Raw genomic sequence first — 288,358 nt, 5'->3', positions numbered from 1 at the left:
TTCCCTGGCAATCTATGCACAACATAAGACTGACTTTTCGATCACTGCATCTTGGAGTGTTAAGTCCCAAATAGGAATACCTGGTGTTCAAAGAGCAATGCAATCACACATAAAGTCCTTTGAAATCAGTAATACATAATAGTTGCTCACCAAAGAACACAGTCAGCACGAGCTGCCCAGCATCTGAAGAAAATCTCTGACGATTGATGACCTGGATGGAGAAAATAGAAGACAAAATACCAAGGGTTCCAGCATGGATGCCTAAGTCACCATTCTTCATTTCTACTTCGCGTTAAAGCATCGACTGCCTGCTTTGACCGCCTATGTGAAGCTCCAGCAACGACCTCGCACTACAGTGACGGCTATCTGCAATGCCCTGCCTGATCTTCGTACTTAAACAACGACAATCTGCAGCGCTCTCCCTGCTCCTCACAGCCCCTTTCCAACAAAAAAGGATTTCTTTGTGCTGGACTTTAGAAAGTAACTTATTTATCAGAACTAATCTGGTCCCTGTATCGAGCCCACGCTCCATCATTGCCGGCCTGAAATTGTGACTTTCATCTGCTCTTGCATGACCTTTGGGCTTTGGGCTTTTAGGCACTATACTTCCCTTAGGTCTTTGAAATTGCATATCTCTGATTCTACCCATTGGATTTTTGTTGCTTTTGCATCAAATAATTGATTAAATTTGACTCCTAGTTTTCTTAATTGGTGTGGAATTTTTCTTGTCTTGTGGGATTTTTCTTGTGTTGTGTTTTCACTTCATTACTGTTTGTAGGCTGCATAAATACTTTACAAATTGCCTCTAGGTTAAGCTTGACTGCTTTTGAGCCAAGCAATCAGAGGGTTAAGCAGAGGTTGATTTAGTGACTTTTTGCGGTTCACCCCGACAAGGACTGTGGCTATTGTTTGAGTCAAATTCCACCCCTTCAACCAACAACCCAGTTTCCACATTGGTGTTCAGTTGTGGGATTCACTACTTATGTTTGTACAGGGCAATACAGTGATTTGTGTAACACTAAAATTCATTATAAATATTCTGATACCAGATTCCACCTCTTTTTCAATTCACTTTTTTCTCTCAAATTGGCAACTTTTCCAAATATAATTCCTACTTTACCTTCATACACTTGGGATTTTTTTTGCTGATGCACCCGTGATGCCTTATCAGAATGATACTGGATAACAACTACCTCTCATACTATAACATGAGGGAGCTGCAGGAATACTAGCAATTAAGAAGTGGCCCACCAAACAGGATCAGCTGGTTGGAGGCTTCAACAGAGGACTAAGAGGGTGATGGCCCTGGGAAGGATGATGAGGAGTATGAGGGAAATAAGCTATCAATGGCTCCAGAGGAGAAAGGAGGGCCCATATGGATGGAGTCCCCTGTGGGATCCAATGCAGGAAGCAGAGTATCTTCCCACATCCTGTCTCCTGAAGATTTGAAGGACAGACAGGCTGGAGGGACCTGAAGCTGCAGCTAGCCATACTGGCTGTAGAAGAGAGAAAGGCTGAGGCAGAAAGAGGCTCAGCAAAGGAGAAGACAGAGAGAGAAAGGGCCTTTGCAGTAAAGAGAATGTTGTGGGTTCATGTACTGTGTCTAAAGGAGCTAGACCTGAAAGTCAAGCAGCAGTTAGAGTCCAGCAGAAATGGTGGCAGCAGCAGCGGTGTCCAATTGATATCAAGGAGTCCAAACACGCAAAGACCTGGTGCCCAGCTTTGAGGTGTGGGATGATCTTGATAGGTGGTTTGCAGCCTATGAGGTAGCCTTTAGAATGCATAGGGTGCCAGGGGAGTTTTATTTGGGGGGTGGGGGGGCAGTCTGTAGAGGTATATGCCAGGTAGGGAGGGAAACCCAGTTGTCTTTATATGTGGCTGACCACATGCCCTACAACATCCATGGAAGTAGCCCTTATCATTAAGTTTTGCCAGAGGGATACCACTTAAGGTTTAGGGATAGTCATAGAGTGTTTGAGCAGTCTTGGGTAGATTTTCAGGACTTCTCCAGTGAGGCACTGCATGGTTGGAAGAAGGATGCCAAGTGAGCAGTTATGAAGAGCTAAATGCTCTAATGTTGAGAGTGCACATGCTTAGTAACTGTTTACTGTGTTGTGTCAGCACCTGGTTGACGGCAAGCTCATTGACCCCAGGGAGCTTGCAAAGGAGGGAAACCTCTAGGTTAGAATCAGAGTTTTTCTGTAAAGGTATATGGGTGTGCTCCCGATGAGGCTGGTTCAGGTTCCCCCTAACAGACTGAGGGAGAGGTACACAGTGACACAGTTAGATCCCAGAATAGTGTGGAAGAAAAGGGTTCCCATACCCCTTCTAAGAGTAAGGGGAAGTGCTGGTGGGTGGAGGCCCAGGGCTCCCCATTTCCAACCCTGGTGCCTTGATCACTGCCAGCTGGGGCTCAAGTGAGTGGACCTGATCCGTACTAAAATACCACCCACTTCAGGGAACTCCACATGAGTGGGTAGCCCTCAGAGGCCCACTGACCACATTCTGGGTGCTACATTACCACCAGTGTCCAGTGAGGTGGAATGTGCTTCCACCCAGGGTGCCCCGATAGCTCATTTTTCTGGGGATACCACTCCTAAACAGAGGGTACAGAGGCCCCGATGGAGGGGCATCGGGAGGAAAGACTCACCCCTGACTCCTTTTCAGCCTCAGGGTACAGACCCAAGGCTCAGCGGCCAGTCTCTGGCTACCACTCCTAGACTAGTGGGAAGGGGACAGGATGAAGAGAGCCTAACACCTGGAGTTGTTGCCCCCCACACTGAAACACCTCAGAGGTCAAATAACCCTGAATGGTCTGGGGCTTGGCTCTTCCCTGATCACCTCAGACGGATATTTAAAAGTAATTGAAGACATTTTTGTTCAGAGATTAGCAGGGAATCATGGCTTCTTTCCCCAGATCGTTACCCTTATGGCAGACCTAACAGCGCCTTTAGACTCTCTGTGAGTAGCAGCGGACTTCAGAAATGGACAATTCAATTTGATTCTTCATGCTGCCTGCTGCCAGTGGCCTCGTTTGGCTGCTATCATTATGGGAAGAGTCTTCCTTCAGTTGGGGACAGAGGTCTGATCCAAGGCGTGGAATGGGCAACATTACCTTGTTGGCCATGGTGGTGCTGTTTGCCTACTGTGATGCATCTGGGAGCAAGGTAAGGTTAGGAGCTAAGCAGATTAGGTACGCAGATGAGGAGAAGGATTCCCCATGGATCAGTCAAGTGGCTCAGCAGAGTGTAGACAGAGGTATCCAACTGAGTTCAGAGGGGCATAGAATTGGCAGGGGCCTCTGCAGTAAAAGTTCATTGTCCATGTTCTCTCACCTAAGCAGAAAAATCCATCAAAGTATGGATTAGTCTACACTGGCTTTGCTAAAGGTTAGTCATGTTGGTCCTGCCCTCTCGGCCTGTTCACTCTCAAACTTTCTGCTTTCACCCCTCCTGTATTTGAACCCATTTGTGTTGGCTTTTAGAATTCTGTGCACTTTACCACTGCTAACGAGCGCTAAGGTGCTTGTGCTCTCTCTTCTACACATGATAAAATTCGCTTACATGCAAATTGGCACATTTAATTTACTTGTAAGATTCTAGTAAGGAGGTTTTACATGTACTAGGTGGTCATCATATTGTGCCACCCACTTAAGTAGTGGCCTTTTAAACATTTCTCAGGCTTCCATCTACAGCCGGTGTGTGCAGTTTTAAACTGCTGTTTCAACCTGGCAAAATAAACCTTTTGACAGGCCTACCCTTCCTTCTTAATGCATATAAGTCACACTTAGTTTAGGCCCTAAAAAGGGCATAGGAAGGGTGCATTACATGCACTTTTAAGTGTTACATGTTCTGGAAGTGAAAAAATCTCAAATTTGTTTTTCACTATTGCAAGGCCCACCTTTCCTGTAGCGTAACATTGGTATACCTTATAACATTTATAAGGGATAATGTTTATGTCGAAGTAGGTAGGAATCTCATGTTTGGTTTCTGAGGAATAATAATTTAAAAATCCTCTTGAATGATAAAGTCTGATTTTAAGTCACAATCCTGAATACAGCACTTTTAGAAAGTTAGCATTTTCTTGTCATAACCATTTGGTGCCTGCATCCTGCTTCTTGGGACACATGACTAGGGGTAGTTGGCAGTTGTTTTTTGTTTATTCCTTGTGTAGTTGGCAGTTGGTCTTTATGTATTCCTCCAAGACGGCATCACAATAGAGGGTCTTGGTATTGGTAGAATGGGTCGTCCAGAACTAATGAGGTGAGTGGTGTTGTCACCTACCACACTTACACTTAAAAGGCACTGGCATTCTTTCTGCATCAGAAAAACTGTGTGAAGTCTTTAACAAGACTGCAGCCCTTCACAACTTTACTAGCTGTGCCTTTCCAGTCAGAAGCAACTGCTTAACAAGTTAGCCACAATGCTGCAATAACTCACATAGTTACTATGGTGCAGATTTACTGGCAAGTTGCACAAGGAAACGCAGCAAGACAACGTGCTGCGTTGCATGACAGGGAGAGAGCAGGAATGTGCCATATCTATTAAGATATGGCGCATTCCCACTCACCCTCTGTGCTGGTGCACTAAGTGCATCCTCACGCCAATGCAGGCACCGTTGTCGCATGGTGCAAGTGTGCCTGCCTTCTAGCCATGATTGTTTTAGCTCAGGAAGGGACACTCTCATGGACAAAACCAACACTATGAGGCTTTTCCTGTTTCTATGTGTGCTTAAGAAGGCAGCACATTTAAAAAGCAGAAAAAACGAGAACAAATAAACACATTTCTCCTTGTTAAACCTTAGCTGGGAAGGCATAGCATTTTGATACATTCCAGGTTTGCTAGTCTTGGAAAATATGGGAAAATCCATAGGTGGATGCGTGGAAAGACCAACGCTCCAATAATGGAACGCTTTTCCAGGGCAAAGTAATGCAAGCCACAAAGGCTTGTGCTGCCTTGCGTTACTCCAAATTTACTAAGCCACATAGAATCACACAAGGTGGCTTTGCGTAGCTTAGTAAATCTCACTGAATTCCTTGCATTGCTTTGCGTGACACAATGGCAACACAACAGCTTCATAATCTGAGCCCAAGTGTCCCTCTGGAGGATGAAGATGCAACTGCCTAGAATGTCCTTCACTAAGATGAGGGGGTATGGCTTCAACATAAAAATGTAAATACCCACTTTTGCTACTCTAATAAAGCTTTAATATTCTGTCATGAAGCTGCAGTTCTGCAGGTCATTGCTAGGTGTTCTTCACAAAATGTCATGAAGGTACAGTTCCACAAGTCGTTGGTAGGTGTTCCTCATAAATCAAATGGAAAAGTATTCAACTTCTTACATGAAGCTTTAGTTTCACAAGTCATTACTAGGTGTCTCTATTGATCCAGATGCAAAAGTATTACAATTCTTAAATAAAACTTGGTTAGTTGGTGTCCCTTACAAATCAAATGCTAAAGCTTTGGAATTAGGACACTAAGCTGCAGTTCCACTAGTCATTTGCTAGGTGTCCTTCACAAGTCAAATGCAAAAGCGTTGGAATACTTACATCCACTTGCAGTTCTAGTAGTTGTTAATAGGTACCCCTCAGAAGTGGAATGGAAATACATTCAAATCCTTTCATAAAACTTCAGTTCCACAAATTGTTACTTGGTGTCCCCTCTGGTCAAATGCAAAACCATTGAAATATTTTCATAAACCCTCAGTTCCACTTGTTATTAAAGTTCCAGATCAAGTCAGAAGCACCTACTTCAAATGTCCTGCACCAAGCGGGGGGAGGACTTTATTATATAAATGTACCTACACACTTTTGCTATTTTAACTAGTTACCATCTTTGCACACTTGCTACGGAAGGGGTAAACTATCAAACACACCACTGCCAGATTAGTACTCAACCTACCTTGCAACATGCACATCACACCTCACCCCTCACCTCAGACAAAGACAAAGACACTTGGTCCCCATTCAGTCACACTGCTAGTTCAAAATGCTCACCCACACCTAGAAAGCACTACACTACCAGGGACCCACCTAGCTCACCCACCATCCACACTTCCACCAACCAATCATGAGTCTTTGCTCTGCATCAGTTGTACTCCCCCACAATTCCCATATCAATATGAGCAAGAAAGGAAGTAGGGTGTTCTCTTACATGACAGGCTACACCTGGAACAACTCTGCACATCAGGACAGTTGTGCCAACAATAAATGTGTGCTAGACACTGTACACCTGGCTCTTCAAGTGATCCTACTTGAAGAGTATCAGCACCTGGATACCCTCTCAGGTGACACGTTAACCATCTACAAAGCCACATGAACTGAATTTATATTACAGTACACTTTTGGCTGCCTAGCCCCAACAGAAACACGCTTGCATCATGGAGCAAGGGGGACTGCTTTGGGACTGACATATCTGCCAAGTTTCCAAGTTCAGGCATTTTACTTTGTATTCTGGGACTTATAGTCCTGTTCTGTAATGGAATAAATTACACTACAAGTCCCAGTATTCAAAAGAAATACTTAAACTATGACAGCACATCACACATAGACCTGGGAATCCTGGCAGGGCTGGACTGGGTTGGCAAGATTGGTACTGTTCAAAGATAGGACAGTTATGTGAAGGATGAGTTAACATGTGGGGCACCTGATGCATCTCAGGACCTTGCTCCAAGGTGCGCTGTCTCATAAATATGGCATATCCATGATGCAGAAACATACTGCAACACAGCGTAGAAAATTCTTGCAGCGTTGCGTCAGTAATGATAAATATGCCCCTAAATCTACCAGGGAGAGGGCTGTTTGAAGACTCAGGGCCAGATGTACTAACGTTTTTTGCGGGCGTGAATGGGTTTTAGACCCGTTTGCGATGACAAAAAACGTGTGGCCCATGTACTAATCCTATATTAAATTTATTTGGATTAGCGACTCGCTATTAGGAAGGGGCTATCCAAGGGTGTCCCTTCCTAATAGTGACTCCTGAAGCTATGTATGACTGTTTAGCACCTGAAATTGTGTTCGCAAAACAGTTGCAGTTTCCCATTTGTGAGTGCCTCTCAAAATATTTTTAAGGGCAGGCAGTGGCCCCAGGGACCACTGCCTGCCCTTAAAAAATTAAACGGAAAAGTTTCATTTTCATTTTTAGGTCTCGCCTGAGCTAGTGCATGCGCTGGTCTGGAGAGACGTTTAGGAGTGGAGTTTTAAAAGTGCTACCACAAGATTTTGCTAGCCTCAAACTTGTGGTTACACGCGCGTGAACGTGCAGAGCCGCCATCTGGCTTTCTGTAATGGCTCATTAAGTCTTACAGCGTGTGAATCATGCTCCTCCACCCCCTTCCTCTCTGCTCTCACTACCCCCTCCCTTCTCCCCCTCCCTCCTCGTCAGCTTCATGGCAGCGCGTGAATCATGCTCCTTCACCCCCTTGCTGTCTGCTCTCACTACCCCCTTCCTTCTCCCCCTCCCTCCTTGTCAGCTTGTTTACTATTCTAATTCCCTTTCAGCCCTTCCGGACGAAGCTATATGTCCGCTTTGCAGAGTTGCTTTCTGAAATGCCACAAAGCCCCTCCGAGCTGCTCCTTGTTGGAATCGCTTCGGTGACACTGCACGACCGCAAGATGGGTGTGCCGGTGGTACATAAATTAATATCCAGTGTCAATTAAGTGCTAAATATGCCACATGCCTTAGATAGCTGCCGTCCAATACCCTACTTGCACATCTATACAAGCCAGCTTTGTGTGTCATTTACCAACAACGCTGAGCTACAGAAACATGGACAGCACTTTAGGAAAACAACCCACGGGGATTGGCCGTCCAGTTCACTGTAGGGTGTCAGTCGGAAATCGACCGCTGCTGCAGGGAAACCATGTCCTGGCTCCTGTGTCCGACCATCACTCAAACTCACCATTCGGAGTTAAACCCAGAACTTTCCCCTACCCTACAATCGCACATCAAAGTAGGAGGGCATGCGCGCGCCGCGACAAACTGTCATTACCAGTCTCACGACTAACTGCCAGATCCTGACTACCTCCCCTTATGACACTCCCCTAGCAGAGCACAGATCTGCCTACTCCAACTCGCACGAGATCCGTCAAACTTCACAGGACGACTGTGTATTTACCAACATCACATGAGGCACGCACTGTCTCCACAGCCAATGAGCACTTCTGAATATCTGCAGAGCACTAACAATTGCCAACAGGCAGCGGGGATACTCCAATTCGAGTTCATTTTATATAGTATACTCCCTCCCTCTTCATCACGACTGCCAGAGTATGTTCAAACAAGGGATTGGCTAGCTTGTTTTTGTTATTATCTCCACATCACCTTCTCCTCCCCAACCCCCAGGGTGCAGTTCACATTGGATAATCCTCCTACAGAAGTCCCTCAGAGGTAGGCACATTGTGTGGAAGCTTCTGCATTCAGGCATCCTTTTTGGCGGGTGGCCCTCAAAGAGACAGTTTAGCCCTAGACACCCAGGATGATATTAGTATTGGAAGTAATCCAATAATCAGCACAGAAAACAATGCATTCTTGGTACAAAGCATTTCTAACAATTATGAAAATAAACAGTGCAATGTGTACTGCTTATATTTGATGAAAAAAATAAAATAAAGGCTCAACAAAATCCTTTTCGGAGGGTGGGGTGAGCTTGCTCTAACGTTGTGGTTTCCCTGTCTTTCACTCAGGGGACCTATCCTGTGGTTGAATTTCTTCTGGTCCTTAATAGATAGTCTTAATACCACACATTTAAGGACACTTCCCTTATTTGAACTTGTGCACAGCGAGACAGGTACCACAGATCAGCTGTATGAGTGCTGCCTCTGTTTACCAAATCCCCCATCTTTCTTTGCAGTATGTTTTATGTGTCTGTATGTGGGGGGTCATTTGGCTTCTCTGTTTTGATGCTTTGATGTGTTACAGTGCAACTAAGGTGAAACTTTCAGCTCCCCTCCCCAAGTTGTTAACACTGGTTTGTCGCATATCTGGATGTAAGTCAGGCAGCGGACATCATGGCTTCTAGCACCACTCAGAAGAGGGAACGTGGAATGCTCCGAATTCCACTCCTGACAAAAAGGTGGTTAAGCATTTCCCATCAAGGTATGTGCCAAAGAAGTCTGGCTTGGTGAGTGTTTGCTGCTTTTCTTTTGTTGCACAACCATGTTTTCTGACTGTTTCTGCATTAGACACATCAGACCTAGAACATTACCACTGAATTCTCTCTGTAGATAATACCTGTCTTGAGGTTTTCAATGTATAGAAGACATTAATGTCAGGAAGATCACTTTATGTTTGATGTTTTCTTAAAGCGCTCTGTCTTCTGGAGACCAAGGTCTACAGCGAGCACAGAGTCAGTGCAGTATGCCATCTGCACTATGTAATGTAACGTAACATAAATAACTCTAGACTATGCAGAGCTCAACAAATTGCGACTTTGACAGCTTCACCCCTGGGTCACCGGCTCTGGAAAAGGCTGGCCTAGTGTGAAATTGGCACTTTAGATTTCCAGGTGAACTAGATTAAAAACGAAAGTACACAAGAAATTAAAATTTCAAGTTGGGGCAGTCTGATGATATCTGTCTCAGTCATGGGTTCAAGACCTTCTGATAACATTGGTAATGTTATTTATTAAATTACAGGCCTGCACTGTGTGAGCCGAATGACCAGGAATCCTCTGTCAGACAGCTTCTAATTCATCAATAAAATCTGAGAAGTTCAAAGTAAACAAGCATTGGCATAGCCAATAGGTCTCGCCTTTGGGACCTTATAAGTGTTTAGCCATGCAACAGTTGCACAACTAAATACTTATAAGGTCCCAAAAGCGAGACCTATTGGCTATGCCAATGCTTGTTTTAAATGCATCCCATTTCCCTTTAAGGAAAACGGGCTGCATTTAAAAAAAAAACAGCTTTATGTAAAAGCAGTCCCAAACATGGTGGTCTGCTGACCCCAGCAGGCCACAATCACTGGGAGTGCCAGCCATTCCCAATAGGGTCGCAAATTACGAAAGCCTTATTAATATGCATGAGGCATACAATTTGTGACCCCATTGGGAATCATAAACAGTGTCTCAGACACTGTTGTGCATCCCAATTTGTGAGTCACAAATTGCGAGTCGCAAATGCGACGCAATTTGCGACTCACAAATTGGTGGGTCGTACATCTGGCCCTCAGTGTTAGAAACTTCCTCTCGAAATTGTATCCAAGTATCTTCCCTCACCATACATCTCAACTTTACCCCTTTCTTACCAAGCCCATTTCAGGCCAAATCCCATGCTCTCTATTTTTAGCTTCAATCACTTCTATCATGTCTTTCCATCATTTTACTTAGTGGATCATTTTCTCATTCCCAATTAATCCTTTATACTCTGTTCTAAGGTCAATAAGCTGGACTTTGGCCTCATTATTCCTGAAGAACCTTATTTTGTTTTCAATTTTCCTATCTGCTTTTTTAAGTTCCTACACTATGTCAACCACATATTTCTATACCGCTTTTCAAGCACAGTTGTCTTTCCCTTGTTATTTCCCTGGTTATATTAACCATTCACATGCTACCACCTGGTTAAATATTTGCCCATATCAGCAAACAAAATTTACAGGTTCCTCTTCTTCTGAAACCTCTTTATAATTTTTCTGAACATCTTTTAAAAAGGTTAAATGTTTCTCATTTATTCAGCTTGTTAAGTATCTTGGCTAATCCATTTCTAGTGGGAGTACCTGCTCTCTTTTTTGCTGGATTGCCAAATTCAGCACTGTATTTAATCAATGGTGAAAACATTCTCTCATTTGATAAATTTCAAATAGCTCCACATACATATGGGCCCAAGCGCACATGAAAGCATAATTGATTGAGCAATTCTGATAACCATTTATAAAGGGTTTCCTTGCAGGAGTATCCATAGGTCCACGACCATTAAAGCTAATTAGACCATTAGCAGAGAGGAAGTTTATCAATAAATCCCTTGTAGTGACAAGGCTTTCTGGAAATTTAGCGGGACTGATATTATATACAGACAACATTTTCTCAAATAAAAGATCGCTTTTACAAGGAACTAGGAACTGGTTGATATTTTACAGCAAAACCATCAGATTTTGTGGATGCCTAGAGGAAATTCCAATCAAATCATCCTTAAATGACTCCAACTGTGCATCATAATCAACATAATCCCCAACTTGTAGATACATATTCATCACAATTACACCATCAAAAGGTACCTTCACATTACATAGTTGTATACCACATGCTAATATCCATTTTTTCTTTGTACTCATTGCCCATACCTTTGAAGTCACCATAGTTGATATTAGTGTTAGGATGCCACCAGAGGGGCATCTTGAGGTGTTTTTTACTGCTCTCTAGGAGACCTGCAGGAAGCCTTTTATCTGAGGATGATCTGTACACAGCCATTTCTCCTGGAAATACATGATATCATACAAATGAGATATATGTTAGAAATCTCTGTTTCATCAAATCTTTTAATCCATGGGCATTCCAAGAGGGTATTGTAATTGTTTTCATAGACTCTGTTTCCTGATCCTCATCACTTACTGAATCCAGGCCCTCTTCATCTCCTTGTTCCATATTCAGGTGAGCATATCGATTTGGATCAATAGCCTTTCATTCCTAAATGCTACAACCTTCAAGAGGTGAAGTGATCCTCAGTACACCTTCCCTCCTATTTCTTATATGCCTTGTGCCCTGTTGCTATCTTGAGAGTACCATTTTACTTGGCTGATACTGAGACCAACATGATGCTATAGAAATGACTTTCAAATGGCCTTTCTGATTTGGGTGTTCACCTTCTTCTCAAAACCTTATTCCTTGGTTATACATTTGCTTTCAGCTTTTAAGAGGGCATATCTTACTAGCTCATAGAACAATAAAATCTTTGTCTCCTCACTCCCTGATTTACCTTGAACAAAACCCACTTGCTTTATATTGTTGGGTGTAATTAGACAGAGACTTGGACATTTTAAGAACATCCGAAGTAGTGTAGACCTATTTAAAGAATTTAATTTCCTTTGCCTTTTACCCTGCTTTTCTTTTTAATCAGGCACTGTAAATAAGCATAGGTCATTTACATACTTACTCATTGATTTTACATTACCATTCTGTAGCATGTCTTCCTTATTCCCTCCATTATTGCCTGCTGGAGATTCCACCCTTGCTGGATTAAAATTTGTCATCGCTGGCAGCCTGGCTTTATCTTGCATGTTTTTATTGTGGGATTCTTCAAAGTTCTCCTCTTTACAAATTCCATATTCCTAACCCTTACTCTCAGGGGTCCCATGTCTTTTTTCTAAAATTGGCCCAACTCCCAGATTGCTTGACTTTGGTCTCCCCTATCCTTTTTGAACACATTTCTTATTTGTTATTACTTTTGTGCTTGTTTGTGCATAGCTCTCTAGACCTACTCTATACTAGAACTGGCTCCTTGCAATGTCATCATTATTACTTATTTTGCCTTAGGGTTTAACATTTTCCCACTGGGTTTTAATGATATACACTTTTTCCCACTTACCCTAACTGGTCATATTCTCACCACCCTTTTTCTTTTCACTATTTTTATTCTCCTTCTCCTTCTCCTTCTCTGCCTCAATCTCCCTAAGATAGTATTTTGGAAAACTGAGAAATAGTCCTGTCTTTTCATTAGCATTGTATATTCTGAAATATGTATCATGAGGGGGCTTCTTCAGGCGATGCTACCACATACATCCCCCTTTTCTTCCTGCCCAATGGCTTCCTCCACTCTTTCCACAGACCTTACGAGAAAAGGCATACAAGTATTTATGTGTCACAATTCGGTAGCTATTGTCTGAAGATAGGATTGATGTGATTTCAGAGTATCTGTATTTAAAACTATAGCCTCAAAGATGCCTTGCAAAGTCTTTTGCATCAACACCATTATATCCAGCATGGAGGAAGATGAAGTGGGGGACATATCCATATCCCAGGATGAGAGAAAGCCTGGGGGGCTATACTTGATTTATTCCCATTGGTCACATTCCTTGGACCCCCTAAGTTACAGTCTTGACAATCTTGAATGTTCTTAGTCATATAACTGCTGTCTATGAGATTGTCATCTTGACAAAGGTTCAACCTAAAGTTCTCCTGCAAAATGCCCACTTCGTTCCTGTTGACATTACTTCTGTGGTATTATCTAGCAAACTGTCCATACATATACAGGGGAAGGATGAGAATCTAAGTTCCAATTCAGCACAAACACACATTAATGACCCACCAAAAACTCTGTCCCTCGAGGATGGTGATTATGAAGATGCGTCACCCTGTAACCCGCAACTCCTGCAACTGTAAAAAATAAAACGGGGCTGAACAGGCGTTATTTGCCGATCATTGGTTGCTGTGAACTGAGAGCAAGGAGCATGGTAGGATCTCACAGCGTTTACTTGCTTCCGCATCTGGAGAGGCAAGTTCCTGTTGCAACCATACGTTCCTGTAGCAGGCATGAGCAGGATGCCTGGAGACTTCAAAGGGAAACCTGTAGAAGTTCTCTCACTTCAAGGGAAGGCCAGACATGAATATCGGACTCCAGAAAATAGCTCTTCAGTACACGTCTGGGCCTGTGGCTACTCTGCCAGAAAGAAGGACTTCTGTGCCGCTCAAAGGACTGCCCCTCAGCTGAACTGCTACTCTTAAGAAACTGCTGCCTTGCTGTGCTGACCTGTTGCCTGCTGCCCTCTTGCCTCGGTGAGAAGGACTGAACCTGTATATGTCGAACCCCAGGACCCCGAAGTGACTCCAAGGGCTAGTTGGCTGGCCCTCTGACTAGATCATCAAGGACTGAAGGCTCCAACAACCTTGAATCAAGCACCTGGCCTCTGCCACTTGTGAGTCTTACCCTGCCATGTGGTGCCACGCCAGTCCTGGATCCTTGGAAGTGGACCTGAAAGTGCTCTGCCAGCCCATCTGCTGACCCAGCGGGCCCAATGCATCTCCTCTGCTGAGCGGCGCAAACCTGATCAAAACAGATGCATTGACTCTGCTGCAAGGGTTCTCCTGGCTCAAAGAGCCAGACCGGCCCCACAGCATGCATCAGAACTGCCGCCTGTCAAAAACTTTCCTGATGCAGTCCCTTGCATCGCAAGTCCCTTGACGATGATGCAGGTTTTCACATCATAGCCTCACAGCACTTTGGAACTAACGCATCACCTTGACTGCACAACCCCTTCTCTACACTGGACTTCACATTGCAAGCCCTCATTGATGGCAGCTTGGATGCTTCTGCAGAATCTCACATCACAGCTTCACCACTCCTCGGAACTGATGCATCTCTTTCGGCTGCGTGGCACAACCTTGACATGGATCTCACAAGTCTCCCCAAACCTGGATTTACAGTACTCTTTTTCAGCAGGCCTAACTGGGTCCCTGTAGCAATGGTGCATTCCTTCGCGGTTTGCCTGAACTTGAGACCATGTCCGAATCCGGCGCGACCAGCTATCTACATTTGGCACTTCGTGCTTCATGGCGCTATTTTCAACGACATTTTTAAACTTGCATATCTACTGCACTACTGATTTGAATTTTGATATTTTGGTCTTGTTTTATTTATTAAAAAATACTTTACACATTGTGTCTATGTTAAGCCTGACTGCTATGTGCCTAGCTACTGGAGGGTTGAAGACAAGTTCATTTGATGTTTTTTTGTGCCTCACCCTGTGAACCATGAACTACACCAAGCTGAAGGGGTGTGGCTTTAGTATACACATTTGTATACACACTTTTGCTATTTTAACCAGTTGTGCTTGTTTTCCAAAGGATTAATTATTTGCCAAAGCTCGTTCTTAATAAGTGAGTCCATATTATAGATTTCAATACATTTCTTATGTTTTTTAAGTTTATGATCATTACCCTACTATTTAAAGGAACTTGTAGTCGCTTGTAAGTATGACACAATTAAATAGTTCTTTTTGGTTGTTTATGTTATGGTTCCGCTAGGCATGAATGGCGTTAATGCAGTCTTTCGGGCATCTCTCCAGTGAAGAATGGCAAGATACAAGTACTTGAAATATCAATCCCAATGCTGTGGGGCTGTGGCTTCAACCTAAAAGTAATCTGCATATACACTCTAGCTACTCTGATGACTTGTGCTTCTTTTTAATAGGATAAGTAAATTTACCAAAGCTGGCTTATGGAAAGGCATGAACATTATAATTTACAATCAATGTCTTTAAAGCCTTTTAAATAGATGACGTAACTCTAGATAAAGACTCTCAGTCATTGGGAAGTGCAAGCATCTAACAATTTCTATTTTTGGGGAACTCTTTTTTAAGTGTATGCGTGCATGTGCAAGGACATAATGCAGACACTCAAAGTGAAAGCATCCAATGGCTGGGGTGGGCTGGTCTGTTGATCTATACCTTTTGCTGGGGTAAGAGGGAGTATAATATGAGTGATATGTCAACAGAACAATGGTGAACGAGTGTTCATTCGAAGCTCCTATATATGTATGGATTTTCTGCATGGATTTGGATAAAACATGATGAAGGCATAACAGCTAAAACTGTCTTCAGGCCAGACCTAAAATGGAGACTCACTCTTCAGTACACTCCTGGACCTATGGGTACTACATAAGACAGGTGCCCTGCTATTTGAGGCCTGCCCTACTTGCAGAGAGAGAAGATTGGATCTGCACCCTTCCACCCAGGCTGAAGTGACTCCAAGGGTCAGATGACTGGCCTCCTGTTCTGAGCTACAGGAACCCAACACACCCCAGAGGCCACACTGCAACTGCCCATCTGACCTGCTGAAACTGGACCTGCCTGATCCTTGCTGTTCTATGCTGGAGTGCGTTCCTCATCCCCAAGAGGTGCCTCATAGGTCCCGGTCTCTTAGTGTGGCATCAGTTGGCTTTCTCTTGGAAGAAAAGAAGAAATCAAGAAATTGTGGGCGCCTCGCAATCACGAACAGGCCTGTTTGCACCAAGATCTTGCCCCCATGCTGCCCACCAATGTGAAGATCTTGTGAACCCGACTCTTCACTCTACAGTGGGCACAAGCAATGACTGGCAATGCAGGATGTGCACTTTGTGCTACAACATTGACAGCCCCCGGTGACCGCGAAAGTGAATCTCCAGCAACAACCATCTGCGATGCCCAACAGGATCTTCACGCTATAGCGACGATGTCTGACAGCTACGCCCAACTTACTCTTCATGCTACAACAATGACCATCCGCAACGCTCTCTCCAGCATGGAACTCTTCATACTGGATGTTAGAAGGTAACTTTTCCAGGTGGGCTAACCTAGTCTCTGAATTCGGCCTGCATCCCATTGCGTTCAGCCTGAACTTGTGACTTTCACCCTGTGCTTTTAGGCGCTATACTTACCTTAAATATTTGAAATTGCAGTTAGCTAGTTCTACTAATTGGATTTTGGTAGTGTTGGTGTGTATCAAATTAGCACATTTTACGCAGTTTTTTTTTAATTGGTGGCGGATTTTTCTTCTGTTGTGTTTTCACTTTGATTACTGTTTTATGTACTGCATAAATTCTTTACACATTGGCTCTCACTTAAGCCTAACTGCTTTTGTGCCAAGCTATCAGACTGCTAAGTACAGAATAATTTGGTGACTTTTTGTGGTTCACCCTGACAAGGATGGTTGCTGCTGCCTGAGTAGGGTTTCAACCGCCCTCAAGCAACAACCCAATTTCTCACAATTTGTATCCACTTTTAACCCGCAACAGTTGGAATCGGGCCTGGGGCTGTATCATAATAGACTTTGTGGCCCAGAACTGAGGGCCTGTTTTATGCACCTTCAAGGCATAAAATTACTTTATTTAACTTAATTGAACCGCGCTGTGCTGTCAGAAAATAAAGCATTTACTCAGGCACATAAAACAGGAGCCGCCCCTGCATAGCTCCTGGAGATGCAATGCCCAGATGGTTTTTCTATTTTGCAGAGTGCATGGACAATGTTATACCACTGTTTCTGTAAAATGTTTCACTGGTTAGAGTGAGTGGTGAAAGGACATATATTTCAGCTGGGCAAAAGGTCTTGAAAGGCAGGTTTTCCCATGGAGGGCCTGAGGATAGCCTGCTTGCTCCAGAGAAGCACCGAGAACAAACAATCATGGGTTATTTAAAAGTCTTCTACGGTGCTAAGTACAGTTGTTCATTTTTAGCCATGAATAGCAAATTGCGAAATGGGCAAATTATTTAGCAGAATGTGATCAGGGCAATTGTAATGTTTTAAATTAATCAGTTCTTTATATGGTCTGGCTTGACAGCTCAGCTGTTGCCAGACAATTATTTGAGCATTGCTGGAGAGGGGCTTTGGCACCGTCTACATGTTGGAAGCCGGGAGTACATGTTTTTATTTGGCATAAGTTGCATGCCTCTACAAAAAAAGTGCTCGCCCTCCCCACAGCAGTGATCATTTTATCTATTTACCCAGATGCCTGTGCTTGAATTTTCAGGGGCACACATATGACATGTAATGCTATTAAAGTGGCTTAGATAAATAGATATGTAGGCTGTTTTTCTCTGACAGTAGCACAGATGGGAGCAAGGCAGTCATTAACTTACACGTATGTTTAGACGTGGCTTAACAGAGCAACTGTGACCTTTTCATCTACACCAGTATTACTCTACAGTTCTTTGCTTCCACGCAAATACATATCGATTCCCATGCTATTTACTTGTAATGCTTCACATAACCATACAACATTACTTTAGAGTCTAAACTCTTTGAATTGCCAACCCTTTTCATTTTTGTGAATATTTGTTTAGCAAGCGTCATTTATTTGTTAAATAGATCATACTTTTTTGTAACAAAAATTGTTTTTGTTTTTAATTACTAACATTTTAAAGGAAGGTGATGTTGTACATCAGTTTTCTTAAAAACAATAATGAGGTGTTTGCTATTTCAGAAGGATGAATAGTAAATGACTAAAGAGGTGCAATTTAGATTTTCTGAAAGATGAATATGGAGCCTACATTTTCATAGTAAACACATAGGCAAATTAAAGTGTCCCGTCTGTACTGCTTACAGCCAGTGATTCCCAACTAAGGTCTGATATCCACCATTGAAGCTGGGTCAAGGGTTGTGGAGATTATGGCCTACTCAAGGGAGAGATCCTATGTTAAGATTCTGTTGGCCACAATAATTGGCCAAGCCAAGGGACTGTAAGTGAAGGCTGGTGAGTGCTATACCAACTTGAAGGTGAGGTACAGGACCCAGAGCACACACTTTGGGCTAAGTGAGCTGCACGCAAATCCTCCAGAGCCCTAGACTCAGATGATAATGGAAGTAGCAGTGTAGTCTGGCCTATATGCAGGGCATTATTAAATTCCAGACCTTGAACTCGGAGTACAAAGAACACTGTCATTCACTATATCCTGTGGGATATTAACACATGAGCATTCCATCATGAGGGGCCATGCCCTGCACCCGATCCAGTTGTGCGGAGCTGATGACTATGTATAGTGTGTTCAGCAGGCACTAGCACTGCACACAGATTCACCTATGCACAGTCAGAGGCCAAGTGCATAGGTATGCTTGGGAACAGGAATATGAGAAAATAAGTCTTTAGCATCTCCATCCTTTCCTTGTTGTGCAGGTATGAGCCAGAGGCACGGACCCTGTGTCCAGATCTAGCTAGGCAAATTCAAGGTGGTCCTTGGTCAGAGCACCCCTTCATCTTCAGAGCAAGGCCTAGCTGAAGGCCAGTCTTCATGCTCAGAAATATTAGATTTGAACAAAATGTAGCCCAATAGGCATTGTGCTGCAATTTCTGTGCAGCTTTTGTGATATCACTGAGAATGACAATGGTAAATGCGATACAACCATTTAGGAATTGACCATCTTTAGTGTGGTGTATCCACAAATTTTTTATCTGTTTTTGCTGGCTGTAGAACTATGTGCGCTTTACCTCCACTAACGTGCAGTAGAGTGCAAGTGCTTCACCTCTTATACATGGTTGAATTGGAATAGCCTTCACTGGCATATTTATCTTACCTTTAAGTCCTTGGCATATGGTACAAGGTGTACCCAGGGTTTGTAAGTTCAATTAAGTTCTCTAGTGTATGTGGACTTCAGCCCACATTGTGCCATCCACTACAGTGGCAGTGCAAACATAGCTTCATGCCTATCATGTTAGCCTTACTGTAGCAGTGTAAAAACTGCAATCCGACCTATCAAAAAAACCTGCTTGATAGACCTAAACCTTCAGTTTAAATATTAATAGGTTAACCTTATGTAGGGCCTTGTGGCACACAAGGCAGGATGCATGATATTTGAAAGTGGGGCATGTACAAATCTAATGTTAACATATCCTTACAGTGACTAGCACCCAAATGCTATGTTCACTGTGGTAGGCCTAGCTGTCCTATGTAGAAAAACAGAGGGCAGGTTAAAATATTATTATTAATAGTGTAGCTCAGGAATGGAGCCAGCTAGAAAAATAATACCAGCTCTTTTTAATAGGTATAAAAAAATCCAATACAATGGTAAAGTTGGATTTTAAATAAACCTTAAGGAAACTAGCATTTAAAGAGCTACGCTTTTCATGCCTGAAGATCATAGAGGGTAATTTTCATTGATTCTCCAACTTATCCTAACCAGCAGCTAGCCTTAATAGAAAGGTGAATAGGTGTGAAATGGCTCCCAAGAACAAATAATAGGGAGATCTGAATGAGCAGAGATGACTCCTCTGGAACCCACCGAATATGCAGGTTGGGGGCCGTGGCTTTGTCTTTGACACCACAGTGTCAAATCCTGCTTGAGAGTTAAATCCTGCTTGACAGATCTCCTGGGGTCACAATTACCACTTGGGGCACTGTTGAATAGGTGCATAACAGGATGCCAATGCAATCATTGTGTATCCACTATATGGTTGCTGAAAGACTCTGCTTTTGTCCTGCCAGACATCAGTCTGCGGGTTTATTGTGGGTACAGATGCTGCTTTAAACTGGATTTGAGTGGTACATGTGGAAGGACAGTAAGATTACCATACACCCCACTCATACTCCTGGCCCTCACAGCCCAATTTTTGTGTTCCCAATGAATTTTGCCATCTTGAAAATCCCCAAAGTGTGTAGGTTAGGTCCCAAACCTTTTTTTAGCTCATTGGTTAGGGCATGCCAAAAGTTCTCCCCATCACCTAGCTGGTGTCAGGCATAAATGTGGCACCTTCAGGCACCAACTTCAGAACACTTCCTGGTCCAGCGGAAGATCAAAAGACGACTGGACCTGCTGTTAGTGACCTGACGGCAGCTTGAAAGAACTGGACATGCTCCCTCTTGTACCCAGGACAAGGAAGTGTACTCCAAGGATCATAAAGCGGATCTCCAGTTCAAACTATAGGGATACAACAATCTACAAGAGGTCTTTTCCTGGAAATACCCAGCTGACCAGTAGCAACTGGCTAAGACTGTACTCTCCTGTTACCCCCTGATTGCCACTCTGTGAGTGTCTAAGTGCCACCTGTGAGGTTGTGGGGGGCTTTAGAAGTGCACTTCTGTGATGTATTGAACTTAAAAACTAAGTCAGAAGGCAAAATCTTTGATCAGGATAAACCTAGTTGGTGTAATGGGCCACACTCTATCGTGGTCAGTCTCAAATTGCACCTAGATCCCAGTCTACCATGACCATGACTATCATGAGTGCTTTGTCTTTTTGGAACTGTTACTACCTAAAACTTCAAAAAATAATATCTTCAGTTGCTCCTTTTTTAGTTGTTGACATTTTGGTTTCATTTTGTTAATTATATGTTACTTTTTTTTTTTTATTTGGTTTGGGATTATTATTATTTTGTATTTTGACTTTGGACCTGATTCAGAGTTCAATGGATAGGTTAAACCATCTCAAATATGACAGATATACCATCCACCATATTACGAGTGCATTATAGCCCATGACACTTTTAATGCAGTGGGCGAAATATCCTTCACATTTGTAATGGAGTAAATCATCCACCGAACTCTTAATAAGTCCCTTTCTTACTGTTTTAGTACTGCGTAAACACTTTACAGATTGCCCTAAGTTAAGACTGTCTGCTCAGTGTCAATGCCACCAAGGGATTGAGCGCTGGTTATTTTAGCAACTTTGATGGTTCACCCTGACAAGGGCTGTGATTGATCCTTGAGGTGGGTCTTCACCCACCCAAGATAATAATCCAAATTAGTTATTTGCAGTGTCTTGTTGGACATCAATTGTGATATAATGGGCAGTGCGCTGGAGAAGGGGGAGGTATGTTCGAGCAGTATACCGTAAGTGGCAAAATGAAAATGTTAGGTCTCGTTTGATGGCTCAGCTGTCACCAGATGTTATGTGATCATTAGTAAAAGAGTAGTACAAAGCACTATGGAGAGAAAGGCCTAGGCTATGACCATGTGTTGATTATCCTGAGTACACCACTGGATTGGAAAATAGATATGTGATTTTTCTTATGGAAAAGTTCCATTGCAGATCATGCATTTTCACAAGTCCACAAACTGCAATGGATTTCTACTGTTGTAAGAAATGGATTTCAGCTTTTAAAAAACTGAACAAATTGCTGGTGGTGTTTCAGAAACAACAACTTTTCATGCTTTTGATCAAGCAGCAATGATGAAGGTGGCAGGATTTGCCCTTCACTTCACAAACACAACTGTGGCTGCATTGTGCTGTCAGGACCAATGGGGCCACTGTCAGAACCATCACAAATCACCAATTGTAAATGTAGCACAAATAGTAAATGTAGCGCACAACCAGTAACTACTGGTAAAGTTAGGAACTTAGCATGAGATCCTGCAATGTAAAACAGAGGATGCATAAACCACTTTGCACATAAATCAACTTAGGCATAAAACTACATTAGGCCCAAACCTCATTAGCATCACACATTACGCAAAAGTCATTTACAGTATGCATCACAAGCATAAACCACCTTAGGAAATAAGTGGCCTAAAAACAGTGTGCCCCAATCATGGGCACAACAGACTGAAACTGGCCCCAGGCCAAATCGCCTCTCACAGGGGCTCAAAATGCCCAATGTCCCGAATGTCCGGGCTGGCTGCGCATGCAGCAAAAGCAGAAGGCGCAAAAGATCAGGCCTAAACGTGGCAGCCGCCCACTAATTGCTGGGCAGCTGTGAAGGCAAAAATGTGGGCACTGGCACTCCCTTTGCCAACTGCCCTCAAAAGGTAATGCCCCCAAGGTCGCAGCTGCCTGCACTCTAGCAGGGCAGCTGAAAAAATGTGCAATTACTGTCTGGCACTCCTGGTGCCTCCTGGGCCCCCACTGGGGCTTCTTAACCAAAAATCTGCCCCTGCGTTGCAGCTGCTTAGGCTCTCTCAGGGCAGATGAAATTAGCAATGCAAACTCGGGCACCACTGTGCCCCTGGCCCCTCACTGGGGCCCTAAGAATAAATTATGGGCACCGTTGCAGCTGCCCGCTATGGCGGTGCAGCTGGGGCGTGGAACAGCGCTATGGGGCCCTGCTCTAGGGCTCTTGTAATCAAGGTGCCTTTCCCCCCCCCTCGATGTTGGAGCAGCCCACTCTCCCGCAGGTCCGCTCATAAAACAAGGCACACAAGAAAGGAGAAGCCCTCACTCACCGGGCTCTTTCCTGGAGGGGGGGAAGACTCTCTCTCTGGTCTTCTCGGTCAGCGCTTCTGATCCTCTGGTCACACTGGCTGCTTGGGACACTCCTCCGGTCTCCCTGGCAGACGCTGGGTCGAACTGCACGCGGGGCTCCCTCCGGTACACGGGGGCCCCGTCTTCCTGCTCAGGCTTCCTCTTGGGCTGCGCGGCATCTGGGTGGTTGTCAGAGCGGGGAGGCTCTCGTCTGGCTTTTCGGCTTCCTTGAACACAGGCATGGCTCCGCCTGTGTTCCAACTGGTGCTCCTCTTCCGGGCCGCTTCCAAGCCCCGCCCGCAATTAAGGCTGCAGAGTTCAGCTTCCGGGTCGCCATGGGCAGCGCGGCGGCCCTCAGGGTTTCAGTGGCTCCTTCTGGCAACAGTATGGGGTAGGCTCCCGTTTTGAGAAAAGTAACTGCGGGGTGGGCACCCGCCAACGAGCACCGCAATGTGGGGTGGGCACCCGCCTTAAGACAAAAGTAACTGCGGGGTGGGCACTCACCAACGATAAAATACGGGGGAATCCCCAGACAGCCTCTCCGTGCTGCAAATTACAAACAGAAGCGCCCTCTAAGCGCTAGGGCCCACAATTCCGCAAAAGGTCAGAGAACAGCAAGTCCTTGGGGCTGGGGACACCCCTGCAGGGCGCAGCCAGGCAGGCCAGCACGCAGGGACCCCCAAGAAGCAGCAGCTGGGTCCCACGGCGGTTCCTCCTGGCAGAGTGTCTCCCCCCAGCCCAGGTAAGCACAACAGAACACATTCATGGGGTCACAGCCCCTACTTTTATACACCCCTTTCGTTTGTGACACAGCACAGGGCTGGAGGAAAACCCAGATGCAACTGGTTTGGGGGAGCTTTGGAGCACTTTGTTGTGCTCAGCTGCTCTCTCCTTTGTCAGGTGGGGGCTAGGTGCTCAGACGCACCACAGGGGGCGGAGCCAGCATTGTGGAGGGAAGGCACAGCCCTATTCAGGTCCCAGGTGCAACTCCTCCCTCCCATCTAGATGCAGATCTCTCTATTCACCACTGGGCTGACTCACCCTAGCTCCTGGAATTCCCCACACCATCCAGCACCTGTCAATCACAAGCCAGACATGCACTCCACATCAGGCAGGCAGACACATAGCACACAGAAATGCCAGCTTCTAAAAGTGGCACTTCTCCACCAGTCACCATAAATCTGCGCACATCATTGCGCAGCATTTGTTCTCACGAGTATGCACATACTAAACTCGACCTTTCACTCCTCTCACACCAGGAATTACCATGGACACACATATCCCCCATGCATTCCTATGGGAGGGCAGGCCAATCTCACCACCTGTACTCAGAGAGCGCACGCACTGTTCTCTGGACCACCAATACCAGGTCACAGGAAAGGCAAAAAGTTTAGGGATGAACCTGCCAAAAGGGCCAAGTCCAACAGTTAGCCTTATGATTTCCATTCCAACAATAGACATTATGTAACCACAAAGAGACCCCCATGATGAACTTCATATTAACACTCAAGATATTGGAGGAACTTAGATCAATCATTCTTGAAGAACATGCAAGAGTGGTGTTAATCAATGGCACCAAGACCCCTGATGTTCGGCCTCTCCCACATGATAGGGCTGGTTGGTTGAAGCAAACGAAATCAGTTCAAAATAAAGAACCAGTTGCCCAAGTGTCCTGGAAAGCACAAATTCCAAATTCCAAATTTGTCAACTAAATAAAATCATGCTTGTTCATCATGCCTGCAATGTTCCAGGATAAAAGTTTGCTTTTTCCCACTGAGGCGGTGGCGTGAGATGCACTTATATCGTCGTAGCCCAAAAAATGGGGACCTTTGTCTGCAGCCGAATCAATTGTTCCTCCCAATACCAAGGAGCAGTAAGAATCGTCATTGGGGCCCAATGATATGACTGAGGCTATGTTTACTCCCATGCCCTTAATGTTGCCCTTTGAACAGCCTGTCACTGGCACAAGTCAGTCATTGGCATCTAAGCCTGATAAAGGCATAAGCTTGTCTTGGGTTTTAACGGAGCTGGCCTCTAACATGTTCTCTCATTGTAACAGGGGCCTTCTTCCGTTAGACAAAGTGGGTCTATAAAAGATGACTAACGGAACAATGCTTATGGCTGAACTTGTGCTATGATACTTATGGCTATACTGAATAAGCTACTGTGCCATACTTCAATATTTACAATTTATGACCACACAGTCACCTTCAATAGTTTTGGATGAGATGCCTATCCATCCAATCCTCCCCACCAACAACATATCTTCCATATTTGTGCATAGAAAAAGCAGCATGACAAGCAAGCCAATGGCAGACTTTATTCTTGATGTCCAAATAGCTTTCTTCTTTATCATAGGAAAGGAGAGGAACTCCGGCTAGCAATACCACAAAGGGACAACATTCAGGTGGAAGAGACATGCGAACTTGGACCCCGTCTAAATGACTGCAGTTTTTGGTCGCCTACCCGGACCCTTATCCCCTTGTGAGATCTTCCCCCTCAAACCCTCAAAACCTCAGCCCCCTGCTGTGCTACAGCTTGCAGAGGATGGTACTCTTTCCCCTGTAGCCACAGTTGTAGTGGTAATATTGTGGGCACAGGACTCCCTTGGCAGCGTGTAGGTCAGCTTGGGGCAGTCAGTCATTGAGAAAAGCCTGCCCTGCTGCAAAATCGGCCCCCAGTGACAAAACCGGCCCCCAGCCCTGAGGTTCACCAGGGAAACACCCGTTGCCCGCTATGGCTCGTCCCGCCCTGGCTAGGTAACATTTCTGTTCTGAGAGGATCTCTGCTCAATCATAGGTAGGCAACGCCAGAAAAAGCATTCAATCCCCAGAGAGTTGTACCTGCTAAATTCAAGCAGTAACATCAATTTTAAAGTGAAAAGCACCACACAATTCAGGGGCATATCAGCAAGGGCCTGCGATAATTATCGCTCAGCGCTTTTAGCGCAAGGATATTTATCGCAGGCTAACGCTGGATTCTATCGTGGAGATAGCGTGCTATCAGCGACGCTTATCTCCCAAGCGATAGGAATCCATGCGTTAGCTGAAAAACAGTGTGATTATTGCTGGAAATCCAGCGATAATCGCACTGCGACCAGCGATACCTTGCTGATAGGGCAGGGTGGTCTTAGCCATGTAATCCACCTCCCATTGGATTACATGACTAAATCAGATTACAAGCAGGCATAAGGAAAGTTGCGATAACTGTGGTTAGCGCTACTTTTCTCATCGCTCTGCTTGTTTGCGTGCAGCTTGATAATTGGAGAAATGTCGGTTAGCGACATTTCTCCAGTTATTTTGGCACGGAACGCCCACTTTGCATCTCATTAGAGATGTAAAGCTGGGCGTTGTTGTAAGGGGAGCGCTAAATCAGCAAAACACACGATAGCATGTCTTTGCTGATAAGGCGATTAAATTATCAACGCTTTTCGCCCGAAAACGGATGCAAAAGTGGTGATAATTTCATAGCGCCGCCTTGCTGATATGCCCCAAAGTTCCCAATTGAAATGAGAAATAAAGAGAGCAATTTAATAAGCAAAAAGACACCAAGATAGGGTTACGCAATTAGAGTTAAGTTTTAAGTTTCAGTAAAAAGTGCCCAAAGTAGGGAAATTATATACCTTGATCTTCAGGAAGCCAACTGAAAGAAACTCACTCTAGAAGCATTGGAAGTCTTCACCTAAAAGGCCTGTGAGACAATTTGCCTTTTGGACAGTTTCTGAGATTAAGGTGAAACTGGTCTAAAAGGGAGGATTGCTTCAGGTTATCTGACACCACTATATCCAGACTTTTGTAGAGAGGCTATCCAGGGAGACTTGTGATACAGGCATACAAAAGAGCCTTGCATAATCCACATGCGGAAGTTCTTGCACCCCGTACCTAGGATGAATTGGTGGACTGTTTAATTTGTGTAAACCCCTTCCATGTGGCTTGTAATGAGGTCAAATGTATTGTTCGCAAGCATTGGGACCTCATCAAAACCATAATGCCCAAGTCTGAGAAAGTGATGCTCTGCTTTAAAACAGATGTCAATATGAAATATTTAATAGTTGGAGCAGCACTACCAAAACCCTCAGCACCAACATTAAATTCTCAGTGGGGCTTACCCCCTTTGGTGGGGCATGACATGTGTGGTAGATGTGCAGCCTAAATATATTGCTTGGACACCAAGGGTTTTCACTACAATGATATCAAAGCTGGTTTGGAAACATTTACAAAGTGCAATTCTAGAGATATTGTTGATGCCATCTGGTGCTTTGGGACATGATCTATGGAGGCCACAATCCACAGAAAACCAAGAGCCTCGTCCTACAACACAGGAGCCTCATCCAATGTGCAGGTCCAGGGGCTCCTTTGGGAGAACCTCTCAGCTCCAGGAACAAATGACAGAAGATATCCGCTGACAATACATGTGCTGCATGATTCAAGAAGAGGAAATGAACCATGTGCTTTGATGAAGGCAAAAAGAACAATTGATGGTCAGAATGCAGAACAATGTCATACATTCACCCCAGTACAGAGATCTGGGGCTAAATCCATTGTGTTTATGCTCCCCATGCCATTCCAGTTTGAACCCAGCCATATGCAAATCAGTCTCGACCCTGCACCCAATGGGAAAAGTCCAGCCCGAACTGCTAGGCCATGTCTTCCCTGGACCGGAAACAGGCATCCTGGGACCGGTTTCGGGGCCAAAATCAAATCACATAAAGTACAGAGGGGTGAGAGGAAAAACCCTCTTCGACCTCCCGCTTATTAACTGAATATCACAAAAAGAACAGGGTTAAAAACAGAATTACGTGAAGAACCATAAGTGTGTGGGAGATGCACCAATTTTGTAAAACTGTCCTCACACACAGCAAGCTGTGTCATGCTTCATCATAGGGCTGCTACTACACCTCCGTGCCAGCCAAACGCTGGAGGTGGAGCAATAGGAGAGGGGAAAAAAAGAAGACAATACAACACACAATGTAAGTGGAACCAAAGGTGAGCTGGGAGTTCAGAACCAGTGAAAATAAGTGATATAAAACCGATACCGGGAAATCCTTATTCCAATTTTAATGTTAGGTGCCCAGAACGGAATTAAAAGACCAAAAATGTGGGTGGTAGGTTGGAGAGCTTATAATAAGGTTCCAACTCCCCCACTCTGCATAAATGTCAACATGTTTCAGCCAGCATTAAATAATAACCCAGCTTTCCTCAGGACTTCTCACCTCTAAAGTTCCTAGGTGTAGAACCTTCCTCCTCCCAATTTGGAAGATAAAGGAAAAAACACCTCAAGTGAGGTCTCTAGCCTTTCGAGAGGAACCTGTAGTGATTAAAAAACAAATATGTGTAAATTAACAGTGAAATATGCTCAATACCCACTAGATGTATAAATGAATAACATAAATAACATTAAAAAAGGTGAATACTGCCCAATCACACATTAAAATATCTTCACAGAAGCATATTCACACCTCCCCTCATGTGAGGATAAAGGTGGTTGCTTTCCATCACGATGTCGATATAGCTTCACCTCTCATCAGCCATGCTACCTTGACTCCAGTGGCATGGAGAGCACAGGACCCACCTCTGGGCATACCCGTCCCACTCGGGGTGACAAATGCAAAAAGAATAATTGATGGACAGAATGCAGAACATGAACTGTAAAGGATAGACTATCATACATGCCAACCCTTCAGATTAAAAGGGGAGATTACTGATTTAAAGGCTAGTATCCCACCTACCGATTCCTGAATGCAAAACCCTTATTCCTCGTCATGCTTCTGCAGACAGGGACTGGTCTTCAGTGACTCAGAGTATGCAGTGCCAGTAACCTGCTCTGCAGTGCACAACATTTTTGTCACGCTCTCTCTTTGCTGCCATAACGCTATCTCCGTGCTCCTTACAGGTAAGATTAAAAAAACTATGGGGCAGATTTACAAGCCCCTTGCGCCACTTTTGCGTCACTTTTCCCAAGTTAAAAATGACGCAAAAGTGGAACAAGGGGCTTGTAAATCTGCCCCTGAATTTTCATTTGGTCCCAATACATGACGATAGACCCAGTTCAGAACTCAATATAAGTCAATGGGAGAAGTACATTCTACCGACTATTTTCAAAAAATCTCCCACTTTCCCCTTCTAAAGTGTTGGCATGTCTGGACTATGCTTATCCCATTCATCAGCCCGCACGCCCTCCCCTCCGCTGACTACATCCTCCTCGGGGACCTCAACTTCCACCTGGAGAACAACAACGACCGCAACACCACCACCCTGCTGGACAACCTCGCCAACCTCGGACTCAAGCAACTGGTGACCACCCCCACCCACTACGCCGGCCACACGCTCGACCCCGTCTTCTCCTCCAGCAAGGACATCACCTTCAGCCACGCCACCGGACTCCACTGGACAGACCACAGCTGCGTCCACTTCAGCTTCAGAAGGACCACGACTCACCACCACCCGCAACTGGTCCCCCGCAGAAGCTGGATCAAGATCACTGCCGACCAGCTCACCACATCCCTGAGCCAGAACCCCCCCACCAGATCAGCGAACCCCAACCAAGCCGCTAACATCCTCACGAAATGGATCAGCAACTGCGCAGACGACCTCGCTCCACTGAAGACCCCCCCCGCCAGACCCGGCACCAAGAAAGCATCTTGGTTTACCGATGAACTCAAGAGCTCCAAGAAGAACTGCCGGGCCCTCGAGAAAGCCTGGCGCAGAGACCCAACTACAGACAACATGATCACCCTCAAGCTCGCCACTCGAAGACATCACCAGCTGATCCACGCCACCAAGAAATCCGCATTCAAGGAACGACTGGACAACAACGCCCGCAACAGCAAGGAACTCTTCAACATCGTCAAAGAGCTCTCGAACCCCAGCGCTGGAAACAACGACATCACGCCCTCACAAGACCTCTGCAACTCGCTCGCCTCGTTCTTCCACAGCAAGATCGCAGACATACACAACAGTTTCAGCACACAGCCAACGCACCCTACGACCGGAACAACGCCCCCCACCACCACCCTCCGCGCCTGGACCCCAGTCAACACCGAAGACACCATCCGCACGATGAACTCCATCCACTCAGGATCTCCAACCGACCCCTGCCCTCACCACATCTTCAACAAGGCCGACTCCGTCATCGCACCCCACCTGCGGGACATCATCAACGCCTCCTTCGACACCGCCACCTTCCCAGAGAGCTGGAAGCACGCCGAACTCAGCGCCCTACTGAAGAAACCATCAACGGACCCCACCGACCTCAAAAACTACCGCCCCATCTCGCTCCTTCCTTTTCCGGCCAAAGTCATCGAGAAAGCCGTCAACAGACAACTGGCCGCCTTCCTCGAGACGAACGGATCCCTCGACCACTCGCAGTCCGGCTTCCGGGCCAACCACAGCACCGAGACCGCCCTCATCGCAGCCACCGACGACATCCGAGCTTTGCTCGACAATGGGGAAACAACGGCCCTCATCCTCCTGGACCTCTCCGCGGCGTTCGACACGGTCTGCCACCGCACCCTAGTGCAGCGCCTCAACAACATCGGTATCCAGGAGAAGGCACTGGAATGGATCATCTCCTTCCTCGCCGGAAGAACACAGAGAGTCCGCCTACCCCCGTTCAGATCCGAGGCCACCGAAGTCATCTGCGGCGTACCACAAGGATCATCACTCAGCCCCACCCTCTTCAACGTCTACATGAGCCCCCTCGCAGCCATCGCACGCCAACACAACCTCAACATCATCTCCTACGCCGACGACACCCAGCTGATCCTCTCCCTCACCAACGACCCTGCCACCGCCAGAACCAACCTACATGAAGGGATGAAAGACGTAGCCGAGTGGATGACGAACAGCCGCCTGAAACTGAACTCAGATAAGACGGAAGTCCTCATCCTGGGATCATCACCCTCCGCCTGGGACGACTCCTGGTGGCCCCCTGCCCTTGGCAGCGCACCCAAACCAACAGACCACGCACGCAACCTGGGCTTCGTCCTGGACTCCTCCCTCTCCATGACCAGACAAGTCAACGCCGTCTCCGCATCATGCTTCAACATCCTACGCATGCTACGTAAGATCTTCCGGTGGATCCCCACCGAAACCAGGAAGACGGTCACCCAGGCCCTCGTCACCAGCCGACTGGACTACGGCAACTCCCTCTACGCCGGAACCACAGCCAAACTCCAGAAACGACTCCTGCGCATCCAGAACGCCTCAGCACGCCTCATCCTGGACATTCCCCGACACAGCCACATCTCCGTACACCTGAGAAACCTGCACTGGCTCCCCGTCAGCAAGAGAATCACGTTCCGACTCCTCACCCACGCACACAAAGCTCTCCACAACCAAGGCCCAAGATACCTCAACGACCGCGTGACCTTCTACACTCCCACCCGCCAGCTTCGATCAACCAGCCACGCCCTCGCCGCCGTCCCCCGCATCCGAAGAGCCACAACAGGAGGAAGATCCTTCTCCTACCTGGCTGCCAAGACGTGGAACTCCCTCCCCATCCACCTCCGCCTGACCCAAGACCACCTCTCCTTCAGGAAGCAACTCAAGACCTGGTTGTTCGAGCAGTAGCGGACCCCCCTCCCCCAAGCGCCTTGAGACACTCCGGGTGAGTAGCGCGCTATACAAATGCTTGATTGATTGATTGATACTACATAGACTAAACAGTGTAGATGATTGGAGACCAGCTGTACAGATTAAATAGTATATAGTATAATTTTCCCATAGTTATGTATTGTATTTTATTTTCAGTTGTAAACCATACTATTTTATCAATTGGTCCTTGTTTGGATTCTAATCCCTTTCCATCATGACCACAACACACGAGGCCACATGCTTTTCTACATTAGGAACAATCCCTTTCATTGGACTTTGTGACCATACTATGCACTTGCATTGTCGCAAGTTCCAGCTAAGACAGTCTCGGCTCAATTTTTCGGTGAATGAGCAGCTTCAAGAAACGCCCCATCGATGGTAGTTTTTCTTTCATTTTTATTGTAGTTCTTCTCTCCACTAGAACTACCTCAAAAAAGATGAGCCACTGCTATTCTGCCTTAAACTTTTAGTTACTCTAGAGAAACTTTCCTACAACTTGCGTATTTCAACACAATTGTTATGTGCCATAACTAATTTTTTATTGAGGCAGAACACGTGAATGCCGCACCAATGCCACATGCTATTAATAGAAGCATCCGCGCATGAGCGTCAGAACCTCTTGGGGAGGAATCGCATCTGGATGCTCTAGCGCTGTTAGTACCGGCTTAGTCCACTTGATGGCACAATTTGACCAAAATACAGGCCAGACATCATTTTTTTCAATTTTTATACAGAATTGAATTGTCCAATCATTCATGATTGTATCAAGCTGGTGAGTGCTGTTTCTCCCACACTCTTCTGTAATTACCTATCTTTATTTTTGTAACTATTGCTGAATGATTGGGCTGCATGGATGAGGATATTCATACTCTCCTGACAACAAATGTTACTCATGGGAGATGTATTTTTATGTTTCATCCTTCAGCAGTGGTTCTTCTGAAAACTACCCATTTTTATAATCACCTTGGTAGGCACTTCTCTGGAGTCCCCATTTATCCCCTCGCATTCTTCGGAATGGCTACCTCGCGCCCTCACTATTGGATATAATTCTGAAACACTGGGTCCTATCTAGGGCCAATGCATACCCTTCTAGAGTGTTGGTTACGAGTGGGTTGGTTAATTATGACCCATGCACAAACCCCTGTTTAAGCATGGCCGGAATGACAAGTATGAAGGTGTTTTTGTATCCAATAATTATCAGATGAGTTAAATACCTAAGGCTCTGAAAGATTTCAGTAGGTCAAAACTACCAAAATTTAACTGGGGGAATATGGTTGTCATTTACCATACTGTGCGGATTTTGGTTAGTTAAATACCAAAATCGTCTGTTACTCCCCACAAACTTGTAATTATCGCACCCGATAAATAACGTGCCCCGGGTTATCTTTGTTTATCAGGTCACAAAATAGCACCTACACTCGTAATCAAGGCCTTAGTCTCCCATGTAAATTGCACACATAAGCATTTCCTAGACTTGTGGATTTCTTTGTACACTATATTTGTCATGAATAATTAGGGATATATTCATTTGCACCCAAGTGGGGTTCCTTTGACTCTGACATACTGTATATTTGCTGCGTATAGGTTAAGGGAATAATTTACCCCACTCTGTAAAGTGTACACGTCACGAGATAGTTGCTTGTGGATGTGATGGATGGTGAAAGGTAAGAGTGGAAAAGATGAAAAACCTGTTCCTACAACTACTCTTAATCTTAAAGTTAGTACCAATGGGTAACCTTTATTCTCTGTTTCTTGTAGGTTGCAACTTGACTGGTCCTAAAGAAAACCCAGTTGGAAATTGCTTTTATAGTGGTTGAAACAGCAATACATGTTTATGTTGACTTTAACTAATGTAGTAAGTGGGCGGTTAAACCTGTACTCATATTTTGAAACTTTGTCACAAACCACTATCATGCAGTGCTGTTTGCTGGAGCACCTACTTGTTGCATTATCACACTGACAGGAATTGGTAATTAAATAACTTTTTATCCAGTTTTCTAAATTTGCACATGTCCTTTGCATAGGAATTAGTGGTGGGTGTAACTCGCATAGTTCTGTGTAGTATAATCATGCAGCATTTCCACTGAGAAATAGTGCTAACTGCATGAATAGTGAGCAGGAGCTGCCACTCACGCTCACTAAATGTACTCTTGGGGTAGGAAGTTCCCCCAATTGACTACTGCCGTTTAACACTATTTTCCACACCCTCACATCCAAAATGGGCACGAAGATGCATTTTACCTTAAGAAGCGCTAAATGCAGCACAAGACAAATAGTGAGCGGCCGATAGCACTCACAAAATGGCCACCTCGTAGGATTCGTTCCCCAAAATATTACTCTAAATTATGCAAGCAAAAGTAATTGTGTAATTACCAGTAATTCTGCATCAAAGAGTAATGCAGAAATACTGAAATAACTCTGGTTGCACCTGCCTAAACAAAATTCTGCCCAGGCCCTACTAGGAAGCATAGGCTTAGAGCTTCCTCGATGGGAATCATTTTTCTTGTTGTAATAAAAAAAAAAGCTAAGCACTATCAAAAAACATCAGTTTGCTGAGGACCCAGGCCTAGGACCAATTTCAGGTCAACCACAAAGGAGCAGAGGTTGGATACACCAAGTAGTCAAAGGCTTTACCTTCAGACTTAAGTCTCCAAACACTGAGAGAGATTCTTTAGTCAGTCCTGCAGCCCTAGCTCCTCGGGGAGGGCATCTGGGCACCTGGTGTCTCTCCAGACAGGACTCCTGCAAGGTCTAGCCCTCTTTAGACAGCAGGGAACTTTTGGAAACATGAATCTAGGTTTGTGCGTCCCTGAAGCAGGTAAAGATGATGCCAAGCACTTGATCCTTGGAGAGAAACTCGAGTCCCTGACTGCCAGCAGGATTCAGGAGGTTTTGAGTACTTGAGTCCTTGTGTGAGTCCTCCTCTTCATGCAAGAGTCAGGATTCAGAAGTCAGGAATTTTCTTCCAGCATTGCCTTCTTCAGACAGTGTCTTCCCAGGTCCAGTAATGTTCTGAAGAGGTGGAGAGCTGCCTTCAGCTCTTATGCCACTTCACTTTAGGCAAGCTCTCTTCCCACCTGCAGGGCAAACAGGGTTTTTTCCTCCTACTGTGACTGGAGCCTGGCTGTCTGGGAGGGTGGTGGGAACTAGTAGGAGAGGCCACCCCTTGGCATCTCCAAGTCTAAAAACGCAGTGCTACAGATGACCTTTGATCTGCTACCTGTTACTGGCCACAATCAGAGGGCTAATCCCTGCCACGTGATCAGTGATTAATACCCATTAGCCATTCCTGGGCTCACAGGCAGGCCATTGGTCGCTGAGCCGGGGGTTGTTTACTCTCCCAGCCATATATTTCAGCTCTAAAGGTATGAGGAGTGGCAGAATTGGGTTTAAGCCAGTTCAGAGTCAGAAAGTCTTAAGTTCATTTTTATAAAGTTATTTTTCTTTTCACAGTATCAAAAATATGATTTCACAGTAAAATCTGATTTTAAAGCCAGGCAGGAAGTAACTTCAAAACATTTTTGTAGCCTCCCCTAAGAAGACATAGGGAATTAAGATTTGAGTCCCTTATAAGCTTAAAGGAAACGTCTACAAGCCCTGCCTAGTGAAATAGCCTTTGTCTTTTATTTCACTATGAGAGCCAACTGACCCACATTTGTAATGTGCCCTAGTTTTTAGGGCTCGCGCCCTAGCGTTGCAGTGCGCAACACTGCTCGCGCAGGCGAGAGCCCTTTTGTATAGGGTTTTGAAAGCTGACCACACGCTCGTGAGTGTGATCAGCTTTCAAACGTCAGGCATTGGTTTTCGTGTGCTTTTTTTTACCAAAAAAGGTACGCGATTGGGCAAAGGTGGGACAATGTCCCACCTTTGAAACGCCCATTCCCGACAGTGGCCAGCACGTGCAGCAGCACGCATTCGCCTTGCTGTCGCTGCCGCGCTCCCTTCCCCCATCTCCTCTGTGGTGCGCGCGCACCACTAGTTGTTGACACTAGCGATCGCGACGCGATCTCTTTCAGTGCCGCTTGTTTTCTTTACTATTGGTATAATCGCGGCACCCGCGCTTTACTTTTGATGTTATAAGTAAAGCGCGGGTGCCGCGATTATACCAAAAGTAAAGAAATAGAAAAAAACATCTATTTCTTTACTTTTGCTATAATCACGGCACCCGCGCTTTACTTTTAACATTAAAAGTAAGGCGCGGGTGCCGCGATTATACCAAAAGTAAAGAAATAGATTTTTTTTCTATTTCTTTACTTTTGGTATAATCGCAGCACCCGTGCTTTACTTTTAATGTTATAAGTAAAGTGCGGGTGCCGCGATTATAGCAAAAGTAAAGAAATAGAAAAAAACATCTATTTCTTTACTTTTGGTATAATCGCGGCACCCGCGCTTTACTTTTAACATTAAAAGTTAAGAGTCGGTGCCGCAATGCTTGTTTCAACTTTCCCACCTCTAATCACCCAGTTGCAAAGAAGATGGCGGCCATGTGATTTGCCGTGTCAGGAGGCTGTTCGCTTTAAGGGCCCCTACATATCCTGAGGTGGACCTGCGGATACAACTCACCACTGCGGGAGGAACTGAGTGCACTGTTAGCCACTGCCAGAGGCAGGGCAAGGCACCAAAGGACTCCTGGACAGCCTACCATGTCAAGGTCCACAACGGTTCTGCCAGCTGAAAGGAGGGTGGCGATCTCCAGATCAATAGGCTAGCAGCCACAAGCAGCTGTATCCAGGGAGCAGGTACGAGGGAGTCAGAGATAGCTCCAGGGACTCTGGACTGTTTGGGCTTAGCGGTTGATTGGCACGGGTCGGGGAGACCCCAGCGGTGTGAATGAGGCATTTTCCTTTATATTTATCAGTAGCTGTTTTCGCCCTTTGGCAGTTCAGTGCAGTTTACTAGCCCAATCCTACCCTGTTCAGTCACTTAGTCGCCTCTGCTTCGGAACGTTCAACATTGGGTGGAAATATGTTACAACTAAAAGTATATTTTTGCAAACAGACATCACACAACCTTGGGTGAAGCTGTAAAAGCTCCGTAAATTAATAATGGTGTAAAATATGGTGGCGATCTGGCAAAAATAAATTCGGTCTGTTACAGCTCTCACTTTGTATTTATTTGTGGATTCCAATTGGAACAAGAGCATGTTGTTTTATTTTTCATTATGTTTGCTGGAATGAGACATTGTTTGAGGTAAACAGTATGTTCTTTGTGTTCTTTTGTTCCTTAGATATTTCCTATTTATATATGCATGTCGCACTTATGAGGGTGTAAGCGATCACTAGCTTCAAACCGGAAACAGACATCACACAGCCTTTGGTGAAGCTGAATGGTAAAATGAAGCATGGTGTAAAAAGAAATGGTGGGGCTGTAGCAAAAATTAATTTGGTCTGCTGTGGTGTGCCCCTTCTTTTGATTAGTGACAGTTTTGCCATTGGCCTTAGCTGTGTGATTTTCTGTCCCAATCCTACCCTGCCCAGCTTCTGTTCAGTCAGTTTGTATCCCCTTTTTTGGAACATCCAACATTGGTTGCTAATATGTTACAACTGTGTGTATACTTTTGGAAACAGACATCACAAAACCTTCATTGAAGCTGAAAAAGCTATTTTACAGTACACTTCAAAATTATTACTATTACATACTTCCGGAAGCAGGATTAAAAAGGAAGTATAGCGGGAACTAAAATTTGAAAAAGTAACAGTAAGTTAGTTATCTAGGTGCTACTCTGCCACATTACACATGTTGCACCATTTTTACAGTTGATGAGGGTGTAAGCAAATACTGATCACTAGCTTCAAACTGGAGCAAACAGACGTTAGACAACATAGAGGAAGCTGCAAGATATATGTGAAATAAAAGTGTAAAAATTGGTGGCGCTGTTGCAAAAATAAATTTGGCCTGTCGGAGCACTCCCCTTGCATTTATTCATGGCTGTTTTTGCATTATAGCAATGCAGTGCAATTTGCTGTGTCAATTGGACCAGTAGCACACTGTTTTGATATATTTTTTTTTTATGTAAAAAATTTTCATATGTTCGATTTTGCTGTCACGCACTGAAAAAAGTAGTGGTTCAGGTAAACATTAATCCCACCCTTCCCACGTATCACACAACATAGGTTAAGCTGGAATACATCCAGCAATGCTTTTTGTTTAGCTTGCCTTTCGGAGCTTAAATTATGTATTGTGTACGTTTTGAATTGCCCCAAAAGATTATATTGTAGAGGATGTAAAATTATTTATAAAAGAAAGTGCCAACACGCTCCGTTTCTAAGATCCAGAAAATGTTTCAAAGCGAACATGATGAATTAATTGGAAACCTACACTACCTTTAAAATGTCTGAAAAACACTTTTCAATACTGACATACATAATTAATACAAAGGCCGAAAAGCACATAAATAACATAATGTTTATATCAACCACTACGTTATTGTGATGCGCAACCACGATCAAAAACACTATTACATTCCAACAAACTTGCATCTGATTTTGTAATCAATGTGCCAACATGCTCCTGGAGTGATATAAACACACAAAAAGGTAATTTTTCACCGAAACAATTATATGTGTTCGTGTGGGATAAAATGCATCCTTCACTCTTATTGATGTTGTCAAAGTGTTTTCCACTTCTTTGCTGGCATGTGAAAGACAGTGTGGCTTTTAAGTTTACTTGACTGTTGAGTTGTAAATGGGTTTTTGGGGGATTGCCGACTATGGAGTAGGGGATCCAGGTTTGCGTCTCGGCATTGGCTCAAAATCCCGTGGTTCTGGGCAAATTACTTGGTATCCCCTGTGCCCAAGGACAACGCCTGGATACCCTCAGAGGTTATAAGCCACGCTATATAATTCTACAAATTCTAAATTATAATTATTCCACAACTAACAATTCCAATGCAACCCACATAACTCCACTCCACACCACATACATCCACTTCACTCTGAAACAAAATACTTAGGTAAAAGACATTGTAATTTACAACGCCAATAGCTCTAACTCTTGCAAATGCGAGACCTATTTGCATTGCCAATGCTTGTTATATACCAGCTATTGGACCTGGCCCTCTTGGCAGAATCACCCTCAAACATTTTTGCCTTTCTCCCTCCTCTTTTGGTGAATTTGTTTTGATGGCTTTAAGACTCTGTGCACTTCACCATGACTAACCAGTACTAAAGTGTTTGCACTTGCTTCATCAAACATGGTAAAAGTGGGCAATACCTAATTGGCACATTTAGTTTACTTGTAAGTCCCAACATGTACGCAGGGCCTGAAATTAAATGCTACTCATGGGCTTGCAGGAATCATTGTGCCACCCTCTAAAGTACTACTTTAAAATAAGTTGTAGCGCTGCCAATGTCGCCTGTAATGCAGATTTAAACTGCCATTTCAACCTGGCAAAGTAAACCTTTTGCCAAACCTAAACCTCCCTTTTAAAAATGTATGTCACCCCTAAGGTAGGTGTTAACCACCCCAAGGGCAGGGTGCATGGTATTTAAAAAAGTAGGACATGTGTCCTTACGTTTTACATGTCCTGGCAGTGAAAAACTCCCAAAGTAATTTTGTAGTACTACAAGGCCTTTCTCCCCATATACTAACACTGGGTCACTTTATTGCATTTAATAGGTGCTAACTTTGGATTGGAAGCAGAAATAGGGATGCTGTTTACACTCACATTAAATATAATTTAAAATCCTCTTTAAAGCAAAAATCAGATTTTAGGTCACAGTTCTGAAAAGCCAATGGCATTTGTTTGTCCAACCATTTGTGCTTTTTACTAATGTCCTGGTTTACATGAATGTAAGGGGAGAGGAGTTGGCCTAATGGCTAGGGCGGTCGACCTCGAATCTGGGGAACTGGGTTCGAGTCTCGGCAACGACGCTAAACATCCTGTGATTCTGGGCAAATCACTTAATCTCCCATGCCTAACAAAAATGAATGTGTCCTCATGTAATGCAACTGGTGCTATGTAAAGCGCTCTGACACCCAATACCGGGTCAAGTTCACGCTATATAAACCTCTGTTAAAAACTTTTCAACATTTTTAAAAATGTGAATGATTCTGCTGCCAGTGTTTGTGAATAGCTTTCAGACAGTATCACAAAGGGTGCTTAGGTGTAGACAGGATGGGACATCCTGGCAGGATGACTGGGGCGGAGCTGTATCCAAGCCCACTTCAAAGGGCTTTGCCTCCTGCTCACACAAAGGAACATGACATCGGGCCTGCCCTGCCTTTTGTCACCCCCAGACAGTTTGGAGCCTTGAAAAGGAATGGAGCTGAACTTACCAGAAACAGATTTGCAGGTAGGACAAGGAGTCCTCCACACAAAAGCTGCCACTGTTAGAAATACAGGACCTCCATATTCACTCATCAGAACACTCCTGGGTCAGTTGGCTGACCTGTGTGAGCAACAGGGATGACAAGCTTCAGAGGCCTCCATTCAACTGCGCAGTTGACCTGCTGCAACTAGACCAACCTGGGCCTGTAACTGGGCCTGTCTGATCCCTCCTGTTGACTCTGCTGGAGTGAGTCCCTGATCTCCAAGAGGTGCCTCCCCAGTTCCTGGACCCTTGGCTGGCATCAGAATGTACTCCTCCTGAAGCAAAAGTGGAAATCCTGAAGTTTGGGCTACTCAGAACCATGAACGGGCATGTTCGCGCCCAGACTCTGAGGGGCCTGTGATGATGGCCATTGTGAAGTTCCAGTGAGACCTGCTCTTCGCACCAACAGCGACCCCCAGCGATGACCAGCAACATGAGAAATGCACTTCATGCTATAGAATCAACATCCCGCTATGACCGCTAAAGCAAAGCTACAGCAACGACCATCCACGATGTTTGACTGGCTGTTTGGGCTGTAGATACTTCAGCCTGCTACACTGAATGTGCTCTTCACGCTACAGTGACAACAATCCCCGATATTCAGCCTCCTCCTCGTGGTCTTCTCCACCATGAATGGAAATCTTCACGCCAGACTTAGAAGGTAATGTTTCAACTAGACTAACCAGGTCCCTGTATCCAATACACGCTCCATCGCGGTGGGCCTGAACTTGTGACTTCCCCTGGAAGTGGCACTTTGTGCTTTTGGGTTCTATTTTCACTAAAAACTTTAAAATTGAAAATCTACAGCTCTACCGATTGGATTTTTGTCTTTGTGGTATAATTTTATTTATCAAAATGTACTCTCTTTTTCTACATTGGGATTTGTGTTGTGTTTTAGCTTTACAATTGTTTGTTTGCTACATAAATACTTTACATTTTGCCTCTAAAATAAGACAGACTGCTTTTGTTCCAAGCTACCAGAGGATTAAGCACCGATTAATTTATTGAGATCCGTCGTTCACCATGACAGTAATTGTGGTTGTTGTGTTAGTGGTGATTTTAACCCCCTAAATCAATAGCCCAATTTCTTATGCAAGCACAATGCCCTGGGGTCTTTCAAATGCAAAAAGAACAATTGATGGATGGAATGCTGAACAATGTCACACATTCTCCCAAGTACAGTGATCTGGGTCTAAATCCATCATTTTTTTGCTCCCCCGGCCATTCCAATTTAAACCTAGTTACATGCAAATCAGTCCTGACCCTGACCCCCATGGGAACAGTGCAGCCCGAACTGCCAGGTCGGATCCTCCCTAGACCGGAAACAAGCAACATGGGACCAGTTTCAGAGTATCACCCCTCATCAACCAGGCTATCTTGACTCCAGTGGCATGGAGAGCACGGGACCCATGTCTCGACATACCCATCCCACACGGGGTGGCAAATGCAAAAAGAACAATTGATGGACAGAATGCTGAACAATGTCAAACATTCATCCCAGTACAGAGATCTGGGACTAAATCCATAGCTTTTTTGCTCTTCATGCCATTCCAGTTTAAGCCCAGCCATATGCGAATCAGTCTTTACCCTGCTCCCCATGGGAACAGTCCAGCCCGAGCTGCGAGACCAGGTCCTGCGTGCTCCAGTGGCTTGGAGAGCACAGGACCCACGTCTGGGCATACCCGTCCCACTCTAGGTGACAAATGCAAAACGAACAATTGATAGACAGAATGCTGAACAATGTCAAATATTCACCCCAGTACATAGATCTGGGCTAATATGTATTGTTTTTTTGTTCCCCATGTCATTCCAGCTAAAACCCAGCCATATGCAGATCAGTCTTGTCACTGCTTCTCATGGGAACAGTCCAGCATGAACTGCCAGGGCAGGCCCTCCCTGGCCCAGAAACAAGCATCATGGGACCAGGCTAGCTTGGCTCCAGTGGCATTGAGAGCACAGGACCCACGTCTATGTATACCCGTCCCACTGGGCCCAAACTGGGGTGGCGTAGTAGGCAAAAGAATGATATATTTTACCCAGATCTCTTGACTGGGGGTGAATGTTTGGTTTATGCAGCATTCCATCCATCATTTTTTGCCGCAGCACTTTTCAGCCTGAGTGAGATGGGTATGCCCAGACGTGGGTCCCTTGCTCACTTTGCCACTGGATTCAAGCTAGCCTGGCTGATGTTGGGTGATACCCCAAAACCGGTCCTAGGATGCTTGTTTCTGGTCCAGGGAGGACCCGACTTGGTAGTTCGGGCTGAACTGTTCCCATGAGGAGCAAGACTGATTTGCTTATGGTTGGGTCCAAACTGGGGAGGCGAAGTGAGAAAAAGAATGATGGATTTATCCCAGATCTCTTGATTGGGGGCAAATGTTTGATTTATTCAGTGTTCGATCATCATTTGTTGCTGCAGCACATAAGTGCACTGTAGGCACAATTTACAATGGATATATAGAGAAGTTAAATAGGCCAAACAGTAGTTCCAATGCATAGTACACGTTTTAAAGCAGAAGGACCTACACTTTACTACTGTTTAGCAGTGGTAACGTGTACAGATTTCTAAAGCCAGCAAATCCAAACAAGTAAAAATCACTGGACCATGACAAAAATGGACACATTGATGAAAGATTGAAAAGACAGACTGATTAATGGTCGGACAAGTAGGTGACCTAAATAAAGACAGACAGATGCAGATTTTGCACTAAATGCTAATTAGCAAAAGATGGATGGATGCATGCATGCATGCATGGATGGATGGATCATATGGTATTCCTTATGGAAACTAGGAAACAGAGAAAAACAAGCATTGGTAAAGCCAAACGATTTCGCTTTAATCTGTTAAAGCGCACAATCTCCATGTGTGCATGCTGTCTTTCCATTCATTAGCATGTTAAAGCTAGGCCTAATGGTTTTGTCAATGCTTCTTTATGGTTTGCTTCAGGGATCCAGAATTATGTGAAACTGGCCCACTTCTATCATGTGTGTAATCTCCCCCATCAGACCCTGTGCCCTAGCCTGACATGCTGCACAATCAAACCTTTGCAGAAGTAGGACACATTCAATTCACTAAGGAAGGACAATGGAACAGGCTGGGCCCACCCAGCCCTGGCCCATGGTTGGTAGGACTGAGAGAGTGTGCCACGCCCATCTTCTGTGTGTGTGTGTGTGTGTGAGAGAATTTATTTATGTGTTGTTGTGCCTGTTTTTATCATCGCAAGTTTGTTGTGTATGTATGTGTTTATGTCTGTGTTTGCGTGTGCGTTTGCATGTGTGTAGCTGTAGCGTGTGTGTTTGTGTAAATGTGTTTTTGTTTCTGCCCTTGTCCATAATTATGCGAGATAGATAGGCAGATCTGTATTTTAGTAATCCAAGCTATGAGTTTTTCTATATTAAAATCCCTATATTTCAGATTAATGTCTAAAAAGATGTGCAGACATACGTAGAAAGAAGCTAATATACCTTTAAGCAGTCTGGATTTCTGCATTCCTAGAAATCGGGTTACGCCGGGCCTCTGCTGCAGTCAGACAGGTGTGTCCTGTGACAGCTGAGTCTAGTGTCTGAGCTGTGCGGCAAACGCACTGCACTCACTCACTGCCTGTCATGTAACACAAATATTTCTATCCAATGTGCACATTATAAAACCTGTTACAACCTTCAACACGTTTATCTATATGTTTAGGGAAACGGTAAGCATTAATCGCCTAATGAAAGTATATATAAAAGAAACCGCACTGCTCGATGGCTTTTTTCCTCTGATCCCCGCAGCGGTACCGCACAGCAGATTGCACACGTCATCAGCAGGTGAGCACGATTTCTATTCTTTGCTTTGGCCGTAGTGTGCGCGCTTTCCAGAAGGATTCATGAATAACGTTATGTATTTATAACTTTGCAACGAATTATTTAAAACAAAATGTATGGTTTTTTTTGTTTTTCCTTCAATATACCTATTCTTGAGAGGCTTTATGAAAGATATGTATGCATTTTAAGTTAGGACAATTTGTGTGGATTTAACATTTCCGGCCTTATTACGAGAATGACGTCAGAGCCCCAAACCGCTATCCAGAAACCTAAACAATTACTAATTCGTGCGAATTAAGGATTTTAGCTGGGGAAGACTCAAATAAACATTTAAACTAAAATTTAAAACGAGTAGTATCCGTTTTTTTACAGCACGAGAACCTCATTTTTGGGTTCTGGTTGCATTTACAAACCACTGGTGTTTTTATAGACATTTGGTTCATCCCTAATTACCATGCTCCTAGAACCTTACAACAAAGGCTAGGCATTCTTCGGTATTCCCCCGCATCCTTCGGCATCCTTCTCGCTTGTTACAACTTCAGTACTCTTGACAACCCTTTTCCTTGAATATTCAATCAACTTAAAAAAAACACTAAAATTACCAATTTTCTCATCAAGGCAGCAAATTGAAGAGAACGAAAAATGGCTACTAGAAAGCGAGAAAAGACCGCGGCTGGTCTATTAGCGAAGGCGAGAGACGTCTGGTGCCATGGCAACGCGGCAGGGATTTCTTCACTGTGCAAAATACAGTAGGCTCCACTTGTATTGCTGTGCTTTTTTCGAGGGTGGGTAGAGCTGAAGTAGAGTCAGATGAGATGTCCTTTCTATTGAAAAGGAGCCGTTTAGAGCTGAACAAAAGTGGTCCATTCAAGAACTGCCACACCGGCGGTAAAATGTTCGCTGTCCCTCACGCTTGCCCTCCAGCAATGAAGGGATTCCACGGGTGCGTTGTGCTTACCAGGAGAGAGGACGTATTCAGCAGGAATGCCAGCGCGACGGAGAGAATGAAAGAGCGTTCCAAGGGCGCATTCAGTGCATCGTGACCTCAGTCACCTTGAGCGACATCAGCACATAACTGTCTTCAGCAAACCGTGGTCCTATTCTGTACACCCTAATCTCATTCACTGCAGCTGAATCATATTTTGTACACATTCTTTACATTCTGTACCTACTGTTCCGTTGCACACCTCTGCTCGATAGTAAGGGGGCGGGGGAGGGCCGAGTTGTGTTATCTGGGCCCCGCACGCGCAGCGCGTAAATAATGGACAGACGCGGTATTGCAGTTGTGCGCGAACTGCCGAGAGTTCGCCCGCCCCTTTATTTATATATACGCGCTCACGTCCGATCGCGCTCTAGCCGGAGGCTAGAGCCCCAACTGTAACATCCCTCTATAACTCGGTCCTTGACAACAGTTCAAACATTATTTCGCAGCCTCACTTACTTGGCACGCAAAGTCTCTCAACCGGCTGCTGGGCCTGGGGTTCTCTCTCAGCACATACCTCGAGGTCCCCCGAGGGGCCGGGGTTTGGGTTGTTGGTGTTGCCCTTTGCCCTGGTTCACCATCCGGACTCTCGGTTAAGGGTGGGCGTAGTTCGCGAAGTAGCACTTCGCGAAGCTACGCAAAGTGAAGTTCGCACTACGCGAGCTACGCGTAGCACTTCGCGAACTGCGAAGTAACATGTTCGCACTGTGCAAGATGTTGTTTTCAATGATTGCACAGTGCGGACAAGCAACCGGCACTGTGCAATCATTGAAAATGGCATCTTGCACAGTGCGAGCTGTAGTTTTCTGCTGCTCGAGTAGATTTTTCCTCGAGCTGCAGCTTTCTCAACGCGAACTGGTAGTTTCTCATCGCGAGCGGTCGTGAGCATACGCGACCCCTCACAATGAGAAACCTGACCTTCTCGCGTTGTGAATCTCGCCGGGAGGTTTATTTTCCATGCTCGCGATCGCGAACAAGGAAAAAGTCTCGCCAGGATGTCATTTTGCTTGCTCGCGGTCGCCAACTTGACGTTGAGGACCGCGAGCAAGCAAAAAATGACCGCAGCACTACGCAACACTACGCTACGCGTGTTCGCACTGTGCTACGTGCAGTTCGCGTAGTGCGAAGTAGCGCGAACTTCGCAAACTACGCGAGCGTAGCGTAGTGCTTCGCCCAGGCCTACTCTCGGTCTCATTCAGGTCTGATCTGGGGGCGCCCTGGGGGACGGGGACGGGGCTGGGTATGCTGGCTGGGAGGGCCCCGGCGTCGTGTTCTTCTTCGACCTCAGTGGTTCCATAGTCGTCCACGGGGCTCCTCACCACTTTGAACCACAATATGTTCCGGGTGACCAGTTCTCCTCCTCGTCGTGCTGTCACCATGGTTCCTTGCCGGTCGACCACTCTCCAGTGGCCCTTTTCGTATCTTGTCTTGAATTTTCCCCCGGGCCGTCGTTCTCTTAGAATTACTGTATTTCCGGCTTGGACCTCTCTGGGCGTGGCTCTCCGCACCTTACTGACTTTGTCGTTTCGCTCTTGGCGCCTCTGGAACGCCCTCTCCTCGTCGAAGGGCGGGGCTGTCCAGCCTGGAGCGACTGGTAGCCCATCTCTCCGAGTTCCATTGAACATCAAAGTCCATGGTGCTTGACGGGTTGGGCAGTGGGGGGTGCTGCGATACTCTCCCAGAAACCGCTGCAATTCTCACTCAGGGTCTAGCTGTTCAGACACAGCGATGCGCAGTGTTTTATTGATGGTGCGCATGAGCCGCTCTACCTCTCCATTGGCTTGTGGCCACTTAGGGGTGATGCGCCGATGGCGGATGCCGTGTGATTTTAGGAATTATTCGAATTCGTGTCCTTGGAACGGGGACCCGTTGTCGCTCCGCAGTTCTTCTGGGCACCCGAACATTCCAAACACCTTTTCCAGGGCTGGGCTTACGTGCGTGAAGGCGGTGGACGGCAACGCTTCGGCTATCGGGTACTTCGAGTAACTGTCGATGATCACTAGCGTGACTCGCCTGTTGGGCAGGCTCCCGAAGTCCACACTGATTTTCTCCCACGGGCATCGTCCATGTTCCTCGGTTATGATGGGGGCTGGCGGCTGGGCTCCGCTGGTTATCTGGTATGGCTGGCAGCTGCGAACTGAGTCGTCTACGCACTCATCCATGCTCGGGAACCAGACTTTCTCCCTCATTCGAGCTTTCATCTTTTCCGTCCCTTGATGTCCTTTGTGTGCCAGCTGCGTTGCCCTTGTCCTGAGGGCGGCCGGAATAACAATTCTGGAGCCTCGGAGGATGAGTCCCCCTCTGGTCACACTCAGCTCATGGCGTATCCTCCACATGTGCTGGAGGTCATTTCTCTCTTCGCTGGACCATGAGTTAGCTGTTTGTAGGAACTGCTGCCAGGTTCCTTCTAGGATTGTGTTTTTGACCTTGACCATTACTGGGTCTCGTCTGGCTGTTTCCAAGATCTCCTCCAGCATCAGCGCCCGGGGACGCGTCAGGCCAGCCACCATGTCCAAATGACCTTCGACCTCTTCTTCTTCATCCATTGGCGTAGGCTTGCTACTGGTCTCGGGGTGCCTGGAAGGAAGTCTGACGGATTTCTGGATCCTGGCCTGTATACCACGCTCAGGTGGTACTGGTGGAGGTTGATGCCCCATCGCTCTATCTGTGGAGGCGGGTGGGGCGCTGTCCCTCGGAAGAGTGGTACTAGCGGTTGATGGTCTGTCACTACTGTGAACGGGTGCCCGCACACATACAGGTGGAAGTGGCGGAAGCTCCATCGGGTTGCCAGAGCTTCACGCTCGATTTGTGAGTAGCGTTTCTCCGTGTCCGTTAGGGCCTTGCTGGCGTACGCTAGAGCTGCCCACTGCCCTGGTCCTTGCTCTTGCGTCAGGACCGCTCCTAGCCCTACGGGGCTGGCGTCCACTAGGATCTCGGTTCTCTTGCCCGGGTCAAAGTAGACCAGTGTGGTCTGGTCTAGGAGAGCTTCCTTGATCGCTTGGAATGCTGTCTCTTCTGTGACTGTCCATTGCCACATCACATCTGTCTTGGTGAGGTGTCTGAGAGGTTCGGCAAGGATGGCCAGGTTCGGGATAAACCGTCCACAGTAAGTGGCCATACCCAGAAAGCTGCGGACCTCCGCCACTGATGCTGGGGCTGCGGACGCTTTGATGGCGTGTGACTTCCGGGGGTCCACTTGGATGCCTTCCTTGGTGAAGACATAGCCGAAGAATTTGATTGTTTGCTGAAAAAGCTGGCACTTATCTCGGTGTAGGGTGACGCCATGTTCCTGGAGACATGACAGTGTGGCCCGGACGTGCTTGTAATGTTCATCCACCGTCTTGGAGTATATGAGGATATCTTCGCTCACGTTTAAGACACCAGGCAGGCCGAGCAGAATGTCTTTGATGGTGTTTTGGAAAATTTCTGCTGCCAATGAGATTGCGAAATTTAGCCGCTTGTATCGTCTCAATCCCATATGCGTGCTAAATGTGGTGATGTATCGGCTCTCTGTCGCTAAGGTGAGCTGGTGGTATCCGGCGTTTAAGTCTAATTTTGAAAACCATCGCGCTCCGTTTAGGTCGGATACAATATCATCCATGGTAGGCGTGATATGCCTTTCCCGGTTGATGGCCTTATTTGGGAGGCGCATATCAATGCACAGCCGGATCTTCCCTGGCTGGCAGGGTTTCTCGGCGATCACCATTGGCGATACCCATGGTGTGGGTCCTGTAACCTTCTCGATTACTCCCTGTTCCTCTAGCCTCTGGAGCTCTTCCTCTACTAACGGGCGTAGGTGGAACGGTATCCGCCTGTGTCGGAGGGCTGTTGGTGTTACTGAGGGGTCAATGTGGAGGCGTATTGGCGGCCTTTTGATCTTCCCCAGCCCTGAGAATAGGCTTTTGAATGTCTCCAGCAGGTCTTTGACTTGTTTGTCCTGGACTTTCCTGAGGAACGCAATTAGTCCTAGATCCTCCGCCGCGTGTCCGCTGAGTAGTGTGTCTACTTCTTGGTCTATGACGTGGATGTCAATGACAATTTCTGACTTTTCTGAGCGCACTGCTACTGTCATCTTGCCTTTCAGAGGTAGCGGCGTGTCGCTCCCGTAGGCGTAGATTTTGGCCTTGGAGTGTCGGAATTCCGGTCTTGGACTGAGACGGTTGTATTGCTGTACGCCCATCACCGTTACGGACGCGTCCGTGTCAATCACTGCGTTTACTTCTGACCCAGCTACGAGTATGTCGCATCGTGGCTGCGGTCGCCTAGTGCTCTTTAGGGCTTTGGTGAACGATATTAGGTATGTTTCCCCATCATCGTCAGAGTCTGTCTCAGAGTCTTGGTAGTCTCTGGTCTTCTCACTTCTTGACTTTGGCTGTGACGACAGCGACGTGTGCGACAGTTGCCTCACCATCTTCCTCAGCGGTCTATCCCTTATATTCCCACTTTTCTGCGTCTTCCTCCGGCAGACAGACGCAAAATGGTTATCAATGCCACAGTTCGTGCATGTCTTTCCTCTCGCTGGGCATGCTTTGATTGGGTGATCTTCATACCCGCAGTAGCCACACTGCCTGGCTTGTGCTGGGGGTCGCCGGTCACGGGGTCTCTGTGGCCTTTCCTTCACTCGCACCGCATCCGTCTTCTCGGTTTTCACCTCAACGCTCTTGTCTGTCCCTTTTACCAAGGCCTGGTCCATTTCTTCAGCTCTCGCCGCTGATAGATCATGTGTCCTGGCTAGGTCGAGGATATCATTCATCGGGATGTTAGGTTGATGGAGTATTAATCCTCGTAGCGTCTTGTTCCGAATTCCCAGTATCAGCTGTGCCCTGATTTCTTCCTTGGCCCTTTCTCCTACGAGGTGGGTGTCTGCGAGGGCTCAGCCTCGTGTGGAAAGCACCCACAGACTCACCTACGCGCTGCTTTGCTTGGCAGAGTTTGAAATGCTCATTGTCTGGGTTGACCTGGGGGTCAAAGTGCGCATTCAGGGCCGCCACCGCCGCCGTGTAGTCGTCGGGGTTCCCCGTGTTCGGCAGGTGTTTGAATAGGAGATATACTTCTTCCCCTGCGTAGTGTAGGAGGAGGGACCTTTTCACCGCCCCATCCGTCTCCCTGGATCCGATAAAGTATTTTTCCAGTCTGCCTAGCCAGGTCTGCCATCGCGGCGCAGCTGTCGTGGGGTCAGCGGCTTTGCTGAATGGGGGTAGCACCCCTAAAGGGGGCTGATGAGGCAGCACCCTCGCTGGGTCGGGCTGTTCAGTGTCGCTCATGGTGGCGCGGGACCACGTGCCTGCTGCGTCAGCAACAGTGTCCTGTGTGCCACTGGTCCTTGGTGCCTCTTTTCAGGCTGCTTCGCCCCGTTCCACTGCCAGGTGGCCCTACCTGCAGGGTGTGTTGCACTGTGGCCCGTAGTGTGGGTCCCCACAAAGGTATTGTGTGTCTTCTTGGCTCCGCAGCCAGGGGACGTGCCGATCAGCTATTTCCCCGCTTGAAAGGAGGGCAGGGGCCCACCCTCGTCGCCAGTGTTCCTTGCACACCTCTGCTCGACAGTAAGGGGGTGGGGGAGGGCCGAGTTGTGTTATCGGGGCCCCGCATGTGCAGCGCGTAAATAATGGACAGGCGCGGTATTGCGGTTGGGCGCGAACTGCCGAGAGTTCGCCCGCCCCATTATTTATATATACGCGCTCACGTCCGTCGATGTGAGCGCAAGTCGCGCAATGCCGATCGCGCTCTAGCTGGAGGCTAGAGTGCTAACTGTAACACCTACTATCCACACTTAGGGCCAGATTGACTAAACTTGCACGCAACGCAACAATCACGCAGGGGCGGCTTCTCCACTAGGGCGGAGGAGCATCGCCTCACTGCTTTATTTCAGTGCAAGAAGCAGAAACATAAAATGGTAATAACTACTATTCTATTGTTTCTGCTTCTTGCACTGCGAGAAAGCTGAAGGGTTTAGTTGAGGGCGGGCGGGTGGGCGGGGGAGGAGTGGTGTGCCCACACCTGAGGGCGCAATAAATGTTTGGTCGGCTCTCTGGGGCCACCCAAACAAGTCATGCGCACTCTGCCCTTTCTCCATGCAGGCTGCAATGCAGCCTACGTGGAGAAAATGGCCTCCCCTTAGCTCCTGGCCGGGCGGCGTCCCCACCAATCACAACGCTGCCATTGCAGCACTGTGATTGGCTTAAGAGAAGGGAGAGAGGCTGCCTGCTTTCTGCTCCTGCCGGAGGCAGGAGAGCAGGAGCAGGAGCCAAGAAATCAAAGGACCCAGCCGACCAACAGGTACGTTTTTTAATTTATTAATAAATTTCCCCCAACCCTTCCTCCCTGTGCGACCCTCCCTGCGCGACTCCCTGACCCCCACCCGCGATGAATGCCGGCCGCGACTGGCAATAAGGGAATGTGTTTTGTTGTGCTGCATGAACTGCAGCGAGCTTAAAGCACAATTTCTACTAGGATATGGCCACACCTCCTCTCTCCTTATGCCAGCACACATTGTGGTGCCTAGCGCCATTGCAAGCACTATTGCAGCATGGTGCAAAAGGACCTGAGTAAAAGCTAGGATTGTTTTTGTGCAGGAAGGTTTACATTCCTGCACAAAAACAATCCTGTGAGGCAATTCTCTGTTTCTATGTGTAATGCAGAATGCAACAGGCATAGAAAGAGGAAGTAATGAGGCAAAATAAGAATATTTCTCTTTGTTAGCCTATCATCGGGAGGCACAATATTGTGGCACAATCCCATGGTTTACTGATTTGAGTAAATCTGTGATTGTGTCAGATTCCATGGGTGGATGCACAAGAACACTCATGCTCCCCCGTGTAATGGGCACCACTACGATATGTAATACAAACCTGTGCGTTGTGTTACATTTCTTTACAAATTCACACAATGGAGGTGCAAATAACCCCTTGCATGGCTTAGTAAATATCGCTTTACAACTTGCGTTGCCATCCGTCAACATGTGTGGCGCAAGGACAACACAATCCCTTTGTAAACCTGGGCCTTCGAACCCACTAACCACATCTAGAGCCTAATTTAAAGTTGAATGGGAACTGAAAGTACTCCAGTTTGTGGTGGAAACTCTAAATGGAGTGGAATCGACTGGCTGAAATGTTTTCCACAATATTATCTGTGTTGCAGAGAACATTCCGCCGATTGATTTTACCCAGCATTTAGTATTTCCTCCTGAAATTGTTGGGTTTTCTGTCACTATTAACTAAATCAGTCCCTCAGTGCCCCCTAAATGCGTTCATCATACCCCAATTACAACGTATTCAGTTCACCGTATTCACTTTGAGCGCATTGTAGCAACATACAGCACACTCCAATTACATTTGGGACAATTTCATCATATTAAGTAAACCCTGATCACATTTATTAAACCATAGCAACATTCTGTTTACTCGAATCACATTTATTCCTCAATAGTTGCATTCATTACATACGGATCACAGTCATATGGTAGTAATCACAATCAATATACCCTTACCATATGCAATACACCCACTATGCAATTAGAGCCCCATAAAAGCATCTAGAACGTCCTATTCACATCAAGTAGATCACAGTCAAAGTTTCAGAAGATTTTGCTTGAAAAAAGGCTGGTAAAAAGAATCTAACTACATTCAGAACACACTAATTACATGCAGTACACTCTATTCGCATTCAATTCTCCCCAATCACATTGAATATGTTCAAATCGCATGCAGTACACCCTAATCTATTTTCGTACCCTCTAATCCACATTCATTGAACCCAAATCATATATACACCCTAATCCATTGGTTTCCAACCTTTTCTATAAGAAAGCTCTTGGTTAGTGAAAATCATAATCCTGAGCTACTCATTTTTTTAGTATTCTAATAGTGACCACATCAGACAAGATCGGCCAAATGACAGAATATCTACGACAAAACTATTGAGGGGCCAAAATATTGTGGTAACAATATTAAGGACCAAAATATCAAGTAGATCGGTTCCTATAGGAAAGAATAGATTTACTATTCTTAATTCCACATGTATGTCCCTTGACGGTAATTATGTGATCAAGGTATGTAGATGAGAAGTTAAGTATACTAAACCTATGATCAACTATATAAATTGCCTTCACAATATTTTGGGATCTGATATTTTTATCACAATATTTTGCCCGCCACAATATTTTGTAGTTGATGTTCTGGTGATTACATTAGTGGCCAACATATCCAAGATACGAGAGGTGGCCACTTCTGTTCACCAGGTGTTGTTAAAAAATTCAAAGTAAAAATAAAAAAAGCTTTGTAAATGTAGAAATCCTCTAAATGAGTAATACATAACATAAATAGCTGATATGCCCCTGTCACTAAAATATTATTAGTCATAAGTCTTTCCAGCGCCGTATGATTTATCACTCAAATTGGTTACACGAGGCAAAAAATAACTACTTCACTAACAAAATAGAATCGTCCAATTATAAAAGCAAAGAGCTTTTTAAGATTGTAAAAGCCTTTACAAACCCATCTTTGGAGATGAAGGCCGCTCCGGCTACCACCAATTGGCCTCTTGTATTAGCAACTTTTTTTCATGCAAAAATTAGGACGATCCAAGAGTCTTTGAGGGAGGACTCTCCCTCTGATAGTGAAACACTATCAGCTCCTTCCCATGGTGCCCATGCTAGGAGCCGCCCCCTCGCTGCGGCAATTTCCCCTGTTGTCATTTGAAGTCTTCCCAGCTGAGAGAGGGTAGATTTTGTATCATAGGGGGGCCCTGGACCGTTCTGTCCACACCTGAAGTATGAGACCCTTGTCCTTGCCCTGCCAGCCTAATTTGTAGGCCGTATTAAATTGACCAGTGGGTCCTGTGTTACCATATAATTGTCCTAAGACATCCCTCCCACTTAGCCAGCATAAAACCCCTGTGTAGGCCCTTCTATTCCAATTATAGGCCTTTGTTAAATTGACCATAGCTCTGCCATTTTAGTGTATTGCAGGCTGATGGCAGGTCTGACCCAACTCATATTCAGTTCCTCTTTCTGCGAGGCCTCCTGCTCCAAACTAGTAGCCCCCACCCTACCCGAGTGCTCCGTGCTCGGTATCAAAGGTCAACATCCCCCTGAAACTTCGACATACAGTAAGCTGCATCCTGGCCTGGTACTTGCTTCCTGGGCAGGTTTCCCGCTTTTAAGGAAGTGGCAACCGCAGAGCGACAAGTTAGAGAACAGAGGAGATTTTATACATGAATATATTGAATTCCCGTACAATACCCATGATTTTCTGCTTGCAAATGCAACTTACGACAAGTGATTGGCCTGAGAAACTTACCTTTTCACCTAGTTCACGGTCAGCATTAAACGGGTAAATGACGACATGTCTGGTAAAATCTGCAGACAAGGCTTTTTTGGGTAGCATACATAGGTAGAAGTATCGTGCAAAGGAGCCCACAAAATGATATAAATAGGGAGCACCCACAGTCATCAACGGACTACCATGCTGTCTATATGTAGGTAACAGGCTGTGCAGGTTTTTCCCCAAGAGCTAAAGAGCTCTTGTCCTGCTTAAAAATGTCTTACTCTGCTTTGCCTGAAGTATCTTGTTCTATTTTACCTATATGAAATGTCATGTTATGTTTAACCATTGTTCTCTTTATTTTTGTATTTAAAATGTTTTCATTGAAATTGCAGGAATGCTTGCTCTAGAGTAAACGTGGGTGTTTTTAGGTATTAGTGTTCATATGTTCTGAAACATTTTTCCTTGGTGTAACTTGTTTCTCATGATGCACTTATAAATGTGTTCTCTTTCTCTCTGACAGTACAATAGTTCAGATACGGAGAATATCATGAAATCCATGTGATTGTCTGGATTCTGTATTTTGTATTTTATACCTTTATCTTGCAGTTTCTTTGAAGTTGCATCTTCTCATTAAACTGCCATTGTATTCAGCCTCCAATTCCATGTCTCACATGTCTGTTTTCTTCAATTTTAGAGCAAGCGTTCCTAGGCACCCCGGCTCAAATTAAGGTTCCCCTTTTGTCCCTGACTCACTCTCTTGCTCAGTTCTGTGGTGGCTCCCGGGGCTCTGGGTTCCGCCCCTAGCTTCCTTGGCCCGTAATAAATCTTCCCTCCAACACAGCCATCATCAAAAGCCTGAAGTCGGGTTCTCCCCCCGACCCCTGCCCAGTAAAAGTGCTAATTTCTATAGCACAGGCAATTAATCCGGTAGTTAATAACATTTCTAATACTTCATTAGAGACTGGACACATGCCATCTAGATGGAAACAGGCAAAAATTCTGCCGCTGCTTAAAAAGCCTTCCGCTGACCCGAAAATACCAGCAAGTTATAGGCCCATCTCCCTGCTTCCCGCCTTCCCCAAGGTGTTGGAGAAATATGTTAACTCGGTGGTTACTGACTATGTGGAAACCAACAGCCTTCTCCACATTAGTCAGCTTGGTTTTAGAGCAAACCATAGTACCGAGTCTGCCCTACCAGAGGTCTTCGAACACATTGAGGAAAGCCTGGATGGTAGAGGGAAAGCCATTTTGATCCTGTTAGATCTATCAGCGGCCTTCGATACCATCCCTCATGATCAGCTCTTGGATAGGATCCAGACTTTCAGTATCGGAGGCTCAGTTTTAAAGTGGCTTGCCTCCTTTTTGGAAGACAGGGACCAGGAGGTTTGGACACCTCCTTTTTCAGCTCGAATCCCTGGGATGGATGTGGGGTCCCTCAGGGTTCCATTTTGAGCCCCACATTTCAATCTTTATATGTCCCCTCTAGCTGTCCTGGCGGAGACATACGGAGCACAAATTATTTCATACGCTGATGACACACAGCTCCTTCTCACTTGTGACAAAGGGAGGAGTTTTGAGGGAGCTAAGATCAAAATCTGCCTCTCAAAAGTGTTTGCATGGTTGAGATTGAATCAGCTCAAATGCAATCCAGAAATGTTTAAAGTTATCTTTTTCGGCACCCCACTGCCAGATGACTGGATACTCTGGTGGCCAGAAGATATGTCTCCACCTCTCACCGCACAACAAACGGTAAAGAACCTAGGTGTCTTGATAGACGATCGCTTATCTATGAAGGCCCAAGTCCAATCAGTGGTGGGAACGTGCTTTGGACTACTTAGGATGCTGAGGAAGTTCCTTCCACTCTTGTCTTTTGACTGCAGGAAATCCGTGGTCCAGGCATTGATTACTTCAAGATTGGACCATGAAAATATACTCTACCTTGGCCTCCCAGAATATCTTCTCAAGCGTCTGCAGGTGGAACAAAATGCTGCTGCCAGAGCCATTCTCAGGCTTAAAGCTGGGACTCATATGTCCCCCCATCTCAGAGCGCTTCATTGACTCCCAGTAAAATATAGAATCAGATTTAAGACCTTGGGGTTATTCTTTAAGGCCTTTCACGGAAAGGGTGCTAGGTACCTTTGTAGAAGGATTACCCACTATGTTCCTTCTAGAACTCTGAGATCCTCCTTTATGAATCTGGCATTGGTTCCTAGAATATCTCATGCCCGTTCAGGTGGCTCCTCATTTGGGTTCCTCCGTGCTCAGGTCTGGAATGCACTTCCCGCATCATTGAGAGCATTGTCAGATTTAGCTACTTTTAGAAAGCTCCTCAAAACTCTGCTTTTTAATCAATAATTTAGTTTCCCTTAGCTTCTTCTGTTATCCTTCTTTTCTTTCCTTTTTCTTCTGCAATCAAAGTTGGTGTAGTTGGTTGCTCTATGGGCCTTTGATGCGCCGGGATACTCTTTTGAGTAGCTGTGCGCTATATAAATTCCTTTTATTCATTATTCATTCATTCATACATTTATATTGTGAAGATTTTTTCTTCAAAAGTCAGCTTATTTTTTCTGATAATGCACAGATTTTCATATTGAGTACACACTTGATTGTACATAAAATTATTCAACCAAGCAAAAGCATCTAATTTAGTAGGCTGAGATGCTCACAGCATAGCTTCTTCCAGGTCACTTGGGAGCTACCAGTAGCTCACAAGCTACTCATTAGAGAAGCCTGCCCTAATCACATTTAGTGCAGCTTGTGCTAACTCCTAAAATAATTTAACACTATTGGTAGATAATGCACTGATATCATAGTCCTTTGGCACAAACATCATTCTAGTTTTCTCTACTAGTGTGGGACATGAATGTTTCACCCACAGTATTCTTCTACTTTTCTGGTATCGCTGGGGACCAATGGCAGTGTTGTGATCTCTACCAGCCATTGATTTTGGCTAAACAAAATGTCTGGATAATTTCTATAAAGAGACCAAACTCAATGGGAGTTTTTTTATTTGTTTGGCGTGTTTACATTTTCTCACATAACTTTTGCATTTGTTTTATGGAAATGCAGATCTGACCTCAATTTACATATTGGAGTTGCCGGGTGGTTGAAGCTCTACATCGAGACCAGATTCACCCACAAGACTCTGGGTCCTGAGGTTGAACACAGTGGAAAAGCAACACTTAAAAAGGTGATTGCACAATCAGGGCCTGACTCACAAAGGTAAACTTACACTTTTGTGGAGGCTTACTCTTTTTGATATTCACAAACTGCAAATTAATAGGGACTTTACAAATATGGATTCCGTCCATCAATTGTTCTTTTTGCATTTGTCACACCAAGTGGGACCTGTATGCCCAGACGTGGGTCCCATGCTCACCATGCCACTGGAGTCAAGCTAGCTTGACTGATGAGGGGTGATCAGTGGTTAATTTGTAATAAAAATAAGTGCCGGGGCTCTCGTCAGGAGGCAGTTTTCACCGGCCCATTGCTTCTGTTAGCGCCGCCTAAACCAGAATATGGCTCACGGTACCAGAAGCATAAGTGTATTTCAGTGTGCGTTGTTCGTTGTGTCTTTTGTCCATCGATTGGGTTACAACCTGTGCTTTTAGGCCTCTGATGTGTTTGTGGCTGTGCATTATGTGTTTATGACAACGTTATTTCACTTGTCCTTTGTCTTCAGTGTCACTCTGGGGAAATCACTGGTCCTTGCGGTGGTGCTCGCATGTGTTCTTCACAGTCCACTATCACCCACCCTTCCCTAACCCCTAATCCTTCGGTCCCATAGACGTCTTACCATGCGGAAGGGGTGGCTGTGGAAGGATTTAGTCCATAAAAAAGTCAGCTTCTTGCCCTCACAAGTCGTCACCCATCCCTGCCTATTTCCCAAATAGAAGCAGTGGCCCTTGGAACCTGTCCCTTCCAGAAAACATGTGCCATCTCCTGTGGATGCCTTCTCTCCCTTTCACAAAAACGGCGCGATATCCTGTGGGTGCCTTTTCTCCCTTTCACAAAAATGGTGCCATCTCCTGTGGGTGCCTTCTCTCCCTTTGACAAAAACGACACCATCTCCTGTGGGTGCCTTCTCTCTCTTTCACAAAAATTACGTCATCTCTTTCCTATGAGTGCCTTCTTTCGCTTTTATTTAGAAAAACGGTGCCATCTCCTGTGGGTGCCTTCTCTCCCTTTCACAAAAAAAACCGTGCTACTTGGCAGCATTGTGTCAGTGCTGCATTGTGTTAATGTTTACCATAGGCATTTTAACAACCCCCCACTACAATGGCTCCAATACCATCTGAAAATAAAGTGTGTTTTTGGCAATTGTGAATGGTTGCTGGAATTATTGCTGTCCCTGTTTGGTGAACACAATTTGCCGTGTTTTGTGTACCTAAGAAGCGCATAAACAGGGGCTCCTGAATCAGTGGGAACCGCCGTCTATAGACAGGAAAGCTGCACAGGCCCACGCGTTACTGCTGTTGGGTGGTAGCACTTGCCACACCGTGCAAATCACAAGATTTTTACATACAGCTTATCACACCTTTTTTTATCCCGCTTTGGCTTTATGCATTTCATTTCTTTTGAGCAGTGCCAGCCAGGTAAAAGTAAAGTACGTCAGACACTTTAGAGTGGACAGTGCAGGGGCGGCTGGTGACATTTGAAAGTGGTGGGGCGCAAAGTTTGTGGTGAGTGCGCGGTGGCGAGCGAGCGTAGCGAGCGAGCTCCAATGTTATAGGGAGGGTTGAGTATAATACTGTACTCCGTCCTGGTCACCCATTGGCACTATACAGAACGCTTTGCATAGTTTTGATGCATTTCTTTCAGGTGACATTTAGTTGCGGACGGTGCATCCATCAGAACAATAAATGACAGAGAGGGGAAACGTGTTAAAACGTCGGGTGGGCAGTGGGTAAGTATTGTGTTTTAGTAGCATGAATTGTACTAGGGTACTTGCATTTAAATTGGCAAAACAGACATATTCTTTCGGCAGATTCTGTCGATTAACCGCTAGCGCCGAGACACCTTCGGGTAAATGCGCGCTTTATAAAATACAGTTAAAAAATCAAAATGTAGTTATTTGAAGAAACAAAATTATTATTTATAAGTTTCTTGCATTTCTTACTCCCACCCCTGCATATAAAATCCAGTCGACCTGCTCAAATAGAACCTTTCAAGTGTAAGCCTCCGAGTTGTAACATACAGACAGGTCGAACACAATACACACATAGATGTAGGGTGAAAGAAAATGCATTTTTGGACGTTTTCGCACTTTTTTATTTCGACATGAAAAACATTTTTCCATATGGATAAACAGTGCTTGAAATGGAACAAGAGAAGTGCAGGTACTCTGTACCAGAGTACCTGCTTGTTTCTGAGAAGTGCTGGTACTCTCCAATTAAAAGTATACCATTCTCTTGAGAAGTGCCGGTACTCTCTCTTCCAAAACAAAAAAGTGCTGGTACTCCGTACCGGATAGTACCGGCCCATTTAAAGCACTGTGGATAAATCCATTCACGTACACCTTTTCCATACACTTTCCCTTTTTGAAAAACACCACTAACTTCACTGCCAATGCTACCGAATAACTTTGTGGATGTTAACCACTTTCACAATAGATACTCCAGTGGCACTCGTATGGGAATATCCATTTTCACTATGACTACACACACTTACGACATTTATTTTCAAACATCTACTACCCTCAAAGCAGGAATCCCACCTTTCATTTAGAATTCCTCAACTTCACTTCCACTCTTTTTACTACATGAACATGAAAGATGTCCTCAAGGGTAACTAAAACTAGAAACAAGGTCCTTAACAAAGTTAACACCACATGCACAAAGGCAGAATGACCACTGCAGACAGCTCGTTCGGAGTTCTGCAAGAATAAAAACAAAACTGTCTTGAGAGCAGCAAAAACGTTCACTCCTAGGCAGAGTTCGTCTTTGTATAGTTGCAGAAATCCCATGGTTTGGTCGAAACCGAGACTGCTTGCTTTGAAATAAAAGGATCGCGCCTTTAATTCTGACACATTTACAACTTTTAAATTCTGAGACGAGGTATTCCGCGCCTCCAGACGGTCTCCTTATCCGTGTTTCAATCAGGTATTTTACGGGACAGGACAGCGCAGAACGGAGGTGCTCAATAGCACAGGGCCCTTTTGTTAAAATCTTCAATTAATCTGTCATGGTCGGTTTTGAGTCACTCCGTTCTGCATGATTTGAGCCAGGCCACTGAGGCCAGGAATATTAATGCTCACTGCATTACCCCCGAATAGGTGAATTTTTTACCGGTGCTTAATTTAGACAGGAATGTGAACGGTCAGGTGCCCAAAGTTTTTGACAGAAGTGCAGCAGAGCAGTTGTGGAATGTAACGGTTACCGTATCACAAGGGTGTCTAATAAGCAATTGACCCTCCCAACCAAAAAAAAAAGGAATGTCCGTCTGCCCCAAATGCAACTACCGGCTCGAATTAAACACTCATCACCCAGCTCATGGTTGGTACGTTTTAGGAGTTTGTTTCTCGTTCTAAACTGCATTTATTATAATTGCATTTATATAGCACGTACTATCCCTGATGAGGCTACAAACACTTACACACTGCTAATAGTTCAAATCAAACGTGCACAGAAGGAACCACGTGACATACACCAGCGGCGGCCCGGGTCACAGTCAGGAAACCTTAACCACCCTAAAATAAATTAAAAAACACTTACCTGACCGGTGACCGCCTCGCCTTCTCCTGGCCCGCGTTGGCGCCTCTCTGCTCCTTCAAACGGTCCGGAACACCGTGACGCGCAAGTGACTGGCAACCCGGCCCTCAGCCAATCCTGGCGTTGCAGCAGCGCCAGGATTGGCTGACGGCACCGCCTACTCCTCGCCCGCCGCCTGCCCATTAGGAGACCGAGGGGCTCCTAATGGGCATGCGCAAGTCAGCAAAAACACAAGTACGCATGACTGGGCACGGAGTAAAATAATAAGCTCCATGCCCACTCATGCGCACTTGTGCTGCCTTTCCCATATGTGTCTGACAATGATGTCAGTCAACATGACGCGGACCGCCCACGGTCCGACGTCATGCTGACTGACATTCACAGAGGAGGGAGAGCTGCGGGCGCGAGGCGCGGGCTTCAGAGGAGAGGGAGAGCTGCGGGCGCGAGGCGCGGGCGGGGGGGCTACGCCCCCACGCCCCAATGGACGCACCGCGCCTGGGACAGTGGTTAAAATAAATTAAGCAAGGGCAAGGCCCTGGCCTTCCAGCAGCCTCGGAGCATTTGCACTGCGCACAGTGCCCCGCCCGATGCCGGTGGCATGATTGCTGGAGCCTCTGATGCTCTGACTCGTTCAGGTGACCGTCACCACGTGCAAGTAAAAGCAGCATTGTTTTTTAATACTCAGTGTGGTTACTCGTGGTGGCACTGCCTTATTAAGAGTCCTGCTGCTGATTCAAAGTGCCCGCACCCAAGTCGTGCTAACTGTGGCTGCTGTGTTGATGAATCTTGCAGTGCGTGCAGCTGCGGCCCGTGGAGGGAGTTCCGTGGGGCGGTAAGGCGGGGCGGGGGAGGGGCAGGGTGGGGTTTCTAAAAACCGGAATATGGATAATTGCAGGTAAGTAAACAATTAAATTAATAAAACGAATTTCGTCGACCACCATAGAACCAAATACAGCCCAATCAGTGGCCCTCCCACCAGCAACACTGAAAGCAAATTGAATCCCAATCGCATCATGGAGTTGGATTGATTATCGCCGGGCTCGCTCTCTCAGCACTGCAGCACTGCACAGCAACACTCCTCTTCACCGAGGCGCTCTGGAGAATGTAAGAGTTTGAAGTGACCAACACTGCAGTAAGAAAATTATATTAATTGACTTCTTTGACACATGATGTGCAAACTGAAGTGCAGTTGTGTTGATGATGTAAGTTGGCAGTGGCAGTGTAGACCTGGCCCTGATAAAAAGGTGCCTGTGCTAAGCACCGGAAAGCACCGACACAAATTAAGCACTGGGGATGATACCCTGAAACCAGTCTCAAGATGCTTGTTTCCTGTCCAGTTAGGACCTGGCCTGGCAGTTCAGGCTAGACTGTCACACGGGGAACAGGGTCAAGACTGATTTGCATATGGCTGGGTCCAACCTGGAATGGCACGGTGAGCAAAAAAACAATGGATTTGGGCCCAGATCTCTGTACTGTGGGTGTATTGTTTGACATTGTTCAGTATTTCATCCATTAATTGTTCTTTTTGCATGTGGAGACTCCGCAGTCCATGCAGAGAACTCTTCACATAAAAAGATAGGAGGTGTGAAAGAAAGGCATGCTACTTACAATTACAGTTAGGACTAAAACAAGTAGATTTCTACAGAGCAGCAGCCAGTCAAAGAGAGTGGCATGTGTACACCAAAAAAGGGGCCAATCAAAGAATGTCCAATAAATATATGGCATCAAGCACAAACAAAGATGTTGTTAAAATATTAAACAATTCCATACAGGCAAGAAGAACTAGAGTTCGTCATAAGTAGTAACAATATACTTTTGTAAAAGGCCGGGATGCTGCTAACTACTGTTGAAATGTACATCATGAGCAAAGAAAGAAACGTAAAGCAATGACATCTGACAACCTGAGCAGAAAGCAGGCAATCTGTGAAAGGCCTATATTTCACCTGCTTCTGCTGGGCAGAAAGAGACCAATGTTTTGAGCAGGGTTTCAGGCCCTAAACTTACCTCATACTCCTGTAGGCCCCCAAAGGCGGAAAGGCCTCAGTCGGGAAACTCTCACTAGAATCATTGTGAAGGCATTATTCAGACCGACTCTCTGTACTTGTGAGGGCGAGAGACAAATCCCTTTGTAGGTTGCTTCCGTGCCAGCACAAGAATGAATTGGCCCTCCCCATGTGGTCTATCTGTCTTTACTCCGGTGTACAGACAAAATATTGAGTTGGAAATTTCGAACTACAGGAATATCAAGTCCTAAATATCATCAGTGAGAAATATCGACAGCAAAAATATTGTGGTCAAGAATATCGATTTGAAGGTAAGAAATATCGTTTGCAAAAATAAAGTTGTTTACAATATAGATTTTTTCAATTAATGTTATGTATTTTAGTATATATTTTATATGTATGTGATGTATTTTTTGTATAAGTATTGTTTATGTATTTAATATATGTGATACATCTTTTATAGTTGTCAATTTTACTTGAAGTAAATTTTGCATTTTTTTGTTCAGTGATGGGTTGGGGATTTATAGGGCAAAGGGTGAGAAGTAATTTAATTATGATAAATTAATTATATTTTGTATTTATTAGTATTTATTTCATTGAGATTTTATACTGTTAATTGTCAGAAGTAATTTATTTTTAATTAATTATTAATTTGTTGTTAATTAATATTAATTAATCATTTGAAAATTAAATAGGGAAATTGTGTATTTAGATTTAGGTGCGGGTTGTGGGGTTTATAGGGGTAAAGGGTGGGGAGTAATTTATTTTTAGTTAATAGTTGTTAATTAATATTAATTCATTAATTGAAAATTAAATATTGAAAGTGTGAAATTAATTTTAGGTGTGGGTTGTGAGGTTATAGGGGTTAAGGGTGGGAAGTATTTTATTTGTAATTAATTAATAGTTAGTTGTTAATTAATATTAATTAATTAATTGAAAATTAAATATTGAAGTTGTGTGATTAATTTTAGGTTTAGGTTGTGGGGTTTATAGGGGCAAAGGAAGGGGAAGTAACTTATTTAGAATTAATTAATTAGTTGTTAATATTTTTTCATTAATTGAAAATTAAATATGGGATTGTGTAATTAATTTCAGGTGTGAGTTCTGGGGTTTATAGGGGTAAATAGTGGGACGTTAATACATTTTTATGTATTCTACTGTGTTTTTTAATGAATAATATGTCTTTAATTGATAATTAACTATGCTAATTATGGAAGTACATTTTATTTTAAATTTAGATGTGGGTTATGAAATGGGTAATGTTATAGGGTAGGATGTAAATAAATTAAATGTATGTTATAATGTGTTTGTTTATAAATAATTTGTAACTAAAAATGTTTTTTGAATTTTTTTAATTTTATTTAATATCATATTTGTAGTTATTTGTGATATGTATACACCATTATAATATGTTTTTCTTTTTTTAAATGTATAATATTAAATATATTTATATTTTAAAACATATTTATATATTGTTTTGAATGTATTTTGTTTTTCAAATATTTGTTGTTGTTGTTGATATTTTGTTTGTTTTTAATTTTGAATGACTGTAGTGGGCATAGTAATCCTTATACCTTCAAAATTGCACACTTTCCCTACTGTTACACTCCCTGGAGTGTGAATAGTAACTTTTACCCCTCCGCAATCCAACACTTACCCTACTGTTGCCCTGACTGGAGTGGGAATAGTTATTTCTACCCCTCCGCTATCCAACACTTTCTCTACTGTTGCACTGACTGGAGTGTGAATAGTAATTTTTTCCCCTCAGCTATCCAACACTTTCCCTACTGTTGCACTCATTGGAGTGGGAATAGTAGTTTTTTACCCTCCGCTATCCAACACTTTCCCTACTGTTGAACTCATTGTAGTGGGAATAGTTATTTTAACCCCTCCGCTATCCAATACTTTCCCTACTGTTACACTCACTGTTGTGGGAATAGTAGTTTTTACCTCTCAGCTATCCAACACTTTCCCTACTTTTGCACTGACTGGAGTGGGAAGAGTACATTTTACCCCTCTGCTATCCAACAGTTTCCCTACTTTTGCCCTGACTGGAGTGGGAATAGTAATTTTTGCTACCCCTCTGCTATCCAACACTTTCCCTATTGTTGCACTTACTGTGGTGGGAATAGCATTTTTCACCCCTCCACTATCCAACACTTTTCCTACTGTTGCACTCATTGGAGTGGGAATAGTAATTTTTACCCCTCCACTATCCAACACTTTCCCTACTGTTGCACTCATTACTGTTGCACTCATTCGAGTGGGAATAGTAATTTTTACCCATCCGCTAGCCAACACTTTCCCTACTGTTGCACTGACTTGAGTGGGAATAGTAATGTTTACCTCTCCGCTATCCAACACTTTCCCTATTATTGCACTAAGTGTGTGGCAATAGTATATTTTAGTCCTCCGCTATCCAACACTTTCCTTACTGTTGGACTCACTGGAGTGGGAATAGTAATTTTTCCCACTTCGCTATACAACACTTTCTCTACTGTTGCATTGACTGGAGTGGGAAATGTAAGTTTAACATTTTTAAATAGTTTAATACCTTAATTAATAATATAAGTTTTTTTTAATATAGATTTTATGTTATTGGTATATGTATATATATACATATTTATTTGTTGCATTTTTATATATATTTATATATTTTTAAATAGGTTGAAATTATTAGTTTATTCATTGTTTTACAGTAAATATATATAATAATTATTATATATGTGAGTTTAACTTTTTTAGGTTAAGTTCATTTGTTATATGTGTTAAAATGTATATTAAATCTATTTTTGTTTAAATTAGGTTTATTATTTAATATATTTAATATTTATTTTTTTATATTATATTATATTTTTTACATATATATTTCTGTAATTGATGATGTTTGTATTATATTGTATTATCAAAATGTATTTAATTATCTGTATGAATTATAGTGATGTACTTTTATGATTTCAATTAATCGATTAAAGTGGTTTTGACTGACTGACTGTAATTGATATTTTTTTGATATTTTTGTGCTCACCTTTATAAATATAGGATGTCGATATTTTTTACATCTATATTTATGACTCAATATTGTGATATGGGGATTTTTTGGGTGTCGATGTTTTGTCAGTGAACCCTTTACTCCTTCAGTCCTGTACAATATTTTTTTTAAATTGCAGACATCCTTGTGTACATTTATTTTTACAGGAGGAGGCATGCTCATGCCCTTCTAGATATCCCTCTGTTACAACTCCTCATGTCATTATTATTAGAACATGACATTTCGGAGTTAAAGGAGAATATGTGATTAATGGAGACATAGCCTGCTTACATTGTTTCAGCTAAGACAGCAGCAGGAGGAGCAATCTGTTTCCACTATTCTAAAAGGTTTCAAGGTCAGCAGAGGCAGAAAGACAAGTTCATTCAGTGCATCATGATGTAATCCACCTGAAGCCTTTAGTTTGAACCCAAAGTGACCCATGCCACACAAGTTGATTTTCCCCAGCTCTGCCCACTGTGATTCCTTTCTGCCTTGTGCTTCTGCAAATTGCCTCTTCCCATTGTTCTATGTGGCAATGTTGTCCTTTTCACTCACCATGTCCATTGCATTTGTCCTCTGTCCACCATTTTTTCTCTTCTCTGTTGCTCTTGTGAACAAGCAGACATTTTGTTCCTGTCAGTGTTTGTTGTTTCTGGTGTGTCTTCCAAACATACATTTCTCCTCTGTCTATTGCCCCTGTATGTTGATTTCTATTTTTCTCTCTATGTTTGTATTGAACTATATTCAAAAGAAAAGGGTATGTTGTTCCTAAAGGGAACAAAGGGGAGTAGGTCAGAGAAAAGGAGCCACTACAAGGGGAGTAGTTCATTTTTGGAAATGCGGCCCTCACACACCCTTGCGGGTGTCATGCTTTATCATCGGGCTTGCTCTTCATCGGGCCAGCGCTTGAGTGCCTGAGGGGCACACTCAAGGGGGCTCTTTATCGGAGATCTTTTTCAAAAGCTGTGATGTAAAATGCAAGTTAAGGGCCCTGTGTGTAGATTGAGGAAACGTAGGTGTCGATGTAGTGATTAGTGACTTCAAAAGGCTAAGCAGGTCTCATATCAAATTTTAATTCATGAGTATGCCTGACTTATTAAAAATGTGATGTCACCAGTGGGGACAATGATTTCAAGGCACATGAGAAGGGGAAGGTCATTGGCTAAGTTCTCCAATGGATGATCACACTAAAAAAATTGAGTTTATCTAAGTGTTTCTCGCGATTAGGTGATGGCATCACCCTCATTGGGTCAGTGATTTTACATTCTTCAGGTACACTTATATGGTCCGTAGGGGCCCATAAGTCCGCCCGCCACCCTAGCGGTGCTTAGACCGGCCACCAGGGGTGCGGTGGTCCCGCACCTACAATTAGGATGCCACCGCCACCGTGGCAGTGGCATCCTCCATTCCCAGCATGGTGGCGGGCGGTGCTCAGAGCACCGCCCGCCACAATGCTGGGAATGCACCGTGTGCATTGTCATGCACAAGGTGGACCCCCCCCTGTGCACCCCCCACCTCCCAAACACCCTGGGGGCCCACAACGGGCCCCCAAAGTCAAAACCACCTGCCTTTTCATGGCGGAGTCTCTGCCATGGAAAGGAAGTTCACCACAATGATCATAATATGGATTGCAGTGCCTGCAAGGCACCGCCACCATATTACTGGGCTTTTCCACCCGGTAGGCAATCGGGCGGATTGCCTACTGGCGGTCCCCCCGCCATCGTAATGTGGTGGGGGGAAAAGTCATGCGGGCGGTAGGTTTAGGCGGGCGTATTGGCACCGCCATACGGGCGGTGGCGTTCTGCCTGCAATCTTAATGACCCCCTTAGTGCTTGGATGCTACTTGTTGCATCCTTGGTCTCAGACATTGTGTAGATTAATTATATATTTTACGGTCGTGAAGAATTGCCCTAGATCACATCTTCACTAAATGACGGCTTGAAACATGTTGACCTTATAAGTCACCAGGGATCATTGTTCCCATTGGTGACATCACGTTTTTAATAAATCAGGCATACTCTTGGATTAAAATTTGATTTGAGATCAGCTTAGCCTTTTTAAGTCACTTTAACTACATCGACACCTAAGTTTCCTCAATCTACACAAAGGGCCCTTAACTTGCACTTCACATCATAGCTTTGGAAAAAGATCTTGGATAAAGAGCCTCCTTGAGGGTGCCCGTCAAGCATTGCAGTGCCGGCCCGCTGAGAAGCAAACCCGATGATGAAGCAGGACACCTGCAAGGGTGTGTTGGGGCCCCATTTCCAAAAAGGAACTACTTCCCTTGTAGTGGTTCCTTTTCTCTGACCTACTCCCCTTTGTCCCCTTTTGGAACAACATACTTTTTTGTTTTGAGAATTACCAGTGGAGCATGTATGCTGGACATTTATGCGCTCTAGGTCCCCAATGGCTTGTGATGGATGCATTGAACTATAGACATAGGCTCAAACATAACTGTTAAGACTGGATAAGGATTGGTAAAAGATAGCATCTATGAATGTTCTCTCAAACAATCCTCTCTCTTTCTTCCTCCACAGCACTGGGTGCTTCTTCTGGAATGAAGCCTCATTTCCCACCAGAATCACCTTGGTCTAGTCACAGTTGTCCTCGACTGTGGTAGGTCAGCAGGGCTTTCATTTGGAGAAGAGTCTCTCCTCACCTAACTCCAAGTCTCCTCTGCGTTCTCACTGCTGGAGTTCCATCCTCCTTCCGGAACTATGTCAGGATTTGCAGATTTTTCTTGGTTGCTGGCAAAGTCGGGCTCTGCAGCAGTGTTGTGGCTCCAATCAGAATGCTGCAGTTCCCATTTCAGTCTGCCAAAAACGACTTAGTCTTTCCTCCCTTTTTATATTCTAGTAGCCTGTCCTAGTCCTGTTTGTTAATCCTTCTTCTCCCTTCCTATCTCTCTTTCTCTAGTCTTTTTTCACTTTTACATCCTGGTAGTTTGTCTTCTCTCTCTTTTTTTGTCTTTCTTCTCCATTCTGTCTCTCTCTTGTCTTTCTTCTCTTTATGCTTTCCCTGAATTTGGTTTCCTGTTTCAATGCAGGAACTTCCAGAGCCCATTTTGGCAAAGTGGAATCTTCAAGGGATCTGATAAAAGGTTAGTTCACCCTAACATGTCTCTTTGGTCAGTCTTTCTCCATCAAAAAACAAAAACAGGGAGTACATTTTCAATTAACGACAAGTTGCTGTGATAAGCAGTAAACAAAATATGCCCATTGGACAATAATAATAGTTTATGGGCACTAATGCAAAAGCAAATAATAGATCCACTCATCCTGCTAGGAACACAAATTATAATGAAAACGAGTTATGAAAAAGAAACAACTTTCGATGAAACACTAAGGGGCCGATTCCAATCCGGGTCGGAAGGGCACCGATCGCGATCTGGCCAGAAAAACTACAAGCCGTACGCGTGTTTTCCGCCCGACTCGTCGGCTGTACAAGGAGCAAGTACGATGCGAGCTATGTGGAATTCACCGACCGAGTCGTTTCCGGGTCCGAACCACTCCATACAGCTCGGTCGGAAGCTAACCGTGGCGTGCAATGGATGCGATTTACGACCGAGCCAGTACGATGCACGCGTTGGACAGTCTGTGCGAGCCGGAGTGTCCGGCTCGCAAAACATCCGGGTGGTTGCCTTTGGGGGTCCGTGTCAGACCCCCTGTCACCCGCAGCCCTACGACTCGGACACAGGGGGAGACCCAAGGGTACCCCCAACACAGGCATGTACGGTGCGGATGGCACCGACGCGTACCCACTGTAGGGGGCGCCCTTGCGCGAGACTTACCTATTCAGTCAATAGGAGCCCATGTATGCGTCGTACGACTGGCTCCCATTGACTTCTATGAGAGTCCGACCGAACCGAGTCTGGCAGCATACGGGCGCATCGTACTCGCTCGGTCGGACTGCAGAACTCCGGCTCATTCGGAAAACACTCCGGATCCGGCTCGGTCTGAGTGTTTTCTGACCCGGATCGGAATCGACCCCTAAGTAGCAGAATAAAATGTTTTGTTAATTATTTATGCGATATTATGTTCTTGCAGTTCAAAAAACGAACATACACAAACCTCCACAAATCAACCTTTATATATATAAGACAACAATCGATACATTCCAATTTTGACATGTTAAAACAAACACACAAGGGAAGATAAATCATGAGTGGGCAAAGCGAATAGGCCCAAGATCTCCTACCTGTAATCCTTTTAGGAGACTGCCCTTTGGGTTATTGCCATCGCTAAATCCAATCTTTACGATGACAAAATATGCCGACTTTGGTGAGGGTTACCTATTGTGCAATTATGGTTCTGTTAACAAAAACGAAGGCAAAATTCTCACACAGTGTTTTTCTCATGCATATATTATTTGCAAGGTCCCCTATCAACATTTGTACATCATTTGATAAACATTTAATAGCTTTGTGTTCCCCATTTGAATTATTTCACATGAAACATGCGTCTGTCGTAATTGTGGAATATCATTTTCTCAAGAACTCCCATCTGGTCAACTGTAAATTCTATTTCATTCATTATTTAAAGAATTCAGATTCTAAATTATTTTTCAAGGGAGCTCAATACCACATAACACTGAAGCCATATGTATCATCAATTCAAGATTCATTTCAGAATATTTTGAACCACCAAATCATACTCATACAAAAGTATTAGAAATTGAAGTGCTATTGAAGAGAGACCCATGAATTTCATTATTCTGGCTATTCCACATAGATATCATATGGAAACAGTTGGCAAGTGAGGCATAAATAAGACATTATTGAATTTACTAATACTCGTATTGTAAACTCCTGTGCAATTTTCTTCTCAAAACTCCAGATTATTCAATGCCCCGCTGATTTAAAGGTTCCATTCTCACTCGACTGCGCAACAAATCTAAAGTGGGCAGCTATAGCAATTGCATACATTGCACAATTTGAATAGACCTACATTTATAATATTCAGAACCAATACAGTCAATGCATCCTGAACTAGGCATGTTATATTGATGACATTTTGATGGTACGTCATGGTAGCTATGAGCCACTAACATCATTCTATACAATGAGAATAATTTACCATGACACTTGATCAAGATGAGATCCAATTTTCTGGTCTCACCATTGGGGTAGATTCCTGTAAACTCTTTACTGGTTTGGGTAGGAAAAAAACTGGTAGAAAAATCTTTTTACATTACAGTACTGCACATCCAAGAAATGTACGTGACAACCTCCCTTATGGGCAGTTGTTTCGCATAAGAAGGAACAGCTCAAGGCTTGTGACTATTTCAGAGAAGCTTAGATTTTGTCAGGTTAATTAAAATCACAAGGTTTTCCTAAACAAATGGTCAGCAGAATTTTCTGGTCATGAAAATCAAGAAGAACCTCACATAAAGTGCATGTGTGTCGACATTTGGCCATCAAACAAGCGATGTGAGGCACATTGTATAGTAAAATTGGCATCTGTTGGTGTCAGGGAACTTCAAAATTCCTCCCCCGCGTTTTACTTTTAAGCCGGCACGAAATATCAGAGACAAATTGTTGAAAGTTTTTGTTGAACCTTTGAGATCTCATGATGTTCTTGAGAGCATGAGGCAGGTCATTTCAAATGTGGGTATTGTACTGCATGCTACACAACAGGTAACATTAAGATTTTTGTTGTGAATGACAAAATCTGGACCCTATCAGACTTCTCTACTTGTCAGACCAGAAATGTAATATATTGTGTGGAAAGCCTTTGTGACCTGAGATATATAGGAAATCTGGACAACAGATTAAAACAAAGATTTTTCAGCACTTGTCTTAAATAGGTTGTAAGGTGGTATCTGCTCCTGTAGTCGAGTACTTTTTGGAATAAGGCCACATATTTTCTGATATGCTTTGGTTTATGTTTAAAATTGTGTTTGCTTCTAAAAAGGGTTCCCTTACGGATAAATTGTTATTGTTTAAAGAGATCCATTGGATTTGGAAATGTAATACAGTACATATGGGATTGAACACCGCCATGGAATGGCACCATCTACTTGAAAAGGGCAGTGATGTTGTATACCACATACTTTAGGATATTCATTGTTGGTGCTGTCTCTCCCTTTTGAGAAGGATTATCGCATTTTTGGCAACCTCAGGAACTTAGCTATATGTGCAACTTTTAGTTATTACTGGTATGATTGTCTTGGTTGACTTTGGTGGTTCGGCCTAGGATCAAGTAACACCTATTACCTTGATGGTATCCTGGAATTATTGACTTACCTAATGTTTGAAAGACTCAGTGCATATAATTCTGCCTTTAAAGAAATGAGGGGGCACATTTTAACAAGCCCCTGTCGCCACCGGAGTGTCACTTTTTTATGCTCTGATGGCATAGCTCCATTTTCAATATTTACAAGGTGGCGATAAGCCACTTATCGTGGCTGAACGCCAACTTGTAAACATGTATCTCCCCACCGCAGTCCTCTGCGGTAAAGGGGCTTGCAATGGGTGTTGCTGTGGGCATTACACAGCAACACCCATTGTTTTTTGACACTGCCCCAGATTTACTAGGAGGTGTAAATCTGTGGCAGTGCCAAACATTAAAAACCATGCAAGAGCAGCCGTTAGAGTGGCACACAAGGAGAGAAATCCTTTATTTCTCCTAATCTTTGCTTTTTCTGTGTGTGCTGCATTCAGAACAGCTAAAAAGAGCAAAAAAACATTAATGATTGTTCTTTGCAGGAAGGTGTCCTTCCTGCACATAGACAATCATTAAATAATGACAATTTGCTACTTCTATGAATGCAGCACACATAGAAGTAAATGTAGACATTATGGATTGTTTGTGTGCAGGAAGAGACACCTCCCTGCACATCAACAATCATTCCCTACAATGCAGGCAGCATTGCACTATGGTGCAAGTGTGCCTATATTGGCCCTAGGCAGCGGAATTTAGAGCCAGCACTAGGGAAAACATAGGGATGGGCCATATTGTAGTAAATGCGGTGCATCCCTGCATTTTGAAAATGTCAGAGCGTAGCTCTGACAGATTTGGTGTAGCTCTATGCTCCAGCATTTTCTAGTAAACATGCCCCAGTGTTTCCATAGAACTCTTGTAGCTTTATGATTTTCTCAATTAAAAAAAAGAAATAGCACAGACTCGAATAGAGGAAATGTTATTTTGTCAGGCTTTTAAAAGACAGTGGGTAGTTTTTTAATACACTCATTCTCTATTGGGTAGATGCTCCAGGTTGTTCTCTATGCACCTAGGTGCTTCTTTGATTTTCAGTTCTCAACACATTAGATAGAAGATTGGTGCACTTGTATCTCAAGCCAGGGTGCACCTTGCATTATTAGGGTCTTTCACCTGTGATCAATTAGTGCGCAAAGCAGAGTTTTCCGTCAATAATTTCATTACAAAAGTTGCGGTGATATTATCAATGGTGTCATAGAAGATGTAATTTATGGGGTAATTAGCAGTGCATGGCGAGAGCGTAAGTTATAGTTGTCTTAGGACATGAGTTATAGTTATCAGAGCTAACTATAACTGGTGAATTTCAGTGGATTAGTACGTTTAAAAAGTTACTTTGCCACAGAAATTTTCACCTAGATATAGTTTCACTTCAACCTTAGTTTTTTTCAGTGAATTTGCAGGTTTCTTTTTTTTTAACGTAAAATAATATTTTTTTACCACATGTAATGCCAACCCCCTTTGGCTGTGCATGGCAGGTGATTAGCCTTAGGGCCTGGCCTGCAGCAAGGCTCTGTGTCTAACCCACTCAGAGGCAGTCAACCCTGTGGCCTTATGGCCTTTTGTCGTGCACAGCATGGGGGCCACAGGGGCTGACTAGTAGCTTCAGCTGTTTATGGCAGGGGGTTAGCACCAGAGCCTGGTCTGGGGCCAGGCCCTGAATCCAACCCCTCACAGCTAGCAAACCCCACACCGCGCAAGGTCTTTGGCCATGTTCAGTGGGAGATTGGCCGCAGGACATGCAGCCATCCCCCGGCAGGATTCCAACCCCATGCTGCACACAGTCTTTAGCGTGCATGGCCTAGGTTTGGCCTTGGGCCCCCGGAACCCCATCTCCCAGGGTAATACAATATTTGTAAAGAGGCAGGGCATGTGACCCTCATCCAAGAATCAGAAGGGGTCCCAGGGACCTATTCCCCTGGGGCTTTTAAGAGGAGGGGGGCCGTGCAGGGCCAACCCATATATGTAACCCATATATGTAAGAGGGAGGGGCACACAGCCCCTTTCCCAAACCAATAGAGGCCATGGGGACCCCATCTCTCAGGGCTACAACATATATATTTAGAGGGGGTCACCTAGTCCCCTACCCAGGCCCTAATAGGCCCTGGGGATCCCAGCCCCCAGGTCCGAATTCAAATAAAAAGAGGAGGGTACCCCTTGGCTTCCTCCCTCAGTTTTAATAAGCCCTGGGGACACATCACCTGGGCCGAATTCCAATAAAAAGGGGAGGGGAAGTGTGGCCCACCTTGTCCCCAAGCCTGTTGTGGTCTAGGCACTCCACCCCCAGGGCCTCTCTACATTATAGATGAGTCCCCAGTGCCCACACAGAGAACACATCAAGCAACACGTTGGGGGCCGCGTGGTGAGACCAAAGGTCCCCACGGCCCCATCCGGCTTCCCGAATGGTGCGGCAGCTAGCATTGCTCCCACTCAGAGAAAATAGCTTTTTTTTGCCTGCTGCCTCCAGGTGAGAGCAATATCTGTTTCCCTGCATGCAGGAGGACAGGCAGGATAAACAAAGTCCGCTTCCACCCGACGGGAGCATGTTTAAAGCTCCGGACAGCTGGGAACAGACAATCCTTGCCTGCCTGCACAAGTCAGGCAAGGCATGTTCCTTCTGCCTGGTAGGAGATTTAAAAATGTTCCTGCCAGGTGGGAGCAAACTACAGTGTCCTGAGAGTGGGATCCCTGGGACACAGAAACTGAGCCGGCCCGAGGTATGATGTTTCATTGGCCTCTCCTTTTTTTATGCATTTGAGCCCCAGGGATGGGGGCCCCGGGACCTAATAAGACTCTAGGATGGGAGCTGTGTGTCCCCCTCCCTCTATTTTGCAACTCAGCCCTAGGTGATGGGGTCGCTGGGGCAACACAGATGCTCGAGGAGAGGGCTATAAGATATATATATATTTTTTTTAAAGCTGCCATCTTGCGGGAGTACCACAGTATCACTGCTTTTTTTTTTTTACTGCTGATAGGGGTCGCTGTGAATAACAAAGGGGAGGGGAGCACACAGCTCCCCTCTCCAAGCCTCAGTGAGGCCCCGGGCCCCGGGGACCCCATGCCCCAGGAATTCAATTTAAGAATTAGGGAGGAGGCACATGGACCTCCTTCCTAGGCCGATTACTGTGCCGGGGACCTCATCCCATGGGGTCCGTTCAATATTAAATGGGAGGGGGCATGCGGTCCCCCTCCCAGAAATTCACTGAGGCCCTGGGGATGCCATCTCAAGGGCCAGTTAAAAATTAAAGGGGTGGGATATTGGCTCCCTCCCCGAGCCTCACTGAGACCATGGGGTTCCCATCACTGGGGCTAATTAAAATTAAAATGGAGGGAACAGGCAGCCCACTCCCTCAGCCTGAAAAGGGCCCAAGGTCCCAATCCCCTGGGGCTGACATCTAATTATAAGGGAGGGGATGCAAACCCAAACTCCCAGAGCCTCTAAAGACCCCATGGACCTCAACACCCAGGACCAGCTCTCCTGGGGTGTCTCAGTGAGCCCACCCCTGGTACACCCTTTCCCTGCTCGCAAAAGTACAGGTAGGAAAACATGTTTACTTCCACCTGGCAGTAACTTTGAAAATATATGCTTATGCCTGTCTTTTGTTCCCATGCCTGTGCTCTTGCGAGTAGGTGAACTCAGATTGCTCCTGAGCTGGCAGGAACAAGCAAATGCAGCTACTTCTACCTGGCGAGAGCTTGCTGACTCATGCAGCACCCATGATGGCTGCATGCAGGAAGCCAGCTGGGTTGTGGGGGCTTCCCACACGGCCCCCAGCATAGCGTGCTGAGGTTGGCATGGGGCACCCTTGTAATGCACCGGCAGATGGGGTTCCTGGGACCCGCAGTGGTTCGTGGAGGTGGGGATGCACGCATCTTCCTCCCCTCTAAATATATATTTTGGCCCCGGGGGATGGGGTCCCCGGGGCTGTTGAGGCTTGGGAAAGGGGCTGCATGCCCCCTTCCCTTATAAGCAAAAGGCAGGGGAATGGGGTTCCTGGGGTCCCTAAGAAGATCAGGGAGAGGGCCATATACTCCCCTCCCCTTAAAAACATAAAGGCCCTAGGGGATGGTGTGCCCAGGTCTGTAAAGTATTGGGAAAGGCGGCTGCATGTACCCTCCCCTTAATAAAAAAATATGAGCTGGGGGAAGGGGTCCCTGGGGTCTGTATTGACTTGGGGAGGGTGGCCGTCCCTAGAGTCTGCAATGGCTCAGGGAGGGGAACAGGGTGCCCCCCTCCCCTTAATAAAAATATATGGGGGATGTGATTCCTGAAGCTTGCAAGGGGTTGGGGGGCCGCATGCCCCCCTCAGGTCTGCCTGAGCGTGGCCAGGGTCTGCGAAACCAACTGCATTCAGCATGTGCCAGAAGGCCCTGTGTTGCTGGGGGCCGGCTTTATGTACTTTAATAAAATCTTATTTTATATTGAAAAACTTTAGATATTCCCTGGAAAAAAAACAAAGAATAAAGGGATGTTATAGTTAATTTCAGTGACAACAGAATGTTTTAAACTCAAAAACCACTGAAGTTCACTAGTTGCACTTCTCTCTAGTAACTATAGCTCATGCCCTAAGGTAACTACAACTTGCGCCCTAGCCATGCACAGCTAATTACACCACATATTGCACCACTCATGACATGTTCTATAACAACATTGATAACACCACTGCAACATTTGAAATAACATCATTGATGCCAAGCCTGTGCATGGCGTGGGGAACAGTTAAAGTATATTTTTGAATTTTAATGATTATGATGTTACTGAAAGTTTCACCTAACTATAACGTCACTTTAACCTTTGTTTTTTTCCAATGTGTGTACATGCAAGGCCGGTTTTAGGGTTAGTGGCACCCTGTGCTGGAATCTTTGTTGCCGCCACCTCACGCCCTACCCAGTTCTTAGTTTGTAAACAAAAAAAGAAATGCAGTGACTAAAATTGTTCTCAGGTGACCCCGCCATTTTCTACTTCTGGCATGGTCCACTTCAACCAACTGCACTGCCTGCTGCCTGCATGAACTCTGACTGAATTCAGGTATAAAACCTGATCTAGTTTGCAGAGTTAGGGAGGTTGTTTTCCCCTAGAACGTTTCAGGAGTGGGGTTGATGCATTAGACAACATTTGAATAAATGCTGCTCATTAGTGCATTTTATGGAAATTATTTCATTTACATTTGCTGGAAAGCCATAGACTCTGAAATTGCACACATGAAATATTCAAATACTTTCATTGTAAGAAAATTACATGTAAACAGGTTAATCAAGTTAAACAAGTTCAGAGAAAACCAAGTATTATGCTATTCTGCAAAGGGGCTATAGATCGCACAGAGGAAATTGCTATTTTGTAGGCAGGGCGATAATGTGTCAATCTTCACGAGACAAACATTCATAGAGAAAAGAATAGCAATAGGCCCAAAAAGACTTAGGGCCTAATAACGAGTACATCAGTTCTGGGACAGCCGTACCCCTGGATGGCGGTCTGACCGCTGTCACCACGTTGGGCCTCCCACCTGATTACGATGGTGGCGGTGGGACCGCCACAAGACCACTGCCTCTGCTGGGATCCAGGATCCTGCGGTGGTGCTGAGAGGGGCTGAAAATTCTGGTGATGCTGATGCCGGCACCTCTGAGCAGATTGTGACCGCATTTCCACCATTGTGTGGACCCTCCATGAAAAAGGTGGCAGAAAGGCAGAGAAGGCGGCCCAAACAGGGTACATGACGTGGCAGCGGTCACACGGTGGTGGCATGACTGCTGGCTGTGATCCTAAGCCAAAGCATGCTGCTGCCTTGGAACCGCTGCTGCGACCTCGCCAGCCCAGCTACAAGATCATAATTGGGCAGGCAGGAATCCAGACGGCTTGGCGGGCTTCCTGGGACCGCCTTGGCGGCGGTCCTACAGGAAGATTGCCAAACTCATATTAAGGCCCTTATAGTGTGCAACTCACCTCAAACCTGACCTGCAGCATTACACTGTTATACCACATTGATACTCTGAAAGGCTGTGCCAGTAAATCAGAAAACCTGAACTTTAGCACTCCAGTTATTACAAAATGAAGGGCCAAACACCTTTGAGCCAATACATTTAAATTCTGAAAGTAGCACACCTCTGTTGTGGGACCAATCACACAACCTGCTCCATGGATGTACCTCAACTATGACCTGCAGCAACCCCTGTTATGCCAGCACTATAACTCCCCCCGCCCCCATAGATCTGGCAATGCACTTTACTGCAATTTTACAGCTCAGCCTAGTATGCAGGTACTGGATTTGTCCAGTTCTGTCACAGAGTGTACATTGAGAGACTGTATCTAAATTAGTGAATGCAGCAGTAACAAGAATCATAAAAAGAATGACAACTGCATGACGAAATGTGAAACAGAAGGTGAACAGTTCAAACTGGCATTCACCTAAGTCCAGGCAATGGAAAATATGTTTGGTCTCTGACATTTCACAAAATCTCACAACTACCATTTACAACATAGTGGGCAACATGTATGAAACCATTTTGCAATCGCAAACAGTGTGAATTGCTAAATTTGACTGTTTACAAATGCAAATTAGCCATTAGGAGATGTATGAAAGGCTTTGCAGTCGCAATTTTAGGTAATCACACTTTTTTGCGATTACCTAAAATTGTGAATGCAAATAGGGAATCGCAATTTGTGATTCTGTAAGCATGAGTACCAAACATTTTCTAAATGCAAACTGTGCATTTAGGAAGTGCTATTACCATCAACTCCAAGTCGATGGTAACCATATGCAATATTTAAAAAATACACAAAAATGCATTTTTCCAAGTGCCATGTAGCTCATACATGCCCCCAGGACATGTGGGCACTTTTCATGTGCATTTTCTTTTGGGGTGCTTCTATGGGGCCTTAGGCCCCCGGGCACCCTTGTTTTTTCATTAGCTAATTTGCTATTACCAATTAGGTAATCTCAAATTAGCTAATGCAAAACCATTCACACCTATGGGCCTTTAGGCCAATAGATACAAATGGTAACAAAAGTAGTATTACGTAATAGCGATTAGCTAATTGCTATTGGGAATCTTTAAGAATCGCTATTAGGTCATTGCTATTTTCTTACATACCATTTTGCACTCCTTAAATAGCGGGTACCTAAAATTTGCTTCTGTTACAGACCACAGCCGGCTGATCTACCATGTTGGTGAGTGCCAGGATCAGGAATAGGGTGGGGCAGTTCTTACACATGAGCAATTTTATATGGTTCAGCACGTCCTGACAGCCTGTGCGGGTGCATATAGTAGGGTTGTAGTGACAGATCCAGAAGTGCCAAATCAAGTACTGCAAGCAGACAGTGTTGCTGCAGTGTACTTGCATTTCAGGAAACAATATGTACTTTGGTTTAATGTTAAGCCATGGTCCAGGCTGGGCACATTGTGTTTTACTGATATCTCTGTAACTCTTAACTCTTGCGAGGTCCACAGACCTTTGTTGGTGGTCCTACTCAACCGTTTCAATACCTAGAAACAAACATGTATAGGGCATATGACCACACCAAAGAGGAGCCGTTAAAATGCATGAAATTGACTAAAGAAATGTAGATGCTTCACAATATAGAAACTACTTGGACAAACTCTGACTGAACATGAATTGTTTGTTTAAAAAGAATGACTACTTAATTACAGTTATAATTATAATTTAATTTACCGCTTTATCTTCTGCGACTTTCTGATTTGTGTGTTTTTTTTCTCACTTGCTTACGTAAAGATAAAGGGCTAATGATTGCTGTGTGAGTATTGTATGCTGACGGCTATTGAGGACTACGGAGAGAAGCTGCGGTAGGAGAAGCATGCAGTGAAGATCCCGTGACAGCAGCTCTCTAATCGGGCTACTGGGCCACCTTTCTCACGGTCTTGTTGTCCTCACCTTCCAGCTGCCCAACTGAGGGGTATATTCACAAGAACGTGTGCTAAACATCACTAAAAAATGCTAACGCAACTTTACACATCACAGCCTATCGCGGGAAAATAACCTTGTGTTAACGTGGAATTCACAACACGGCAGTAGCATGCGACAGTCTCCCGAAAACGCGGCCAACGTCCGCGATACAAGCACCTCGACAGCGATAAAAACACAAACTACAACGCAAAAAAACATGCAACGGGCCAAAGCGCGAAGAGAAAATCAGCGATAAGTAGCGCCAGGCCTGCAATACACACATGGCAGGTCGGAAAAATCCCCATAAAAGTAGAAAAAACACTCAAACACAAACTGACCAACACCCATGCACCATGGAGGCAGCTGGAGCATGCGCTGAGGACGAGCACAACACCACAAGCACGCCGGACGACCAGCCTGGGACCTCGGGGACAGGGAAGGGCAAGGACAAGAAGAAGAGGAAGACAAAGTTCAGTCCGCAGGAAAACAGGATCCTAGTCACAGAGGTGATGGAACACCATCAACCACTGTTTGTCACCTCCAATGTGTCAATGGGCATAAAAAATGGAATATGGCGGGACATCATGGACAAGTTGAATGCCGTCAGAGAGCACAAGAGGTCAATGGACGAGGTCAAGAGACGATGGAATGACATCAAGCGAAAGACCAAGGAGAAGCTCGCAGCCAACTAGAAGGCAGCAATGCAGCCTGGAGGTGGGGGCCCAGTGCCACAGCTCGTGGATGACATGGAGGAGCTGGTGTCGACAGTCATCAGCGTGGATACTGTGGCTGGGGTCGGGGGACCGGACACTGCTCAACAGGACACAACACAACCACAACAGGGTGAGTGACCACCAGGTACTGGGGGGGACGGGTGGAGATGGGCACAATGGCACACATACACAATCAAGCAGAGCACCGTGCACACCCACAATTACCCTGGGTCATGGCCCTGATCCACAGACTGTCACAATGTACAATGCCATGCTGTCGTGAATGTCAACATATACCATGCGGCTACATACATGTGGACACATTGTAATACATCATCTCCCCTTCACATTGCAGGGGCACCGTCAACATCTCCGGCAGAGCAGTCCCAGCCACTCTTCACTGATGAAGAGGAGGACACCCCCAGCATCGACACCCAAGCCCTCCAAGACATCATAGACATCATCCGCGACTCACCTCCAGGATCAGGACTGCCCAGCTGCATTGAGGAGACCCCACCCACTAGCCAAAACACCCAGCAGGAGGCACCCACAGCCCCGGCAGTATCCCAAGACCCCTAGGAACAACACATGGCCTTCCAAAGTCGTGTGCTGGAGGGCCAGAGGGAGATGGCTGAGCAGGTGCGGGTGGGGTTCGGCATCCTGCCTTCCAAACTGGACGCCATCCATGGCTGTATAGGCCCGCTCCATGGTCTCCAATGAGCCCTGACTGACATCGCTGTGTTGATAGTGACCTCAGCTAGGCCTACCAGTGCAAGGGGTTCGCCCTTCTCTGCACAGAGTCCTCAGACCAATAGGAAGAAGTTGGCACAGAAACTGGAATAGAAAATACAAAGTTTAATAAACCTCATGAGGTGGAACTACATTCACACAGCACCCTTCGGTGTTGAGTGAAGTAGCACACTGAACAGAAGAAGCATGGTCCTTTTATACCCACACAGGGGCTGAAAAAGGCGGTACAAGTACACATGAGAAGAGTTATGCACATAGAAGGTCATACAGAAACTGCACAGTCAACAAGTAGGAGGAGTAATAAGTTGCTGACATCAGTTAAAACAGCCTGACAGTTTTATACCAGGAACAGGTGCATTCTACTAGCTAGGCCCATTTGAGCATGTGCAAGACTCTGGGAGAGGGAAACAGCAAATGGCCAGCACATAGCTAACTAAAATGGCTGCCAAGTACAAAATGGCTTTCAGCTCATGCAAAGAGATTAATGCAATCTTCAACAGACGGTCCTTTTAGCATGAGCTAAAGACATTTCCCATAATCCAGTAGGAAAACAAAAAATATGCACATTAATTTTTTCATAAATTTATCAATATCCTAATTCATTGCTAGGTGGGCATTTCTCATTCTAAATATTGTTAAGCTGGTATGTATAAGGTATAAGTAGGAGTACAAAGGGAACAGAGAATTGGGTCATACAGATAGCAGGAGAGAGTAATTACTATTATCAGAAACAGAACTATTAGCTTCCTAGTCCTAAACAAATCCTAGAACCATCCAGTAAAAACATTTTCAAGGCTCCTATGCATTTCAGTGACCATCAATTTCAATATCAAAATAGCCAACAGTACATTTCTAATAAAAACATTTTCACTAGACTTTTCCAGTGTTTCCTTTATGAGGGCTAGAGTATTAATTAAGGAAAGGGTAAAGTAAAATTTATCAGCTGCTCAGATGAACTTTTCTCTCGCAGAATAAACATTATTCCCAATACAATTATGAAAGCAGTCAGACATATTATTACAAAAATGATCCTGGATCCAGGGGACAAGGAGGACCACACAAGACCATGAGAATTAGGACAAAGAGCTGCAAAGGGTTGCTCCTCTTCAAAAATGGGACGACCAATGGGGTACATTTTCAACAAAAAAGAAAAGGAAGTCCTTGGGAAATTAAAGCCGCTGTACAACCAACCAGAGGGGAGTCTTCTCCCTGTGTCCGTTTGAGCCTCTCAGGCAGGCTCTTGTTGTTCCCACGGTGGAGCTGCACGACTCGCAACTCAGGAATCATGGCCTAGTTTCAAGGGAAAAGTTTCTTTTTTCAGGATAGGGCAATCACCCACCAGGGCAAATGCTCTCAGCGATCCAAAAATCCGATTGGCCGCACTCTGCTAGTCCTACCAGTGTGTTACCCCAAAGAATTGTGGTCCATGAAGTAGCGTCGGCGGGTACGCCAATGCCAAAAGTTTAAAATGAAAATGAGTGTCGCGTTAGCCATCCCTGGACACGTGTTTCGAGGTAGTTGCCTCTCGTCAGCAGGGAGTAGGTATGTGTGTAGGGTTGCTGCGTAGGCTGCCAAAAAATATTCTCAGGTAAAGTACCACTCAAAGCGCGCAGGTGCGTAGCCATGGGCTCGTCAGCCCCACCGGCACAAGGGAGCCTGAATATAAACAAAAATCCGATTGGCCGCACTCTGCTAGTCCTACCAGTGTGTTACCCCAAAGAATTGTGGTCCATGAAGTAGCGTCGGCGGGTACGCCTATACCAAAAGTTTAAAATGAAAATGAGTGTCGCGTTAGCCATCCCTGGACACGTGTTTCGAGGTAGTTGCCTCTCGTCAGCAGGGAGTAGGTATGTGTGTAGGGTTGCTGCGTAGGCTGCCAAAAAATATTCTCAGGTAAAGTACCACTCAAAGCGCGCAGGTGCGTAGCCATGGGCTCGTCAGCCCCACCGGCACAAGGGAGCCTGAATATAAACAAAAATCCGATTGGCCGCACTCTGCTAGTCCTACCAGTGTGTTACCCCAAAGAATTGTGGTCCATGAAGTAGCGTCGGCGGGTACGCCTATGCCAAAAGTTTAAAATGAAAATGAGTGTCGCGTTAGCCATCCCTGGACACGTGTTTCGAGGTAGTTGCCTCTCGTCAGCAGGGAGTAGGTATGTGTGTAGGGTTGCTGCGTAGGCTGCCAAAAAATATTCTCAGGTAAAGTACCACTCAAAGCGCGCAGGTGCGTAGCCATGGGCTCGTCAGCCCCACCGGCACAAGGGAGCCTGAATATAAACAAAAATCCGATTGGCCGCACTCTGCTAGTCCTACCAGTGTGTTACCCCAAAGAATTGTGGTCCATGAAGTAGCGTCGGCGGGTACGCCTATGCCAAAAGTTTAAAATAAAATTGAGTGTTGCGTTAGCCATCCCTGGACACGTGTTTCGAGGTAGTTGCCTCTCGTCAGCAGGGAGTAGGTATGTGTGTAGGGTTGCTGCGTAGGCTGCCAAAAAATATTCTCAGGTAAAGTACCACTCAAAGCGCGCAGGTGCGTAGCCATGGGCTCGTCAGCCCCACCGGCACAAGGGAGCCTGAATATAAACAAAAATCCGATTGGCCGCACTCTGCTAGTCCTACCAGTGTGTTACCCCAAAGAATTGTGGTCCATGAAGTAGCGTCGGCGGGTACGCCTATGCCAAAAGTTTAAAATGAAAATGAGTGTCGCGTTAGCCATCCCTGGACACGTGTTTCGAGGTAGTTGCCTCTCGTCAGCAGGGAGTAGGTATGTGTGTAGGGTTGCTGCGTAGGCTGCCAAAAAATATTCTCAGGTAAAGTACCACTCAAAGCGCGCAGGTGCGTAGCCATGGGCTCGTCAGCCCCACCGGCACAAGGGAGCCTGAATATAAACAAAAATCCGATTGGCCGCACTCTGCTAGTCCTACCAGTGTGTTACCCCAAAGAATTGTGGTCCATGAAGTAGCGTCGGCGGGTACGCCTATGCCAAAAGTTTAAAATGAAAATGAGTGTCGCGTTAGCCATCCCTGGACACGTGTTTCGAGGTAGTTGCCTCTCGTCAGCAGGGAGTAGGTATGTGTGTAGGGTTGCTGCGTAGGCTGCCAAAAAATATTCTCAGGTAAAGTACCACTCAAAGCACGCAGGTGCGTAGCCATGGGCTCGTCAGCCCTACCGGCACAAGGGAGCCTGAATATAAACAAAAATCCGATTGGCCGCACTCTGCTAGTCCTACCAGTGTGTTACCCCAAAGAATTGTGGTCCATGAAGTAGCGTCGGCGGGTACGCCTATGCCAAAAGTTTAAAATGAAAATGAGTGTCGCGTTAGCCATCCCTGGACACGTGTTTCGAGGTAGTTGCCTCTCGTCAGCAGGGAGTAGGTATGTGTGTAGGGTTGCTGCGTAGGCTGCCAAAAAATATTCTCAGGTAAAGTACCACTCAAAGCGCGCAGGTGCGTAGCCATGGGCTCGTCAGCCCCACCGGCACAAGGGAGCCTGAATATAAACAAAAATCCGATTGGCCGCACTCTGCTAGTCCTACCAGTGTGTTACCCCAAAGAATTGTGGTCCATGAAGTAGCGTCGGCGGGTACGCCTATGCCAAAAGTTTAAAATGAAAATGAGTGTCGCGTTAGCCATCCCTGGACACGTGTTTCGAGGTAGTTGCCTCTCGTCAGCAGGGAGTAGGTATGTGTGTAGGGTTGCTGCGTAGGCTGCCAAAAAATATTCTCAGGTAAAGTACCACTCAAAGCGCGCAGGTGCGTAGCCATGGGCTCGTCAGCCCCACCGGCACAAGGGAGCCTGAATATAAACAAAAATCCGATTGGCCGCACTCTGCTAGTCCTACCAGTGTGTTACCCCAAAGAATTGTGGTCCATGAAGTAGCGTCGGCGGGTACGCCTATGCCTATGCCAAAAGTTTAAAATGAAAATGAGTGTCGCGTTAGCCATCCCTGGACACGTGTTTCGAGGTAGTTGCCTCTCGTCAGCAGCTTACACAGCAACCCCACACATTTTCCTACTCCCTGCTGACGAGAGGCAACTACCTCGAAACACGTGTCCAGGGATGGCACACGCCACGCATACTTGCATTCACACTCGAGCATAGGTGTATCCGCCGACGCTGACCTTCAGGGACCATTTTCATTGGGGGAACACGCCTGGTAGGTGTAGCAGTGTGCGACCAATCTGGTTTAACTTTATATTCAGGCTCCCTTGAGCCGGTGGAGTCGACGGACTCATGGTTACGCACCTGCGCGCTACGAGAGGTACTAGACCTGATAACGATTTTAGCAGCTTACACAGCAACCCCACACATTTTCCTACTCCCTGCTGACGAGAGGCAACTACCTCGAAACACGTGTCCAGGGATGGCACACGCCACGCATACTTGCATTCACACTCGAGCATAGGTGTATCCGCCGACGCTGACCTTCAGGGACCATTTTCATTGGGGGAACACGCCTGGTAGGTGTAGCAGTGTGCGACCAATCTGGTTTAACTTTATATTCAGGCTCCCTTGAGCCGGTGGAGTCGACGGACTCATGGTTACGCACCTGCGCGCTACGAGAGGTACTAGACCTGATAACGATTTTAGCAGCTTACACAGCAACCCCACACATTTTCCTACTCCCTGCTGACGAGAGGCAACTACCTCGAAACACGTGTCCAGGGATGGCACACGCCACGCATACTTGCATTCACACTCGAGCATAGGTGTATCCGCCGACGCTGACCTTCAGGGACCATTTTCATTGGGGGAACACGCCTGGTAGGTTTAGCAGTGTGCGACCAATCTGGTTTAACTTTATATTCAGGCTCCCTTGAGCCGGTGGAGTCGACGGACTCATGGTTACGCACCTGCGCACTACGAGAGGTACTAGACCTGATAACGATTTTAGCAGCTTACACAGCAACCCCACACATTTTCCTACTCCCTGCTGACGAGAGGCAACTAACTCGAAACACGTGTCCAGGGATGGCACACGCCACGCATACTTGCATTCACACTCGAGCATAGGTGTATCCGCCGACGCTGACCTTCAGGGACCATTTTCATTGGGGGAACACGCCTGGTAGGTGTAGCAGTGTGCGACCAATCTGGTTTAACTTTATATTCCGGCTCCCTTGAGCCGGTGGAGTCGACGGACTCATGGTTACGCACCTGCGCACTACGAGAGGTACTAGACCTGATAACGATTTTAGCAGCTTACACAGCAACCCCACACATTTTCCTACTCCCTGCTGACGAGAGGCAACTACCTCGAAACACGTGTCCAGGGATGGCACACGCCACGCATACTTGCATTCACACTCGAGCATAGGTGTATCCGCCGACGCTGACCTTCAGGGACCATTTTCATTGGGGGAACACGCCTGGTAGGTGTAGCAGTGTGCGACCAATCTGGTTAAACTTTATATTCATGCTCCCTTGAGCCGGTGGAGTCGGCGGACTCATGGTTACGCACCTGCGCGCTACGAGAGGTACTAGACCTGATAACGATTTTAGCAGCTCACACAACAACCCCACACATTTTCCTACTCCCTGCTGACGAGAGGCAACTACCTCGAAACACGTGTCCAGGGATGGCACACGCCACGCATACTTGCATTCACACTCGAGCATAGGTGTATCCGCCGACGCTGACCTTCAGGGACCATTTTCATTGGGGGAACACGCCTGGTAGGTGTAGCAGTGTGCGACCAATCTGGTTTAACTTTATATTCAGGCTCCCTTGAGCCGGTGGAGTCGACGGACTCATGGTTACGCACCTGCGCGCTACGAGAGGTACTAGACCTGATAACGATTTTAGCAGCTTACACAGCAACCCCACACATTTTCCTACTCCCTGCTGACGAGAGGCAACTACCTCGAAACACGTGTCCAGGGATGGCACACGCCACGCTTACTTGCATTCACACTCGAGCATAGGTGTATCCGCCGAAGCTGACCTTCAGGGACCATTTTCATTGGGGGAACACGCCTGATAGGTGTAGCAGTGTGCGACCAATCTGGTTTAACTTTATATTCAGGCTCCCTTGAGCCGGTGGAGTCGACGGACTCATGGTTACGCACCTGCGCGCTACGAGAGGTACTAGACCTGATAACGATTTTAGCAGCTTACACAGCAACCCCACACATTTTCCTACTCCCTGCTGACGAGAGGCAACTACCTCGAAACACATGTCCAGGGATGGCACACGCCACGCATACTTGCATTCACACTCGAGCATAGGTGTATCCGCCGACGCTGACCTTCAGGGACCATTTTCATTGGGGGAACACGCCTGGTAGGTGTAGCAGTGTGTGACCAATCTGGTTTAACTTTATATTCAGGCTCCCTTGAGCCGGTGGAGTCGACGGACTCATGGTTACGCACCTGCGCGCTACGAGAGGTACTAGACCTGATAACGATTTTAGCAGCTTACACAGCAACCCCACACATTTTCCTACTCCCTGCTGACGAGAGGCAACTACCTCGAAACACGTGTCCAGGGATGGCACACGCCACGCACACTTGCATTCACACTCGAGCATAGGTGTATCCGCCGACGCTGACCTTCAGGGACCATTTTCATTGGGGGAACACGCCTGGTAGCTGTAGCAGTGTGCGACCAATCTGGTTTAACTTTATATTCAGGCTCCCTTGAGCCGGTGGAGTCGACGGACTCATGGTTACGCACCTGCGCGCTACGAGAGGTACTAGACCTGATAACGATTTTAGCAGCTTACACAGCAACCCCACACATTTTCCTACTCCCTGCTGATGAGAGGTAACTACCTCGAAACACGTGTCCAGGGATGGCACACGCCACGCATACTTGCATTCACACTCGAGCATAGGTGTATCCGCCGACGCTGACCTTCAGGGACCATTTTCATTGGGGGAACACGCCTGGTAGGTGTAGCAGTGTGCGACCAATCTGGTTTAGCTCTCAGCGATCCTGTCCAGTGTCTCAGGCAGTGCACCAATTTTCTTCATTTCAATCTAACAGGCACCAGAGACACAGCACCTGTACCCTGAACTCAAGTCCTTCCCTAACTCCTGTATTGCTCTGCTGGCACACTGCTCTTTCGTTGGGGCCATAGATTGCATTCAGTGTGCCCAGGTATCTCTTGACCAACAAAGGTGAAAACTTTACAGCTACTTTGGGACCAGGATTCAGAGGCCTGATGCTAGGATCTCTGAAGCAACCCTTGTTTCAAAGGGGGTTACCGCAAGCAAAAACTTTCTTGCTGATCTGGTCGGTTTGTGACTCTCAGCTGGGCATCAAAAACTTGATCCGCGATTTCTCCTTTCTGATTTGTGACCCCGTCTTTCGCCCAAGACAGTGGCAGGGGTACACACTTCACATCCCAGTGCTTCCGGCCTTCTACCTTCACTGAGGTCCTGATTGCCAGCAATGCCTGTGCTGGTTACCTTCACTTTGACTTCAAGCTGGACTGGTGCTGACTCTCCAAGCTGGATCTGATGTCCGCGCCCCTCTGGCAATGGTTGTAAGGCAGCAAATATCTATTGGTGGACAGAACAAAAGGTCTTTAGACAAGGCACAGAAATAATCTATCAACAGAGAGGATAGTCTCAGAATACTTCCTAGTCTAGGGACGCCCCATATATTAGCAAGGCACCCAAGAACCACTTTCATCTATGTGAGAGTAAAAGAAACAACAGCCTGGACCTATTGGCAAGTATAAAAGGAACTCTTTGGTGAACTGACAAGAGTAATACGTCACCCAATCCCAAGCAGCCAAGGAAGTCTGTGTTCATTTACTAAATTCTGAGGAAAAGAGAAAAACAATACAGACATACTCCAAATCCTTACATCTGTATATTCCTATCTTAATCACCTAAAGACCCTCAAGAAAAAAGGAAATGTTCTACACTTTTACTCATAGACTTTGCATTACTTGTACAGGACTGCAGACACTTCTAAAATGATTTCTCTTAATAAAAGCACCTACATTGTATGCTTAGGACCATGCTCTCATGTTATAGGAGCAACAGGAAAATCTAAAACTGCTACTTTAACAGGGATTCCTATTACATAAAGAACTAAAAAACTTCAACATAATGGGTACATTTTCTCCAGCAGAACATCTTGTGACACACAGACTCCTATAAAACAATATTTTCCTCAAAAATGTTTGCTATGGATCACATAGGCATCTTCCCTGCATTCTACTTTTCACAATCCAAACTATGCAACATCAGCTCTAGTTAGGACTGTCAGTTTATTTACACAGACCAGCTAATAAAAACTAGCAATGCCCTTGCAAAACTGTATGTAGCATGAGAATAACAAACAATAGTGGTGTTATCACCTGAGAATGTTTGAACAAAAACTACCCACAGCTAGTTCCCCTTAAAGATCAAATAAGGAAACCACAATCTAGACTACTCATCCTTTCATAATTTCATCAGACAGGATGGGCAGTAACATAGCAAATTTATTTATTCATTTTATTAATGCTAATAATGTTTAAAACAGTATTACTGAATAGCCAATTAAATGTCTCATGGCTATTTCACAGACAGTTTAGACAGGCTCAAAAGAAATTAAGAATAAGAGAGAGAACACATAAATTTGCCTACCCTTAATTTGTAGAGGAGCTAGCCTCCTCCCCCCATTTTTGACAGTAGGAAACCTGTAACAGGCTTCATTCTGTCAACACTATCAACCCCAATTTGTAGCAACTGGGCATAAACAAACTCTGAGGAGCTAAATAGCACATTCAGCTAGCTAAAGAACATATTCCTTTAGCAAATGTACAAGTGTAACACGAGGGCACATGAATTCAAACGAAATCCCATTGCTTCCTTAATTCAGCCCTAAAAGCATTAGTGCTATACATATGACAGAGCCATTGTCTTAATAAAAGCTGACATATACCATTATTATTATGCAATCTATTCATGTGAGTGAACAAAAACTTGCTTTTGCCAAAAAAGTAAGCAAAACCTCTTTCTGTCCCTGCCCTGCCATTTTCGTCTTTCAAATGTCGAAATGTCAAAGCAAACGTTGCGCTGAGCCCTGCAGGCTTCTAAATGTAGGACTTCGGCCTTTAACCTATGCAGCTGTCCCATCTTGCATGCAAGGTTTTCATGAGGGTGTCCCAATTCAAAGTGACCCTGGAAACGGAAAGAGCAACAGCAAAACCCACTTCATTCCTGTCTACCAGCAATTCAGAGGTAAGCTTAATAACTTCTGCCAGTCTTTTTGTACATATTTATATTTGTAAGCAGTGTGCCGAGTGCTTGTCTAGCAGTATAGATGTCAGCTATTCATTCTATGCTTACATATGTGCATTTAATGTAGCCTGAGGCAGTTTAAAAGCTGCTCTGATTGGAATAACCTCATTTAAACAGTGAATTTTACTCAATTTCGACTTTGATGTTTGGGGCACTTAAAAATGAATATCCTACAATGTTTTTGCATAATAGTCATCCCCAGAATGTCCCCTACATATCCCAGAGATGTGGCATCAGAAATGTATAATGTATACCCTTATAAAAATGAGTTTTGTACACCTGGGTAAAGTGACATTTCACATGTAAGTGACCCCCTATTGCTATATAGCATGGCTTATATTCAATTTGGATGCTAGGAGGTCACAGCATCATTATTAGGCATTATAAATATTACAAAACGAATTTAATGCACCTATTTTAAATAACATTTTTTATATAATCAAAATATATATATTTTTTCAATAAATCTAATCATTTTGATGAGTCCACATATGAAAAGCGAGCTGCATCCCTTGCCTATCATATCTAAACGCATTCATTCACAGCCCTAAGAACAGAAAATTAACTTGAAAGTCTGCGCCACTTTTAAAAGACAGTCATTGTTATTTAACATCAAAAACCACTCTTATCCTTATTTAAAAAGGCATTAAGAAAATAAATCCCTACTGTCAATCTGTCCTCTGTTTATCAAAAATCATGAAACTATAATTCTAACTTTTAAAACAGCAGTCTGAAATGCAGGATTTTACACCGTGTTTGACTTCAGCTGTTTTCTGTGGCCGGAGTCAGAAATACCCACGTGCTGACACAGCTGCTTGACACGTAAAGGCCTATCAAGTCAGCCTTTCCACAAATCTGTCGTTCTGTAATGTATTCAGGTCTGCAACAACCAACTCACTCAGATAATGTGAATGCCTGTTAATACCTAATACAGAAGGATAAATGCTGTGACATTTTGTATCTTAATTTATCTATTGCAAAACACACAATTTAGTTTTTTGAAGCTTTTTTATTCCTATTAAATGTGGATTCTAATTTTATCTTTAACATTGTGGCAATTTGCACACATGTATAGTGTCTTGCTGGATTCTTTTAAAATGTATTTCATTTTAATGATATTTGGCATAACAGAATGATGACAAAAAAACATTGAGCTCATTCCAGACATTTTCAAAACGGTGTCATATACTCAGAACACATAATACAGGGCACTTAAGGCTAGCCATTCTTGCACCAAGAACGCAATCGCTACTTACAAGTACCACTAATGACAAACCACAGACATTTAAACACACATTTAACCCACAGATCAACACTTAGGACAGAAACAAAAGACAGCCCACAGACTGTACTTAAACCAAACCATTTGTAAATACTAGTTGTAAGTCATATTCACTAGATTTGGCTGGCAGAACACCAAGAAAAAAAACGCTCTGCATATCACCACTTATGAATGTTACTAAGTGCACAGACCAGGATCCTTTCTATGTACATATTTAGTTCCTTGGAGTACTAGTCACCAAAGAAGAAATACTTTTTTATACCTAAACCTAGTAAAGTATCCCCTCTAGGGGAGCCGGCTAATTATATACAAGTTTAAAAATGGTACATCCAAGAAAGCAACACATTCATAAATTCACCTGGGGGAAAACAAAAAGACCATCACGCATGTGCTTACAATTAACTGCTTTGTTCTTCAGCTCTAATGCTTTCACATAAATGTTCTTTCGCTGTTCTTTTTCAATCAAGGCTTGCTCACGCTTCATTCGTTCACACACTTCTTTCTCCCACATTCGTACACAATCAAACATCTCTTGCATAGTCTTTCGTTTAAACATACATTGTTCTACATACTCAATCTTTCGTAAATCAAAGGACCCATACATAGGCCAACGCAACTCAGGATTCTTACGAGTGTATTTATTCCATAATGCGCTGTACATTATAGAAGAAAGACCATACTTAATATACATATCCCTATTAGGCGTCCCCTCCGGGGGGCCGGTTGTGCTTTATCTAGTCTCAAATTGGTACCACTACAAAAGCAACACATCCTATGAAGTGTGCTAAAAACAGGCATGCCAAAAATAGGGCAGAATATGCAGTATTATAATCAAAGTAGCACTTAAGGTACCTTTAGTGCGATGTGCCGTTCAAATCAATTCAAATAGAGAAAATTCTCCTCATTACCTGCCTATATAGATTGCAATCCATATATAAATCTCATAACAAACCAAGTTGGCCAACACCAATTCCAAAATCCAAAAGCCACAGTAAGGTGCCGATTCGGATCCTGGAGAAACCGGGTACGAACCGTCGGTCGGAGCGCTTTCTCCGTCCGACTCGTACCCGGGAAATAAACATTCCAAACATGGAAGTACGATTCCCACGGAAACACCATTTCCGTACGAATCGTAAAAAGCCCCGACCGACGAAAATATACATACGAATGTGATCCGGGAATGCTCCGACGTGACGTCGGGACGCATTCAGGCTGCGGTTCACGAACCAGGAAGTACGATCCGCACCGACGTCACCCCGCACGGATTATATTTTCCGGCTGCCAAAAACTGCCGTGAAATCAGGACGACGCGCACAAGGAGCACCTGTACGCGACGGACAGCCATGGACCCGAACCTACGTGTCATCCCAGCCCTCATAGCAGTCCACCTGCTCTACATGCACCGACGCAGATGCCGCAGAAGGTCAGAATAACACCTAGGGGCAAAGGGGGGGGCAGGGGCAGGACACATAACCCCCACACAAGTCACAAATTACACATGCCCTGGACATACCTGACCTGCACGACCTGGTCACCTCGAGGGGGTGGGGGCATGTCCAGCAACGCAAGCGTCCGCCCGTACCCACGCTCTGAAGGGCTGGGTACGGTGCGTACCCCTACGGCACCCCATTGGGGGTCTGCACCGTACTCAGGCCCTCAGAGCGTTGGTACGGGTCGTACCACGCGTACCCCTACATCACCCCAACAATGCTGGTACGGCCCGTACCCAGGCCATTAGAACGTGGGTACGGGCCATACCGCCATTGTTGGGGTGACGTAGTGGTGGGCGTGGTACAACTCGTACCCATGCTCTTAAGGCCTGGGTACGGTACGTACCCAGGCCTGCAAATCGTGGGTACGGGAATGTATGGAGCGTACCCCCACCCGTGTATGAATGGAGCATAACCCCACCCTTGTATGAATGTAGCGTACCCACACCCCACCAGTGTATGTACGGAGCGTACCCACACCCGTGTATGAATGGAGCATACCCACACCCCACCAGTGTATGTACGGAGCGTACCCACACCCGTGTATGAATGGAGCGTACCCACACCCCACCAGTGCATGTACAGAGCGTACCCACACCCGTGTATGAATGGAGCGTACCCACACCCCACCAGTGTATGTACGGAGCGTACCCACACCCGTGTATGAATGGAGCGTACCCACACCCCACCAGTGTATGTACGGAGCGTACCCACACCCGTGTATGAATGGAGCGTACCCACACCCCACCAGTGTATGTACAGAGCGTACCCACACCCGTGTATGAATGGAGCGCACCCACACCCGTGTATGAATGGAGCGTACCCCCACCCGTGTATGAATGGAGCGTACCCACACCCCACCAGTGTATGTACGGACCGTACCCACACCCGTGTATGAATGGAGCGCACCCACACCCATGTATGAATGGAGCGTACCCACACCCGTGTATGTCCCGACCGTACATGCCCAGACATAGGAGGGTTGTGTGCCCATCACTCCCAGCAGTGCCCAGACACAGGAGGGGTGTGTGCAGAGTCCTCCCAGCAGTGCCCAAACACAGGAGGGGTGTGTGCAGAGTCCTCCCAGCAGTGCCCAGACACAGGAGGGGTGTGTGCAGAGTCCTCCCAGCAGTGCCCAGACATAGGAGGGGTGTGTGCCTATCACTCCCAGCAGTGCCCAGACACAGGAGGGGTGTGTGCATAGTCCTTCCAGCAGTGCCCAGACATAGGAGGGGTGTGTGCAGAGTCCTCCCAGCAGTGCCCAGACACAGGAGGGGTGTGTGCCTATCACTCCCAGCAGTGCCCAGACATAGGAGGGGTGTGTGCAGAGTCCTCCCATCAGTGCCCAGACACAGGTGGGGTGTGTGCAGAGTCCTCCCAGCAGTGCCCAGACATAGGAGGGGTGTGTGCCTATCACTCCCAGCAGTGCCCAGACACAGGAGGGGTGTGTGCAGAGTCCTCCCAGCAGTGCCCAGACATAGGAGGGGTGTGTGCAGAGTCCTCCCAGCAGTGCCCAGACACAGGAGGGGTGTGTGCCTATCACTCCCAGCAGTGCCCAGACATAGGAGGGGTGTGTGCAGAGTCCTCCCAGCAGTGCCCAGACACAGGAGGGGTATGTGCAGAGTCCTCCCAGCAGTGCCCAGACACAGGAGGGGTGTGTGCAGAGTCCTCCCAGCAATTCCCAGACATAGGAGGGGCGTGTGCCTATCACTCCCAGCAGTGCCCAGACATAGGAGGGGTGTGTGCAGAGTCCTCCCAGCAGTGCCCAGACACAGGAGGGGTGTGTGCAGAGTCCTCCCATCAGTGCCCAGACACATGAGGGGTGTGTGCAGAGTCCTCCCAGCAGTGCCCAGACACAGGAGGGGTGTGTGCCTATCACTCCCAGCAGTGCCCAGACATAGGAGGGGTGTGTGCAGAGTCCTCCCAGCAGTGCCCAGACATAGGAGGGGTGTGTGCAGAGTCCTCCCAGCAGTGCCCAGACACAGGAGGGGTGTGTGCCTATCACTCCCAGCAGTGCCCAGACATAGGAGGGGTGTGTGCAGAGTCCTCCCAGCAGTGCCCAGACACAGGAGGGGTGTGTGCAGAGTCCTCCCAGCAGTGCCCAGAGACAGGAGGGGTGTGTGCAGAGTCCTCCCAGCAGTGCCCAGACATAGGAGGGGTGTGTGCCTATCACTCCCAGCAGTGCCCAGACATAGGAGGGGTGTGTGCAGAGTCCTCCCAGCAGTGCCCAGACACAGGAGGGGTGTGTGCAGAGTCCTCCCAGCAGTGCCCAGACATAGGAGGGGTGTGTGCCTATCACTCCCAGCAGTGCCCAGACACAGGAGGGGTGTGTGCAGAGTCCTCCCAGCAGTGCCCAGACATAGGAGGGGTGTGTGCAGAGTCCTCCCAGCAGTGCCCAGACACAGGAGGGGTGTGTGCCTATCACTCCCAGCAGTGCCCAAACATAGGAGGGGTGTGTGCAGAGTCCTCCCAGCAGTGCCCAGACACAGGAGGGGTGTGTGCAGAGTCCTCCCAGCAGTGCCCAGATACAGGAGGGGTGTGTGCAGAGTCCTCCCAGCAGTGCCCAGACACAGGAGGGGTGTGTGCAGAGTCCTCCCAGCAGTGCCCAGACATAGGAGGGGTGTGTGCCTATCACTCCCAGCAGTGCCCAGACATAGGAGGGGTGTGTGCAGAGTCCTCCCAGCAGTGCCCAGACACAGGAGGGGTGTTTGCCCATCACTCCCAGCAGTGCCCAGACATAGGAGGGGTGTGTGCAGAGTCCTCCCAGCAGTGCCCAGACACAGGAGGGGTGTGTGCCTATCACTCCCAGCAGTGCCCAAACATAGGAGGGGTGTGTGCCTATCACTCCCAGCAGTGCCCAGGCACAGGAGGGGTGTGTGCAGAGTCCTCCCAGCAGTGCCCAGACACAGGAGGGGTGTGTGCCTATCACTCCCAGCAGTGCCCAGACATAGGAGGGGTGTGTGCAGAGTCCTCCCAGCAGTGCCCAGACACAGGAGGGGTGTGTGCAGAGTCCTCCCAGCAGTGCCCAGACAGAGGAGGGTTGTGTGCAGAGTCCTCCCAGCAGTGCCCAGACACAGGAGGGGTGGGTGCAGAGTCCCCCCAGCGGTGCCCATGGAAAGAAAGGCGTTGAGTACACACAGATACAATGGCCACAATTGTCAGTCAGGTGCTCAAAGACCCAGCAGAACACGAAACACATGTGTGCGAGGCTGGGAGTACACACATGCATAGTGCGGAAAAGGTAACATGTACACATGAAGTCCTGTCAATATACTCCAGTCACAAGTACAGTGACCCCCAAGGATGACACAAATGATGCAGGTGGTGACCTTGGCCAGCATGCATGGCCAAAGTTGAAGGGGTCCGTCACACACCCAGCAAATGTAGACACAGCACTGCACAAATGTCTTCACAACACCCTGCAGGGAAGATGTCAGGGTCCACAGAGGAAGGTACACACCTTGGGACAATGTCACCATGCGGTAACAGCTTACATGAGCAAAGTTTAATAGCAAATACCGTGTGATGGCACACAGATAACAGGGTCCACCCCACGAACAGCACACTACAACATATCCCAGACACCTAACACATTATCGCCACCCCAAATCATGGAGCAGCACCACCAACAGCAATGCCAGAAAAGCAGTAGTGTGCCAAGGAAAATAAAATAGCTTTATTCAGCAATGTTCTAAAATGAATTGTATGAAGAGTTCCATATGCACAAGGCCCATAGGGCAGTCCATAGTTCCAATCCAGGTGGGGGACACACTGGGATGCGTGTCCCCTAGCTTGCCTGCACAGTTCAGACTACCTTGTCTTCCACAGGGGGGGGGGCATCATGTGGGGGGGAAGGACCAGGCACCGCAGGGACAGGAGGGGCAAGGGTAGGTGTCGTGGGTGCAGGGACGGACGACTCCAACACAGGGGGTGGGGCAGCGCCAAAGGTGGATTCGAGCACGGCGCTGCACACTACTGCCAGGTCGCCCAGCGTCTCCCCTGCACCCGAAGGAACCACAGGCCCCAAGGAGGGGGGGGGTCGCAGGGATGGGTCGCAGCGCTACCGGGGGAGGGTCTGGACAGGGGAGGGACACAACTACCCTGACCAGGGACTCCTTTGACCGCTTGCGGGGTGGTGTCACTTTGGGGCTCAGGGACAGAGCGGCCATGAAGGAGTCTTTGGTGGAATCCTGGCCAGGAGAGCTGAGGGGAGTGGATTTGGAGGGTGGTGGTCGTGAGGAATGTGGAATCCCACTCTGGCTGCGTGTCTTCCGTTTCCCCCCGACCCAGTGGGTGTGCCTACTTCACCCTGTGTGTGCGTGCCAGGAGGTGTGCGCTTTGCCTTTCCTGGTGGTGTGGTGCCTGTGTCTGGTGGTGTGCGTGCATGGGGACGTCTGGGTGTGCTTTGGACAGGCATGGGAGTGGGAAGTGTGGATGGTTCAGGGGTAGGGGGGGACGTAGTGCTGCAGGAGACCCACTGCTGCAGTCAGTGTCGAGTCTATGGACCTCAGCAAGTTGCGTTGGTCAGACTGCGCAGCTGAAATGCCCTCTATGTATGCCTCCATCTGGTTGAGCACTCGGCTGTGGCCATGGAAGACATTAAGCATCGCAGTCTGACCAACCTGCAACTGCCGCAGGATGTCCACAGACTCAGCATTGGTGGCAGCAGTGGAGACAGGGGCAAGGGGTGCGGTGCCTGGCAAGAAGGAGACACGTGGTGATCTAGCACGGCGGGAAGGGACATGAGCAAGTGGGAGGCCGGTGATCGGAATGGAGGGGGCGGGTAGTGATGGAGTGCTGGTGTCAGCTGTGGGAGCAGCCTCCGCCCCCTCGGAGTGCTCAGCCTTGGACCCGTCTGCGTCATAGTCGGTGGTGGTTTGACTGGACAGGTCCTCCGCTGCACTCCCGTCGGCCTCCGTGCCACTCAATGTGCCAGCCAACTCAGCACTGCTGGCACTGGTGCTCGCTCCCTCCTCACGGTCCGTGCCAGTGTCTCCCTTGTAGTCCCCCGACGATGCCGTGGGCAAGGTGAAGAGACAGTAGAAATCAGACACCTGTATACATATGTCACATGAGTCAACTCTACATAGGTCACAGTGCATAGCCTGAAAAGCAACAAGAGTAACATCTACAATACAAGGTACATATGTTGTTCCTGCAACACACAGTTTGTTGACCCACCATGCCACTGTTAAAATATGGATAGCATGACACAATAGCAAATAACTTGATATCAAATTGTACAGAGGAGCCAGGCTCTGGGGACAATCTAGCACAGCATCAGCGACACACAGCGTAGCCAAGAAAGGGATGAGCAGGAACCATGTCTATCAACTCTTGGGACATGCTGCAAAGGTAATACTGAAAACCATGGCCAAAATGACTGGGGCACTGCACCTTGAGTGTTTGGCCACACAAACATCACACACTGGCCAGACCGAGCAAGGAGACTTCAGGTTTGGACATGTAGGCCTTGCCCGCACCAACCCCCCCCTACCTGAGAGAATGTGATTGAGACAGAGGAAGTACTTACACCTCTTAGTCTGGGATGAAAACACATGGCCTGCAATTAATCCTGATTGCACACAAACTACCCCTGGTGCGCCTGTCCACATATATCACTGACAAACAACCATCATCAGATAGTTGTACCAAGACACACAGGCACTGGCCCCTGTGAGTATGCACCAGCTAAATTAGGTCACCCTGTTCAGTGGACACATGTAGCACAGTATGCGTGAATACAAATGAGGCCAGGGTACTATGCCACAGGGCCCAAACTATGCTGAAGACACAGAGAATGTCCACATTGTCTGATGACACACATGATACCTAGGAAAAGGTGCCACAGGGGACTGCAGTGGCCACACTACTCCATGGCCCTGGATGGATATGACTGGAACACAAGCCACCATCCCTGCACTATGCATATCTCACACTCAAGCACATCATGTCAGAGGGCACAGCATTCGACATGCAGGCAGTAAGGCAGTACACATGAAACACACACTCCCATGTCGGGACTCAGCATCAGTGCCAACTAACATGGACCCCACAATGACAGAACTGGCCAGGGCACAGGCAACGTGCAAAAACCTGTTACACACGACCCCCACACATGATGCTGCAAGCATTGGGCACTTGGAGTAACTGCCAGCCTAGATGACCTTGTGCAAGAGTGACTACACACAGACCAGGGAACACATGGCAAGGAGGGGAAGGGAGGAAGAACAGCACCGCTTTACTTTGGGGAACAGGATATGCACTGCACATTTAAACCCTGGCAGTGTATCCATGCAACTGCGCACTTCCAAAAGCTGGTCACACACAACAAACACACATGTACCTACCCCCTTCCTGCTGCTGCTTCTCCGCTAGGCACCTATCCAAGTCAGGGAAGACCACCGCCAGCACACGCTTATAGATGTGGGTCAGACGCCGGCGCCCATGGTTTTTGTGGCTCACAGGTGAGTCCCCCAGCAGGTCCCGTGCGATCCTCCGCGTCCAGCACCGGATGTCCTGCCAGCGTTTCCTCACCTGGGCTAGGCGCCGCTTCCGACCCTCCGTCCTCCTCACGGCACTGACGGCTTGCTTCCAGATCTCCCCCTTGGCACAGACGCCTACCTGTGAGGATGCAAAAGTGACAATACATCAATCCACCTTATCAATGATACAGAGACACACATATTACAAATTATGCATGTTTGAACTGGCCATAGTATGCAGCCACCTCATTGCACCTTTGTCATAGTGACATCATCCTCCTGGGAATGGGCAAATGCAGTAGGTGCCATTGAAAGTACACAGGTGGCATGAGGGGTGCAACACAATCAATGATGCAGGCTCACACTGTGCATCCCAAGCTACAACAGGAATCTGAACAGTACCCCTAAGCAGTCACATGCCCCAGCCCACTTACGCTACCTCAGCAGAGTACACAGACACACACAGGCACTGAACAATCACCTGACATTGGCAACTGCCGCTACAAACCTCACTCTGCACATGTGCCACTAGACTGGGGGTGTCACAGATGTGGGGCTGTCACAGCACGGCAGACATCGAGCACAGCTCCCTGCTCACATCAGATGGGCAGGGTGTATCCATCCCACATGCAGCTGGGGTGCAACACTCCACATATGCACACACCCACATGACAGGGGACTCACACACACACACCAATGTCCAGGGGACGACCACATCATTTGGACACTCTCACCACAGGTACACTGAACAGACACACATCTGTGGGTCCTGGCACCTGTCACCCTGGGGGGAGCACAGACTCACATCAGGACTGTAGAAACAACATTTCCAGGAGGATTCGGCAGTCCGAAAGCGGCATGCACCATGCAGTGATCGTCACAGTAAGCACCATGCTAGTGCGTTGTGCACACAGGAACTACAGCATGCTCTGCATGGGAGACATGAGCCCTTCCCCCCCTGGGAACCACTATGAAGAACCCTGCATGTCTGTCACACCTGGACACAATGCCAGAAGTCACAGTCACAAAAAGGGGCACCGTTTAAGCTAGTGGAGTCTGCACTCACCTGCTCCCCTGGTCGACCATACAGCATGGTGTACTGTGGGAGGATCACATCCACCAACGCCATATTCTCCTCCATGGTGAATGGCTGGGCCCTCTCCACAGACCTGGACATGGTGCCAGAGGAATGACATGCAGCAGCAGTGTTGTGGAATGAAAGGATGTGCAGGCAAGTGCTCTCTCAAGGGACCTGGCTGCCTTATATCTTCCTTGCTGGCCTGTTTCATTTACAGGAGTACAGAGTGATTGGCTCAGTCACATTTGCATCCTACGTGTCCTCCAATCATTTTAAAACTACCCCAGTGACAGGCTTTGCATGGTTTTAAAATTGAGCATGATGTAATGTCAACAACCACATTGCAACAAAGTATATTGTCTCCAACCGACTTCTGCTGGCCACATGATGCAAAATTCAAACCTGAAACTCGGTCTCCATGACAACCAGCATGCATTTAGGCCCCTATACTTGTCCCTCATGTGTCCCCTATGTCAATCATATGTCACAACACAGGTACGGTGCGTTCCACAGCCCTAGGGCACCCCAAATGCATTGCAACAGACCATACACGCGTGTGTACGGTCCCCATCACTATGGGAGTGCTGGCGAATGCGTACGCCATAGTGATACGGACCGTTCACGCGTGTGTACGGTCCCCATCACTATGGGAGTGCTGGCGAATGCGTACGCCATAGTGATACGGACCGTACACGCGTGTGTAGGGTCCCTATCACTATGGTGGTGCTGGCGTATGCGTACGCCATAGTGATAGGGACCGACCCTACACACGCGTGTGTACAGTCCGGACTACTATGGCGTACACGTACGCGAGCACCCCCATAGTGATAGGGACCGCACACACGAATGTGTAGGGTCGGTCCCTATCACTATGGGGGTGCTTGCGTACGTGTACGCCATAGTAGTTCGGACCATACACACGCGTGTACGGTCCGTATCACTATGGCGTACGCATACGCCAGCACCACCATAGTGATAGGGACCGTACACACGCGTGTACGGTCCGTATCACTATGGCGTACGCATACGCCAGCACCACCATAGTGATAGGGACCATACACACGCGTGTACGGTCCGTATCACTATGGCGTACGCATACGCCAGCAGCACCATAGTGATAGGGACCCCACACACGCCCTCGGAGCGTAGGTAAGGTGGGATTCACACATGACAGTGGTGACAGGCGGCACACAGGAATGAATTGAGCTGTCATACATGGCCAAGGCTGGACATCAAGGCATTGTCTGTGCAGTACTACATGTGTCGGGCACAGGTGGGTCAGGCTGTGATGTGGCACCATACTCCTGAGGTGTGAAGCTAATTACAGTATGATGAGCTGTGTACACATGTCACATGTGATGGTGCCCTATGTGCCACACATCCCCTTCACTCCTTTGACATGTGTGCATGTAGTACTGACTTGGTGGGCCATGTGTCACTGGCATGGCACAGTCACCGACACCCGCAAATGTCCCCTGATGCCAGGTACACAGAATGTTACCCCTGACAAGTGAAGGCCCGCGTTGCACGCTGTAGCTATGTAATGTGTGTGTCATGTGTTCCCATAGGTTTGCTGTAGGTGTTTGGTCAAATGCATTTGCAGTTGCTGCAACCAACATGTGTCTGTGTGTAGATAGGCACACTGTTACGCACACCAGCACACATGTGTAATCCGACGTTAGGTGTGTATGTATGCATCAACACGGAGTTCCAAAACAAGGACATATCTGCATACTCTCAATGTATGTGTGATCAGTCTTGACATGTAATCCTTCATGGCAAGGTGTGTGGTCTGTCCTTATTCTATGACATGTGACCTGTGCCTCTAGTGTTCCGCAACCTGTCTGTACAATAAACATCCCTCTTCTGCACATATTTGGATGTCTGTAACTCCTGTAATGCGTCTGCCTGCTCACTTACACTGGCCCACAGCTAGTTTCATGGCATGGCATATTGAGGTTGAGAATCAACGTTTGTAGCTGGCTCTTGGTAGGAGTGTCACATGCCTGGCATACATGTCCAGGGCATATTGCACAGACCTGACTCTGCATGTAGCATATGTGTATTGCCTGTTGAGCATGTGCTCTGTACATTGACATTGGTGGTGTACTGTACTCACTCTTCGTTGTTCCTTCTAATTCACTGCAGGGCTCCGCCTCTCCTTCGACCAATTCCGGACTTGGCTGACATGCAGGAAAATGACTGTATACGCCGCTGCCGCTTCCCCCAACGCTTGATTGAGGACCTGACGACACAGCTGGCACCACACCTCCAACCGCTACACAGGTAGCCTACTGCACTGACACCCAAGATGAAGGTGATGGCAGCCCTACATTTCTTGGCCACGGGTACCTTTCAACATACCATTGCCCATGTCGGTGGCATGTCCCAAACCATGTTCAGCCGTGTTCTGCATGATTTTTTAGAGGCCATGTTGGAGCACCTGGATGAGTTCATTAAATTCCCAACTCCTGAGCAGTTGACAGCTGTCAAGCGTGAGTTCTATGCCCTGGGAGGGATGCCCCATATCATTGGGTCCATAGATGGAACACATGTGGCTTTGGTACCACCACAGGCACAGGAGGTAGCCTTCCGTAACCGCAAGCATTACCACTCCATTAATGCCCTTGCGGTGTGTCTTGCCAACATGGTGATTTCACATCTCTGTGCCCGTTTTCCAGGATCAGCACACGATGCGTACATCATGAGGCGTAGCAGGGTGCCTGAAATGATGCTGCAGCTGCGCAACGAACGAGCATGTATTGTTGGTGGGTATACTCTGGCAGTCCTGTATTTAACATCATCTTCCTGTCTTACTGCTTCTCCTGACCCACTCTTGTCCATGATGTTTCCATGTAGGGGACGCTGGCTATCCCAACATACCATGGCTGATCACGCCTCTCCGCAACCCCAGCACGGCAGCCGATCACCGCTACAACAACGCCCATGGGCGGACCAGGCGAGTGATAGAGAGGACGTTTGGCCTCCTGAAGAGCCGATTCCGTTGCCTCCACAAGACCGGTGGCGCACTCCCATATGCACCGGTGAAGGTCTGCAAGATATTCCTCGTGTGCTGCATGCTGCACGACATGGCAGTGGAGAAAGCTGTGCCACTCATCCTGGATCCAGATGAGCAGGACCATCCACCCGTGGAGGATGAAGGGCTTGGTCACGAGGCAAGTGATGTGGAGGAGGAGGAGGCGGTAGAGGACATGCAGAGTCGGCTCATACGCGACTTCTTTGCTTAGTGGTGAGTTCCAGTGTCTAAGTGTGCACGCATTGGGCTGTGTGTGGCAAGTGTTGCAATGTGTGTGTCCATCTGCATGTCTTCCAAGTGAGTCAGAGGTGTGTTTGGATGTGTCACTCGAGTGATGGTGCAATAGAAGAATGTTTTTCCAGAGTCATCATTGTCACCTAGCATGTTGACAACCTAATACGTGTCGAGTACATGCACATGCATGCGGATGTGCTTCTTTTGGCTGACTTCTGGTGTGTCTCCCATCCACAGGTACTTGCGCATGCTGTCTGCTGGTGGCATTGTTGTGCCCCTGCTATTCCTCATGAACACAGCAACATGTGCTGAATCAGCGTTACATGCACGGACAAGTTCGAAAATCTCCTTCGGGTAAGGGATGCAGCACAGCTTTTTGGGAGTGGTATTTGTTTTGAATGTGTGTGCACTGCTCCTGTTCATGTTTGGATACTTTACATACATGTAGAATCACCATGGGGCATATGACATGGATCAGAATTCACCTGAATTGATGGTCAGACTTGGTGACAGTCATCTGTAATGGGATTGTGGATTGTGATGGAGCCATCAATGTGTATAACACTGCCCTCGGAAACATACGGGTTGCACCGGGTTGACATGGTGTGTGAATTCCCCATTAGGGGCTCAATGGTGTATAGCAGCCTCTCCGTGAGCAGCAGGAGGTGTTTAGCTGTAACCCGTCACTTGTGTGCCAGTGCCATGGATTTCCAGCATCTGTGGTGGTAAAGGGGGTGCCAGTGTTGGTCCCACGTGTTCATCCACATGACCTGTGTATGTGTTGACAGAGTTGCATTAGCATTCCGACACACATGAGTAATAAAGGTGTCCCTCTGCCTCCAAGGTGCCTCATCTCTGTCAATGGTGGTCTGTTGCCACTGTGCATGCGGCATGTCTGGCATTGTTCTCAGAGATGGTGCATATGAGTCTATGTGTAGAGTAGCAAGATGCAAGCTGTTTGTCAGGGATTAGATTCTGTATTGTGCATGATGTCCATGGCTGTGTAGGTATTGTGGCATGTCAGTCTCCACGACGGCCACTGTGCTGCATGTGAATCCATTGTGTGTGTGTGTGCCATGTTGAACCAGACATTCCTTCCTTGACATACACCTTTTGCATAGTTCCTTCCTGAGATCCTTGTCTTTGTGTGCTACTTGTGGCATTGTTTCCTTGACATGGCGCATGCTGCTGCAGGCCCTGCAGCAAGGGCACCTAGTGTCCACACAAACGAGCTGGTGTTCATCATGGATTGCTTGCTGACATGTGCTATGCTGATCAGCAGCATCTGTGCCTCATGCGGCAGCACACTCTGCATTATGCACAAGATCCCCAGTTCCATCCACCTCAAGGCAAGAGGGAGACCATCCCCCAGGTCAACTACGACATCCGTGTCTAATCCTACCCTGCACTCTACGAACATGTGCGTTAGAAATCCCATGATACTTTGTCCACATCCAGGGTGCATCTGTACAGCTCTGCTACTACATCCGGCGACCAGGCCACATCAACGTCAAACAGAGATGGGGGGAGTGGATCACTGCCAGCTGCAGGATGACCTTCTCAATCCACGCACACACTCAGGATGCAGCCCACAACCACAACACAACCTTGTGGCACTGTGATCCAACACCCAATTGTGCCATCTCCATGCATCCAACCTTGGCTGGCCCACCATTCTCCACATCCACCTGACTCAAGCATGCAGGACATGGTTCTGCCACGTGTCTACACATACCTGGGACTCCCACCCCAGGACACTCCACATGATCCCTGGCCTCTGCGCATGACTGTTGCTCTTCTATATAGGTCTGTAGGCACAGTTGTGCGGGCACCCCCTCAGCTGGTTGGGCCCATCACGGGTGAGTATGGTGCTCCATGTCTGTCTTGGATGGTACATTGTGACCCATGTGTGTCCTGTGCCAGACTGAGACCCCAGGGTATGGATGTTTGGAGTTACTTCTGAAATCAGGCATGGTTTGACTTTACAACACACACATGCAGTGGAATAATGCAAACTGACGGCATCATCTTGTGATTGTGATGATTTTTATTGGTGCTGGGGTACGTGTTTGGGGGGGTGACAAGAGGTGCTTGGCAGGAGTGTAGAATCCAAAGTTCACAGGGGGAGTTGGTATCCTGCCATTGAAAGTCATTAGAGTCTGTGCCACAGTCTTTGTCAACATTGGTCAGACAGTGACCAGCAAGGCCATGTGGCAGAGAATGTCAGTTGCTGCTGTGCTGCTGTTGGGCCAGAGGGACAGGTGCCAGGCCAGGTGACCTGGGAGATGGTGATGTTCCGCTGACTCTCACGGTCTTTTGCGTGGACGACCCACCTTCCTGCGGGGACCCTCAGAAGCAGGCCTTGACGATGCTAGGGACGCTCCGTCAGATGAATCCTCCTCCTCCTCCCTCCCTGTTTCTGGTGCTGGTCTATGCCTGGTCACACAGGGAGGGTTTGCCAGGCTTTGGGCGATCTGACGGAGTGATTGGCTCACGTCCCTGTGCACCGCCAGGAGCTCTGCCAGTCTTGCCTCCATCCGTCCATGGTGTTGTAGATGACTGGCATGATGGTCGACCTGCAGGGTCTTCATCTCATTGAGGGTCTCCACTACCTGGTCGATGCCTCTGGAGTCACGCCGGTATGCGTCCAGGATGTTTCTGACGTGTGACATAGCCGGGTCCTGAGCCAACTGGGCAGGTTCGCGCCTCCGCCGTCCTCCACTCCCACCACCCCTGCCCACTTGCGCCTGGCCTGCCGTTGTGGGCACATCGGGTCTCCGGGACCCCTGAGGGATGGCATTTGCGGTGTCGCCTGCCTCCTCCTGGGTGCCCGGAGAACCTTGTCCCTCCTGGACAGACTGGCTGAGTTGTTGTGTGCGGGCAGGGCTCCTGGGTGTCTCCTGGGATGTGGCAGGAATGGGGGTGGTGGTTGGCACAGTTGTACCTGACGCAGGTACTGCAGGTGGTTGGACACCAGAGGGGCCAGGTTGGTCTGGGTCAACCACGGAGTGGTGAGAGTCTTCGCTGCCGGTGGGGTCCTCTTCACGCAGAGCCTGGTCCTGTGAGTCTTCCCCCCCAGTGTTGGGGGGAGATCGACGATGTTGACCTGTGTGTGAGAGAGACAGTGTTAATTGTGTTACATGCGACATCCATGTTTCATTCATTTTTGATTTGGCACAGTTCCTCTGGGTGGTTGGATTTGGCTAGCATTCCTCTCACAGTGCACTTGTGCATGGGTATGTCCCTTGGCCACAGCTTTCGACACTTTACCTATGTGTGACACAATCTTAGTTGATGCATCTTTTGGGAACGCAGTCAGCAGTGTAGTGAGCGGGCGTAGCAAGCCATGCAGAGCCGCCTTACGTGTTGCACTGTACGTGGCCAAATGTTGTTTTTTCCATGCTATTTGAGAATGCAGGTAGGTAACTTAACAATTTGTGACAGGGTTCTGACAAACACAGTGGGTGGGTATACTGGGTGTAAGGTTCTGTTTGTTCCTGCAGCACGGATGTACTCTTGCACAGATTGACACATGGCCTAGTGTTTATCAAAGGTTGAAGGGGGGGTTCACGCACTGCAAAACCTTGTCTACATGCAGACAGTCCACCTGCTGATGAGCGGACATGGCCACACCACCCAAGGGTGATTTGGTCTCCCTCTGTCTCCCTTTCTCCCTCCCTCTGTCAGCCTCCTCCCTCTGTCCGTCTCCCTTTCTCCCTCCCTCTGTCAGCCTCCTCCCTCTGTCCGTCTCCCTTTCTCCCTCCCTCTGTCAGCCTCCTCCCTCTGTGCATCTCCCTCTGTTTCCCTTTCTCCCTCCCTCTGTCAGCCTCCTCCCTCTGTCCGTCTCCCTCTATCTCCCTTTCTCCCTCCCTCTATCAGCCTCCTCCCTCTGTTTGTCTCCCTCTATCTCCCTTTCTCCCTCCCTCTGTCAGCCTCCTCCCTCTGTGCGTCTCCCTCTGTCTCCCTTTCACCCTCCCTCTGTCAGCCTCCTCCCTCTGTCCATCTCCCTTTCTCCCTCCCTCTGTCAGCCTCCTCTCTCTGTCCGTCTCCCTCTGTCTCTTTTTCTCCCTCCCTCTATCAGCCTCCTCCCTCTGTCCGTCTCCCTCTATCTCCCTTTCTCCCTCCCTCTATCAGCCTCCTCCCTCTGTCTGTCTCCCCTTCTCCCTCCCTCTGTCAGCCTCCTCCCTCCCTCTGTCTGTCTCCCTGTGTCCACCTCTGTCTCTGTCCCTCTCTCTGCCCCTCTCCCTCCCTCTGTGTGTCACCCTCTGTCACCTCAGCCCAGCTTCCTGGGCACACACAGTTTGCAGGTCTTGCAAAGGCCATTGGCTTGTTCATGTGGGTTTGTTTCTTCTCTGCCGGCACCCATTGGGCGGAGTGTCTGAGTCAGCGCTGCTGCTGTGGCGGTGTGTGCTGACACTCTTTCAGTGTGCTGCGTCTTCATTAGCTGCTGTTATGTGCAAATTGTGCCTTCATACCCATGTCGTCCTGCAACGCGGCCACCATTAGCAGGCAAAACAGTACTGTGTGGGGACACAATGTTTGTATGGCTGTGCCCTAAGTCATATGGGCTGAGGGCATTGTTGTGTGCTTCAGAGTTGCTCTATGTTAGTTTTGAGGCCCACCCTCCCGGCATCGGGGACATCCTGTCTTGTGTTGGTGTTTTGTGTGGCCTGTGACTTGGCATGGCCTTGCTTGGGGCATGGGGCATGGAGGCGCTAGTGGCATGTGTGTGTTTTTGGAGTGTGGTTGTGTCCGGTGCTGGCTTTAGGGAGGTTGCGTGCATGATTGGTATTTGGGTTGTATATGGCGTTCCCCCCCATGTGAGGTGAGTTGTTTGTGTACTCACCAGGCTCTCGGACTCCTTCTAGTCCGTCTACTCCCAACGGCGGCAGCGTGGCCATCACCTTCTCCTCCCAGGGATGGTAGTGTACCGGTCTGCGGGACGGACCTCCTCCAGTGATGTTGGCCTGGTTGTGGTCGTCCATCATTTTGCGGCGGACCGTCCTCCGCAGATCGTACCACCTGGCTTGGCACTCATGCCTAGTCCTTCTGGTGGCCCCAACAGCATTCACGGAATTGACTATCCTCTCCCACATGGCAGATTTTTGGGATATGCTGGTCCGTCTGACCAAAGTTCCAAAGAGCTGTGGCTCGACTCTGATGATTTCGTCGACAAGGACCTCCAGCTCGTCCTTTGTGAACTTTGGATTCTTGTTGGTGGGCATGGTGTGGGGTGTGGGTGTGGATGGTTGTGGGGGTGTGGGTGTGGATGGTTGTGGGTGTGTGAGTGTGGTTGTGCAGGTGTGTGTGTGTGAATGTGATGAGGGTGTGTTTGTGATGGTGGTTGTGTGAAGGAGTGCAAGTGTAAGGTGTATTGATGGTTGAAGTATGGTGCAGTGCGTTGTCTCTGGGGTCTGGCAGCAGTGGATCTGTTGCAAAGGATCATGGTTTGTGTGTGTTGGGCCTTTTTATTGGTCCTTTGTGGGTGTGGCTGTGTTTGAACTTTGGGTGGGTGTGTTATAAGGAGTGGTAGTGGTTTGGGCCTCTGTTTAACTGTTTGTCAGTTGCAGGTCAGTGTATAGGATGTATTTGGCCTTGTTGGATATGTTTTGTGGTATTGTGTGCCTCGAATTGACTCTCCTTGTGTTTTTTTGGTTTGTCCTAGTTCAGTAGGAGTGTTTTTTGCGTCTGTACGGTGCGTACATGGGCCATGTTGTTGTACAGTGCTGTCCTTTGCTACGGCTTAGTACGACTCGTACATGCCCGATGTTGGGTGAGGGTGCTGGTGTGTGGGCCTGGGGTAGGGTGCGTACGAACACGGGCAGGGTGTTGGTCCGCACCGTCCATCAGTGGTGGTGTTTCGCACCGTACATACAGGGGGGGCTGGGGGTACGGTCCGTACATACACGGGTGGGGAGTTGGTACGCTCCATGCATACACGGGTGGGGGTACGGTCCGTACATACACTGGTGGGGTGGGGGTACGGTCCGTACATACACTGGTGGGGTGGGGGTACGGTCTGTACATACACGGGTGGGGGGTACGGTCCGTACATACACTGGTTGGGTGTTGGTACGCTCCAGTCATACGCGGGTGGGGGTACGGTCCGTACATACACGGGTGGGGAGTTGGTACGCTCCATGCATACACGGGTGGGGGTACGGTCCGTACATACATGGGTGGGGTGAGGGTACGGTCCGTACATACACGGGTGAGGTGGGGGTACGGTCCGTACATACACGGGTGGGGGTACGGTCCGTACATACACGGGTGGGGTGGGGGTACGGTCTGTACATACACGGGTGGGGTGGGGGTACGGTCCGTACATACACGGGTGGGGGTACGGTCCGTACATACACGGGTGGGGAGTTGGTACGCTCCATGCATACATGGGTGGGGGTACGCTCCATGCATACACTGGTGGGGGTTCAGCACGTACATCCGCGGCCGGGGGGCGTTTTGCGCGTACATGCGGGGTCTGTGGTAGGGTGTTCGGCGCGTATGCGGGCACGTGTCTCCATGGTTGCTATGGGAGTTCGGTCCGTACGGTGTTTTTTCTATACAGTTGTGAAATCGAAAGGACGGGAGTGATCGTACTTGCGCGGTCGGACACAATTTCCGACCCGAGGACGTGTGGGGAAATTTTCCCGATGTGATTCGTATGGAGTTTTTCCCATGCGAATCGTACTTGGCAGTTTGTACGCTACTTGTACGATTCGGACGGAAAAAAGTCCAGATTCAATTCGGACGGGGGAAATTTTTCCAGGATCCGAATCGGCACCTAAGTGTTACTAACTACCTTACCAATCCCAGGCATCAAAACCAACAGCAAGCACCACAGAGGGACACTTACCAATCACTTGGGGCCCGATTCACAGAACTAACTTAAGACAAAATCCTAAACTTACTACCATTTTGGTATTCACAGAAGGCACTTACTCATTTTGGTATTCACAGAAGGCACTTACTCATTTCGGTATTCACAGAAGTTAGGAGTCCTAACTTTAGGACTCCTAAATGCCTTCTGTGAATACCGAAAGTCTTAAAATTAGGATTTTTCTCAGTTTAGTAGTAGTATAGTTAGGACTCCTAACTTTAGGACTCCTAAATGCCTTCTGTGAATACCGAAAGTCTTAAAATTAGGATTTTTCTCAATTTAGTAGTCCTAAATTTAGACTTAGGACTACTAAATTGAGAAAAATCCTAATTTTAAGAGTTTCGGTATTCACAGAAGGCATTTAGGAGTCCTAAAGTTAGGAGTCCTAACTATACTACTACTAAACTGAGAAAAATCCTAATTTTAAGACTTTCGGTATTCACAGAAGGCATTTAGGAGTCCTAAAGTTAGGACTCCTAAATTTAGGACTACTAAATTGAGAAAAATCCTAATTTTAAGACTTTCGGTATTCACAGAAGGCATTTAGGAGTCCTAAAGTTAGGAGTCCTAACTATACTACTACTAAACTGAGAAAAATCCTAATTTTAAGACTTTCGGTATTCACAGAAGGCATTTAGGAGTCCTAAACTTAGGACTCCTAACTTCTGTGAATATCGAAATGAGTAAGTGCCTTCTGTGAATACCAAAATGAGTAAGTGCCTTCTGTGAATACCAAAATGGTAGTAAGTTTAGGATTTTGTCTTAAGTTAGTTCTGTGAATCGGGCCCTAGGTGTCCAGGTTCGAACTGCCAAGTTCTAAAATCGACCAAATGGTCACTGCACGGCGAATCAACAGAAGAGATCTCAGTCGAGGACCGGCACCACCTGGATGGTCAGATCAAAAAGAAAGGAAAAACGCCGTGGTTGCCAAGACTCGGGTCTCATCGGGCAGCGATCGCGACCAGAGCGAGATTCCAATCCTTCGTCGCGACCAATCCTTTGGGCATCTGAGTCACCGATGAACCCCAGTAGTTGGGCGCCAATTTGTTGATGGTGACCTCAGCTAGGCCTACCAGTGCAAGGGGTTCGCCCTTCTCTGCACAGAGTCCTCAGACCAATAGGAAGAAGTTGGCACAGAAAATGGAATAGAAAATACAAAGTTTAATAAACCTCATGAGGTGGAACTACATTCACACAGCACCCTTCGGTGTTGAGTGAAGTAGCACACTGAACAGAAGAAGCATGGTCCTTTTATACCCACACAGGGGCAGAAAAAGGCGGTACAAGTACACATGAGAAGAGTTATGCACATAGATGGTCATACAGAAACTGCACAGTCAACAAGTAGGAGGAGTAATAAGCTGCTGACATCAGTTAGAACAGCCTGACAGTTCTATACTAGGAACAGGTGCATTCTACTAACTAGGCCCATTTGAGCATGTGCAAGACTCTGGGAGAGGGAAACAGCAAATGGCCAGCACATAGCTAACTAAAATGGCTGCCAAGTACAAAATGGCTTTCAGCTCATGCAAAGAGATTAATGCAATCTTCAACAGCTGGAGTCATGACGTGGAGAGAAGAACACCTGTCCGTTAAAAGTGGCTCCAGCGATGCCAGGCATGAGCTGGCACACATGCGGAGGCTCATGGAGGACATGGTGCGGATGGAGGCGGAAAGGATGGCAGCCACCGCTGCACATCAGCGAAATGTAGCTGGGATCAACCATGCCCTGCAGATCCTCATCATGGCAGTGCTGCCACAAGGCGTGGCGCTAATGAATGCTGCTGCCCCCACACCATCCACATATCCGCCCCCTGATGTGTCAGTGCCTCCCAGTGCGGCAGGCGTATCCACTCCGGCACCTGATGTGTCACTGCCACACAGTGTAGCCAACAATCCTCCTCCGGCCCATGATGTGTCAGTGGCACACAGTACCGCAGCCGGTACTGCAACACCCACAGGTGGGGCAGAGCACACATCCGAGGACGTGAACGTGGATGTGTTTGTGTTCAGAAGGAGGCAGTAGCTCCATTTCGGTCACCTGGCCTGTTTCTTCTTGGTGCCGCACATGGCGCCATGACCTTCCGCTGACCTCCGATACACTCACATTGGACCGCGAAAGGGACTGCCATTTCCTGTACGATAACCAATGGCACGGCGATCAGACTGCGGGCTGTACCCTTCCTCTTCCGCAGGACTCTGGCTGGCCCTCCACCGGCCCATATTGTGTGGTGTGCTTGGCATGGCCCTGTACCGCTCCAGCTGCAAACCCCACTGTATGTGCAATAAACATCCAGTAATGCACTGCTGTGTCATGTCTTTCATCATTTATGTATGAATGCGTGGATGGATGTAGGGACAGTGATTCCCCTTACATCAATGATGCTTGTCAAGTGGGATGCCAGTCACAGTGTGCTACATTGCCTATTGTGTTCAGGGTGCCATAGACACTACAATAGGGACACACGCATTAGTCACTTCCTTGTCCGAACATGGACTGAACCATGCCCAGAGCCCCAGAGTCATAGTTGCAAGCCCTGTGCTGGTCCAGCGTATGCCAGGCCAGACCACTCCGCTCACACTCTGAGGGGGTCCCACATAGCTACCTGTCACTGGCGTACTCGCTGGTGGTGTGCAGGTCACTGGTCTAGTTGTCAGCATGTCACGGCCACTCACTGAGGGCAGGTTTGCACACACACCAAACCCATCCGACACAGGCATCACAGGCCATGTGACCCCGCAAATATAAGGGGCCGACAACGTCACATTCCTCTCTGCCAGTGGTGACTGGATTACGGACGCTCCAGGGTTCTCAATCATAAAGGGCCCATGAGTTGTTGCACACAGGGTTAGTGGCACCCGAAGCCTTGCGGACGTCACGGGCCTACCACCACATGGCGCTGACTGGGGTTGCACAGGGTTAGTGCCACCCAAAGCCTTGTGGCCGTCACAGGCCTACCACCACGTGGCACTGACTGGGGTTGCACATGGTTAGTGGCACCCGAAGCCTTGCGGCCGTCACAGGCCTACCACCACGTGGCGCTGACTGGGATAGGATTAGTGACACCGGAATAGTTGTGTGGATGGGCAGCCTGCGATGATGACGTGTGCACTGATGTGGTCTCTGCCATTGATGTCTCAGGATTCAGCGTCATATTTGGGACCTGCTGGGCCGGGGGGCAGGTCCGCAGGATGTGGGCCATGCCATTGTGGCGGGACCGGGGCCTGGAGCTAGCATGGGCATGTGGTGTGCCCACTGATGGACACAGCGTTGGCAGCAGGTGAGCAGTGGGGCCTGGGTGCGCAGGGGCGCCGGGTGTCTCTCTCTCTCCATTCCCTCTCTCTCTCTCTCTCTCTCTCTCTCTCTCTCTATCTCTCTCTATCTCCCTTCCTTTCCTTCCCTCTCTTTCTCTCTCTGGCTTTCTTTCCTTCTCTGTTTCTCGGTGCCTCGCTCCTTTGATGTGCGCATGACACAGGTCCTGATTTTGTGCTGTATTTTCCAGGCTGTGACATCGATGATGTCCCTGACGGACCCGACAGGAGTCTTCCGCATTTGTGTTTTGTGTTGTATTTCAATAAAGTTTTTGGTTGTTACAACAGTGCTGTGTGACTGTTTCTCACTCGTCTGGGCACACATGTTTGTATTTTTTTGGGAATGTGCATCATCATGGGCTTTTTGTGGCTCTTGTGTATGGTATGTCAATGTACGGGGGGGGCTGGGGGTGGTTGCGGTGGGTGTTGTGGCCCTCATGGGTATCCGCGTTGCATGATCATTGTCACCTTGGCATCTGTGGGTCTTCCGGTGTGGCTCTTGGCTGGGCTCCCTTTTATGCTGCAGGTAGTCGTCCTGCTTATCACCAGCAAAAGGCAGGTGTTAATTCCCTACTGCTACCGCGGCTTATCGCCTGTTTTTGGTTCGCATTGCAGATCTGAGAGTTGGTTGTGAAAGTGGTGTTGTGGTTTTTCCATGTGTTTTTGCACGGGAACGCCTACTCTGCATCTCATTAGGGTTAGTTAGTGGAGGTAAATTTTGGAACAGTTATCGCTGGAATACTGGCGATGTCTTCAGTTTGCACCGGCTTGTGAATGGGGTGTTAAATCTATCTCCACCTTTGTTGCGTTAAGGCGGTGATAAATCGGAGATACGTCCTTGTGAATATCCCCCTGAGAGTTTCAAATTACCTGGAGCTTGCATGGCTGAACAGAGCATGCAGCACCATGTGCCGAGGCCGATACCTGCCCAAGGCTCCTGGGTGGTGCAGCCTGCGGCCTTCTCTGGACGCTTACTCCCTTAACATTGCATCTAACTCACCACTGCTTTTGCTGCCCTTGCACAGTGCCTAGTGACCGGTTGGGAAGCTAGCAGGTGAAAGCGAGGAATGGTGCACGGCTTTTGGCTTCGTGATTGGGGGGCAAACTACATCCAGCATGCTGCTGCTTGCTGCCCTCGCCCTTCTGCTGCCTGGCCTGGCCACATTTGAAGTGTTTGGAGGAATTGTAACAACGGAGGCAACAGTGTGCAGACTCTCCTGGCATGAAGTCCATAACACATGGAGCAGTGAGGTGAGGCAATAATAACAGAGGCCTTTTATTTTCAACACCAACTGTATTTTAATGAAGGACACATCACATTTGAAAAGAGTAAAATAGAGCAAAAGAGGTAAAAAAAGGCAAATAGAGGGACATGATTCTTAAGTGGAGCCGTTATAATACCCATTTAAAGCATCCAGATTATCATCAATAGACTGAGCCCTGCCTTGTCTTGACAATCACAAGGAGAGCAGTGTAAGAGACAAAAGCGGCATGGCAACAGTTTGCAGGGGCTGCTGCCTGAGGGTTGAGCTGGGGGAAAGAGGAGATGGTCTGAGTAGGTCGTGGTGTGATTTGCAAGTCCCCTGGGTGCTCCCTTGCGCTTGGCCAAATTAATATCTGTTATTCACAATTTCAGGCACGATCAGGCAAGGAGGATAAGTGTTGAAGAGAGTGTGGGCCATACAGACATTAGTTACAAGAGGCATGGTGGATGTTCTTTGGGACTGCTGCCGAAGTGTTGAGCCTAGGAGACGCAGAGACGAACAGGCTAGGTCCAGGTACAGTTTACAAGCCCCTAGTGACCTCCCTACACTTTGTCCAAACAACTATTCTTGCTACTGATTCAGTCTCAGGGTGCTGGTGTGGGTACCACTTGGGGCCTCATTACGATGTCGGCATTTTCCTAACCTGTGTCGGAATCCATGTTTATGAAAGACTCGGAAATATATCCGATCGATCGATTATGATAGAAGGTAACCGTTCGGTCTTTCTGACTCGGTTCCGACTGGCATTCGGAGACTCCGAGTCGGTCGGAGCCTCAATTGTACATCTCTATTGGACCGTGTTTCCGAATGACGTATTGTGATGTCGGATTCGGACAGCCTTTCCGAATCGGTCTGTCCAACACAGAACAGCTGTTAGAAACTGACTTTGGGAGCCCATAGCAGGCCAGTTGGGGAGTGCGTGTTGGAAGGGCCTACCCCACGGGTCCCCCTAGACGGTGTGGAGGCAGCCAGCTTTAGGTTGGTGCAGCTTGTTCCTCTGAGGGCACTGCATCCTGTGTGCACACTGCTCCACCCCACCCTTAGCGTTATTATTGTGGATCTCTCAGATCGACTGTTCACTGATTGCTGTTCTTGTTTTCATGGCTGCGTTAACTTTACCCCTCATAAGTAGCATAAGCGAGGGGAGAAGGTGAATATGGTATTGCAGGTATTGCTATTGTCAGCATTTGGACTCTTGTGACACTGTTGTGTACAACTCAGCTTAGGGCTATGCTTTTCAATTTTCAACTTTCAGTCTTTGACTTTGACCATCTTCGATGCGCTCAGAGAGAATTTGGGAGCCAGATTCCCATAATAAAAAGAAGGGGAAAGGTAGAAAGTCAGACAGGATATCCGTCTGGAAAGATATGTTTACTTGTGCTGACGACCTGGTAGGTGATAACTTGATACTGCCAGTGCTTTCTTCTGCTTCTCACTCCACCTCCATTTCGCTTTTGTCCCTCCCTCCACCTAAGCTATATAAGATCATAGATTATTTAAAGTCAAATAACTGAAGTACTAACAACAGGGCTACAAGTCCCTCCTGGCGAATTTCTCGGTCTCCTGCAAGTGATCCCCTCTGCAACTCTAAGTGGTGACCTGGGCACCATCCCTTCTGATGCACACCGTACAACACTGACTATCTCTGCCCAAGTTCATGCACCAGCTACTGACCACTTGGTTGGCAACTTATCGTTTTTAGAGACTGCATTTGATCACTTTCCTTCTCCCCCGTTTGAAGCAGAGGCTGAGATTGTGGGCGATTTTAATAGTAGCAAACTGTCAAGCCTCATGGTTAGCCCTGTTATTAAAACCACCACTCTCCTTAAGGTACATCAGGAGACTTGTCTAATAATGCAAAGCCCATTTAATCAACGAACAGATTGTAACAATACCACAGGCAATTTCGCCTGCCATCTGGTCCCCTCCACCCTATTAAGCCCAATTAAGTTATATTTATTGCCCAATATCCATGTGACTACCAGACCAGTCAGGGGTGCGACTAGCCACACCCACGTACATGAGGACCTTGGCACCCACGTACATGAGGACCTTGGCACCCACGTACATGAGGACCTTGGCACCCATGTACATGAGGACCTTGGCACCCATGTACATGAGGACCTTGGCACCCATGTACATGAGGACCTTGGCACCCATGTACATGAGGACCTTGGCACTCATGAAATCGGTTCTCTATGTCACTCTTATCTAATGTCTTAATGGAAAGAATGTAACTCACTAATAAATCCCTCAGCAGCCAGGCTGAAAAAAACTTCCTGCATAACGTACGCGCAAACATCTGGAGCGCCCTAATAAACAACTTTGAGATACTCTCCGCATCACATCATTCTGGCAAACACGATACACAGGTGGACATTTTAAATGCATTGGCCGCCCGAAACTGATGCAGATCTGTCGGCTTTGAATAACCTGATTACAAGAGTCCAGTCTGATCCAGCTGCTGCATACCACCTTCCCTTGCCCCAGTACAATTGACTCTCTTGTTGGGATACCCAAACTGCTGTTCGTTATCCTGGATTGAATCTCAGTGCCGGCACAACAGACTGTCTCTGCTCCAATTCAACAGGACAAGCCAGAGCCTACGTTGGCCCCTCTTCCACCTAAAGGAACTCCCGATCACCCACTGCCTGTGAGACCGCTTTGCTTTAATACTAGATCTGATGCTGCTAAGGACAAAGAGGGACCAGCACCTGAACAATTTACTCTCCCTAAATCCCTATCTGCTTGCATAAGCAGTTGGAATGAGGGCATTCAAAGGGCACTTCCTCTCAAGCCACAAGATGGCAAGGGCAGTCCCACCACTCATGGGGCAGAGCAGTCAGGGCAACAGACAATGAATGGGAAGCCACCTACCAAAAGGGAACGCAAGAGGCTCCAGAAAGCAAGACCTAAGCAGAGTTCCAGTAGTATTTGCTTCCTGGTGTAGCGCCCTTGCAGCCCATCCAATCTGTCGATGAGAGCCTTGCGGGCAATTCAGACACGCCTCCTCCGCCCGATGGCCAGTGTTCCACTAGAGTAAAAACATATTCAATGTTTCAACATAACATGGCACTTATGTCTGACGAAATATCGACAACAGTAGTGGTGGTACAATTGTGCCTATGAATATCCAGCCTGCTGTTAAGTAACCCACCACCACTGCCTGCTGTCAATTTAGCAACTTTAAAAAGATACTCTGTTAACACACCCTAAGACCTTTACTACTCTCACTTTAGCCTATTAAACCTGCCAGAAATATCGAATGAAGACCTAATGCTGTCTTGTACTCAAATACCAAAGGAGTCGCTGACGGGTTTAGCTGCAATGTCAGAACCTGGTCATCAGCTGTGTTCATCTATTGCTGATTTTGCACCATTTCACTTGCACACTGATCAACAAAGGCCTAATTCATTAATGGCCTACCACCCTCTAGGTTGGATTACATCAAAGCCACCAAGGAACCAGGGAAAAATACTGTGGCAGTAGATGCTTTAAGACAGGAGCTTACGTCTAGCTCCCACTTTAAAAAAAATACTTAGAGCTCATTCCGCATTACGTCTCCAGAGGTAAGCATGATAACTTAAATAGGAAACTGTTGGGTCAGTGGAGAGCACTAGACATATTAATACTACATATTTGGCGTCAATAGAGGTTTGGGAAAACCCAAACTCAAGAGGGAGAGACATCACCATTAAGACCTGGTCTTCCCCGTACTTACCCAATCTTGTTTAGCAGCTTAAGGATACATTTTCCTCATGGGGAATTGAGCTGCTGCAAGTGCTTCTACCTCCTTAACCTAGCCCACTGTCACCAAGTACCAGCAACTCTAATGCCACAGGTGGTGGGATCCTGAGAGGAGCCATAGGCTGCAATATCTATAAGTATCTACTCATACCTTTGGTAGCCATCAGCAGTGGTGTAATGAAACTTGAGGGAACCCCCCTGTAAAGTGCACACTCACAACCCTGTCAGGTGCTCTCAGGCCTGAGGGTGCACCATGCCATAGGGGACCCCCTTAAACTAGGGCCCAACGCAACACAGGGGCTGCGGGGGCTATTATTACGCCACTGGCCATCAGTGGACACACTGAAGGACTTCACTGTAAAGTAATCTCTCAAGCACATCAGGTTGATAAAGTTGGCACAAATGGGCAATCGTCCGTCTCATCCATGAAGCCCTCATGGGAAACAGAAAGTAATTCCTCATGTTTGCAACTCTATCTCTTGCATTAACTTTGGTGAAAGGTGGTTCTTGCCTTCTGGACTTTGTTCATCCCCACACATAATTCCAGTAGCAGCCCAAGGAACTAAATGTGCTACTCACTCTATATATTCAGCAAAGCCTGGATATTTTTAATTCCCATGGGCACCTGGAATTTGATATAAGGTTGGCACAATTTAAGGATAACACCGAATCAATTCAATCTTCAATCTGTCGTGAGCCATCCCCTGACTATTTTAACAACACCAGCCATGTGCCGCCCATTTATATCAACAGTTTTAAGACATGTCACCTGGCAGCTATCCCTTCCCCTTGTGGATGCCCCAGGGAGGGTCTGACTATTTATGTCTCTGCCATGGTCAACACCAAACCCTTCCTTTGTACAGCTGATACACCATTCTATTAGATTCTTGGTCTTGATTTTGTGATCAGCTTAAGGCTGGGCATTGTGATCTTCTGTAACATCAGTGCCAAAGAAGCTGGCGGTTTTATGGATGTTGATGAAAATCTTATGTTTCATTTTTCTCATGGTATGGTGGGTAACAATATTAATCATCCGATGATGACATGTAATGTATTTTGCTAATGAATATATCATTATGAACAGCTTTTTCCTTAATACCTTTGTGGGCAAGGGGGAAGTCTATGGGATTGATTTTATCTTACTGTCTGCCAATTTAGTCAAATTGGTAGGTGATCATGTGTTACATAGCCTCGCTATGATCGATCATCTTCCCCAAAGCCTAGTTGTAGACATCTCTAACTGGCATGTGCTGATTAGTCCCATCAGGAGATTCACCTGTATTTCCACTCAAAAGGAAAAAAGTGTCTGCATTAAATGGGAGTTTTTTAATGCAGACCTTTGTGTCACAGCTGGTCAAGGAAAATTGCAGCTTGTGTGAAGTCTGTTTAGATGCAGAGCTTGAAGTGGCCAACATAAAGAGAGTTTTGATTTCCTTTTCAGAGACAGTAATAGGAACATTACGTAGGCCAGAGAACGGGTGATCAGAAAAGAGAAGGGGATGGATCAACACAGCTTGCTGTAGATCCCCTAAAGAGTTAATGGCCTCTCTCTATAAACAACCTAGGTCTGTCTCCAAAGTTGCTTGTTGTAGGAAGGCCTATAGGAAAGCAATTGCAGAAAGAGAAAAAACGCTCAAATTAAAGGCATTGAAAGATCTACAGGACGCTAGCCCTAGGAACGATCAAAAGGCGTTTTGGAGTATGGTACACCAACCGTTCCTCAAAAGCCCTGAAGAACCCAGAATTGAATCTGCCATATCCGGTCATGAATGGGCTTCCTTTTTTGGAGGTACAGTTTGTCAGCGAAGGAACAGAAAGTGATATAGATTATTCTTGCGCAGCAAAGGATATTCAATATCGGCTCAGGAGAGGGATGGGGATGGAAGATCAATGCATTAATGTACACAGTCGCTAAGCGCGGCTCCTTGCACCTGGGTTTCATGGACCTGTCCAGTGCCCTTGATTGTGTATCTCACACCAAACTGTGGGGCATAATGGAAGATCTGGACATTGACAGACCAATTATTAACAACATCAGGGAAATATATAGTGATTCAAAAGCTGCAGTTAGGTTTGGGCTTGGAGGAGAGTGCTCCAAGATATTTGGGGTAAACAGGAATGTCAGGCAAGGGTCTGTCCTTGCGCTTTCCTCTTCTCCCTTTACATTAACCATCTGGGGGCAGATTTATAACGGACTTGCGCCACTTTTACGCCGCCGTTGCGTCACTTTTGTGACACAGCGGCGGCGTAAACCCTGCGCCATGTTGCGCCCCATTTACAACATGACGCATCTAGGGAGATGCGTCACGTTGTAAAGCCTGCGCCACATGTGGGCGTACCTGCACAGGGGGGGCGTTCCGGTGCAGGAACGCCTCCGAAAAGTGGCTGAGTGAAATCTACAAGATTTCACTCAGTCACTTTTCCGGCCATGCTGAGTCAAAACCCTGCCCCTGCTTGAAGCAGGCGTAAGGATTGACGCAGCATTGTAACGATAGGGCACCCCTGAGCCTTGCTGGAGCTGCGTCGCGCTTGCGACGCAACTCCAGCAATGCGCCAACCTACCGCCATCATATGCGTCACGCATCTGTTTATCTTTGCGCCACGATGCGCTGAATTGTAAATGCGGCGCATCTATTGTGGAGCAAGGGTAAACTTTCGTGACGCATCTTCCCTGGCGCATCCCTGCTGATTTGCAGGGATGCGCCAGGGAACATAAATCTGCCCTCTGGAGAGGAAGTTGGTGTTAAGATGCAGGGACAGCCACAGATTGGAAAGCGTCCTATACCAGCTTTATTATATGCTGACGACGCTGTCCTCATGAGCCTCACTCCTAATGCACTACAGCAACTCCTAGATGCCTTCACTCCCTTCATGTAGGAGTTTGACATGATCATTTATACTGTTAAGTTCTTTTTTAATGTCCTGTGGATATAGGAGTGACTCAAAACTAACCTTCAAACTTCACGCTAGCCCTATAAAGCACACAGATAATTTAAACTATTTAGAGGTAACTTTCAATTGTAGAGGCTCATTGATCCCAAAGCTGGAAGTTAGGAACAATGAATTAGCAAGGAGAATTAATGCCCTTTCTTCCTTTGCTGCCAAATTGGGTAAATTGGGTAAAAGCTAGTTTGCCCACATACTAGCTGTATATCAGGCAAAATTTATTAGTATGGTTATTTACGGAGCACGAGTTTTGAGTATACAGGAGGCACCATCCTTACAGTTCACAGAAAACAAACTTACTCACTGCTTATTGGCGAGCCCATCATTTACTCCCACTTTTATTTGTCATAGGGTTTTAGGGCTTTTATATCTTGAGGACATTTAAGGGACACTCCCAATAATGCTGTGGCGTAGGGTCTGGACCAATGACGCTTTACCTTTAAACAGAATGCTAATCAAGGACTGTCTGTCTCTGGCCCTGGGTTTAGAGATCCCCTGTCCAAGGGGTATTAGGGATATGGCCGTGGCCCTGGGCAGGCTGTACTTGTTTGAAGATCCGTCTGAAACTTCCACCTCTGTGGGTAAAAAACCCTTGGGGCCATGTGTTACACCCATTGGGAAGATAAGAGGTGGACAAAGGTCGCTGAGTCGTCCTCTATTGCCTCATATCTGCAGCTCAAACCAGTCAGGGTCATTCAATCACTTTTGCTGTCTGATGCACAGCACTTCCAGCACTTTATCCTACTCAGGTTTCGACTCAACCTATTTCATAGGCTACTTCCTTTTCCTCTGTGTAATGACTGGGCACACGACCTTTGACCCTGTCCACGTGATCAGGAATCAGCATAGAGCACTTTACATACTGCGTTCTTTTACACCTTCTACCTTAATTGCAGGTGCCTTGTTTTAAAGTCCTTATTGATCAAACACTCCCTGCGTCATTGCACAGAAGCACTGCACTCTTTGTAATCCGGGGCCTCAGAGGAAACTCTCTTTATTATGTATACTTTCCTGAGACTTCTGAACAAGGCAAGGAATGTGCTTGGGTAGATCTTCAGATGGTTGTTAGTTCCTTCTGTATGTTTATATTTTTATTCTTGTCAGATAAACATTTCTCGCATCATTGCTTTGATGTACTCTATCAATTGCAATTTTTGACCTTCAAATAAAATTTGTTGTCTGCGTTCACTTTTTTGAGATTTGTCTTAATGATGTAGAATTCTATAGGTAGGCCTTCAAGCTGACGTCATTGCAGTTAGTACACTTTATAATCTGTGTTTTAAGATTTTTTTTAAGTATTGAGGGGGGACAATAGTTTTTGCTCTCACCTTTTTAAGGCTCTTAATATCAAATTATGGAATTATGCTGTTTTAGTGTGTTTTTTCACTATTTGTGTCCTGTTGCATATGATACCTTATTTCGATGGTTCATATTTTAATGACCGAATATAGTTATGGAATGAAATTGAATTGAAATATCGAGGGCCATATTTATCATGGGGTTGCGTTGCTTTTGCACCACGTTACATGGTGCAAAAAGTGAAGCAACCCCTAAGATGCAATTTATCAAGCCACAAAAGGCCCCCTTGTGAGTCCCTGAGTGGCTTGATAAATCTGGAGTAACGCAATACAGCGCATATCGCTGCTTTACTGGGCTCCAGAGAGACACACTATGGGCATTGCATGGAACATCCATGGATTTTGAAGCAGTCCTATATTTACCATTACTGGTAGACATGTTTATGTGGCAAAATACTATGCCTTCCCAGGGGAGGCATAATGAGGAGAAATATCTTTATTTCTCCTCTTTACTTCCTCTTTATATATGTGCTAGTTTCTGCAGCACATATAGAAAGAGAGAAATGCCTCAGGGGATTGTTTTTGTGCCTGAAGTTGCCCCTTGCTCCACAAAAACAATCCTGCTTGCAATACAGGCATGGTGCAAGGGTGCCTGCATTGGCGCTAGGCAATACATTGTGCCTCAGCGAAAGAGAATGGATAGGAATTTGCTGTATTGTTATAAATAAGGTGCATTACTGCCCTTTCCCTGTAATACAGCATAGCAAGATGACTTGCTGTGCTGCGTTACTTTTTGATAAATGTTCGTCCCATTATGCAAAAAAATAAATGCCAGCACCCCTAAAATGAGTGCCGGTGAGCTGCACTGGCAACCACCAGCTCAAATTAAGCACTGGCTCAGCTGCAGACTTGGGATTCTGGACAAGCACTTAATCTCCCGCTACCTGAAAAAAAAAAATTTGACCTTTTGTAATATAACCTGGTGATCATGTAAAGCGCTCCAATTCCCTCGGCGGAGTTCGCTTAAGTAAAACTAAAAAATGACTAAAACAATTAAAACAGAGAGTAAATGAGATTGTAGGTGGCATAAAGAATGGTAGCCTTCCGATTCCTAAATAAATGACTTTGTGTAGGGCAATTAGATTCATATAGAGGTGGAAATATAGAGAAGACAATCTGATCCGGATATATTCATGCAAGATTCTAAATATGGGAACAAAATGTCTTGAAGGTCTAAATTGAAGGAAAGAGCTGCATCAAGGAAGAGTGTATGAGCACAAGACATCGCATAACAAATGTGACAAGTAATTAGAATTAGAAGACCCTTGAAGAGAAGCTTGTTTGGATATGTGGAAACAATGACAGGATATACTACTGAATCGCTCGTCACAGCCTCATATATCTATTTGTTTAGCGGAAAAAGCTATAATATTTTGATAACAGGCATATGTAAGATTCCCTTGGATCTTAAATCCACATGCTCTGAAGTAAAGGACAGAATGAATTCAGTGGGTTACATATATAACATATATCATAATATAACATTGTTTTAAATTGGAAAACGTATTATATATACATGGTAAAGCATGGCTATCCACGACAGTAATTATTCATGTGTGAAGTGTGGTCATATACATGAGATGGCTAGTTAAGATACTGCAACAATGATATATGAGTTGAAAATAATTCAGATATACATTGTAAAAGTTTTAGAAATTTACTGCACCAGTAGATGGCGCCAGAGAATTATGGTGATTAGTTTGGGCACCTCCATTAAGTAACAAAAGTAAAAGTCGGGAGGAATCTAATTTAGAATAACAAAGAGATCATTCATATGCAGTGTTCAAATTGTAGAACAGTCGAGATAATGATTTAAGACAGTAACTAATTGCATTTGAAAAAGAAATGAAGAAATTCTGAATTTACGGTAGGTGTGCTGGTTGTTTACATTTAGCTGTAAAACAAGAGGGAAAACTAAGAACGTGAGGTATTAAGTAATGTGATCAATTCCCAACTATTATGCCATGAGGTGAAAGTACGTTAGTGGTGACTGGGAATGAAGAAGAAAAGCGCGCGCAGTCCAGTTCTTCGAAAAATATTTGTTGTTGCCATGGGAGCTAACTTTGAAATGTACCTGTGGAGAGTGGGCTGGGGTATAAGCATGAATTTCGACATCTCTGGCATCACCAGAAGTGACATAATCGCAAGCGGCATTATCAGAAGTGGTGTGGGTGGCATTTATATCTATTATGTGGCATCGATGAAGCCCCTGGATGCTTAGAAACGACATTATTAAAGGCATGGCAATATACCAAAGTTCCCACAGCAGCAAATTAACTCAGCTATTCCCAGTCAAGAAGAGACAGCATCCGCCTATCTGTCTCACTCTCTTTCTGTTTCACCCTTGGCAGCATGTGCAGTAAGAAGCCAAAGGCATTTTACTGGCTCTGGAGGTCATGCATGCCAATATTCTGGAACAGGAAAGTAGGGAGTAGGAGATCAAAAAACAAAAGTCGGGGGATAATCTCCCCATTCAGTTATATAGAAGCAGAGTTATTTTTAGGGGGAAGACAGATAAAAATGGCTTTGTCTGAAAGGGGTCTGTTGGCATGTATGGCAACCTGCAGATATCACAGTTCATGGCAAGTCGTTAAATCGCTACTATTTATTGGCAGTGCTCTTACATTCTTTAACAGGTAGGGACCTCAAGGCATGGAAATACTGACAGACCTATGGACCGCCATCGACAGGCCGTTGGTGGTGGTCCCACCGACCCACAGCCCATCGATCCGACCTCCACATTATGAAGCTGGCGGTCGGACCCTCTATGGTTGGAGTCCACACCTCTGCCTCCGCCAGAATCTCAGATCCTGAAAGGGCGGTGGTCGGAGTTGCTGCCCTTAATGGCGATGGTGCCGAACCAGGCACCACCGTCGGGATTTGGATATCCCTTTCCGACAGCCTGTTCATTTTTGGACACAGCCATGTACAGGCTGCAGAAAGGGACTTTGAGTGCCCCAAACAAGGCCTGTCCCTCATGGCCCACTGTAGTGCCCCCACTCACCTCAATGCACTGTGCGCCCTGCACCACATGGTGCATGGCACATGTTCCACGGAAGTGCAAGAAGTGCTCCTTTTCAAGGTGGCTTGTGCTGCAGTCCTTTTCCTTGGCGCAGCATAAGCCGCAGTGAAAAGGAGCACTTTGCAACCATCAGCCTGGTGGTCGCATCGTGCTATGGCGGTCAGACCTCCGCCTGCTTGTCGGGTGGTCCCCTGACAGCCGCAATACCGGGCAGCGGTCCAACCACCCGATATCATAATCAGCCCCATAGTTCCTAAACAGTCCTCTCTGGCATTTGCAGCTATAGCACTTCAAGTCTTCCAGACTAATACCCTGAGGAATGTGTACAATTTCAGAGCCAAGCACAACCTACACCATTCAGGTTACCAGTTTCATTAGTGCCAGAGGACACCCCATTTGAGAGGGGTACATGCAGTTTAAAGAACCACAGTAAATAGGGTGAGCTTCACTGCTAGGGTTACTAGTCATTGAACAAGCCTAACCTGAGCAGAAATGAAGCCTTGAGCTGTAAACTGTTACAAGAAAAATCTACTACAAATTTCTTTTACACAAAAATACAACAGTGGGATGAGTATAAAACCTTTCAAACTTTCAAAAGAAGAGGCAGTTTTAGGCAGTTAACTTCAATCCACAAATCCATATACAGTGTAACCAATTTGACCACACAATAAAGGACTGAAACTGTTGAATACAATTTGGAGAGTTTATTACAAACTTGAAAACTGGCTGATATAAATGAGTCTCAAAAACATATTATAAAAGTATAAAATGACTAATGGAAAGCCAAACCAACGAACCAGATTTAGACTCAGCAATAAAAGATATACTAGAAATTCAGTCGCCGCTATACAAAAAATAAGGAAAAGTACATGAGGATTAGTTTGTGGAGTTTGCCCCTCCAGTCTATGCATGACTAAATCTAAATCTCCTAGCACCTTATCCTAACTAAAGAGGAAACTAGCAATTTCAGGGAAAGCCAGAAGGTGGTAGCATAGTGGAGACTTCAGTACAAGTTCTCCAGGGAGAAAGAATTTTATGGCAAGACCGGAGGCTCCTATTATGCTTTCTTATCTTGCTTTTTTATTCAATAGCAGCCAAGATAAGTAACAGAAACTACAGTTCCCAGGGGCTCAGGGAGAAACGCTGACCAATGGGGACGTAGCAAACAGAAACACCTAAGACCAATCATGGTAACCATTACAATAAACGTCATAACTGACTGCGCAGCTTCCTCTTTTCTTGCTGCTCGCAGTCAGATAAGTGCCCTTTTCTTTGCTCGCTTAAGTATTTACTGTGAAATCGTGGGTTATTTGCATATTGTGTTTCTAGCGTGTTTGCATTTTGCCTCAAGGTATTTCCTCACGCTCGCTTTCGCTCTCGTGCCGCTTTGGCTTCATACGCGCCTTCGCGCTCACTTTCCCCCCCCCCCTCCGGGGTCTCCGGTGGTGCTGCCCATCACGCGCTCACCTGTTTTCAACGCGCGCTCTCCCCATACTATCTTTTCGCCTCACAGAGCGTTTCCTGGCTCACCGCTTCAGCGTCCAACTCTACGGAGGTCCTTTTCTGCTCCTTTCTTCTTGCTCTTTCCAACGCGAGTGCTCCGGTCTCTCCTCGCTTCCTGTACACGCCCCTAGGAGGTTGCTTCTGCTTGTCTCCTCCCCCTTGGCTCCACGTTAACCCTTCAATACCTTTTGCTGGCAAATATGAGCTCTGACAGCTCTCCTGCAAGAGACCAGGCTTCTCAGGAAGGCGAAGCCTTTAAGCATGATTTAAATAAATTTATAAATTCCTCGGTAGAAAATGCTGTGGAGTCCTCAATGAAACGCGTGTCCAAGGGCATGCAAAACACGATGCTAAGTCTGTTGTCCAAAGCCCTGGCCCAGTCTGCGGGGGATAGCAGACATAAAAAGGTGGTTGCCTCTGTTTCAAATACTGCGTCATCACTGACTAGCGAGGTCCCCTCACATCTGATTGAGGACAAAGTGCCTCCCAGGCCTCCTTGCAAGGAGGGGTTTATAGGTACCCAGGGTAAACGTAAGCATAAGTCCAAACATGCAGAGGCTCCTAAAAAACTAGTCATATCCACCATTTTGGACACTGATACAGACTTGGATGACGCAGATGATTTATTTGATGTGTTTGACGTCTCTGATTCCCCCCCTTCCAAAAAGTTCAAATCGGATTCCTTTGCTTCTGAGCCAGTTTTCGACTCCGACGGAGTCCCTATGTTTGACCCTTCCTCTATTAGGCATCCCAATTCTACCGAATGGACTCCTGCCTTTCATGTGGGGGAGTATATTTCTGCCCGATTGCGCCTCCCTCTGGACTCTACTGTCAGATCCCGTCTAAAGTCGGAATGCCCTAAACCTTCCTTACCAGAGAAGGTTACTATGGTTCCTGCTATCGATCAGCCCCTGCTAACGTTCTTCTCAAAATTCGGCAAGGATCCCCGAAAAGGAGTGGACAAAGCTTGGTCCACATGCCAGGACAAACTCCTTGACGTAGTGGGTCCCCTGGCACGCATCTTTGACCTGGCGGAATCCTCCCGCTTAGACGGCTCTGAATTATCTGCCGAAGATATCTCCCTCTGGGTTCAACGCGCCTTTTGTCTCTTGGGCAATGCTAATGCCGCCATCACACATGAGCGGCGCAAAGGCCTGCTAATAAAATTGGACCCCAAATTGGCCAATCTTGCCCCTCAGGATCCAGGTTCCAAGGCGAACGGCCTTCTCTTCGGGGACACTCTGGTTAAAGACCTCAGTAGATTCGTGTCCACTTTCGCGTCTCTGGACAAGGCGCAACAATCCATAAAAAAGGTTTTTTCCCCCCGGGTTTTTGGACGGGCCGGCAGAGGCAGGGGTCGCTCTTCCGGCCGGTCCTTCCACAACCAAGGCTCCAGAGGTGCTTCCTCCTCACAAGAATTCAAACCACATTTCTACCCGCAACGCGGCAGAGGCTTCAGGGGTCGCGGACAAAAGAACTTCCGCAACAACAGTAACTTCAATCAACAGGGTAAGTCCTCCCCCTGTGGGAGGTCGTCTAAAACTGTTTCTTTCCAAGTGGCAAACAATCAGTGCAGATCCTTGGGTTCTAGATACGGTTCAAGGTTATCTTATAGAGCTTTACTCGCCGCCTTTTCAACCCATTCTGCCGCGTCCCTTAGTTTTCTCCCTCACCACACAAGCTCTCATAGATTCGGAAATTCTTTCCCTTCTTCAAAAACAAGCCATCTCCATCGCCCCCTTCGATCCTTCGGGTTTTCTCAGCTCCATCTTTCTGGTTCAGAAGAAGAACAAAAAGTTACGTCCAGTGATCAATCTCAGATTGTTCAACCAGTTTGTAGTTTATCGTCATTTCAAAATGGAGACCATTCTTCACCTACGAGACACTCTTCGACCAAACGACTGGATGGTCCGACTGGACCTTCAAGACGCCTACCTCACTGTGCCCATTCATCCTTCACACACCAAGTTTCTTCAGTTTCAGTGGTCAAACGTCACTTACCGCTTCACCTCTCTGCCTTTCGGTCTCTCTTCAGCCCCCTGGTGCTTCACAAAACTCTTAAAACCGGTGGTGGCTTTTCTGAGATCCCTCGGGATCAGACTTATCATCTACTTGGACGACATCCTTCTCATGAGCTCGGACAAACAGCACCTTCTCTCACATCTTCGCACTACACAGTCCCTCCTTTTGGATCTGGGTTTTCTTCTCAACTTCGAGAAATCTATGCTCATTCCTTCCCAGTCCATAGAATTCCTGGGTTTTCAAGTGGACTCCTCCACAGCATGTCTCCTTCTCCCTCAGTCAAAGGTCTCCATGATCAAGTCGGAGATTCGGTCTGTTCTTCGGTCCTCCGTCCTCTCCCTTCGATCTCTGGCACGGATAGTCGGTCTACTATCCGCGTCCATTCAGGCCATCTTCCCGGGGCCTCTTCATTACCGCGCTCTTCAGCGTTTAAAAATCAAACATCTTCGTCAGGGCTTTGCTTACTCCGATCTCATCTCTCTAGACCACGAAGCTCGAGACGAACTCCGTTGGTGGATAGACCATTTAGATGCGTGGAACGGCCGCGCTATCTTCACTACGGCCCCAGATCTTGTATTAGAATCAGATGCAAGCCTGTCGGGTTGGGGCGCCCGTTGTGGACAAATCTCGACTGGAGGTACATGGTCTCGAGAGGAGTCCAGATTGCATATCAATTGTTTAGAGATGCTTGCAGGCTCCTTTGCAATCCAAAGCCTTACCAAAAACAAAGTTCGATGTTCCATCCTTCTTCGCATGGACAATGTTTCCGCGGTCCGCTACATAAACCACCTCGGGGGGACAAAGTCCAAGCCTCTGGCAGAACTGGCAAAAAGTTTATGGGAATACTGTCTGATGCATCAACTTTCCCTGACGGCGGAATATCTACCGGGGGACCTCAACGCGGTGGCAGACTGGCACTCTCGCCATCTTCGCGACTCCAGCGACTGGAAGCTATTGCCATCCGTTTTTCTATCCCTTTCTCACAAATGGGGCCCTTTCTCGATAGACCTTTTCGCTTCACGCCTCAATTCTCAGTTACCCCGTTTTTTCAGCTGGCGCCCAGACCCTTCTGCTCTAGCGACGGACGCTTTTCTTCAAGACTGGTCCCTTCATCTCAATTATGCTTTTCCTCCTTTTCCCATGATCAGTCGTGTGCTTTCTCAGGTACGTCGGCAGTCGACGTCCTTAATCCTGGTAGTCCCGTTTTGGCAGTCTCAGATTTGGTTCCCGTCTCTGTTGGAAATGGCGGTGGACTTTCCTGTCTTCCTTCCGGAACGAGAGGACCTTCTACTCAATCCCTTGGGCTGCCCCCACAACCTCATCCTGAACAACTCTCTGGTCCTGTCTGCTTGGAAGGTGTCCGGTCTTCCACTGTTGACGTCCTCCTTTCACAGGAAGCTTCTCTCTTCATCAGCAAAGCCTGGGCCCCTGGAACCTCAAAAGCGTACAAATCCGCTTGGTCTCTTTGGGCAAGCTGGTGTCTGGAACGGCATATCGATCCCCTTTCAGCCCCTTTGAACTTTGTGGTTAATTTCCTGGCCTCGGAAGCCAGCGCGGGCAAGTCCTATAGGACCGTGAATCTGTATCGATCAGCCATTTCTCTTAACCATTCCCCTCTTGATGGCAAGCCTATTGGCTCTCATCCTCTCGTCTGCCGTCTACTGAAAGGAGTCCGCTGTTCCAAACCTCCGTTGGCTAAGTATTCTAGCTTATGGGATGTTTCAGTTGTCCTTAAGTTGTTTTCTGATTGGCCGGATAATGCTTCCCTTTCCCTAAACATGTTGTCTGCAAAACTTACTATGCTGTTATGTCTTGTTTCCATCAAACGTGTTTCTGATGTTAAGGCCTTGGATATTTCCGGCCGTCAATTTTCTCCCACGGGGGTTACGTTCCAGATTCACAGACGAACCAAAACTAATTTGAATTCTGTTTTTTACCCTTATTTTCCCTCCCATCCTAAACTTTGTGTCGGTCAATGTTTAAAGGCCTATGAACAATCTACGGCTAATCTCAGAACGCCCTCTAATTCCCAGCTTCTCATTTCCTTCCGCAAGCCCCATCTCCCTGTTTCCTCTGCTACCCTTGCCCGTTGGGTGCGCTGGGTTATGTCCCTGGCAGGCATTGACGTCTCCGTTTTCGGAGCTCATGCCACCCGGGGAGCCATGGCCTCTAAGGCCTTTTGGGCAGGCTCCCGCCTCGAGGACATTCTGAGATCAGCTGATTGGTCTAATGATAATGTTTTCCGAATGTTTTATTGTAAACCTATTGATACTGTGGCTTCTTTAGTGGTTAATATGCTTTGAACAAGCATAATAGGAGCCTCCGGTCTTGCCATAAAATGTAGATTTTCCTAGTTTTTATGACGGAAAGTCTTAATTTTATTAAAGACACGGAGGCGAGTATTATCCCGCCACTACACTACTAACGTGTGTTTCTCCCTCCCTTCAGCGAATCCAGCTCTGCCCCCGGCATCTTCGTGATTATCCAGTCAAGCATCGGCAGTGGTCTTCTCCCTCTCAGAGTTTCTCTGCCTCCACGCCTGTGGCATCGTCGCCGACGTCTACATCTATCCACTCCTGGTCTGCGTGGGCTCAAGAAGTTTGTTCATGGACCTTGGCTTTTTCCTTGGTGTTGGCTATTGTTCCGCTATTTTCTGACATTATCTGACCCGCTCGTCAGCGAAAAGAGGACGCTGCGCAGTCAGTTATGACGTTTATTGTAATGGTTACCATGATTGGTCTTAGGTGTTTCTGTTTGCTACGTCCCCATTGGTCAGCGTTTCTCCCTGAGCCCCTGGGAACTGTAGTTTCTGTTACTTATCTTGGCTGCTATTGAATAAAAAAGCAAGATAAGAAAGCATAATACTGGCCTCCGTGTCTTTAATAAAATTAAGACTTTCCGTCATAAAAACTAGGAAAATCTACATTATAGCACAAAACTACACTATGAAAATATAGGCAGAGGTCTAAACCTCTCAGAACCTAAACATTGTCTGTCTGCCTAGCTAATGATGTAACACCTATTAACCCACACTATCCACACTTCAGCTTTCCAATCCGGTTCCACTTTACCACAGTAGGAGGGCTTGTAACATTCGGCATCATTACCACCGTTCATCTGTAATATTTGGCTACCTTGACCACCATCTTTATCCATGAGAACCAGGCTTCTTCCTTGTTAACACTACTCGTCCTTGGCATGGAATCCTCCTGTACCTTACTATCTCTATATACACAATAAACCACTCACTAACTAGCCAAGTCTGGAGATGGTGCCTGCAGAGGAGACAAAATGGTAAACAAGCAGTACTTTCACATTGTAGGTTAGACATTGAAATTCGAAGAAGCGTAATGCCCCCTGGTTATGCTAATTTAACAGACAAATAATATGCACCCGAAATTTAAATATATATAGACAAATGCACATAGAGTCACAACGTAAATTCAGTAAAATAAATGTAACTTAATTAAAGGAATCACGATTATATGGTCAATGAGGTTTCATATAAATGTAAGGAAAATGGAATTACACATGTATCTTAGTATAAAACTACATTTCATGTCACCATAATTCTTAATATTCTTAGCAAGCCCTGGTACACATATACATGGTGTAACAAGTAGATGACTTATATTGAGAAAACAAACATATCATAAATAAATAGTTTAATGGTTTCTTGTTGATGAGAGCTCCAGCCAACATGTGTTACGTCGATCGGGACAAAAGACCCGCGACTTCTTCAGGGCTTAGTTGTTTATGAGAGAGTCTTTGGAGCCTTTGGAGCCTTCTGGCTGGTAATAATTCCGTCCCAGCCTAAGTACGGCTGGGAAATTTCACATGAAGCAGTGACTTCAATGTAAGGATTTTAGGGCGCACGATGCTGAGTAAAGTCTGTGCGGGAATTTTATGCTGTATATCTGGTCAGCCACTGGTGCGCTGTGTGTGGCAGCATCCTGGCTGTATCTGACCGCAGCGCCTCCGTATGACTGCTGCTCACGCTGAAATCTTTGCCTGCGAAACCTTCCTTGAACCTCTCACAATGTGATGTTCTAGATACAGGACCTCTGTCAAACAGTACTGCAACTTGTTTGGGGACACTTTATGCCCATTTTCGGCCAAATGGTTCAGCAAGGTGATAGTATCAATCTTGTAAGCTTCTCGAGTGTTGGAAGCAATAAGTAGTTCATCAATATATATAATGGACCAACACTGAATTGCAGGACATGATCATATTCTCTTTCAAGATCTGTTTGAATATGGAAGGGCTCTCCATATAACCCTGGGAACTCGGCACCATGCCAAAACACAACGGCAAAACCAGAAAGCAAAGAGGAACTGGCTGTCCTCATACAACGGTACAGAGAAGAATGCCTCGCAAAGATCAATAACAGTGAACCACTCAGCTTCACATGGAATCTGAAACAATATCTCTGCTGGATTTGGTACCACGGGACAACAAGGGACCACTATACTGTGGATTTTTTGCAGGTCCTGCATAATGGGGTACTTACCGCTCTGCTTTTGCAGGCCCATAATGGGTGAGTTACCTGGACTCCCCATGATTCTTTCAGATTACTCCCTGGAATATTTTGCCTTAATCATCGGTGTAATACCAGTAATTGACTCACTGGTCACATGCTCAACATTGGGCTTCACTTGTACACAGACAGGCTCAACTCCTTTAAAGAGTCCAATGTCCTTCCACGAAAAATTCCAGACTTCCATCCTCACCGCATCTCTCAGATCTATGAGTAACTCATAAACTGTCATAATAGGGAACATTGTAACAGCTAAATTCCAATTTGCTATCTTCAAAGCAATGTACTCATCATTTGTCTGAAGCCCCATTCCTCTTTGTGCGCAGTAAAAAATACAATTTAACTTGCACTACAAGTCACGTCCCAAAATACACACAGGACTTGAATCGCACACCACAAACTGATAATTTTCAGCAAAGGACTCTACTTTTACAAGTGCCTCTATTGTCAAGGGGCTTAACATCTGCTTATTCACCACTCCTACAATTTAGATTCTTCTTCCTGAGAAGGGTAGTTCTGGAACTTCCACTGTTCTAACAGTAGAGCACGTAGCATAAGTGTCAATCAAGAAAGTCACGGGGTGGCCAACTGCTTCCGCATCAACAAAGCGGCCACTGTAGTCTACCTCTAAGACAGCACCAAGTGCACAATCTTCCTCCCCTCTCAGGCACCCTCAGGAGGACTGATCGGAACCGTAACCTTCTGCTGTCTCAAATACTGGAAACTGCTGAGCTATACTTTGGTTCTGGAAAGAATTCTGGTTTATATTTGGAATCTGATTTGACTTAAATCTAGGGTTATCAGCAGTTTGCTGTGACATCGGGGGTTGTCAGACTTACATCCTCAGACCTTGAAGCACACTGAAATTTTGAGACCTCGGTCTCGGTCCATTTTGTGATTGCATGGAATTACTATTCTGAGGCTGCGCAAACTCTACATTTTGTCCTTGATTAACTGGATTAAGACAACATTCTCACTTCCAATGCCCTAATTTGTTACGGTAGTGGCATGGCTTACAATTTTTCAAGGTGGCCAGATAAATTCCAGTACTCGGGTCAATAGGAATACTTAAATCTCTACCCTGCGACTGAAACCCTCCTCCACCTTGAACCATGGAAGCTCCCTGCTGAGAAACACCCTGCCAAGGAGCTACATTTCCCATAAAGGGCTGATTCATGTTACCCCTCTGAGCAGCCTTCATCTGCACAATCATCAACTTTTTCTTGAGCCTCTTCTGTTTCATCTCAATCTCATCATGACAGAACTTGGCATAATGCAGAATCTCGTTAATCGATTTAGTCTGCCAACATATCAAATGCTGTTGAATCATCAAATTGATTTCAGATCTCAGTCTTATCACAAATCTGGACACAAATTGTCCCATATTCGTAAGTTCTAACCTTTCCGTTCTGATATAATGTTTAAAAGCCTACATATCTGATAGAATGCATAAACCATCTCTTTAGGTTCTTGGGTCGTTCTATCAATCTTAACCCAACCAATATCCTGTGGCGGCACCTTATCTGTTAACCAAGTCATCACTTGGTCATAACGTTTCATCACAATAGCTGAAGGATAGTGTGTCACTGCATCTCTTTCCAGGCTCCCTTTCAGGCCATTCTGTGGCTATTTTGCATGCGCCCACAAATCACTTGTAACAACAATGTCAAACAAGGTATTCAAATCAGTCCACAGTAACTTTTACAAATAGATCGACTTGCTTGTACCACTCAAAAGGCTCATCTCTTAATCATGGAAAATCATTTGTGAATGATGCAAGATCGGCTCTACTCCAAGGCACATGAGCATAACCTCTGCTAGGTACTTCCCATAAGGCAAACCTGTGGCACTTGCACCCTTTTCTCCTAAAGTAGGCGTTCCCCCATAGATTTCTTGGGACCCTTCCTCTTTAACCACTTGTCCTTCCATTTATCTATTCTAATTCTATTCCAAATCAGAATTCTCTGAATCAACCCTTGAATTTGCATTTTCATCCATTGTTCTCATATTTTCTATATCCTGATCCGAGAAAGAGAGTCAGTGTTTTTTTTTAAAGGCCTTAGTCCGCTCTAAACCTACCTCATACTTTTTGGCTAGGTCGATTAGCTTATCATAAACTTGTCTTACTCGCCCATTGACTTCCTTACTCAAAAACAAAAGTTCTTTTTGCTGTAAATCATCATTTCATCCAGTTCAAGTTTTAACTTGACTACATCCACCAAATTTAATTTCAGGGTTGACCTAATTGTTCCCTGACTCAACTCTGTACTTCTGCTTTCATTTAACAGGAGCTATAGTCATTTCTCCCTCTCTAGGTGTACTACAATTTGCATTCAGAGGCGTCTCCCATGTAATCATGTCAATGTCTGGTAATCCTGATATGTCCTTAAAGGTCCAAATCCAGTTTGATTCATCGATGGGTCTGCACTCCTGCTACAAGGAGAACTCACATTTATTGGAAAAAAGGAACAAATCCTCTCACTCCAGAACTCATAGGAGCCTTCCCTGACACTTGTGATTTAGCTGAAAGAGCCAAATTATGCATCACATTTCCTGCTGAATTACAATTGCGTATAGGAGCCACTGGACCAATAGTAGCCGTAACAGTAAGGGCCCCTGGAGCATTGAGAGCTATGGAGATGCTAGGTGCACACATCCCTGAGTTACCTCCCATTATATTTTGATTCAAATTCACAGGAGTAGCCCCATTGGATTGGAATTCCCATTTACTGGGGTGGTAGCCACTCCAGTCTGACCACTCTCATTATTGCTTACTCCACTCATCATATGAGGCTCATTGTACGGAGGTGGACGCTCTGACAATAACAAATCCAAAAGACTATCGCCCATGTCACTATCGCTAGCCTCTCTCCTGATACTTTGGACTTGTCTCACTTCTTCTTTTTCCCTGTCCCACTTTCTTCGCTACAGGTATATTCACATCTCCCCTTTGAAAGTCTCATAAAATCTGAAAACATTTAATTTTTTCAACACTGCTTTGTCAACAATTATTATCAAGTTGTAAGTCAATTCAGAACCCAATCTTTTTTCTGCACAATTTTCCATCCCGAGCCCCTGACCAATACCAGTGCGGCAATTCGTTACAAGCTCAACCAATAACAGTGCAGCTTTACACTAACTGGCCGATCTCAGCATGGCACACTATGACGTTAGTCCCACTCTACGCAGCGGTTCAACCTCCTTTACAGTTGTCATGCACGTACTGTTCTCAGCACCAAGCACGTAATACAAATGTAAAAGCAACTACAAAATTACTTTGTCTGCTCAATTAAAGAAGTTAATAGTATTCACAAGAAAAAATTTCGGAACAACCCTTTCCGGCCTTTCCAAACTCTCCTGAAAGAGACCTCGACCTGCAGGGCTCACTCCAATTGGTACAGTTCCCCCCTGTGCAAGGATTCACTGCACCAACCACACTCCCCTTTCACACCAAGATGAATGCCAATATATCAATTGTGCCGCAGACAACGTCTCACAACAAGCACCACAAAACATTAGCATGCAAATACAATATAATGTCTTCTACACTTTTTAATATTATCCCAGAATCTTAGGCCACTTCAACTTTTCCTCACTAAGCACCACATTCCACAACATTCAAAATGTCTCCGGCAGACATCACACAATTGCCATGAGAACCCCCCAATCTTGAGCAAAAGCCATTGCAACACGCAGCTTTATTAATACTCACTCTTCCACTATTACAATCATCTCCCGAATAGCTGGTATTCTGCCAATCCTCTGACTTGGGACATGGGCTGTATGGACTGGGACTGGATCTGGACTAATCTAGGATAAGAATTTCTAACTCCCTCTACTTCAAGAGAAAACCTATATTTGTCACCATCTGAGCATTTGGCCGTTCTATAATCACAGCTGGTCAACGGTATCTTGTTTGCTGCTTGAGAGGTAAAAAGGAGATAACTTCAATCCACAAATCAATATCCAGTGTTAGCAATTGAACATGTTACTTACCTTCAGTAATGCATTATCTGGTCGAGGCTCTTTCTAGCTGCAGATTCATTACCTGTGAATTTCCCAGGTGTCAGGCTGGATCTGGAAACTTTTTCTGAGCAATAGCCCTTCAGTGCGCCATTGATGGCTCCATTTGCTCCACGTGGCGTCGACAGCATCGATAGCATCGGTTATGACATCACAGTACCTATATAGGTGCCACACAGGCGCACGGACGTCATTACATTTTGTTTTTTCCATGCCAGGAGCACAGAGCCACAAAGTAACTGACATAGTAGTGTGCAAAACTAGGGCTGAAATGGGGAGTAACCCTAGCCCTACAACATTAGTCAGCAAGGCGGGGAGGCTTGGGTGGGGCTGTAAGAAATCTGCAGCTAGATAGAGTCTCTACCAGATAATGCGTTAGCGAAGGTAAGTAACTTGTTTATCTGATAGAGACTTCAAACTGCAGATTCCTCACCTTTGAATTAGATACCAAAGCAATACCATCCCGGCAGCGGGTTGCGGACCAATATCTCCAACTAGGAAGTCCTGCAAGACTGAACGGGCAAAATGCCCGTACCTGTGGACCTGACTGTCCAGGCAGTAGTGTTTCCCAAGCATGTGCAACTATGCCCACGTTGCTGCCTGACAGATGTCCAGGACTGGGACATCCCAAGCCAAGGCCGTAGTTGGAGCCTTTTCCCTGGTGGAATGGGCCCTTAATCCTTCAGGGGGCTGCTTCTTTGCCAGGGCATAGCAGATCTTGATGCAGAGAATGACCCAGCGAGAGATGGTCCTTTTCTACACTGCCCTTCCCGTCTTAGGTCCCACGTACCCCACAAAGAGTTGGTCATCCACCCAAATTCTTTTCTTCGGTCATGGTAGAACGACAATTCTCTTTTTGGGTCCAGTTTGTGGAGATGCTCCTCCTCTTTAGAGAGAAGTGGGGAGCAAAGAAGGTGGGCAACGTGATAGATTGACCTAGATGGAATGGGGTCACAACCTTTGCTAAAAGGTAAGCTCTGGTGTGAAGCACCATTTTGTCTGGAAAAAACATGAGATAGGGAGGCGTGCAAGATAACGCCTGCAACTCACTCACCCTCCAGGCAGATGTAATCGCCACCAAAATGGCTCTTTTGATGGTCAATAGCCGGAGGGGACAGTTATATAAAGGCTCAAAGGGAGCACACATTAGGTAGGTGAGGACCAACTTAAGGTCCCAATGTGGCATACAAAGGGTGTGGGTGGAAGCAAGGGAGCAAACCCTTTTAGAAAGCTATGTACAATTGGGACTTGAAGAGAGAGGGCTGGTCCGGCAGTGCAAAAAAGCAGACAGAGCAGAGAGGTAACCCTTGAGAGTTCCCAGAGCAGAGCCCCGCTGGGCAAGGGTCAGAATGAATAAAAGGACAGTGGAAAGAGAAGCAGAAAGAGGGTCAATAGACCTTTCTGTACAGTATAATACCAATTTCTGCCAACGGCAGGCGTATACTGTCTTAGTGGAGGGTCACTTGGCCGCCAAAATAAAGTTACATACTTCGGGTAAGGTCAAAAGCCATCAGTTGCCACTGCTCATTCTCCACGCATGGAGGTGCAGAGTTGACAGGTTCAGGTGGAGAACCCTCCCCGGCTGCTGCGATAGATGATCCTCTCGAAGGGGCTGCCTGATCAGAGGATCGATGCTTATCTTCAGAAGCTCTGGATACCAGACTCTTCTTCGGAATAAGAAAGTAGCGGGAATAAAAGCCACTGCCAACTTCTGAACCCAGGACTCTTTCTATAGCTCCCTTGGCCAAGAGAACTGTAACAGCCATTCTTGACTTGGCAGAATGGGAGGAGGAAAAGAAAGGAAAGGAAGAGAATAGTCCTTCTGAATGATCTGCAAGGCCCACTTGTCTGATGTTATGAACCTCCAGTGGGGGAGATGATTATGAATTTTCCCACCAACTGGAGTGCTGTGGTCTTGCAGAGTCAGACTAGGAGTGCTTGGAGGCTGTGGTTACCGAGTGCAGGGTGGCTGATGACTTCTGGTTTCCATTCCTAGGACAGAATGAACAGGTCCACCTCCCTGCACAGCTTGGGAAGCATGCGTAGGACAGTGGCTGGGATAGGGGTGACATGGCTGGAAACCCTTTCCATTGCCATGAAAGGGGTGAAAGGTAGACTGGCCACGAGGAATAAAAGAGGGGTCCAATGATCTGGCTGTAGCTCAAGAGTCCTTGAACCTCACTAGGGCCGAATCTGCCTTTTCCCCAAAAAGGCGGGTTCCATCAAAGGGCATGTCCATCAGATATACCTGGACATCACCTGAGAAGCAAGTTGTCCTAAGCTAGGCATGGTGTCTCAAGGCCACTGTTGTGGAAATGGATCTGCCCAGCAAATCAAGGCCACACCTTATGGTGAATTTTGCTGCATCTCTCCCATCCTTAATTGCCTGAGAAAGCACAGCCCAGGCCTCCTCTGGGACGTGTGGTAGCACTTGTGCAACCATCTTCCAAAGGGAGTGGGAGAAAATGCCCAATAAGTACAGAATATTCACTGACCACAATGCCAGGCTGGAGGAAGAAAACATTTTCTTCCCAAATGAATCCAGCCTTTTGGATTCCTTAACCAGAGGAGCAGAAGGGAAAGCGCCCTGTGACGTAGAGGCCTGCACCGCCAAACTTTCTGGGGTGGGGTGTTACCTGATGAACTTTGGGTCACCCGGAGCTGGATGATGGTGACGTGTAATTGTCCTATTCACAGGAGCCCCTGTTCAATAGTTGTATGAAGTCTGCTTGGACTTCTTCTTGAGCCTCTTCCCTGAGTGTCCCGACGACCTCGAATGGGAGGAAGAGGACTTTGGGCTCCGAGAGCGGTCCCGCGACCTCCTCTTCCTTGATTGGGGCTGGGATCTCTGCGCAGTCTTGCTTGACATGTCAGCTGTTAGGCCGCAAAGAGCTTCAAAGCCCACTCCCAGAAGATCTTAGGAGCCATGGCCCGACAGTCCAAGCACAACTTCGGCTAGTGGTCATGCTCGAGACACCAGAGACAGACGAGGATGGGATCGGTGACCAACATCATGCGGGACCTGTTCCCGCACGGCCTAAACCCTGTCTTTGTCAAAGACATCCTTGCACACAATTGGAAAAAATCTGGAAATCTACAAAAAGTCAAGAAAAAGCCTGTCAAAAAGCGACAGAAGGGTAGCTCTTCCCGGATCGGCTCTTAACTGGCAAGAAAAAGAGAACTGATGTCAGCGCACCTCGGTGGCACCTATATAGGTACTGCAACATCATAACCGACGCTAATGACGCCAACAACGTCACACAGAGCCAAATGGAGCCACCTGACAGTGCTCACAAAGGAGATTGCTCACCAAAAGTTTCTGGATCTAGCCTGACGCCTGGGAAGTTTAACGGTAAGGAATCTGCAGCTAGAAGTGTCTATCAGATTGGCCACACAATAAAGGACTGAAACTGCAGAATCACATTTATAGGGTTTATTGCAAACCCAAAAACATGCTGATATAAAACATATTATAAAATTATTTATGGAAAGCCAAACCGACAAACCAGATTTAATCTCAGCAATAAAAGTTATACTAGAAATTCAATTACCGCTATACAAAAAATAAGGAAAAGTACTTAAGGATTAGTTTATGGAGTTCGTCCCTGCAGTCTATGCATGACTAAATCTAAATCTCCTATCACCTTATCCTAACTGAAGGGGAAACTCTAGCAATTTCTGGAGAAGTAAGATGTCAGCATAGTGAAGACTTCAGTACATGTTCTCCAGGGAGAAAGATGTTTAGCACAAGGCTACACTATGAATACATAAGCAGAGGTCTGTACCGCTCTGAACCTGTCTAATGGTGTTACGCCTATTAACACACAATTCCCACGTCAGCTTTCCAGTAAGTTTCCACTTTCCCACAGTAGGAGGGCATGTAACATTCATTATTCACTCCCACCATTCTGCTGTAACTTTTGGCGGTCTTGAGCACCATCTTCAGCCATGAGAACCAGGCCTTTTCCTTGTTAACACTGCTCATCATTGGCAAGGAATCCTCACGTACCTTACTATCTCTACATACACAATAAACCAATCAGTAACTAGCCAAGTCTTGAAATGGTGCCTGCAGAGGAGATAAAATGCTAAATGAGCAGAACTTTCACATTGTAGGTTAGACATTGAAATCCAAAGAAGAGTAAGGCATCCTGGTTATGCTCATTTAATAGCCAAATAATATGCAACCAACATTTGAATATATAGACAGATGCAAATACAGTCACAACATAAATTCAGTAGAGTAAATGTAACTTAGGTAAGGAATCAGAATGACATGGTTGAAGAGATTTCATATAAATGTCAGGAAACTTGAATTACACATGTATCTAAGCACTTACTACATTTTAGGTTACCCTAATTATTAATTGCACACGTTTTAATAATCTAACATTCTACAATGAAAAATTTCAAAAATATATTTGAAACCTCATTCTTCATTAATATTGTTAGATCTCAATGAGTATACAGTGTTACCTGCAAATCGTTATTATAAATTCATAAAGTTTAACGTGGGGAGCAAAAATCACGCTGCTCAATTACCATTTAACAAACTTAAGGCACAGTCTAAAATAACAAGAAATGGGTTCCAAGTATATGTGTTCTGCTATGGTTTTTTATTAGAACTATTAAAAATATATGATATCTGGTTTTCCATACATTTTACATAGTGCGTGGTGTTGTAGTTTTGTAGCACTGTAAGGTAAGCGATGGTTAGAAGGCCTGCACCAGTTAGAAATAATTAAAATCAGAATATTAATACTCAGTCAATCCATCGATTATTATTTATTCAGTTAAAACAGAGGGTTTGTCGTACAGAGCAGACCACAATAGGGCCCGCAAATTACGTGCCACATATGCCAGTCACAGGATCAGAAAGGATTTTTCCAAAAGTAAACAATCCTGCAGAACTAATCTGCTAAAACTAAGTTCCTCCTTTAACCAGATCGAGTTCCAGAGCTTTAAGGGACCAATGTGTAGCTGATCAGTGAGAAAGTCTAAGGGTAGCTACTCATGGACAGTTTCAGAGGGAACACTTTGAGGAACCCCTAATAGACCTCTTAAAAATTGAATTTCGGTACTTGGAGAGGTGCAAACCGTCCATATCCAGATATCCCGCTACCATAGCTTACTAAGGGGATGCACTTGGCCCTGTAAATTTCCAGGACCGATTGGATGTGAGTGCATCCTAGCCAACTGGAAAAATCTTTAATACTGAATGTCACCCTATTAAAGGACAAAATATTGTAAGATATGAGTGAGTGCCGCTTCAGCTCTGAATCTAATAAAACCCCCAAATACTTGATCACCCCTCTGTGAATGTGACAATATAAAGATTAACAACATTTTACATGTCAGTATGCTTTGCCCAAAATATAATAATCTGCGGCACAAGTTCCTGTTTCTGATTTGCAGGGCAACTAATTTTACCCAAGTCAGGCCTGCTCTGCTTTTTTTTACAGCTCTTAAACTCTCCTTCTGTTTGTTTTGACCTTGTACGCTTTCTGATGGGGGGTTTTAAAACATGTATGGGTTTGACGATGATAGCCTGTATGTTAATTTTTTATGATATCTTTTGCCTTTTATGGTTTTATTTGTAACATCAAATAAAGAAATGTTACATTGACACTATTTATTCAGTTAAGAAAATAACCTTCAACAATACAATACAATAATTCATAAGTCCCTAGCACATTATACATTAGAAATGTAGAAAACATCACAGAGGACGTTGCTGCTGGTCAAGAAGCAACAATTAAAACTTAATAAGCATATAAAATTATACAAAATAATACACAGCATTAGTTCAAAAAGATCATAACCAACGCTGTTAATGTGTGCCAAGGATGCAGCCAATAATAGTGCAAGCTCATAAAACAACCATCCTTTCATTACGTGCTTCCGAGTTTAACCGAACATTTAATTTAATTGGCTACCACTAAACCAATGAAATTGAACCATAGTAGCTGGAGATAAAACATAGTGGATCCACAAAGTCTAAATTTAGCAGATCTCAGAATCGTAATCACAAAACGTTTCTTGAGAGAAATATAGAGTTTGCAGAAAAGCACTAAGGACCATATATATCAAAGGGTTTTACCCATTTTGTGTCTATGGGAAAATGTGTTCATACAAATGGCCCTAAGTGCATAGCGGACTCTGGTGATCGAGAATCACAAGGACAAAGACAGGGTTCAGGAAAAGCAACTTAAGAATGTAAGGTTGTTAACCTGAGACGTGTAGGTAAATATCTGTCTTGTACGTTCATGGCCCAGGTAAGGTATCATTCAAGGTCTGATGTCATGGTGATCGGTAGATAATTGATCACTATATATTTAAAATTCTATGCGTTCTCTAGCGTTGCTACTCAGGGAATAAAAGCGGACCTTTATAGTGTTTTTACAAGTAACCGAAATAGCCTCTGAGTTTCTGTCCAGTTCAGAATACACATGCAGGAGCATACTTTCTTGGATAGCCTAACCAGGGAATCTTTAAGCCATATCTAATCTTGAAAGGTCAGATAGGACCAAGTGGTTAAAACTGGTGCATGAGAAGGCACAATTTGAGGTAATCAGTACTATACTCAATCCCCGCTTCAGCCTGGCGTAAGTAAGTCGAGGTACTAGCGGGTACTGCCAACAACTTCCTCAAAAACATGCCCTCAGTTGTCTGTATACCAAAATGATCCTGCACATTCAACAGCTCAGCACCATTGGTAGCAATCAAGACTCATGTGGTTTTATATACAGTCACCAGTTCTCCTAAGAGCTTTATCCCCAGTTTCAATGAAAATCTGAACGTATCAATGCTCGTAGCAAAGCCGACCTGACACGTACTGGTGGCTTCTAACTGCATACTACACCAAACAAGATCCCCAAATATGAAGTAGTAGGAACTGACACGATCCTGGTGTTACTGACAGAAGAGGCCCGAGTGATGTAGCTAGACCTACTGCCACCCGGTGCAGGTAAGAGTGGGGGTGGTGTCTGATGGATGACTTTTTCGGGAGGGGCTGGCGGTTGACAGATGACTTGTTATCGGGGCGGGGGGATGGTGGTAGTCGACAGACTTGACTTGCTCACCTCCGCCGCCCCCAAAAACAGTGCCGCCCGGGGAAGACCGCCCCCACTTCCTTCCCCCACCTGTGCCACTGATAGGCCCTGGATTTCACCCTCTTAGGTTCATGGGCCATAATAAGGCTTTGAGATTGGTTAATAGTCAGATTGCCCTGTTTAGCTTTAGTATATTTGTTAATTATATGTGGGGAGAGGATGTGGCTAGGGTGGTCGAACTCAAATCTTGGGTTCAAGTTCTGCAACGACTCTCAACAGCCTGTGATTCTTAGCAAATCACTTAATCTTAATGCCTAACAAAAAAATGAATGTGTCCTTGTGTAACGCAATGGGTGCTCATGTAAAGATGTAAAGCGCACTGATACCTCATACTTTCAGGTCAAATTCGCGCTATGTAAATCTCAGACAAAAATAATTAAAAAATATAGATTGAGGCATTGTTCAATGGTGCAAAGGCCTGCCCTAATTCGGAACTGGAATTCAGAAAGAATATGGTTTTCCCAGGCCCAATCCTCAAGGCGATCCAAGAGAATCTTGCCAGTAATGTTTGCTATTGAGTTGATATGAGATATCAGTCAATAGCACTTGGGCTCGCCTTTATCGTCCTTCTTGAAAATTGGCACAAGAGTGGCATGCGACCAAGTTTGTGGCGTGCCAGAATTGGCTGATCCCCTCAGCACACTGATCACACGAGAAGACCAGAGAGAGATTTTGTCCTTAAATAAGTCAGAACCAGGCCAAATACACATATTGTGTGCTGTTTGAGGTTGGCGTGAGGGCTGTGCAGTTTCTATGTTTGTTTTGGTCTGTTCAAGATCAGGAATAAACCTTTCTCAGAGGGGGCTGTGTCCTCCCTTGACTCTTTCTGGGGGTGGGGGGGGGGGGCAAGAGACCTTTATTAGACAACGTTACCTGCATAAATATCCTTGGCGTGGTGTGTGAGTATCTCAGGTGCATGGGTCTATGGTGTGCGTTGGATTGTACCATTGTTGCAAGATCTGCAGGCATAATTTTTGCTATTCAATTGAGATGTTTTAAGTGCTTTAAATACCGATATCCTAGTGATCTGAGTTTGACAGACTCACGTTTGTTATTTGTTGTGAGTGAGCTATTTGACATATGCAATGCTACAAATGTGCTTTTGGTTTTAGATTGAGCAGCTCTTTATCTGTGTGTGAGAAGGGGGGCTTGGAGGCCAGCTGTTTGGCTGGTCTGCCCCTAGGCTCTTTTGGCACAGTGGTGCAGTCCAGGAGACTTTGACAGCCTATTGGGGGAGCTCACTAGAGAGAGGAGTTAGAGGAGTTAAAGCTAAGTGTATGCGGGCGGGTGCCATTTTAGCTGCTGGACAGTGGCACAAAGGTTGGGTCATAGGTAGCTATTTTTTGGCTTCTGGCAGTAAGTAGCAGGCATAGGTGGGGTGGCTTAGATCAGAGAAGAATTAGTCATCGGACTCGGAGTAATTTTCGATTAACCTGGTGGTAGGTATTTTTTGAGTAGGAGACAGAATATTTTATGGAGGGTAGTGTGGAGGTGGAGGAGGCCTCCGTGATGCGAGGAGAGAGGATGTACTGGTACCAGGTGCACTGAAGGTGCTGATGGCCGCAGGCCTGGCTCGTCTGGTGTGGTGCTCGGCAGAGGGTGTAGCAGTGGTGATGACATCAATGGGAGCAAAAGCGTCGGTGTAAGGGTGGCAAGGCTGAGGAAGTAAAGCACGGGCACGGGAACATTTCAGAAGGCTCCCATCCTGTAAAAACATTGGCGATTGCGTCCCCGAGGCAATGGTTCAGTGGCGATAGGGGAGGAAGCATTTGGGGAGCAGGTGGCATGCAGGGCTGGACTGGGAACCAAAACCGGCCCTGGCAATGTGCTCGGCCGGCCCCCTGGGGGGGGGAGGGTTTGGGGGTGTGGCCGAGCTATTTGCCAGGGCCGGTTTCGGCTGAGTGTTTTTTTACAGGAGCCGATATTGCAGCTATGCTGCACAAACGGCCCTGTAACAAAAACAGCCCCCAGGGGCCCAAAACCGGCTCCCACCCTGGCAGCAGACCGGGGAAATGCCCGGTGCCCCCTATGGCCAGTCCGGCCCTGGTGGCATGGAGAAGCAGGAATCCCCTGAAAGTGTCCTCCCACAATAAAGAGGTGGAGATAGGTGTTTTGCAGTAAATGGTGAGGCAAAGGTCAGAGGAGATGAGGAAAACTAAAGTGCAGGAGGCACGGCAACTGGCAGGATGGCAACCTTCGGTACGGGCCGCAGCCTTGAGGCCAGCCAGGGGCGTAGGAGACACTAAAATTCTGGGGGGGACAGGGACAACCTTGTGCACTTTCCAGTGACCCTATACAAATCACCGCCCGTTAAACAAATACAATTGCATACTTTCGAAGTGAAATATTGAGAAAAGCAGGCATGTAGTCACAGTTTGCATGTATGCTTTATTGTTATTTACATTCATATAGTAATGAGACCAAATGTTTAAAAAAAACATATATATGAATCTTGCATCTTAATGCACAAAGCAAACAAAGGCCGCTGAATTAGGGTGGGGGCGTCGTGTTTGCAAGTGCATTATGGTTTGAAAAGTACCTGCTGCTGCATTCCTGGTCTCCAGCAATTTTCAGGCAACAATAAAAATGTGAAGATAACTTTGGTGATTAATGTTCTTTTTTTGAGAGAGATCGAAGGCTTGTCTAGTGAAAGTTTTAATTCAAAAGGTCAGTGAGTTACTGCTTTTGTCTGAGATATTCTTTTGGTATTTGAAGTTTATAAGTTAAAATCCTAACATTGAACAGTGAGCTATTAACTGTCATCAAAGAGCTGCATAAAAACTTCAATGTATAGATTAGAACGTTATGATTTTTCCACAGTCTTTCCCTATCCTAATGTTGGAAAATGGGTTCATTAGGATAGAAATCAATTCTGATTATTGAAGAGAACCCCCCAACCATGGTGTTATGTTTTACATTATGAGTTTGTGTTTCTCTAGTGTTGCAAAGCCGCCCTGGGCACTCCCCAACTTTTTGCTGACTGGTACTGGTGGTACCTGACTGACTGACCCTGGCCTCTGCCTAAACAGCCAGTGCTATTCTGAAAGAGGCACTTAAAAATACAGTGAAAACACCTACATACACTAGGGTGCACTATGGGTTAGGGTACCCCTATGATTGGCATGACCTCTCCTATAAGGCCCTAGTACATAATAGGGAAGGGGGATTAGAACTACTTTTAAGTCCCTAGAATATAATAAGGCATGGCAGTTTAGAGGCCAGCAGCCCTTTCTGCGCTTGCATGTGTGCACTGCTGAAGCCTGAGGTCAGTTTAAAAGTAGCCCTGTGTTATAGGGCTGCTTTTAAAATGCAAATTGTGCCCAAACTCGACTTTTGGGTTTGGGGAACTTACAAATTGATCAACTACAATGTTGGGGCAAAATTAAGTGGAAAAATGTTTTCCAGTTAACTATGGCTGTATCATATTTACCACATAATACATCATCTGCTGCATAATCTAACGATTTCCTCCAAAACAATTCTGTAGCTCAAACGGATCCCAAATTACTAAAAGAAATGTGACTTGTGTTGCTGTGAAGTTTAGGGCCCTTTACAAAGGTTAGTAAAGAAAACAATTCCTAAGAAAACAATTGGCCCCAGACACTCCTAATGACACTCAAATTAATACCTGTAGGAGAGTGTAGTATGCAATCAATTCATACAACCGAAAATGTATAATGTAAAGGCACATTCAACAGGGAAATCTCATAGATAAGAGGCCAACCAAAGTCAATTAAATTGCAAACATCAATTTATTTCCCGCTGAATCATATTCATAAAATGCAAACTTAGGGGCTGACTCCGATGGCAGGCGGACTTCAGTACCACCGCCATCGAATCGGGGAATGGGACCGCTGGCCTTCAAGGTGGAGGCCCCACGATAGGCATTACAATGCGACTGCCACTACGGTGTTCGCAGTGCCTATCTTTTACATTGCAGCAGGTGCTGCTGGCTGCATCATCCGCCGCAAAGTAAAAATAAAAGGAACATGTTAAATATATTGGTGCCTGCCACATGGTGCAGTGATATGTTGTGGGGCATCATAGATGCCCCCCAGGACCCATGTCTGGGGGCCAGGGGTAAAGGGGCCTGCTACGGGCCCCCAATGTCCCTTTCGCCAGCATTTCCATGGCAGGTGAACCGCCATTGATAAGCTGGCGGGTAAGGGACATCGTAATCCCTGCTGCAGTGCATGGTAGGCACCACCAGCATTGTAGGAACCACGAGCCCCTCCACCACACCGGCGGGATCAAGAAGCCCGTCGGGTGCGTGGTGGTTGGTCTTTCCGACCACCAGGTAATATGACGGGCTGTGATGCAGTCACCAATGGCGGTGGGACCGCCACCGACGAGGTGACGTGGCGGTCCCACTGCCATTATAATAACCCCCTAAGTTTGGTGTGCATGCAAATCCTACATTGCCAACCCCTGGCAAGTTGCACTGCTAGTGCTGGAAAAAGGCCAATGGAGGTACCAATGGGTGAGGTGGACTGGCCTCAAGGGTCTTGTGACCTCAGTGACAGATTCACTGTCGATCTAGGATGTGCTTCTTCATTTGCCTGCCCGTAAGACTGGAAGTGAACTGCATGCAGTATGGATTGTGGTGGACAGGTCCACCTGCGGGTGCTAAGACACCTGGGCTTCTAAGGTCTATCGGGCCTTCTAAGGTGTAGCATCGGAATAAGCTCTGTCAGGAGTGTGGTATGGTGAACTGGTCATGAAGGTCTGAACATGGTTCTCCAGTTCCAAATTCAGCAGCTCTGGCCAGAGTGCCACATTCTCTCCCACACTGAACACCATACTGCCCCACTAAGAGAAACTCACACTGCCTTCAGCCCAACTCAATTGTGCTGCGACTAAATTCAAATTATGCACTAGACAACAGTAAAATGCTGCCTGAAAAAAATGAATTAACACCCTGGAAAAAGCAAACACTCATAGGGAATGCAAGAATAAGCAAAGCATGTGAACTGTAATCAGAAAAAAACATGGTTAACTTAACGGTTTTCAACTCATTATTCAGAAATCAGTTAGTGATTTTGCCTGAAAAGTTCAAGACATGGCTACAGGACCAGGAAGGGACCCCTTTCAATGTCCATTGCTTATATCCTTTCAAAATGTTTGCAGTTTGGTTTAAAAAAGACCACATCCCCAAACACAGAGCCGCATTTTATAAGCTAAAATAATTAAAAAGTTGAAAACGATCATATTAAACGTTTCCACTCTACCCATCAACCAGGTATTGCAGTCCCTTTAGGAATGGCGCACTTACCCACCCTGGAAAAACAATGTTGTTCAAAGAAAGAAGATAAAAAGAAAGTAGCGCTTTCACTGGCAAACTCTGTAAAGTGGCGCTAATGTGTGTGGGTGTAAATAACAGTCTGGCCTGTCTGCTGTCCACTCTGTATTGCTTTATTTAGGTATTTAACTATTTTTTCTCTCCATTCCGAGGTTTTTCTTTTCAATAGAAAACGGTCAGAAAATGAGGACATTTACAGCCAAAGTGTTCAGCCTTTTTTGGATAAATTTCGCAGGGGAACAAATAAAGAAAAGGAGAGGCAAGAGACAGTACCTTAAGAGCTGCCTCTTGAAATCAGCACGTAAGCAGGAGCGAGACAGAGACAGAAAGAGATGGAGGAATAAAGAGAGGAGGGCAGCCGCCAGAGGCAGATCAGGAGTAGTGGACACGGTCCTTGCCATGAAGGAAAAGAGACAGCGTTTATTTTTCTCCATTCTCTGCCCTTCCCAGAACGGCCGAGCCTTCCTGCAGCATAACAGAAGGCAGAGGGCGGGTGGCCTCTGACTCTAGGCAGGTCACGCATTTACTTGTTTCTCCCCTGAGGCGGAAGCCGGGGGTTTGCTGCTCTTTCCTGGAATCTTTTAAACATTTCTGCTTGGGTATTATTTCAGTTAATAAAATCTTTTTTAAATTGTGTAAATATCTTAGCTTGCCTTTTTATCCTACCTTCCACATTGCTGCAAGACTGGCATTCGCTTTGAGGCTGTTCATTGACCTGCCCTGACTCCACGCTGCTGTTGCTGGGTGCTGGCTCATTCGATTTTCCTCGGCCGCCATCTTGAGTAGGGTAGGGCTGCCGGGCTAGTTGTTCCTCCCTCCCGCCCTCCCAGGATATTTTAGGAAGTGAGTTCTGCCTCGCGCTGCATTTGCTTGTTTCTCCCCTGAGGCGGAAGCCGGGGGTTTGCTGCTCTTTCCTGGAATCTTTTAAACATTTCTGCTTGCGTATTATTTCAGTTAATAAAATCGTTTTTAAATTGTGTAAATATCTTAGCTTGCCTTTTTATCCTACCTTCCACATTGCTGCAAGACTGGCATTCGCTTTGAGGCTGTTCATTGACCTGCCCTGACTCCACGCTGCTGTTGCTGGGTGCTGGCTCATTCGATTTTCCTCGGCCGCCATCTTGAGTAGGGTAGGGCTGCCGGGCTAGTTGTTCCTCCCTCCCGCCCTCCCAGGATATTTTAGGAAGTGAGTTCTGCCTCGCGCTGCATTTGCTTGTTTCTCCCCTGAGGCGGAAGCCGGGGGTTTGCTGCTCTTTCCTGGAATCTTTTAAACATTTCTGCTTGCGTATTATTTCAGTTAATAAAATCGTTTTTAAATTGTGTAAATATCTTAGCTTGCCTTTTTATCCTACCTTCCACATTGCTGCAAGACTGGCATTCGCTTTGAGGCTGTTCATTGACCTGCCCTGACTCCACGCTGCTGTTGCTGGGTGCTGGCTCATTCGATTTTCCTCGGCCGCCATCTTGAGTAGGGTAGGGCTGCCGGGCTAGTTGTTCCTCCCTCCCACCCTCCTCCTTTATGTATAAAAACAAGGAATCACCCCGTCCGCGCAGCGGGCGGGCGCAGCGGGCGCGCCGAAGGCGCGCCAAAGGCAAGCCCGTCTGCGCCCGTCCGCGGCCGACCGGGGCTCGGGGCCAGGACCCCTGCCCCTGTTACCTTCACTACCAGGAACGAATGCAGATTTATTCACTATACCATCAATGATCTGCTGGCCCTCCGCCCCAAAGTTGCAGATAGCTGTCGCCATACTGTGTCTGTAGACTCAGACTCTTTCCCTCCTCACTGTGCTACCTGTCATTTTTCCACCAATGGTTGGAGTAATGACGAGTTGGTGCTGATCAATGTGAAACTCACACTACTAAATTGTAGATCAATGAAAAAGCACAAACAGGAGATACATGACCTGGTCTTAGATAGTGATCTCGATGTGCTCTTTCTAACAGAAACTTGGTTAGATGATGCCTCTACCCCTGAGACTTTAGAGGCTGTACCTGTAAACTACTGCCTACTCAGACTTGATAGAGAAAAACAAAAAGGGGGGGGATTGGCTATAATCTATAAAAGCAATCTTAACTGCAGCTTGGAGAAGGCCACATTATCCAACTGTGAAGGTGTTTTTTTTTACTATTAAAGTCAATCCTCAAACAATCATTAATGGATTCCTCATGTACCGGCCTCCAGGCAAGTCTTCTCAATTTAGTAACCAACTTGCAGAGCTAATAACTCAGCATGCATTGCGGTACAAGAAATTTCTTATTTTGGGTGATCTTAACTTACACTTCGAGGATCCGAATTGTAAGGAGGCACAGGGAGTAGTAGATATACTTGAATCCCTAGCACTAAAACTCCAATCTACATCTCCGTCACATCAATTAGGTCATCTTTTAGACCCTGTTTTTGCTAACTGGGAGGGGGTCACAGTTGCAAATCCGATTCAAATACCATGGTCAGATCATTTCATTATTCCTATTGAGGTAGTAATTGCCCAACAGAAAGACAGATTTATCAAGCGCAAGCCCCAAAAACGCAGAGATTGGAGAAAATTTACGCCGGACGACTTCAAGTCCGCCCTATTAAAGGATCCTCCTCCGCCTAGTAATACTCTGCGTAAGGCATGGAATGACTATGAGACATGGATGTCTAGGGCTCTAGATTCTGTAGCACCATGGACATCCAAGCCACCTGCAAGAAAAATTAAAACTGCCCCCTGGTTTTCCAAAGATCTTATAGTAGCAAAGGCCAAATGTAAAAACTTAGAACGTGGCTGGAGGAAAAACTATTCTCCTGAAGACATGCTGATCTATAAAAATGAATTAAAAACATACCACAAACTCATAAGAGCAGCTAAAGGCGCCTATTTTAAGGAATGTATTGAACTTGCAAAGAATCCTACTAAAGAACTTTTTACTATTTACAAAGAACTTACTGTTCCTATTAGACTGGTGGCCCAAGACACCTACTCCAATGAGTTATGTGACGACATTGCGGACTTTTTTGTGAAGAAGGTAGACGCAATTCATGCGACATTTGCTGATAATCTGCCAACCAAACATTCTACTGTGAGAAACGACCTCGCCCCTAAACCCCTTATGACATGTTTTAAAGTCCCGGAGAGGCAGGAGCTGCTCACTATTATTAATAGCATCCGGTCTGGCTCCCCACTTGATGTGATCTCTCCTAAGCATTGCAAGGGTGTCTTAGAAGGCATGATTGATCAGATCGATCACCTTATCACCCTATCTTTTCAGGAGTGCTATGTGCCAGATGTATGGAAAAGGGCTCAAGTAATCCCCATGAAGAAAAAAGCTTCAATGCATATCTCCCAGCTTCAAAATCTTCGCCCTATTTCCCGTCTCCCTTTTTGTGCGAAAGTGGTATAGAAGGTAGTAAACATACAAATTATGAAATTTGCTGAGGAGAATTCTCTTCTCCATTCAACACAGTCAGGATTCAGAGCGGGCCACTCCACGGAATCAGCGGTTCTCTTCTCTACTGAGTGTTTGAGACAACTAGTTGATGAGGGGCAGACGGCAGCGTTGGTTTTATTAGATCTAAGTGCAGCCTTCGATACTGTGCTGCACTCAACGCTGCTGTCTCGCCTCTCAGACATGGGAGTGACGGGATCTGCACTTGAATGGATTAAATCCTTCTTGGCAAATAGGAGTTTCCAGGTGCACTGCCCCCTTACAATTCCTCCCTCAGAAAGCTCAGACATGGAGTTCCTCAGGGCTCCAGTCTGAGCTCTACGTTGTTCAATCTTTATATGGAGCCTTTGGCTCATATTGTGGAAGCCTTTGGAGTGGATATCGTCACATATGCTGACGATACCCAATTAATAATCAAACTCACTCACAACCAGTCAGATGCAGCCACCAATTTTTCTAACTGTATGCTCTCCGTGGCAGGGTGGATGAACAACAACTGTCTGCGCCTTAACGGCGACAAAACAGAACTTCTAGTGGTTGGTAAATCCCCCTCCGCCTGGTCACAGGCCTGGTGGCCTACGGAACTAGGGGTAACTCCTCAGCCGGTGGAGTCTGTCAGAAACCTGGGGATCATGCTGGATGCGGAGTTTTCCTTTAAGCTTCAGATTAGCAAAATCACGGGCAAATGCTTTGGAATACTTAAAACACTCCATAAAATTCTCGAATTACTCCCCATCAGTGCTAGAAAGACACTCATTCATGCCCTAGTCACGCCTCATTTGGACTATGGCAATGCTCTCCTTCTGGGCCTTAGCAAAAAAGGTATTCACCAACTTCAGTGCGTACAAAATGCTGCTGCACGTATGGTGTTAAACCTCCCACGTAGAGCATCAGGTAAAAAGGCACTCCATGAACTTCATTGGCTCCCTATCGAGGAGCGAATCAGGTTCAAGGCTCTCTGTTTTGCTCATCGCATTGCCCAGGGTAAAGGCCCTGGCTACTTGCGTAACCTTCTCACTCTCCATCGTCCCATCCGCAATCTCAGATCGGCTGGAGCTATGTTGTTCCGACTTCCCCGCGTTCACAAGACCAAGATTGGAGGTGCTTCTTTTAGGTTCCTAGCCAGCAAACACTGGAAAAGGCTTCCTCTTGATCTTCGCATGGAGCCTTCTGAAGCAAGATTCCGATTAAAGTTGAAAACTCACCTATTTCCGCGTAAAAACTAACTTTTTGTTTTGGGATCCTGGCGTGCCCCGGACTTTGCGCTTTTAGGGGAGCAGCGGCATCTGTCAGCGCGGGGACACACTATGCTAGTGTAACCAGGCGCTCTAGAAATGGTTTTATTATTATTATTATTATTAAGTGCAGGGCCATTGGGTAGCGCTTTCGCGTGCTAAAGGCCCTGCGATAACAGAAGGGAGAGGGGAAATTCCTTTGTCCCCTCGTCCCCCCCACCCTTGTCCCCCGTGTCCCCCCCACTCCAAAATCTGGGGGGGATATATCCCCCGCATCCCCCACACTCCCTACGCCCACAAGGCCAGCTACGAGGTCCATTGCTGGTATGAGGCTGTAGATGTTGTGTAAAGAGGTAGGATCAGAGGGGATGGAGGGGGAGACTGGGGTGGAAGTGAAACTCTACAAAGGGTTGTACATGGTGGATCATGGTGAGGTGACGGACAGAGCGAAGGAGGTAACAGTTGGAGGAGAAGGTGAAGTGAAAGCAGTGGCGGCTCCACCGCTGATGCAGAGGAGCTTCGGCCCACTGAGCAATTCAAAACGGAAAAATAAAATATAATAACGCAACTTTTTTATCATTTTATTTAACCGTACTGGCTCAGTTGGCTTGGGGGTGGGGCCGGGCTGGGCTGTTTAGAGCTGGGGGAGGAGTTACGGTAGGCACTTCCTAAGTGTGCATGACATTTTGGCCAAGTCATGCGCACTTTGAATGTTCTCCACCCAAGCTGCATCACAGCTTGGGTGGAGAACATGCACAGCCCCCCAGCCCCGGTCTGAGTGGTGAACCACGGTGCTGAACCACAGAACTCAGACCAATCATAACACTGCTGTAAGGCAACATTGTGATTGGTCAGGGGATTCTGGGAGGCTGTGTGCTTCCTGGTGGCCGGGAGAAGAGAAGAGGATGGAGGAGAGGCGGCAGCCAGCCCGCTGTATCCAGGTGATTTTTTTCTTATTACCTCTGCTCCCCCCTCTAATCCCTGCCACTCCATCACCCATTTGAGAGCAGCCACTACTGAGTGAAAGGGGTTGAGGATGGAAGGGGAAAAAAACAGAAGGGAACCAGGGAAGGTTAGCGGCAGAGAGAAAGGACGGGAGTGGATAACTAAGAACAGGCTGGGAAAGATGAGGTGAAGTAGGGTAAAGAAATCAAGGTGAAAAAAGCTGACTTACATGGGCATAATGAAACCTCTCTGAACACACTTAATGGACACTACAAAGAAATGCATTTGGAAAGAAGAGCATGAAAGTATTTAAGCTATTGCATAAGGAACTGAGGGTGAAGAAACTTGCGAAAGAGTAAGAATGAGTTAGCAGAGAGGCCCAGGGTACCAGTTAATATATAAAACTGTATGACAGCATATTTAATATACACCAGCATCTATTGCGGCAGTGAACTGGTTGGCAAATGGCAGGGTGTTGAGATGTATATGTATAGACTGCATTATGAAGGAGGATGAATTGGAGCAAGGGGATGCGAGAGATGACAGAGGAGACAATGGAGATGATAGGTGGAGGATTTCACTCAGAGAAGTGGAAAGGGGTGCATAGCCCTATTCAAATACATAGATGTGATTAGAAAGGCTCAAACAACATTTGGGGATATGCAGCACACTTAGAAAGAGGAAACAGTGAGGAGAACTAAAGATACTTCTCTCCGTTGCACCTCTATCGGGAAAGCGTACAATTTTGACACATTCCCGGGTTTACTACTCTTGCTAAATCGGGGAATGCACCAAAGAAGCATTGTTGGATGCATGGGAACACCCACTCCCCACACAAGAAATGCCTTCCTGGGGCAGAGTAACGCAAGGCAAAGACGTGTGCTGCCTTGCGTTACAGCAGATATTTCCTGTCCACGCAGGGCCACCCAAGATGGCTTTATGTGGATTGGTAAATCTGACTTAAGGACTGCGTTGCCCCTGCATTACCTTGCGTGACGCAAGGGCAACAAAATTGTTTGATAAATCTGGCCCAATCTTGTCACAGAAAAAGGGCAGATGAGGGAGGTGCAGGTCTTGTTAGGGCATTTAAACTTCAAATGCAGAGCAGTGAGGGTCATAAACAGAAAGTTCAAGGTTTACATTTGCATGAGTTTAAGTTTGATTGTGTGAGAGAGCATTGTTGAGATGGTTATTTAGGGGAGGGCAGAAATGAGGTTAGGGAGTTGTGATGTTTAGCGAGACATGCTTAGTTTTGTGATGCTTTATTAAAGCGGCCTTTTCCACACACACAGAGTTGAGTGTTCTGTGACTATTCCATTTCACCCAAGGTCAGCTTGGAGGGCAACAGATTTTAGAGGTCTGACCTCTGGGCTGTTTGGGTGACGTTTTGCTGTCCGGGGGACTGCGAGACCCTATTGGGGCAGAACCCAAGGGGGAGGAGTTAGAGGGGTTTAGGTTAAGTGCATGCTAGGGGTTGGTTCCATTTTAGCTAATGGACAGTGACACAGATGTTGGGTCACTGCCAGCTGCTTTTTGGCACTACCTCCTACCATAATGTCGGGGCTACGAAAGGAGGGGCAATGTGGTGAAGGGTTACTAGTGATGGATAAGGCGCGCAGGTAGGGTTGATATGTTGATAGGAGTTTGTCCATGATGGGCAGGTGCATAGGTTGTGTTGATGGAAGTTTCAGTTTAGAAACTTTCACTAAAAATTGAGGGGTGTGGCAAGGCATTTTCATGGGGTGACTTGGAGGGGGTAGGGTAAAGTTGACATTTTGGTCTAAAACAGAAAGCTCAAGGTAGGAGGTTACAGTAGTGTGAGTATGGTTGTGTGTGGAAGCTTTGTTGGAATGGTTGTTTATGAAAGGGGGTAAGTAAGTTAGAGGTATGCAATGTTTAGTGAGGTGTGTTTTAGTCTGTAAGGCTAACAGACAAGAGTAATGTTTTTGTGATCCGCACTTGCTTCATTAACCCCTTGCATGCCCGCCCCTTTCCCCGCCCAGTGCCGCGCCTTCAATTAGCGGGCGGAGTTCATGACGAGCTGGACTCGTCATGGGCACAGCGCCACCGCAGCCCATGACGAGTCCAGCTCGTCATGGGCACTGAAGGGGTTAAAGCAGGCTTTTCCACACACACACAGGAGTTGAGTGTTTTGTGACTACGCCACTTTGTCCAAATTGGTTCAGCTGTTTGTGCCATGGGTGTGAGTTCCCATTTTTGTTTCGTTGATTTAATTGCTTTTGCCAGTGGGACTGGTGATGCAAATGTGGCATTGGTCTCAGAACATCGGGGCATATTATCAAGCATGGAGTTAAAATTATCGCCGCTTTAGCGGCAGAAAACTGCCGCTAAAGCGCCGTTAATGGGCTTGATAATATGTACTTGCAATTCCTATAGAAGCCCATATTGTCACCAAAACATGGGCTTCTATGGGAATTCTGAAGGGCATATTATCAAGCCCATTATCGCCGCTTTAGCGGCAGTTTTCTGCCGCTAAAGCGGTGATAATTTTAACTCTGTTTCTTGATAATATGCCCCATAGCTACTAATTGGTTAGGAAATTTTAGAGTGATGGTTTCCTCTCTATAAGTTTGCTTAATGATTGCGTTTAAGAAAAATGAAATGTATATTTTGTGCCAAATGCTCCTTTAGGAAACAGCCATCACTTTTTGGGGGGCTTTATGTCTATTTTCGTTCTACTGTGTCTCCAATTCCACCCAGAAACCAATATTTGGATCAACCCTGGGTGACACAATCTTTGCATTATTTCACGTACATGAAATATTTGGAAAGATTGTTTTCTCTTAAAGCTTACAATCTTATAAACGACACTATTGTCCTAATTTTGGAAAAAGTGCACCATTGTTCTGGAATCTCTAACTCAAGTAAGCTTGCTTTCCCCAAAGCTCATATGCTAACCCTTAGACTGATTAGTGTATTTGTGTCAAACACACTTAAAAAGCAATCAAATATCAAAGCGAAGCTCGGTTTGAATGAACGGGTGCACTGTTCGCTTAGTGCTTTAATATTTCCTAATCCGACATAGCCCTCGAGTATGAAAACGTTGTGGTCTTTTCTCTGGCAACCTGAGTGGCATTTAATATACTTACTCTATATCACTGCTTGCATTGTGGCATCACTGCACTTTGCGCGCCAAATGTACAGCCCGTTGTGGAAGCAAGGACTCTTAACTGGCCTTATTTGCATGTGTATCTATGTGTTATGTGTATTTTTTAAAGTAATAAACAATATGATCTATCAATATTTCTCCTGATGAAGGTCTCGAATAAGACTGAAACATGCGCATCTCCCTACATAACTGTCTTCTTCACACCAGTTCATAGGGCAAGCTTATAAATTTCTGTATTTTTTTTAAGTTGTGTATTTTTTATGCATTACTCTTTTGAAATAATGTTCTTTGCCTGAATAAATATGACAATGAGTTGTTCCAATTATTTTGTGACATTACACACTTTCGTGGATGTTGTGCTACCAAAAGGTACATTTTTAAGATTGGTTGTGGATCCCACCAGGGTCTTTATCGTGAACTGTCAATTACATGATGACGCAACCACACATTTTTTTCCAATATGTTTTTTTTTATTTGCTCAGGTCACCACTGGGAAAAGGCATGGATGCAACGTGTTGTCTGTTACTTACAGTTGCTGACGGCTCACCAAAGATGAGTTGTTAGAGATGCGTAGTTGCTGGTTGAAGATGTCTGATTTTGTGTATTTTTTTATAGCATTTATACCGTGACAAACAAATGTCCTCTCCCACAGGGAACACGCATGCATTCATGCATGCATCCACCCATGTTCAGTTGGCTCAGCTTGCACAGGAGCTTTATAAGTGTAAGTGTATTCACTGTGAGTAAAATATAAGTTGCACCAGGCATGGTGGGGGTGAAGAACCCAGCTGCTTTCATTTAATTTGTTCATTGTTCTGTGGGTCTGTGGTACAGTTATATTATATGATCCCCCCAAATTTATTCCTGATGTCTAGTCTCGCATTTACTAACCTTTCATGCAACGCGACGCAGCAAGGCAACTTGCTGCGCTGCAGTGCGTGAAAGGGAGAGAGCAGAAATGCTCCATATCTACCATGATATAGCACCCTACTGCTCTCTTTAACGCTGCGCACTTCCAGCAGTCTACCGCCAACGCAGATATTTTTGTGCCATAGTGCAAGGGTACCTGCATTACCGGCAGGTTTGTTTTTGTTCAAATGTGTGAACGAAAGCAATCTTTAAAGACATGTAACTATTTCTATGTGTGCTGCGGAAAGGTAAAATGAAAGTAAGGAGGAGAAATGAAAATATTTTTCCTTGTTATGCCTCTCTCGGGTAGACTCACCATTTTCCCACAAACTATGGGGCATATCAGCAAGGCGAGGCGATAGAATTATCGCCGCTTTTGCGGCCGTTTTCGGCTGAAAAGCGGTGATAATTTTATCGCCTAATTAGCAACCTCACGCTAACGTGTGAAAACTTGCGTTAGCGTAGGAATTCCTAACGCCCAGCTTTGCATCTCTAATGAGATGCAAAGAAGGGCATTCCTGACCTGACATGACAGGAGAAATGTCGCTAAGCGACATTTCTCCTATCATCAAGGCCCACGCTATGAAGCATAGCGGCAAGAAAAGTAGCGATAACCCCTGTTATCGCTACTTTCCTTACGCCTGCTTCAGGACTGACTTAGCCATGATATCCTATGGAAGGTGGATATCATAGCTAAGTTTGTGAGTCCCTATCAACAAGCTAACGCCACATTGCGTGAGATTATCGCTGGGTTTCCAGCGATAATCTCACGTTAGGCAGTTAGCGTGAGGATTTTTATCGCTTGTGAGATAAGCGTTGCTAATAGCACGCTATCTCAGCGATAAAAATCCACGCTAGCCGGCGATAATTGCTCTAGTGCTAAGTGCGCTTAGCGATAATTATCGCCGTTTGTTGCTGATATGCCCCCAAGATTTGCTGCCTTCAGTAAATCTAGGTTTGCATCAAAATGTTTTTACAAAGCCGTACAAAGTGACGTAAGTAGCCTTTGCAAATCTTGACTTGCGTACTGTGTCATGGCAGCGTCAAAAAAGTGGTGCAACCACGATGCAAAATGTTAGTAAATGTGCGTCCTAGTTTGCACATCTCAGTTATAGAACAGCTCAGCGCCACGCACAGGGAAGGGTACGTGAATACTGAACATAGTGGATGCCAAAGGCACACCCACCACTGCTTGACGGGAAACTTTCCCTAAAACCCACTATGACCGATACCGAAAAACATCGCACAAGGGTCACTAGGGAGATTGGTCTGTACTGTCTCACCGCATCAGAAGCAATACTGTGGGACCAATATGAGTGGACATTTTTGACCCGGTCCCTCCTCTTGAGATTCTGGACAAGTTTTGATCAACAAGTACTATGGGTACTGCAGGTCACCGAAGTGGTGCTCGTGATTGCATTTGTGACCCTCGTACTTATACACAAGAGTGAGTTTCAATTTTTGCAAACGTGACACAAACCTTTTCAGCAGCCATGAAATAAAATACAAAAAATCTCTGGTGTGTAGAGGGGAGCGAGCCTGGCTCGGGCCAGATTCCTGGCTCTGGCTCAGCTCGAGGTGACCTTGGACCCTCGAGCCCAAAACCAGCTAAGCTTTCACGCGACTTTTGCCTGCTACCCGTCTCTAACCTCATGCACAAGAAATTTAAAACAAGGCAATGTGAAACTACAAAATCTAGGGTCAATCCAGACTTCTCTGCTAAGTTGTGTGAGTGATTCTAAGCAACTACTTTAATTCACAAAGCTATATTTTTTTATTATTACATATGAGATAACCTTCAAATATGTAGATTCAAGATGTGTGTTTTAAAGACACCTCTTGCATTTGATTTATTAGACTGTAATGTCACCTCATGAATAAGAATCTAGGCCACATACAGTGCACACATGACAACTGACTTTCATCTTAGTTAACTAGGAGAATTGTCGCCTTTGGGGAAGGGGCAGGCATACATGTTTCTAAATTTATGTTTAAAAATGATCACTTTTAATAAACATTTCTCAGTACATTGATTGTATCTGATGTAGAAGCATTTCGCACGTTAAAGAATTAGACTTTTAAAGCTTTTTGTGAAACTTTGTAATATTTTTACATGATATGTGTTGCTTGACTTGTATGCTGAATATTTTCCAGGCTCGGCTCGTGAACGGATTCGTAGAACCAGAGCCGACCTTTGGCTCGACTGTTCCTGGTATTTTATTTACCCTCCAGCTTAACTGGTTTGTGTTGTTTCGTGGCAAATTGTCATAGTTAATTTCTAGCTGTGTGTCTATATCCGGTACTTTGATCCTGTCACTTTTTTTAATACAAGTAGCATTTGCTCACATTTTCTGAGAATGGGGCAGCTTGGTTTATTTTTAAAGGCCCCTCCTTTAACTGAATTATTTTAAAGTTACTGGATACCAAAGGACTCTTTTTAAAGCTCCTACAAGGACCTGGTTTAGGTGCCATGAACTTGCCTTTTGGGTTACTTTTTTCTCACAATACTTGGGTTCACAAAGAGGGCATCTCCGCAGGCCAGTTCACTTTAGCACACATCACCGCAGGAGCAATTAAATTAAGTTCATCCCAAACCGCTGCCTTTGTCCGCCAGTGGGACACCCCGCAGATTTCGTTTGATTTCTTTTCATAAATAAAAGCTTATGAAAAGCAATTGAAAGGCTTGGAAAAGTATATTAACAATGACTCCCAGTGTCCAATTGAAGAGGCAGGAAATTACAGATGTTGTGTTATTATTAGTGTTTAGCTATTCATAACTGTTCTGTTCTCTGCTTCAAAAAAGGTAATATTGCTATTTCCAGGGAGTATGCTGCAAAAGGACTTTATTTATCAGTCTAGGTTCTGTGTATTTCTTGGCAGTCAAGGAATGAGAAAAATAGTGTAGTATTGCATTATAGGGTTGGTTGCTCCCACTGAAAATTTGCTGTATCAAAACTGAAAACATCTATATTTGTGAATCTAGAGAGTATATCAGGGGGACTGTTAAGTATAAACAAAAGAGAGAAGCTTAAACATAGGACAAGAAGGGATCTAAGTGGCTCTGGCATCTTCTAGCACAGTGTGTCCAAAACTGTTCCACGAGGGCCAGTTTCAGTCCTAGATCAATTATTCCAATTTGGATTATGTTGTATTAAATTGATCTCATGTGGACATCTGAAGATTGGCAACAGAGGTGGTCATCGTGAACTAAGGGTGGGGCCAGATGAATATAGTGATTTACAATCCCTGAATATGGCTAAATTAAAGTATATGTGACTACAACATCACTTTTTCTAAAGTACCAATCCCATTTTGTGGTTCAATAATTTTTTGTCTGAATAGCGAAAATGGGTTGAGAAATCCAAACTGTATTGCAATTCGGGAGGAGTGTGTTTGAGGCACTCGTTCCAAATTGGGAGTCGGTAAATTATCTATTTGGTGTGCGATCATAATTCCAGTAAGAAACCATTGAACTTTTTCCCACTTCCAAGTTGGGGTGATAACTGATTTCGGAATCAGGGTGCCAGCTTTGTGGCGAAAGTCGAGGAGATCACTACCAACTCTCACTGAAGGTTTCCATTTTGAAATGCAATGACAGGAAAGGCACCTCCTTGCTGGCCACCATCCCTGTGACTGCAGCTAAATATATGGCATCGCAAATTCCAAAGAATATTAACAAGGAATGTTATTCTGCAACACTCTGCAATTACTTATTTTGCTAACTGACCTGTTACTACATAGATGGATTTTCAAAAGAAAAAATTGGTTAAAAAAAAGTTGGTGCGCAGTTTGTGATCGATGGCTCGACATGCCCTAATGGAGAAGGTAAGAGTAGCATCAGATTTGTACCACCATTTGGAAACATTTGGTCTCAAAAGCTACTTTTTGCAGAGGCCAAATTGAGCTCTTTTCCTCGTGGCTCAATAGGCAGCATCCTTGCTTGCCCAAGAACCAATCATAATTGAGGTAACGTCCATTGCTAGCAACCACTCATCTCTTAATCAATCAATCAATCATGAGTTTGTTAAGCGTGACTACACACTTGTAAGTGTCTCAAGGCGCTGGGGAGGAGGGGAGGTGCAGGTTCCAGTCCATCAAGGAGTCTGTCGAAGAGTCAAGTTTTGAGGTTTCTCGTGAAGATGGGGAGTGATGTTGTCTGTCTGAGGTGGAGCGGTAGGACATTCACAATAGATGAACGTTTTAGAAAAGTTGTGAAAATTAAACTAAATGTGATTCTTAATACCATTAAGAGGTCACTTGCATTAATAGGTGAAGCATTCACAAAAGGCTTGTAACAAGATTCATGGTAGATGTCTGTCAAATTCCTTTTTTCCTGTCAATTATGAGTCAACCAACTTTTTATCACTGAAGGGGTGCTCAGCTTAAAACGTTTAAAATCCTCTGCAATGGGAGGTTAATCTTCGTCTTTTGTATAGGTGCTTAACAATAGTCGTCCAAGGCAAAAAAGGATGAGCAACTTCTGCATAACCTTCACTAAGATTAGGGCCTGATTTAGATTTTGGCAGACAGACTACTCTCTTACAACGTTGACGGATATCCTGTCCACTGAAATATAAATCTCATTGGATATAATGGGATTTACATTTCGGCAGACGGGATATCCATCACCATTGTGATGGAGTAACCCGTCTGCCAAGATCTAAATTAAGCCCTAAGTGTTGATGGTCGTTTGGATTCTGCTGAACCACAGTACCGGTGAGGAGGCTTTTTTCCCTAAGATTCCCAAAATCGTATTCACATATAGATATCTTCTATGTGTAAATCATCTTAAATGGATAACTAGCACATTTGTGGGCACTTACCTCTGGATAGCTCCGCATGGTTCCTGTAATATAAACTTTTTCCCAATTAATGAAAAGTTAATTCTTTAGTATTAACACACATGAAGGTGGCAAAGATTACAGAAGTTAATATTTAAATATTAATGCAGTCTGGTCTGTCCTGTTAGCAGCATTAATGCCTCTGCTAATGACTATGACCAAACCCTAGGTGCCTACCTGGGTCCTGAGAAGCGTTGAAGGTGCAGATGAGCAAAAAGCAAAACTAACAGTTGCTAATTACTGATGGCATGTAGGCAAAAATACAACTAGCACCCATGTTCCTATTCTTAAAAAAGATAGACACACAAGAAATCATCATTCCTATCTGCTTAATTTCATACTTTCCATGATCACTGAACTTAAAAGCATGGTAACTGATGCCATTATCGCTCACATTTTAAGCGATTTGGTTGTTTTAGCCAATCTCAGCATTCCAGAAATGTCCTAATAAGACATATTAGCCACCTGCTGGTCAGGGGCACATGAAAGACTGTGGTATTTCACATTCTATGTTATAATGCTTTCACCCCTTTGCTTAGCACTGTCCATCATTGCAACATTGCCTCACAGCATTCTAAAATGGGGAGCTGGTTTGGAGAAGAGGAGACATTCAGAGCTGGGCTGTAGATGAGGCGACATTAAAGTCTTGGTGTCTGATTTAGATTGTGACAGTTCCCTCCCACCAAGACAATGGTCTGCCCGTCTGATTTAAATGAGGGCGACCATAGTTTGACGACTCTAGCGACTACTCCATCTCCTCCGTGAGCAAATTTCTCCAATTACCCGACAGAGTTAGGGCGGCCATCAGAGAATAGACTATATGTCCAACAAACTAATTTAGATGGGTGGACATATAGCCATTTTTCAATGCCCATCAACACCAGGAAAGACCTAGCAGTAAGGTGCACTGAAAAGTGCTCAATGCCCGTCTCTCCATGGGAATGACTTCCATGATAAGGGAGGCATTTATTTTTTTACATGTTCAAAAAGAAAATCCCACATTGGGATTTTCTTTTTGAAAATAAAAAAACATTCAAAATGTGTTGTACTGCTTTGTCATGTCTGACAGAGCCATCCATAAAAGTTACAATGCATTGGCAAGAACCTCCTTACTGGCGGATCCTCTCAATGCTTGAATTGTCTGCTGGGGGTATGGATTTTTCGGAATTTTAATCAATCCCTGAATCCTTAGACTTACTTTGCCTGTGAGGTCTACAATTTTTCAAAGTCTTTGCAAGTCAGGCCCAAATGGGGAAATATGGCCTAATGATGAGAGCTGCCGAGTTTGGAACTGCGGAACTAGGTTTGAGTCCTGGCCTCTGCTCAACATCCTGTGATTCAGAGCAAATCGCTTTACCTCCACGTGCCTAAGAGAAAAAAAATGTTTAATGCAATCCAGTGCTCATCTAAGGTGCCCTAGTGTCAGTGCCAAACTTCGTGCTCTATAAAATTGGTAGAAATTAAATAGATACCCAATTAACTGGTGTTTACCAGGTGAACTTTAAAGACATGCACCGATTTTGTGATAAGACGTTTCCTGCTCTAACATGATGGGCAGCTTGCACTTAAAGTGTGTAAAAGATTACACAATTCCTTATTAGGGGAATGCTTTAGCTCATTTTGAAGAATCCAAGTTCGCTGGAAAAATGCGAGAGCTCTGTCAATTTGCTACCGGTGGACAAACCCTCCCTTTTATCAATCATTTTAATGGTATTGACATCATCGAAATCTACCCTGATGAACCAATAAGAAACATGTTGTGCAATTATTCTAAAGTGGGCTGGGTTACTGTAAGCTGCCATGAAGATCTGGAAGCAAGACTATTGCAATGACAACCTGCACAGTCAGAAGTCAGGAATTCCAAGATGGAAAGGCTGCCTGTAGCACCCTATCAATTGACTTCTCTCCACCACATACTGCATCTGTAAGCACCCCTGGCTGAGGATTCACAGTGAGTATTCATGGTTAATTGCTTCTAGTGTATATTTTGTATATAGGACTCTTTGAATGTTGCATTCTAAATAAGTGGTAATGTTTTCCATTTATTATTTGAATTTTGCATTATCGATGGTAATCCATTGCCCAGTTTGTCCATGTTTTTATTATTTAGCATTTTGTTTGGGATATTTTTTTCTTTACTTACACTTGGTTTGAACCTTGAAGATTTTCTTTAACTTTGACTTTTGTGGTAAGAACAAATAGACAAGTACATGATTCAAAGATCGACGTTGGGTTTCTTGATTCAGTTTCTCTTTTCAGCCTCTTCATTGGCCACGTGTTTTTGTCTTTGTTTACCTGGCTTTATAGTGCATCTATCAGTAATACCTATTATTTTAAAAATACAGAGAGTAGGATTTTGGTCATCCCTCTTCATCCATTGGCTTGGTTGGGTCAGCAGCCTTTATCCATTGCTTCGAAACTTTGCGACCAAGATCTCTCACTTCATACTATTTTTTTTTTAAGTTTAAAGTTTAGTTTGCAATAAACAATATGAAAAATAGCATTGACAAGAAGTACAATATAGCTCCATCAGATTATATGTACAAGAGAAGAAAAAGAACCAAAAACATTATCATTATCAAAGAACGTATTATATGCAGCGAAAAAGAAGGGGGGGCGAAGGAAAAGCCAAAAGGAGTGTATCTAGAACTTTATATCTCTAGAAACAACAAGAAATAACAATTACATAGAATTCACTGAATGCAAGAAAAAATCAATTGAAGCATAAAGGCACGTATTGTGGTATGGAATACAACATAAGGGGCAATATGCTGAGATAAAAAAGAAGAAAATAAAAAGACAATACATTTCATCAGGGAGGTTTACGGACTTCATCTGCCTTGTTAACCTGTATAGTAGTAGAAGAAGCAACCTAATTTAGGTAAGTAGTCTAAGGAAACCATAAAAGGTCTCTTTTTATAGATAGCGAGATAGGAGTAATGTAATTAGTATCCAGTCTGTGATGAAAACAGACGGCATTCCACCAAGCTCTAAAAGTGACCTTGTCTGCCTGTTTCCAATTGGACGTTAGTAAATGGAGGGCCACTGCTAGTAATAATTCTATTAATTTAACATTCGATGGAGATTGGGGCCAGTGAGGAGATAGGGAGCCTAAGAAAATGGTAGAAAGTGAGAAAGGGACATTAGTTTTAAAGATTTTGATAATTTGAGTCCAAACTAATTGCCAAAAACAAGAAATAGGAGGACAGTCAAAAAGCATATGTTTCAGGTCTGCATGTGTGCAAGGACATGACCAACAGGTGGGTGATGAGTCCGAGGAGAAATAAGCCAATTTAGTAGGGGTGAGTAAGAGGCGTTGGTAAACAAAATAAAGGGTTTGGGTAGTGTTAGCAGCTTTATGAATTTTAAGCCATAGTTTATCCCAGATGAGGGTTGACCAGCAGTTTGTTAAGTCCTTTTCCCAAGCCAATTTCAGCCTTTGTCTTGTCTCTATCTGAGGAGAGAAAAACTATTTTATACAAAGAGGAAGCTGAATGAGAAGAAGTTAATAAGGGAAAAATAGTGGAGCATTTGGAAGGTTAGTTAGGAACAGATGCTAGAGAGTTAAGGTATTGAGTAAGTGAAGGCAGTAAAAGGGCATGTTGTGCTTTAAAAGATGATGGTAATGAAAATTTCTTTTGAAGATCAGAAAAGGATAAGGGTACCTTATCCAATAATAATTGAGAATTCCAATACAATCCCTTGAGCCTCCAAGATTTCCAATATATGGTACGATTTTTTATACGTAATAAAGCATTATGCCAAATGAACTGTTGATCTAGGGAAGAAAATGAAGGGTATGAGGAAGGTAAGAGTAGGATGAGAAGTTTACGTGTATGGGAGATGACTGGAGAGCGGAAGGAGGGAATAGTGTTGGTAAAAGCAAGAGACTCTTTGAAGTCAGACGGGGATGTAAGACATTTTTCTATAGAAATCCAAACAGGAGGGTGAATACATTGAGCATTGGAAAGCCAATGAGATGATTGTTTTAAAGAGAATGCGTAGTGGTAGAATTGCATCTAAAGCTATAGCTGCAATGGGATAATCTAGAGAGGAGGCTTTACTAAGCATGTTAAAGAAGACTCTGGAGTTATCAGATGATAATCTACCTTTTACGAAACCCGACTGTTCAGAACCAATAAGATAGGGTAAAAGAGGGTTAATATAAAGAGCGAGGATTTTTGCAAAAATCTTATAATCAAGATTAACTAAAGAAATTGGACGGTAGTTCTTGCAAAGAGACGGATCTTTATTATCTTTGGGGATTAAACAGATCATGGCTTCTTGAAAAGTTCCACAGGAGGAGCCAGCTGCAATAAAAGAGTTAAAAAGCTTTAATAGTTTTGAAAGAAGTAAAGAGGCAAAGAAAGCATAGAATTCAATAGTAAATCCATCAGGACCAGGAGCTTTTCCTCTTTTTAATACCGAGACTGCATGTGTAATTTCTGATAGAGTAATATCCTTATCCAGAGAAGCAGAATCAATATGAAGGGAGGTGGGGGGTTCAATAGATTGAAAATACGAAGACAAATCATGGGGGGAAGGTTGTTGTTCAGGAGTATATCAAATTTTATAGTATGAGACAAACTCATTTAAAATATCACTGTCTTTAAAAAATTAATTACCGGCATTGTCCCATATGGATTCTACCCTAGTTCGATCTCGTCTTATTTTCAAGTAATTCGCTAATAATTTTCCCATTTTGTTTTAGCCTCCATAATAACGTGAACAACTTCTTCAGAGGTAGGATGATGCAGCTTCTGTAGATATCTTATTGAAAGTGATTTTGGCATTGAGAAGATTTTTTAAGGAGGATTCACTATTTGAGTTATAATAAGTGAGTTCAAGTTGCTTGATCTTGGCAAGCAACTGTGTAGATTGGACCTCAAAAGCCTTCTTTTTCTTAGAAAAAGAGTTCATTATAAACCCCCTAGCCGCAGCTTTGAAAGAGTCCCAGATCATTACAGGAGAGGTAGTTGGAGTGGAATTCAAGGAAAAGAACTCTGACACAAACGCGTTGAATTGGCTTGAAAAATTAGGGGCAGACAGCAAGGTATTGTTGAAGCGCCATCTTCCGGCATGTTGAGTAAAAGGAAGTAAATCAAAATCAACGGAGACTGGGGCATGATCTGAAATTAAAATAGATCCAATTTCGGAGTGCAGGACTTGTTGAGATAAGGATTTACTAAGAAAGATATAGTCAATTCGGGATTATGAGTCTCGAAGGATTACAAAGTCTCCATATGTCAACTAATGATTTACATTGTATGGCAGAAGTAAATTGTGTGTGCATTTTAGTGTTAACAAATCTCACTGAAGAATGCCTTTCTAATACGGGATCTAGAACTTGATTACAATCTCCACCAAAAACAATGTATTCATCATCAACTAAACAAAGTTTTTCAGAAATATGTGTCCAGAACACATTATCAACATTAACTGGTGCATATACATTGAAAAGAACTATAGGTATTTGATTAGTAAGAAGTTTAGGAATTACCCAATGACCATGCAAGTCTGATTCCTGATGGATTACTGAAATCTGAAATTTCTTGTGACACAGAATAGATACTCCATTTTTCTTACCAAGAGCTGGGGAGGAAAAAACATTACCTACCCAACATCTTTTCAATGTAGACACTTCAGTGGCAGACAAATGGGTTTCTTTAATCAATGCAATGTCTTTTTTTTAATTTGGCTAAGTGGCTTAACACCCATTGTCTTTTAATAGGATTAATTATCCCCTTAACATTCCATGTAATAACTAGGGGTGGGCGGAATTTGCGAAATCCACTTTCGCAAATAATTGCGAAAATGTTAAAAATTATCGCAAACACGCGGAAATATCGCGAAGATGCGGAAGTTTTTTTCCCGCATGTTCGCGAGATTTTCTGCATGGTTGCGGCTCGCCAACTTACCCATGTGGTTGCTCGCGGGCGCGGCCATCTTGTTTTCAGTTGTCTCGAGGTGCATGATCGCGAGAAGAAAGACGTGATCGCGCGACGCATGACGTCACTGCGGGCGCGAACTGTCGCGAGACAGCGTAAATGGCTAAAAACAATACAACATCTCATGGAGAACGCGACCGGATCAAGAAAACTTGTCGGCGAACGCAGGGATTCAGGTAAGGCGATCGCGCGCGCGCGCGAGAATGTATTATTTTACAGCGCGAGCAAGAAACAAATTATCGCCAAGCTGCGGAATACGGAAATTTTGACATTTTCGTGCTCTCCGCGGAACACGAAACTGTCAAATTATCGCAAGTTCCTCGAACGGAACGAAATTTTCGCCCAGGCCTAGTAATAACTCTGAAAGTTAAACAATTTAATCAGAAATCCATTATGGGTAGCTCACCTGTTAAAGGCAACCACAAATGTGGTAATTGCCACGCTTGTAGCACGGCCATTGTTTCAACTGAACTTCTATGGGACAAGAAAAAATTCCACCTTAAAGAAATGATGAACTGTAGATCTGCCAATGTTATTTATCTAATCTTGTGCCCATGCAATAAAGGTTACGTAGGAGAAACTGGAAGAGAATTCAGAATTCGCCTGAGCGAGCACAAATCAGCGATTAAAAATAAACGAAGAGGGGCCCCTCTCGTTGAACACTGGCAGGAGAAACAACATCTTGATACAAACCTTAGATGGATCATTTTAGAAAAAATGGTCTAAGGGGTAAAAGATAAGTGTTCTGGATATACACTCTTCAGACCGCGATTACAGGACTCAATGAACATTGCCCTTGGCAGAATGCTCTATTATAATGACTCTATTATTATCTGTTTACTTACTTTTTTTCTATCTTTCCAGATCATGTAGTTCGATAAATATGATACATACCGGTATCAGTCACCATCTGGATCATTCTGACCAACGATAGGGAATTTTCTTTACTAACCTTTGTTTTACTTTGGTATCTTATCACTACATATTTTATTGACACTTTTCTTTTTTTTTAAAATGACTCCATTATATAGGCGTTTTTTCAAATTTGAATACGCTTCACAGTACCGAGGATTGTATATTTATATATATTTTGGAGTCTCGTTTGGGCCGCATCATTTAGATCGCGGTTTTTATTTCCCTGGTGGTCTGCTTTCTATTTCTATTTTCTAAGCGCGCATTAGACAGCTTATTTACAGTGCAAATTTAACCGATTTACTAATACTCCAATCTCTGTACCCCCAGTGATTTGATATCCATGTACTCTAGAGGACTGCTATATACATCTCGTATTATTTGTTTTTGATAACTTTTCATGTTATTATATTCATCTGTACTTCCAACATGGCACTTGTAGATATGCTGACTAGTATTCCACGCAGACGTGTGAATACGCATAACAGGTGTGCCCTGTCTAGCTCGGTATTTATGTATGTACCCGTGGTGCTGTTGTCCACGGATTTCTTGACGGACGTTAGGAACCCATGCATTGGACCCCAGCAAGGACTCACCAGGTATTCGATAGTCCACACGGGATATAGTGTAAATTTAGAAACAATCTCCTTCAGAATGTAGCCTGGGTTTCAGTAGTATATGTTGCTCATCTGTATCACGCTTGTTTCCAGCCTGAAGATAATATTTTGACCGAGATGTCCCCATACCGAATGGCCACGTCTTAATTGTGGGTTTTGTCAGCACGCTGTAAAAATAGACATTGATAAAGTAAGTAACCCTTGTGTTATTTTTGCACCGTTACTTATCTTGACCTCTTCTGAGGTGCCCACTTCGTTACTATAAGTTTGTTACTAATGGCGAGTAACCAGAAAAGACATTGAAACCTTTTTTGTTGTCCTTTAGGGTATTTTATTGCATTTACTCGTGGGCAATCACCATAGGATCTAACTATCGGGAATTTTTACATATTGATGGCCCATAGAACTCTAGTATGTTCGATTTTTAGAGTAGATATATATATACTTTTTAGAATTATCACTCTTGTACTTATTTGTGATACTTATATTCTGTCGTATTGTGTCTTCCTCAGTGGGCCCTATTACCATTGCATCCTATCTCTGATTTGATTTACCAGTTCATTTGCTGGCTTATCTTGACCGGTCGCTATTGAAGTAGGTATAGATTTAGGACTTCTCATGCCCTTTATCCTGATTAGTATACATAATGCATGCTCTTTTCTCTCTCAAGACCACAGATTAATATTCTGATATGTTGGTGCTCTATATCTTTTTTCTCCACTGGGGTACCTTAGTCTGTTAGTCACATCTTGTCTATATACTCCACTTGGTTATCTGAGTGGTTACTTTTTCTGACTTCACGTTTTGGGTGTTCTATCTGGTTTGGTAAGCTCCAAGACATAATTGGTAGTTTTTTTATATTTACATTTGCTTTTCATTATTGTCCACAGATTATATAGCGGTCATAAATGGTGTGATTAAGGAGCCCCTTGAATACACTACATGTATATATACATATAGAAAGAAACTTTGGATTGGACGATTGACCACCTGATGATTTCTATCTTCTGCGCCCTGAGGATGGAACTGTTGGACTTTAGGTCCACTCCGAAAAGCGCGTCAGCGCTTTTTGTCAGCTATTTAATATGTTTGAAAAGACGGTTTTTATCTACCATCTTTAGTTTGACATTCGTGAAAAGACTTTAATTGTGAATCCTGTCATTATTGTACATGATATGTATTTGTTCCTTTTTTCCTTTTCATTTAAGTACTGTTGGTATGCATGTTGTGTATCTTGAGGCCGTTATTTTTGTTTTCATTGTACATTTTGTTCTAATGGGGCTGCTTTTGTGATATTTATGTATAGAAATTCTAGGAATTGTTTAAATTGAATATACATAAATAATATTTTTTCTTTAAAACTATTTTTGATCAAATAAATCAATATGAAAATATTTTCTGTGGGACTATAATGTGTTTAATCATCTTTGGATGTATCACCTATTAATGATCGAATGGGGGGGAGGATTGTTGTTTGTACTTAGTGAATTCCCCTGTCCTCCTCTCCCCATTATTGGATGATCAGGGGCCCTCTTCTGTTCAGTAGCATTGTATTTGTATAACTCTGAAAGTAACCAATACATTTTACATGAACAATCGCTAAGCAAACAGTGAAAATCTTAAAACTATTATGAAGAGAGAGAAAAAAGATAGAGGAAGAAAAATAGAAGTGTATACTCAAGGCCGGAACAGGAGAAAAGGGAATGAGAAAAAAGATATCATGAAGTAAGCAGAAGAAGAAGAATAGGAAAAGGAGAGAGTAGGGAGAGAGGGAGGGCAAAGCAAAAAATGAAAAACAAAACAAATCAAATATAACAAAGGATATACCACATGTAGGCAATGAGAGTGGGGAAGGTGAGGCCACATAGGGAGGGCAGTACGCCGGACGAAAGACTCCAGGAGGAGAGACGGACGGGGAATACCCTCCATGAACAACGGTGGAACAGAACTTGAGGGACCACTAGACCTCATCTAATAAAAAAGAAGAAAAATGTTAACAAAGGACATTATGACAGAACAAAATACATCGGGAATGAGGATAAAAAACAATTAATAACAAACAGATTGAAATAGTCCAAAAATATTTATGGCCGAGGAATGTCCATGGATTTATTTCTACAAATGTTCAGAAAGGGCTGGAGGAGAGCTGGGACTTCATAGTTTGTCGTTTTGTTGTTATAAGTCACCGTGCACAAACACGGATAAAATAAGCCATATCTAGCGTTCAGGAAGCGAAGAGCAGGTCTCATGTCAAGGAATTTCTTTCGACGATCCGCAGTTGCCTTAGCATAATCCTGGTCAAAGAAAAGATTGGAACCATTCCAGGAGATTTTCCCTTTTCGTTTGGCGGCGTGGAGGATTTTGAGTAGATCTGTATATTCTAAAAAATACAAAATGACTCCTCTAGGTTTCGTGGGGATGAAGACGCTGAGGAAAAACGAGGACTCTGCCCCAAGCGGTGAGCTCGTTGAATATTCAATGGAGGGTGCTCAGGAAAACCAAGTAACGTTGGCAAAAAGGTTTGAAAAAATTACAGAGGATCTGAACCTTCAAGTCCTTCAGCAAGGCCATAAATGCGTAAATTATTACGCCAATTTGGTTTTCCCAAATTTTCAAGTTGTTGTACTTCTCTATGTATGCAAGGGACTTGATCAGTAACTGCCCGAACAGAATCCATTCGTTGTTCAAGGTCCTCGACTTTTTGTTCAGTATGCAACCAATTATCCTCAAGACTCTGGAGTCAAGAATTAGTTTCTGCCATGTAAGGCTTAAGGGAACGAATCTCTTCTAGTAAAAGTTCCATGGATACTCAGGAAGAAGAGTTTGTAGGCGGGGAGAATTTGACTTTAATCGTTTGCCAGAAGAAGTGGGTGCAGAGGGTATCTTAGTGCTTGACTTAGAACTTGAGCAAAGCATGTTAGGAGGAGCAACACTTGGCGCAACAAGATCATTAACAGCCTCTTCCATATTCTCTTGCAGCACACTGAAAGGGTTATGGTCTTCTATTGACGCACCATCAGTCTGTTGAGTGTTATTACGGTTGAAACGGGGCATTGCCATTCAGAAGTAGGTAGGAAAAAATTTACTGTCGCTGTCACAAACACAAAATATAAGTAATTATGCCCGCAATATAAACGAAATGAGAAAAAATGAGAGGTCAAGCACTCTACTGAGTCATTGTAGGTATGCGCACCATTCAAATACCAGTCAGGGTCATGAAATAAATGCAGAGGAAGAGAAAATGGTCAAAAATGAACAAAACATCTAATTGAATTTGAAAACAAGTGTGTTCTTGTGAGGAAAACCACCTCAGAAGTGCAGGCGGGAAATGGGAGGCACGGAATAAAAAACAAAATGGCGGCCGCGGCTCCTCATCGAGCCGCGGGCAGCAAGCAAATGAAGAAAAAAGACATCCAGCACTCACCTCATCGAAACGCAAACATCACCGGAAATACAGGGGATACTCCGATGCATATTTCCGCTGTCGGTTGATCCGGAAATCGCGAAATGGAGCCCGGAGGGATTCCAACGCCCTACGCCGTCACGGAGCTCCTGCGCTCGGCGGCCATCTGCTTCGGCGCTCAAGCCACGCCCCTCCTCACTTCATACTATTGGCTTTCTGGTGTATCATTACGCATCTTATGGAGTGCTTCCATTGCAGTGCACAAGGAACTATTATTCTTCTGTAAAGAACACAAAACGACCACACTTTTTGTGAAGTCCAATCATTTGTCTCACTGTTCCATTCTAAAGAGAAATATTTATATTTCATTTGCAGGAGGCATGCTTTTGTTGAGGACTCAAGCGCAGGTCTAAACCGCTCATAGCCTGCTTGTTTACTTTTATCTTTGCAGAGTGCTAATCAGGATTCAGACTAAACTGCTGCATAGAAACAGCAATCCTAAATGTGAGAGAGCAACTACACAACATCTGTGACAAAGACCATGATGCAGCGCTACTGATTCTGAACTTAACTGCTGCCTTTAACACTAATGATCATGAACTATTAATTGCTCATTTTGACTCTGATTTCAGAATTCATGGGAATGCGAATGCCCTCACATGGGTTGAATGATTCACTCAGGCAGAAAAATGTGTCAAACTAAGACACTATACTTCGAAATAAAACAATATCAGCCATGGGATTCCACAAAAATCTTCACTCTCCAGTATACTATTCAACACTTACATGCGTCCTTTAGCTAATCTGATCACTTATTTAGGCTTAAAATTCCAAATGTATACTGACAATACTCAAATCCTAAGTAACGTTGGTAAAGACATTGCAAGCTCTTTAACCATTGGCCTGTACTTATTAGCTACAAAAAAATTGAATGGACAGAAACAACCTTTGTATCAATAGGAAAAAACTGACACACAAACATTTGGCACAAAAAACTAATTTGATCTCCCTTACAACTAGCCATCTGATCTTGAACCCCCACCCGCTCATGTAAAACTGCTCATAACTTGGGCGGCTGTCTTTGACTCCGATCTCACCTCCACTCTTCATTCCAAGCAATCACTAAGAACGATTGATTCCTATACAACATCTCCAAAATCTGCCCATTGCTCAGTGATGATCCTTCTCAGTCAAGCTCTTGTATCCAAACTATTCTACTGCTCATCAATCCTCCCCGGTGCCTCATTAAAGACTCTAACAAAACTGTAAATGGCCAGATTTAGAGCCATCAGAATCATCTTTGGTTTGAAAAAACATAATCACACATCCACATGTTCCAAATTAAACAGGATACTCATAAAACAACATATCCTGTTAAATTCCCTTCACATCATCCGTTAGGCAACACACAATAAACCCTCCAAATACTTATCTGAGCTATTTACACTTTACATGCAGAGACTGATCCTATGCTCTAACAATGTTTCTAATCGCTTCATCACCAAATGCTGAAGAAAAACAATGTATCCAAGTGGGTACGGGACTATGGAACATACTACCTCATAGAAGCAAAAGAGCACCATCTATACAAGCTATCAATGCCAACATAAAAAACCTCATATGAATAGACTCTCAATGGTTGTCTAACAATACCTTGACCTGTTTGTAAAGTTTCTCTTTCATTTTGTCTGCTCAAAGCAGGTGTCATCTCCTTCACTTTCATCATCAATCCCTCCCTCCTGCTTGAAAGTAGATTGATCTGATATATGTTGCACATTATAAAAATATACAAATAGATACAAATACTGATACAAGTACAGATGTAAATGGCCTGAATCCAAGGTGGCCACCTGAAGGTTTGTGAGATCTACAAAACAAGACATCATCTTGTGTGACTTCGGGCAGCCATGTTGGGGTCAGGTTGTCCCACTGTATAAGGCATATCAAATTAAAACAGCAGCACACAGTGATGACCTCATTGGTAAATTCCATGTTATATATATGTTATGGAAGTGTACATTGCTCTTTCAGGTACACTGTGCAGGTAAAAAGTAAATGTCTGTGTTTAATTTATTTTTCAGTTATTTTGTTGTTCCTTTCATAAAGTTCACCAAATGCCTCATTTTCAACTAGAGTAAGCTCAGCTTGGTTCAGAGATGGAGGATTCCTCATCTCAACACAAACTATAAATCCGTCCCTGTTTAGTAGGGTACATACCCTTATCTCAATATACCCCTTTGAAGGTTTTAGTGGGCCTGACTTCAAAACATTTTGCTCAGGGGGTCCCGGAGTAACAAAGTTTGAAGACCTCTGGCCTAGACTGCCATAAAGGCCCTACATGCTGCCATGCTCTTAGCCAGGCACTAAGAGGAAACCTTGGGTACTGCCTCTGACAGCATCTCAAGTTCATCCCCATTGGGTGGACCTCCCAGACCACATGCTGAGCCAGCTCTTCTGCATGGTCAGCCACCATGAGTCACCTCTTCACTGCAGCCAGCAGCATTGGCTAGTTGCATGCTCAGATTTGTACAATGAACCAGGAGGGGTGGCTCACTTGTAGTCAATCAATCAATCAATCAATCAATCAATCAATCAGGGGTTTATAAAATGCCACTTCTCACCTGTGAGGGTCTCAAGGCGCTGGAGGGGGGGTATGCTGGTCCCTCTGGGTGTGGAGGATCATTCGAAGAGCCAGGTCTTTGAGGTCCTTTTTTAATTGGGTCAGCAACGCAGATTGCCTGAGGTGGAGGGTCAGGGAGTTCCAGGCCTCGGCGGTGAGGTAGGAGAACAAACTTCCTCCAGTTCTGGCCTTGTGGATCCTGGGGACGGATGCTATGGTATGTTGGGTGGAACGGAGTTGTCTGGCGGGTACATGGAATCCGAGGCGGTGATTCAGGTACACTGATCCTATTTTGTGGAGAGCTCTGTAGGCATGTTTGAGAAGCTTAATAGTGATTCTCTTGTTGACCGGGAGCTAGTGAAGTTGTCAGAGGTGTTACGTGAGGGGGCTGCGGCAGGGGATGTCGAAGACCAGTCTGGCAGCGGCGTAAAGAACATTCCATAGTTTCTTGAGCTATTTCTGGATGACGCCTGTGTAGAGTGCGTTTCCGTAAACGAGTCTGCTTGTGATGAGTGCATGGGTGACAGTCTTTCTGTATTCTGTGGGGATTCTTTTGAAGGTCTTTCGAAACAGGCACAGTGTGTAGAAGCAGTCTGAGGAAACTGCAATGATTTGGCGTTTCATTGTGAGCGATAAGTCCAGTATGATGCCAAGGTTGCAAGTGTGGTCTGTAGGGGTGGAGGGGGTCCCTGAGCGACTCGTCACCAGGAGTTGTCCCAAGCTGAAGGGGTGGGGCCCAGGATAAGTACTTCAGTCTTGTCTGAGTTGAGCTTGAGGCAGCTGTCTTTCATCCAGATGGCAAGGGCCTTCATTCTGCTGTGGAAGTTTGTTCTGGCGGTTGTGGGTTTGTTGGTGAGGGAGCGGATCAGCTGGGTGTCGTCGGCATAGGAAAGGATGTTGAGTTCGTGGCTTCTGACAATGTCTGCGAGGTGGGCCATGCAGATGTTGAAGAGGGTGGGGCTCAGGGAGGAATCCTGGGGCACTCTGCAGCTGATCTCTGTAGGTTCTGAGGGGAATGGGGGCAGTCTAACTCACTGAGTCTGGCCGGTGAGGAAGGAGTGGACCCAGTCCAGTGCCTTGTCATGGATGCTGTCGTCGTGGAGTCTCCTGATTAGGGTGTGGTGGGAAGCAGTGTTGCAGGAGGCTGGAAGGTCCAGTAGGATGAGGTCTGTGGCCTTGCCATGGTCGAGGAGGAAGTGGATGTTGTCGGTGACAGCAAGGAGTGCGGTCTCTGTGAAGTGGTTGCTTCGGAAGCCAGATTAGGAGGTGTCAAGGACATGGTTCACTTCGATGATCTCCGAGAATTGGGTGTTGATGGCCCTTTCGATGACCTTGGCTGGGAAGGGGAGGAGGGAGATGGTTCTGAAATTCTTGAGGTCTGTCAGAGCTGGGGGGCAATGGCGGCGTCTGATCTGCGGAAGATGTTGTACTGGCAAGGATCCAACAGGGCTCCTGAGTGGATGCTCTTCATTGTTTTGAGTGTGTTCTCTGTTGTGAACTGGTGCCAGCTGAGCATGGTCTGTAGGGGTGCGGCGCGGTGGCATGTGGTGGTGGCAGGCGTAGTGGCAGGGTCTGGGGCATCGAAGCTCGCGTAGAGCGTAGTCGGGCATTAATTTTTACAACGTCATTTTTCATTCTATCCTTCCTCAACCTTTTTGGGCAGTACTGCTACCTTGGTCCTTCTAATGTTGGTCACAGCTAATCCATCCGTTTCCATTAGTTTTTCAGTCCATCGTCCCCCATTCACAAGCGACTAGTTAAAATGTATCATTGATGCAGAGATAGTCGTATTGCCGAAGGGAGTACCAGCGATATAAAAGGACTTTGGGAAATTCATCATAATAAAGATAGATGTATGCTAGCTGACTTCATTAATGATTATTCATTGCAGGAATCTTAGAGATTATTGCACTCAAATAAGAGGGATTACACTTTTACCTCCTGTCACCATTCAATACGTATAAGAATTGATTATTTCTTGACCTCCTCTTCTGTTTTGCTACTGGTACCTCAGGTGAACATTGTTTCCTGTACTATATCAGATCGTGTTCTTATTGATATTAGCATTGATTTAGGGCTTACAAAACCTCAAAAATTTCCTTGGAGACTCAATATTTCCTCACATAAAACTCCACAAAAGAAGCGAGTACTATGCTCGTATATGGAACATATTTTAAAATATAACAAACATTCAGTATCTAATGCATGTACACTTCGAGGTGCTGGGAAGGCAGTATTGAGAGTGATGATAATGAGTAATGCCGCAATCACTAAAAAACATATGAGTGCTGCCAGCATTGATCTTGAGAAGGAATTCTTAAGTCTTCCCTCTACTTATTACCAAACATAAATTCCCAGTAATATTACAGAAGTCGCAATCATTAAAATCTGCTCTTTATAATCTTTATACTTCTCATGAAGAAAAGTATTTATTTCGTATTCGTCAATGACATTACAAACTCAGGGAAAAGAATGGGAGTGTTTCTAGCTTATCAACTGCGTCAACGGGAATCCTCTATAACAATTCCTACTTACACTCACCTCAGAGATTCTTTCTCGATTTTAGACATTTTACGAAACTCTATACACTTCCATTGCTGCTCTGATCATTCAGAAGAAAATGCCTTCTTCTTCAAACTTAATCTCCCAAAATTGACACAAGAACAGAGAAATGAACTAGAGGGAGATGAAACAAATGACGAGGTACTTGGGGCAACTGACTCTTTAGCCATTAGGAAACTGCCGGGGGAAGATCCGCTTCCAATTTAATTCTATAATATTACCAAAAAATATACTGTTCCACTATTGGTTACTGTTTTCAGTGAAGGTCTGGGTCTGGGACATTTGCCTTCTGATTTTTTGCGGGCTTTGCTCATGGTTCTTCCTAAACCAGGTAAAGGCCCTTTAAAATGTTCTAGCTTTAGACCAATTTCGTTAATAAATTCTGATGTTAAAATTTTAGCTAAAGTTTTGGTGCATCGTCTTGGATCAGTAATTACCTCCTTAATACACCCTTCTCAAGTTGAGTTTGCCCCAGGTCACTCATCTGCTAATCATCTTCATACTATTTTGCACTTATTATGGCAATTGCGAAACAGTCTTTTATTAGACGTTGAAAAATCCTTCGACAGAGTAGAATGGGACTATTTATTTTATACAATGGAATGGATCAGTTTTGGCAAAGACTTTCTCACCTTCTAGTGGTATGTATTACAGCCTCACCGCATCCATATCCTGAGGTGGATTATCCACTGTCTACATTATTGTTTCTACTGGCTTTGGAAACTTTAGGTATAGCCATATGGTCTAATGCTGATATTAAAGGTGTTGTCACCACCGCTGGGGAAATTAAAGCCTCTTATTATGCATATGATATCCTTTTGACTCTTTCATACGCAAAATTGTCAGCAAACTCCTTCATATCTCAATTAAAAGCATTCTCAAACTTCTCTGGTTATAAAATGAAATTGGGATAAATGAGAAGCCCTACCAATGTATGTTACTACTGTAGCTGCTATTGACTGCCTTCCAGTTAAATGGCTACACTCAAAATTAGAATATTTAGGGATTTTCCTTAATAGTGGCCTTAAAGATATGGTTGCAGATAATTTAAACCCTATGATTAAACAGACTATAACGTTGGACACTTTTGAATGTATCACTGTGGTGTAGGGTGCAGATTATAAAAATGAATTCAACTCTCCAATTTATATATGTTGTTGAAATAATTCCACTTTTCATCCCGTAGTCTTCCTTTAAAGCATTAGCATCAATTATCTCCTGATTTGTGTGGGGCGGTGAAAGACCTTGTTTCAGTGGTTACAAATTATACTCCTCATCAGTGTAAGGGGCTTACGTTTTACCCATTTAGAATTTTATTGAATTGCACAACAACTGGCCCATTCTATCTATATGTTACTTAATCATAGGAATACACCATTATGGCTTATATTGGAACAATCCCTACTTCAATCTGAGTTGGAATTACCAATCTGTTCCACCAAACGATTGAAGTTTCCAAATTCCACCAATCCCATTATTCATTCTTCGCAAATAGCATGGCTCCCGCGCTTCTTTAATAATTTGCCCCCGGGGGGCCAAATCCCGGGAGCAAAATTATTAAATTTGATGGGGGCCCAGAGGGCCCCCCCAGCCCCGGGGACCGCCACCCCCGGGCTACAAAATAAATGGGTGGGGCGGCTCAAAGGCCCCTCCCGCCCCGGGGACCGCTACCCCCTGGGGCTTTAAAAAAATGGATGGAGGGCTCAAAGGCCCCCCCAAGCCCCGGGGACCACCACCCCCGGGGCTTTTTATATTGTGGGAGGGGAGGCCGCGTGGCCCCCGTCCTGGAGCTGTCGATGGCCCTGGGGACCGCCGCCCCCCAGGGCCGGCTCCTGCAGTGTCTCGGGGTGCCCACCCCCGGGACACTGCTGTTTGCTATGACAGGGCAGGAGCCGAGGCTCCCGCCCTGTCTTAGGAAACTTGGTTTGGATTTTGAAAGAGAGAGCAGGGAAATCTGCTCTCTCTTTCAAAATGCAAACCATATTGCTTTTCCACACGGGGAGCTGCATGTTAGCAGCTCCCCGTGTGGAAAAGCAATGCCGGCTCCCGAAGGACGAGGGGAGCTGGCTGGGACCGTGGGGGCATTGGGGCTCCCCCCATGGTCCCCAACGCTGTATATGGGCTCCGGGGGATGGGGTCCCCAGGGAGAATAGAAATTAGTAATAGGTGCTAATTTTTTTTTACGGGCAAATTAGGAGTCGCGCACCTAGCGCGGTGCTCAGCAGGGCCCCCTGGTGTGCACGCGCTGGGTGCGCGACTCCTAACGCGCCGACCACTTATATGATGTCACGCGCAAGTGCGCGAGTGTCGCATAAAGTAATACGTATGTGTCGCGTATGCGCCTGGTGTCGCGTACCGGTCGCATAGCGATCGTGCACGAAAATACGCACCCATCGCACATCCTACGCTGATCCTACACAACAGTCCTAAAATGGTGGGTAGGTTCCACGCAGCGATCGAGAAAGGTACGCTTTGGGTGCGCGACTCCTCAAAAAAAATTGGGAAAAAAAAACAATAAAGAAAATAATATAAATATATTTTAAAAAATATATTAGACAAAAAAATCATTTGTTTCAATATTTAAAAAAAAAATCCATTTATATTAAAAATATATAATGTAATTTTAAAAATAAAATATGTAAAAATAAATAGTTTAAAAAATGTAGAAAATCAGTATCAAAAAAATAAATATAACTATTATTACATTTAAAAATTGTCTTTTAAGAAATCTTTGAAATTCACAGAAAAAAACATAGGTTTCAGACATGTTATAGTTAGCAATTAGCATTTAAAAAACCTTTGAAATTCACTGAAAAAACCATAGGTATCAGACATGTTATAGTTAGGAATTAGCATTTAAAAAACCTTTGAAATTCACTGAAAAAACCATAGGTTTCAGGGGTGTTATAGTTAGCTGGACATTTCACTCGCACAAAACCATTGAAATTCCTCCGTTATAGTTAGTTCTACTAACTATAACTCACGCGCCCGCAATCCACTGCTGATGATGTCACATATTACATCATTCATGACATGGTCAGTGACATCACTGATGACATTACTGATGACATCTCAAATGACATCACTGATGACATCATCCAGTAGATGTAATATGTGACATCATCAGCAGTGGATTGCGGGCGCGCCAGTTATATTTATTAGAACTAACTATAACGGAGGAATTTCAATGGTTTTGTCCGAGTGAAATGTCCAGCTAACTATAATACCCCTGAAACCTATGGTTTTTTCAATGAATATATATATAAATATATATATTGAATGCATATACTTCTTACTTCCTGTGATAATACATCTTTTTTTTTCTTGTATCACTCAATTGTCAATGTATGGAACTGTTGTAATGGCACAATTAGTTCTTTCTTTTTTCCTTTTGTTTTGTTGTATTTTGCTTACATCTCCTTATACACCCTTGATATTTGAAAATTATTTATTGTTTATACAATTTTGAAGACTTAAATAAAGAATTGCGATACAAAAAGAAAAGAAAGGACATTGGAGCAAAATAGTTTTAGCCACCCCTGAAATCTCCACCAAATTTTTTGAGGCATCATAGTGTTCTACTGGACTCTGGTGCCTCCGCTAAGGAATCTCTTGTCTCCCTTTCCCGGCCGACCTAAGGTGAAAAGTCTCTGGCTCTTTGCACAGACACCAGCTTCTGTATAAGAGTAAAAATGTTTTACAACACGGTTCCTCACATAACAACACACAACTATGACGGCTTTCTACACTGTAGTGTGTCCATTTAACTCTTCACTTTGAGTAATGTATTATTTATTTATTTATTTATTTTGAAAGTTTTATATAGTGCGAACATGACCGCCGAGGTTATCAGAGGGTATCGGGGGAGGCGATCTTCAGGTATAGTTTTGTATCATCCGCATACATATGATAGTGAATGTTGGATGATTTTAGGATTTCTGTCAGAGGCTCCATAAACAGGTTAAACAGCGTGGGGGACAATGCTGACCCATGTGGCACCCCCAAGGTGACTGGTGCATGGTGGGACAAGGATTGGTTCACCTTGAAGCTTTGGGATCTGTTCTGAAGGAAGGAAGAGAACCAGCTTAATACTGGCCCAGACAGCCCCATCCTGTGTTCCAGGAGGTCAATTAGGTGATCATGTTTGACAGTATCAAATGCTGACGCCAGGAAGATCAAAAGGCACGACTCATTGTGATCCAGTATACTCAGCGCATCATCCACGATGTGCGTTAGCGCCGACGCTGTACTATGGCCTGGGCGGAAACCAGATTGGCATTGATCCAGGAGTTGGAAATGGTTGATGTGATGACAAAGTTGGGCAAGCACACATTTCTCCAAGAGTTTTGCCATTAGTGATTGGGCAAAAGTTAAGAAGGTCCGTGTCATTTAAAAGTTTGTGATAATAATAATTGTAACAGTAACAACAAAAGCAATAATAATAACATAATAGACACACCAACAATATCTACTTTTAATACAGACTTTCCGCTGCAGTTCTAACGTATGTAAATGATTTCAAAATTCAAAGGTACTTGTTTTAAGGGCCTTCAGCCAGATATAAACTCACAGGTTTAAAAATGCTCTAGCCAAACCACTCGCCGCACAGCCGCCTGACTTTTCTATGAATCCAATATTTTGGGAAAAGTCCCTTTGTAATTTAAATCACTAAGGAAACTGAGCTCCTGGGGGGTTTAAAAAGAGCAAATACATTGTCAGTACTTCAACTACCAGGTGGGTGCTAGTATTAAAGCACTTTCGCTGAGTTGGCAGCCATTGAAAGTGAGACTACAAAGCCATCCTAATGATTAATGTCGATTGCTTTTATATAGCGCTAACGTCCAGTGAGGAGGCGTTGAAGCGCTTCAGATAATAAATCTAAAGCGGGAAGCGCGACGCTCTCTATTACCACCAAGTAACTTAAGCCAGGAAGTGCTTCGAAGCACTTCGTGTAACACGTGCACGTCATGTAGACTCTCCCAGGTATTGTGCAACTGCAAAGTGGTGCGCCTTAGAAAGCGGATGCCCGGAGCGCGCGCTATAACCACCGGTCTAATGCAGCTTATGTACCCGTGGTGGGGGATTCAACCCGCTGAGCTGTCGCCGCGGCATCATCCCGTCGGTCCTCTTCTAGCGCTATGCGTTCATAAGGGCGAGTTCGTTGTTGTGTTTGAGCGGATTAAAGGCCTGGTGAAGCAGGCAGCCTAGTCCCAAATTGTATTATTGGGTGTTGTGCAGTTCGTTTACCCGTGACCAAGGTGTTAACCCGCTGAGTTGGCGCGGCGCTTTCTTTCTGTCGGTCCTTTTCCAGCGCTTGGAGGGCCTGGCGACCTTCTGTCTAAGAGGAGCTCTGCACACATCTTCCAGGTTCCCATCCTGCAATGACCCACCGGGTCGAGGTGTGCGTACAAGTCACGAGGCACCAGTGAATGTCTCGCGGGCCCCACCTTTTTTGCTGCAGCCAGATATGCGAACGCTCCCATGCCTATGTAGTTGTTTATATTCACAAAAGCAAAATGCGGATAATTCGTTTGTGCTCCTTGGAGCTCCACCTCCTGGCATTTTACATAAATTAGATAAAACGAGCCCTGTTACCTTGTATATCTCACCCGAGGGGGGCAACTAGATGGTGGAGAGCAAGCCGCCCTTCCGTAGGGTTTGGTCCGAAGGGAGCAAATATCCCAGTCTTGGACAGTAAACTCGTTTCTTCCTTATTACTTTTGGGGTACAGGTGGGGTGCAACAGCTCCATTCCTGTGAGATGGTCAGATAGCGCCAAGAGGCAAACCACTCTCTGCCCTCGTTTCTACCTCATCGGTGTTTCTATGCACCCTTTCTTAGGCGTGCTGTGCCCTCTGCCCCACCTTAGCCCGTGGTAAGATGCTTCTAGGCGCTGATGCCAGGGCACGCTATGGATAGAGCTATGCAGAGGAGGATTGGTGCGGGCACGGAAGGCGAACACAGGAAAGAGGCCTTCGTTGAGCGAGGGTGTGTGGGTGCTGGCACTCCCGGTGAAGTGATGGCACTGTGGCCCTGGTCTTTAGGTGGGCTGGGTAAAAGTCAGTGACACGCATAGGCCAGGCGTTTACAGGCTGGTTCTTGAGCACAGTTCAGGCCGTAATGATGTACCTTGTCTAACACTGGGTGCGTTGTTCATACCGGTGCATGCGTGGTTTCACCACCCCACACACGCACATACTTTCAAGTGCCATCTTCTGCTAATACGGGGCAGGCCAGGGCCTCAGACTCTCACTACGCACTCCTGGAAGCCTCAGGCAGGATTAAATATATTCAGGAAAAGAACTGAGGACCGAACGGTTCAAAAGGAGGACCCCTTCTCAAAACTACCAGGGCCGCCCTGTCCAGTGCCCCTCGATCGGTCCGACCTGAAAGCTTGGCATGAGGCTCGGGTACTCCCTGCATGGGCAGGGGGTGGTGAAACCACAGCTGTCCAGACACAGACCCAACCTGTGCCACCACGGTGCCTTCAGGGTTCTTTTTCTTTTTTTCCCCAGGTCTCGGTCTGGTGGCTCATTGGACTAATGCCCCCACTATTGCCTTAGTCCTATGTTTGACCTCATGGTCACAGGTTCAAATTTGTGTGTGTCCACTCAGCTTTTCATTCTTCTGAGGCTGATCAAATTAATACCATTGAGCTGGATAACAATAAACGCCTGTTGTTCAGCGCCATGTAAAACCCGGGATTTGTAGTCCGTATATATGAAACGCTGTAGTTTGTCTCCATGGCCCCCTACATCTCTGCAGAGGGTCGGAGGGGCTCAGGTCGTCGCTCTATGTAACGCGGGGCTCGTAGTAACACCCTTCCAATGGTCTCTCTAGGCGCCCACACAGCCCTTTCATATTACACTTTGCCTCAATCCATGATGCATTGAACGTCATCCTCCCGTAGGTCAGTGTCCATGGGTTACGGATACCAGCACCATCTGACGTCTTTACCTTTTCTCATAGCGCCTTATACAGCACTTCAGGCCATTCTAAGTGCTATAAAGATGCTGTGCTGTTACCGATAAGTGGCATTGTTGGGAGTCAGAAGTTGTTGAACGATGGAAGCCTCTGCCGGACCTGCCGTGTCTGTAGCCGGGCCCTGCTGGTCCTGTCTGGCTTAGAAGCCCGAGTGGGCCCCGGCATACATACCATAGGTGACCGCCAATAACCTCCAGGCACCTTGGGTGGCAGAAAAAAGGTTCATATTTATTTTGCTGTTAATTCTCAAGTGTATAGCTGTAGAGCGGTGAACAGTTTTTTTGTGGGGGTGGGGGCGGTGAATTATAGTAGGGTGTCTTGAACATGCGGCTTTGTGTGCTCAGCCCTGGTGCCAGTTTGTGTAGTTGTGGAGAGCTACATAACTTTATAAATAGGAGTCTAGACCTTTGACCTACGTAGTTTCTAAGCGCTATGTGGAGTCTGGGCGCTACAATCCACCAGCACATCTGTACTTATATGCTGGGGCGCGCAGGCAGGCTGATATCTTTTTTTTCGCTGATTGTCCCTCGTTACACATCACCCTGGGATGTACAAACAGCAGATTCCAAAGCTGAGGCTATTGTGGCCCGGGCTAATCTCACTGTTTGTTACCTGTGAGTGACGGACGTTCATAGCGCCTCGCGCTTTCACAATAACTCTCCACTACTCCTATCTAATTAAAGTACTATTTCACACCATCCACTCTTCCGTTGTTTATATCCCACACCTAACAATAAAAACTATAACAAAAAAAATTAAAACAAGCAAGGAGAAATTGACAGCATTGCATAAACAGATAAACTACAACACAATTTTGGTGTTAATTCTGGTTTTTAGTGGGATACTTCTGTTGTATATAATATTTTTTAGGCTATATATAAGGTGCCAGAAATGGTTATAATACTATTTTTATTATAGCTTATACATTTTCAACGTGCTGCACAACATTCACAATGCTCTACAACACATATTAAAAATGTTAACAAAGCCAATAGCTCTATCTAAACACTTATAACGCCCCAAAGGCGAGACCTATTGTCTATGCCAATGCTTGTTTTGTTAGGCACAGAGAGATTTAGGGGCAGATTTACAAGCCGCTTGCGCCACTTTTGCATCACTTTTAACATGGGGAAAGTGACGCAAAAGGCTTGTAAATCTGCCCCTAAGTGATTTGCCTAGAATCACAGGATGTTCAGCGTCATTGCCGAGACTCAAACCCAGTCCCCCAGATTCGAGGTCGACCGCCCAAGCCGTTAGGCCAACTCCTCTCCCCAATTATGACACCTAACAGAAAAAAATTCTTGTAGCCAAGGCACAAAGATAGAATGAGTAGAAAAAATGTTTGCTTGCCATTTTGTCATCCTGCTCTAACGATCGTTTGAGGATAGAGCCAGAGATAAGAAGTAAGAAGCATTCTCCTGCAGTGGAAGCTGGCTCAATTAGTACGCTCTTACCTGACTCCAAACCCACAGAAGAGATAATGAGCAACAACAGCAATAAATTGACCTTGATTTTTAATACGATTAATGTTTTATCTGTGGTAGATCGCAAGGCATGTAAACAGAAATCCATACATTAATTTTGGAGTAAATGTCTCGGAGAATTATGCTGACCTTAACGAACTAAACTATTTCACCTTGATTTTAAAAGAAGGTCAGAGCAGGGACACCTTCCTGCACAAAAACAACCATAAGAGGCAATTTCATCTTTCTACATGTGATGCAGAATCCATCACTCATAGAAGAAATTAACAAGGAGAAATAAAGATATTTATCCTTGTTACTCCTCTCTGTGGTAGGCGCACCATTTTGACGCAATCCCAGGATTACTGCCTTTAGTAAATGTAGGATTGAGTCAAATTCCATGGATTGATGTAGAGGAACGCCCATGTATCATATCACCCATGGAACGCCTACCAAACGAAAATGTATGCAACGCATCTCAGGCTGCTGCGTTGTTCTACATTACTCAGCCAAGAGGGCGCAAATAGCGCTTTGCATGCATTTTGAAAAACCATTTAAGGACTTGCGTTGCCTGGCGACGACTTGCGTCATGCAAGGACAACGCATATTCTTAGTAGATATGTCCTTCATTGTGCAGTGCATACAGCCAACATGGACATCAGCAGCAAGCAAAGTGTGTTGACGGAGAGATAAGAAATGACGTCACTGGGCTGAATTCATTTTCTTTGGACAAATGGCTGACTGATCAATTATACTGATATAGTCATACCATTGTGTGCGGGACATGGACACAATTGCTGTTTTATGCACTGGAAACCATTTTCTATGTTTTAGGTTCTGGTCTCATAGGCCCATTAGGCTGTAAACATAAAACTATTGTGCAATGTGTGAAAGACGTCATCCTCTGGCAGTGACGGTGCGGGTCAAGGTCCATTACAGGCCTGGGCAAATCTTTCACTACGCCAGCATGATCTTCCTTCATTTCTGGCATTTATCATTATGCCTGCTCTGCAGAATTCCCGAAATTACACCATTATGCACGTCTCACAATTTAGTGTCTGTTCAGGTACAAATCCTATCGTTGGAACAACGCAAACGAACAGAAAGCAAGCGGCTGTTATTCACAGCACTTTGTGTTTTTTGCACTTTTTTGTACAGCAAAATACATCCTTGCATCCAAAATGGCTAACATGCAGGGCTCAATGCCAGTTTTGTATTACATGTAATTTTGTGCCATTGTTTTCAACGTTTTACATAATTACAACATTTTGCACACACCTAGCATTCATGGCATAGATAAACTGTGACTTGGTCAGCAAGCTAGTTCCTCAGTGGTTCCCCTCAGACTGCTGGAATAACACGTTTAATGTATTAAGGATGGGGTTGTTCAATGATGTTGCATTCTCTAGTAACAGCCCTTCTGCTTTGCCTGTTCCATTCACCATCATTCTATAATGCAAGGCATCAGGGTGCCTCCTGGGACTAAACGCTCACCAGTAGCATGTGCATTGATCTGCGGGTCAAGAGTGTGAATCGCAGCAAAGCAAAGTGAGCTGTCTGTGTTCCTGAGATTGGCTTAAGGACCAATACAATTGATAATGGCAACACATGTTCTGTTTCTGCAGTTGTATCAACGAATACAGGATGTGCACATTCTACAGTTTATGCATGTTAAATGCTCAAAGGAGGACTTGGGGATGTTTGGGAATAGTTGTGGGAGGCCCTATTGGTTAAGGGTCACCTGGGGAGAAGCAAAGGGGGCTCAGGGTGGGTGCCATAGATAGTCTGGTCCCATTTTGTAATTTGGGGGGGCGACACAGTGGTTGGTGGTAGGCCCAGTTAGTTTTTTCCCGCAGAGATTGCTGAGGTTTGAGTTACAGGTGGGGGTCTGCAGGGTGGTATTGGTTCTGATTTGTTGTGACCCAGTTAGTGTGAGACTGTTCAATGGGAAGGCTGAGTGAGAGGCCGGGGTATTGGTACTTACCTGACCCTGGCAGACCCCTGAGTCTATGCCCAGAACCTTAACTCTGCCAGTCGAGTACTTACCCAAAAGCCGATAACTCACTTTTCTTCCATAGGGTAACATTGACTGTCTTCTTCTGAAATTTCTTCTAAGTGTGGAGTTTCTAAACTTTAAAATATTCACCTAAAATCAACAGAGTAACGAAAACAGAAATACTCACCCGCTATTAGGAGAGATCCCAGTGCTGGATCTTGGTGCCTAGCACTGATCCTGAAAAGTACTTACAACCGTACTTACCACTAACTCAATTTTCTCCCATAGGATACCATTGACTGTTTTTCTGTGAAATTTCTTCTGTGTTGATTTTTGCAAACTACAAATATTCTTTAAAAATCGCACCAACTGTGAAAAGGCAATTACTTACCTGTTTTAGATAGATGCCCCAGTACTGAGCCTAGGAGCCGAGCACTGGATTACAAAAGTAACGAGAACATACTTTACCCGTAACTTGAATTTTCTCCCATAGGAAACCATTGACTGCTTTTCTATGAAATTTCTTCTGTCGATTTTGCAAACTTATAAATAATCCTTAAAAATCGCCTGTGTAACTTAAACGCAGTTTCTCAACTGCTTACAGGTGGTACCCTAGTTCTGGATCTAGGATCCAACACTGACCTAGAAAAAGTAACCATAACCCCACTTAACCTGCTAAGTGAATTTCCTTCCATAGAATAACATTGGTAATTTGATTAACAAAAGTTTCTGTCAACTTTTAAAATAGCAAACTAGTGCCTAAAAATCACAACAGTAACTAAAACGAATTTACTCACTTGTTTCCAAGAACTGTCCCAGGACTGAATCTAGGATCCAGTCCTGGAGTTAGAAAAGTAATCCTGAAAGTCATCAATTGCACATAACTTAACATTCCCATTGAGCTCAATGTGTTATCGTGTTTGAAATTGTGTTGCCTATTGCAACAAAACTGTAACTATTATCTGCAAAAGTCAATTGCCTATTGCAAAGTATTTAACTAAAGCATCTCATTCTGAGAAAGTATATTTTGATACCTATTGTTGGTTCTAAAATAAAACAACCATATATTTTTAATATAAACCATTGGCCTAGAGTTCAGTGGTTGAGTGTGTGAGACCATTTGCTGACTGAGTGTGTACAACAAATGCTTTACACTGTCCTCTGATACTGCCTTACTGCTCGACCAAGCTACCACTTTAGAGAGTAAGGTTTATATCTAACTTTAACCTCTGCCAAACCTCTGGGGACTGTGGACTCTGTACACACTGTACCTATTTGGGAACAGTATATACAGAGCCACTTTCTCACACACTGGAGGTGCTGGCGGAGTTGGGCTTGGTGGGGTGCTCCGGCCCAGCCCAGCACCTAGCCGAGGAAGTGATGGCAGAGGCTTTAGCCTGCTTAACTCTGTACCAGAAAGTATGGAGGCAATAGATGGATATGAGTGGCTCTGGGACTGGGAGTGGGGCGGAGACTGAAACCACAGTGGGCAGTCCTTCAGTAGCAAAATGCGGGGTGCACTGGGCACAGGAGCAACCTCGTGGCAGAGAGCAGTGATCCTTGTCTTGAGGATCCCGTGCTGACTGGCTGCTTAGAGGCTTCCACAAGTCTGCAGAGGAGAGGCTGGGTCACAAGAGGTTCAGCCCCCGCTGGGCAGACCTTGGACAGGGGTGCTCCGCGCCTGCACGCGCAGCATTGACAGGCAGCATGACGTTGGTGAAGAGGCAGGACTTGGGGTGAAAAGAAAGGAGTGACAGCAACGCCTATCAGCTGGCCTGCCATCAGGCAGTATGTTGGTGTTTACAGTCGCGATGAGCAAATGGTGCCAAGAGAAGGGAAAGGGGGAGGGAAGGAGTGAAGAGGAGAGGAGTGGAAGAAGGGCTGTTAACTGGCATTGGCAAAATAGGGAAAATGATGCCTCTGAAAGTATATGCCCAGAAGGCGAGGGGCAGTGGGACTTGGGCTCAGGTGTGAGTCAGATAGTTACTGAAGGAGTGGGGAGAGCAAAGAGCAGAGGACAAAAAAGAGATCTGAATATGGGTGACACCAACACACTGGGCTTTGGGGGGGGGTGTGGCCAAGCAAGATGGCCGATTAGATGCTCCTAACCAGAGCTCCCTCCGGTAACAGTGAAATCCTGCCTAATCCTCAACCCTACAGTGCCCCCCCTCACCAGTGTAATCATCCTGCAAACCCCATTGTTCAGGGTTGGAGGGGGACCACCCCTCCGACCCCTGGGGTCCGTCGAGTGGTGGAAGCAAGCGGCTGTGCTGGAATACGTTCAACCTCCCAGTGTCCTGGCCCGAGGGCTTCTGGGGCCACCAATCTCGAGAAAGTGCCTGGCGACATGCGGTGGTGGGGGGGCCACTTCCGACTGTTGAACCCTCCCCCTGAGTGCTGAGTCCCTGCCGGGACAGTAGCCATCTAGTGGTGTCAGAAGGTGGTGGTGAGCCCTCCAGCAACAACGTGGTGCTGCCCGTGGATGAGTGTGACGTGCAACGACTGACGAGCCAGGACTGAGCTGTGAGCCTGCGTTGTGCCTGGGGCCTCAAAGGAGATCACCGAAGTGGCCCCGCTAATGAAGTGGCAGAGACACGAGACACGATCCCTGGAGTGAGTGGTCGCACTACACCGGGAGCGATTTCTGGAGTGCACTTGCAGAAAGGTATTGCTTAGGAAGGGGCTGGGGTGTGGCTGCCTGGCACAACTCCACATTGGATTGGCTTTGGGGCCTTGCCTCTCTCAGTGACACCCTTTGTTTTTCAGTGAGGCTCCTGCTGCGGGGGGCTGCCGATACACCGAGGACTCTGGGTAGGAGACCCATGAGTCGGCGCATTGAGTGTGGACCGTCCGGTGGTACTTTGGGTAATTCCCATGTGACTAATGTGATCCACATGGCAGACATCAGGCCCTGTTTATCTTGAGAGACCCCTGGGTCCATGTAGAGAGTGGAGGTGCGCCGGGTGGCCTGGCTAAACCTGCAGGCCGATAAGGGAGCTGGTACAGACCTTGTGGTGTAGACATCGACGTCTAATGGCAGCACCCTGAAAGTGAGTGTGCACAAAGAATCCACTGCTAGTGGGTCTCGGGTGGAAGTGGTGTGACTAGCCTCGGTGGCCTGCCCCTGGGTTCGGAGCAGTGCTGCACCTGGGGTGGTAGGGTGATTACCCTGCTGCTGCAGCCCACCAAGACTGCAGGACCCCTGGGTCTGCCTTGCGGCACACCCACATGATACTCCCCCACAGAGGAACAGACCTCACTGTTGACACCAGTCGTTGAGAGGAAATCCCTTCCATCTCCCAGGTGATAGTATTGAGGTGGGGGGGAGCTGCCACATCTGGTTGTCCTGCTGGTGAGGAGCTGTGTCAGCAGGGAGCCTGAGAGGACTGTAGGAGAGTAGGGTCTGCTTTCTATGTTCACCCCCACTTTTTGCTTTTGCTTTACTGGTTTTTGACTTAGATGTGGCTGAGGGCCTGCTAATCAGACCCACAGCCCTGCTGTTCTCTCTCTAAATTAATACTATGTACTTTAGGTGCATAACCCATTTGGATAGGATCACCTTATTGGCCCCTGTACAGTGTACCTTAGGTACCCAGGGCATAGATGTATCCTAGGCCTACCAGGGGCTGCAGCATGTATTATGCCACCCCTGGCCTGGCCTTCCATTGTGACACAACTAGCTGATCACTCAGCTGGGGCAAGGTCGTGTAATCACCCCTTGCTTAGGTGTAGTATTCCTATACCTATCTTATATATAGACACATGTGTACCTATCAGCCACTCCTATGGCAGGCCTTAACAATCCTGGAGGCAGAGTGCTTGGTAACATGTGAGAGGGTGCTCTAGCATGAGCTGAGCCTGTCTTCAGCTTTCGGAACCAATTCCTTATAGCTGTTCTATGATATAGCCTACCATATACTCTTAAAGTGCCTTATAATCTTAAACGGTTATGGTAACTATGGTTTGGCTTTATCAAAACATGTCGTGTAAGGTGTCTAACGCTTTGGAATAATACCCTCGTCCCATTTCTGGGGATGAGGATATTATCCCTCCCTTCTAGAGGGAGCAGACATGTTGAAACCTACTTACCCGGTTAAAGTTACCCAGAGCCCCAGCATCTCAAAATGGATGCTGCTGCCACGACACAAGTCTGACCTCCTGCTGCTGGGAGTGATCCCGGCACGGGAGGCTTGGACAATAGGTTTCCTGCCTTGGGAGGTGCGAGCACCACCCCAGACAGGCCTTAGTGTATTGGGGCAGGGAGGGATGAAAGAAACGAGACACTGCCTGGGGCACACAAGGTGTCCCATGCATTGTCCAGTTCAAACCGGTGCTGGGGCACACCAGCCCCAGTCCTGGCGCGAAACTGGACAAAGGGAAGGGGGTGTAACCACCCCCCTCCCAGGTCCCACCCATAAGGCGTGACCTAGCAGGCAACCCAGCCCCCCAGATTAGTATAAGAGTGGTAGCTGGGCCCCAGGAGATTAGATTATCCTGAACCTGCAACTTGAACAGAAACTCTGGACCTTCGACATTCGACGAAAGAAGAAGACTGAAGAATCTCCCTTGTGGCCAAGGAGTGGCTACCCTGGGCAAACGGGCACCATCAAGAGACTTACCCTTTGCTTTGCTGAAGTTCTACGAGGGACCGACTGCAGAGCCCGACCAGAGCCTTGACTTCCAGACTTCTCCGACCCTGATCCACATCCACAGCCGAGCTGAGATCCGTGGAGGCGACGAGAGACGTGGGACCGGCTACCTGGGAAAAGTGGCGAGTATCTTCCAGCGCAGCTTCTGAGGTACCCTCGAAGTTGTGCACCGGGGATTGAGAAGCCCCAACCCCAAGCACCATCTGCACCGAAGATCAGCCCCCCACACTCCACGAGTCCTGCGTGGGGCCCTTCTGCATTTTCCTGCTTGCCGCGTCTGTCCGGTTGCTTGCCCGTTGGCTAGCGGCCTTTGCGACGACACACCTTTGAATCTTCACTGCTGGTTTGGCTCCTCCAGACTGGCTCCCACTCCTCTGCAAAAGAGAAGCACCCCAGACCTTCCTGGTCTGCACCAGAAGCAAGTCCTCCATTCTGCGTGGGTTCCGCTTGCCAAGGCTTGGTGAGTCCTAGTTCAACTTCGACGCCGCCGACAGCAAGAGCCTTCATGGGACAGCTTGCCTCCTGGTCCTGGTCATCCTCGACGTCTCCTGGTACCCGTGGCTGCTGCAACAAGCTTCACCTCTTCACCTGCAATCTTCACGACATCGCCTGGTTCCTTCCTGGTTCCACGTGGTCACTGGCTAGTGACCTTGACTCTGTCCCTTCTGCTTGCAGGTACCCTTCCTTCTTGATCCCGGCCTTGGGATCCACCGGACACTCTGCACTGACTGCCTGTCAGCAACTTTCCTTCAGGCATCCATAGAAGTCCACGACGAAACCCGACGCAAGTTCACACCTATGCACCCGCAGCCCGTGGGCTAGGTAACTTGGGTACTTCGGTGCTCACAAGGGTAGTGACTATCCTAGGGTCTAGTTTCCGAGTCTCGACTTTCTAGCTGCTCCAGAAGTGTCCTAAAACTGCTTATTTCAGAACTGTAATATTTCTATCGATTATACGCATTACGCGTGAGTGTTTCCACTCTGCACCTGAATCCAGTGGGCCCCCCACTTCCTAACTGTTGGTAGTGTAGTGTAGTCCCAGCGATTCCCTAGGCCTAGGCCTATTCTATTTCCGTGACAGTGGTCCTTATACCACTTCTTTAGTATATGGTTTGCGTGGCCCCTAGGGCCTAACTGTATTACTTACCTGTGTGACTTAATGTATGCTTGAATAAGACTGTGTTGTACTTACCTCGAATCTCATAAAGAGTGCTGAGGGTTTGACTAGAATAAATACACTTTATTTTATATATATATCTGTTGTGGTGTCCTTTCATTTGGTATTCAAGGGATTATATATGGTATCACAGCTGGCTTCACATGCCATTCAGAGTTTAGCCTAAGACTGCTCTTGTCCATGCTACCACTAGGATAGCTGGTCTATAAGGTTGACTTTACAACCAATCACCATAAGGGTTGTTTGGACTGATATAAGGTGTACACTAGAACTAGTGACATCATACATCAGGCCAACTTCTCACAAGGACCACCGGTGTCATTGCACCTTCAGTTGCTGTCTCTGGCTGCTGCAGGCCATGTATGAATCCCTGCTGTTAAGGGCTCCCACCAACTCCTGACGAGTGCCGAGCCTTTGTGGTGTTCATGGGGATCCCTGGGAGTCACATTGGACAAGGCCGCTCTATGAAGCCTCAAGCCTGCAACAGGGTCTCCCGCCACCATGATGAAAGACAGAGAACCCAAACATGGACTTCATTTAGGAGCAGTCAGTGGTCGCAGCTGTTACCACTAGTGTGCTCCCTGGCACTTCCCTTGCGACCTTTGCCTTAGAAGAGGTGAATATTTTGAGTCCAGGTATCACAAAGGAAATGCTAGGAGTAGCAGGGAGAAAGTTGGAGGTCACAGCTGCGAGCTCTGACCTCTGACTACTCCCAAATGACGTCCATGGACCCAAGCCCGCACAATCGAACAAAATTGTCAACTAAACATGTGCATTGCAGCTGGGCGGTCTGGTCGAGATGAGGTGATGAGGTGATGAGAGCCCTGGAGGAAGGCACTGGGGAGGCAGCGGGATCGGCCCCGTCTCTTGCAGATTTGTTGGTCGCAATCCAAGGCTCACGAGACGAGATGGTCAACAAAATCGACTCAGTCGCAGTTGACGTCAACATACCCTGGATGGATCTGTGGAAGGTGGCGGACTGCGCAACCGTCACGGAACAATATATTGGCACCTTGCAATAGGAGGTTCGCACTGTATGCACCACGGTCTCTGATCTCCAGAAACTGACAGCTTGACTGGACGAAAACATAGAAGACTCAGAAGGGCGTTCCTGGACTAACAACTTACGTTTTGTGGTTTCCCAGAGAGGGCGGAGGGGCAAATCACCGAACTGTTCCTGGAGGACCGATTACTGCAACTTTCTTCCCAAAAAACTGTCTAAATCCTTCACAATCGAAAGGGCCCAGAAGGCACTTGCTTCCCCTCTGCAACCTGGAGCTAGACCTGAGAGCTATAATTGCCAGCCTACTTAACTTTCGTGACAGCAACGCCATTCTTCCCCGTGTCCGCCTGCAAGGACCTCCTTGTTCGAGGCAAAGCCATCTCTATATTCCCCAACTACACCCAAAGAGGGCAGGAACAATGAAAAACTTTGGTCAATGTAAAAAAGGGCATGAGGGACATGAAGATGAAATACAGCCTGATTTTCCCTGCCAAACTGCGTGTACAGCATGACTGGAAGGTGGTGTTCTTTTTTAGATCTGCGGAGGCCAGTGACTGGTTGGATACCTTGGCGCAAAGCACTAGCCAGAGCACGGGCCAGCAAGGTCCAGTCATCCCGAGCACCGAGAGACAATCTGCCTGCATCCAGAAGTGGAAAGGACGATGGACAAGCCTGCATGACTCCCAACGACTGGAGAAAATTAAGGTCTGTCTGGACAGTACTCTCCAGGCTACAGATGTGGTGCCAGACTCGAGGGACTTGTTCCGGCACCATTGCAGTGACCCTGGTACGTCAGCACTGCCTTGGAGTGATTCCTTCGAGCTGATGGTTTGACAGCGAGTACTGTGATTCCCTGTAGGGGGCGCCTGTCGGGGAACCTTCTTCGTCTCCAGGCACTGACGATGTGGGTACTGATGCAGCTTGAAGTAGCTGGAGGCTGAGGCCAAACTGCTATCGGGAGGGAGGCGGGATGGATATTTACAATATATTTTGATTGCCTATTCTGCACTTATAGTTTGCCAACGAGAGAGAATTAGGAGAGAGGTGAGTAGACACAGGGAAGGGGCTTGAGTGCTTTCAGCCTCGCACCTCCTTCTGAGACCTTACCTCTAGCAGAGCACACATTTTCACTGTTTTGGTTTTACCTAAATTACAGCTGTCGGGAAGGGGACGGCAGATGCTGGATCCCGACTGGCCAGTTGTTAGGTGGGAGGTTTTATCTCATCTGCCCCTGGGGGGGAGCTGTGTTCCTAAAGGTTCGAATGTTTGGGGAATTGCATGCTGATCTTGTACTCTATGGTCCCAGCGGGTACCACCTGCCTGCATTCTTGGGGGCTTGCTGATGTTGACGGCCTACCTGCTAGAATGGTGGGAGGGGTTACCTCAACGAGCAGATGGTGGGCAATGTAACTAAGCTTATGTCTCGGAATGTCCGGGGCATAGCCCAATTTGAGAAGCGTGGGAGACACATCCCTGTCTGAAATGTTATAATGTAACTATTTCATTTTTGCAAGAAACACCTGTATGTGGGGTTGCATTCCTTGCCTCTGTTCGCCACCTCATATTCTGGTTGTGCCCGGGGGTGATGATACTGGGGGCCCCAGGAGTGCCGTTTCTCCGCAGAGTTCATATTCTAGACCTGGAGGGTAGGTTCGTCATATTGCATTGAGCCCTATATGGCTGAGAAATCTGTCTGGTAAATGTTTACATATCAAGTAAAGATTGTCCTGGCTTTTATGCCAGGGTCGCAGCGGCTGCCTTGCTCCACCCCGCTGCGGATACTTTTGGCAGGAGACTGTAACTGTATTCTTAGCAGTACCATGGACCCAGACCCACATAGACTTCACACTAAAGCTCAACTGACCAGAGCATTACGCGACATGATGCGAGAATCACACCTTTTGACATCTGGGGTGACAGACATCCATTATACAGGGTGTTCTACTGTTACGCCCCGCAGCAGGGACCCATAGCCAGTTGGACTATTGCCTGATCTCCAGTGGTATGGCACAAATGGTGTAAGAGATCTCGTACTTGGCCTGCTATCTTTCTGACCACTCTCCTGGTCTTCCGAATTTTGGGAGGGAGTGCAGCTGCCCATTGATACCCCTTTGGTGCATGAGAGTGGAGGCACTGACAGACCCGTAAACTTTTACTAGATGGCTGGCATTGTCTTGAGAAACATACATACACTGTGTATCACCAATGGCTGCACGCCGAAGGCGATAAAACTGGAGCGATGCTAGCATCATTGGTCAAGCAGGAGAGTCCCCGAACTCCGATCCTGATGTTGAACGATCACACAGGATGTCTTGTCTGCACACAGAGGGCCAATAATGGGATATGTCACTCCCATTTAAGTAAAATCTATGCTAGGCAGGATACATGTCAGATGGGTCAAGTTCAGATTAAATTAGAGGAAATCCCACTTCCACGCCTTGATCTGGATGATCGCGCAGCGTTAGATGGTTTTATTACACACAAGGACATTCTCTCTGCGATTCACGGGTTAAAAACGGCAAAAACACTGGGAAGCGATGGTCTTCGTATGGAGTTCTACTGCAAGTATGCAGCTGTAGTAGCCGATAAACTCCTGGAGGTCTACGAAGAGGCATAGTGGATCTCCTATGGGCCAATCTACGGAAGCGCATGGGGTTGTCCACTTTGAAACGACCCGGGAGCCTTGGAGGTCTGGAGGTTCCCAGCCTGGAACTCTTTTACATGGCAGTGCAATCGCATCACACAGTTCGCTGGCTCGACCCCGAGGGAACGTGGGAGAAGGCCCTTCTGAAGACCTGTCATGCGGAGAATGTGTTCCCTGTGTTGTTGATGAGTGGTCTCAAGTTCCACCAGGCATGCCTTATCTTATACCCCAGGTGGCCAGGGTGTGGGAGGGAGCGGTCCGGGCTAGTCCTTCGTCAGACACCTTGTGCCCTGGACATGTCACTGAGGGCTTCACAGCTGTTCCGGAGGATAGCAGAGTCCATGTCGGTGTAGAGATGGAAGGATGGCGGCTGTAATAATGTAGGTGACCTGTATCCAGGGGGTCGATTTCTCACAACGGATGAGGCTGTAGAATGCTTTGCCTTGGGAACGAGACAATATCTACACTATGCTAAGATCTCTGCTACAGCGTGTGTGCTCTGGCCAGCCTTCCCGGAGGCTTCGTCGTGTTCCAGCACTCTGGTAGCACTGTTGGAACTGGCGGGGGCCGTGGTTTGATTTCTCATATTTATAGGGCACTGCGCAATGATCTCCCAGGGACACTCCTCCCTATCCAGGCTAAATGGGAGGGCTAAATGGGATGGAATATGGATGAACCAGTATCAGAGAAAGACTGGGTGCCGGTGCACGAGGGGATATGGACTGTTAGCTCCAATGCCATATTCAAATTGATCCAGTATAATTTTGTCCACCAAACACATCTCTCCCCAAAAACCTTACAGATCATATACACTGCCCCATCAGATACCTACCCCCTTAGTGGAACCCTGGCAGCATACTTTATATATATGGTGTGGTCCTATGTGATTCTATCCTCCCACTGGCAGATGGTGCTAGATAACCTGAACAGGGCTACTGGTTGAAACATGCAACTGGAGGTACGACAGGTGTTTTCGGGCCCAATCCCCTCATGTTGAAGGATACAGGACTGTGTCCCACTTTATTACGTTCTGTTTGATTTTGAATAATTACGGTTAAAATATTAAATCTACATGTCCGGATGGACATCTCTACCTAATATAGTACTGATTCTGGTCTATATTCATTGCTTTCTCACTTATTTATGTTTGAAGGACTGTTTGTTTTTCATAAATAGTATTCAGAATATGGGCATAAAGTTCCGCCTACTTTCCGCCCATCTTTTTAATTGGCTCCTGTCCCTGTCCTTTGTAAATGGTGACTTTTCATTGGTCATTAGGCTTAGCAGTCCCTCCTTAGTACTGCCTTGTCTCTTCTTGTAACCTCCCACTGTTACATGTGTTTTTACGCCCTAAGCTTTAATTATAGCCTCAAGGCATTATTTTCTGAAAGGCTTTCAGACAGGACACTCTCTTAGTCCTAAATTAGGTTGGCAGTGGTTACTTTACTCGCTAGCACATTTATGTTAGACCTTCTATAAATTTCCCTTCATCAGCTCCAAATAGAGTGCAACCTAATCCGGAATTAATATAATAACTCTTTTATCACATTTCAAAGCAACTAATTATATATAAGGACATAGCTGTTTGAATGTACTTGTGGCACTCTTTTGCATGCAATGCATAAGGGGTAGGGTGGAATTACCATATCTTCTGCAGGGTGCAGTACCCTATGTGACCAAAGGATTATGACGCTCACTAGGGACCTCTAGGAGCAGCTTGCGGTACTGCACCTAGACAAGCAGAGCTGGTGCCTTGCTCACTTGGGACCTCTAGGAGCAGCTTGCAGTACTGCACCTAGACATACAGTGCTGGTGCCTTGCGAACTAAGGTCCTCTAGGAGCAGCTTGCAGTACTGCACCTAGACATGCAGTGCTGGTGCCTTGCTCACTAGGGGCCTCTAGGAGACGCTTGCGGTACTGCACCTAGACAAGCAGTGCTGGTGCCTTGCTCACTCGGGTCCTCTAGGAGCAGCTTGCGGTACTGCACCTAGACATGCAGTGATGGTGCCTTGCTCACTAGGGACCTCTAGGAGCAGCTTGTGGTACTGCACTGAGACATACAATGCTAGTTCCTGGCTCACTACGCAAGCACTTGCAATGCACTAGGTCTCCCATTACTGAAAGTATGAGCTATTGGCGTTGCATTATTAATTGCAGCGCCAATTCCTCAAACTATCAGTAATGCGAGACCTATTGCATTGCAAATACTTGTTGACTATGACGTCTCGACTGCAAAACTATAATCCTCAGTGTACCTGGCAGCTAATCAGCCTCGACATTATCAGCTATAATTCAGCAGGATATTAACTGGATAATTGACATAGTCTTTTCTCTAAGTATCCCAGCGCAGGTTGAAAAATAGTGCAGGTAATGTTTTATCAGCCAGTTGGCATGTGACCTTGAGGTTTGTACTCTGGTGCCAAATATCCCTTGAAAAATTCTTCGCTCAATAATGGGTCTTAATAGCACAGCTTTCTCCTCCTGCATGCTTCACGGAGCGCCATCAGAGCGCCAGGCTTAATTGCTGCGACCAGTCTGAGGGCTGATCAGCATGCAGGCCACATCTCTGGGTTTTTTCCCTTCTGCTTTTCCCTTTCAAAAACACAACACAGCATTCTATTTTGTAAAATAAAAAACAAACTAAAATGTTAATGAGATACTGAAAAGCAAAAAACACAAAACACATACACTTTCTAAGCTCAGGCTATGCCCCTTAAAATACAATTCTTTTTAATCCATGTTTTCTATATGGTGTTCAATCAAACGTATAAAGATAACTAACGAAATGCTAACAACCCTGTCTTAAAAATGTCTTGTATTAAGCAACTCCTGGTCCACTTAAAGCACACGCCTACTCATTCTTCTTCCTCATCCTAGCCTGGCTCTGAGAGGGTGAGTTTCTCTAGAGACAGACAACTAATGTCCTACCCCAGAAATAAAATATATATATCACTGCCCCATTATCTAGAAACATGCTGCTTCTTTACCAAGCTGTCTCTTGGCAGCATAGCGTTTCTCGACAAATTCTTGCTTCCTATTTCACTCAGTTTTAGCAGGTGTGTAAGTTGCACCTCAAGGTCCCAAGGGGTCCTCTGACCTGGCTGGAACCAGTGAAGGGATTGTCTTCTTTGATGGGGTTCCCCTGGCCTGAGAGCAATGCTGCTTCAACAGACGCAGGCTTTCTCCCTTTGCTTCCCGTTTTTGTTTCATGAGGGGTAGTTTTCTATGAACTTGCTTAGAATGGAGGTTGATACTCACTCCCTGGAACATTGGTCCCTTCCAGCGAGTTTCTATGGTTGCCATGTGTCTGTGGTACTGTCTGTGCTTTAGCACCTCCTCATTCCCTTCTTAGTTTAAATAATATTTATTAGTTTCAATAAATAGGCCTTAGTGCATTAGTGACAGGCATATAATACAGATCATAAATGATGTGCACTATATATACAGTAATATGCTTTAAAAAGGTACACAGATAAATATAATACATTGATTAAAATGTAGGTTAAAAAGGAGAAATACCCAGATAACTATAATTCACAGATTAAAAGTCATATCAATGTATCTAATATAACATGCATCAACACGCATTCAAGCATATTCCAACTACTGTATATTTCATACTTGTATCCAATTAGCTGGGCTGATGGTGTTCAGGCTGGTCGGATCAATTTTACCCTGGTGTTTAGGTTTCGCCTGCACAACGCTTGTGCTGTGCTTGTGAAATCTTTTGTACTTAATATATCTTAAAAGGGGGCACTTATCAGTTCACATAGCCGAATTACTGTGTTCATTTGCTTCTGTGTGGAATTTTCCTTTTTTGTTAACTTCCGCTGGCTGCACGCATTTATGGTACTTCTACTAAAGCTGTTAAGATAAGATCACTTCCCACAGAAAGGGCAGGCAGCTCCATACAGTATGCTGGAATGCTTGCATTTTACTACTTAGTTGTGTAAAGCCGATAATTTAGCCTTAGAACATTTTGGGCATTTCCTATTCATGGCTCAGGATCTTTCTTTGCACTTTGTAGGCATTATTGGCTTGATTTGTTTCTTTTAAACTTAATCTATTTGGTCATTATGAATAAATGCTATATGTTGTAATAAACATTGCACATCAAAAATAAAGTTAATATAAAAGAGCTATGATATATTTACTAGGCCTGGGCGGTAAATTTCATTCCGCTCGCGGAATTAGCGATATTTTGACATTTTCGCGTTCCGCGGAGAGCGCAAAAATGTCAAAACTTTTGCAACCTGACGCGAAACGGAAGTATTTTTCTTGTTCGCGCTTTAAAAATGCATTCTCGCGCGCGCGGTCGCGCCTTACCGGATCCCTGCGTTCGCCGACGAGTTTTCCTATCCGTTCACACGCGCCTCAAGATGTTGGATTGTTGGTAGCCGGTCGCGCTATCCCGCAAGAGTTTGCGATCGCGAACACGTCATTGCGATCGCAAACAGGAAATAAGCATCGCAAGCAAGATGGGCGCGCCCATTAGCGACCGCATGGGCAAGTTGGAGATATATTTCCCAGCGAGCACGCAAAAACACATCGCGAACGGGCGGGAAAAGCAATCTCCGCATCTTCGCGAAAGTTTTGCATGCTCGCGGAGATTTTGTGCAATTTCGCGATAATTTGCGAAAGTCAAATTCCGCCCACCCCTGATATTTACTACTAAACAGGCAACCACAAGTACAGTTACTCTGCAGATAACAAGGTCATGATTTCAAAGGCGCAGCAGGTGAAGTAGCACCTTGCCCAACAGTCGTCAGAACTCCTCTAAGCACCTAATATTGCTATATTTTTACTACTAAACAGGCAGACACAGTTGCAGTTAGCTTGCAGGTAAAAGTGACTTGATTTGAATGGTAAAGCAGGTGCAGTGGCACCGGGGCCAAAAGCTCTAGGGACCCCACTAAACCCAGATTATTGCTAAAATTTACAACTAAACCGGCAGTCACACGTGCAGTTATCTTGCAGACAACAGGGTCATGATTTCAATGGTGCAGCAGGTGCAATGAGACCTGGACCAAAAGCTCTAAGCACCCCACTAAACACCAATTCTTGCTATATTTTACAACTAATAGGCAGTCACAAGTGCAGTTATCTCTCAGGCACTAGGGTCATGATTTGGATGATGCAGCAGGTGCAGTGGCACCAGGCAAAACCGTTGTCAGATCGCCTCTAAACACATAATATTGCTATATTTGACTACTAAATAGGCAGTCACATTTGCATTCACCTTGCAGTTAAAAGGGACTTGATTTGAATGATGCAGCAGGTGCAGTGGTACTGGGCCCAAAAGCTCTAAGGACCCCACTAAACCAGATTATTACTGCATTTTATTGCTATGCAGACATACACAACTACAGTAATCCTGCAGTTAAAAGGGACTTGATTTGAATGCTGCACAGGGCCGGACTGGCTACCGGGCGTTTTGGTGTGCTGCCAACTTGGCAGCACACCAAAACGCCCAGTAGCCAGTCCGGCCCTGATGGTGCAACAGGTGCAGTGGCCCTGGGGCCAAAAACACAGAATTCAGGTGCAGAGGCATTTTGGCCAAAAGTTGTCAGAACTCCTCTAAACACCAAAAATTGCTATATTTAACACTAAATAAGCATTCACAATTGTAGTTAACTTGCAGGCAATAGGGGCATGATTACAATGGTGCAGCAGATGCAGTGACACCGTTGTCCAAAGCTCTAGGAACCCCTCTAAACACAATATATTGCAATATTTTACTACAAAACAGCAGTCACAGGTGCAGTTACCTTATAGGCAATAGGGTCATGCTTTGAATGGTGCAGCAGGTGCACAGGCGCCAAAAGTTGTCATAACTCCACTAAACATCAAATATTGCTATATTTTACTGCTAAATAGTCACAAATGCTGTTATCTGACAGGTACTAGGGGCATGATTTGAATGGTGCAGCAGGTGCAGTGGAACCAGGCCCAAAAGTTGTCAGGACTCCTCTAAACACATTATATTGCTATTACATCAATAAATTCTATTATTTCCTTCGTTCATTTCATTTTTCAAAAATTGGTTATTAAATACCCTCACTGTACCACTAGTAACAGCACAATATATATCACCTTCTTGTACATAAACAGGTCGTAACACTCTACCAGACTTTCTACAACATATATTATACAACTGCTCATAAAGCAACAACTTACAACCAAAAAACTGCTTATTATTATTCACATAGCCGAAAACTAATGCATTTACCAATGCTTGTTGCTCTAGCTGCATTTGGCTTTTTCTCCCTGTCTCTCGTTTTCAGTTGGGTTAAGGCTGTCTTTCCATTCTCGGGACTCAGACCTTTCAGAAACTTTAGTGGGGCCGGAGTAACAAAACATCATGTGGGGCTCGTCTGTTTTTCTGGTAGCATGAGCTTCTAGCTCAAAATAAAAACAATATCCTGGAGCACATCTGGAGGTAGCCCTAGCTTATGGCCTTGCTATCCCCACAAGGCCTGCTTTTGTGATGTAAATATATTTAGCAGTGGCAGCCCTGGGCCCTGAAAAGAGCAAAGTATAGCCCGACAGCTCACGTTTTTTTTGCCCTGCTGTCTGGTATTCTGCCACATCCCCTCTTGGGATCCCTACCACTTAATTTTGGTGGCTCAGTCCTCTGACCATCTTTTATGCCTGTATGTTAGTGTGGTTGCAGTTTGGACTGGTGGTGTGTGGTGCCTCCTCTTTTAGGCCAATTCTTGATTTCATCCACCACCTTTCTTCAGCTGTGATGCTTCCTCTTCATGGGTAATTTGGATATCATCTGGGATGTTCCTTCCTGCCCCAATGCTTTGCACCATATGAAATTTGGCTTTAGTGGTCTGGTGTTTGGCTACCACTCCTGGAAGGTCCTATGTCATGGACGTCCGTAGACATACTGAGTGTTTCAAGGATATCTTAAGCATGTAATGAGATGCTTTGTATTCACGCCTTCCCCTGACCTACTGCCTCACTCACACGCTATCTGGTAGTACCTTTATGAACATAACGTGCATTTGTAACCTCACAATTGCATTTGTTGTTTTTATATTTCAATCTTTATTGTATTTTTCATTTTTTTCAACGTTTTATTTTATTGCATGTTAGATCTATTATGTTTAACTACTGATTAGAATCGTCAAATATGAATTATTGCGAATGAACAATTATCGTTGTGTTTTTATATGAATGCTGCTTTCTGATGTTTACTGTAATACATTAAGCAGTTTTGGATATAATACTGTCATACAGTGTGTGATATAGGAATTTTTAATAAAAATAATACATCCTATTTTTGCTGTGCTATAGTCTTTAGATTTCTTTTCTTCAGGTTCAATATACACTGTATATTATTTTACCATTGGAGTATTTCGAATAAACCCAAAAGGGAAGTCTTTTAGTTTTGTAACCATGTACAACCACAAAGAGTGAAGATGCAGAAGTTTATTAAGCAGCAGACCACTGTGATCTTAGCCTCTTAGACTGTATATTTATAATTCCGACTCCCCTATCACATTGGTAAATTGTCGATTTCTCATTATTCTGTACTTAGTTTTTCATCACAAGTTGGATGCCTCCATTTGCAGGTTTTCCTTGTTCCTACCTGCTGGTTCACCATGTTAAATGCTACTGTGTAACCATTGAGCTTCATTTCGGGGATTATTGCTTGTGACCATAGGGTTGACTCTCTGTCTGATGGCTTGGTTTACATTCCACTGTAGTCATATTTTTTTCACCACTTACATGTATTTATTCTATGGGCTTGGACTTGCTGTCACCATGTTCACCTCTATTGCTTCCGCCCTGGCACGTCTCTCATCAATCAATCAAACAATCAATCAAAATTTTATTTGATTCAGACCTCGACTGAAGTCAACAAATACATGATATAAGATAATTAGGTATAAACTTTTAAGATTGCATTAAAACTCAATGTAAACATGGTAGGTTACAATTCATGGATACATGTACATAGTTTATAACTAATCAAGCTCCGTGCTTTTAGTACAATTCTAGTTGTCCTTCATATCCATGTGGCCTTTCTGAATACTAATGCTGGGCTCTGTGGTGCAGACGTACATAAGGAAGCTTGCATGATGCTTTGAACTGGATACTAGTTTTGCTTACTCTGGTGCGGCTAGTCCTTATTTCCTCCATTTGTCTCACTATTGCTGGGCTTCATGGATTGATGGGTGGTGTCCAATGCAGGTGTCCTTTTGCTTTTTTGCTGACGTAGTGGGGTGAGCATTCCTGCCTTGGCTGGTGACCTGATCAATTGCATAGCCTCCGAGGCTTTGACTGCATCTGGGCACTTGCTTTTTGGACCAGCAGCTTACTGTCTGTGACTGTTGGTGGAAAGTCAGGCTTTTGACTATTGCTGTTTACCCTCTTTCTCCCATGCTCAGAAGGTGGTGGCTTTCGTTCTGCTTCTCATGCTCCTTCCCATGTACAGGTTTGCTGCAGGCAGGTCGGGGGTAGGGGTCCTGTTAGTGGTTCCTTTCAGTTCATTGGTGTGGGATCACTTGTGGCCTGATGTATATCAGTCTTTTAGCTCTGGCTAAGACAACTGGGTATTCTTGCTTTACTTGAGGTCATTCTACCTTCTTGTGGGTTCTTCCAGCCACTGGTGCAGGCAAATGGCTCTTATATTCTGACTGTTTTTGTACTGGATCACAATATAAGTTCTCCCATTCTCCAGGGGTGGTCCTGTGCCATGGTTATGTGCTAGTTCCCAATATTTGTACATGGCACTTTGCATGTGCTTCTTTTGTGCCTTTCGTTTTTGGAAGCTCTGAGCCCGTCGTGCTCATGGCAATGTTTGCCTGTTTGCTTGTGTTGTGGTTGTAAACAGTTGTTCATGTTCAAGGTTTCCTGGCATTTGCATGTTCTCTTAGAGCTTATGATCCTCATTCTCCCTGTCTTATGGGACTCCGTTTGACTTTGGGTTTAATGGATTTCTTTCCTTACTGCCTTGGTTGTGCTGGTTCATTCAGTGCCTCTGGCTGTTGTGGTGTTTGCTTCAGCCGTGTGACCTCTGTCCTTGATGCAATATTACTTCCATGTCTGCTGGATTCTGTTTCTTTATTGGACTCTGGTGATCCGTTGGTTCCCTGTCACTTCCTCCTTGGGTTTGTGATGACATTTGATTGCATGTTTGATGGTTTATGATATAGAATAATCGATTGGGTTCTCTTGGGACTGGACTGCTCTTCTGTATCTGGGCCTGTCCTTGGTGTTGTATGTACCTCGATGTCCGTTTTCCTCAATTTGTGGCATAGTTCGCGTTTTGATGATTTCGTGCTCTTCTAAACTCTCATCTCTCGCTTCACACTTGCCATCTGAAGGTGTGTTTTAACCTTGCTCCCCTCAGCCATTACCATTCAGTTTACTTACTGATTCTTGGTGTCTGTGGGTTGTTGCAGTGTTGTCTTAAGAATTGTTGGGCCACGGGTAAGACATATTTTGGAGCCCCTATTAAGAACATCTTTGAATGTTATTACCAAGGACCCCAACAGTACTACAATGACCATGGGCCAAGTGAGATACAGGTCGAGGTAGACAGAGAAGAAAGATGCTGACATACGTAAATAGACAGAAGTGAGAAATGGAGAAAGCTCACAGGGCTTCTTGGAAGGTGGGGGCCTGGGAAATTGCCCAATTAGCCCATGCCTTAAAACGTCGCTGGGTTGTTGCTTTGGCTTCTCAGCAGACTACTCCAAGTTTGTATGTGGGATGTCGTTGTTCTGTATTTTGCTGTTCTTGGGCCTCATATGATCTGTTGGGGTAGTGCTGGCCCATCCCTTCAGGGGTGACTGTCCTCTAGTTCTGTTACCTGGAAGTTCAGTTTGAGACACATATTCTATGTATGGTATAGTTACTTCTATACTTGTTTTCCCCCACAGCTTTCTGGTCGATTTGGTCAGGTTTGGTCCCTTACAGCCATGGGTTGCTTGGTACTTGTTGTCTTCTGGGTCTTGTGACTCTTCTTGGCCTTTGTTGGCATTGGCACATCCTCCTGGGGAGTGCCGGGTGTTCATTCATGGAATTTATATTGACACTTTTTGTTCCAATAACGACTCTTTTTGGTCTGAACAGTGCAAATCACTGTGGAGTTTTAGTGATCCCTCATCCATCAACCATCCCTTAACCCAGTCCGTAGGGGTGTATCCATATATCCCAAGTTCTAGCAAGCTTAGTGGGGCAGCCTCTCACTTGGTATATGGGCTCTTCCTCCTGTGCCAGTTCCCACCACATCTTCAACAAGGGAGGAGCTGGATTTTTCCATCTTCAGGCAATGTCTCTCCTGGACACCAACAAAGCCATGCCTATCAGAGCACTATTGCCCTGTGTCTCACAAAACTGTCGTAGGATGCCCAAAAGGATTGCCTTATCTTTCAGGTCAATGTTGTATCTCAGTATTAGATTTAATGTACCTCCAATGCAAGCCCCAATACCTGTCAATAGCAGGGCCGCCCAAGACACCGTGAACGAAGTCTGCATCTGAGCAGATGCATCGATGACAAGCCAGGGTAGGGAGTATCCCAGCATGCTACAAGCATCCAGAGGACAGGTATATGATGTAGAGATAGTGTTGTTGGATCAGTCGGAGGCGGGAGAATATAGCCAGCTCCCATGGACCATCAGGCCTTGCGCCAGTAAATGTCATCAAGTGGTCCAACCCATTTCTTCCATTTTTGTCTTAGCTGCAGGAATTTGTCTGAGGTATTGATGTGTACGGTATGATATATCTGGGAATTACACCCTCTACCCAATCACCCCATCATAATCTTTGTGGACTCCAGTGCTATATGTACACCACGGTATAAGAAACTGAGCCGGCTTATCGGATTGGCTGTCTGCCAGGATGTAGTGCTATTGTCTCCTCTACAAGGGCCCAGAAAAGATTTGTCCGGATTAAGTTTGAGGCTGGAGGCTTCTTCGTACAGTGCTAAGATTCACATGCATCAGGGTCCTGACAAACGGGGCTCCGTGACAAATATGATTACATCATCTGCATAGAGAGCTATTCTCTCTTTGGGACCCTTCTCCCACATCTAAATGGATCTTTGCACATCACAGTGCATTCGAAGTAACTGAGGAATTACCACTGTGACCAGAGACACAGCTACAGCACTGTCTAGAGGACTAAAAATGAGGAATTAACACTGGGTGCTGCTTTTAGTAGTGTCTTGAGGACTTACAATGGTAAAATTAGCGAAGAGACCAGAGAAGCAGCTACAGCACTAGATCCGGATTGACTAAATTGAAATGTCTTCACTCCATCTGTTTTATATAGACTAGATATGGAACATGGACTCGAGTAGAACAATAAGTGTTTGAGGAGACAGGCTAATCCGGAGCTGTACAACCCTAAGCTCTCATTGGGTACCAGTGCAGGAACTGTAAAACCCTACACTCTCATTGGATACCAGGGAGAAGCAGGAGGGTTGAGAAGGACAGGAGAGAGGGGCGGAGAAGGAAGTGGTAAGCTGCTAATATGGAGAAACTATCATTTTTACTGATTGTAAACCTCATTAGCAAAATGTATTGGCAAAGCTATTAGGTAAGCAGCATTGGCAAAGCAAGAGGGCAATACCTATTGGTTTTGCCGATGCTTGCTTTACTTGCCTGTCAGCTTTTGCCATAAAATGAGTAATAAAAAATTAAGAAAGTTTAAAAAAAAGAAAAAGAGGAAGACTGCACACATTGGTATACTATATGGCAATCTCTGGAGAGCTGTCTACTAGTCTGTTTGAGTATAACTTTATTGCTCAGGTAACTGCAGCCATCAAGACAGTACCAAGAAAATTACTACGTTGCAGGGGTCAATGAATTTACAATGCGTGTCCTTGGATAGACCTCTAATGCTCATTCGCTAGAGCAACTTTTGCACATACAAATTGACATTGCATCTACGGTCATTATGTATGTGGGGTATAGATCACACACACATTGTTCCTTTGTGAAATGTGCATATGTTACATGTATGTGCCTTACTATATTGTCTATGTGTAAGTAATTTTTCTAACTCCATGAAACTTGTGCATTGGACCCTAGAGTCATAGAGCAAAAACTTATATGGTAATTTATTTAAGAGTTTAATAAGTACTGCGTGCCCCCTTTCATTTACTTCAGAGTGTGTTGTGGTCGTTATAGTTAGTCTCATGGGTTAGGTGGCTCTTCTTCTGTCACATCCCTTTTTTAACCAAATGCGAACAGCAAAGGTATACTAAAGTTGCATGATTCTCTGGCCTTGGCATTCCATGCCATTATGGATTTTCACCTTTGCTACTTAATAAATCCTCTGCCGCATAATACGCAGGCGGCAGGCCTCAACTGAAAGGTGTTTCTTGCTGAATTAAGTTACTAAAACACAGCACTACAGGGCATATGTACAAGCCCCCATCGCCAAGGGAACGTCTCTTTTTGTGACATTTCCATGGTGATAGTGGTTCGCCTTATTTGCAAGGCAGCGTTAAGCCACATAACGTGGCTTAACGCTGCCTTGTAAATAAGGCCCCCTGTCACGCTATGGTTAGCGTGAAAGGGGTGGGCAGTGGGTGGTGCGGTGGGCGTTCCACCGCAACACCCATTGATTTTGACCCTGCCCCCTATTTACATTGCAGAATAAAAAGGAGGCAGAGGCAAAATTAAGACCAGAGAAAACCTGGTCTTAACTTGGCGAAACGAGGAGAAATGCTTTATTTCTCCTCGTTTTTGCTTTTTCCATGTGTGCAGCAAACATGGAAAAAGCAAAATCCCTTGGATTGTTTATGTGTAGGAATGTGTCCCTTCCTGCACATAAACAATCCTTTAAAAAAAATACATTTTGTGACTTCCATGTGTGTTGCATGAAGCAGCACATATAGAAGTGACCAAATGGCATTTCAGGATTGTTTATGTGCAGGAAGGGACACCTTCCTACACACAAACAATCCTCCCATGCACGCAGACTTCTTTGCAGTCAAGGGTGCCTGCGTTGGTGCAACACTGCTAAGTGTAGCGCAAGTGCGGCACGAAACGCAAGGCTGCATCATATTGTTCTAAATATGGTGCAGCTCTGCGTTTCTGAAGGGGCGGAGTGAGGCGTTAAGCCATGACGGCTAACGCCTCACTCCGCCACGTCTGTTGTACATATACACCCACATGTGGTGCTGCGCAGTGGCTTTAACTCTTCACCTGTCGGTTGCTGATATCTGCATTCAAGGCATCAAACTGGTACTAATGAGGTGAGCCTTTTAAGCAGGCTAAATTAATGTATGTCAAAATGACAAAATAGCACACCAGTACGGCCACAGAACGTGCTGCATTGTGTTGCACAATGTGCCTTTCACCGCTTCATCATTCTGTCAATCCTGTCACATAATTTGGCCCCCCACTGCCGCGCCAATGCATTGGCTATGGCGGGAACTCAATATGTAGCTATGGAAGTCCTCCGAAGCTTGGAAAGGTGAGGAGAGTAGTGGTGTGTGTTTCAGGGAGTATTTTCGTACTTACCGAAGTGAAGGCCCCTCTAGCAATGTTCTGCTCATTTCTGATGTCCTCATGCAGGAAACATGTGGAAGAAATTGGAGAAATGCAGGCAATGATGGAGGCGGTGATTAAAGGTACGTCAAGCAGACTCGACAAGGGGGATTATGTGCCCCATACTCCACCTGGACCAAAAGCGCGCGTGGAGGAGGGTGTGCTGGCATTCTCCCAGGTCCGCAGGGGTCGCTCTGGAAGTGCAGATCACACAGTGCTGCCCGGTTCTATACTGGAATGAAGAATACTAAATAACTTCTTCATTTATTAAATCGAAAATAATCCGTAATGTATTTTATTAATCCGCCTCTATACATCTACTCAAAATAACCAATTTTTTTAATAATGTTTCAAATAATAAGTGAAATAAGCTGTTTTGTGATGGTTACTTAAAATTCTGGAACTCGTTGCAGTATAGTCTCAAGGACTTATCGCCGAGTTAGCAGCACTTTATCACAGTCAAAGTGGTGATAAATTTATCGCACCATTCTCAAGCTGGTGCTAACAGCCTATAACACCAGTTTTCCTGCGATATCCGCCGCACAAAATATCGCCACGGATGATACCGGCAACGAATGCTAATAATATGCAGAGTAGGCGTTCCAGTGCAAAAAGCAGCGAAAACACCACTTTGCAATATTCACAACGACCAACCCGATTGGCGATAAGATCCCAAAACATGCGATAAGGTGAGTTAACAGCAGGGATTTAACACCTTGCTCTGACCTGGTGTAAAGTTGGAAGAAAACCTGCACCAGAAACGGGAGCCCAGCCCACAGCCACACCCGAAGAACAACAGATGCCATGGAGCTACTGATCATGCAGCTCGGACACCCAAGAGGGCCACAACACCCACCGCCACCACTCCCGTGCCTGCCACCACCCCCGGGATCCCCCCGCGCCCTCCCCCGCACTACCACAGAGGCAGCGCAGACAAAGACAGCGGACCTTCAGAAAACTCACCAGCCACACAGACCTAACACCAGAGAATGTCATTGCCCACTACAGGCTCAAAAGGACAACCATCCTCCGCATCCTGACACTCATTGCCCACAGGCTGAAGATACCAACACAGTGGACAACCAACATCCCTCCGCAGACAAAGCTGCTGGCTGTGCTGCACCTGTTGGCCTCTGGGACCTTCCAGCCAACAACTGCCAGAGTCGGAGGAGTCTCACAGCCAGCCCTATCCAAGTTCCTCACACCTGTCTTGGATGCCTCATCAGCTTGGTACCACAGCACCTTTACTTCCCACACACTGCGCAGGAACAGCTGGAGACCAAGCAAGGCTTCTACGCCATAGCTGGCTTCCCGCACATGTTGGGGGCAATTGACTGCACACATGTACTCCTCGTGCCCCCTGCCGCCACTGCACTTAATTACCGCAACAGGAAGCACACGCATTCCAGCAATGCGCAGGCAATAGTGAACCACCGTTGGCTCTTCACCAATGTCGTCGCCAACTACCCAGGCAGTGTGCATGATTTCTTCATCTTCCGACAGTCCATCATCAACCAGCGCTTTCAGGATGGCACCTATGTGAATGCAGTGCTCGTTGGTAAGTAACAACTTAACACACCACACACCTCAAATCCACTAACATACAACTCACAACTCTGGGAATGCACACGTTGCAAAATCACATACAACATGACAACCAACATGCCCACATACCAGACACAACAACACAACTTAGTGTGGCAACCTGAGCTAGCCATGTACACAAGCCATCAATGGCATGGCACCTCAACCACACAACAGCAGAATGTGGGGAGAGGTGGGAACCAGGCATGGGAGAGGTGGGAACCAGGCATGTGCGAAGGAGGCAAGTGACCCATGAATTTGAATGTACAAAATGACAAGTGTGGCGTGGATGTGCTGGACAGACTACAGTATGCAGACCACCAACATTTCCATGTCGACATACACTGCTGGAGTCCGGAGTGAACTGGACAGTGGACGCAACCATATCACCTCAGTCAGTGGGGAAGATCGTGGAAGAGTAGCATGTTACATCCCCCCCTGTAAGCGTGAGCATAGTGGGCTAGCCCGGCGTACGCCTGGGCAGCGTAGGGGTGTGAATAAGAAGCCTGTTGCTCTGGGCGTGGTTCCCTTCCAGAATTGTCGTGTCTGCCAGGGCAGCGCCTCTCACCCCGCCACGAGGCCGACGCCGTGAGCCGTGGTGCCTGCGATCCTGTGCCCCTGCTGCACCCCAGGCCGCTGGTCCAAAGACCCATCTTGCCCACCCCTGTGCACCCAGGCCTCACAGCTCACCTGCCGACACTGGCGTGTGTCAAAGAGGGCCCACCACGTGCCGGTGCAAGCTCCACGCCCGAGGCCCGCGACCTTGGCAGCCTCCTCAGACCATCACTAGCCTCAGTGACTCAGGTCACCATTACTCCTTTCTTGTTGACATACTCACTGCTGCCTCCGGCCTACACTGCGGTCCAGCAGGCCTCACACTAATCCAAACCAGTCCGGACCAGGCAAGACACGGCATCGTCGCAGGCTGCACACACGCTCAGCTCTGGTGCTCCTACCTCCGTCAACCACAAATCATCGCCACATGCCATTCCAGCGTCGTGTGTTAGAGTTCCAGGAGGCGCTTGCTGAACAGCGGTTTGCCGCGCTGACCGGTGCATCCGGCCTACACTGCGGTCAAGTAGGTTACACATTTGGAACTGAGTCTTGATTTATTCATGGCAGAGTTTATACCATTGTACAGGCCTCGTTGCGGACTGCATCGCCTTACAGTTCTGGTGCCATTAACTCTGTGCCCCGAAAATCATGGACACTCTCTGGTTGAACATTGGTGGCATCTGAGTCTATGGCCTGGGGGTTGTCTCCATCATCATGTGGCTGGTACTGACTTGGTGCTAAACATGAGTCTGTAGCAATCTTTTCCTCCATATTGCCTGTGTCAGCTGGGTTCTGCCCTCTGCATCATGCCCTGGAAGTACGCCTTCCACTGTCCCCTGGAGCACTCCACGACATCCACCTTGGACATCGATGAGGAAGCGCTCAGCTCTTGTGGCCCTACCTCAGTGCACCGCAAATGACCGTCCTGTGGCGGTGTGCCTGTGTCGGATGCAGTGCATCCGTCATGGACCCTTGCTGTTTGAACTATGAACTTCTGATTGTCTGACCACTGTTGTAGTAGTTGCCAGCACTCACCCCACACCCATCCAGCACAGGCGTCACTGGACATGTGACCCTGGCAATAAAAGGGGCCGGACGCACGTGCCCATAGCCAGTTCCCCAAACTATCTAAGTGTGTCCGTGTGGTAATTATGTACGCATGAGGGCCCCGGGCCCTAGCACATTACATTGTGCTGTGGACAGCAGATGCAACCATGTCACCTCAGGCAGTGGGGAAGACCTGGGACTTGTAGCTGTGTCGTACCCCCTGTAAGCGTAAGCGGAGTGGGCTGGTGTACAACAGTCCAGTGTAGGGGTGTGGATCATCCCCCCGGGGCTCTGGGAGTGGTTGAGTTCCGGGCTTGCCAAGGAAGTAACAAATGCGTGTGTCTATGTTTCAGTGTCGGCGCCACCTGTCCCACAATGGACAATGTTGCAATGTAGCATGCCCCCGGAGTGCGGGCTCTGCCGAAGGGATAAATGATGGAGCGCAAGCCAGCTCGGGGTCCAGGATCATACATGCCAACTATTGTGTGTGTGTATCACTATTACCGCAGCATAAGCCAAAGGTCTAGCCTCAACTGCATCGCGAGTTCAGCCAGCCATGAACTCCACATCTGTGTCCGCCCTGTCCTTACCATAGGCCTACATACATGTGGCCGCCCACCTACAATTCACAACAGCACAATGTCGTCATCATGCTTGTGGACATGTGCAGACAGGCATGTCAATGATGTGAAGTAGGAGTGCAAGTGATGCCACCGTGCAGAGTAAATAGGTTCGGGGGGAGGGAGGAGCACCAGTGAGGCTACGTAAAACAAATTGATGGCGCTCATTTGCAACAAGCAGTACATGTCATACAGAAATCAGTAAATCACACATGTCACACAACAATGAACAAGTGAGCCTGCCAACACATCATGCAGAACCAACGATTGACTCATGTCTCTCTGCACTGTCACAGGTGATCAAGGATATGCACTCTGCGCTTGGATGATGACACCCCTCTGAGCCCCGAACACACAGGTCCAGAGGCAGTACAATTGGGCCCACAAACGCACCAGGGGCATCGTGGAATGCACCTTTGGCGTGTTGAAGTCACGTTTTAGGTGCCTGGACATCACAGGTGGAAGGCTCCTGTACAGCCCAGACACTGTCTGCAAGATGATCATTGCATGTTCTGTGTTGCACAACACATGTGTATGCACCAATGCCCCATGGATACAAGTGCCAGATGCACCGGACGATGATGAGGAAGATGAGGCAGGTGGACCACACCCCACTGCAGCTGCAGCAGGAATAGCCTGTAGGAACAACATAATTGACAGTTTTTTCACATGAGGACGTCACATTGTGACAGTCCTTAGCAATCATGGGGCAGTACAAAATGACCACAGGCACAGCATGTGTAAATAAATTCATAACAACACACATTCCCTGAGTGCATGTCACTGGATAGTGTGTGTGTTACCTCTGTACAGAGATGCTGTTTAGGGTGACACGTTTTAGAAAAGCCATTTCTGTGTGTCAAAGATAGTACGGAATCCCACTCATCAGCGTATCACATGTGTCCCAAATCATTACATAGAGGCTGTCATTTGTGGCCTACAATTGACAACAAGCCTTCTTTTGGTGTCAAACATGTGCCACCATGATGCAGGGATGCATCCTGGGACTCAAGTCCCACAACATGGGCAACATGGACATAAGGGGAATCACTGGCCCTACATTTGTCCATGCTTTCATACTTGATTAATCATAGACATGACACATCTGTGTGTATTAGAATGTATTGCTCATGTTCAGTGGAGTGTTGAAGCTGTCTTAGTACTGGGTCATGTTGACAACACTTTACAATGTTGCCCCATGGAGGGCCAGCCATAGTCCTTTGGGGATTGTCAGGTTACTGATAAGAGGAAGTGTCCAGTCTGCAGTCAGATTGCTGTGTCATAGTTGGGCACACAAAATATGGCAGTGCATGTCGAGGTCCAAGGTTATTGTTGCAGGGTGTATCAGGGGACAGTGGAAGGTGCATGATGCAGAGGGCAGAACCAAGCTGTAACATGCCATATGGAGGAGATGAATGCTACTGCTTCCTACTTACCACTGAGGCACATTCATCATCATCGTCGTTCTCTAACGTTTCAAGTGCCTCACATGTGGGTGGTGGTGTTTGGTCTGCAGAACTGTGTGACCCTGACACATCAGGGGCCGGAGATGTGGTTGTAGAAGTAGCAGCAGCATTCATCTGCACAATGTCTTGTGGCATCACTCCCATGATGAGGAGCTGTAGGGCATTGAAGATCCCATCTACAGCTTTCTCGTGTGCAGCCGTGGTAGCCATTCTTTGCGCATGCTTCCGGTCCATGTTCTCCATGACCCTCCTCATGTTTCCCAAATCACGGATGACGTCGCTGTAGCCACTCAGACTGGACAGTTGTTGCTGTCTCAGAGTCATGACTCCAGCAACGCCAGCCATGGATTGTTGGAGGGCATGGGGTGGACTGTGGTTGTGCGTTAGGGAGTGTAAGTGGTCCCTGATGGGACTTAGACACCCACGTATGTCATCCAGTTTGGCAGCCATGAGGGTGAACCCCACCTGCACCTGTTTAGCCAGCTCCTTCTGGCAGTCTAACAGACGGCGTTGGAACGCCATGTGTTTTTCGTTGAGATGGTGGGAACCAGACGTGGTGGTGGATGCTTCCTGCTGTGTGGTCTATGCAGGGGGTGGGCTCACCTCGATGGTGCTGTGCTGCCCTGCAACTGGAGGTGGGCTGCGGAAGTTCTCATGAACCATTGGAGTTCGTCGAAGTCGATGTCCGGGGGCTCATCTCCATCATCACTGACATACTGTAGGATCTACTCTGCAGGAGGTGTTGATTGTCCCTCTGCAATGTAAAGGGGAGATGCAGTTTCACAGTGTATCCCATGTATGTTGACGCATTGGCGAAGTTTACATACAGACTGCATGACAATGTACATTGTGACTGTTTGTGAGGAGATGCCTATATGATGCGGAACAGTTGACATTTGTACTACATTACAGATGTGAGGTTGTACTCGTACATTGTCATTTCACAGTTTCCTGCTATGCCAGAGGTGATTGGCCATTTTGTGCACACATGGGGCACCAGTTGTGTTCTGTGTTCTGTCGTGAAAGTTTTGCAGTCTGTGCCACATTGTTGCCAAAGTTCGGGGTGCTCAGAATCTTATGTGTATGTGCTGCAGTGTGGCACAGGTATCAGGGACATGATCCAGAGTCTTTGTGGGTGTGCAGTGTGCTCTGCTTACTTGTGCATTTGTGCCATTGTGCCCATCTCCCCCCATACCCCCAGTCCCTGGGCGATACTCACCCTGTTGATGTTGTGTCAGGTCATGTTGAACAGTGTCAGGATCCCCAAATCCTGGCACCGTGTCCCGACTGATGACTGTTGCCACCATTTTCTCCATGTCATCCAGCTCCTGGTGTGCCGCTGGACCCCCACCTCCAATCTGCGTTGCTGCTTTCATGTTGGCCTCGAGTTTCTTCTTGGTTTTGCCCTTCACATCATTCCAGCGCCTCTTGACCTCTTCCATTGTCCTCCTCAGCGCTGCAACTGCATTCACATGGTCCAAGATAGTCTTCCATATTTGCGTCTTTTTTGCCAATGACACGGAGGTGACGAACAGTTGTTGGAAGTGTTCTGTCACCTCCGTGACGATGATCCTGTTTTCCTGCGGACTGAACCGCGTCTTCCTCTTCTCCTTGGCCTTCGCCGACCCCGAAGTTCCTTGCTGGTGGTCTGTGGGGCTTGTGGGGTTCGCGTTGTCCTCTACATTCGGTCTGGGTGCATCCATGGTGCTACGCAGTTTAATTATTTTTTTTTTTTAACTGCTTTCATAGTGCATGTTACTGCATGAGCTGTGGGAATTGAAGAGCTGTCGCTGGTTATCGCAAATTTTTGTATCGTGATTTGGGACATCGTAACTTTTTTTGCGTTGGTGTTTCTTCTTTTTTTGGCGTTGCGTTGATTTTAACGCGGTCATTTGGCACGTTATCGTGAGACTATCCCATGGTGCCGCCGTGTTGAGAATACAACGCTAACACAGTGTTATTTCCCCGCGATAGACTGCGACGTGCAAAGTTGTGTTAAGCTAATTTTGCGATGATTAACACACGTTCTTGAGAATATCCCACTATGATTTTCTTTTGACTCGTGTTGTTAAGTCTAGTGAGATACCACAGCTAACCCCGTTAATGGTTTTCTTTTTTGAGTCATTATTTATGTATTGAAGATTCCCTTGCAGGTGGGTTCAGTCAGTGACTGCACCCACCTGCAAGGGAATGTCTGGGGATCCATAGGACCCTCTTTCCCCCCCAGAGGGCTGCTCTCAGGGGGTGCAGTGACAGTGCAGTGGTGTACTGTCAGTGCGCTTCCTGAGAGTATCTTTGGCTCTGCACCCGTGTCTGTATTAGGGCGCGGGCACAGAGGCAAAGGGATTCCCTCATTTGCATGAAGCACGCCCCCATACAAATGGGGGAATGCCCCCTCAAGATAGCGCTGGCGCTTTATGTGTGCCAGCGCTATCGGTATTACAGAAGGGGCCGCTCAAGTGTTTGTGGCCTCTTCTGTAATACCAAAGCAACCCAGGGGCGCACAAAGCGGGTGCAAACGCCTGTTGTGATCCAGGGGCACCTTTTTTAATGCGTCCCCTGATCCACTGTGATGAATTTAGTGGAGTTCGCATAATTCTCGTATGTTTTATGGAATTTTTGCCTTCTACATATTGATGAAATGCCACAAAACATCACAAATCAACCACTTAAACGAAAATCATGAAAAAAACTGATCACAGTATGTGTCATGGTTTTTGTGTGTTGTGGCAGAAAAAGGTCCTCTGCATAGCTGTGGAGAACAGCCAGCTTATAAAAAGTGCAGGCAGGTCCTGCGCTATCAGAGCTGATAACGGGTAACAAGGTATGGTGCCACCATGGAAAAATACAAAATGAAAAATGTATAGAGGCCGGGATGGAGTATTTGCAGGCATTGGTCCCACCCAGGTCCAACTCCCCAAAGACACATATGGCCCGATTACAATTCCGGTCAGACAAGCGTCCAACCGGCATCATTGTGGTAAAGGGACCAGCCGACAGGTAGTTGGTGGTCCCGACCTCCAAATTAGGATCTGACCGCCGTGGAGGTGGCCGAAACATGCCTCTTTGCAAGGAGGCTTCTGACCTGCAGTACAAGCCACAATACCAAAAGGCATGTTTTTAAACATCCTTGCACCTAGTGGCAGGCACCATGCGGTGAACACACAAAAGAAGCTGCTCCTGAGTTTTTTGACCGAAACTTTACTGAATCCTAAGTGAAGCTGCTGGCATCTCACAAAAAGTGAAGGACTGTCCTCACACACCACCAGGTGTCATGCTTCATCATCGGCAGTCCTCGCTCTCTAAAAACTAGGTTTGGTAGAGAGCGGGCCTTCACCTGGAGACAGGGAGGCACTTCTAAAACTAAGTGAGGGCCCGTGAAAGTGAATGAAATTTAAAAACCAGTATATTTGCCGATTTACATTTATTCAGAAAGGCAACTATATGGTAATAAAAGTACAAGAACGGTGAAAATGGGGGTGAATTATTACCGCCTCACCATAGTGGCTAATGTTGTCGACATGTTTCTGCATTCTTGGCCTAAAGGATTTGCGGCATTCATCAGGACAAAGTAAATAATTTGGGATCCGTTCTTACCGAAATTTCAGTGAGAAGTTACTACTTAGTAGGTTGACCTGTGTCACACTCTACCGAAGAAGATTTTCAATACACCTGTAAACGAAGGTTAAAGAGAAAGAAAAGGATCGCCATCAACATATTCGGTCATGAGCGAGAAGTTGCCCCACATGCACAAAATTAATACATAGTGGCTATTTGTGTGTAACACGTGTCACTGCAACTGTGAACATACAAAGTTTCATCAAAAAACCAATGTGAGAACAAACTCACATTCTTACCCTATGGTAGTTTCCTACACGCCCAGAGATTCCTGCGACACTGTCTTTGATTTAATCCACCATGATCTTAGTAATGACCGAAAGTGAGTAAATTGTATTTCCATGAGACCAGTAAGTCCAAGGCTGTAAGTGGGATATAAAAACTAGTGGGTCTCTCAAAGGGGTGTGGCCAATGTAATTAGGGCATGGCTTAAAAATACATAAGCCAAAAATCTGTGCTTAGCATAGTATGCTGCCCACTTGTATTTTGCTGTTTCTGTCATTGCATCCAGATATATGATACAACAAGTAACATCATATCTACAACAAGTCAGGACTATTGGCTTTGTCAATGGTTGTTAGTTGCATAAGATAAATAAGCAGCAATTACGGCTTGTATATAATATTGAAAAAGCTTCCACTTAAAGCCCTGGTGTCACTGCAACAATGTTGCTGATCCTGAGTTTCAAAAAGAGAAGGGAAATCCAGAGAGAAAATGACTCTCTTTGAAGGATTTCCCTTCCCCACAACACTCACCTGATATGACGCAATGCCATAACTTCTCACTAGTGAGAAGTGAGCAGTGTGAGCAGTGCACACCGATGTGCCTGCTGTCACTGTAGCCCGGAAAAAAAAGGACCGCTCGTGCCAGGGCACAAAACAGAGCCCAATAGAGACCCGTTTCGAGGCCCCCTTTAAAAAACTGCAGGTGCTCAGCACCGGTGAGACCCGTCCCACTTAAAGCCCTGAGTAAGACTACAGTGTAAGCAGTGCGACTGCTTTGGTTCCACACTGTTCGCACACACCCTTCTTTCTTCGCGGGTTGAGGAGTGAGTGATGTGGAAGTGCAGTCAGGGTTTGGAGGTGTGAGGATAAATTGTTGCAAGGCGCAGTGTGAGAGAGTAGAGATGACTTGTGAGCACCCTGCATGCAGTGTATGTAAAGGGAATCTAGTGCAGTCCTCTGGGGCCTTAGTGGGGTTCAACATGAATGCAGTGGATTGCCGTAAGAGCGCATTTTGAATTGAGTGAAGTCCAGACAGTGTGCAGTGCAGTGCATTGTGAGGGCAGTGAAGTGTCTTATTATGAATGTTACAGCACACAGTGGGGTGCAACATTAGCTCTTTTCTATGCAGTACGAATACATTATAATGCAACGTGAGTACGGTGTGTTGGGAGTGCAGTGAAAGTGCAGTGGGATGCAATACTCCTACATACCTCTCTCTCGTCCTAATAATTATTTCTGCGTTGGTCCCACCTCAGGTGAACGCTCTTAGTAGCTGAGATCCAAAACCCAGCTGATGAAGTGGTGGACTCTAATAATAGTCCAACCTTGCAGTTCTCGGCCTATATCAAATATTCCCTGTCTAAATTTAGTCATGCATAGGATGACAGTAACACAAGTATCCAAGGGGATCTCTAGCCCCCTCTCTCTTATAATTGACCCGTCCTCCTATGCCACCACACCTCATGTGGACAACCTTCTGGTGCAACCAGAAAAGAAAGGGACTTGCTGTAAATTCACAGCTTCCGGAGATCTGCAGAGCTTATCACTGCAATTAGCCAACACACCTTTAAACGTGTAGTCTATCTCATAAACTCCTCGTCCATCACATTATTAAGTGCTGCATCTCAAGATAAGGTAGGAGCACCTCTCTGGTAACTCATGCATGGCACCAAAATGCTTCCAGCATTGGCACACAACTAAAACAACACTCATCCAGTCACACTCTCCTGAATAAGATGTGTGGTTCTTGTCCTGGATGGTGCTTCAACATCATAGATAGAGGTATAAATACTATTAATCAATCAATACCAGGAGAAAAAGACCTACAAACATCCTTTAAGCTACGTCACATCCACCCTCGTGGGCACTATACATGAGTAACTTACCCAGGGTTCTTCTTGGTCGTTTCTCCTGACTCAGACTGAGATGAGGACCAGGAATTACAGGGTTGCCTGCCACGCTCGGATTCCAGACGTCACATCAGTCGTCAGACAAAGTAGATTCAGGGCAGCAGTACCTGGGAACAATGATGGCGTGAGACGTACAACGTAGGAGTTTTTTCATAGAAGAAGGACGGTGAGGATAATGAAGGAGAGCGGGCAGGCAGAGGGTGAGGCAGCTACGCAGATAAGTGCCTTCTTTTTAATTTTTTTATTAATTTGGGAGGGGGAGGGAGAGGAGCAGAGTGTAGTTCCACAGTTTTTTTCAAACTCCGTGGAACTATGCATAGAGGCACTACGCCAGCTCTGCCCACCCTTATTAAAAAAAACTCCACTCCAATTCATACAAATAATGTAGACTTGTATCTTTAAATAGACACCAAAATGACAATCAATTAATGAAGGGAGCAAGACTTATGATTTTCATAAATTACTACATTTCACTCAAAACGTTTTACAAATCACTGCTTTTCATTCTTAGTTATGGTGTATGAGCCTCAAACACGAGAGCCAAAGTTTCAGGCAGACTTCGGTGGAGTACGGTCCGGATGCAGGGACTGGTTTGGTCCCAGTCAAACTTTTACCTTTGCAGTTAGAAACTTTTCTGGTTCTTGTTCTCACCGACAGGCTCATCTCCAGGGTCCTCTGCGTCTTGGATCCAGAGCTGGGCTCAGTATCAGTGGACAGGTGAAGACCAGAAGGCCAGTATGAGGAATAGTTTTCAACAGGAGTTCGAGGTTATCCACAAACTGGTAAACCTTTCAGCTGGTGCAATCTGAAGTCAGCGTAGGTTTTGACGATGACGTGGTGCTTATTAGTGGTAGTGTTTTAGACTCTGGTTCTTTTCCAAAACTGTTATTGTTGAGGTATAGGCACACAAGTTGCAGTTCTTTTGGAAATTTACAGATGCACTGACTTCTTTAGCTTTTGTGTTCCTGGCGTTTAACAGGGGGCTCCAACTAGCTGTCTACTGTCTACTCACTGGATCTTAGCACAAAGTGGTTGCTGGTCCAGCCCTTGGGGTCTCTTTCCATCACTTTAACAGCAGCAGCAATCAGCAGGTGAACACGCAAGACTACTGTCTCAACAGCTTAAGGCACTGATGCATCCAAGTAGACTAGTGCGTCAATCACTGAAACGGGCTGCCAATAACAACCGGGAGGCATCATTGGAAGTACGAGAACAAAACCTCCTATTTCTAGACTCACATGTGTGAGCACGTTTCACGCACTTTCCAACAAACTCCAACAGATGATCCGTAAACACTGGAGGATTTTGAATATTGAACACACTAACTTGTCACCCCCTTTGATTGCCTTTAAACGGGGTTCTAATTTAAGAGATTCCTTGGTGCATACTTGACCCAGGAAAACTGCAATGAAGAGTTCTACCCAAGGTACTCTTTGAAATTTACCACCTGTTTAGGGACATTTCCCGTGTGGTTCCTGCTCTGTCTGCCCACAAACCAAAAAATCAACCACTATAGATATTGGAACAGCTAGACCGTGGACCCAAACACGCCACACAAACAGTAACAGCGACAATTCGATTTACCTAATAAATTGTCCATGTCAGTTACGCTATGTAGGCATGACCACGCGTAAAGTGAAACTTCGCATCTCTGAACATAAGAGTACCATTAGATGCAACAAGCAGTCCACCAAACTTACCAATCACTTTCTGTCTGTTACACATATGGCAGTAGAACTACGATGGACTGTACTGGAACAACCTTTCTTTCCTTTGCATGTAACAGATTTATCCAGATTTCTTTTTTTGAAGGAACAGCGTTGTATCTTTAAATGACAGAGCAACAAGACAGGTGTCAACGATGAGATTCCATGGACCTTGCTCTGACCCAAGATGGGTAATATTGGATCAATTAATGTATTTTTCCTGATAAATCAAACTATACATGAGGGTTACTGAAATGGTATAATGAACTCACAGCAGCTTTCGACTCACACTTTCTATCCACTTAGATCTTTGGGACACCATGACACCCAGCATTAAGTTTGAAATATTCTTGACTTAACTGACTGTCATCTGCTTTGAAAATGTAATGTGGTCTCTGTTTGCAGTCCCTGATAAGATTTTTAACTATCATTATAGAAACACCTAATTCTGGTCTAAACATCTATGTTTTGGGAATATTATCCAAAAGGGTCATAAAAGTCATAAGTGTCAGTTTCGCTAAGTTCCACAGGGTAGCCACGACCCACGTTCTTAAATGTAATCTTTTGTAAGTGGTCCCCGATGGGATTTTGACAATCACAACCATAGAATTACAAAAGTTATGGTACCATACTTATTCTATAGGTTGATTGTTTCTACAATGTCAAAAGCGCTAATTATAATCCATCGCTCTGATCCACATAGCAGCCGCGAACCAGGGTGTCTATCGGAATTGGAGAAAACTACAAATCCCAACCTCACTGCCGCGAGCGACTATACGCACTGCATCAGGTTCTGTGGTGCCCGATGCCCTTTCGCCATGAGTACACGTCACGTTTTTTAGAAACTTCGTAAACGCCACAGCGTTCAAATACAAATGACTTTAGTAATACATATGTGGACATCATGTAACGACAGTCAATAATAGGCGAGAATTATTTTTAGAACTACATTTCCTGGCAATCTACAAGTACTCTATGACATCATTAAAGTGCGCCATTTTTACGCCGGTGAACAACATTTCCTCAATTTAGACACACATAAAAGAGACTTCCGCCCGCATTGGTTTACCTCCGTCCAAGTCTCAGTGAAGCCTGGGGTACCGACGGATAGGTAAGTCTTTTACTAGCTTTGTGTGCTCTTCTTGTACAGTTTTTGCATTTTCTGTATACTTGGCGATCTATTGTCAGGATCCCTAATGTGAGTTCCAAAGCGAAGCGCAAGGAATTGAGTTCTATGGGCGCTTCAGTCTTGAATGGGTTTCGATGGTCGAGTTTGTGGCATGCCCGCATTTCCAAGATGGCCGCGCAGACGCTGGGGTCGGCGGTCTAGTTGCTGGCAGATCTAGAGGGAGACGATGTGACGCGCGCGCGCCTGAGGTAGTGCGCACTTCACCAAGATTTTTCCTCAGAGAAGACGTGTTCGAGAGAGTTCCCAGTTCTGAAGAGAATACCTTGTCAAAGAAGTTTTCCAGAGTGACGCAAGAGAGTTGTGTCGATACTTACCAAAGAGAACAGAAAAAGCCGCAGAGTCCGTAGAGGCAACTTACTGAGAGTAGAGTTCGGAGTTTTTCCTCGTCGCTCCAGGAAACAAGATACGACTTCTGCAGCACCTGAAGAGAAGATAGAAGAAAGCTAAGTGAATTATTGATAGATTATCTAAAGTCACATAAAAATGATAAGTAGTGTTGGGTGACGCAATAAGTAAAGACTTACCAGGAAAAGCAGAGATAAGCATACCGAGTCCTGAAAAGAAAAGAAGTATATTGTAGTATTTACTGAAGAGGTTACTAGGGAAAAAATATAAAAGACTATAAGATCAGTCAACAAGGAAGTAAGGAGTAAGACTTACCTGAGCCATAACAATTTGCAGAAACCATAGGAGAGGAAGCAACTGGAGAAGTTAAGGCACAAAAGAATCATCTAGAAGACAACAGTTATTAGTATAGCTAGAAGCAAGAAAAGAAAGAAGAGAAACCACGAGAAGAAAGATTGATGGTAGGTCAAAAGAGAAAGTTAAAAGATATTAAGACTACAAAATAAATAGGTATAATAAACGAATATATGTTTTACAGATAATTAGTGACATCAATAACAAGAAAGAAGAAAAAGACAGAGTTGAACAAGAAGAGAGGCACAGAGTTCAGGATACTGGGTAGGTAGGAAACACCATTAGAGAAGAGAGGAAAAGAGACAGAATAGAGTAGAGGAGGAATAATAATAATATAATATTGTGTGCTTAGTTACCTCAGGAATCTTCAGTAGCAGAGAGATAGCTGAAGAAGAATTCCAGATAGGAAAACCAGAAGGTCCAGAACCAGTCTCTTCTCTCGTTTGTTATTTTATCCAATTTCCCCCTTCCCCCTTGCTGATCAGTTAGAGCCAAAGACATTTCTTGGGGCTGAGTGATTAGTAGTGGGAGTCGGGAAGCTAGCAGCTTCTGTTCCTGTGCAAGACAACGGCAACCAGCGGGAAGCTGAAGGTGAGCCTTGACAGAGTGAAGTGCCCACGTATTAATCTTGCACCCGAACAGAAAAGAAATGGTTGAGGGAATAAATTTACAGACCTTAGGGTCAGTCCTAGAGGCGATACAAAAGGAATTGGTAGGAGTTAAGGAAGAGAATCAAAGTCTAAGGCAGGAGGTCATGAATTCAAGGAAAGAGACGGCAGAATTAGCACAGAGGATAAGACAACCGTATTCAACTGGAAGGGAGGGTCCCACCACTTCAATGGGAGAGACAAATAAGCTAACAACGCAAGTAATACATTCCTTGTTGCCAGTAATACCGTTGGCAGTGCCAGAGAGATTTAGTGGGGACTCACAAAAAGCGCAGGTGTTTATTACACAATGTTCACTACATTTCTTGTGTCGCCCTTCTATCTTTTCTGATGCGCAGTCGAAAGTAGCCTTCATTTTGTCATATTTAAGTGGAGATGCAGCAGCATGGTCGATGCCGATAGTCTCACGAGATGATCCATTATTGCAGAATTTTGATGAGTTCAAGAAATAATTTTTGAGAATCTTTGACCGAAGACGGATCTCTCAAGCAGTAGATAACGAGCTCTTGGAATTGAAGCAGGGAAATAGAGACTTAGTGGCTTATCTAGCTCAATTCAACAAACTTGTAATGGAGACAGATTGGCCGGAGAACAAGAGGACAGCAATATTTTATCGAGGGCTGCGAGATGAATTAAAAGATGGCTTGGCTCAAATACCGAATCGTCCAACTGAAATTTCCGCCCTGATAGACCTAGTGCTAGAACTGGATTTCCGGCAGGGAGAGAGAAGAGGAGAGAGAAGACGAGAGTACAGAAGTACGGTTCCGCGATTCGACCGAGCTAAGGCTGAAACAGGAAGAAGTACAGAAGGAACCTCAGGATCTGAACCTATGCAAATAGGAACGATTCGAGGACCGCTCACAAAGGAGGAGAAGGAGAAGAGACGAGCCAACAACTTATGCATGTATTGTGGATCTAGTGGACATTTTGTGCGAAATTGTCCAAAAAAGCCAAAGGGTTCATTTAAGCCGAAGGAAAACTCGCAGCACCACCTGTAGAAGGAGTTGTGCAGGTGGATGCGAATCAGAAATCAACTCCTCAGGAACATCGGCTGGCGAATACATTACAGTCGTCTTCGCCTCATTTGATTTTATCTTTGACAATCCGTTTTCGTGAGAAAATAATGAAAGGAGTGACTGTGATGGTGGACTCAGGAGCCACGGGTAATTTCTGCGATCAGAAATTCACGACTAAGATTGGGCTGCAAGCAATTGCCAAGGCTAAAAGTGAACCAGTTCGAGCAATCGATGGTACCAATCTATCCTCAGGGCCAATCACGAGTCACACAGAGTTGATAGAGCTGATTCAAGAAGATGGGCATAGGGAAGCTATGCACTTTAACTTAATTGATGCCCCCCAATTTCAACTTATATTGGGGCTTCCTTGGCTCACAGAGCATAATCCTTCAATCAATTGGAGCAACAGAACAATTGAAATGAACTCGGCATATTGTAGAGAGAACTGTTTTGGGGCCTACGAGGCAACGAGTAAACAGAACCCGGCTCATGCCTTATGTTCAGCGGAAGTCTCTGTGTGCGTAATAAATACTCAAACAATTCCACAAGAATATAAAGATTTCGAGGACGTTTTCAACGAACAGGAAGCAGAGCAACTGGCGCCTCATCGTGTTTACGACCTCAAAATAGACTTGGAGCCAGGGGCAAATTTGCCTTGCAGTCGAGTGTACGCCTTGACGGAACAAGAGAATCATCACCTAAAGGAGTATATCGGCAAGTATCTGGCCAATGGATTTATACGTCCTTCCCAATCGCCGGTGTCCTCGCCACTTTTTTTTGTGCCTAAGAAGGAGCAGGGCGATTTGAGAACGTGCATTGATTATAGAGCCATAAATCGAATAACAAAGAAGAACAGGTATCCTCTTCCCCTTATCTCCGTCTTGTTGGACCAGATCAAAGGAGCACAGATGTTTACGAAGTTGGATTTAAGGGGAGCTTATCACCTTATTCGAGTTAGAGAGGGAGACGAGTGGAAGACGGCCTTCAGAACACGCTTGGGGCTATTTGAATACCAGGTGATGCCCTATGGGTTGTGTAATGCGCCTGCAGCGTTCCAACACTTCATAAATGATGTGCTCAGTGAATTCATTGATCAATGTGTAATTGTGTATATTGACGATATACTAATCTACTCAACGAATACGCAGGAGCATCAAACACAGGTTCGAGGAGTTTTGCAGAAACTGCGAGAGAACAAACTATTTGTCAAGTTGGAGAAATGTGCTTTTGGAGTTCCACAGGTAGAGTTCTTGGGCTTTGTAATCTCGCCAGCAGGAATGCATATGGACAAACGAAAGATTCAGGCCGTACAAGAATGGAAGTCGCCCACTTGTGTGAAAGAAGTCCAAGCGTTTATGGGTTCGCAAATTTCTATCGGAGATTTATTGGAGAATTTTCCCGACGAATACTACCTTTGACGCGACTACTGAAGAAGGGAACACGATTCGAATGGTCGGAGGAAGCAGAGCAAGCCTTTAAAGATTTGAAGATAGAGTTCACCACTGCGCCAATCCTCCTTCATGCCGATCCGATGGAGCCCTTTTATGTCGAGACCGATGCTTCGGACCTTGCGATTGGTGGTGTTCTATCTCAAAGGAATAAGGAAACGGGCCAGTTACACCCGGTGGCTTATCGGTCCAGGAAGTTGACACCAGCAGAACTCAATTATACGATTACGGAAAAAGAGTTGCTGGCGATAAAAGACGCCTTCAAAGAGTGGAGACATTATCTAATGGGGGCCCACCACGTGGTAACAGTCTACACGGACCATCGGAACTTAAAATTCCTGAAGTCAGCCAGAACCTTGACACCTCGCCAACTCCGTTGGTCTCTGTACTTTGCCGATTACAATTTTGTGATAACCTATCGGCCGGGGGCACAGAATGGAAAGGCGGATGCTTTGTCTAGGTTGGGAACTGGAGAAGAAAGAAGTCCACTAAGCGCTCAAGTGATCATACCTGAAACCAAGATTATAGGCGCCACTGATATATTGAGCTTTAAGGAAAAGGTAATCCAAGCTCTAACCCCAGAAGAAATGCAGAGATGGGCGCAACTAGAACCTGGAAGAGAAGTTCGCGATGAATTACCATTTAAAGAAGGTGCATTGTATTTGCCGACTACAGCATTGCAGAAGCAAGCCTTGCAGGAATGCCATGATCATCTGTTGGCTGGCCACAAGGGAGAGTTCAAGACAGCCGATCTAATTAAAAGAAAATATTGGTGGCCACAGATGAGTAAAGACATAGAACAATATGTAAAGACTTGTGAGATATGCGCTCAGGGAAAATCAGAACGGCACACTCCACAAGGGCTGTTGCAACCCCTTCCCATTCCTCCTCATCCTTGGCATACAATCACCCTAGACTTAATTACAGACTTACCATCCTGTCAAGGGACAAATACAATACTAGTAATAGTAGATGCATACACGAAAATGGCACACTTCTTGGCCTTAAAGGGAATCCCTACAGCAAAACAGTTAGCAAGACACTTTAGTACACAGATTGTCAGATTACATGGAATACCCAAGATCGTAATATCAGACCGAGAAACCCAATTTGTTTCACATTTCTGGAAGGCTTTTATGAAAGGGTTAGGAGTAGAAACTCGTTTTTCCACCAGTTTCCATCCGGAGACGGATGGACATACGGAAAGGGTGAACCAGGAATTGGAGCAATATTTACGATTGTTCTTGCTGAAACAGGAGGGAGAATGGCCGGACTTCTTGTGGACAGCAGAATTCGCTCATAATAACGCGAAGAATGTGTCCACTGGATATTCCCCGTTCTACTTAAACTATGGTAGACATCCAAATTCCGCAGTACAAGATGTGGAGCTCACAGTCCCAGCAGCCAAGGATTTGGTAGCTCATTTAAAGTCAGTGCATGAAGAAGCATCAAAGAATCTAGTGCAGGCTAAGGAAAAGTATAAGAAATACGCAGATAAGAAAAGAAAGAAACCCCCTCCACTAGGAATTGGAGATAAAGTCTGGTTGAATACAAAAAATTTAAGGTTAAAAGGGAACCGAAAATTTCAGCCACGATTTATCGGCCCTTACCCAATTGCAGAGCAGATCGGTCCAGTGACCTATAAATTGACCTTACCCTCCCAATTCAAAATTCACCCAGTGTTTCACGTTTCCCTTTTGAAGAAGGCAGTTTCTGATTTGAGAAAAGAACCAATTCCAAAACCAATTCAGCTAGATACAGGAGTAGAGTTTGAGGTGAAAGAAATTCTGGACTCAAAATTAGTCAGAGGTAAACTGTACTATTTGGTAGATTGGAAAGGCTACGGTCCAGAGGAGCGGTCTTGGGAATCAGATTCAGATGTTCATGCTCCTAGGCTAATAAGACTTTTTTATCAGCGCAATCCAACCAAGCCCAGAGTGGAAGGACCATCCTTGGTAGGGGGGAACTGTCAGGATCCCTAATGTGAGTTCCAAAGCGAAGCGCAAGGAATTGAGTTCTATGGGCACTTCAGTCTTGAATGGGTTTCAATGGTCGAGTTTGTGGCATGCCCGCATTTCCAAGATGGCCGCGCAGACGCTGGGGCCGGCGGTCTTGTTGCTGGCAGATCTAGAGGGAGACGATGTGACGCGCGCGCGCCTGAGGTAGTGCGCACTTCACCAAGATTTTTCCTCAGAGAAGACGTGTTCGAGAGAGTTCCCAGTTCTGAAGAGAATACCTTGTCAAAGAAGTTTTCCAGAGTGACGCAAGAGAGTTGTGTCGATACTTACCAAAGAGAACAGAAAAAGCTGCAGAGTCCGTAGAGGCAACTTACTGAGAGTAGAGTTCGGAGTTTTTCCTCGTCGCTCCAGGAAACAAGATACGACTTCTGCAGCACCTGAAGAGAAGATAGAAGAAAGCTAAGTGAATTATTGATAGATTATCTAAAGTCACATAAAAATGATAAGTAGTGTTGGGTGACGCAATAAGTAAAGACTTACCAGGAAAAGCAGAGATAAGCATACCGAGTCCTGAAAAGAAAAGAAGTATATTGTAGTATTTACTGAAGAGGTTACTAGAGAAAAAATATAAAAGACTATAAGATCAGTCAACAAGGAAGTAAGGAGTAAGACTTACCTGAGCCATAACAATTCGCAGAAACCATAGGAGAGGAAGCAACTGGAGAAGTTAAGGCACAAAAGAATCATCTAGAAGACAACAGTTATTAGTATAGCTAGAAGCAAGAAAAGAAAGAAGAGAAACCACGAGAAGAAAGATTGATGGTAGGTCAAAAGAGAAAGTTAAAAGATATTAAGACTACAAAATAAATAGGTATAATAAACGAATATATGTTTTACAGATAATTAGTGACATCAATAACAAGAAAGAAGAAAAAGACAGAGTTGAACAAGAAGAGAGGCACAGAGTTCAGGATACTGGGTAGGTAGGAAACACCATTAGAGAAGAGAGGAAAAGAGACAGAATAGAGTAGAGGAGGAATAATAATAATATAATGTTGTGTGCTTAGTTACCTCAGGAATCTTCAGTAGCAGAGAGATAGCTGAAGAAGAATTCCAGATAGGAAAACCAGAAGGTCCAGAACCAGTCTCTTCTCTCGTTTGTTATTTTATCCAATTTCCCCCTTCCCCCTTGCTGATCAGTTAGAGCCAAAGACATTTCTTGGGGCTGAGTGATTAGTAGTGGGAGTCGGGAAGCTAGCAGCTTCTGTTCCTGTGCAAGACAACGGCAACCAGCGGGAAGCTGAAGGTGAGCCTTGACATCTATGCTATAATCAATTACAACATGTAGTTATTGTGTCCATGATGCTTTCTTTGATGCTAACTTCTTTCAGTTAGTTTCTCCATCAGCCTGCTTTTACACAGGCTGTATGCTTTAAACAAAGGGAGTCTTCACATTTGATATCATTTTTGAAAATAGTGCATTCATAGCTATTGTAGAACGTTGTTAACATTTAGTCTGCTTAATCGGCCTCTTCGTTGGGTCCATATCAAACTTGTGACTATCGGTTTATCCGAAATCTTGATCTCCACATTATTGCCCTGGCACCTTCTTAACTTAGATATTGCACTTACAATTTCTAGCAACATGAAGGCATCTTTAAATACTTTTGACCTTTGGTACGCTAGTAATATCGTCAATGGTGACCATAAATAGTTTACATCACGTCGTAATTTTTATAAATAGATTAATTTGGATCCTTAAATTCTTTTTTGGCAAGAACCAAACCATCTAAGCATTTTTTAAGTTTGATGTTTTGTGATTCTTTATAGAGCGGTGCCTCATGTCCTGAGCAGTGGTCAGGTGAGGTGAGGTTTCTTACCCGTACATTTCGGGTGAGTCCAATCATTTTTCCACAATATAACGCAAAGCATGTGTATAAGAGATTGAGTCTTCATTACTAGCTCTTGATTACTTTGAACACTACTTCACCAGTACCCTTTTCTCATCTATTGTTTTGTCTGTTTTCTACACAGGTTTGCAGACGTACCTTGAAATTATATAATTGGTGCGATAAGTTATATCTTTTCATTTTTTCATTTACATATTTCACATTGAACATTTTTGTTGCATTTTTTCACGCAGTAGCTTATACTTTTTAGGTCCTGAGGAAGGCTAGACCCTCTTATAGGTCACAGATAGCAGAAACATGTAGACCGAGGTACCCTCTAAACCTAGACAGTAGCAGTTTTTTCTTTCAAAACTGCCTTAACACTGGTTTTAACCCTGACACTAAGTGATACACAATAAACACAATTTTTCTCTTAGTAGCCAGTTTTAACTTCACTAATTTTTGTTTTTCTGCACTGCGTCCATCACTTAATAATAACCCACAGCTCATCATATTTTGGATTTTAGTATATCCTATGAGATCATTCAAATAAAACATCCCTGTGCTCCTCCCTCACAGTGAGGGGGTTGTGACCGACCTACCCTCTAAAACTAGACAGTAGCAGTTTATTCTTTCAAAACTGCCTTAGCACTGGTTTTAACCCTGACACTAAGTGATACACAATAAACACATTTTTCTCTTAGTAGCCAGTTTTAACTTCACTTATTTTTGTTTCTTTGCACTGCGTCTATCACTTAATAATAACCCACAGCTCATCATATCTTGGATTTTAGTATATACTATGAGATCATTCAAATAAAACATCCCTGTGCTCCTCCTTCACAGTAAGGGGGTTGTAGCCCTCGGGTGTACTAGGAGTTACAGCCGGGAGGGGAACCCAAATGATGAAGCATATCACCCGTGGGTGAGTGATTGGACTCCGTTTCCCTATAAGGGTTGCCCATATGGTGTTTTTCATTTAGTTGAGCTTAGGTACTTATGAGTAGTGTAGGACGCCAGTAGGCACCTAGTAACCTCTAGTTCTTGATGTGCCACAGATGCCCAGCCAAATGAATATCATGGGCCAGATTTAGGAGGAAGGCCACCAATCTCCTAGTTGGTCCAGGTTTTGGGTCACTTACCTCACTGTACAAGACACCATCTTTCAAATAGGCCCTGTGAGTACCACTGTTATCCCACAGATCTTGGACTTCAGCCTCCTGCAGAAGGCCCTCAAGAGTAGGACAGGCCTCCTAAGGGGGTGGGGGCTTCTTCTTTAGGTCGCAGGTACTCCCCGAGGGTCAGATTCCTTCTGGGCCCTAGGAACTTGGAAAACTGTCTTCCAAAGTCTGTCTGACCTTCCTATAGTTTGTAGTGGGCCAGGCTATTATTCCAGGCTCACATTAATCCCCTGACATGCTGTTTGGGCCCTGGTGGCCAGAAACACCCACTCAAGGGAGACCCAGCCTCTCTGCTTGGGTATTCTGTTCCACATCTGGCCAAGCAGAGGTTTTAAGATCATTCCCTAGAAGACATTCCACTGAAATGACAGGCCACATAGCTACCTTCCTCAGGTCAGTAACCCCTTCCCACTCAGAGGTCACCATTGCCAAGGGGTGAAACTATACTTCATTGTCAGCATTGACTATTCTGTGTAACATATTTGGGATATTTTCACTAGAGTGGTCATGCTGGCTCCTATATCTCTCAGAGCCTCTACTTTAGTATCATTGATGCATGGCCATTGCCTGTACTTCACAATGCTGGGAGGTAAGGCAGCTAGGATCTCAACATCTACCCGACATATGGATGCTAAGGTGGTTAAAAATATACCTCTTGGTTTCCCTGGGCAAACTTCCATCCCAATTGCGCAGCCGTGGGGGACCATTCGAACATGCAGCGCCCCCTTTCTTGTGCCCAGACTGCTGACAGTCATAGCACTCCCCAGCCTTTGAAGGGTCAAAATTATTTTCCTAATACTCTCTCCCCTTGGACTTGAATGGGTCATTAGTCTCCCTCTCTTTGGCAGACTTTTCGGGCTCTTTACCCAAACTTTTTCATTTTGTCCATGATGATCCACTCTTTCCCATTTGGGGGCCTGACCCCCTTTCTTAGGATTGCCCCCTGGGACTTCTTGGGGACCCTAGTGTGAATCCATGCATCAGCTATCGTTTCAAGCTCTCTGGGGTTGGACAGTTTAGAATCTAGTTGATGCTGATGTAGCTTCTCTGAAGATCAATTGGTTAAAATGTGATTCTTTATAATTAAGTTGCACACGTATTATATATCTTAACTTCATTGCCCTTAACCCAACCTTCTAGTGCCTTTACTGATTTGTCTGCAAAGAATATCCAGGACTGCTGTGCATTTTTGATGGTGTCCTTACATTTCACATTTCTATCAGTACTTTTCTGGGGTTACACCAAACATTTTGACGAGGGTCTCATGTGATGGTAGGATTCTGCTACTAACTCCTCTAGGGTCAGAATCCTATCACTCTCAGTGACTAGAACAAATTCCCACAATAAGGATCTCTCGTGTTGGGTGCCCAACTTTCTCATCCTTAGAGCTATTTCAGAGGCAAACCAAGTATCTATGCCATCCCCAACCACAAACTAGACGCAATCCCTTTGAGAAGTCTAAGGTCATGTGAACCCCACCTCATTGCCAACGTCTTTTTCAGGCCCTCCTCTCTTCTAGAACCAGCTTCTTTTCTTCAAGGGCCAATCTCTTTTTCTTCAAAGCCAGTATTTCCATTTATTCCTCTAGCTCTCTGTGATCCAGCGGTTCAGCAACAACAGATACTCCACTACCATATACTCACCTGGGCACATAAAACTCAGAGTGCGTAAAACCGCTGGTTTGTCAAAGTTTATAGATTTCACAATATTTAGGATAAGTTCTGTTCATCATTAACCAACCCTTCACAGATCAAAAAGTTCTTTCCTCTGGTCGATGGACCATTAGTTGAACTAGTTGATGGTAAGAATATCCTAAAACTAACTTACTTATACTTTAATGAAATAACCACAGACTCCTTTAGGATTTCAAAGCTTTTTCTAAATTCAAGTGCTTGTGAACCATCTTAAATATACAGTGCATTCACCATTATTCATGGGAGAGAAAATTTGAGTAATGAAACAACATGCATTTGCATCGAACTCATACAATAATCAATGCTTAGAAAGGGAGAGGACAGAGAGAATAGAACAATTGCAAATAACGAGAAATAATATTTACCAAGGATGGTGTGGAAGACCAACCCTCTGGCCAAAGGGATGGTAAGGGTCCCTTTAGATAGGACAGGAGACAAAGACTTCAGGACAATAATCGGGACAGGATAGTCGACCTCTCGGGAATACCGACAATTGCGCTGCACCCCTCTCTGACACTCTCTTCCTCCCCGAGATTCTTCCGCAAGTCTTCAGATCTAACCCAATTAAATTAGGATAGAAAGTTCTGCTTCGGATTCTGCAATCAGCTCCCTATACTCAGCTCTGCACTTCTTCAATTCTTCATCAGCATTTCAGCATCACTGTCAGCATCTCCCCCAGCATTCAGCTCATTCTGCTCTCAGCTCTGCTAACTAACTAAAGCTATCTTAATTATACCTTCGGTTTCCATGTCCCACCCATTAAAGTTTCAATATCGGGAAAATACGAAAGATGATTGGTCAGGCAAAGGGGGGGTCTCATCACACCATGCTTACATTTCACAAAATTCAGTTAAACTATTGTTCGCAATCCCGTCCCCTTAATTTTTATTCATAAATTGGGTTCTCCTACACTTTTTACATTTCACTTTGAAACAATATAATAACATTTTATATAAGACCCTTCATCGTTGAACTCTTCACCGTCCGTTCCCAGGGTATAACACTTGTCCTTTGGCTTGCATTCAACTTCTTGGTCACCGTTCCGGACTCCCTTTCAATAGACATGCGCAAACTTCACGTGACTCAGCTTAGTTCAGTTATGCGAGAAATGCCTAAATACGCACTAATGATAAAGGTCAGAAGACAAATATTAGTTTCTCAAATAAAGTGGTTGCACTGTAAACCACCCACTTCTACTCTATCCCATTTTATTTATTAAAACTTTTCCCCGCATTAGCATTAGTAAAAAAAGCTCATTTTCATTTCAGCTAAGCAGGTGCCATGCATGTGAGCCTTCAAGACTCCATTTTTAAAGCTTCTGCTCATGCGCAAGAAATTCCCTCCAAGCATTAATACGTCATCCCACGTAGATGCAGTTGACGATGCGCAAAACCGATTTCCTATTAAAGCGGTATTAGTTCTTCCTCAGTGTTATCCGCGTTAGTATACACATATGCAAGCTTCACTAACCCGTGTGTTTATGTGGTGCGCATTAGTTTTCCACAAAACGACATTAATAACTTGTTAGTGAGTTAAACGAGTGGATTGCTTTCAAGCAAGTCTCTTTCCGTGAGTAGACTGGCGAGTACTGGCTGAGCTTTCTTCACTGCCAGCTATGGAGGGTGCTCATGAAGGATTGCACTGAGAAAATTGTCCTCTTCATCCACCCCTTCTAATGCAGGGATGTTGTCTTCTTCCCGTCTCTGGCTTCAATTATTTCATAGGTGGCCTTGGCTAACAGAGCTGCATCCCAGGCCACAAGAGCTTTCTGTAAGCCGGCTTTGGTATCTTTGTTGCCTATCTTGAGATTTGTCTCCTTGCACAGAGCTTTCAGCTCCCAGATGAACTGGTTGTGCATGTTAGCCAGATCTAGCTCCATGATTCTTTTAACTTTTAAAAGAGGCAAAAATAGGAACCCCAAAAAATTGGAAAAATCACAAATGACACAATTAAAGGCATAACTCAATTAAATATCATTTTTATTTTTGCTTGATGGCAATTTAGGGATTTTAATGTTTTTAGCTTACTAGCAGAGTGGTACTTTTTAAGAGAAGTTCTGGACCCCACCACTGAAACACCAATGTGAGAAATGTGATCGGTAGTTGGGGCTGAAGTGAAAACTCACCAGGTGATAATGTCACTAGTCTGTGTCAGGATTGGGTTAAGGTTTAAATCAAAATAACCTAACTGGACCTGACACAGAATAGTGATATTATTACTTGGTGAGATGTTACAACCACTCAACTAATAATCCACTTTCTCACACTGGCTTTCATTTATATAGGAGAACAGGCATTTATGAAGCCCATGCCTCGCAGTTCCTGATGTCAGACTTCAAGGAGTTTTTGGGGTCTATTTAGGATGGCTCAGAGTGTTCTGAATTACTGGAGTCTATGGAAAGGCAGCTGAGATTTCTTTCAGATATATCCTTTGATGTTGTCAGTGCTTCACATTTTTTGGAGGGAGTGACTAATACAGCAAGCAGAAAGTTGATTCTGAATGACTGGCATTCAGATGCATCAGTTTGAATGAATCATATTTCTTTTATCAAAACCGAAGGATAAACTGCATCTACTTTGTAAAGAGAAGAAGTACATTTTTATCCTTTTGTCAATAACCTTCACCTCCTACTTCATCGTCAGGCCAGATGTCATCTTGATCTCCTTTACATCAGCCTTCCAGGTAAATACTTCGGGGAGATTTACGAAGATTTTGAGCCGTGTTTACATCACAACAGTGACGCAAATCGGTGCAAAATCTTTTTTTTTCCAATTTACTTTGCAGCTCTAAACTTGTTTAGCACTGGAAATAATGGAAAAGTAAAGCATGGGCATTAGCATGCAACCACCCAAGGTTTCTCACGTTAAACCGAATTTACAAAATAAAGTAGACATGGTTTAGCGTGAGAAAACTGCGCCCTTTTAAAGTAGACGCAAGGAAGGAGAAATACTTTAATTTCTCCTTCCTTTTCCGACTTTGCGTGCGTGCTGCAATGTGCAGCAGGCATACAAAGTGGAAAAAGCTTTGCATCTTGTCAGGGCGTGGTATTTTGTACAGGTAGGGTACCCTTCCTTTACGAAACCTATGCTAGACTCACAGAGACACCCTTGCACCCGGCGCACGGTGTCTCTGTGTTACATGACAGCTGATATCTGTGCCAGTGCTAGTGATAAGGGAGGAGAGTGCCTAATTTTAGTAAATAGGGTGCTCTTCTCCAATAACCTTTTCACGTAGGCAGTACAGCATTTGTGGCTGGTGCAGTGCGCTACGTGAAAAAATTATAAATCTGCCCTTCTTCTTCCAAAGTTATATGCTGTAAGTCAGCAATGTCTATAGTAACACTCCAGACATGAGTGAAATGGCAAATAGCTTGAAGAAATGCTGATAGTTTCTCCAATTCATAGAGGGACTTTTCTTCTCATGTTCACTCTGCCTTGGAGTCCCTCCACTAAACAGACAATGTTGTAACAATGTCATATATAAATCATCAGTAGTGATGCAGACTCCAGACTAGTTTGAGAGGCTCTCAGTCTGGTAGCAGTACAGTTGGGTACTGGCCAGGGTTTCATTTGCTGTCCCAAAAAGCTCCTCAAATCATGAGTTGTGGCAATCTTCAGGCAGACTGGTGAAGCAGTGTGTTTTTCTTGTCCCAAGATCTCTCCTTAGCTCCAGTTATCTACATGGGCATTTGCCAGATTTTAGGAAAGCCTTTTCGGGATCTGTTTGCTTCCCCTGTGAATGCTCAGCTCCCAACAGTTTGCTGTTTAATTCCACCTTGGGGGGGTTTATATTCTATTTAGGAACATAGCCACATCATCTTCTGTATGCTTTTCATCTGTTTCACTTATTCCTCAAGTTCTTTGGATCCAAGAAGAAGCAGTAGACATAACTGTGTTTCTTCCCTTCTTGGTTCTCAGAAAGAAGCTTCCTTTGTCTCCTTAACTCAAGAGCTCTTCATTCTGCTTGAAGAATTCCTGTGATTCCCTTCCCTCTTTGTTCACCAATGTGTCTTCCTATCAAATGCCCATTTTTACCAGTTTGGAGATTGGAAGTGTTGGGCTGCAGAACAGGAAGCTTTCTAGAGCTCTTGCTTCATTGAGGGAATTTTCAGAATTGGTGCACTTCAAAGTCTTTATCCCATTTACAGTTTAATTATCTTCAGTCCTTCAGTTTCTTTAGGAAGGTTTTGAGAGCCAACTAGCAGTTTCAACTTTGGCTGATCGGTTGGTTACTATTAAAGCTTTTCAGGACCCTTTTGGGGGGGTCTGGGTGAAGATGAGATTCTACCTTCTTAGAACATCACAAGTTTTGAGATCCCTTCAAGACTTCAGTTTTGTGCCCCTGATTCTGCAGATTTCAGGGGGCAGATTTACAAGCCCCTTGGGCCACTTTTGTGTCACTTTTTCCATGTTAAAAATGAAGCAAAAGTGGCGTAAGGGACTTGTAAATAAGCCTCTAAGTCTTTAAAGTGTTTCTTTTCATGGCAATAACTTCTCATCTCAGAATTCTGGACAATGGAGTGATCTTGAAACTTGTTCATGAACCACTCCCCAGTGTTGCATTATAGGCTCATAGGGACCAAGTGATTATGCTGCATGTGTTCTTTCTAAATCCTAGCTCCCAAGAAAAGATTATTTTGCACTCTTTAGCTATCAGGTGAGCATATTTATTTATTCAGACACATCAAGGTCGTTTCCTAGATCAAACCATCTTTTTTGCACTTTTGGAATGCCAGGTCAGTGTCATGAGGCTTCTTCTATTTCACTTAATAGATGGATTTGTTTTACAAACCTTTATGTCTATTCTGTGACAGACAATCCTCTATCTGGTGGTATTCAATGTCACCAACAAGAGGTGTGGTAGGCTTTTGGGGGGAGATTCAGGGACTGCCTTTATCAAAGTGATATATCAAGTTTGTGTGGTGCACACGGCTACAAAACCACATCAGCGGCCTCATAAATGTTTTTTGTTCGTTTTACTTTTTGCCATTCTGCACAGCATTAGGGCGAAACCTGACCAGAACCATTTTGCTTTGCCAATGCTTGTTTCCCTTGAAACCTATTTCTTTGAATGGCTTCAGCGTTCCTATGTGCAGCAGCATGTGTGTTTACCTCTAACAGACTGAACATGACAAGGCAAGTGAATGGGAAAGGGAATGTTTCCATAGTTTTTTCTAATGAAACCCAAATGGCACATTGCCAAGCAAGTGATGATTAAGAGCGTGCCCTTCTGTGCCTTTCAGTGCCCAGTCACTTAATAAATGGAGAATGGTGGAAGACATTGGCATCTAATTTTAGCTAAATAGAGTACTCTCTTTATTTCCAGTTATGAATAAGTCCAAGTCACAAACATATTGCACCCTGATACAGATGCCAAGTATCCCTATGTCAAATGGAACACTATAGGCAGGGATGCTTCCTTAGGCAACAACACATTACTTTATGAGACTTGTAGTTTTGTTCTTAGCAGTACAAGTGAGGCTCTGAAATCCCACCAAGCAAAGTAAAGTTGGGTGAGAACCTAAGATGGCGTAAAGATGCTGCATATAATAGGTGCCCATTGGTAGCTATGTCCAAATTTGAAAATGGTAGGACAACATTCAGATCTTTCATTTGAAACTTCCAAACCCAATTTGCAAAATCAGGATTTGAGGATTTCATCACCCACAAAGTCCACTTACTGCTGGAGAAAATTTCAGAGTATGTATTTTTTTGCAGAAATTAGTGTAAGGTTGGTGTAGGATTAACAGTAGGAACACGGGGGTCCACATGATGTGGCAACAAAGGCCAGGTAATATGCTTGGAACTACCAAGAAGTGAAAAATTATTGGTTGCTCACAATGATTTTACATGTCCATAGCTACCCTCTAAGTATGTTAACATCTAATTCAAAAGGTTGGGGTAAATGTGCTATAAGGGAGAAAATGGTGTTGCAGGAGAATGTGTTTCTCCATCTGTAGGAATAGTCCTGACATAGAAAATACACAACAATGTTACCTGTGCTAATGTCTGCTATACATGCCTCAGTGTGTAAAATTAGGAACTGAAAGAATGTTACTCATACTCCTCTGGATTTTTTCTGATACCCTAAACTCATAAATTGACCCAAATTGTAACAGGAAACCTATAATAAGGTGCAATAACTTGTTTTTTGATTGACACCCACTCAATGGTACAAAGCGCCCACTACTCAGTCTTCCTGGTACCTCGGTGTATCGATGTTTGATAAAGATTCATTTGGGGAAACCACACACCTGATAAACAGTCCCTGGTGTTGTTGCAGGGTAAACGCTGGTTAATCTTTACAAAGTCAAAGTCAAAAAGGCTTTATTTCGATAAAAACATATCATAAAAGCTGAACATTAAAAACAATTTGCTTTAAAAAATCTATTTACAACCATCTTTAAATTCAATGAGAATTAAGAACAATGCATAAATTCTATGCAGGTTAAAAGGATCATTATGAATTATTGGTTAAAACCCAATTAAACAATACATTTAAGCCTTTTACTTCGAAGATGCCAAGCCCATGATAAGAATTTGGAAAGGCCACAAGCTGATGGACGCGAATCTGACATTAGGATGCGCAAAGCCGCATTATGGGACCTAGTGCCTAACAGTCGGCACAGTGCTTTAAGCCACTTTTGTCTTGGTTTCATGTACTCCGGGCATTGGAACATAAAGTGCGCTATTGTCTCAGGACTGGTTATACAAAAAGGACAAAATACAGTTGTCTGAGCCGGGGGTTTCCAGCGGGCTGTGAAGAGCCCTATCAAACGGCTTCCCAATAATATCCAGATAAAGTTCCCGAATCGGTACATCCTTGAACTTCAAGAAGTCCTCCGAAAGTTTACCCAAGGAATGGTTGGCATTAGTTCGGGACACAACCCAGTTCCAATACAAATTCTTTAATATTACCTTTGGGGGGGAGGACCTGCCAACCCAAGCTTCACTTAGTCCAAGATCACCAAGCAAAGCTTTTACATCTTTCAACCACTTTATCTTGTACCATCCTGGTAATGACATTATTTCGGACAGCCCTTTAGCGTATTTGGCCAATTCTGGCACTCGCCACAGCCGGGCCCATAAGAGCAACGGTCGCAGCTTTGCAAGATCACCAATTGGGCGACAACCTAGGTCAAGCATTAACGGTAACATTGGAGTACCCTGGGGGAGTGACATAAGGGACCTACAGAATTTGTTTTCTGACCTTGACAACTCTTCTATGCTGTTTGTGCCCCATAGTTCAGCCCCGTAGAGGGCAGAGCTAACTCCCCTTGCTTTGTAAATATCGATAACAGGGGCTATTGGTCTTATTGTACAGAGACGCTGCTCCTTTAACAGAGCCCGGGTTACCCTCTTATGGGTTAGGAGCATTTTGCATAGATGTGGGGTCCACTGCAGGGTATGCGATATACGTATACCCAAATAGTCAAATACCTTCCCCCTACCCAAGGGTACAGAATTCAACGTGGGAGGACGTGCACGTTTTTTGGGGGGATTCATCACTAAGTATTTAGTTTTATCAGTGTTGATTACCAAACCCCGCTCCAAACAGAAAGTCTGGAAGTTGTTAAGGAGATTCTGCCAGGATGGTTCATCTGAAGGATCTTTTAACAGATGCTCAACCACACCATTGACATACAAGGAAAATAGGGTGGGAGCAAGAACACATCCCTGGCGGACCCCTCTATCTACCGGGATTCTGTTTGTTTTCTCGCCCTGAGTGCCCCATCTAATTTGAGCGAAATTGCCTTCATGGAGCCTCACCAACATTAAAAGAATATAACGTGGGAGCCCCATTTTGGCAAGGACTCCCCATAAAGTCTCCCTAGGCACAAGGTCAAAGGAAGTCTTTAGGTCGATAAAAGCGAGATAAAGACTGCCTTTGCCTATAACCACCACCTTCCAGTAAATTAACATCAATCTAAATACTTGCTCTATCGTGCCTGTACCAGTTCTAAACCCTGCTTGATAATCGGAAAGGATATCATTTTCGTCAATCCATTGTAATATCCTCCCCAGTAAGACCTTTCCAACAACCTTCTGGGTTGTATCTAACAAACTTATGGGGCGATAATTAGAGGGATCGTCCCTTAAACCTTTTTTAAAAATGGGGACAACCTCTGCCCCCTTCCATGACTCGGGAATCGCGGCACCTCTATAAATAGCAATGAGCAGGGAGTGGATGAACTTCCCCCATTTTAAAGTGTCGAGGCGAAGCAGGTCGCCGGGAATACCATCACGACCGGCTGCTTTTTGGGGCAAAATAGTGTTAATAGCACATTCCACTTCCTTAATTGTAAAATCGGGCTCAATTAAGTCACCCTCCAGGACAGAATGGTTAAATGTAGCTACAGCGCTAGACCCATGTTGACGGGTATACAGTTTGGAGAAGTGAGTAAACCATGCTTGGCTGGTAATGCTACATGTAATGTGATTGCTATCTGGTCTATTCCTAGCTCTAATTGTGTCCCAGAAGCGTCTAGCATCTTTACCAGAACTAGCCTCCTTTAGAGTGTGCCAGTACTCATCTTCCCACTCCTTTTTGCACTTGCTATTACCCATTTATAATCCTTCCTAGTATACTGTATCAAAGGTTGTGACTTGCTTTTAATAGCCTTAATTAGGGCTGTTTTTGCATGTCTACATGCAGGGGTAAACCAATCATGTGTGCCCTTCGGCTTCGCATTCATTACGGGCTTACCCCCGCGTACTTGCTCCAGAAATAAATCCCCTATAATTTTAATTGTTTCCTCAAAAACAAGCGTTGCCCTACCAGGTACAAAAGGAGATTGGGCAATAATGTCCATCTCCAGTTGTGAGGTTGATACTGTTTGGTCTATAATATTAAGCTTAGCTTCATCAAGGGCTATTTTACACCACTTCAGACGTCTCCCGCAGTTAGATAGAGAGACTTGGGGAGCGGGCTTATGGGCTGTTTCATTTGTTTTACTTGGCCACAGACTGTTAAGGGTTAAAGAGAGCGAATTATGATCACTTTCAACGGTGGGTAAGACCGCCATATCCTGAACTAGTTTCCAGAGCATAAAATCAAGAAGGATATAGTCGATCCTTGAGGTATAATTCACCCTATTGTAGGTATCAGCACCCATAGGGTCCGAAATAGTTCGGCCATTAACAGCTCTTAGTCCGTACTCCATAGTCAGTGCATTTAACTGGATCGCCCTTTGGGACCACTTTTTAATCGGTTGAATAGTTAGCACTGGTATGCCCCTTTTTACATCATCTTCAGCCAAATCCAGAATGTCCTCTGTCGCAACGGGCTCGAATGAACAATTAAAATCACCCGCAACCAATACTTGGGCACCAACATTACAGGCTCTAAGCTCATTTTCAAGAATGGTTACTATAGGGGAAGGAGAACCATTTTTTGTGCCCCTAACATAAATGTTAAATAACTCAAGGGCTCGCTCCCTATTAGGGCCTCTCAACAGAATTCTTAGGATGTCTGGGCAATTAGTCTGCTTTTGGGTGATGTGGCATCCAAGGGAAATGCTCACCCATATAAGAAGGCCCCCTGAAGGGCGGCCCTTCCCTGTACTTGGGGATATTGCAGGCAAAAAAAAGGTAACATACCCAACTCTGTGGAGGGGCTTCAGGCTCCAGGTCTCCTGGAACATACAGATCTTATGCGCCTCTACCAGAGTATTCCATTCTGGCGAGCCCAACTTCCTATTTATGCCTGCCAAATTCCAACTAAGAACTTTGAGTGTTTCCATAGTAGCAAAAGTACGGTTTATTGGTGGGTTCAATTGTTCTCTAAGAGGATTGGGCTGTACTTTTAGCTGGATCCAGTTCCGGAATATGCCAAAGGGATATATCCGGGTCCAGGGTAACTCCCTGATCCGTTGCATGAGCTACCGGAGACAAATGGTCACTCAAAAAGTTAGCTTCTGAGTGCAGTGGGGAGTGATGAGTACGTCAAAACCCTAAATCAGGACCAAGGTATTCCCCCCTATTGCCAAAATTAGAAGAGGAGTAAGGGCAATAGTCATATGTGAACCTACTCCAGAATTTATTGCCTTGGTTTTGCCTTTGAGGTTGAAGCACTTGATGTGGATAAAAATAGTCCAAACCAACTGTTCTGATTGTACTACTAAAGACTCATTATAATAATTACAGATGAACTTTGCGGCACGTGTGTCACGGAAGTTAACTAGGATACAATCGCCAGGAACGTCCTTATCTCTACTACCCACCCAACCAACTCTTCTAACGAGTAAAACCTTTCCATCTATCTGCCTCGGTAGAGGCCTGCTATTATTCAGATAGTGAATGGTTTTGTTTTTCAATTCGGAATATGATTCCATTTTGCCGGGTAGCAGCCGGGGAACTCCTACCAGGACTACTACGTAAGGCATACTAGCTGGGGGCAGGTCAATATGGGGAGAGCTGGACCGTTCATTATCAGCTTCACCCAAACTGCTGGTCAAATCTGCACTCATTTTCACTGTGTTCTTAAGGGTAGTTTTATCTCCCAGGATTTGTAGGGGTGTAGCAGTACTGACTCCCTTACCTTCAGAGGTTGCTTCATTCCTAGGGGCGTTAGTAACGCCCTTGGATTGGGGAGTTTCACCAGCTCTGGGCACCTTACTCCCTTTTGTTACTGGGCATTTACTCGTTTTGGTTCCTTTTTTCGTACCCAGTACTACAAGGTTGCTACTAGCCCCATTCCCAGAGGGGGCGTTATTAGTTGGAATAACAACAATGGGTGTTTGCAATGAATCTTGCAACTTCTGTTCGACAGCAGTAGGACTATTTTTTAAGTGCAACTTGATTAATGCCTTCAAGGAAAAGAAGTTGTCAAGGATACCTTGTTCAAGCCTATCAAGCCTTGCTGATAAGACCATAAACCTCTCATTAACCGGAAGTAAAAGAGAGTTCATAATCTGTTCGATAGAGTCAATGAGAGGAATATCTTGAGTACAACTTAATGAGTTTTCAGGATTTAAGTTTCCGCTCAGCAGTGGTACAGTAGCACTATTAACAGTTCCGCTGCTAATTTGCACCAAGGATTTCTCCATCAGAGTTCCTAGTCTTTGTAAAGAGAGATCTCCAGAAATGGGGTCATCAATTTCAGATGGTATAGTGGGAGTGTCAGGTACATGACTAGAATTGGAGAATCCTTCGACCATTTTTTGTTTTTTGGGCCTATTCTGCTTTTTATTCCTATCATTTACCCTACCCCCACTAGATCTTGACTCAAGGGGTTTTTCCCCAAGAGGTAATTCAGTCCTGAGCCTAGCCGATTGTCCTCTGGTAGTTACACGAGGAATGCTTATACTCTGATTACCTTCAGATAACCGGGTCGAATTTAATGACCTTGCACAATTATTACTAATTTTAGAGTCACCTGAATGAGATAACAAAGTAATCGGTGTCTGAGATAGCCTATCATGAGAGGATGAAGGAGAGATGTCAAAGGACATATTTTTGTCCGGAGGAGACAATTCTTTAGCCACTGGGGTCTGGCGAATCCCTGGAAGTGAAATAAAAGAAGGTGCCAAGATTGAATCCTGGGAATTGGTGGTGAGTATTGACATATTGGAAGAGAGGAGAGGAGGATGACAACCCATAGGCAATGACAGGCGACGTTCCGTGTTTTCAATGGCATTTGCCACTAGACCAATAGTTTTTTGCAACATACGGTCAATCGCTGTCAAGCTGGGAAGCTGAGGAGTGACCGCATTTAGTTTTTGTACACGGGCAGGTTTTTGAAGAGTGCACTTTCCCATTTTACAAAATCCTATTAGCAGATGTAGACCTGACGGAACTCGATCAGGATATAATACCCAATACAAAACCCTAACAATATACAAGAGAATTAAAGGGTATACTAGTACACAATCAACTAAGACGCTACTCACAGGCTTACAAACTGTAACCAAGATGTGTTTTATGCAACCTATATTAATAATGGCACGCAGAGGGTTAGGGCCCAGAGGAATGGCCCAGCCCAGCCTCTACCGGCCACTAACGGTCACAAACAGTCCCGCCCTTGTCCCGGGCTTAGCCCGGCGCTGCCCGCGCACTGTCCGCGACGCGGGAGGTGTGCTCGGATTTAAAACTCCTCCGGGCGCGTGATCAGCGTCACCTGGTTCCGGCTTCCGAGGCTGGGGAGTCTGGGATTTGTGGTTCCCTCCGCACGGCGGCCGCGTTGTTCAGCAGAGCGGCGGCGGGAGGGAAAGCGACCAGGAGCACACAGAGCGTCCACAGGGAGCAGCAGGTAAGTCAAAGAGGCCCCCAGTTTGTCCACAGCAACGATTCTGCACCCGCTCCACCGGAGGTGTGCTCGGATTTAAAACTCCTCCGGGCGCGTGATCAGCGTCACCTGGTTCCGCCCTCCGTGGCTGGGGAGTCTGGGATTTGTGGTTCCCTCCGCACGGCGGCCGCGTTGTTCAGCAGAGCGGCGGCGGGAGGGAAAGCGACCAGGAGCACACAGAGCGTCCACAGGGAGCAGCAGGTAAGTCAAAGAGGCCCCCAGTTTGTCTACAGCAACAATTCTGCACCCGGTTAATCTTTACACAACATAAACATTTATTTTGACAATGAAACACAAATATGCACTTTGCACATGTCTAGAAAGATAACATCAAAACTGAGAAAAGTTGAAGTAGAAGCACCGTAAAAGTGTGCATGGATTTATAGAAATAGAAGATTCTATACACAATGAGTTTGACAAGCTTATTAAATTGATTGCTATATTATCTTAACAAAGTCATAATGAGAAAATGATTAATGAAAAAGCTTTTTATGATGGAAATTAGCAAAGAATTATTATTGTAAATGAGTCTCGCACACAATTGTGCAAATATTAACGTTTAAACTTAGCGTTGTTTGACTTCTGTAGTGTAATACACCACAGGAAATGAAAAGATGGTGCAAAATCTTTATGCTAAATGTCACATGAATAATACTTTCAGTATAAATGCTTCATACAATTAGAGTCTTAGATTTCCTAAAACAACAATTTTATATCGACTTTTGAGAATACTTTACATGTACGCACTTTCAAAATTTTTGTCGTAGGTCAAACTTAGAGTTGAACATTTATATGCAATAATTGTTGACAAATGTTATAATTCTTTCAGTGTATGATATTCTTATTGAATTTCGCTTATGCTTGAACTTAATTATGAGCTCATTTACTAATTAAGAAATGTTGACTTAGAAATGCATTTAATTGCCTTTTTCTTCGGCTAAGCACTGTTTCATAGCTTGGTGAGAAGGACCCTTGCTATGATTCTCACCGAAATATCTTTTACAAGTGTCTCATAAACATTAATAAAAAAAAATAGTCACTTTTCTCTCTACTCCTTTGTGTGAAATCATGGGAACCTAACTTTTCACTTTAACCGATGTAGAGCGACAAAGTAAATAAGTTCCGTGTCAACTAACCTGTGTGGATGAAATGGACTGTTGTTTCCCATATCAAAATTGGGAAATATTCTGTAATTTACTCATTTGTACCTTCGAAGAATAATCACATGGCGATCAGACCACAGTGGAGTTACTATTGGAACTATAAAAAGAGACTTCCTTGGGAGGAGACGAGGTCTAGCTCCAGCTCAAGCGCTGGCACTTGATGCTCGATTGCTTATGGATTCTACTGCAGAGCCCTTTCCTTCCCCTTCTACTGATCCTTTTTCCTGATGCACCTGCTTAAGATTTGGAGCTGTCTGGGGAGAGACCAGAACTTTTCTGATAATAGCTCCATTCCCCTTGTCATACCCATGGAATTTGTCCTTTACAAACTCTTTCCAGACCTGTTGCCCATGCTAAGAGAACTCTTTTGAATCCTCCTCCCGCCTATATTGGTGGCCGGAAACCCTAACCCAAACCATCCTCTTATGGACTATTTTTGAGCAATAGATTTTTAAACTAACTATATGTGTGGTTTTATTCTACGGATTGTGGGACTCATGACAGAACTACTTAAAATAGTGCTTGATTGCATACATTTTGGATCTTTAATAAAACAACCAAATAATCTAAATTTGTCTCAGTCTTTATTAATTATGTCTCAATGTTCTTTGAAACTGTGCTTACAAAAATGTGATTTCCAATGCATTATATAGACAGTCATAGACTGTTTTTAGAGCATCAAGTTCTACTGCTTCTGTTCTGCGTGGCTATCGCAGAGGTACTGTTTTGTATGATTCTTGTTAGACTGAACTCTTTCAGAGAGTTTTGTCTCCCTGTCACCATCCTTTACATTTATAGTATGGTCCTCAGGGTTGTGTATTTGAATTTGATCACTAACTTGTGAGTTGGATACCAATTAATTGGTTCTTGTTGGGGGGCCACCTGTTCAGCACTTCACTTCTCACCCCTCACTACAACGTACAAGGTCCATCGGAGGTCCAATGCATCGGTGAGTAAAATTAGGATCTGATCAGAGTGACTAAGTTTACATTTAGAAAAACAGTATTTGGGCCAAGAACAAACTTCCGCTGCGACTGAGTCCATCCGCTACCGACACCACTATGTTCATGTATCTCTCTGAGTGCATGCTCGGCTACTTGCCATTCTTCATAGGGCTCAGTCTTTTGTGGGGGGGGGGACTTAGATTCTGGCTAGTTCACCTACCACGCTTGGGGGCATATCATCAAGGACCGGCGATAATTATCGCTAAGCGCACTTAGCGCTAGGATAATTATCGCCTGGTAATGTGGATGTGGAATTTTATCGCTGAGATAGCGTGCTATTAGCAACGCTTATCTCAAAAGCGATAAAATTCCAAGCGCTAACTGCCAATTGTGCGATTATCACTGAAAATCCAGCAATAATCTCACAAAGTTTGGCGATAGCTTGATGATAGGGCAAGGCATACTTAGCCATGATCTCCACCTTACATGGGATATCATGGCTAAGTCAGTCTTGAAGCAGGCGTAAGGAAAGTAGCGATAACAGAGGTTATCGCTACTTTCGCTGCTTAGCGACATTTCTCCAGTTATGTCAGGGCAGGAACGCCCACTTTGCATCTCATTAGAGATGCAAAGCTGGGCGTTCAGAATACAGGTGCTAATGCAAGGTTTCACGCGATAGCGTGACCTTGCTGATTAGGCGATAAAAGTATCGCCGCTTTTCGTCCGAAAACAGGGCAAAAGCGGCAATAATTTTTTATCGCCTCGTTGATGATATGCCCCTTGGTGATTCTTGCCAGTGCTCTTTCTCCTGATGTATTCAGATGGGCTTTTCATTCCTGGAATGGTCCAACAGGACTCTGCAAATGTTGCTTATCCTAATATTGATCCAAGCATTCTTTAAGCGATGGAAACGTCAGCTTTAGACGTTATTGGCAATCAAAATATTAGTGTCGCCTGTAGATAGTCTCAGTTTATTTTATTGACCGGTTTGAACAGCTAAAAAGACACATTTTTACACTTGCTTTCTGTGTACACATGTTTTACTGCACTCTTGAAGTCACTGTGGGATCCCTGGAGTACAGAGGATCATTGCCTAGATGACAGGTTTCTACTATATTTCTCTTTTTGTTTTTCTGTAAACTTATTTAATGTTTCCAAATGACAGAGTGCTTCTGATTTCTTCTTGTAGTTGTGGCAAACTTTTGATCTCATGTTTTTATGATGCACTCCCTTGTTGAAATGTACCACTTGTAGCACTGGTCTGCTTCGTGCAGCGGCGCAAAGTTGACATAATGGGGCTTATTTACAAGCCCCTTGCGCCGCCGGTGCGTCACTTTTAATACGTATACGTGGAAAAGTGACGCACCGACGGCGCAAGGGGCTTGTAAAGAAGCCTCGTATCTTTTCTGACTGCTTTTTTCACAAGCAGCGAAATGGTGCATAACCACCTTCACTCCAGTTGGTTGCTGTTTCACAGCTGTCTCAGAAATATTCCCCTCGAGCAGCTCCTGTTTGCAGCACTAGGTTTTAGGCAAGTAGCAAAGACGACGCATTGTCGACTTGCTTCATGTTGCATTTGCACATTTTATATAATATCATAGTTGCCAGGTGGACCCATGTTGTGAAACTTTCAGTTAACTCTGGCTTTTTAGTTAAGTGCATGCTCATGGGGGAGATCTGGAGTAAAACTGAATCTGCAAATCCCAGAGTAAAATGTTTTTGTTGGTTAAAAGCCAGGACTGGTTAAAGTTCTTACACTTCATAGTGGGGAAATTGACAGCTCTGTGCCCTGATATGAAAGTGCATCATTATTTCAATGATTGTGTGCAAAAAGTTAGTTTTATCACTATTGGACACTTGCCTGCACAACGCCGGGACATTTTCCCAGCAGCCTGCGCGTACAGCTCTGCGCGAGGCAGCGGCGGCAGTCCACCTTAATGGGAAAGTTTGCCCAGGCCTCCTTGTAAAGAGGGCCTCCTGCCTCTCCTCCATAGCCCGCCCTCCACCTCCCTTCAGAGGTGGGGGGTGGGGGTAAGTGGATCCTGCGAGGAACTGCTGCCCTCAGCAGTTCGCAGCGTGTTTTAATTGGCCTGGCCTGAAAGAATTCCGAGTCTTGTACCTGTGCCAAGAAAAATGAAAAAAAAGCCCAGGGCCCCATCCAGAGGCCCGCGCTGATAGCAGCAGCCCCGGAGTCTGTGCGGGATGTGCAAGTGAGGGAAAGCAGGGATGAGGTGAGGCCCCAAAAATAATATACAGACGGCGAAACCGATAACAGCTGAGGGCAGAGCTGCTTTCGGCTGTTTGAGTTTACAACCAGCCTTGCTTCTTGCTGCCGAGGTCCCCTGAATCAATAATTCGCATGCATGTGTGAGTTTGTGTTTGAAGCGACGTCTTGTTTTCAGTGCATGTGCCTGCAGGGGGGAACTGAGCAGAATGAAGAGAGGGGTGAGAGAAAGAGAAGAGTGCACTGCATTGATTAAAAGAGAGAGAATACAAGGGATGGCGGGAGGTGGAAGACAAGAGAGGAGAGAGTGGAGAGAAAGGAATGTGAGAAGCAGGAGGAGAGAAAATGCAAGAGGGTCAACAGAAATAGAACAATAGGCAGTGACGGAAAGTGAGAAAGGAGGAGAAATTAGGACTACAGATCGAGGAATAAGGGAAAAAAGCTGAGGGGTAAGGGGCGAGATAGATAGATAGATAGATAGATAGATAGATAGATAGATAGATAGATAGATAGATAGATGGATGGATGGATGGATGGATGGATGGATGGATGGATGGATGGATGGATGGATGGATGGATGGATGGATGGATGGATGGATGGATGGATGGATGGATGGATGGATGGATGGATGGGTGGGTGGGTGGGTAGATGGATGGATGGATGGATGGATGGATGGATGGTTTTTAGTGCGTACCTCGCCCTATGAGCAACAGGTGCTACATAGCTAAGATTACATTAGAAAAGAAATGGATGGACTCCAGGCGCTCTTTCATGTTGTTCAATGTATAACTGTGTCTAAAGGCGTTACACAGGCCTCTGCAGCCCCTATAGTGCAGGGTGGGCCCCAACTTGAGCCCCCACTCACCCTCTATCCCAAGACTAAGTCAGCAGCGGCTCCTGCACTAAGGCAGAAGAGCGTTGTCCCACTGCTTTTGAGCAGCGAACAAAGGGAAAAATAAAATGATAATAACACGTTGTTATTAGCATTTTATTCTTCCATGTTAAATCCAGTTTTTGGGCGGGGTGGGCTTGGCTGTTCTCAGAGCCAGCAGGGGGAGGAAGCGAAAATATGTGCACTTTTGTGCGCATGACGGTTTGGCCTGCCCTCTTGGGCTGGCCAAACAGTCATGCGCACTTAGCATGTTCTCCACCAGGCTGTAATGCACAGCCTGGGTGGAGATCATAATAATGATCCACATTTGTAAAGCGCAAACAATCACCCATAAGGGTCTCTAGGGGCCGTCGGGAAGATTAAGCAAGCTATTGCCCAAAGACACATGGTGCTGGGCTAATCTGCCGCCGGTGCCGGGGATCAAACCGTGATCCCCGGATTCCGGAGTCAGTCGCCCTGGCCACAGCGCCACACCTCTTCCCTATCTGACCGCCGACTAATCACGACCCTGCTGTCATGCTGGTGACATCAGTGTCGTGATTGGCCGAGGGGAGCTTGTGTGCTTCCTGCTTCCGAGAGGAGAGACGGCGGCGTGCGGAGGTTAGTGTTTTTTTTTCTTCTTCACTCCGACCTGCCACCTCCGTCCTGTACCAGCCACCACTGAAGACTATGAGTATCTGTGAGGTAAGGGAGTCCCAAGAGCCCTTCCCACATTCTACCGTGGGACTCCATCATGTTTTGTTACACCACTGACTATGTCGTTACAGATGATTTTAGTAAAATAGTTCAATTTTACAATGTGAGTTTTCAACAATGTTGTAGAGTGTAGTGAAGTTGTTGCAGTCTCTGATGAATACAAAAAAAGTGTTCTGCATTGTTGGTCTAGGCACATAGATGCCTTAACATTTTGAACATGTGCAGCGCTGAGGCACAGTTTGCACCGCCTTGTACATGCACATTTAAAACCATTTCAAAGCGGTTGGCACCTGAGTGCCGGTTTAGACCATAATTACTTTGGCTGTGGCTGGACTGCTCGAAATAACTATGACCTACTTATTATGGTATGGCTACTTCTCAATATGTGCAAAACCAAAGAATCAACACAAACTCCAGCAATTTTCAAATGGCTGCAGACATCCATTTTCACAACTAAGCATCCATGATTTGTCTCTAAAACTTCGCTCCCTTTATTTATGTGTACAACCCTGCATAGTATTTTATCTTCTAGTGTCGTCACCAGGGCCTCTAAGGCCATGTTGCCTAATTGTGGAACAAGCTTTGTTTTCACAAGCATAATTTTCAGCAAGCATTGAAAAAGCCAATAGGTCTTGCCTATGCAAGCTATTGGCTTTGCCAATGTTTTTAGACATGTTGCATACCAGCATGGGTGCTGTGCATCATGGCTAAAAGTAAAAAAAAAAAAAGAATTGCAGGTGGTAGGACTGGGTGGGAGGCATCTCAGAGGGAGGGAGGGCATGCAACAAAAGGGTGTAGATTTTTTCTTTTTTACAGAGTTTTATATGGCGTGAACTTGACCCGAAGGTATCGGGTTTCAGAGCGCTTCACACGAGCACCTGTTGCGTTACATGAGGACACATTCATTTTTGTTAGACAAGGGGAGATTGAAATTTGCCCAGAATCACAGGATGTTGTGGGTACTTGCCGAGACCCTATCCTGGTTCCCCAGATATGAGATGGACTGCCCTAGCCATTAGGCCAACTCCTCTCCCCAAAGATGCTTCCTGCCCTACCCAACAGCTAGCACTAAAGCAAGCGCTATGATGCCACCAACACTGGCTGCATCATAGCACTTTTTTAAAGCTTTCAGTCATCATGCATAGTAGCCGTGTTGCTCTTCAACATGACTAAAAACATAGACGAAGACAAAAGGTTATGTAGTTGAAACCTATTGGCTCTGCTAATGGTTGATTTTTCTGTGGGGACGTGAGGCTCGGAGTCTGGGAGGGACAAGTAACAATGCAAGAAGTTGGGAGGGGGCACGGAACAATGTGGGATAGAGTGGGAAAAGACACACAACAATGTGGGACAGGTAGGACAACAACGTCAGATAGTGAGGGAAGGGTAAGCAAAAATGTGGGAGAGGTAAGCAACTGGACTGAGCAGAAAGGGAGGGGGTAAGCAATCATGCAGAAGGGACAGAAGTGTGGAAAACAGTCAAGCAACAACAGTGAGAGGATGGGAGGGGGCAAGCAACAGCATGGAGAGGGATGGGAGGGTAGGAGGGGGAAAGTAACAACACAGAGAGGGATGGAACAGGGCTAGCAACAACATGGCATGGGACAGAAGGGATGGTAGGGGGCAAGCAACAACACAGAGAGGGATTAGAGGGTGGGAGGGGTAAAGAAACAACACTGAGAAGGAAAGAAACAGCATTGAGAGGGGTGGGAATGTGGTAGGGCCAAGCAACAATGCAGAGAGGGACTGGAGAGTGGAAGGGACAAGCAACAACCCAGAACGGTACAGGGGTAGAAGAGCATGAGGGAGATGGCCTGAAACACATGCATTCTTATTGAGTGCTTCAACGAAAAGAACAAAGTAGCTCCAAAAGCTTGAGCAGCAGATGGACACAAGGACTTGGGCCATTGTCCAGGGGAAGGACAAACACACAAAGACGGTGTGAAGTCAGGACACACTGACCAAAGAGAAGCAATGAGAGTAACAATGAAGCCAACCCATGGTAAACAATAGATGGGCTCTAAGCCCACAGTAGGCTAACAAAATGTCTTGGAAGCAACAGCACATGCGCTATCTTAGGCAACACACACAAATAATCATTGAACATTTGCACTGGTGATAGGAAGCATAAAAACACAACCATACTTGAGCAGGTCTGTCTGTGTAAAGGAGAGAGTGAAAAGTGAGAGTACTTGTCAGAAATAGAAGGTGAAAAAGAGGGATATGATCAAGCAAAGGCCCAGCTTAAGGGAAGTAAAGTGTTTGAGAAGTGCAAGTAAGGTGGTTTTACTAGGTGAAGAGGATTTGAAAGAGGAAAGGTAATGCATGCATGTGTTTTGCAGGAGGACCATTTCCTTTAGAAGTGAAGATGTGAAAGTGTCTTTGAATAAGAATGGGATAATAAGAGAAATGTGTGGGCCAGAAAAGGGGATCTTGGAAAGAAGGGTGGGAGAAAAACATGAGACTAAGAGATATAGAAAAGGAGAATATGATAAAGGAATGATTGAGATGCAGTAGTTAGATGACTGCCAGAAAGAGAAGTCTGTCTGTGGTGAGCTTGAAGAAAGTGAAAGGGATAGAGTGAACAAGGTTGCAGGGGATAGGGAGAAATGGGTTATTTGAATGAAAAGTGTGATACGTCCAAGGGAGGGTATGTGAGGCAGAGAAAGGGAGGTGAGAGGTGAGAATGGACAATCTGAGGATCATGTGTGTAAGAAAGAGAAATTAGGGTGACCTATAAAAAAAGAGTTGGGAGAAAAGAGGCCAGTGTGACACAGGAACGTTTACCCCAATTACTAGGGAGGGGCTTGGAGTCAACGACTCACTAGCTCCTGCCAGCATAAATTTGCAATCTTCAGGCACCCACTTAAGAACACTTTCTAGACCTTTAGAAGATCAGAAGAAGACTGGACCTGCTGTCATTGAACTGACAGTAGTCCATATGAACTGGACCTTCTCTCTCTTGTACTCAGGACAAAGAAGTGGACTCACAAGGATCCGTTGGCTGACCTCCTATGTGGCTACAAGGAGACAACGAACTGCAAGATGCCTTTTCCTAAAATCCAGCTGACCAGTGAACTGGACCTGGACTGGATCCTGCTTTTGGCTCTTGCCTTCTTCCCTTTGACTTTTTAAGTGTCTCCCCTGATGTCCCTGGTTGATTTAAAAGTGTACTCCTGTGGTGGATTGGGACTCAAAAGACGAAGTCAGAAGGTAAAATCTTTTACCAGAACAAACTTGTTTGGTGTATTCAACCCATGCTCCATCATGGTCAGCCTCAAATTGTGCCTCGGTTCTTGTCTACCATGACCATTGACTATCATTGGCAATTTGTGCTCTTTGACATTATTTTCCCTTAAAACTTTAACAATTTATACTTACAGTTCTCCTTGTTGGATGTTTCTCATTTTGGTTTCATTTTGTTTATAATGTTTTACTCTATTTTTTAGTTTGATATTTTCATTGTTTCACATTGTGAATTTGTCACTGGGGATGGGAGAGCTGTTTAATAACCTGGAAAGAGTCTGCAACACTGATAGAAAGTGGGTGATAGAAACTTTTCTAGAAAAGAGATCTTTGCATTGAGAGTCGACCGAATTGATAAAATCCACAGTGTGGAGCTTTAGTCTGCTAAAAAACAAACAGATCATGGAGCAATACCTTGTCATTACTAAAAATAACAGGGATCGTTACTTGCTCACCAGGTTCAGGTTTAATCTCATACACTTGCTGCTAGCTTTCCCTAAAGCATGTTTCGATCATGGGTTTATGGGGTCTTGCAACTAGAAGTCTCTACATAACACAATACACTTTGTGATGTTTTGCAAATTTTATGATGAACCTAGAAGAGCTTTTATATTACCATTGTTAAAGGACAAGGGTTTCTCCCAGGTTCGCCCAGCACTGATATACCTCCTGACGTTACCTGATGAATTTGTAATTTTTAGTGTTACTTGTTTTTTAAGATCTGTCAATAACTTAAGGAATCTGCAGAAAGAGTAGACCTGCTCAATCTCACTGTTAAATTTTACTGTTCAATTTTATTGTCTGTTTTACCAAGTTCATGCGATGTTTTATATTCTCGTTGATATGTCTTATTCTTCTTGTATTCTTTTATGGGACGGAAAGTAACCGAATAAAGATATGGAATTAAATTGACTTTATTGTTGTTTTGATACTGCATAAATATTTTACACATTCCTTAAGGTAAGCCTGTCATACCTACCAAGGGTTTAACCTCAGGTTACAATAATAACTTTGAGGGATCACCCTGAAAGGGTTGTGATTATTCCTTGAGCTGGGTAGTCACCCACCCCGAAAATTAATCCAATTTCTTACAACTACAATAGCATAAGCCCTTGTGTTGGCCCTAGCTGGTGCAGAGGAAGATAGAAGAAGAAGAGATGAGAACGTAAGAAAGCGGTAGGTGAGAGATAGAATTGGGAGAATGGGGAGACAGAGTTATAAAATGACAAGAAAGTGACAGAGGGGATGTATAATACATTGTGGAGATAAGAGGAGGATGAGAGCAAGGCAGATGTGAAGGAAGAGTGTGATAGGGTTGAGGGTATGAGAAAAGAGTGAAAAGACATAAGAAGATGAAATATGAGAATCAAAGAGAAGTAACAGAGAAGAGAGAGGAATGTAAGCAAATGTGGTTAACATGAAGGAGTAAGGGATGAGAAAAATGGAGGAAGGGAGAGAATAAATAGAAAAAGAGGCTTAATAGAAAAGGGATGAGAGAGAGAGAGACAGACATAATGAGGGCATCTCTAATAAAGAAAAGGGGAATTATGAGACAGAAATGGAATTGGGTGGAGGATAGAAGAGTAGCATAGAGGTGTTTTATTTTTGTTTTTTCATTTTGTCTTTAAATGGCTCCTCCTGGCTACATTTTCCTTTTGCACACCATGACCAGTGAGCTTTCTGCACTGGTACCGCAAGGTACCAGCTTTTAACATCTAAGGTTTGACAAATATGCATGTTGTAAGAAAATGGGTTAATAGTTGCGAAGGATGTAAGTCCTTCACAAGTTATAAGTCAACAATCCTCCCTTTACTAGGAACCAACTACCACTTTGTAACACTTGACTCTCCCAGGATAGCACAACAGAGTAGTCCAAGGCCTGCTCAGCGAAGGTTGTGTAAGTTAGTACCCAAAATGCACTGATACACAACAAACAACACTAGATAAATAATTTTCCAGTCAGTGCCTTTTCCTAATAAAATGACAAATTACTTTATGAAGTATACACTAGTAAATGCTACTACAAATTAATTATAAATATGTACAGTGAGATAGATATACCTATAGAGACACCCTCATAACAGTTCATACCTCCATCAAACCCTGACCCCTATAATCACAATCCCTGACTTATACTGGACAAAATATAAGATGGTGTTGTTACCAAAAAAGCAGACCTATTAGCTATGTCAGCCTGTCTACACAATAGTAAAAGGTAAAAATAGACCACACAAAACATGCAACACCATTGAAATCACAATGGATAGTACAATATTTCAATAATTGTATTAACATAGCTGACTTTTCATTCATTAAACAAAAACTACAGGGTGCCCTTGGCCACCCCAATCCTGTATTTTGTTGGGGGCTGCAGGGTGAGACACAAGGCTCTGTAGCCCCTTCCAATTCCCCGCATGTGTGCAACACTCTTCAAGTACACCACATTGCAGATGACCCTCTGCTCTTTTATTCTTCCCACCCACAATCCGTGCCGGTGGGGGAGATGTCAGCTGTAGGTATCCTCTACCCTCCGACATGAGCACAGCAGCCGGAAAGGCACACCACATCACCATAGAGTCCGGTGGTCCTCCTTTCTTGTGGCTGCTGCCCCAGGGAGATGGGATCCACTGGAATTGTTTTAATCGTGTTGGGCCCAGGGGATGAGATCCCCGGGCTCAGGATCTTCTCTGGGATTGGTCCCATATAGGCCCCTTTCCCTGTAAAAATGAAGAATAGAGGCTGTGCCAACCTAGAGGCCCCTGCTCGCCTAGGAGGGGTTTTGGGTTTCGTTTTCCGCCCCTGACCAAAATTCACAGGGTCATTTCTCTGGTCCTAATCGGCCAATTTACACAATTTGATGTTGGTTTGCTCTTGGAAGCCAGATTTATCCACCTGGAGCATTTTCTTCAGGCCTCCTGGTCTATGGCTTCGAGCAGCAAGTCTTGAGCAAAGGAACTTAAAGAGTAAAGCATTTAACTGTACCAACCAACGAAATACAACAGCCACACAACAAAAAAAAAACATGACACCAATTTATAGAAATACATTATATTTTAATGAATTTTTAGAGTCAATTATGATAAAAATCCACCAGAGGATTAGGGAGAATCAGATTTTTAAATGTTTTATCAAATTTTGATTCAACCACAAACAAGCACTGGTCAATCAAACATTACACACTTTTGGCAAGTTTTATGATAGTTAGTTTGGCTACTCCGACCCTGCTTAGGTCATCAGATCCGACAGGAAGAAGGTCTGGGGGGCCACTGGGGTAGATTTGAACATTTACCTGGCCACCAGAGCATTTTCTAGTCTAGTTCCATACTGTACAGCACAACCGCCATAGACTTTAATGGGGTGGTCTTGATGCTGAGGATACAGGATGAAAATATGCTCAAAGATGCTCCGGTTACTGTGCAGCAGACTGGGGTGCCTTTGTGGTAATTCCTTGGTCCACGGGTTGTGTGTGGAAACTTTGTCCACAGAGGTTGGGGATCCCATGAAGTCCTCTTTGAGACTGGAAAACTAGCTGCAGCTTAGCTATCAGTCTTCGAACACAGCGGTCCCAACAAAATCCTTTGGTGGAGGCTAGTGTCCCTCTTGGGCAACCAATCTGGATTCGGATGACACTCCGTGGTCCAACTGACTCAGGTGCAGATTTTGCAGATTTTGTCCATAAAGGATTGGCAGGTCCACTGCCTCTTGGTGATGACTTTCCATCTATATGTGGCATCTGGCTATCCCAGAGTGCACTCTTCTGGCCCATCCCCATATGTCTGAACCTTTCCTCGACTGTGAGGAGCTTGGAAGCCCACCTCAGAGGTGTGGCTACCTGTGGGCTACATGCCCACGGGTAAATCTGTTTAGGCGCTGTGTTTTCCTCCCTGTTCCTTTCTCCAGCCTGTCTACTTGAACAAAGGGCAGCCCCTAGGAAGTATTATAGCCATTTTTCCACCAAAAGCAGGTTCTCCTTTGAAACTCACCTTTTGGGCCAACACCCTTGGTGGCTTCCTGCAAGGGGGAGGTGATACTACTCTCTGCGGTAGGCTGCTATTGTTTCAAAGTCTAGGAGTTGTTCACACTACTCCCCAGGCAGGCAGGAAGTTGTCTATGGGCCAGTGCCCATGTGTGGTTATTGAACCATCTGGGTCACAGAGTGGCAACTTTCATAAAGTTTCTTTACTTTAATAATGACATTAAATTCGACCTGGGAATCAGGTCGGGGGTAATACCATGATTAATTTGATACCTTACAGTACCCAGTTAGGTAGTCCCATTAAGAAGTTAGCCAGTCTGAGTTGCCAGCTGGGAACCATGTGTTAGCCAATGGGACTGGTAACTTTTCGACAGCAACAACTTTAGGGGCTTTACTGCTGGACACATATAAACATACATGTTCGCCTTAATAATATACAACTCCCAGCTTTAGGGCTCTTTAGGCCTTCCTTACTGGAGACTTACGTGTATTGTTAGGGCAAGTGATGGCTTTGCCATTAGCGGTAATGGCAAAGTCAATCTGTCAGAATGACAACTGCCCTTCCAGTCTGCAGTGGCAGGCTTTGAGACATTTTGTACTTTGTCACATACAGGGTCGCACAATCAGTGCTGCAGCCCTGGGTTGACACGCTGCCTTACATACCCTTGATACCCTGGGCACCATATACCAGGGACTTATAAGTAAATCAGTACTTGCCAATTGGGCGTAGCCAATTCGACATAGTTTGTAAGGATTTAGAACACTGGCACTGAGGTGTGTTTACCAGGCCTCATTGCACACTGAGAGTCAAAAAACAGCTGCTAGTAGTACCAATGGGGGCAATAAGTGGGGGAAAACCTGAAAAATGGCAGTTTCCTTACACATCTCTAGTCTGTACCTGTACTATGGACTGTTTGCTCAATTAAGCCTACATGGTGTGAGAATAGTATACTTAGGCCTGTTGTCCTCTATACATTACCAAAAGTCTTCTGTTAACACAAGGCACGTAAAAGAGGGGCAAGAGGAAGGTTACTAAAAAGGCAGGGGAAGAAAGTGACAGACAAGAGGAAGTCAGCAGCTGAAACTCGGGGAATATGAAAAAAAAGGAGGCAGATTTGCACATTTAAAGTAGACATTAAAATAGATTGGAGGAAGTTAGAGAAAACATGGTAGACCTTAATGCATAATAGTATAGAGGCAAAAAATATTCAACATGACTTACCAGAGGCAGCAACAGGAATGACAGGGGTGGAGGCTGCCTCGGTTCTATGGGGCAAGTCGGAGTTGGCGGTAGTATACCGTCCTGAAATGAGGACATTTTTTTAGTAGGTACTCTTAAAAAAAGGGATCATTTTAGAGACAAACAAATCTAGTGCATGACTACTCCCATCACCCGCTGCGCATCCACCGTGCTCTTAAGCGCATCACCGCAATGAGGCCCGTGTAGCCGCCTGTCATTTGAGGGAGAGGAAGCGAGGAGGATGGCGAGCTGCTCACCCTGCTGGGGAACTACTTCTCCCATCACCCGTTGCGCATCCACTGCACTCTGAAGCAAGTCACCGCAATGTGGCCCGTGCAGCAGCCTGTCATTTGAGGAAGAAGAAGCGAGGGGGAAGCTGGGCTGCTCACCCCTGCTGGGGAACTACTAGTCCCATCACCCGCTGTGCAACCACCGCACCAAGGGAGTGCCCATCCACTCCCGGAGGAAGCTGGGCCACCCCCCTAATGGTCATCTTTTGGGGAGAATCCAGCTCTACGATCTTCGTGAGCAGGAGTGTCCCCTATAATGGGTAAGAGGGAGGCAACAAGTGAAGCTCAGGAGGGGGGAAATAGTGAATACACTTGATGCATTTCTGATAAGGGCTGCTAATGTCTTGTCGCAAGAAATAGAGCTCACAGAACATCAGCTCTACCTAGAAGAAGGTAGAGGCTGTATTGTCCCGACATCATTAGTGTCCAAGACTGGCCCCAAATTGTGCAACATAGCCCCCTCTAAACCCCAAGCCTGTGATGACGTGCTCCTGACCACAGACTCTGCAGAGAAACCAACCCCCATTGAAGAGTCTAACACCGAACCAGCTGCTAAGAGGAAAAAATGTGGAAAAAGAGTAAAACCAACCCCTATGAAAAACTTAAGTTCCAAAAGACTCCTGATTATAAGTGAAGGAGTACCAAGCGCAGCCCATACACCTTCTACTAACTCTTGTTCGGTCGTGATCGACGATGCGGGTTGGAACCAATTGGAGAACATGGTTTCCCTTCTTTTACAGCCGTTTATATACAGACTTATCAAGATAGAAGAGTGTATAGGTTCTTTTGGGACAGTAGGTGCTCCAGGGAGTGGGGTGGCAGAACGATTGGGAAACCTAAAAGGTACAACAAGTGGGGGAGCACAAGGAGAGTGAAACATCCCCATCAAGCCAGAGTCATCTTCTACAAAGGTGCCCCCAGTTCCGATTTCTCGCCCTGCTAGTCTCAACCAAGCGCCCCGTGGGCCCTTCAAGTGGCCAACTGTAGGGGGGGTACTGCAGTTAGACATATCCCCTTCCCATAAGGATGAGAGGGAGGGAATACATGAGGCGAAGGCAATATCTTTGATGGAAGATGATAGAAGGTCTAACGGGCAGCAGCATCACCTATCGTTAGATCCTCCCCCGCTGCCTTACCATTGGTGCTGGTTTTGGCAAATGTCCCAGGACTGAGGGAGGGCCAGAAAGAATCTACAGAGCCGCTGATTGACAAATCACTGTTTTGGCTAAATAAGTACAGAGGGATGGGGACAGAAAGAAATAGTGGCCTAGCCCGCCACAACATAATGGCAAGAAGAGTGGGTTGGGAGGGTACCTCACAAAAAACTTTTAAAGGAGATTGCATAGTGGTCAATTTTAACAATCGGCAAGTGGTGAGCCATTTAAATCGCCAACTTCACAATGTAGCACTCTCTGGCACCCAGATCTCTGCTTTTTCTCTAGACTTTTTTTCCCCTCTAGTTCCCCTGGGTAATTTGGGTCCTGACAGCTACGCACATGGAAGGCAAAGATTCCAACAATTGACCTTGAATGCTCTGGGCAATTTGGGAAACTCCAAGTGGGAGACAGTAAACAAATTTGCTCCTTTAGCAGGGCTTGATTCCTGCCATTGACTACCCACAGTGGACTTATCTCAAATAGGATCGGATGATACCAAGAGAAAAACATGTGCGGAAGTAATTTCCCCAGGGGTCATAGAAGAGGATGATGGAAGCTGGTTAAAACTAGCTTCCTGGAATGTTGCAGGTATTAAGGGGAAGGTGTGTAATATGTAATGGCTGGATGTCTGTGAAAAATATGAAATAATTTGTCTACAGGAGACCTGGGCTACCGATCAAATCGCTGTAGACAGGTATCGCTCGTTCCAGACCGAGGCAGTGCCTGCACAATCAGGCCAAGCTAGTTTTTTTTATTAATGCTTATATCCAATACCCTGCCAATAAGTGTAAAGAAATTTTTGAAGGTGTCCCTGTATTTTCATTTTTTGCTATTAGGGGGGAAGGACTGCTTATTGATAAACTTTTACAATAACAACTTTGGAGCTAATAAGCATGTGGTGGTGGTTCAATTGGAAAATGAGCTTGATAAAATTGGGGGTGGTTTCAGGGAGAACTTTAATACCGTATGGGTGGGCAACTTTAATGCACATTTGTGTAAATACTCCACCAAGTCAGTTTGTGGTATGGAAGATGTGTAAGGGGTCCCTGTAAACCATTTTAGTCACGATGATTATGGTCAGAGTCTGAACAGAATACTTGCCATCATAAACTTGGAGATAAGAAATAGACTTGCGGTATCTTCAGGGTAGTTTAAAAAGACTTTTATACATAATGATTACAGGTCAACTATTGACTTCGTATGGCCTTCGGAACCTCTTGGTGGGAAATTGACACAAGTACTTTTACTATCCTCAGTGACCACGATAGTGTAGATAAGTAAAACACAATCTTACAAAAAGTAACTAAGAACATGGATTATATCCAGCATTGTTTGGATACAAACGTCCCCGATGAACATCCTTTTTTAGATTTTGTAAAATTACTAGAGGCAGTAAAAAATGCACTGTTCCGTAATACTACCCCAAATAGGGCTCCGGCTTGGCATTGGTTTGATCATGCCTGCTCCCAATCCTTAAATGATCTCCATGAAGCCCTGAAAGAAGTACCTAGAGATTGAAGTTAAAGTTTTTAACAAGGCCTATAAAGAACCTAGGAAACTAAGAGAAAAGGCCCTGAAAGATAAGGCCTGGGAAGAACTAGAAAGGGCAGCGCTAACTAACAATTGCAGGGATTTCTGGAGGGTGATAAATAACCCCCATTTTAAGGGTGCCGGGGATCCAACTTTAGAATCTCATGTGGGAGAGGATGCATGGGTATCTCATTTCAAGAAGATTTTCGGGTCAAGGGAAATTTGTTCGATCGAGCAGTCGCCAGCTCCTCTGGTTCAATCAGACCCACTTGTCTTCACTGTTGAAGAAATAATAAAGGGGTTGGGAAGGTGCAGCAAGGCAAAGGCCCCGGGCCCAGATGGGGTCCCAAAAGACTTATTTTTGGAAGATCACGTTCTATGGGCCCCCTTATTGCGGAACGTATTTAATGCTATAACCAAGGCTGGCCCCCTGACCTCATGGAGCACAAGCGTTATTATTCTGATCAACAAAAAAGGAGTTAAAAATGACCCAGGCAACTACAGGCCCATATCCTTGATAGAGAGCACCTCAAAAATAATGGAACAGTTATTATTACATAGGCTAGAAGAATGGGCCCTTGAGAGAAACATACTGATTCCCGGCCCAGTATGGCTTCCAGCGTGGGAGGGGCACAATCGACCAATGCTTGACCCTGAGCCTCATTATAGAGAAATATACCAGGGCAAATTGGGGAAAAATCTACATGACTTTCATGGATCTCACAGCAGCATTTGACTGCATAAATCACTGTAAACTATGGGAGATAATGGAGACCATGGGGGTTGATCTGCCAATTCTTACATTCATTTAGCAAATATATTCTCAGGCAACATCATCTGTGAGGTATGGCAAGGAAGGGGAATGCACCCGCTCATTTCAGATCTTAAGGGGGGGTTAGGCAAGGATGTGTCCTTGCCACATTCCTGTTCTCATTATATACGAACGGGGTTGAGGCAGCATTTGCAGATACTACACCAGACATTCCGAATTTTGGTTCTTTAACCCTCTCATTGCTCGCCTATGCTGATGATACTGTCCTAGTCGCTAGAACAGGTAAGGCCTTGCAATGCATGATAACGGTTTGTGCCTCTTTTATGACTTCCCTTGATCTAAGGTTCAACAAATTGAAATCGTTTGTATTAATAGCAGACCCTACAGGGCACGGGAAAGTACAACTTTTTCATCTAGGGGCCTGCAGATTAGAGGTAGTAGACTCTTTCTCCAATTTGGGAATCATGTTTGATAAAGGTCACAGCTAGACTAATATGGACAAAAATAGGGCGGAGGTGATGTAAAGGAACGTGGCAGCTATTACTAAATTTGTGAAGAAACTGGGTACAAAATCAATATGAGTTATAAAGAAGATATATAATGCCAAGACAATCTCAGCTATTACTTATGCAGCAGGGGTGTGGGGAATGTCTACAATTGAGCAGTTACAGATTCATGAGGACAAATTTCTAAAACCTCTGGTTTCTCTTCCGGTATCATCCTCCAATTTTAATTGTCATGCGGAATTGGATTTTCCTATATCAGCGGTCTATTAGCATTATGGCACTCAATTTGGAGGAGGAACACAGTATTATTAACACAATCCATTATAAAGGATTGCCTTAAATTAGACAATGTGCACAAAATAGAATGGTTGAATCATATAAGGTTAACTTTGAATTCTTTGGTCCTGGAGGATTTGTTTAGAAACCCTAGTGATTGCATGCATGTGTCCAAGAAGCATCTAAAGGAAAATGAATTGGCACGGGTGGTGCGAGAAAGAGTGGAGATAAATAAAGATAAACCAACAGTTAAGGATAGGGAATAGTTAAATTAGGAAATATATGTATAACATAACTTACCAGCTGCAGCAGGAACACCTTCTGTGGGTGGGGCACCACCAGGTCTATCACCTGCTTCTTGGACCCAGCCATGCTGCTGGCAGCCTTTCCCCTCTTCCCCGTTTTGGCTCTCTTCGGTTCTTCTGAAAGGAGATAAGATAAAGAGGACCATGTAATAGTCTCCTCAAAGAGGCATTCAAGCATTTTACTGTCTGACTAACCAATCCTATTCTTCCCTTCAAACTCCTCCCTAAATCAGTTCTCTTTCCTACACATTATTTGCCCCATTGGTCTCCCTTTGTGTACTGCATCTCACTGTATTAGCAACATAAAATCACAGAGGATGTAAACCAGCAACCCTGATTTCCGGTTATCCTAGAAACTAACATTCCTTAAAGCCCAATCATGCACCTGGCTCACCGTGGAACGCAATCCGGGTTGTATTGTATGATTCACTTGATGTCCACTTTATCCCCTTCTAATTCTTCAGTCCTACACCCCCCTAATCAGGCTGGCACAGTGGCAACATGCCCCACCAGTCCGTGTACCACATGCACAGTTCGCACCCAAAAGTGTACAGAAAAACTATGCCTACTCCTTTGAAATAAAGACAGTGAAAGCAGGCACTCTGTGGTGCAAAAAGTGAATTTATTTATGTGAGTGGCACACACCAACATTAAAAACCCTTGAAATGAGCCTTGTCCATTGTGAACATGGGGGCAAATGTATCAAAACGTAACACAATGCAACAAGACAAATTGCTGTGCTGCATGATACGGAGCGATCAGGAATACTAAGATATGACACAAAGGGCCATATGTAGGTAATTTCTATTTACCGATTCCTAAATACCGAATTTTACCGATTCGGTATTTAAGAATCGGTAAATAGAATGTAGGTAAAAAATAGGTACATTTTACCGATTCAGTAATATTCGGTATTACTGATTCGGTATTAACCGAATCGGTAATAAGGAAAACCTTCCTATTCATTCCTATGGGCCTGGAGGCCCATAGGAATGAATGGGAAGCCATTGACTATTACCGATTCGGTAAATACCGATTCGGTAATAGGGGGAGCATATTCAAGGGTGGCAGGGTGTCACATTGACACCCTGTTGCACCCCTGAATCGTGCATGTGTGCACATGTGGCGCAAATACATTCCCTAAGGGCATGTATGTCTGCCACATGGCAAATCTAGAAAAGCACAAAATTGCTTTTTAAAAGGTATTCAGTATTTACCACCAACCTGTAGTTGGTGGTAAATAACGAATCCTTAAAAAAAAAAAGCACTCACTTGAGTGCTCCCTACATAGGATTTAAGGATTCGGTAATTTACCGATTCGGTATTTTACCGATTCCTTAAAATACCGATTCGGTAAATTACCGAATCCTTAAAACCTGCCTCCTACATTAGAAAGGCCTAAATACCGGTCGGTAACGGGAAAATTACCGATTTTCGGACGTTACAGACCGGTATTTAGCTATCTACATATGGCCCAAAATGTGTTACTGCTCTTGTTGCAGGGATTCTGCTCAGGAACAGAACCATACTTGGAACCATAGAACATCAGTATGTAGGGACTGAGTCACCTTACCACCTCAGCATCTATTAGTCTGAGTCTAACCAGCCATAGTGCCTCACTTGCCCTCCTAATCTTACCAGAGAAACAAGTGAAGTGGCACCCCAGAACACAACACTCTCGATCCTTCCAGGGATCACAGGAACAGGACACACCCTTTCGCTCTCTCACTTGTACTTGTCCAGTATAAGTTAACCAGAAGACAAGAAGGAAGTTTATATATTTATTTAAACTATCATGCTCTGAAATGCAGTATAATTGCCACAATTACAAAAGAAATGCATAATAGAAATACTGTTAGCATGGTTTATTTATTTATTTTATTTTATTTTGAAGGTTTTATATAGCGTGAACAAGACCCTTGTGGATATCAGAGCGCTTTACAAAGTAAATATAGGAGATACATAGGCAAATTGTAAATAACATAGAGTTCCATACAAATCCAGGGTCATATAGACACATATTAGCCTAGCTCAAGCGAATTTATAGTGGTTAATAATCCATACCATGAAAAGCCCTGTCATTTTATGAGAATGGGCAACCTAATCCTCCTCCCCTGCTTCTAAAGCTATCATTGGGAAAAGTGTAGCATTTGACTCATTCCCAGGTTCACAAGTCTTTGTTAATCTGAGAATGCACCAAGTCCATGGGTGGATGCATGGAAACCCCCACGTTCCACCCATGGAACACCTTCCCAACACAGAGTAACACAAGAGAGCGATTAATCTGGATCTATTAAGTCACACAGAACCACGCAAGGTTGCTTTGCATGGCTTACTAAATCTCACTTAAGTCCTTACTATGTTGCCTTGTGTGATGCAAGGGCTTTAGAAATGTGGCCCACGATACAGCCACTCACAAAACTAAATGTCATTTTCACACCTGAGGGCACATTTGTCCAAATTCTTTGCTGCAAAGGATGGATTGGTCAAATAAATTACTATTTAAAAGATGCACAAACACACACATATGTGTGTGTGTGTATGTGCATCTTTTATATAGTAATTATTATATATATATATATATATAAAGAGATACATTACCTACTGGCGGTCGCCAGTAGGTAGTTATAGTTAGGACCACGTTTCCATAGGAAATCCGCAACATTCTATTTTGAATAACTTTTGCGCCGGTCGACGAATCCTCGCGAATTTTTCAAAATAGGTGGGGCGCTACGCTCCGCTCCTACCCTGAAAGTCTCCGGGGGATTCGTCAAGCGGGGGCTGAGATAAAAGGGGGGTCCCAAAACGCGTTTTTCCCATGCATTTTTCCATAGGACCTTTAGACACAGCTACAGCCCGAACGGCTCGACAGAATTACTTGAAATTTGGCAGAGAGGTAGTCCGCAGGTCAAGGAAGTGCCTTTTGTAGGTTTGGTGTAAATCTGTTCAGTAGATTTTGAGAAAATAGCCTTTAAATCAATATATATATCTGAGCCAGCTGACGGTGCGCTTACGGTGCGCTTACCGTACGCGTACGGTGACGTGCGCGAGCGCGATTCTGATTGGCTCTTAGATCTTAGTAAACATTCGAATCGGCCGAAATCAGGAAGCGGCGGCCGCCATTTTCTCTCTCGCACTCTGAGTGGGGCAGCATAAATGAAGCCCAAAAATGTGTAAAGGGGCAGTATATTGAGATAATAATCACCCAGCATTGATATACGGGCCCCCAAACAACCCCCAAGGCCAAAAAAAAAGTATTTTTTTTTTTGAAAAATCGCCGATTACGCTTGCCGTACGCGTACGGCAAAAATTTTGTTAAAAAAATAAAATTATCCAAAATCTCCGCACCCCATGTGCAACTGGTGCCCGAAGGGCACCATTTGTGCATGGCATATTACATAATGAAAATACTAAACAAAACATTACACAACGATGCGCATAATATGTCCCCCATGTGCGCACGGTGCGCGAAGCGCATCGTGCGTACATGGCCCATCCCGCATACATGGCCCATCCCGCATAATGTGGGCACGCGGTGCGTGCATGGCACTAACTGCGTAAAGTGGGCGCGCGGTGCGCGAAGCGCACCGCGTGCTCACTGTGCGTGCACGGTGCGCGAAGCGCACCGTGCGCGCACGGAACGAACTGCGTTAACTGGGCGCGCACGCCACGAATGGCGTAAAGTAAGTTAGCATTTAAAAAACTATACAAATTCACTGAAAAAACCATAGGTTTCACACACGTTATAGATAGGAATTAGCATTTAAAAAACCTTGCAAATTCACTGAAAAAACCATAGGTTTCACACATGTTATAGTTAGCTGTACATTTTACTGATAAAAAACCAATGAAATACCCCCGTTATAGTTACTGTAGGCAACTATAACTCACGCGACCGTAATCCTCTGCTGATGACATATGTGTCTTTATGAAAAAAAAATATTTGTAATATATGTATAGCTAAAATTTAATGGAAGAAGACATGGGCAAATAAGTGTCTAAATACAGTATTAGCATCAGCAGAGGATTACGGTCGCGTGAGTTATAGTTGCCTACAGTAACTATAACGGGGGAATTTCATTGGTTTTTTATCTGTAAAATGTACAGCTAACTATAACATGTGTGAAACCTATGGTTTTTTCAGTGAATATAGATATAGATATATATATATATTCACTGAAAAAACCATAGGTTTCAGGCATGTTATAGTTAGGAATTGGCATTTAAAAAACCTTAGAAATTCACTGAAAAAACCATAGGTTTCAGGGGCGTTATAGTTAGCTGGACTTTTCACTCGTACAAAACCATTGAAATTCCCCCGTTATAGTTAGTTCAGCTAACTATAACTCGCGCGCCCGCAATGCACTGCTGATGACGTCACATATTACATCACTCATGACATGGTCAGTGACATCACTCATGACATCACTGATGACATCTCAAATGACATCACTATTGACATCACTGATGACATCATCCTTGTGATAGAGTGGCAGACCTCCTCTTCCCCAGAGAGATGTAAAGAGGGGCACGGCCTAGACCACCTCTCTGCAACGCAGCGGAGTGGTGCTTACTGGAAGCACCTGGTGGGCTAGTTGGCCCCCAGGGTCCCTCAGGATTGAAGGGGAATTATTTCCCCAACTTAAAATGCGCCACAGGGCTTGTTTGCACACGTTAACTCAGGCTCCGTCCCCTCCCTTCACCACCGTGTAAACACGCCCTGTGGCCATTTTTAGTTGGGAGATTAAGTTCATTTGAATCCTGAGGGTCCCTAGGGTCAAACTAGCCCACTAGGTACCTCCAGTATGCGCCACAGAGCTGCGTTGCAGAGAGGTGTAAAAAGTGGCACGCCCTGGACCACCTCTCTGCAACGCAGCTCATTGGCGCTTACTGGAAGCACCTGGTGGGCTAGTTAGCCCCCAGGGGCCCTCAGGATTGAAGGGGAATTATTTCCCCAACTTAAAACGCGCCACAGGGCTTGTTTGCACATGTTAACTCAGGCCCCGTCCCCTCCCTTCACCACTGTGTAAACACGCCCTATGGCCGTTTTTAGTTGGGAGATTAAGTTCATTTGAATCCTGAGGGTCCCTAGGGTCCAACTAGCCCACTAGGTACCTCCAGTATGCGCCACAGAGCTGCGTTGCAGAGAGGTGTAAAAAGTGGCACGGCCTGGACCACCTCTCTGCAATGCAGCTCAGTGGCGCATACTGGAAGCACCTGGTGGGCTAGTTAGCCCCCAGGGGCCCTCAGGATTGAAGGGGAATTATTTCCCCAACTTAAAACACGCCATAGGGCGTGTTTGCACACGTCACCTCAGGCCCCGTCCCCTTCCTTCCCCACTGTGTAAACATGCCCTGTGGCCGTTTTTTAAGTTGGGAGATTAAGTCCCCTTGAATCCTAAGGGTCCCTAGGGTCAAACTAGCCCACTAGGTACCTCCAGTAAGCGCCACAGAGCTGCGTTGCATAGAGGTGTAAAAAGGGGCGTGACCTCAGAACATCTGTCTGCAACGCAGCTCCCTGGCGCACACTGGAGATACCTGTTGGGCTAGTTGGCCCTCAGGGACCCTCAGTATTGAAGGGGAATTCATTCCCCAACTTACAACTGGCCAGGGGGCGCATTTGCAGAGTGCTGCAAGGAGGTGGCGTGGCCTCCAGCGCGAGGCCGGTCTTTTATTTATTTTATTTTTTTAAGAAGGAGGGCTGTGTGGCCCCCCTTCTTTTTCTAATTACCTGGCCCTGGGGACCCCATCCCCCAGGGCCTGCACCCTAATTTTTTTTGTTGAAAAAAATAAATTTGGCCCTCCCAAGGCCTTAATCGGCCCCGGGGACCACAACCCCGGGTCATGGTCTTTTTTTAATTTAAATTCTTTAGGAGGGGGCTGCGTTGCTCCCCTCCTCAGGCCACTTATGGCTCTGGGGACCCCATCCCCCGGGGCCGGCCTTTGTTTTTTATTATTTTAAAAATATATATATTTATAGAAACACCTAGGACATGCTGGACAAACCGTATGTACCTATCACCATGACGATTTGCGTGATTTTCATTAAAAGGCGACTATGCATAGAATGAATCCACATGGAATGTATTTACACTGTTAGTGAAGCTCTGACGTGTCTGACGCCCTACCGTGCCTAATCCCGGCACCCCCGCCGGTGGGTACTCTCCAAGTAGACACCCTTGTCGTTTATTTATACCAACATGGGTAGCTATTGACGGGCACATTTAATATACACGCACACCAAGCCATTCAAAGGGGATTCGACAAAAATTCAACCAAACTATGCAAGAAACCCCCCTCACGGTTAATAAAAAACAGATCCACCGCCGGATGTGTAATACTTTTTATTTTACTCTCTGGAAAGGAGACGAACCTCACTTGAGTCACAGCGTGCTCCTGGCTGAGCCCAATGCTGTGTTACACCCACCAGTGCCCGCTGATTGCCTCACACCTCTGTGTTGTATTCCACCAGCTAGTGCGTATGCTATGACACTCTCTAGCCCATGTGCACTGTAACACCACCCCGTGAATATGTCATGCCACACTTGCCTTCGCACGGGTTATATTGCCCCATCTAACGTGCCTTCCTTGATGTGTATGTTATAACGCACAGCGCTATGCCATCCATATTACAATCTGGGATCCATATCTTTGTCACAGTGCATATGCAACGTTACACTCCCCAGCACATATTTTATATTACAACTTTAGAGACTAGTTATGTTACACAACACTGCCCTGTGCATATTACACTCCAAGGCGCATATCGCATAGCACGCGCTAGTGCCTGTGCTATCTCGCGCTCTCCAATGAATCTGTCATTGCGCACAATGTATTGCAAATTATATTTCACGCCCCGGTTCATCTTATATCACACTTTTTGGTGCATAGTTTATACCATATACTACATCTAGTTTTCATTTTCAATCGTGCTCTCAGGACTATGTTCTATATAACACTGCGTCCACCTACCCTTTTCACGGGCATTATATTTTGCGATGGGGTGGAGGGTCAGGGGGTGTTTCTGCCAAGTGAGCCCGGAGTCACAGTCACAAACGTTCTCCTCTTCCTGAATAAAAGTGAGATTATGCTGCATACTTGTTCATATTTTAAGTAGTTCGCACAGACACACATTTTAAAAACAATAAAGTTCCTAATACCCACCTTCTATGAACAGTTAGCTTGCTGCCCCATCCACCTCCTCCCTATCCTCTGTTGTCTGAATCCATGGACTAGCCTCCTCCCTCCTGCCATGCATGGTCTGATGTGCTGCCACTGCCCTCCATTTAGCATGATGTACCAGTCCACTCCTCCTGCCCTCCATTGCCCATTTCTATGGCCCATCATTGACCTCCTGCTTAGCCTCTGTGATTAGCTTGCTGCCCCTATTCTCCTTCCCCCTGCCCTCCGATGTCTTTGTGCATGCCCCTGCTCCATCCTTTTTGCCCACTATGTTCCATGGACCTGCCACTCCTATCTACTCTGAGTGTTCTGTTGAGCTGCCACTCCCCTCCCACCTGCCTAGCATTGTCAGATGACTGTAACCTGTCCCTGCCACCTCCACCCTGTCTGTCCAGATGCGATGCCCCTATCCCCTTCCTCCAGTCCTCCATGGTCCATTTTACTGCCACACCCTTCTGCCCTCCCTGATCTGTTGTGCTGCAACTGCTCCTCCTGCCTGCCCCGCGCGGTCTGTTGTGAGGCCCCTTCCCCTGAACTCTCTTGTCTGTGCCCAGGTCCTGACCCTCCCTTCTATCCTCCATGGTCCTTTGTGCATGCCCCTGCACCCTCCTTCTTGCCCATCATAGCCATTGTGCTGCCACTAACCCTCCCGCTTGCCATGCATGGTATTCTGTGCTGCCATGGCCCCTCCCACCTTCCCTGTGTGGTCAGCTAGCTGCCCCTGACCCCCTCCCACCTTCCCTCCATGGTCTGTGTGTATGCCACCATAGTCTCATTGTTGCTCTCCATGGTGTGTCTTGTTTCTAGTGCCCATCCTGCCTGACCTCCATGGTCATCTTGCTGCTCCTGCCCTGCCACCTAGCCCTCAGCCCTCTGTTTCCATGTGCAGACCCCCTATTTCCTCCCTCCTGGCTTGTCTGTTCCATTGTGATGCCCCTGATCCGTCCCTCCTGCCCTTTATGGTCTGTAATGCTGCAGCTTTCTCTCCTGTCAGTCCATTATGGTCAGCTAGCTACCATTGCCTCTTTCCCATCTGTTCTCTGTTGTCCATGTGCATGGTCCTGTCCCCTCCCTATTGCTTTCTATGGATTGTTGTGCTGCACTCCCGTCCCGCATGCGCTGTGTGGTGTATTGTGCTGCTGCAAACCCTGATGCCTGCCCTGTAGGGTCAGTTTGGTACACCTCTCCATGTCCCTCCTGTCCTCTGTTATCCGAGTCCATGTCCCTACCCCAATTCCTCCTGCCTACCATGATTCAATGTACCATACTTGCGAACATTTCGTACTTGGTAAGAGGGAGATTTTGAAAAAGAACTGGGGTTTTGATTTTCCCCTTTGAGTTACATTGAAAAAGAGGAGATTGTAGACAGGAGATAGATCAAATAAAGCCCATTTGAGCTTAAAAACATTGGACGTTTCCTGGCTGAAACGGGTCTGTTGGCATGTATGGTTGTACTACCACTGCCTCTTCATTCTGCCCACAATGGTCTATTATATTGCCACAGCCTCTCTTGCCAGTCCTGTATTGTCGGTTTGTTGCCCCTGCCCCCCTTTCCACTGCCCTCCATAGTCTGTTGTGCTGCCACTGCCCTTCCTGCCTGCCCAGTGTGGTCAAATTGTTGCCTCTGCACTCTCCTACCTGCCTTAAATTTTCAGAGTCCGTGCCCCTGGCCTCTGCCTCTCAACAGTATCCCAATGAACAACTAGATTGCTAACATTCTATATTAATTACAAAAGTGTGGAACGCCTGACGTCATCTTGATGTAATCAAAACTGTAATACCTAGAGTATTTCCTTTAGAAATTACATATATGAGAGGGTCTTATTTGCATCAAAATTATGGTTAGTGCTCTAAAAAACTAAAATGAGGACATATTTTCTGAGTTTTCAAATAGCGACAAAGAACTTTTAAATTATTTGTAATCTTTATGTTTTTTTATCCAGTTGACCACTTGATTAAATGTTGCACCTTGGCGAGAGGATGTGGTGTTACTTCCAGAGCTGCAGACTTTCAACTGGGGAACCAGGTTGGAGTTTCTGCTTCAGCTCAACATTCTGTGATTGTGGTCAAATCACTTAATCTCCCCATGTCTACAACCAAAATGAATTTGATCTTCTGTGATGTAACCAATGCTCATGTAAAGCATTCCAATACCTGACAAGTCTGCACTATATAAAACTGCAAATACACAACAAATAAGTGTTTTGCACCCTTCTGTCATTGGGCTACATGTGGGCTACATCTGGGTGATATTTGTGCTGCATTTAGGCTCTTTTGTGTCTGGTGGCCATCTTGGGAGATTTATTTGTTATGAAGTTTCCTAATTTCCTCATTTACTGCAGTCTCCTCAGTAGGAAATGCTTTCAGTTTTTTACTTTGATTCCATCAAGAAGGTATTCAGATATGTCACACATTTGCCATAATTCTGGATGTTAGCACTCTAGTTGCTCATTAGATCACTGTAGTGAAGCTACTGCTCACCACGGAAGTCTGCTGCTGGTATTAAAAGTGCATGTTTCAGTCTGCATATCAGAATTTTTTTATGAAATAGAAGAGGATTTGAGAAGTCACTCAAAATGTGCCCTAATTTTTCTTTCTTCAGCACTAATCATAATTTCTATGGCAAAATGAACCCCCTCATTGTGTTCCTTTTTTAATTAAACGTTTTAAGTGTTACTAGTTTATTCCAATCAAGATGGCTTCAGGTGTGCCATACTTTTGTCATAAGTAAGACAGTAAGCGCTCTAGTTGTTCTTAAGAACACTCTGGGACATTCTGTCATTAGGCTATACTTGGGCTACATCTGGGTGATAGTTGGGCTCTTTTGTCTCTGGTGGCCATCTTGGGAGATTTATTTGTTATGAAGTTTCCTAATTTCCTCATTTACTGCAGTCTCCTCAGTGGGAATACTTTCAGTTTTTTATTTTGGTTCCATCAAGAAGGCATTCAGATGTGTCACACATTTGCCATAAATTCTGAATGTTAGCACTCTAGTTGCTCATTAGATCACTGTAGTAAAGCTACTGCTCACCAGGGAAGTCTGCTGCTGGTATTCAAAGTGTATGTTTCAGTCTGCATGTCAGAATTGTTTTATGACATAGAAGAGGATTTGAGAAGTCAAAATGTGCCCTAATTTTTCTTTCTGCAGCACTAATCATAATTTCTATGGCAAAATGAATCCCCTCATTCTGTTCCTTTGTAAATTAAATGTTTTAAGTGTTACCACTTTATTCCATTCAAGATGGCTTCAGGTGTGCCATACTTTTGTCATAAGTTAGACTGTTAGCGCTCTAGTTGTTCGTTAGAACACTCTGGGACATTCTGTCATTGGGCTATACTTGGGCTACATCTGGGTGATATTTGGGCTACATTTGGGCTCTTTTGTCTCTGGTGGCCATTTTGGGAGACTTATTTGTTATGATGTTTCCTAATTTCCTCATTTACTACAGTCTCCTCAGTAGGAAATACTTTCAGTTTTTGACTTTGATTCCATCAAGAAGGCATTCAGATGTGTCACAAATTTGCCATAAATTCAGAATGTTAGCACTCTAGTTGCTTATTAGATCACTGTAGTAAAGCTACTGCTCACCAGGGAAGTCTGCTGCTGGTATTGAAAGTGCATGTTTCAGTCTGCATGTCAGAATGTTTTAATGAAATAGAAGAGGATTTGAGAAGTCACTCAAAATGTGCCCTAATTTCTCTTACTGCAGCACTAATCATACTTTCTATGGCAAAATGAACCCCCTCATTTTGTTCCTTTTTAAATTAAATGTTTTAAGAATTACCACTTTATTCCAACCAAGATGGCTTCAGGTGTGCCATACGTTTGTCATAAGTAGGACTGTTAGCGCTCTAGTTGTTCTTTAGAACACTCTGGGAAGCTGCAGTAGAACACAAAGGAATCAACTGACAGTCTCTGCCCTTGTTGGATGTACATGTTTTACTGAGAATGTAAGACTTCATTCTCACATGACTGAGAAAGATAATGTGCATTTACAGAAAATATGCTCTCAGTTAGCTTATAGATCACCTTTCAAACCTCTGTGGGAAAAGCATGAGAAAATAGTTTTCTCTCAAACATGATTCATGATATCACAGCAGAAGGCTTTTTCACATGGTAAAATCACCTTAGAACACACCACAATTCCTAAAATGAGTATGGTACCGTCAACAAATGATTTATAATGTAACTAAAGTCTTAAAACCTTCTATTAACTGCAATGCTTTTTAATGAGATGCTATCATGTATATTGGTCCCAAGATGGCTGCCAACACTTCTTGGATGAAGTGCTGACAGCCAATCAGATCTCACGATGAGATGTGTGGTTAGGCTCCGCCCAGATATATATGTGATTTTACTTTTGATTTTCTCAGGAACTACTGAACGGATTTACACCATTTATGCAAAAGGCACATGCCTGACCTGAGGACTACCTCTTTGCCAAATTTCAAGTAATTCTGTTCAGCCGTTCGGGCTGTACCTTCGACTAAAGGTCCTATGGGAAAATGCATGGGGAAAACGCGTTTTGGGACCCCCCTTTTTTCTCAGCCCCCGCTTGACGAATCACCCCGAGACTTTCAGGGTAGGAGCTGAGCGGAGAGCCCCATTAGTTCTGAAAATTTCACGAAGATAAGTCAACTGGCGCCAAAGTTATTGAAAATAGAATTTTCAGATTTCCTATGGGAACTCGGTCCTAACTATAACTATCTACTGGCGACTGCCAGTAGATAATATATATATATATATATTCACAGAAAAAACCATAGGTTTCAGGCACGTTATAGTTAGGAATTAGCATTTAAAAAACCTCAGAAATTCACTGAAAAAACCATAGGTTTCAGGGGTGTTATAGTTAGCTGGACTTTTCACTTGTACAAAACCATTGAAATTCCCCCGTTATAGTTAGTTCAGCTAACTATAACTCGCGCGCCCGCAATGCACTGCTGATGACGTCACATATTACATCACTCATGACATGGTCAGTGACATCACTCATGACATCACTGATGACATCTCAAATGACATCACTGATGACATCACTGATGACATCATCCAGTGAATGTGTGTTTTTCTGAAAATTAAATATGTTTTATATATGTATATCTCAAGGTCGATGGAAGAATAAATGGGTATATAAGTGTCTAAATGGATGATTTGTTTTTGAAAAATTGATTGTGTAACTGACTGATTAAGTGTATCATAGTGAATACATGGCTTAGTGAGTAATGTTTAAATATGTAAATATCTGTATCAGTCTCTCACTTTGTGTATAAGTGGCTGCATGGGTTGGTGAGTAGCTACATGGGTGTCTATGTAGGTTATTAGTTGGTTTTTTGAGTATCAGTTTGAGTGTCTGCATGGTTCGGTGGGGGGTATTATGTAGTGCATAGGTGCATGAATGAGTGACTCACTGTTTGTATGTGTTGAACACAGCATGTGTGCAGGACTGTATGGGTGGATGAGTGTGTGTATGGGTGTGTTAGTGAGTGAATGACTGTCTCAATAGTGTCTTTATGAGTAACTACATATGTTTTAAACTAGTATATGTGACTATTGGTGTATATATGTGAGTATATGTGAGAGTGAGAGATTGAAAGAGTTCCTGTATGAATAAGTATGTGTTTCTTTAAGTGATTGTTTAAAAGACTAAGTATGTGTAAGTTTCCGTAGAAGTAAGTATGGTGGTGTGTGTATAACTGTATATGCAAGTAAATGTATGTTTGATTCTTTATTAGCATGAGTGACTATGTGTGTGAGTAACTCTATGGATGAGTGGCATTGTGTAACAGGATGTATAGGTGTATGAGTACATATGATGAGTGAGTACATGTATGAGTGACTGTATAGGACTGTTGGTGAATGAGTGGATGTGTATGTGGATCTTAGAATTACTGAAGAGGTTGTTGTAACTGGTATTGGTATGTCCATTGTTTTGAAAATTTTAGTCTCTATTTTTGAATGTGTGTATCAAAGGTTATATTAGGGTGAGAGGAGGTCTGCCACTCGATCACAAGGATGATGTCATCAGTGATGTCATCAGTGATGTCATTTGAGATGTCATCAGTGATGTCATGAGTGATGTCACTGACCATGTCATGAGTGATGTAATATGTGACGTCATCAGCAGTGCATTGCGGGCGCGCGAGTTATAGTTAGCTGAACTAACTATAACGGGGGAATTTCAATGGTTTTGTACAAGTGAAAAGTCCAGCTAACTATAACACCCCTGAAACCTATGGTTTTTTCAGTGAATTTCTGAGGTTTTTTAAATGCTAATTCCTAACTATAACGTGCCTGAAACCTATGGTTTTTTCTGTGAATTTCAAAGGTTTTTTAAATGCTAATTTCTAACTATGCCTACAGAGATAGGACATGTGAAGAAAGAAGAAAAAATGCACAGAAAGAAACAAAAGAAGTGCAGAAAGAAGCAACAGAAGTCCTCAAATACGAAGATAAGTGCAGGAAGAAGGATAACGTGCAGAAAGAACAAAAAGAAGAGCAGAAAGAAGCCTTGTTGCAAAATCATCCTGTACCCTCAACTTTTTCAGACGGATACTGGTGGTAACTGAGTCTGACTAACCAGTCCTAGAGCCAGTGCTATGTTAAAAGACACTTAGAATACAGTGAAAACACCTACATACACTAGGGAACATTATGCGTTGGGGTCCCCCTGTGATTAGCATGACCTCCTCTGTAAGCCCCTAGTGTATAATAGGGCATGGGGATTAAAACTACCTCTTAAAACAGGCCACAGGGCGTTTTTGCACACGTTAACTCAGGCCCCGTCCCCTCCCTTCACCACTGTGTAAACACGCCCTGTGTCCATTTTTAGTTGGGAGATTAAGTTCATTTGAATCCTGAGGGTCCCTAGGGTCCAACTAGCCCACTAGGTACCTCCAGTAAGTGCCACAGAGCTGCGTTGCAGAGAGGTGTAAAAAGTGGCACGGCCTGGACCACCTCTCTGCAATGCAGCTCAGTGGCGCTTACTGGAAGCACTTGGTGGGCTAGTTAGCCCCCAGGGGCCCTCAGTATTGAAGGGAAATTATATCCCAAATTTAAAACGTGCCATAGTGCGTGTTTGCACACGTCACCTCAGGCCCCGTCCCCTATCTTCACCACTGTGTAAACGCGCCCTGTGGCTGTTCTAAGTTGAGAGATTAAGTCCCCTTGAATCCTAAGGGTCCCTAGGGTCAAACTAGACCACTAGGTACCTCCAGTAAGTGCCACAGAGCTGCGTTGCAGAGAGGTGTAAAAAGGGGCTTGGCCTCAGAACACCTGGCTGCAGCGCAGCTCCCTGGCGCATACTGGAGATGCCTGTTGGGGGCGCGTTTGCAGAGTGCTGCATGGAGGGGGCATGGCCTCCGGCACGATGCCAGTCTTTTATTTATTTTAGTTTTTTAAGAAGGGGGGCTGTTTGGTTCCCCTTCTTATTCTAATTTATTGGCCCTGATGACCCCATCCCCCAGGGCCAGTCTCCTAATTATATTTTTTTGACCCCAATCCCCAGGGCCGGCCACTGTTTTTTATTATTTTAAAAAAATATATATTTATAGACACACCTAGGACATGCTGGACAAACCGTACGTACCTATCACCATGACGATTTGCGTGATATTCATTAAAAGGCGACTATGCATGCAATGAATCCACGTGGAATGTATTTACACCACTAGTGAAGCTCTGACATGTCTGATGCCCTACCGTGCCTAATCCCGGTAGACACCCTTGTCGTTTATTTATACAAACATGGGTAGCTATTGACGGGCACATTTAATACACATGCACACCAAGCCATTCAAAGGGGATTCGACAAAAATTCGACCAAAACTATGCAAGAAACCCCCCTCACGGTTAATAAAACACACATCCACTGCCGGATGTGTAATACTTTTTATTTTACTCTCTGGAAAGGGGACGAACATCACTTGAGAGTCACAGCATGCTCCTGACAGAGCCCAATGCTGTGTTACACCCACCATTGCCTGCCGAGTGCCACACACCTCTGTGTTGTATTCCACTAGCTAGTGCATATGCTATGACACTCTCTAGCCCATGTGCACTGTAACACCACCCCGTAATTATGTCATGCCACACTTGTCTTCGCACGGGTTATATTGCCCCATCTAACGTGCCTTTCTCGATGCCTATGTTATAACGCACAGTGCTATGCCATACATATTACAATCTGGGATCCATATCTTTGTCACAGTGCATATGCAACGTTACACTCCCCAGCACATATTTTATATTACAACTTTAGAGACTAGTTAGGTTACACAACACTGCCCTGTGCATATTACACTCCAAGGCGCATATCGCATAGCACGCGCTAGTGCCTGTGCTATCTTGCGCTCTCCAATGAATCTGTCATTGCGCACAATGTATTGCATATTATATTTCACGCCCGGTTCATCTTATATCACACTTTTTGGTGCATAGTTTATACCATACACTATATCTAGTTTTCATTTTCAATCGTGCTCTCAGGACTATGCTCTATATAACACTGTGTTCACCTACCCTTTTCACGGGCATTACATTTTGCGATAGGGGGTGGAGGGTCAGGGGGTGTTTCTGCCAAGTGAGCCCGGAGTCACAGTCACAAACGTCCTCTTCTTCCTTAATAAAAGTGAGATTATGCTGCATACTTGTTCATATTTTAAGTAGTTCGCACAGACTCAATGTTTTAAAAACAATAAAGTTCCTAATACCCGCCTTCTCTGAACAGTTAGCTTGCTGCCCCATCCCCTTCCTCCCTATCCTCTGTTGTGTGAATCCATGGACTAGCCTCCTCCCTCCTGCCATGCATGGTCTGATGTGCTGCCACTGCCCTCAATTTAGTATGATGTACCAGTCCACTCCTCCTGCCCTCCATTGCCCAATTCTATGCCCCATCATTGACCTCCTGCTTAAACTCTGTGCTTAGCTTGCTGCCCCTATTCTCCTTCCCCCTGCCCTCCGATGTCTTTGTGCATGCCCCTGCTCCATCCTTTTTGCCCACCATGTCCCATGGACCTGCCACTCCTATCTACTCTGAGTGCTCTGTTGAGCTGCCACTCCCCTCCCACCTGCCTAGCATTGTCAGATGACTGTAACCTGTCCCTGCCACCTCCACCCTGCCTGTCCACATGCCATGCCCCTATCCTCTTCCTCCTGTCCTACATGGTCCATTGTACTGCCACACCCTTCTGCCCTCCCTGGTCTATTGTGCTGCAACTGCTCCTCCTGCCTGCCCCGTGTGGTCTGTTGTGAGGTCCCTTCCCCTGAACTTTCTTGTCTGTGCACAGGTCCTGACCCTCCCTTCTATCCTCCATCGTCCTTTGTGCATGCCCCTCCACCCTCCTTCTTGCCCATCATAGCCATTGTGCTGCCACTAACCCTCCCACTTGCCATGCATGGTCTTCTGTGCTGCCATGGCCCCTCCCACCTTCCCTGTGTGGTCAGTTAGCTGCCCCTGACCCCCTCCCACCTTCCCTCCATGGTCTGTGTGTATGCCATCACAGTCTCACTGTTGCTCTTCATGGTGTGTCTTGCTTCTAGTGCCCATCCTGCCTGACCTCCATGGCTATCTTGCTGCTCCTGCCCTGCCCCCTTGCCCCCAGCCCTACTCCCTCCCTCCTGGCTTGTCTGTTCCATTGTAATGCCCCTGATCCGTCCCTCCTGCCCTTTATGGTCTGTTATGCTGCAGCTTTCTCTCCTGTCTGTCCATTATGGTCAGCTAGCTACCATTGCCTCTTGCCCCTCTGTTCTCTGTTGTCCATGTGCATGGTCCTGTCCCCTCCCTCTTGCTTTCTATGGATTGTTGTGCTGCACTCCCGTCCTGCATGCCCTGTGTGGTGTATTGTGCTGCTGCAAACCCTGATGCCTGCCCTGCAGGATCAGTTTGGTGCACCTCTCCATGTCCCTCCTGTCCTCTGTTATCCAAGTCCATGTCCCTATCCCATTTCCTTCCATGATCCAATGTACCATACTTGCGAACATTTTGAACTTGGTAAGAGGGAGATTTTGAAAAACAAATGGGGTATTGATTTTCCCCTTTGAGTTACATTGAAAAAGAGGATATTGTAGACAGGAGACAGATCAAATAAAGCCCATTTGAGCTTAAAAACATTGGACGTTTCCTGGCTGAATCAGGTCTGTTGGCATGTATGGTTGTACTACCATTGCCTCTTCCTTCTGCCCACAATGGTCTATTACATTGCCACAGCCTTGAAGGAGGGTAAATTTTGTATCACAGGGGGCCCCTGGCCCGTTCTGTCCACACCTGAAGTATGAGACCCTTGTCCTTGCCCTGCCAGCTGCATTTGTAGGCCGTATTAAATTGACCAGCGGGTCCTGTGTTGCTATATAATTATCCTGAGACATCCTTACCACTCAGCCAGCATAAAACCCCTGTGTAGGCCCTTCTGTTCAATATGTAGGCCTCTTTGTTAAATTGACCATAGCTCTGCAATTTTAGTGTATAGCAGTCTGAAGGCAGGTCTGCGAGGCCTTCTGAT

This window comes from Triturus cristatus, chromosome 3_1 (assembly GCF_964204655.1).
Source record: "Triturus cristatus chromosome 3_1, aTriCri1.1, whole genome shotgun sequence".
Classification (NCBI taxonomy): domain Eukaryota; kingdom Metazoa; phylum Chordata; class Amphibia; order Caudata; family Salamandridae; genus Triturus; species Triturus cristatus.
This window is presented reverse-complemented; position numbering follows the sequence as displayed.